This window comes from Hakea prostrata, chromosome 5, assembly GCF_041222555.1.
Source record: "Hakea prostrata isolate BN-2017 chromosome 5, UWA_Hpros_2, whole genome shotgun sequence".
Taxonomy (NCBI): domain Eukaryota; kingdom Viridiplantae; phylum Streptophyta; class Magnoliopsida; order Proteales; family Proteaceae; genus Hakea; species Hakea prostrata.
The window spans coordinates 50,524,506-50,781,520 of record NC_142604.1 but is presented as its reverse complement, the minus strand read 5'-3'; the positions used below and the strand labels follow the sequence as shown (position 1 = coordinate 50,781,520).

Genomic DNA, 257,015 nt, shown 5'->3' with positions numbered 1-257,015 from the left:
CCAGATTAGATCAAACCTTGAACATCAGATTTAGGTAGACTTGCCATTAAATTGTTTCAGTACTTCTTGTGTGAGACCAAACCCATGCATGAATGTATAATAACTAAGCATGTTCCGGTTAGAGAACACTTGATAGACACTTATAACAACCATATTTGGGATCTCAGTCAGTTTGATTCATATGTTTGGGAATATCCTCTTTAGCATTCTCAATCATAACTGTTTCCCATGTCTTAGTTAGGCAAAAGTGGTCTGGATGTCTTGTTTTAAATATTTTCTATCTCAAATTCTTGAGATTACAAACAATTAAATGAATGTACTAAAACAGAAACAATTATATGAAGATGATAGATTCTGAACGCATCTATAAACAAGTGTCATCGAGATTCTCCTTTCTATGATACTTTAAAGGATTGAGATATGTTTTTTTTTTTTGGGGTCAAAGAGATTGAGATATGTTTGTATTAAAGATATGTATGCACGAATTCTATTACATATACACATGTAAATGGTTGTATGGGCATTGAACAAACATAAAAAATGAATAAAAAAATGCAACTGTTGTATTAAAAAAATAAAAATAAAATTGAAACTCTCTCCATCACACCCTTTAGAACCGGGAAATATTTTTTTCTCTTAGATTCATGATGTACTTGAGGTTTTGTGTGATTCCATTCAATGGATCAATTCTCCAGAAGTATTGTTTTATGTTATAATGTCTTCTTGTAATGTTAGACTAAGAGTTGAAATTTTTGTGTTAGGGTTTCTAAGTGAGAGAACTTTTGAAGTCGTTTTGGAGTGTTTTTAAAGGGTCTCTCCATTGGTGTATAAACTATGAAAATTTCTAACTTTCACTCATTCATGTAATATATCAAATTGGTTTGTGATCCATGAAAATCAATAGATCGCTTTGATCAGTTTTCCTTATTTTTTCATTGTTCATTCTATCGGTGTACATTCAAAGTAGGATATGTAGTTTAATAAACCACCTATGAGTTTTGATATTCAACATCATGGTCAATGGCTAACGGCCCATTTGGTTACATGAATCTAGGGATTTTGAATCTACGGATTCATCGTTCAAAATATTAACCGTTGGGTTACTCTGTGTGAATCCACAAATTTCATCCATTTTATACTTATAATGGAATTTATGAATTTCACCCAATATCCAAGAATAACTTAATTCATGTTTTTAGATAAAAAAAGTGAAATTCCTGAATTTGATGAATTCCGGTATATTTTACAACCAAACAAGTATAAATCTCCAATTCATGAATCCAAGGATTTAAAATCTTGAAATTCAGATAACCAAATAAGGCATTGAAAAAAGCAATAATACCCAACTGAAAATTTGTTCACTTTACCAAAAATGCAGAGTTGGAAAACAATTTTTGATTTTTCTCTTAAATTACCATCATATTTTACATTGTCACTTTTTTTTTAATAAGTTATTTTAAAAAATTAAACCAAAAATGATTTTCACACTTGAAACGTTTCAAATCATGCAACCATTGTTATTGACTACCTAATGATGAATCCAATCAAAACTGAAATTTGAAATAACACCAGATTTGACCTAAAATCTAGCCGCCGACTTCTAAGAACCCTGGCCGCCCAAAAATCTTGATTTGAAATGGTCAACATTATCACTCTACCTTTTTAGCATGCCACGCTTCACAATTTTTAATTTGTTGGTGGCCATGACATTTTAACAAAGAAAAAAATACAACAACAGTGTTCTTGAAGATTGATTCATCACATGCATCACTGTCTTCGAGTAATTAATTACAGAAAAGTATTAATTAGATCCTTTCTATATTAAATGCTTATAAATGAATGGTCGTCTTCACTAAAATAAGATCTCGTAAATTTCATTTTTTTTTCTTTCTTTCTGGAAGTCTTGAAGTTAGCACCCATGGGAGAACGACACGAGGCAGTCCATCCCAGATGAGAGTGAAAAGTTATTTTAGTTTAAGGTAATTTTCATATGGACCTCCTGAGGTTTGGTTTAAGTCACTTTTAGTCTGGTTTAAGTTTTCTTTTGCATATGGCTCCCCTGTGGTTTAAAAAAATGATTAAAGAAGGACAAGCTTAACATAAATAGTTAGTTTAATAATTTTTGTGACGAAAATACCCTTGTTTTTTGTTTCATTTCTTTTATTCAATTTATCAAAATAAAAAATAATTAAAAAAACAAATAAATTGAAAATCAACCCCAAAAATGAGATAAGATGAGAAAAACTCAGGTAAAAAGAAGTGCTCGAACAACCAAGGGTTTTCAGGGAAGATGCCCAGATCCGAAACTCTAGTCCACATAAGCTTCATCACCACACAGTCATACCAAACAAGTAATTTCAAAAATAAACATAATGAGAACTTAGAACAATAAGGAAGGAAAGCAAAAAAAAAAATCAGACGAGTAATCTTAAGAAAAATCTCAAACGATGAGAGAGAAAAATCCAAAAAGGAGAAAACATTCATCCCAATAGAAAGAAAACTTCTTCAAAATCAAAAGCAAAAGCTTTGTTGAGGATCGTAGAGAATCGTTGAGCAGAAGAATGGTGAAGATGGGAAAGAAGAGAGATCAATCAACAACGATTTGTTCCCATCGTGAATCAACAGCCTTTATCCCGTTTTCGAACTTGCTAGAATCGGTTCGTCTTCCTCTTCCTAAACTTGATATCCCAGGTTTTGCAGGACTTTCGTCTTTCTCTTCCTAAATCTAATCCTTTCGATGCCTCAAAACCTTTGCTAAGAATCTAGTCTTGAAATCTCAATAATGATCTAAGTCTCAACCATTTCTTAGAACAGGTTCTCTTTCATGGTTATCTGCCACCATTGCTCCCAAATCGAGCTTCGAAACCGAACAACGAATTCAGGAGGAGATTCAAAACCTCCGATCAAGGATTGAAAACTAAGACATCAATACAGAAAAATGAAAGGCTAAATGAAGTAAATTGTTGGACTTTGGCCTTCGTTTTGAGATGTTGCAAGAAGTGGGACTTCAAAGCTTCAACCATTCAACCTGCATATTCACTTTCGTTTTTTAGAGGGAATTATTTGCTAAAGTTTTTTTTTTTAATTTTTTTTTGCTTTGGTAGATTGAATAAAAGAGAGAAGCTTATTAGAAAGAAAGAAAATATTAAAACAAATAAATCGAAAAAAAAAATAAGGGTATTTTCATCGTAAAAATTATTAAACTAACAATTTTAGTTAACCTTGTCTTTATTTAATTATTTCTTGAAACCACCAGGGAGTCATATGCAAAAGAAAATTTAACCTAGATTAGAAGTGACTTGGACCAAACCTTAGGGTCCGGATGAAAATTACCCTTTAGTTTATTATTGCCTATGAAGGTGGGAAGCTATTATTTAGTTGGAACTTCTCCAGAAAGTGTCAAAAAGGAACTTGTAGTTTCTTGTTGCCTATGAAATCTCATTTCTCTGACATGCCCAGATGGTTCTTTCCTTCTCTCTTCTCTTCTATAAACATTCCAAAACAACCAGCCTTCCCTGAATAATCTTCATGTTCTTGAAATCTCGCAACCTGCTCGCTGTGTGTCCACATAGAAAACAATGAAGCAGAAGCAGCAAGAGCAGAAACAGCCAACTTCCATATTAAATCTCTTCAAGGATCAGTTACCTCTTTTAAATTTTCTCTCTTATTTCCTGTTTGTTGGTCTTGGTTTGGCCCTTATAGGCATAGCCAGTTGCTCTTTGTTCTATAACAAATCTCTTCTTGTTTACGTCACTCAATTCTCTGTCTCTCCATCTCCATCTCCGCTGGTGGTGGCGCCGCCACAGCTGAAGACAAGTGCTCCACCTCCGGTGACTCCATCAGAAGCCGACCAACAAGTGATGATAACACCATCTTTAGAAAGAAATGAAACCCAGGTCCAGAAAGTCAGAAAGAAAGACCGCTTGAAAGTACCCGGGGTCGGCCATAAGATGAGTGATGAAGAGCTGCTACTGAGAGCTTCAATGGTTCCCAGGAGCCAAGAGTTACCGAACAAGCAAGCCCCAAAGGTTGCTTTCATGTTCTTAACAAGAGGGTCATTGCCATTAGCTCCTCTTTGGGAGAAATTCTTCAAAGGACAGGATCAAGGGCTCTATTCGATTTACGTGCACTCCAATCCATCCTACAATGGATCTATAGAACCAAAAGGGTCAGTGTTTCACGGTAGAAGAATACCCAGTAAGGTCAGTTTTGTCTGCTACTCTACTTTCTTTTACTTCCATCATTCAAACCCGTGTAGCTAAAGCTTTCTATTAACTTGCATAAACATTTTTTTTAGGTAAAAGATCAGTTCTATTATTATTATTATTATTATTTTTTTTTTTTGGTCCAAAAGATCAGTTCTATTAAAAGATAAAATAGATGTACAATAGCGATACATACATAAGTAGTGAGCTACATCGATCTAGTTTCAGAATCTAAACTGAGGTTCTATGTCACTGATTTTGCCATTAAATCAGCTCGACCTTTCTCTATAGCAATGAGTGATCTTCCAATCCACTACTTCTAGATATGGATAGGGAGTTCACCAGAGCTATATTAATACAAATCATGGCGGTTTCTTCTTGGACAACAAATATAGCAATAGCGTTAGAGTCTGTTTCCACCCAAATTTTCTTAAAATTAAAATCTTTACCAGTTTCCAGTCCTTTGTATCACTACTTGCACTTCATACAGAATTAACTTGCGTGGGCATGTTTGCTTATCAAACCTAATTAAATCTCACAAAGCTAGTTAGGGTGCAGCTCCATTAATTTTCAGGCAATTAGTACTAACCCCATCAAATGGGTTATGGTTAAGTCTTGAAAATAGTTTCTCTCAGAGGTAAGATTGCATAACTTCTCACCCTCCTCAGAACTTTATAAACCCAAGAATCTTTACACTAGATACAGCCTTTTTTTCTGCACCAAACATTAAATTAAAACTTCTCCCATAATGATTTAAGTTAATTTAATGCCTATTGCATGGTATGCATGTAGTTGCAGGCCAAAATAAAGCTGGGATGTATGGACCACTTAAGGTTATGTGTTCTTACCTTTCAGACTCAGAAAAATGGTTGCAATGGAATAACCAATATAAACAAGTCATTCCAACCAAAAGAACATTACATCTGGGTTTTGCTTTGATTCTACTCTACAACCTTTGGATAAGAAACACTATCTTATTTCCTCTTTTCTCTTTTATAGAAAAGTTAATTCCTTTCTTTCTGAACTCTATTCATCTTTATACTTGCTTCTATCTTTCATTTGATTCTGTTGGTTTGTCTTTTCACTTGAGATGGATACAGAAATCCTATGGGTAGAAAAAACAAAAAGAGAAAAGGAATCAAGCACAAGTTTAGATGTTTTAAGTTTTTAACATTCATTAATTGCAGATTCTAAAGTTTAAATAAAGAAAACGCCATCTCAGAAAACCACTCATTGGTCTCACACCGACTTTACAGTTCATATTTGTTTAATGTATGGTTTAATTTAGGTGTTTCTAATTGACCTGAAAGCTCAACAAACAACATTTAATAAGGGTATTATTTCATTAATTGTTTAAATATTTCTCCGTATATTTAGCTAATAACTGACAGATACCAGAAGCATCTGTTCTTATTTGGAGAATCAACATAAATAATATTTTGATAGTTACCTTTCAATGGTGGTCCACATTGTGAGATAGAACCTGAAGCTTGAACATGTCAAATTAATAGGTGACCTTTCTATCAAATAGTTGGATCTTGTCACCATTTTCCATGTGTCACATGTGATTGAGGATTTTAAATTAATTTTGATTAAGAAGATTATTAAATTTAAGGGCTACATGTAGTTTAGGTAGCTTTGTACTCATAGGCTCAAAGCACCTATTCCCTTCTTGTTTAGGGCTGGAGTTCCATCTATGTTGTAGGGCTTTGGGTCCTAAACCCTAATGGGAGGTTACCCATATTGAATAGATTATCTAAGAAACATTGTCTAATGAGCTCTGGAATGGTTTCTGAAAATCAAGACAGATAGAAACTCTTCAAGAACTTTCATATATGAGTTGCTGATCAGTTTAAATCATCTTTATGTTTCAGGAGGTGCAATGGGGAAAGTTTAGCCTGATTGAAGCAGAACGTCGCCTACTAGCTAATGCCCTTCTTGATTACGCAAACCAAAGATTTGTTCTTCTGTCAGAAGCATGTATTCCTCTCTTCAACTTCTCCACCATCTATTCTTACCTCATTGGTTCTACTCAGACCTTTGTGGAGGTTTATGATGATCCAACTATTGTTGGGCGTGGCCGTTACAACCATCGTATGGAGCCACTTATCAAGATCCAGCAATGGCGAAAAGGGTCTCAATGGTTTGAAATCGACCGTGATCTCGCGATCGAGGTTGTCTCCGATGAGATATATTTCCCTATATTTGGTAAACTCTGCAAGGGTTCTTGTTATGGAGACGAGCATTACTTACCATCATTTGTGTTCATAAGATTTCCAGAGAAGAATTCAAATAGGACTTTGACATGGGTAGACTGGGCAAGAGGAGGTCCACACCCAACAAAGTTTCTCAGAACATATGTGACAATTGAGCTTTTGGAGATGCTAAGGAATGGAACTGAATGTGAATATAATGGCAAGAGCACACACATCTGCCATTTGTTTGCAAGGAAGTTCTTGCCCGACACTTTGTACAGGTTGATGTTGTTTGCACCAAAGGTGATGGGTTTTAACAAGTGAGTCTTGCAATGTACATACATACAAGGTTGCATTGGCCCTTGATTTGTAATTTTCTTAGTAGTTGCAGGCATGATGCATGGCTATTCTTTATTTTTTTTTTATTTTATTCTTTGGATTTGAAAGTCTTGAAAGCTACAAGTTATAAGGTCATGAGCAGCTAGGGTTTTGAAACCCTTAAAAGGTACCTGTTGATGTGTTCTGTAAGAAATAAAGATATTTATTTATCTTATCATAAGATGATTTAAATGTTAATGTGCCCTTTATTTATTAGAAAAAAAAAAATCATTTCTCCACCGTTTTCGTGCCACATGGATAATATGATATGATCATTTTAATAGGTATATTGTAGAGAGGAAATGATCTAGATAAGTCATATGTCAAATTTCAAGATTAAATTTAATCCTTTAAATGCGATTTCCTTGGACTTTTACCATATGAACATTATTGTACATTATCCGATCATTAAGTCTTCTGCAGAATGATGATATAACAATTCTAATTATTGGTTAGATGGTTCTTGATTTGGGTTAACCATATAATAAACTTTAGATACTATTGAATTTATATAGCTTGAATGCTCTTTAGGGTCCTAGTTTTTTCAATCTTGAAGGTGAGTTAGGTTTGAAAACTACAAGCCGTGAGTCAGGGGTTGAGTTGAGGTCAAAGCCCTTATAGAACCAAACTGGCTCAACCCAACCGTGATTTTTTTTAGAGCAAATTGCACTGACACTCCAAAATGGATGCCTTAAAGCACTAACACCTCACTTTATGTTTATAAAGCACAGAGACCGAAAAATTGGATTTTCATTGGATTTATTTGTCAAATTTATCACTGAAAACAGTTAAATCACTGTTTATTTAAAAAAAATATTCCTCTAATAAACGGTGTCGAAAATATTTTCAGTGATAAATTGGACAAATATATCCAATGAAAATCCAATTTTGGGGTCTTTGTGCTTTTAAAACATAAAGTGGGGGTGTTAGTGTTTTAAAGCCTCTATTTTGGGGTGCCAGTGCAATTTGCTCTTTTTTCTTTTATAGTGATTATGGGCTTTTAGCCTCCTGGTTGCTGGAGAGATTCTCTCCATTCACCATATATAGGGTATATAAGGTATGTGGGGTATATTGTCCTTTAGCTTTTTCAAGTGCAGAGAGATGAAGGTCAAATAAGGCTAATCATGGTCTATTAGGGCTAATTAAAGCAAGTGTAGATCATCTCTCTTGATGGGGAGCTCTCTTGATGGCTTTATGACCACAAATATATAGGAGCCTACAAATAAAAAATAATAAAAAATTAAGAAAATGGGACCCATAATTAGTACCTTGTGGCTCCCCTTATAGTCTATAGTCAACAAGCGACGGAGAGTTAGGGCCAATAAGTTAGTTAACACCAACCAAGCCTAGCCCAATCTGATCAAATTCAATTAGAGTGGATCCAGGTTGGGTTGCATCTGATACGACTAACTGTATTGAGAAATTTTCAAGCCACAATATGGTAGAGTGGACGTGGACCGGGTTAAAGTGTGTTAGAAAAACCCTACCATGTAGCCATCATGAAGAGTTTATCCTTCTGTTAATTGTCAAAATTCATTTGCAAAGCTTAATTTTGACATGAGAAAGTAGTTCTGTAAATAGATAGTTTAAATCCACCTCTGAATTAGTATTCGTATTACTTTAAGGATGTTTGAGTCTAGAATTTTTCTCATTGAAAAATATCCATATCTATCTGATAAACAACTGGATTCAGATTTAGATACCTTCTGTAAAATTTTGTTGAATATGGGATTGGATTTGGAGCAGTTTTACTTATCATATTTGGATTCGGATAATGGTGTATTCGAATCGAATTAAATCTATTTATATGTCTGTGAGGAGACATTTCTAGTTTATTTTTATTTTTATTTTTAAGAGAGAAATATTTCTAGTTGATATTCAATTTGATTAGGTTAATTTTATCTTAATGCATAATCAAAGACATTTAAACCTAATTTTTTGGAACTTTTGAGGGATATCTCAAGGTGATTAGCAAAAAACAAGAGACACTTTAGAATTATGTCAAATTATTAATAATCCTAAAATATATCTAAAATTTGTATAAGAGTATATTTTTTTTTATATTAAATGATCAAATTTTGCCAAATCATAGTTAGATAATTTCATAATTCCTAAATTACCCTTAATTTCGTACTATTTTATAATGTTGCCTTTTGTAAAATGAAATTCTAAATTTCATCTTTTTTTTTTTTTTTTTTCTCGTAAGTTCCTTACTTTTCCTTCTTTCGTCATCATATATTATAAGATATAGAATAATATAATTAAGGGTATATTCACCATTTCCTCCAATCAACTAATGGTTTTAAAAGAAAAAAAGGGGATAGCTATCAATTTAACATAGTTTTGGACTTGTTTATGCTTATCACCAATTATCTTAGGGTGTCCTTGAAATTTTCCTTTTTCTCTGTTTTTTGAGGTTTTTTATGTGTATCCCATTAAGTTGGGCTAAAAACTCTTCTTGACTCCCTTAAGTGACTTAAATTATGTGTCACCCAATTCAAAATTACGTCTAGCCCACAACTAACAATCTAGTTAGTGTTCAGTTTCAAAATGAAGTGATCAAAATACCCTCATAATATTAATTTATTAAACTATCATTATGTCTCATTCTATACATAACCCTTAAGTGGGTGAAGGAGTTCTTCCTTTATCCATTTTCTTCTTACTAGACCTGTAAATGGATAGTTAAAATTCACCTCCGAATTCACATTCATATTAGTTTAAGGGTATCCGTATCCAAAATTTTTACCCGAAAATATCTATATCTGTCCACTAAGCAACTGGATTTGGATTCAGACAATTGCTTATCAAATTCGATAATATCTGAATAAAAATTTATTTGAATAGAATAAAGTATTCAACATTTTTTTCTCTTGGAAAAAAATGATAATCAGATTTGGAAACCAATAATCAATAACTGGATAATCAAAAAGCGAAAATTATCTAGTTAGAATAAAGTATTAAACATTTTTCTCTAAAAAAGGGAATAATAATTGGATTCGAAAACCGGTAATCGGAAATAGAAATCATAAATTAAAAAAAAAAAAAATGACAATCACCAATCAATAATCGGCTAGTTTATTGGAACGGATTATTATCAGATATTCAATAAAGTTCCGGATTTGAATTCGGATGCCTTCTTTAAATTTCTGCCTATTCAGATTTGGATAACGATTTTGCAAGTCGGATTCGGATACTAGTGTATATAAGCCTAATCTAATCGGTTTACAAGTCCGCTTCCTACACCTTACAAAAAATCACCACACCACTTCCCCTATAAAAAAACCTCTATAATTTTCAAGTGCTTCCCCTACAAAATCGTGAATTACGTGCACCGTAATTAATTTATTGGAAAAACGTTATTTTGACCACTTTTACCGTTTTAAACGGTGGAAAACACAGATTTTTTTACGCAAACCCGTATTAAACTCAAATTATACGCGCTTTTTAATGCTTTCTGATAAGGATATTTTCGTAAAAAGAACAAAAGAAAGTGAAAACTGAAAAGTACTGAAAACTGAAAAACTGAAAGCTTAAACGAAAAATGCAGAGAAAATCGACCGTTTCTTTTCCCTCTTCTTCTCTAACTAAGCTCCAGCCCTAGCCGCTGTCTCTGCGAAAGCTATTGCTCTTCTTCATTTTTCCATCGCCGGTGACACAATATACTTGCCAAACAGTTGCAAGTGGTTAATCTCTTCTCAATCTTCTCCGTCTCGGCGTTTCCTGGTGGTGAGATTGTGAGAAACAGAGCAGTTAAGGTAAGTTAAAAATAAGTATCAAAATTTCTAAAGGGTTGTGGCTGTAGCTTCTCAAGTTTATCAAGTTGGGTTTTTTCCTCCTTGTTTAGATTCTTTTATTTTCATATGTATATTTCTCCCTGTTTCATACCGACCTAGAAACTTTATTCCAGTTCTGAAGTGGTTATGAGAAAGTTTCTTCTTTGTTTGTTGTACAATAACGAAAAGTAGAAAACAGAAATGCAAGTTAGACCCGCTTCCTCTAATCTTGCTAGTAGCTTTCGGCGTTCCTCATCACAAACTTGGTTACATTAAGCACAATTTCTAGGAAACTTGCAGTGATCGGTATTTGTCTTGCTTGGAGACAACAAGTCTATCCTGTTGTGTTTTGTTTTATTTATTCTTTAGTTCATATTTTTCATAGCATGATCAGATCACCTGTTGACACTAAATTACATGGTCCATTTTCTTCATATCAGTAAGATTTTCTTGTTTAGTGTTGGGTTGTATTAAGGTATCTTCTCAAAGTTCCAGCAGAGAGTGTAGAAAAGAAAAAGGAAAAGTACATTTGGAACTTTGAGAAGGTTGCAGAGGTTCTGTTTAATTTCACATTGCAAGAGTCCAATAGAATGTGTATTTATTATTTTCATGGCTTCCATGGCCAGCAGTGCTTGTCCTACATTTTCATTCAGTTGTCCTTTCCATAGGATTTGTTTCAGTGTTTATTGATTGATGGTGATGGTTGGATGAGTTGAACTAGTTATATCATAGACGTTTTTCCACATGCACATCCCCAGTTTTTCATCGATACCATGGAAATACCCCCAAGTATGCAAACCTTACACTTAGGTCCACTCCATTAGGTACCGTTTAGGACTGTTTCCAATTAATGATTGGGATTCATATTATTTTTTAATTATAACCGAAATTCCCTTAAAGTGTTAAAATGACTAAAATGCGCCTCATTAGTCATTCTATTTTCATTTCTTCAATCTTAGTACTTAACCAAACCTGAGCTTAGTCAAAGATGAACATTACACATAGAGGTGGGTGAAGGGGAATCCTTTTGATGTGAACATGGATGACCCCCCTGGGTGCACTCAAACAAGCTGGCCGAACCCTGATAGAGGGGTATTTGAGCATTTTAGGCCCTATTTCACTGCTGGAATCGAATTCCAGAATTTGAGCTTTATTAGTAGAGTCCTAGTCCATTTTAAATTTCTTATTTGAGTTGTGGTTGAGTTGGTGTCATTACTTAAGTTGTTCTAAGAGTAGTTAAGATAAGACTCTTTTTACAAGAAGAGTTCCTATATTTTAGGAGTTCGTTTTTTATTAGAATTAGTCTTTACTAGTGGCTGTGCTTTACTTAGCTAAAGAGTCTTTCTTTAAAGAGGACTCATGGATAAGTTAGTCTTTTATTTCAAGAAGCTTTATTTAGGTGGATGTTAATTAATTGTAAAAGGGTATGCTAACTTATAAAGGAAACCCTAGTTAAATTGGTCTCTATGTTTAGTTGAGTCAAGATAGAATCTCCTAGTTGAGTTATGTTCTTTCTTTTTCATGTAAGCTTATAAATAAGCCAGCCTATGATTGTAAACTTTGGTTTGCATTGAATAAAGATTGAGTATTGCTTGTGCGAAACAAGTCAGGGTTCTCTTTGGGAGGGCCTTGGCGGATTTATAGCTTCTTGATTCAATTGCAGCAGCCTCTCTTCAACAAATCAGCAGCTCTATCTCTTGTCCAGCAATTAAACAAGTACCAGTACCCTAGCCCCTTCTCCCATCTCCATTCCCCATCGCAGCCCTCCCCACCCCCTTTTCCCTCTTGCGCGCCAAGGAAACCCCACCCCTGCGTCGTAGACCCCTATCCCAGATCCTGCGACATCTATTCCCTACTGTTTCAGAATCAAGAAACACCCAGAAGCTACGCCAGCCCCATGGCAGCCTCACCTTTCCTTACCCTTCCTTGCGCAACTCCAAGAACCCTCCCCCTGTCCATTGCAGCGCCTCCTCACCCTCTGCGAGGCGACAAAAAGCCCTTCCCTACCCTTGTGATCACTGTAGGACCTTCCCTCCTCCCTCAAACCCAGTGGCATCCATCCCGCCCCCTCTCTGACGTGCATCAAGCAGAAAAGAGCAGAACCCCCCCCCCCCCCCAAAAAAAAAAAAAAAAAAAAAAAAAAAAGAAAAAAAGAAAGAAAGAAAGAAAGAAAGAAAGAAAAGAGAAAAGAAAAATTACAAAGAAAAAAAAAAAGAAAGCTTTGCCAAGTTTTCAAAACCTTGTTCCATTTCATCCCATGCATTGAGTTGTTTTCCCTCCAAAGTTTCCCTAGTCTTGCCCTTCAACCCCTATCCATCATAAGATCCCTTCTCAAACCAAATTCTATTAGAAACCCTATTTTCCCTTCCCTCCCATATTTGTCTCATCCCATATTATTTTTGGGATTTCTAAAAAATCATCGCTTAGAGGTTTTTGTTAAACCCTTAACAACCCTTAGGATCCCAATGTTGTTTCCTTATCTTTCCTTCAAATCCCCTTCTACCCATAGGTTCCCTAAAATTATTAGATCATTTGCTGGAAGATTCTGGGTGAGAATCCTAAGTTCTAGGGACATTATTCGAGAATCCTAACCTAACCCTATAATTGGGTTCACATCACCCTTTATCCATCTTCTTCCTCACCCTTCCCCCTCCTCTTCTTCCTTTATTCCACATGACAACCCCCTACCTCCACATCCATCTCCGGTATCTGCCACTGTTTAAAATGAAGGTCAGCAGTTAGAAATACTCTGGCTGCCTGATCTGTTTGGAAGCTCAGAGATTCAGAATGACATGCGATGAAGTCTAGGGTGAATCAAGGTCTTCAAATCTCAGAACAGTTTCAATGATTTTAATTAGAAGGAAAAAAAATCATGGAAATGAATTCCATGAAACAAGCGCCTGATTTCTTCGTCTTCGTCATGGAACTGAAACCCAGAAATCAACAAACCCTCAATACCAGAAATTTTATTTATGAAAACCCTGCAGTCAAGACCCCTGTGCAGAGTTTTTTTTGTTAATTCCCCTCTTCAATAAATTCAACTCAGTTCAGCTCCATATGGTATAAAATCATGATTACAAGGCTTAAAAGTGTCTCGTCTTTAATTGTTTCACCAACTGGGAAGTACGATCAAATGAAATAAGAAAATCAGAATCTCTCCACAACTTAAGAAAACCAGAAGGCGCATTGACTTAAGTAAAATACTGTCATCCATGAACCTGCCAGATTGGGATTTCTCCAAACCAATGACAACCAGGTGGGGGTAGAAGAGGGAGAAAAAGAAAAGAACAAGCTAAGTAGAGAAGAGACTCGCAGAGAAGACGAAGAAGACTGCAACTCATCCTTCATCTCATCGATCCATACTTTGTATTCCTTATTCCAGAGTTCTTCTTTCTAATTTTAGTTTCTTGGATTTTAAAAATAAAAAATCCTGTTCAGATTTGAGAACAGGAGCTCTGATTTAGAACAAGAACTCTCTCTCAGATAAACAAATCCAAACTTGTTCGATCAGCAAACCTGCAAACCTCGGTCAAGTTTGGATTTTTTTTGGGCGTTTGTTCACATGCGTCAAATTCTCTGCATGGATGTTTGACTCATGATTTGTTTCCATTTCAAGCTGTGGTGGATAGCATAGAAAATGGAAATCTAGGGCACCAAGTTTCAGATTTGTTTCTAAGTTTGATATACTGATTTTCACCTAGATTTATGGGGAAGAAGAGGGACAGCGTCGATGGAGAAGAAGAAAAGATGAGTTGCTGAAGGAAGGAAAGAATCACCAGATCCCTTCGTCCCTTCTCTTCCTTCGTCTTCTCTTCTCAGCTCTTGCTTCGTTTGTCCTTTCATTTTTTTTTTAATAAAATGGATGTGTGTATTTTGTGGGATATTTCATTTAAGGAATTTTGTTTTTTATTTTTTTTATAATCTTTTTATTTAAGGGTATGCTAGTCATTTTGCCTCCGCAGTTACCAGCCAGTCACGGTGTTAATTTTTGTGGACCTTAGTGTAAGGTTTGCACACTTGGGGGTGTTTTCATAGTATCGATACAAAACTGGAGGTGTGCATGTAAAGTTCCAATATTTTATTGTTTTGATTATCTTTATATATGATTTGTCATAGTTTTTGTTTATTAGGTTGTGAATCTCTATTGTGTAGGTCCATATTATTGCATAAAAGAGTAGCCGTATTAAACATAGTATTTTCTGGCACTGGTTTTTTGAGAAGTGTTATTACCGTCTAGCAGTTTAATTGCCTTATGGTTGCCGTTCATGGGCTAACTAACAAAAATGACACTATTAGCCTCGTTCAAGTCTCCCTCCCCCCCCCCCCCAAAAAAAAAAAAAAAAAAAAAAAAAAGTTGTCCATCTACTTTTGTTTTTTAGGTCCACCCTCCTAGTCATTATTTTGTAGTTGTTAGGGATCCTGGGAAATAAAATCATATTTCAATCATAGGATTAAGTAGTGCTTTTCAGATTAATTGCAATCAATACTTTCCTTGATAAAGTATTGGTGTTTTCACTCTTTTATGAGCAAATAACCTTTTACAATGGGATATTATGTTAGTCACTTGGTGTGGCTTAAAATCCATCGGACAGAAAGATTTGAAATCTAGCCCCAAGATGCTTGTTTAATTAGTTCTTTTGTATACTGAGTGTTGCTGTAAATGAGCTGCTCTTTTTTTAGGGTGGGGGGGGGGTGGGGAAGGTTGAAATTTTATGTAGGTAACTTATCATAGTTGAGCAACTTAGATAAGAACTTCTCACTGTCCTCATTCTTATGGCAACTATGGGTAGTCACCTTAAGTGACAATTATTTTTCTGTCATTATGCAAATATAAGAAAAGGTTTAAATCTTTGATTTAGTTATGAACAATATAAGTTAACACTATTATAACATTTATATGGTTGGATTCATATTTTACGATTTGAACCCCAAATGTTATTCTTACCATGTGATTTCATATTGCCTTTTCAAATTCTGACTTCTGAAGACTATTTGTAAGTAAATTTGGGCACTGACTTTTTGGTGTAGTATTTGTTTCTAGATAATTTTTCCTGAAGGTGCTTTGACACTAATACCCAATTCCTTTATCCTTGTTAATTAGTTTGATTTTTTCCGATACCTCTTTTTCTTTGTTACTACTGTTACAGTGGAATTAATATAGCTACAAGCTTTACAGTTTTGTCCTCTGAAATCTTTTTGACTATCTTTATTGGTATTGGATCTTATAACTTTGATAGAGAACTAGATCAGACATATTGCCTCTTTTCTTTTCACTGGGCTACTCCATTCCTTTTTGTTGAGCATGTATTTGTATCTCTGTTATGACTCAGTATTGGATTGTTGGGTTTATGGCTCTTTCCATTTTGGACTGAGACAGTTGAATCAAGCTCAATGCTTTGAGTCTGCAAGCATGTCCGTTGATCCCAGTGTACCAGCGACATTTGTGCAGGACGGAACTTCATCACATTCCGAAGAGGACATGAACATGTTAGATGGAGACAACAAGCATAACTCTGTGGCGCCACTGAATTCAGGTCGTCGCAAGAGAAACCGTAGATCTACTGTTGATGCTATAGCGGATGCAATGCTAGAAATAGCAGCTGCTTCAAGAATGAGGGCAAATGCAATGATGAAGAATGATAATCCATTTTCTATAAGCAAGTGTATAAAAGTTCTTGATGATATACAGGGCATTGATCAGGGTCTCTACTTCATGGCTTTGGATTTATTTGAGAACCCCAATGCTAGGGAGACATTCATTTCTCTTAGAAGTGAGAAACGATTGACGTGGTTGCAGGGAAAGTGCAGTGCCCCATCTGGTTCTTTGGTGTGAAGCACTTTCTAGAATATATCTTTATAGTGTTTTCTCTTCTGAATTTATTTGTCGTGTCCACAACAATTTCAAAGACTTTCAAAGACTTCTGCTTATCTATGTTGTGTTTGTTCAGTTTATCCTTGATGTTTGTGACATTTCTATGTTTAATTAATAAATGATCTTAGTTTCATGTCATAGTCTCTATTTCACTGAAAATTGTGAAATTTGTAACTTGCATATTTAAATGAATTGCCTCAATACCCATTGATTTTGTATTATTTGTTATGCATTTTATTTGTAATTCTATTGACAGATACATCAGCACACATGGATGACTATGATTTAGAACTGGATGAGATGGAATTAGTTGCAGCTGCTGCAGGCTATTTCTATTATAGTCACGTCTGTAAGCAGCCTTCTGAATCATCAGTTGTCAGATCTGAATTTATGGACGAAGTTCTAAATGGTAATGATGATCTTTTTCGTGAAATGTTACGGATGGATAAACATGTCTTCTTCAAGTTCTGTGACATCCTTCGACAAAAAGAGCTGTTGCGTGATTCTGCTGGTGTTAAAATAGATGAGCAATTGGCAATATTCTTGAACATTATTGGCCACAATGAGCGTAATAGAGACATCCAGGAACGGTTTCAGCACTCTGGTGAAACCATCAGCCGACATTTCAATAATGTATTGAAGGCAATCAAATCACTGTCTCGTGAATTTTTACAGCCACCACAGGGCACCACTCCACCAGAAATCCTCAACAATGCGCGATTCTACCCATATTTCAAGGTCTGGTTCTGATGACCCGTCTTTTATATTTTTATTTTTTGATATCAAATATGCATTCTGTTCATTTCTTTAAGTTAATTTTTCCTCAGGATTGTATTGGTGTAGTAGATGGCTTACACATCCCTGCACATGTCCTAGCCAAAGATCAATCTCGATTTCGTAATAGAAATGGTGTTCCAGCGCAAAATGTGTTGGTGGCTTGCACTTTTGACCAACAGTTTATTTTTGTTTATCCTGGCTGGGAGGGTTCTGCTGCAGATTCACGTATATTGAGAGCAGTCCTGAATGACCCTGACCAGAATTTTCCTCAAATTCCTGAAGGTGAGAACTCTCTCTTTGAAGCGCACACACACACACACAGACACAAAATGCACGTCAAGTTACTTTCTCTACCTCTTTCTATATCTTTTGCATTGTAACTTTTACAGCATCAGCTCCTCTTTATCCATTGTAAAATGAATCATGCTACAGGTAAGTACTACCTTGTCGATGCTGGTTACATTAATATGATGGGCTTTCTTTCCCCATATCAAGGTGTTCGGTACCACCTTCGAGATTTTAGGGGTGCTAATCAGCAACCAAGAAATGCAAAAGAGTTATTTAATCATAGGCACTCTTCATTAAGAAATATTATCCAGCAATCTTTTGATGTGTTGAAAGAAAGGTTTCCTATCCTCAAGTTGGCTCCGCAGTATGCATTTCATATCCAAAGGGATTTGGTTATAGCTGCTTGTGTTATACATAATCATATACGACGTGAAGAAAGAAATGATTGGTTGTTTAATAGCGCCCAAAGAAGACCGGTAGATGAATTGCAGGATCCTGATCAACCCGAGATAGATTTTGGCGCCATGGAACAGGAGGAATATGCTTCTTTTCTACAGGATTCAGTTGCATCTGCAATGTGGAATGATTTCATACATGAATGGGAGGAGTGGTAACTGGGTTGTCGGAAGATCACCGAACCAGTGGTTGAATTGTGTATATGTTAAAGAATAGATTGACCATGACTTGGTCCTTTGTGTTGCAGGGACTCCATTTGATATGAACAATAGATGAGCCATAATTTCTCTAAGCCTGTAAGGGAGGTTTCTCTCTCTCTCTCTCACACTCACAGGGTTATAGACACAAGGGATATTATGAAAGCATCAAGACTTATCTACCTTGAGAAATAGAGGTTATTATCTTTGCTTATTGTTATTTTTTTTCATTTCTCAGTGTCTGAAAGAAGTGGTTTTGATATTTTCCTACTTATTACTAGACTTCTAATCAAGGAGCTTAGTTTGGATAATCTTTTTCACTTGATTAAGATTTCACTGAAGCAACCAAGGCCACAGGGTATGTACCTCTGAGATGAAAAGGAAGGATATTGGTTCTTTTCTATATTTTCATTGATTCTACTTTAGGAGTATTGTATTATTCTAAGTAGTCATTGTTTCGCCAGGCAACAACTGATGATTTCTATATGAATATACGATAAAAATATGAGAAGGTTGTGGTGGCCACACGCCCTCAGAAGGGTTTATGAGCATGACATTGACAACAAAAATGTAATATCTGGTGATACCAATAACCCTGAAACATGACATAGAGATGGACCTGGTCCAAGAACATCACATACACGCAAAGTTTAAGTAATTATTTTGTACAGGAATGTACAAAACAGATCAGATTGTGTCATCAACTAGAACAATATGCATTTACTCCTAAAAAATAATTAAAAAAATAAAGGGATAATTACTATTGGTTCCTTGTACTTTGATTTTATTACTACTGTATTTCCTGTACTTTTTAAAATTACTGATCCAACTTTCAACTTTGTCTATAATTACTATTGCCCCCTATCATTAAGTTCCGTTAGTTTACTAATGATGTGGTATCTTTATATTTTCTCAAAAATTCTAAAATACCCTTATACTTATCTCTTTACTTATTTTGTCAAGTGACAGTAGTACTTTTAATTAACAGTGGACAAAAAAATAACTATAATTTATTTTATTCTAAAAAAAAACCACCAAATAAAGAAAAAATGATTGAATAAAACTCAAATAGAAATCGAAGAGGAAAAAAAAATCAAATTCAACTCAAATTGGAAACTGAACATCGCCTAAAATATTTTCAAAATAAATGAAGTTTAGTGAAGGTGGGAAACCAGATTGGATTTGGATTTTGCCCATTTCTTTAATTCAAAATAAATGAAGCTTAGTGAAGGCGGGAAATTAAATCGGATTTGGATTTTGCCCATTTCTTTAATTCAAAATAAATGAAGCTTAGTGAAGGCGGGAAACCAAATCGGATTTGAATTTTGCCCATTTACTTAATTCAAAATAAATGATATTTAGTGAAGGTGGGAACCAAATCGGATTTGAATTTTGCCCATTTACTTAATTCAAAATAAATGATGTTTAGTGAAGGTGGGAAACCAAATCGGATTTGGATTTGCCAATTTCATTAATTCAAAATAAATGAAGTTTAGGGTAAAATTGATATTTAATATGGTTTTTATAAATGGGGTAGCATCGTCTTTTGATTTCTTAATTTTAATGAAGGGCAAATTAGACATTACATATTCAAACTTAACGGCTACTTAACACCGTTATAAGGAAGGGGGCAATAGTAATTTCGTAAAGAACTGGGTTTTATTAGTAATAAAATCAAACTACATGGGAACAACAGTAATTATCCCAAAAATAAAAAAATAAAAAATACTAGAACAAAATGCATTTGACTTGAGAGAAATGACTTCGAAAATGAAATACCTAGAAGAGGTGGGAACACTTCATGGTTCTCTCTTAGGTCAAAACTTTTACAAGATGGAACAATAACAACTCAAAACATATTTTAATTAAAATGAGGCTGGCTATACAGAATTCAGGTGAGGAGGACAAGAAAATAAATGAAAAGCCACAGCATCAAGAAGTCAAATTGTGCTTAACATGGGTCTTTTGATTGAAGCCACCATTTTTAGCTTCATCATGTCTGAAAAAGACCTATATCATGCATGCATGCCTTCTCTCCCTTAAGCTCTTCTGTAACGTTCAATCAGTGTTGAGTCACTCATCCAAATTGAAAAAAACCAAGAGACCTTAGGTGATTTCTTCGTGGCTTCTTCTTGAATTTGGTAAGATTAAAACCATATATCAATCTACATGCATGCCGGTTGTAATGATTTTTCTAATACCCATGAGGAAAAGCTCTTGTACTATAGCTCTATTCTAACTCTATTCTAGCCATAAAACATTTTTTAAGAAATTTGATGTGAACAACAGATGAATTATGGAAATTATCAAATTTTCATATGGTTGACCCAACTGGTAAAAGTAGTGCTAGTAAATTTCAGACTTGCTCTGCAAGAAAGGGGGGCCAAATTAAAACGATGAGAACTTTAATTCTGGTCCTAAAATCCCAACCCAACTAATTTTCTCTTTAAGTATCTTTGATTCATCTCACCATAGTTGATGAAATGGAAGAAACCATATTTAGGGATGTAAATGTGTAATCAAAATTTGCATTTGCATCCGTTTAGCGGTATCTGAATCCGTTCGATTATTAATAGGATACAGATATGGTTTACTCCTTTTCCACCGATTATTATCTGTCTGATAAAATTTTCCGATTAACTTACTTATTGGAATTATTTTTCTTACTTTTATAATTTTTAGTTGAGACATGTGACTGTTTTTCTAGATTTTCTACTAAAATGACTACCAAAGTTGCTAAATTCTTTATCTAGCCTCACACATAAAATGATAAAGATGTCGATAGGTAGTTGAAAACTTGTATTCAATCCGTATTCATGCCCATTAGAAAATTTACTTAAGAAAATAGCTATTCGATTATCGTCCGAAAAGCGATATGAATCCATATGAATATAATAGGATGTAGATATGATATTAGCACTATCTGATCCGAATCCGATCCGTTTACACTCCGGCAACCATATTTGTGTCATTACAATTTTTCCATTTTGGGTCAAGGATATCTAAAATTAATCTTTAGAAGATATGTGAGAGAGAGAAAACATAAGTGAAAAGAAATTTGCTAATTTATGAAAAGGAAAAGTAAAACCTCCTATTATGAAGAGGGGAGTTGGCAAAACTAATTATTTTTGGAATTTGCAACTTCATATTATGGGTGGGACTATTACATATATAAGAATCCGTGACCTCTTCACTAAGAGGTTTCGATCATTATTATGATGAACAACCTTTTGATAATGAGTTGAAAAAACTAAATACATAAGCCTCAAACCCCAGCCAACCCAATCAACTTGGTCAACCCATAAGTTATAGCCATGGCCAGCCACCCTCCAATTAAAAGCCTCAAGCCTGACCTCATCACAGGTGCTCTTCCGATTACAGCACCTAAAAGTCCAAACACCATCAGAGCCAAGCTTGACATTGCAATTACTACCCCCAGCCTCACCTTGAAGTTCTGTATAAAAGAACCTGATAGTAGTGGCACCACAGCTCCAACAACAAATGCAAGAGCAGATGCTCCAGCTGCCACAAATGGGTTGGGCAAGTCTTCTGTATCGCTCTCATCTAAAGTTTCTTTCCCATCTGATACTTCATTCTGTCTCTTCAAATGAGAAAGCTCCGTGTCATACTGTGAGTATACAGAGACAAATTCTCCAATAGCCATGCTACATGCTCCAGCAACCATCCCTGCAAAACCAGTAATGATCATGGATTTCACGTCTTGCTTTACGGCTCCTACTCCCATCATTAAAGATGTTACAGAGACCAAGCCATCACTGGCTCCAAGAACTGCCGCTCTAAGCCACTGAGCCCTTTGGATGTAGTTGATAGCATTGTCTTTGATTTCTTGATCAATTGGTATCCCAACATCATTGCTTGGGATGTCAAGTTTGGCTTCCTTGGGGACTGATTGGTTTCTGGATTCTAGTTCCAAAGGTGCCATGGAGGAAGAAGAAGCAAAGAGGATAAAGAAGGCTTGTAGTAGAAACTGGATTAAGAGAAGATGAAGAAGGCTTGTGGTAAGGAAGAAATGAAAGTATCTTTAAAGAGGATAAAGAAGAAGGCTGACTTGTGGTAGCCACACGCCCTCAGAAGGGTATTTATGGAGGAGAGGTTCATACATGGGGACATTAGCATGACATTGCCAAGAAAAAGGCAATATCTGGTGAGACCAATAAGCATGAAACATGACACAAGATTAGAAGTTAACCTGATTTACACGCAATTAAGAGATGTGTAAGTAATAATTAAATTTTTGGGGAAGAAATGTAGAAGACATATTAGATGATATCATCCTATACATTTGACCAAGATCATACCTACATCAAGTGCCATTTGCCTAATTATTTTAAGATCTTGAGAGATATAACCTCAAAAAAAAATTTGAACCAGGCGGTGATATCAAAATTTTTTATTTTATTTTAATTGTTAGTTATGCTCTTCCTCAGATTAGCTTCTCGTATTCAAGCAATCTTTTGTATTCTGGTCGTTGAGTACATCAATGAATTTTTTTCATTTCCAACTGCATATTTAGAAATTGGTATCAACTCCAAGTTACATCATGGAACATGTGAAATACATGGTTATTCATACCTTCAGTATTTCCATCAACAAAATTATGGACGAGAAATATGAGCAATAGACATAGTCCTTACAATAAGAGAAGTCCTAATAGTTGCCAATCAGTTCAAATTTCCAAAAGAAAGAAAAAGTCCTAATAGTTGCCAATCAGTTCAAACTTCCAAAAGAAAGAAAAAGAAGGAACCCTAGGTAGGTTTCCACATAAGACTCATATTTAACAACACGGACAGTTAGTGGAATTCTAACCAAATGCTTGCCATCAGTCCAAGACAGGCTTCCAAATGTGTAATCGCCAAGCAACTTCTGAGTAGAAGTGAAGATCACTTGAAATTGAAAGCATGGAGCAAGATGAATTGAATGATAGTGTTTCTGGCTTGACTTTTACTTTGACCTCAGGAGGGGGTTCCACCAAAGCTTTATAGGTTGAATTAATAGATCCCACATTTGTCACAGTCCTGGTGACTTTCATGGTTTTTTTAAGGTTTGGGATGGTAATAGAGGGGAGATTCAGGTCTAATTGAGAATAATTATTCTTGGAACAAGAGACGTCTCTTCCGCTCATGAGGGAAATCTCTTTACTGGTGTAGCCCATGGAACAAAGGAAGTGAATGTAGTTCTCCATTTTAATATCATAAATGAGCCCTGGATCTGCTGCTTTATTGGGATCAACATGTCCTCCACCCATGTCGAAAGGGTCAGCCGGCTTGCGAGTACTTCCTTGTGCCCACATCACCTGTCCATCTGTCCCAGTTGTTGAGGCTGGCAGTGTTCATAGATGGGGATTTAGTTGTTTTTTCTTTGTATCTTAAGCCTGCTATTTAATGCAACTTAGTCTCAAATGTACACTAGACTTACCAGTAGTCACAATTGCTGATCTTATGGCTGCAGGTGACCAATCTTTATGCAAACTCTTGATGAGGGCAGCCACTCCAGAAACATGAGGACAAGCCATTGAAGTTCCGCTTTGGAATGCATATCCCAAACCATTGTTAAGTGCTGGTGGATATGCAGCTAAAATGTTCACTCCGGGTGCTGATATGTCAGGCTGCCACCACCATTTATCTACCCTTAAATTAATACTAGTATATATAGATATACATAGAACAATGAAGGAAACCTATGGAGAGTAAGCTTCTTCTATTAAAAGACACACATGCACACCTTTAACACAAAAGGTGATTTAGAACTTGGACCTCTTGACGAGAATGAAGCCACTCGAGGAGATACCGATCTACCGACTACAGATTTGGGTTGACTGATCTTCACAACTGTAGGCTTTTTCCTGCAGTGGAGACTAATGGGATTAAATGCCTTAACATTGTGATTGAGCTTTCATTAATGTCATGACATGCAGGGCTCAGATCCTATGTACTATATTATACAAAACTAATTAACTAAAAGTAAATGTTGTAACAACAACATCAATGGGATTGCCATATATCTCCTTACCTTCTCCTTTCGATGTAGGAAACTATGTTTGAACCGACTTCATAATCTACTTTAATACATGGCATATGAGGGCATGGAATGAGGATATCATGTTGAATTTGAGTTTGTGTGTATATTAGACCAACTCCTCCTGCATGCTTAACTGTATTATATAGTTCTACGAAAGCAGCCTTTATATCCGTTTCAGTAGGTTGTGGAAAGCAAATGACAACCTTTCCTGCCACAAGTGTCTTGTTAAGACTTCCTTTCTTGCAAGCTCTGCAGCAAACCCAAAGGGAGGGGGCGGGAGGAAAAATTATGCAGGGAAGCCTAAGCTTTAAAAGGATATAAGAGGAGATATTAAAGGAAAAAATAAATAAAAATCTCACAGTGCATTTGTTGGATCATCATCTATAGCCACAGCAGCTGAGTATACAAGGTCAGTAAAACCTGTGTGCTGTATAGGTGATAGGGATTGACCCTGCAACAAATTTGATGATGGAAGGTAAGTGTAGCAGTTAACATGTTTATAGGCTTTCAGGATGAATTTTTGGTTTATACCAAGAAGGTTTGGTTGTTTCCGAGTGTAATGTGAGCTATAAAAATCCTGTCAATGGTGGTAGCTGCAACAGAGAGGATCCAAGGAGCTGTATCCTCAACCGTAGAAGCATAAGGGCCATCATTTCCCGCTGCACCCACCACGGTTATCCCATTAGCTACCGCATGAAATGCTCCAATGGCATTTACAGAATTGATGTAGTCCTGCAGAGGCTGATGGACTTCCCCTATAGATGCAGATATAATGTCCACCCGATCATGTATGGCCATCTCATATGCTTTGAGTTCATCTATCTCTGAACATCCTTCTCCAGCCCAACAAATCTTGTAAACTGCTAGGCGAGCATGAGGTGCACCCCCCCTGGCTGAACCTATACCTAGTCCATTATAGCTTACGTTTTCTACAAAATGACCTGCAGCCAAGGTTTAAAGTCAGTATTATCATATTGCTCAGGTGATTTTAAGGGACATATTATCTCGTATCAAGTATTGCATGAACTCAAATCCTCTCCATCCAGATGGGGTGTCCTCCCATCTTCCCCCCCCACACTTGGGCTGATACACGCTTGCCTGTGTACCACCGGACAGTCCTGACAGTGGGGGGATGGGAGGAGGGGCTGCTCGAGTGGAGAGGTTCTGAACTCATATGGTATCCTACTGACTAATATATTTTAGTGCGATCCAAAATGTCTCCTTTAGAGAAAAGAGAGACGTATTTATATGTATTGAATCGATTGTATCCAATATGAATATGTATCCAACTAGTATTGTATCGTAGGTTGGGATTCTTTAAGCCTTTCCTGCAGCTATAGAAGCACAGTGAGTGCCATGCCCTGTGCTGTCTCTTGGGGACAAGTAGTCGTTAAGCCCTCTGGTCTTAACACCTCCTGCGAACCAGCGAGCACCAATAAGTTTCTTATTGCAGTGGGTAGAATTAAAAGACTTCCCAGTTTGGCAAATTCCTTTCCAACGCGATGGAATTGGACCCATGCCATCATCCTTGAAGCTTTCTGATTCAGGCCAAATTCCTATACAATCCCAAAAGAGAAATCAATATTACAATCATCATTAGTAAGTGATTCTAATTAAACCTGTAAGTTTTGGAGAACATTCACAGACCATATGTTACCTGAGTCTATAACACCAATAATAGTACCATCGCCCATATTGGTTTCAGACAAAATGTTACTTTGACGGAGATCATGAGGGTTTAGTCCTAGAAAATCCCAGCTTCGGGTGGTACGAAGCTGTCGAATTCGATTAGGGAACACTCGGACTACACCAGGCATGTCTGCAATTTCTTTATATAATTAGCATCGATCCAATAAAGATTTCATGATTATTCAAGTTTTCGAAAGTGACCGGCAGCAGCTTTTGCCTGGAAGTCGGTAAGAGTGGCTGCAAACCCAGAGAAGCCATGCTTATAGCTGTAGATAATTGAATTCTTGGCAGCTTCTTTGCTGGAGATCAAAGATAATACGAGAAACAAGTTGCTGATTATGGTACTGAGATGAATGTGAAGCAGAAAGAAGAAACCAGAGGGATTTCATATGTACCTTCCGAGCAGTACCTCCAGCATGTCATGGTGAGACTTCTCAGTAATTGATGGGTTCTTATGCTGGGTTGCACCCATGTATACTATGTACACCTGAGATGGGTAATTAATTAATTAATTAATATGATTAATGATCTGTTAATTACTTTTTGAAGTTCAATGGTTACTTACATTGGTTGGAGTCTCAGCAAATGTGTGAGAGTTCCGGAATTCAAGATTGAGCAAGAAGAGAGCAATGATCACCCGGAAGTAACAAGAGGTAGCCATAGGACCGTTAAGAGTCTCAAATGAAGCCTTGGTTGAGCTCTCAACTGGTCCTTTATATATCTAAACTCAGCATGCAGGCCTAATACTAGTCCTTAATATCGATCTGATAGTGATGAGATCTGTCATTTTTCACTTCTATAACATGCTAATGGCAGTAGATGAGACAACAACTCACCATTTTCATACTCATCTCGATCCATATTCTTTAAGAAAACAAAAACAGAAAAACCTTATGTAATTGTTACTTTCCTATTTTGCATTCTCAGAGAGTCAGTTACCAACAAAGGCACTAGATAAGACAAGCATTATGGGTTGACACTTGTTTCTTTATTCAACCAAAAAAGGAGAGTTGTTGGAATGGAGAGCTTGCCATCTAGCTAGGGTTCCTCGGAGGGACAGGTTTTGTTAGCCATCTGGTTAACAATGTCAGTTTCCACTTCTTTAACCCAAAAGATTCCGTATCTCCAACATGAAAACCATGAGATGACTAGGGTTATTATCTTGGAGATGGTCCACGTACTGCTTCTGTCTTATTTAATTCAGATGCTGTTACATTGTTTATGTACTTCCACTTGTTTCTTGTTTACGTATTTTTGTATTCTCATATTTCGTTTATTGAGTACAACTGTAATATTCTCTGATGAGGTGCTATACATAATAAATTCCTTCAGTACTGTTCTTCACGGTAGTAAAACAGGCCATTTTATTCTTTTGTGTTCGTTTCTTGAGATTAATGGCGTAACGACATGCTGCAACACTGCAAATGCATCTTTGGATTGAGTCAAGGTTTGCAATGAAAATAGTTGAGGCCGAAGGTTGGATTTGGCTAAGGTTACAAAACTGGTCGTTCCTACTAAGGTGTATTAGCTTGTTCTGATTTCTTAATCTCAGTTTTGAGGTTGGCTGTAGAGTGATTCACATCGTCAACAATTCCCACTCTCTACAATTCCTTGTAATTCGTATCTAGGATTTTGACACATGGCAGTTAATATCCAACTGTCACAAATAAAGCCCAACTTAAAATTGAATCTAACAAATCCCTTAAATTCCTTCAAAATTTTGTCTCTCCTCTTTTCTTGGGGCTTAATTTTAGAAATTTATTAGATTTAGTTCTTAGTTGGGTTCTAATTTTGACTTATGGATGATTATTAACTGCCATGAGTCACAATCCTAGATACAAATTATAGGGAATTATAAGGGTTGTGAATTGTGGACACTGTGAATCCGGATGTAAAGTTTGACTTGGGTGGATCTGTGTGAGTTGGTGGCTCTGCCTTCATCGGGGAGGAGATTCTCTTGGTCTAACAACCGGCGAAGAGGGCATGTCACGGCGGTGTTAGATAGGAGTTTTTGTGATGATTTATTGCTGGACTTGCTTGGGGACTGTCATCTGGGGGTTCTTTATGAAGTTTCTTCTGACCATTGCCCTATTTTGGTGTGTTATGAGGTGGGGGAGAGACATGAAAATATACTCTTTCGGGTTTAGAACTTTTGGGATGATGATAATACTTTCTTCCTGAGTTTGCATCAAGGTGGGGATCCTCTCTTTAGTTTTTGCAGGAAATTGAAGATGTTGAAAGGTGTATTGAAGGAGGGGTTAAACTCGCCTTCCCAAATTTAAATGTGGCTGTAGTGGAAGTAGAGAAGAAACTTGCTCCTGTCTATGAAGAAATCGGCCAGCAAGGGATGTCAGATGAGTTGTTTGCCAAGGAAATGGATGCCAAAAACAGAATTTCTTAAGGTGTCAATTCAGCATGAAAAAAATTAAGGAAGCAGAAAGTTTGTGTTCATTGGATCTCAAAGGGTGATAGGAACACGAGTTTTTTTTTTCACTTAGAGTGAAGATTAGGAGAGCAAAGGCAAAAATTCGCACTTTGTGAAAGTAGGATGGTACTACTGTGTCAGGTCAGTCATCTCTTGCTGATTATGTTGCATCATTTTATGAGAATTTTCATAAGCAAGTTGATTGTGCAGATTTCCTTGAGCTTTTACATGTGATCCCTTCTCTTTTGACTAATGAGGATAGATTGCTGGTTGATACTTTGTCATCAATTGATGAGGTAAAGTAGATAGTGTGAGATCTTGATTCAGAGAGTTCCCCTAGGCTTGATGGTTATTCGGGATTAGTTTTCGCACTTGTTGGGATATTATTGGGAATGATTGGGAATGATTGTTTCTCAGCAATGTTATATTTTCTTTGCTTTTGGATGCACAGTAAAGGGCATTAATAATAGTTTTATTACTCTTATTCCTAAAGTGGAAGGAGCTAAGTCTCTAGATGAGTTTTGCCCATTTGCATGGCAAATTTTCTCTATAAGGTTTGGACAAAAGTCATTGCTTTTCGTTTGTCTTCCTCTTTGCCCAAGCTTATCTTAGAAGAACACGGGGCTTTCGAGAAGGGAAGGTTATCTTAGAGAATATTTGCATGGCTTATGAATTGACCCAATTGCTTCAATGCTTGGTGGGTGGGGGAGGGATGGGGCTGAAAATTGATGTGAAGAATGTCACATCCCCCAAGCCGGTACCCTACTTGAAATACTCGAAGGTGTGATCCACAACTCTGAAGATCAAATCTCAAACAATCATCCTCCCACACCACACAATAGTACAATCACGAGCAAGAATAAATCAATGTATTAATGTAATTAAAGAATAAACTCAAAAGTAAGGATCTCAAAACAAATATCAGAGTGCGGAAGTGATGTCAAATAATTAGAGTAGTATAGTGCGGAAGAATAATCAAATCTAAGGTATACATCTGAAAGAATAACGAAAGACTGAAATTGTTTTAAGTATTATAAAAAGTATGTTTCTTTATTAATAAGGTAATGTCTAAACTCAAAAATCTTTGTATTGAGTATGGGGGTAGACCAGCTCATGAGTCGAGCTAATCCCGGTATGTGCAGTCGACACATGAACATTCTTCACCATGATATTCGTGATCGCCAACACCTTGTACACCGTTTAGGGATCACTCATCGGGGTCTCATATTCCTGGGTCTCGATGTCATTAATATTTGCAGCAAAGTCTAAAGCAAACATTGTCCCTGAAGGGTGAGTTCAAAAGAACTCAGCGAGTAGTTCACATAAAAATAACAATTATAATCCAATTCAAGAACATAACATGATGCAATATGATATGAGACAATATGCAAGAATGCAACTAACTTTAATGAATGTCAGTCTCCAATGGCGTACATGCATTAAGATGGAACACTAGCTTCCTTTAGGAAGGTATCGTCACTCTGATCTCTCACGGACTGTCTACCTCTTTTGGGATCCTGGGTAAGGGGTCAAGGCATCACTCTCGAACTATCACCATGGATGGGGTTTGTGTCACCACTCTCTCACCAAACCATTGGTATGAGTACTGGCGCGTGTTTAGGTTATACCTAGCCCAATGCAAGTCATCTACTAAGTCACATCAACCTAGGTTTATATACTTCCCCTTATGCCTCTCACAATTGGTTCGTTATCCTTTCCCACTAGAGTCATCGTATCCAATGGCACCAACTAGCTTGGACTATGGACTCTTAACCCTATTGGTCATCCACATATAATAAACAGGAAGCTCTCATGTCCTCTCATGGGTTGTTTATTAGTCTTGAGCGCCCATGATCCCAGGCTTATTATGATGCAATCCTACTAATGAATGGCCCCCACAATGTGATTGTGTCCTCTCACAAGTTGGCTGCAGGTCTTGAGCGCCCACAAGCCTCATTGCTGCCAGGGGTCACTCGGCATCAATATCCACACCGATAGGTGTGATATGATGGAGTTTCTAACCAAACACTTCTAGACTTCCTAGTTTTGACATCCAATGATCATGAAAGGCGCCGAAGGGCATCATAGGATTGTGTCCCATACCACCTCCACTGATGTCCTAAGACAGAAACACCCAAATGGCATTCCCTAATTCACAACACAACTTAACATATGTATTACAATATGATTTCAATCACATTATCATATCATAAATCATTCCAAATACAAAACAATCACATATAGATCATAAATGATAAACATCATTACTAAACTATATTCTAAAATTACACATTCATAGTGATCATGTCTAATTCATATAAAAACAATATAGAACATGCATTCAAGTCCTAATACAAATAAGAATGTAACTAGGTTATATGTAGGTGAATGTTCTCACCTTGTTGTTGATTCGAAACCTTTGTAGAATAGATCAAAGTATGAGTTCAAACTTGTCAAAGAGTTCTAATAACATGATGATTTAATGCTAGAAATAAACCCTAATGGTTTGGAGATGAAAAGAGGACAAAATCCACACTTAAGTTTGTTAGCATGAGGCTTGGTCGCCTGGGCAACCAAGGCAGGCGACCAAGGCTGTTGTGTATGGACAGTAAAAGCCTAAATTGATAGAAAACTCATCATTTGGATTCCAAACCACTCCGAAATTAACTAGAAAATTCTGAAATCATGGTAGGACATTATCCAGGATGATTTAAGAATTAATCAAAGCAAAAGGAATGGAAACCAATGAATCCTATATTAGTTTTTTTCCAAAATCAAACCGTAAGATTCACGAATAAACTAAAATGAATGAATGAAGATTCACTCTAGAGTAAAGAGAGTAGTAGGTAAATGTTTGAAATCATCATAGAACATGGTCTAACATAGTTTGAAGATCAGACTAATCAAAGAGAATAAAAATCCAATAGATTTTATGCTAGGTCTTTACTGAAATCATACAATGAAGTTCATGGAAAAGCTAGAGTGAATAGAGAATAGAAAAATAGGTAATAACAACAAGTATAAACCTTGTAGGAGGTCTATACAATAGGTAAAAACAATCGAAAGAGAAGAACTAGAATGAAGAGAATGAATGCTAACCTTTTAGAAAGCGATACGATGAACGGAAACCTTGACGAATGCTTCCAAACTTTCCTTCACCTTGGAGAGGGTTGAGAGTCTCTGACGTTATCTGACGGCTTTAGAACATAATGACACGTTTTAGAACGAAAAACAATTAAATAGAGCTTAAAAAACCTAATTCCCAAAAGTGCCCTTTTTGCCTCAAGAAAGGCTTGGTCGCCCCAGGCGGGCTGCCAATCCTCGGACTTTTGATCAAAAATAGATTTTTGGTGCTCCGAAAGCCCTAGCTTCTTCTTGGGTCCTTTTCTAAGTTATCAAAGGGTCTTACTTGGTTTTCTGGGACCTTCTACTTGTGTCATTACTAATTCTTGATCCATCTACCAAGTCCGTCAACGTTCGAGTTAGTTATTCTTCCATAATCTAATAAAGTTCCCAACTTAGCATCATCTCCATCTACTTCCATTGGTTCAAAGTTAAATTCAATGGTTTCAATTCGGATGGCCCATATTTTCCCCACACTCTGGGTTTTCGGACCTACAATATGGATTTTTTGAATAGGATTTTGAGGGATTTCACACATAAGGCCTACAATACTCTCTCCTGAGACTTTTTGTTTGCAGTACTAGCATGTTTTGGGTTTTCTCAAGAGTGGATAGGGTGGATCAAGGAGATCTTTCAGTCCACCAAGGTGTCAGTCTTGTTGAATGGTGGACCAGGGGGTTTCTTTGGGGTTAAGCAGGGATTGCATCAGGGTGACCCCATCTTGCTGATGTTGTTTATATTAGTAGAAGAGGTTTTGTGCATGAATCTGAAGGCCATGGTTCTTAGTGGAAGTTTGAAGGCATTGCTAGGTCCTAGGGGTGTGGTAGTTCCTTCCTTTTATTGTTTGCTGACGATATATTTATTTTTTGTAATGTAGCCCTTAAGTATGTTAGAAACATAAACACTTTCCTTGGGAAGTATTAGTCTTTTGAAGGACAATATATAAGTTTGGAGAAGATCAAGATATTCATTGGCTCCATTGCACCATGCAGGAAGAGACAGGTGAAGGAAGTGTTGCAAACAGAAGTTGCCTCTATGCCTACACCACACTTAGGTGTGGAGCTTTGTATTGGAAGAGCCACGAGGGATAGGTTTTTAATTTATCATGAATTGGACCAAAGCTAGTTAGCAAGGTTGGAAAGGTTGTTTGCTATCACAAGTTGCCTGCGTGGAGTTGGTGAAGTCGGTAATGTCACGCCCAATTTCCTAGACCAAGTGGGGCCCATGACACTATAGTCTTATTGGACATGTGCAGGTAGGCCATCGTCTTCTAATTAAATATTCCTTTAGTAACATGCAAAAGCTTACATTTATGGGGCTTATAAATTAAACTTTTTTCTTTATTTATTAGATTAAAAAGATCCTTTAATAATAGAGAATACATATTTGTGGTCAAGGATTAGCTACCCATTAGCATAAACATCAAAACCCTACAAGCACGTGCTAGGTGACATTGTTGGCATCGAAACATCACTTTACAATACACCAGAGTTCATTCGTTCTTACCTGTGCTAGCGACCTCTTCTATCATTCTATTTGTACCTGCATCTAAAACAATGATATACTTTAATGAACATTTAGCTCAGTAAGTAAAACTATCCCTAAAACATGCATACGATGGCAAGAATACTATAGCTTAAGTTACAATAGGAGTTCAGTCATGAAAAGAATATATTTACACAACACAACCAATGGTACTTCCAAATAAACAATAACTTATATTCTTTTTTTCATATTCATTGGCCCTCTAGTATGGATCTTTCATTTAACATAGCATCTTATAGGGAGTATACCATGGAAACTACAATCTTTCATACTTTCCTTTTTTGCTTTCATATATAACTAGTATTGCCTTCCATTTTCATTCTTTAGTACATATCGATTCCCTTCGCGTACTAGGACGTATCTTGTCGTACTAAGAAGGGTTGAGACCTTTGAGTTCATCTTTCTTCCATTGCTCTTTCTTTCTACATGATCCTTCTTTTGTCTCTGTTTATACCGGAACGGATCCCGTCGTATAACCATTCCCCTCTTGTACAGAAACAAATCACCTTTGTACTAAGGAGGGTTGAGACCTTCCATACCATACACTCACCTCTTCCTATTACCAACAACCCTTAAAATGCATTCTCATCTCAACTCAAGCCAGAACATGTCCCATTGCAAGAGTATGCCCTCTCAATGTATCAGAACGTGTCATCATCCTACAAAGGAGGGTTAACGCTTCATTACCCTCATCGGAGTTGGCCTTCCTTGTTCGCCACATAATTAATTTACTACGAGTTGGTGATGCTATCATCTAATCCCATTCTTTATCCCTTTAGGCATATTGCATGAGACATTCGTTATAGTTTTTTATGTTGTTTTATAAGCTTATCAATCATTTGTTTATCACATTTCATTTCATACTTCTCATCATCAGGGTAATAAAGTGTATGAATGCCGAGTGTACTATCTATAATCATAACATCCATCATACACTTCCATCAAAGTGGGCCATCACACATCTATGACATCCCTCACTCTATCACCACTAGGTATGTATATATGTTCATAAATATGTCATTTTTATTCCATACACGTGAACATATCCTTCGTTTCATAAGCATATAAACATACTATGCTCTCTAGCATGGTTGTTACACTACCATTTCATACACATAGCTATTACATTTCTACACTATAGACATAATTATGTCATATCATTTCTATGCCATAATATCACCTTGTTCATTTCATGTTCCATAAGCATAAACCACACCATATCATTTCTATTCCTTAGATATAACCATATACTTTTTCTACCCGTAAGCATAAACATGTTGTTTTACTTTCATACACTAATATATGCATTTACATGGAAATAATCATCATAGCATAAAATCATAAACCATCAAAGTTCATTGCTACCATTTGTGCATGCATTAAGGGTAAGAATTCACTTACCTGTTATCCCTGAGCGTATTCCTTTTGCTTAGACGTTGTTCACGATCTGATCGATGCCTAATTCGATGATTGAACAACATCAATATAATCTTTTGCTTAGGACCATTTTTCTACTCGTTCCAATACACTCATGTTTTAGGATAGAATTTTCGGACCTTCTATAGTCCGACTTTAATCCTTTTTCTTACTAAGCTTCATTTAAATGCATTTCGGCCATTTGATAGTGTCTTTCATTCTATAAGACAAAAATGTAGGGTCACAACAACTGATTGATCCTAAGTGAATCTTACACTCGTATCCTACACTCATCCACAATCTTCCTATCGAGCATTGATTTCAATCCAAACTTTAGGGTTTTTATTTGTAAAGCCTCATTAAAGCTATCCTAGGCTCTGTTTCATAATTCTAGTAACCCTTTTCAGTCAATTGAGCAGAAATTACTTTTCCATCACCGAGAGTAGGTTTTGTGAGTGTATGATCTTGTTGAATCATACACTTTGATCCTACACTTATCCCATAATTTGGGTTTCAGTCCATATCGAACTCCCAAATTTAGGCTTTTGTTTACTGAGAGTCACTAGACCTAATAATGCTCATAATTCAAGATTTGACTCTGGAATTTTTGAGTTCTTGGTCTGAACTACCTAATGTTGGGTAATCCTTCAAATTAAGTTAGGGTTTTTACATAATGATCCTTGCAGTCTAAGTTTTACTGAAACATAGTTTCAGCATACCATCTCTTTAATTTAAGCATCTTACATGATAACTAATATTAAATTTCATGCATGGGTCCTTGAACTAGAACATATGATAATTCTAAACAAAATTACAAAGAAGATGAATAGAGTTTTACCTTGAGGTGATGAATCTATACGGGCTCTTAGCTCCTCCTCTTCTCCTTTGTCAATTTTAATTTCTCTCTCCTCTCCCTTCCTTCTTTCTTTTATTTCATAATATGCTTATAAATGCCACCTGATTCTCTTTATCGGGCGGACAAAGCCGGACCGCGAGCCCCCCGATCCGGGACGATGAGCCGCAAGAAAGGAGAGCGGGCCGGCGGGCCGGGCAGCCGCCCCGAGGCAAAGAGATGATGAACCGAATGAGGTCCGGCAAAAGCACACAAGATTATGCTCAAAGTGTATTGGTGCTACCGGAGAGGAGACGGCAATAGTGTGGGTGTTACCAGATTGGAAGAGCGGACAAGGGCGATGTCCCGGACATGCCCTGCGTGGCCCACAACGGGCGAGTGACCCTATAACAAGGATGATTGCTATATCTGGGGCGTACGTTGCGCTTTTGGTTATAGAAGATCGGCATCCTTCCCGATTAACCGCAATGTGGAGCCCCATTCAGCCAGGACCCGATCACGTTTCATCCTGTTAGGATCGGGTGTAACCCGAATAATACGCATCGGGTTATACCCATTTGGTGCCTATCTTTCCGTATCATTCAGCATTTTCCTTACTTTATTCCCTAGCATCACCACCTCACCACTCAACGTGGCAAGGTGGAGGTGGGATAATTCCACCCATAAACATATTTTGTTATATAAGTGCATATTATATATAATATAAATTATCTAATTAACCTCTTTATTTTGAACTCATTAAGTATGCATACAATATATTGGCCATTTAGGTCCTAATTAATGAATTACGGCGCTCACCTTGATATCTTGTATAAGACTCACTTAATTAACAGTCAAATTATGGTTACCTTTGGGTCCAGAAAATTTATATTGATTATTTTCTTGTTTTCAGTTTAGTCTAATTTCATTGTACCCATGGGTGAAACTGTACTTAAACCAATTTTGGATGTGGAACCCATTTCCATTTCATATCATTATCATTCAATGTCTTTCGGGTTTTCTGACAAATCGAGTATGTCGGTGTCTTCATACCAAGGACCAGGGTACCATTACCAGTGCTAAGTCGTAGTCATTAGGTCCAACATCAAACTTTTTGAAATCAACTTCTTTATCTAGGGTATCAGGTGTTTCCCTTCCTAGTGTTGGTTTGTCGACTCATGACTCATTGGGTTAGAACTGATTTGTCACCTCATTGGACTAGATGTTCAGAATGCAGGTATTACAGGTAATCTCTAGTATACCAATTCATATTTTTTCTATTTATTGGTGGCCATCTTCTGTGATCTCTCAGGTGGAGCATGTGAAATTTCATTTGGTCAGTGAAGATGGATCAATGCAAATTGGTGAAAATTAAGTGGATGCATTTATGTCGGCCTAGAGAGGAAAGTGGTCTTGGTCTTAAGAGAATGAGGGATGTAATCTTTCTTATTTATGCAGGTTGAGGTGGAAAATCAAGCAAGATTCCTCCATTATGAGATCATTCCAATGAGCCAGATTTTTGTTGAAGGATGGTTCGCTAAAAGCAATCATTTATTCTTATTGGTCTCAGGAAAATGAGGAATTATTGGAGACCCCGAGAGGTGGAATTTTGGCAATGGTGAAAATGTTAACTTCAAGGATTGACAGATGGTTGCATGGGCTCCTTCTCGTTGATGGAGAGTACACAGTTGGGAGGGTCTTTTTTTAAGAACTTTAACAATAGGGTGGCTGACTTTATATGGGATGGAGAATGGGTCTTTTCATCTAACTGGTCTTCCACATTAGGGTTTATTTCATAGGTAGCTCAATCCATTGTTTTGAGTGACTTGAACTTGATGGATCAGTGGTACTAGAAGTTAGAATTGGATGGGGTTTTCTATGAAATCGGCTTGGAACTGTGTTTGGAGGAAACACAGAAAGGTAGTATAGGACCATTATGGGGTACGCAGTTGCAGCCAAGCAGAACACATATGGGGTGGAGGATGATACTTGAGAGACTACCAACCTATGATTTCCTACAGTGGTTCGGTTTCGAATTGTGATTTATGTGGCACTTCGGTGGAAACTTTGGTGCATGCATTTTGCAATGTGACTTTGTGGATGAGCTTTGACAGGGGTTCAGTTATCTTTTTACTGTCAGACAAGTCCAAAACAGTTATTCACAAAACTATGGGAATAGTGGAAAAGGAAGCCCACCTTACAGCTCTTGTAGGAGTGTGGATGAGAGGTTTTGTGCCAAGCTTATGAAGGGCTTGGCAGCAGCTCGCGCCAGTTAGAGGTTGGGAAGATCTGGATTGAGATGGATTCTTTGATGGTGGTGATGCCATTAAGAATACCATGGTTTGCGTTGTGGGTCTAGTATGAGTTGAGACCCTTTTGGATTTGGTTAAATGGAGTATCTCACATTGCTTTCGTGAAGGAAATCATATTGTGGATTTTCTTGCTAAGGATCAGATCCCCAATTAGGGAGTGGTCTGAACATAATCAGAAATAGTTACAGTGGGATGCTATGGAGCTCCCAAGGTTCAAGTTCAGTTCGATTATGAAATGCTTTTTGCTATATCTTTGATAGAGGAACTAATGAGGTTGGGTGTATTTGGACAACTATTGTTGTAGAACTGGTGGAGTGTAATGGTTCCATTGAGTGTGTATATATTTTATAATTTTTAATAAAGTCTGATACTTTTATTCAGAAAAAAGTCTCAATTTCTGCTTGGTCAAGAATCAAAGACCAGTTTTGAAACAAAGATATAGAACCTAGCCCTCAACCCTTCAAGATGCTCCACACTCAAGAGCTTGATGCAATGGCTTTTGTAATTTTTCTAGCTCAACGTATCAACCATCAAGAGAGGATTAAGCCTTTATTGCTTTCGTTAATTTATTACCATAAACTAAGTACTTACAGTGAGAGAAGCCCTTATAGTTGCCACTCAGTACACTTGTTATTTTCTCCCTTAATTCCCATTCCAGTAGATAAGAGGAAACGAGCTCAGGTGTCCACAAAAGATTCATATTCAACAACACGGACCACCAATGGAATCTTGACCAAGTGCTTGCCATCAGTCCAGGACAGCTTTCCAAACGTATAATCACCAAGCGACTTCTGAGTAGATGTGAAGATCACTTTGAATGAAAGCCTGGCGGAGGATGATTTGAAGAATAAAGTTTGTGGTTCAACTTTCACTGTGACACCAGGAGGAGATTCAACCAAAGCTTTGTAGAATGAATTGGCAGGCCCCACATTTGTCACAGTTCTGGTGACCGTAATGGTGTTTTTGAGGTATGGGATTGAAATAGAGGGGAGGTTCAGGTCTAATTGAGAATAATATTTTATAGAGCAAGAGATCGTTCTGCTGTTCATGAGGGAGATCTCTTCACTGGTGTAGCCCATGGAACAGAGAAATTGATTGTAGTTGTCAATGCTAATATCATAAATGAGCCCTGGATCTGCCGCTTTATTGGGATTGACATGCCCTCCACCCATGTCAAAAGGGTCAGCTGGCTTGCGAGTATTTCCCTGTGCCCATATCGCCTGTCCATCTGCTCCAGTTGTTGAGGCTGCAAGTGTTCATAGATCGGGGGTTTTAGTTGTTTCTCTGCATCATAAGTTTGCTATTCAAACTAATCTCAAATGTACACTAAGACTTACCAGTAGTCACAATTGCCGATCTTATGGCTGCAGGTGACCAATCTTGATGCAAAGTTTTGATGAGGGCAGCCACTCCAGCCACATGAGGACAAGCCATTGAAGTTCCGGTATCGAATGCATATCCACGACCATTGTTAGTTGTTGGAAGATATGCAGCTAAGATGTTCACTCCAGGTGCAGCTATGTCAGGCTACCAACACAATCATTAATCTACCTCTAGATTAGTACTATTATAGATACATATGAAGGAAAGCCAGTTTCATCCACTTAAAAAACATGAACGCCGCCCCACCTTTAACACTGTAGGTGATTTAGTATTTGGTCCTCTGGATGAGAATGAAGCCACTCGTGGGGCTAGTGATTTTGCAACTACAGTTGTGGGCTGACTGATCTTCACAACTGAAGACTTGTTCCTGCAGAGCAGGTAAATGAGACTAAATGCCTTAACACTGTGATTAAAGGACTCATGCTTTGAACTACAATAATTATACAAACTAGTCAAGTAAAATCAGGTGACTATTATATATTATACCACATAATTAATCTGGCATCATTATCTTTACCTTAACCTTGTCGTTTTGATATAAGAAAATATATTTGAAGCGATTTCATAATCTACTTTAACACAAGGAATGTCAGGGCATGGCACAAGGAGATCATGGTGAGTTTGCGCGAATATAAGGCCAACTCCTCCTGCCTTTACAACTGTTGTATATATTTCCAACAAGACAGCATTTAAATCCGTTTCAGTTGGCTGTGGAAAACAAATAACAACCTTTCCTGCCGCTAGTTTCTCATCCAGACTTCCGTTCTTGCAAGATCTGCAGCAAACCCAAAATGGAAAAAAAATAATAATTCTAAAAGAAAGGTCGGAGGAAGATGTGTGTGTGTGAGAGAGAAAGAATCGTACCGTGCTTTGTCTAGATCATCTATAGCGAGCTCCACTGAGTACACAATGTCATTGAAACCTGTTTGCTTTATAGATGATAGGGATTGACCCTGCAACAAAATTGATAACGGTAGGATAAGCATAGCAGTTAAGATATATGTTGGATTTTTATAGGCTTTGAAGATTAATTATTTCTAACTACCAAGAAAGTCTGGTTGTTTCCAAGTGTAATGTGGGCCACGAAAAACCTATCAATGGTGGTAGCTGCAACAGAGAGAATCCACGGTGCCGTTTCCTCAACCGTAGAAGCGGAAGGGCCTTCGTTTCCTGCTGAATTAACCATGGTTATCCCCTTTGCTACTGCATGAAATGCTCCGATCATCAGTGAGTCTTCGATGTAGTCGTCGATCGGCTGACCTGCTGTTCCTAAAGAGGCAGATATAATATCTACTCCATCATGTATGGCCATGTCAATTGCTTTGAGTTGGTTAGCATCTGGACATCCTCTATCTTTCCAGCAAACCTTGTAAACTGCTAGGCGAGCAAGAGGTGCACCACCTCTAGCTGAACCAGTGCCTAGCCCATTAAAGCTTACATTTGCCACAAAACGACCTGCAGCTGTAGAAGCACAGTGAGTGCCATGTCCTTGGTTGTCTCTTGGGGACAAGTAGTCATCAAGCCCAACAGTATCAAAACCTTTAGCGAACCAGCGAGCACCAATAAGTTTCTTATTGCAGTTGGTGGAATTGAAATACTTTCCGGCTTGGCAAATTCCTTTCCAACGTGATGGAATTGGACCCATTCCATCATCCCTGAAGCTTTCTGATTCAGGCCAAATTCCTATATATTTCGATACACAAGGAAGATCAATACTCCATCATCATCAACAAATACTTGCATACAAATATCAACCATCATATGTTACCCGAGTCTAAAACGCCAATAATAGTGCCATCACCCTGATTGGCTTTAGTCAAAATGTTACTTTGATGCTGATCATATGGGTTAAGTCCTAGAAAATCCCAGCTTTGGGTAGTACGGAGCTTTCGAATTCGATTAGGCAACACTCGGACAACACCCGGCATGTCTGCAATTTCTTTACATAGTTAAGTAGATGCTCAAAAAACGTTTCATGCATGGCTTAATTCGTCAAGTTCTTCAAAGTTACCTGCAACTTCTTTTGCCTGGGAGTCGGTAAGAGTAGCTGCAAACCCGGAGAAGCCATGTTTATAGCTGTAGATAATCGAATTCTTCGCAGCTTCTTTGCTGGAGAAAGAAATACAATAAAGTTTCTAATTAGTTAATTCTTGAGCATACCAGAAAGAAGAAATCAAAGAGGGATTTCATATATTTATATATATATATACCTTCCGAGTAACGTTGCCAGCATGTCATGGTGAGATTTCTCAGTAATTGCTGGGTCGTCATGCTGAGTTGCTCCCATATACACTATGTACACCTGAGCAAGTGGTTGAATTTGAAGCATTTATATGATTTTTCAACTATATATATAATTGCTTTCTTATAATAAAGTTCAGTAGAAGCTACTTACATTGGCTGTAGTCTCAGCAAATGTGGGAGAGTACAGGATTTGAGAATTGAGCAAGAAGAGAATAATGATCACGCAACAAGAGGTAGCCATTAGATTGTGAAGAGTGAAATGAAGCCCTTGGTTAAGCTCTCTAATGGTCCCTCATTTATAGATTCAGCATTCAAGCTTATAAAATCGTAATGATAAGACTCAGCAACTCTTCTTTTTGGTGGGTTTGCCATCCCACCATTAAAATTTAGTCATTATCATGTCCCCTCCACATTAACATGGTATCTTTTCTTTAACTTTATTAGGCAAGTGCTCCACCCTAAACAAGTCTTGGGCATCGTCAAATTAACCAACACAGATTTTTTTTTGTCTTTCCGAGAACTTTATGTTTCTTTGCAACTTTCCTTTGCCTTTCCTTTAACCCTCTTGTTAATATAAATGATCTTTTAGCAAAGAGATATTGGTTTTTGTTCCTTTATCATATGTGGTGTATGCTTCTTTTCCAGTGTTTCTTCTGTTGTATGTATGTACCTGTCTTTCCAGGAAAAGATTTCTATATTAGATGTCCATCAGTCATAAACTTTTTTTTTTTTTTTGATAACGATGTACTTGTCTTTTATCCCAAAAAAATGAATAGGAAGAAAGGAATAATGCTTCGATGGTATAGTACTTTTATTCGATCGAATTCTCATTCTGTGGTGTTATATAATAGCATAAAACTGAATATTCTAAGGGTGCACCATAAGGTGAGAGAGGGACCGAAATTTTCATGATTTTTTCTAGGGATAATTACTATTGCCCCCATTTGTCATAGCTTTTAAATTTCTTGAAATTATTAATTCAACTTTAGACTTTACCTATAATTACTGTTATCCTCCCAATTGTTAAACTCCATTAGTTAAGTGATGATGTGACAATATTTATTTAAAAATTCCAAAATAACTTAAAAGTTTTATTCTACTTATTTATATTTTATATTAAATTACATTATTATCTTAGTAATTTGAAAAAAATAGTTCCTTAATTTTTAGTTTTTTTTTATATTAATTTTTCAATTTAGTATTATTTTTTAGTTTTTGTTATTCACTTTTCAATTCAATGTTATCAATTTTAAGAAGTTCCTACCTTTATTAGGTTTTTATATATTTACTATCTAATTTGACGTTACCAATTTTAGGAAGTTAAAAATAAATTTAGGTAGTCTTTTTTAGGAATTCAAAATGATAAGAATACAAGCATAAAATTGGTACTTGATATGATTTTTTCTAAATGAGGATGACATTTTGTTTTGATTTCTTAATTCTAGAAGGACAGAATAGACATTATACATCAAATGTAACGGTCTTTTAACACTGTTAGAACTCAGGAGGACAACAGTAATTTCATAAAGAGTAAGCTCTTTTTAGTAATTAAGCTATAATACAAGAGACAACAATGATTATCCATTTTTTCTAATATAGGTTCTATATAATGGTAAATATCATATAAGACCAAACCATCATTTTTTAAATAAGATACGGATGTCAAAACATTTTCAGCTACTCTATTTTGGTGATTAGGCATTTGTAATAATCCAGTAGTTTGTCATTATTGGACTCATTGTCAACTGGTCCACTTGTCCCAAATTCCATTTTCATTGGTATTGCTCGGTTGCTTCACTTCTCTGTGCTCACTAACCCCTTACATAGGTCTTGTGCTGTTGCTTCACTTCTTTATCCACACTAAAATGATTAATCCCACTCCATAGATGTATGTGTGGATGTTACTACTTTTGATTAGAGAGCCACATTTAGTGGAATTGTTGGACTCATGCTTGATTTGATCAGTATCGGCTTGACACAAGTTTTTGCATTCACTGTTGCTATTTTTCTTGTTTGAGGGAGTAAGTAAGAGAAAGGGACATGGCTGATGTGAACAAAGGTCTTGGGTAGTATGAATAGCCTTCTTAGGAGTCATTGTTCAAGCACTCACACCATACTATAGCAAGAATGCTATGAGATGTTTATATACACTTTAGCTAAAGATAGAAAAACCCAGAAGCTATAGGCGAAGGCTTTCGAACTTGCTGTTTTCTAGGTAGAAGCCAGCCACTTCAGGGTTTGGTGTGTCCACTTCTTTCCAGCTTCATTCTTAAAGAAACTTCATTTCCCTCTCTCTCCCAACAAAATAAAAGATCGAGGCACTTCGGCCTTTGTTGGTATCGATTAGGTTTTGTATGGATGGGGTTTTCGTTTTTGTATGTTTATATATGAACAATGACAGCCATAATGTTTCAATACTATATGTTGGTACTCTCTCCGAGAGTTGAATCACTATAACATCACTCAAATAAAATTGAATCAAGGAAATTTCTTTACAAGCATTTGAAGGTACTAGGTTTACTAGAAGTATCTTAAAGAGAAATCATTTGTTTAATATCATGCACCTTTTGTTCCCTGCTAGTTGTGAAACATCTTCTATTTTTTTTCAATGTCCTTATTTTGGTTAAGTTTTAATAAGGAATCTGAAGCATGTGTTGGATTTCTTTCCAAGAGATTGATAAGTTCATTTTATGCATATTATTTTGAATAATTAACTGAATACATTTTCACGTGTTCGCAATTATTTTATATCATTTTACCATAATATCTTATATGTATCAAATGTTCTCACTTTTTTTCTTCTTCTTTTTGCTAAAAGAATCATTTGTATAAAAGCAAAAAATGTTACATGTAAATTCTCATTGAGGTTAGAGAACCCCTCACTTCAACTAAGTAACAAAATTCGTTCAAACCCTGCTACAATAGTTGCCCCAAATACACCCAATCATACTATTTCCTTAAAATTTTATATTCGCCAAATCTTTATAGAGAAAAGGTTTATTGCAACGAACAATCATTCCTAGTGGAATGACCTAAAGCTCCTGGATTTTCTTTACACAACGTCAACGAACCCACCAGGTGCACCTCTTCCAGTAGAGTTGATGATACTTATTTCCCTTTTGCAAAGAGATCCCTTGCGCGATAGCCTCTTGCTTTGCTTTCTGAAATGTTCTCTAGACTCTAGAGGTCAGGCTTCCAATGACTCAAACCTCCTTCCACTAGTTTATTGTGGTCCTTCAATGAGTTGACAAGCAAGAACAAAACTAGGTTTTAGATTTGGTTTCCCCCTCCCTCTTAATTTGTGTAACTTAGGTAATTTTTATATTTATTCTGGCAAATCCTTATTCGAATAAATTATTTGTGCATGGAGGGAATCATCTTAGTAGTTGGACTCTTTGACAACAAGTACTCGAATTTAAAAAAGAAAAAAAAATGGAGGGATTATACCAAGCAAATCACATGGCTCTTTAAAAGTCAAGGGTATTTTTAGCACATGAAAGAGAATCGGCCAGGAGAATTCATGGGAGTATGGAATCACAGGAATTAAAGCTCTACCTTCCTATTTGGAATCCTAATCAGAGAAGGAAGAGGGAAATATACGCTTTTGAGTGTGCTTTATCCAGGTTCGATTAAGTCCTTCATCAGGTGGTCATGCAACCTGCAATCAAGCTGATTTTTGGATAGGAGGTTTGTGAGTTCTTTCTCTTCGAATCCAATGGCTGGATCTTGCATTTGAGCTCTCAAAATCAGTGCTATTTATATGCCACCTAGCCAATCACTTCCTTGGTTGAGTCATGTTTGCAAATAAAAATAACCGCAAGAGCACGGTATCATGTAGCTAACTGGTCGATCTCAGGGAGATATGCCACTTTATAATTTAACCTCTTAATGGTAGTGTGAGAGTGCAATGATTCAAAATTCTTAACTAGTTAATTAAACTAAATTAGCAGTCTTAACACATGCATCTAAAGTGATCAAATTGAGACTAAAAAATAAAATAAACATAACCTAACCATTAATCATCTAATAAATAAAAAAACGCATAAATAAAAGGCAGGGAAAAAATGCAAACAATAAATAAATAAATAAAATGGAAGTGATCTGAGTGTCAGCTCCGGATCGAGGGAAGGGGAGTATAATTAGGATGACTTTGACCATAGACCCTTTGCCATAGCTTACAGTCCACCAATTAGGGGAACGGATATTAAAGAGAAAAAAAATTTTAGAAACTAAATAACAAAGGAATAGAAGGAAAAGAGAAACCGTAACTAAAGAGAGACACGATTGTAGGCATCTTTGATCAAGGACCTAGGGGGAAAGGAGAACAATAAATAAATGCTGAAAAATAAATCCTAAGTTAAGAATATGGAGGGGTAGATAGAAGCGTGAATGCAGGGGGAGGAGAGAAGATTACTGGCGAAGGTTACTTATTTCCATCTTTGAATCTCGAATAATAAAAAAAAACTTGAACGAACAATTCGAATCTCAACCAAATCTAGAATGATCTAGATTTGTAATTGCTAGACCCTGAGAAAAATGAATCCTCAAACTTGAAACTTGAACTTGAGCTTGATATTGAAATTGAAGTTGCATTACATATAAAAATTAAACCTAAACATTCAATCTAGAAACTAGAATCCCACAAAACAATCAAAGAAAACTAGAGAAAACCTAAATAAACTAAAGAGAGAAAAAGTGTAGACGACCTAAAATAAACTAAACAGAAAAGAAAGTCTTTGACAACTTAATAAAGGTAAAGAGAAAAGAAGTAGTCTTCTTTAGGTCTAAGCGGGAGGGTCAATTTATAGGGAAAAAAATAGAAAACCCTAATCTTTGACCACTTGTGGGCCCCATACATTTTTCAATTACAATAAAGTAAAATAAAAATAAAAAGGGATAATTACTATTGCCCCCTTATACTTTGGTTTTATTACTAATCAAACCCCCTTCTTTGTGAAATTACTATTGCCCCCCTCACTTCTAAAGGTGTTAAATGACTGTTAACATCAAATATGAAATGTCTATTTTACCCTTAAAATTAAGAAGTAAAAAAATATGACATTACCCTCATTTATAGAAACTATATTGCATGTCAATTATATCCTTAAAATCTTATATTTTAGAATTAGTTTTGGATTTGGTGGGACTACATACTTATGATTGTTGAAACTTTCACATTCCTCTTAAATTTTTCATAATCACCATGATGGAAGTTTTACAAACAAATTAGCATATAAGATATAATTGATAAAAATTTTGGTAACATACATAATGGTCAGCATATATTAGGTGATTTTCAATTTTCAACTTTGAATTAAATTTTATATTTCTTAATATTTTAGTTTCTATTTAATTATATTTTTCCTTTATTTGGTGATTTATTTTTAGAGAGAAAAAAAAATCACATATTTCCTTTATTTGTTGGTTTCTTTTTAAAAAAGAAAAGTGAAATTAAAGTTAATTTTTTTTCCTATTAAGGGTAGTATTATAACTTGAAAAAATAGCAAATAAGTAAAAAGATAATTGCAAGGTTATTTTTGGGATTTTGAAAAATATATAGATGCCACATCATCAGTAAACTGACGGAGCTTAACGGTAGGGGGGCATTAGTAATTGTTGACATAAGTTAAAGGTTGGAATAGTAATTTTAAAAAGTACAGGGGATAAAGTAGTAATAAAATCAAAGTACAAGGGGGCAACAGTAATTATCCCAAATAAAAATCTTAACTAATCTCAGCCGTAGATAAAATTTGATTTATTTATTTTTAAAATATTTTGGAGTTGGCCCATAATTACATCTAGCCCATCATGCTCCAAATCAGACCCATTTTTGCATGTGAGAATTTGAACGGGTCTTTTGACGTGTAAAATTGCATGTTTCATACCTAAAATTTCAAATATGTGCTTAAGTTTTGAAAAATCCTAAAATCTGCAAAAACAACATAAAACCAAAGGTAACTCAATTCCAAGTGTGTAAAATGCATGCTTTATGCCCTAAGCTTTTACACATAATGTGCTCATCAAGTCATATTAGGAAATTAGAGATTGTTTCAAATTGTATTAGATTTATCAAAGAATCCTATCCCATATAATCTAAGAAATTAATTTATAAAAGGTAAAAAACTTCACTAGCTGGGTGATAAGTTTATTTTATGCATACTATTTTAAATAATTAACTGGATATATTTTCACATATTCATAATTGTTTTGTGTTTTTTTACCCTAATATGACATGCAAATGAGTGTTAGATGCACTCTCCTCGAATTTAAGTAATTTTGCATTTATATTTATCCTGACAAATTCTGATTCAAATTTATTATTTGTGCTTGTAGTGAATCATTTTAGTACTTGGATTCTTTCAACATCTAAGATTTGCTCGGAGAAATTAGTGGAGTTTGATGGTTGATTAAAGAAGGAAAAAGAGGAAAAATATTCCTATTCAAAGTAGGAAAAGGGAAAAATCCCATTTTTGAGTGTGTTTTGTCTAGTTTCAATCAAGTCCTTCATTGGATGGTCATCCAACGTCCGATTGAGCTGATTTTTGGACAAGAGCTTCATGACCTTTTGGAACTCAAATCCAACAGTGGGATTTTATATTTGAGCTTTTGAAATCATTGTGATTTATACGCCATATAGACAAATGAATTTCTTAGTTGAATCAGATTAGGACCTTAGAGTTTGTTTCAAACTGTGTCAGGAATCATATCTCATGTAATTTAGGAAATCACTCGATAAAAGGGGAGCATACTCCAGCCATACTCCAACAACTCGTTTGAACACTAGCCACAAGAGACTTGCCCCACAAATCACAGTTTACCCTCTCAAGAGGTGCCAAAGTCTGAGAAAAAGAACTCACAAAAGGTAACTGAGTATTCTTGCTTATTTAACAACTGCTACAAGTATGTTTATATTTACATGTAATTCTAATTGGACCATTAGTTTTTAAGAACTCAATAATACGGGGATAGGGGTGGCCTATTCTTTGGTGCCAAGTATCTTATGTCGCAGCACAAAACCTAGAGAGAAGAAAGCTTGAGTATTTGAAATTTGGTCTCAAGTGTCAAACACATACAGTTCACCGGATTCAGTCCCAGAAGCCAACTCCATTCGAGTTTGAGGTTCATTAACAACAAATCCATTGTCAGTAGATTCTACTGAACAACCAAAATCAGAAGTCAATCTTTACATAGATAAGAGGTTCTTCTTAATCTCAAGAACCACCAAAACATTAGACAGTGGCTGTTGTGAATAAATCACCCAAGACCTGGTTTGCACTGGGTCGACCGGTCTTAACCAATGGTTTAAACCAAATACGGGTCAAACTGAAAGCCACAGAAGGATCTAATCCTAATCATCAGTTCTACAATGCTCAATTGATGGCTTAGAGAAGGTCAAGTCAGAAAAGGGAATCTATAAATAGGGCTGAAGCGTAGGAAGGTAACACACTCCAATTCACTCAAAAACTACCTGCATTTTCCTGCCTTGGAGCATTCAAACATTTCATGAGCTCTCAGGAGCTCTGCAACCTAGTCCTTCTACACTCACTGACTTAACCGTCGGAGATAGAGCGCCAATCTAGCTGATTGGCTCTATTTTTAACTGTTCTTCTTCAACCTTGCAAGTAAGAGTGGATTCAAGTCCAGATCGAGCCAGATCTGGTTAGTTTGGTGTGATTCATGGTTCAAAACTCCGGTGAATTCTGTACCAACATTTGGCACTGTTTGTGGGAATTTCTCAAAACAAAAGCTATGACACAGTCACTTGAGCAATAAGTGGAGATTCCAATGAACGAAATGGCAGAAACCAGCCCAGACAGAGTTAAGAGGAAAAAATCCAAAGAGGAAGACAAATGAAGCAACATTACCACCACCAGCTTCGGCAATGCTGACTCATCAAAAGCAAAAGGTCCTTGGAGATTGTTTGCCTCATCTCCTAGAAATTCACAATCGACAAGAGAGAAAACCTTCAAAAGCTCCTGCAACAACATCACAACTTGGATTCGATCCACATCAAATCCTGACTAAAATGGAAAATATGCAATGCCATATTTTGGATACACAAAACTTGATGAGATCATACATCTGACAAATTGGAATTCCAATACCGACGCTGCTAGTGGAACATAGAATTCCTTTTTCCAGAGTTGAAACGGGTTTTAACCAAAATCCTTGGAAGCAAGAGTCGAGACAGCATCCGAAAATTTTAGATTTAATCAAGGAAGGCTGTGGAGAAAGTTCAGATCCGGATTTCGATCCACTTCATTTCGAGTTAGAAGATCAAATCTCAATTAAAGAAGATAGAAGAATTCGACCGAGCCAAAGCAAAAATAGAAGAATTCCTGGATGCAGAAGAGATCGAAAAGAGAAGTTGCAAAAATTAGTCAGCAGCTATTCTGAAGTTCGTGGATCTGAAATTAGTGAAAGATTTCGGATTCTTGATGATCAAAACCAACGACTGGCGAACAAGGAAGACGAGGAAAACATGGAAGAATCCATAGATCGAAATCCGTTTTCAAAGGAGATAATGAAGACTCCATTACCTCAAAATTTCAAGCTTTTAGTGTTCACAATATACGACAGGAGTGTTGATCCGCTAGAACATCTAGCTCAGTTCAACTCAGTTATGATGTTAGCTGGAGAATCAGAAGCTTTGAAATGCCAGTCATTCTCTTCTTCATTGAAAGGACCTGCAACTACCTGGTTCTTCAGTCTAAAGCCAAATTCAATTGGATACTTCAAACATTTTACCAAAATCTTTCTATCTCATTTCCAAAGTAGCATCAAAAGGAGCAAAACGGCGGACAATCTGGCAGCAATCTGCCAGAGACCAAGAAAGTCAGTTTGCAACTACATGAAGAGATTCAGTCGGGAATCAATTCAGATCAAGAACTTGAATGAAGCAGTGGCTTATGGCGCGATGTTCAGAGGTTTGATTGATGATTACTTACTGGAATTTCTAATCATGAACAAATTGACTGCAGAATTAATATCGCAATGCAATCAGTATGCAAATATGAAAGAAATATTGCAAGCAAGGAAAGAAACTGATAGTGATGGAAGTAAGAGAAAATAAAGTGGAACGTTGCAATCCGATCAAAACAACCGAAGAATAATAGAAATTTCTCAAGGAATAACCACAAGGATAGGAAAGATGATTCACGACTAGATCCAGATCAATACATACCTTTGAACTCAAAGAGATCCGAAAAAAAAAATTTTGAGATGACCAACACCAATGGTCGCAAGAGTGGAGGAGCGAAATCCAAACAAATTTTATAGATTCCAAAGGGATAATGGACACGATACAGACGAGTGCAGAGTTCTGAAAAATGAGATTGAATGTCTAATCAATCAAGGACGTCTGGATCGATATGTTCAGAAAAGAAACAGAGGTCAGCAAAGAAATGGTGAACAATTGAGGAGGTGGAATAATAGAGGATCGAAAAGAGAAGAACATGACAAGAAAGACTATCGATACGATTCTCCACCCAAAGATCACGAAGGTTCAAAATCTCAACAAAAGCAATCGTCAGTCATGACAATACTGGGGAGCATGGACCTAATTCAATTACACTGCTCTCTTATGGTGGAATTAAACTAAACTGAAGGTGGAGAAATGATCAATGTAATTTTCTGTACAGGGAGGTACTAAGAAGTTAATCTCGACACAGATCCCATAGGTGGATCCCAAGGTGGGCCCGCAATTCGCTAACTATGCCCATTAAATTTTTATTATATAAATAATATTAGGGAAGGTGGTGGCTGAACGGCCATGTAATATCTTGGCTGAACGGTCCTAAAATTCTTACCATTAAATTTAGTAGAATTAAATCTGAATCGTCCATCATTAACGGTTCAAATTTAATTCAATAGATTTAAGGGTAATATTTATTTACACAGCCGTTCAGCTATATTTATGCTATAATATTATATATATATAACATATATTACATATATTATCTCTTGGGTGAGAAAACGTTCCACAGGAGGTGAATTGATGAAGTGGAATTTATTGAAAAAAGTGAAAAGAAAAGGAGGCATTTTATGAAAGAAAGGAATAAGAGAGCAAGTGGTGACACTAGTAAATAAATACCACAAAATCTAGTAAATAAAATAATAAATAAATAATATAACAATAAAATAAGTGAGATATAGGGATGAGGTGGTGGAAAAATGGTGGTTGAGGAAGTGGTAGCACCACCCACCATCCACCATGGTCCCAAGGTTAAAATGTGAATATATATAACAATAAATAAGTACAATGTTTTACATAGAAATATGAGGGGTGGGGGGTTTTTGCGTGGAGAAGAGAGAGAAGAGATAAAAAAGAGGAGTAAGAGAGAGAAGAGAGAAAAGAGAGAAAGAGAAGTAAAGAGAAGTAAAGAGAGAGGGATGAGAAGAATTCATTTGGAAAAGAAAGAGAGAAAAATTGAGAAAAAATTAAGAGAGTGAGAGAAGAAGTTGTAGGCCAGAGAGATACTAAGAGAGTAAAAGTGCAGAAGTAGTACAAGCGTATCGAATCTTCCTTGCATTGGGAATTTTGGGGACCTGCTTATTAAAATAGCCATCTAACAAGGGTAAAACGGTAAATTGGTAGTTGAACGCATCTAGTTGGGAAAAACAGAAACAAACCAACATATCTATAAGTATTATGATTCAATTCAAACTATATACAATTTTACCGTATTTTTAACTATCATGACTAATTTGAAGGATTTATGCATTATGATGCATATGACATATACGGTAATATTCTATTGAATAATTAATTATTTCAGCATATAATTATTCCATACATGATTTATGTGCATACATACAAGTGTTTTATAATTTTTGTTATAATTTAATAATCTAGTGGATTTCTTTAATTATGGATTATTCATTATTCTTGCATTTTTACTGATTAAATAAAAATTTAATAAATGCAAGATTAAAATTGAATAAAAGATGTTGTACTGACAGACACTGCCCTTGTAAGTCATGTTAGGCGTTACGGTCAGAGTTAAAATGAAAAGAATGGGTATAAGCCAATGATAGTAAACTATGAGGTGTATATTACATTGTGCCTAGAGAATGAAACAACTTCAGTAGTGTAGAGTAACCACTTCGGTGGTTTAGAGAGATGTACATCTTTCATGGATTTGATTAGGTTTGTGACTGTAGTGAAAAAAGAAAGAGAAAAGAGAATATTTTGAAGAGTTTGAATATTTTATTTTGTAAATATTTTTCACAACATATATTATAAGACTGAATGTTTTTATTATGGCACATGCAATGACACCGCATTTGGAAAAGATAGAATATTTTATTTTGAAAATATGCATGACATGTTTTATTCTTGCATGTAGTATGATTGTTTCATAATATTCATTGGACTAGTATAGTTCATACCCCATTACCATGAATAGACAGATAGTCAAATGACATAGATAAAAGCATAGGATCCAACAGCACGATTGAGAGCACCGGGTCTCTTTTTGATTATGATAGCTATTTCAATTCATAAATGATGGTTATATCTAAGTACTTTTAAGGGTTTTTATAAGACAGTAAATGTTCAATTTAACAGTTGATATGGATGACTGTACTTATTTGTAAACACAAATAGAGTTTGTAGCTACATCAAATGATTAGTTTCTATGTTTTCCTTTTCTTGATAAACTAACATTTCTGCTATCTTACAATGGAATTTTTATCATATTACTAAGAAAGAATGGTTAAAGAAGAGGTAACTCGGATATCAACCAGTAGGGTTTAGGTGCCATAGGCCCCCACCTAAGCTTGGTAGTTGGGGGGCGTGACAGGCTACATATCAATTCAAAGCTTTCATGGATTTTCAGGAAAGGAGAAATAAATGGGCAAGATTTACAATGTGATTCACATGCTTTTGTTTGTCTCTTCAGTGCACTTTGTTTCCAAAGGGTGTTTCTTTTTAGTTTTCTTCTTTGTAATACGAGGTCCCTTTCTTTTTAGATAAGATTGACCATCAGCCAAAATAAAAAGAGAGAAAAGAAAGAGAACCAACTGTTGCTGGGAATCCTATGTAGGTTACTGTGGTTTGTCAGGTGGCGTGGGTGGGGGTGGGCTTAGTTGGATTGTTTTTTGGTTAAATAGTTGGATTGTTATGATGCTGCTTTGGCAGAAATCTGGAGCATGGTGTTTGTAAAGTTTCGGAGCCATATAAACCAAGTCCACTTTCTCTATCTGGGGAAGTCGTGAACTATATATATTGCATATTACACTTTCTTGACCATACAACAAGGTTTCAATCCGGTTGTACAGCAACAAATTTTGTAATTAAACTGTTCATATCTTAAGGTATTATTTGGTGACAAGCAAGGAAAAGAAAGAGAAAGGGCAAATGTGAATAAGGAGCTCCTGGGTTATATAGAGCGCATTCACATCATGCTGGTGCTAGAGGGAGCCTCAACCCATGAAGATACTCCACACTCAGTGAGATTTTATGCTAATGGCTATCAAGAGAGGACTAACCTTTTATATTATACTTGTTTGTTACCATAAACCAAGTCCATACAATGAGAGAAGTTCTTGTAGTTGCCACTTTGTACGTACGAACTTTTTTTCTCCTTTAATTGCCACTCTAAAAGGATAAAGGAAAATAACCCTAAGTGGCCACATAAGATTCATATTCGACGATACGAACCACCAGTGGAATTCTGACCAAATGCTCGCCATCGGTCCAAGACAAGCTTCCAAATGTATAATCGCCGAGTAATTTCTGAGTGGAACTGAAGATCACTTTGAATGAGTGCTTGATCAAGGATGAATTGAAGGTTAACGTTTTTGGTTCGACTTTTACTTTTACACCAGGAGGAGCATCAACCAAAGCTTTGTAGAATGAATTGATAGGCCCCACGTTTGTAACAGTCCTTGTGACTGTTAGGGTTTTCTTGAGGTTTGGAATGGAAATAGAGGGGAGATTCAGGTCTAATTGAGAAAACTTATGTTTGGAACAAGAGATGACTCTTTTGTTCATGAGGGAAATCTCTTTACTGCTATAGCCCATGGAACAAAGGAATCGGTTGTAGTCGTTCATGCTGATATCATAAATGAGTCCTGGATTTGTCGCTTTATTAGGATTGACATGTCCTCCACCCATGTCGAAAGGGTCAGCCGGCTTGCGAGTATTTCCCTGTGCCCACATCACCTGTCCATCTGAGCTAGTCGTTGACGCTGCAAGTGATGGAGTTAGTTGTTTGAGTCATGAGCTTGCTCTTCACTTCAAAATGGATCTCAAATGTACACTAGGCTTACCAGTGGTCACAATTGCTGATCTTATGGCTGCAGGTGACCAATCTTTATGCATAGTCTTGATGAGGGCAGCCACTCCAGACACATGAGGACAGGCCATTGAAGTTCCCGTAAATAATGCATATCCATCACCATTGCTAGTAAGCGTTGGTGGATACGCAGCTAGGATGTCCACTCCAGGTGCGGCTATGTCAGGCTGCCACCACAATCAAATTAATACTAGTATATGTAGATAATATACTGCAATGCAGAAATCCTAAGGAGGGAAAGTTTTCTTCCACCAAACAAACCTTTAACACAGTAGGTGATTTAGAACTTGGTCCCCTGCTTGAGAATGAAGCCACTCGTGGGGCTATTGATTTTGCAACTACAGATTTGGGTTGACTGATCTTCACAAATGATGACTTGTTCCTGTAGTGCAGGTAAATGGGATTAAATGCCTTGTCATTGTGATTAAGCCTCAGAAGGGCACAGATCCTTGGCATTATATTAATTATACATACGAATTAAGTAAAATTAACGGCAATACCACAAAATCTATCTTCACCTTGACCTTGTCCTCTTGATGTATGAAACTATGTTTGAACCGATTTCATAATCTACTTTAATACAAGGAACAAGCAGGCATGATGTGAGGAGATCATTGTGATTTTGCGTGTATATCAAGCCAACTCCTCCAGCCTTAGCAACTGTTTGATATGCTTCCACGAGAGCATCAATTGTTTCAGTTGGCTGTGGAAAACAAATGACCACGTTTCCTGCTACAAGTGTGTCATTGAGACTTCCCTTCTTGCAAGCTCTGCAGTAAATCCAAAATGAATTGAAATAAAATAGAAAATGCCAAAAGGAAGGTTGATGAAGTGGATATCGATATTCGGCTAAAAAGAAAAACTCACAGTGCTTTTTTGGGATCGTCTAATGCCGCATCAAATGAGTACAAATTAGTGAAACTTGTGTGCTTTACTGTTGATTGGGAGTTACCCTGCAACAAATTTGATAATGGAAGGTAAGCGTAGTAAGATATATGTAGGATTTTTATGGGCTTTCAAGAACCATTATCGTTGATACCAAGAAAGTTTGGTTGTCTCCAAGTGTTATCTGGGCTACAAAAAACCTATCAATAGTGGTAGCTGCAACAGAGATGAACCAAGGTGCAGTGTCCCCAACTGAAGATGCGGAAGGGCCATCATTTCCTGCTCCATTGACCACGGTTATCCCCTTTGCTACTGCATGAAATGCTCCGATCGCCATTGAGTTCTCGACGTAGTCCCCCAGGGGCTGAACTGTTTCCCCTAAAGAGACAGATATAATATCTACTCCATCATGTATGGCCATGTCAAATGCTTTAAGTAGACCAGTATCTGGACATTCTTGTCCATTCTGACCATTCCAACAAACCTTGTAAACTGCCATGCGAGCAAGAGGCGCACCCCCTCTAGCTGAACCAGCACCTAGCCCATTAAAGCTTGCATTTGCCACAAAACGACCTCCGGCTATAGAAGCACAGTGAGTGCCATGCCCATAGTTGTCTCTTGGGGACAAGTAGTTATTAAGCCCATTGGTGTCAGTATCTTCTGCGAACCAGCGAGCACCAATGAGTTTCTTATTGCAGTTGGTGGAATTGAAAGACTGTCCTGCTTGGCAAATTCCTTTCCAACGCGATGGAATTGGACCCATGCCATCATCCCTGAAGCTTTCTGACTCTGGCCAAATTCCTATACATTGCAATGCACAAGCAGCAAAATTAACATTCCATTATCATCACCCAGTACATCTAAACTATATATATATATGAAGACAATAGTAATAGATCATATGTTACCTGTGTCTATAACGCCAATAATAGTACCATCACCCTGATTGGCTTGAGTCAGAATGTTACTTTGTTGATTGTTTGGACTGAGTCCTAAAAATTCCCAGCTTCGGGTAGTACGGAGCTTCCGAATCCGATTAGGGAACACTCGGACAACACCCGGCATGTCTGCAATTGCTTTGGCCTGGGACTCTGTAAGAGTAGCTGCAAACCCAGAGAAGCCGTGCTTATAGCTGTAGATAATCGAGTTCTTGGCAGCTTCTTCGCTGGAGATAAAAAAAATTCAAAAACTTTTTAGTTAATTCATGTCAAAGAATGAAGAGAAAGAAAAATTTAGGGAGGGGTTTTTGTATATACCTTCCTAGCAACGACTCCAGCATGTCATGGTGAGATTTCTCAGTAATTGCTGGGTTATCATGCTGGGTTGCACCCATATAAACTATGTAGACCTGAGCATCGGTGGTTGAAATTGAAGCATTTATATGATTAACGATCACTTAGTACTTTTTCAACTGTATATTTAATTGCTTTATTATAATAAAGTCCACAAGAAGTTACTTACATTGGTTGTAGTCTCAGCTGATGTGGGAGAGTTCCAGAGTTGAGAAGTGATGAACAAGAAGACGGCAATGATCACTTGGAAGTAACAAGAGAGAGCCATTGGAGGTCGACTGTGAAGTCTGAAATGAAGACTGTAATAAGCTCTCTACTTCTCTGTCATTTATAGGCTTAGCATGCAGGTCCATAGTGATGGGACTCAGGAGCTCGGTCGATCATTTTGGTGGGCTCTCCTTTGCACCATTTCACACGGAGCTTATAATCATGCATGTCTCGACTAGAGCCACGTACCTCCTTATCTCACCCTATGATGCAAACATCGATGCTTTATCTACTCATGAGGGACACTTGTGCAGTCTTATTTCTCACGGAGAACTCTTTCCTAGTTTATTTATTTATTTAAAAAAATTGACACTGTCGCTATTCACTCATGGTTTTAATCAAATGTAATTTTACTTGATAAGCAAACGTCAAGTGAAATTTGTCGTGATAGTATTTAGAGTAATTACAGATTGCAACTCCAATGGCTTCCATTCCCTTGCAACTCACCACTGCAACTCGGAGGACTTGCACATCCCTCTGCAACTCATGTTGTTGCATCCCTCCGCAATAGCATCATTTCTGCAACTCATCGCAATAGTAGATTTCAAATTGGAAATGATTTTATGCAATATTTACGTGGAAGACTTCAATAATCATAACTAGTTTTTGTCTTTTTTTCAAGCTTTTAACGTGTGTCTTACGCGTTCGCTTTATTAGCAGCAAGACTTGAGTAAAAATCTAATCAATCGCCTTTGGTGGGTTTCGTCTAACCAATTAAAGGGAAAAGGAGATTGGCAAGCGTAAAGAGAGGAAAGTGAGGTTACCTTATAGATCTAGGTCGTTGCCAAACCTGATGGTCTTGGGGTGGAGGGTGGGGGGGGGGGGGGGGGGGAGGAGAGTGTAAAGGAATGAAGAAGAGGATGAGGGAAGACAATGAGTGAAAGGTGGGAGGTATTTCGGTAATTTAACTCAAGAGAGTATTTAAATAATTGAAGCTATAAATTTAAGAGCAAATTGACACCCCAAAATGGAGGTCTTAAATCACTCATACTCCACTTTATATTTAAAAAAGTACAAAAACCCAAAATTAAATTTTTATTGGATAAAATATATACTATTATTCTTTTTCTCTTTTTGAAACTCAAAAGTCACTAAAGCATCACCAAATAATATCCGACAGATGGACTAAAAGTCAGTCAAGAAAATTTTGTCTTACCTTAAATGGATATGGACTCAAAGTCAGTGAACACCAAAGTACACTTTTTGTGAAAAAATCATATGCAGCTTGCGTCCCCCTTGGGTGTCAAAGAAAAAAAGTAGATAGCAATCAATCTTGTCTGCGACCTCCTCCTAATTTTGATTATTGGATAACACTCTTTTCTGTTTGTGGGCCCATGGCACCCCATGATTTGGGTTTACATTATTTTTTTCTTGGAAATATTGGAAGACTAACATCTTTGTATGTAAAAATTTATTATTCATGATGGGGTTCACACTCTTAACTTGGTGATTGGGCATTCCATGGTCTTTTAATCATATCTTTTCTGGTTTCACACTCATCTTTATTGAAGAGCTCCACCTCTTTCTTTCCCTTTTACAGATGGACTAAAAGTTAGTCAAGGAAATTTTGTCTTACTGTACGAAAGGTTGGTTCGCAGCACCAAAGTATTTAGATGGATTAGGGGCTGATGCATTGGAGTGGCAGAGGAAAGTATTTTGCAACTTCCGTGTGCCTCTAAAGAAAATCTGGTCTTAGTCTCAGAGGTGATTTTACTTTCTTCATTTCTTGGTTTCCACAAAACTTTCTCACAATTTCTTCGTCCGCGTTGTTTTTGATTTTCCTTATAGATGAGATGACTGGCAGAGAAAAGTAACTTCCGCGTGCCTCCAAGAAAACCAACTCCATCAAGGAAATGAGATGAAGATTACTTTACAGGTTAGAATGAAGATGTAAGCAATGTGGACTGAACTGAGTGGTCCAACTATCAAAGCTTTCAGTTTCATTCCAAACATCGGGATGAATCAACGAAGAAGAATAACAGAAGGACTGGATTAGTGTTGGAAATTCTAGTCTTCTTGTCTGTTTGCCTTGTGGAGTTATAGTTGTTAACTAGCTCAACACATCAATCCCAATAAATCCACCATTTTTTCTAGCACTGGGTATATCCAAGGCCACCATTGTCTCCATTTTAGGTACTCAGGAAGTCCCCTCCCATGGGACTTACCTAGATAATCATCCTTTGGTAGAGCCAAATCTTAGCCATTCTCTTATATTTGATAGGCTTCATTGGTTCAGATTCTCTAATTAGGTTGATGTAGCTCGTTGCTTGTAGGGGGAATTAATTTCATATATGTATTCCTACTGTATGTATATTTTTACCTTAAAAAAACGCAAATGGTTCTGGGTTAATATTAGTTGTTGATAATTACCAAGCGAAGCCCAGATATGCATAATGTGATACCATTGTATCCAAACCCAACCTCTTGAGTGAACTGCGACTGGATTTGGCAAAGAACTTGTTCATAGAGAACTTGTTGTAGAAAGCTAGTGTTGCTCAGTTCTAACTTCCAGTGACAAACTGGGATTAGGTAAATGCTGTTTTATTCTTTTTCTTGGTCTCAGAGTTGATTGGCAAGGAAACTACTTCGCAATTTCAGTGTGCCTCTAAAGTAAATTTAGTTCTTCAAAAAGTGTTCTCCACTTGCTCCATTTTGGCTTGGAGTGGTATGTCTCCTTTTTCTTTTTTCCTTTTTACGTTTGAAATTAATGCCTCCTTGTTTTCTTCTTGAGTAAGTTTCCTTGAACCTGTTGATTTTTTGCTCGACGTCCATCTTGCGTTGCTTAGCAAACGAGATTTTGTGATTTTAGATTTTAAGGGCATCGAATAACTGAACATGTGAGACAAAAATCAAACGTGAAATATGAGAATGAGAACCTCTATTTTGTCAAAAAAATGAAATCAAGTATTCTGGAGAATATCTATAGAACTGCAATTACCGACATTTCTGAGGTGAGACCGTGAAGAATTAGGTTACAATCCTTCAAAAGATTTCTCAATCAACGCAATGAATTACGATATGTAACAGCTCCCCTCTAAAAGCTCTCCACTCCCTCATCTCAACCATTGAACGGAGAAGGCAACCAGAGTGGAGTGGGTTCACACACAGGTTAGGGTTTCTTAGTTTCTTACCTGCCCTCTTTTTCTAAATTTTAATCCGGCCAGGGGGTAATTGTTATTAAGAAAATTTCAAACTTAATAGATCAAATTACTAAGTTACCCACTCATCTAATTGTTGATTTCTTTGGATGACAGATGTCACAATAATGTGCCTACGCCGACCATATCCAAACAAACATGAACAATATTTCAAAGAATGGTGTATAGTTACACCATTGGCTTCCCCATTAACAAGCCCAACAATCGAATTTGATTTCTCTTCACCCAACATGCCCGTACAACTATACAACCACACTATCCTACCTTGATATAGGTTGCTTTGTGAAAGTAAATAGATAGTCGAAAATTTGAATCCGTTTAAGAGCATAAGACCATCCAAATTCAAATTTGGATGATTCGATTAATAATCGGATTTGAATTTGGATGAGTCAATTTTAAGTTGGATATTATCTAATTCGATTAGATATTTGACGGATGCTATCCATATCTAATATGTGTATTGAATTAAAGTTAATTAATTTTGGGGAATATATCATTATCCCTTCATTAATAGTAATTAATTTCATTAAACTATCAATAATTACTCTAATCGGATGTCGGATATTCGAACTACATTCGGATATTTTTATCCATCCGATTATTTTGAATTCGGATGGGATATTCTCCGAAAATCCGATTAACTAAACAAATTCGAATTCAATCATAAATATAAATATTTGACGGATATTGGATAATGTGTTTATTAATCGGATTTGGATTCAGATATTACCATATTCAAGCCAAATTCGATCCGTTAACATTCCTATGTGAGTCCCACACTCATGTGATTATGAGTGTATGGCTATACAAGCAGGTTGGGTGGGAAGAATGTAGACTCGATCATAACTTCACACAGCAAACATAGGACTTAATAACCACTATAATAGGGCTCAATTCAGATTTAGAATTTATACCTCAAAACTATGTCAAATTGGCAATGGTCCCTCAAATATTTTCTTAAATTTAGACAATAATACATTCTCTTAGAAAAGTCTTTTTAAGTCATGGTAAGACATTTTATAATTCTTAGAATATCCTTAATCTCTTGTGATTTTATAGTGTTGTCATTAATACAATAGAATCTTAATCTCATATTCTTTTTAGTCGTCTACACATTTTATGTAACTTCTAGCACATTTTTTTTGAGTACAAAAAAAAAAAAAAAAAAAAAAAAAAAAATAAAATTCTAGCACTAAAAAATAATAATAATTAAAAAGAAAAATGAAAAACCCCAATAAAACAATGCGAAATTGGTAGTTGCCGCCTCTTTTTCGGTTAAAATCGTTAATTGGTTGGAGGAAATGATGACTCCCTTAGTTGTATAATTTTGTATATTATATATTATAATATAAAATTAGAAAAAGGAGGGAGAAAAAAGAACTCATGGTTTACTGCTATTATTAGGAATCCTAATTCCTCAATTAAAAGAAACCATGCCAATCTAGTCCTATTGAGCCGTTCTTGGTCTAGTTAAATGCTGGCTTTTTCGTTCTTTTGAATTATATCAATTTTACAGATACGGTAGACACAGGGCGATATTCGCCACCCAATCACTCTGAAAGCCGTTTAATCTGGATGGAAAATAAATTTTCAACCACTAATTTAAACAGTTAAAGAATCCCAACAACCTTAGATTTCAAATGCATAGCTTACAACTAAGTGTACTTACTAAAAGCATCTACAAAAATAATATAGTACCGAAAACCATCAATAGAAGCAATAGGAGAGGGTCCCCATACATCATAATAAATCAAAATCCAAAGGGGCTTTAGAGACTGAAGTAGAAGAGGAGAATGGGAGTTAATGACTCTTTCCTTTTTGACAAACATCACATAAAAACTGAATTTTCTCAGAAGTAACAGGTAATCTAAATTGATAAACAAGACGATGGACTAATTTAAGGGCATTTGATAAAGTCCATTCCTAACGGTTCCCTGGAGAAGACAATTCCTTGTTGCTCGATCCTTCACAAAAAATGTGTTTGGGTGAAACTCAAAGATAGCATTATTATCAAGAGTAAATTTGGAAACGGATAAAAGGTTCTTTTGAATGGATTGGACATGAAGAACTTTATTGAGAAAAACAGTAGAATGTTGTGTAGGGAGAGAAAAGTACCATTGTGAGTGATTGGCAAGCCTATACCATTACCTACTAAAACTTGATCCGTACCAGTGTAAGGTTGAGCAAGTTGAAGATTGTCAAGGGCATTGGTGATATGATGTGTAGCCCCAGAGTCAGGATACCAAGTGTTGTCGGTATAAGGTCCTTCAGAGAGTTTGGAAAGATGCACAGACGGGGGAGCATTGATTGTACCTTGAATAGCATCATTGTAGCGTTGATAACAATCGCGAGCTTTATGACCGTGACGATCACAAATTTGACAAGTAATGAAAGAGGACTATTGTTGTTTGTAACCACCAGTAGAGGGTGGAGTGGCAAGAAGTGGAGGACGATAGCTTGAAGAACGTCCATGAAAAACTCTGCCTCGATTGTGCGATCGACCTCGAAAGGGAGGACGATAATTGCGAGTATTGCCAGTTTGAGCTAGATTAGCCAAAGGTAAAGATGTGTCATAGGCTAAGTTATCCTTAAGACGAATTTCTTGAGTGAGTAACATTCCTTTTAACTCAACAAAAGTTACAGGGATGCCATGAGTTGTAATAGAAGTAACAAAGGCCAAATAATCAGGGTCCAATCCATTGAGAACATGAAGACAATATCATATGAAACAGTCTTACTGGTAGCTGCAAGTTGATCGGTCGTATGCTTAATACGAAGAAGATAATCATGAATTGTATTATTACCTTGTTTCATGTTTTGTAACTGAAGGCGAAGTTGCATAATCTTTGCTATAAAGGGTGTGGCATAGGTAGATTCAAGATGAAGCTAGACTGCTCTTATAGTAGAACATCCAACAATTTGAGCATGAACGGATTCTATGAGTGAGGCAATAAGCCAATACATGAGAAGTTGGTCCTGATGAATCCATGAATTGTAGATAGAATTTGGTTTGCATATAGGAATGGAGTCTTCTTCAATGGCTATCTCAAGGGTACTATTCTTTTTGACTTGCATATTACTCCATCTTCCACGTTATCTCTGGAGGCTTACTCTAATAAAGATTGGGCAGGCTGTCTTGATGATCGTAAGTCTCTTGGTGGTTATTTTATCTTTTTGGGATCTAGTTTGGTGTCTTGGCAGTCTCGTAAGCGGACTACTGTTGCTCGATCCAGTACTGAGAATGAATATTGTGCTCTTGCCCTTGCCACCACTGAGTTGACTTGGGTTCAATCACTTTTATCTGAGTTAGGCATCTTATTACCCTCATCACCTGTTCTCTGGTGTGATAATATTGGGGCAACCTACCTTTTCTGCGAATCCGATTTTTCATGGCAAGACAAAGCATATAGAGATTGATTTTCATTTCGTTCATGATTGTGTGGCTAGGGAGTTATTGGTTCGGTATGTTTCCACGTTTGATCAGCTAGCCGATATCTTGACAAAGAGGCTCTCCTTTTCTCGATTGTCTTTGCTTCATTCAAAACTCAAGGTCCTTCAAGGACCCTTGATTTTGAGGGAGGGTATTAGGGAATAGAGAATGCCATTGTAGTTAGCCGTGTGGAGCTATTCTATTTGCTGGAGAAAGAAATACAATAAAGTTTCTAATTAGCTAATTCTTGAGCATACATAATACTGTAATAAAGAACAAATCAAAGAGGGATTTATATTCTATATATATACCTTCCGAGCAACGTTGCTAGCATGTCATGGTGAGATTTCTCAGTAATTTCTGGGTCGTCATGCTGAGTTGCATCCGTATACACTATGTGCACCTGAGGAGGTGGTTGAAATTGAAGTATTCATATGATTTTTCAACTATATATTTAATTGCTTTCTTATAATAAAGTTCAGTAGAAGCTACTGTAGTCTCAGAAAATGTGGGAGTACAGGAATTGAGAATTGAGCAAGAAGAGAGTAATGATCACGCAACACGAGGTAGCCATTAAATTGTGACGACTGGAGTGAAGCCCTTGGTTAAGCTCTCAAATGGTCCCTCTTTTATAGACTCTAGACTCAGCATCCAAGCCTATAGAATCGTAGTGATGAGACTTAGCAACTCTTTTTGGTAGGTTCGCCGTCCCACCACTACTGTTTTTTTGGGTCAAAAGTTCAACACTTCATTCATAACTTGAAAGAATATACAGACACAAACACCAAACAAAAGAAAAGAAAACAAAAACTAAGGGATGAGTCGAGCCCAATAAACCCTCAAAATACTGGTTGTGACAACCACAGAACCAGAAAAGCATAATGGGTATGATATACATATCCACCATCGCCGCCTACGGTGACACACCACAAAGGCGAACACCAACGCAGACATAAACACTCCACAAGGTATCTTTACAGTGTAGTTATTATCAAGTCCCCTCCACATCAACATGGTATCTTTTCTTTTCATTTCACTGGACAAAACAAAAGCAGGGTTTGGTGGGTCTTTTAACATTATTAGGCAAGTGCTCCACCATAAACAAATCTTCGGCATGGAAATTAATTACTTAGTTGATTAAAAGCACACCCTTTTTATTATCAAATGCCTTCCTTTTTGAGAGCTTTGTGTCTCTTTGCAACTTTCCTTTCCCCTCCTTTTAATATAAATGATCTTTTCGCAAGAGAGATTGCTTTTTGTTCCTTTATCATATATGGTGTATGCTTCTTTTCAGTGTTTCTCCTGTTGTATGTATCTATCTTTCAATGAAAAGTTCTCTGTGTAAGATGTCCATTAGTAATGAACATACTTGTCTTTTATCCCAAAAAGATGAATAGGAAAAAAGGGGAAACGCTTTTGAGGGTATAATATTCTTATTTGACTGAAATCTCATTCCCGTGTGTTATATAGCACAAAAAGGTGTGGGGGACCGGAAATTTCATGATTTTTTTTTCTAATATAGGTTCTGTATCATGGTCAATATAATACAAGATGAAAGCATCATTTTAAAAAAAAATAGGATATGGATGTCAATACATTGTTGGCTACTCTATTTTGGTGATCAGACATTTGTATGCAACTTAATAGTACATGTTCTCATTATTGAACTCATTTGTCGAATGGTCCACTTGTCCCAATTTCCATTTTCATTGGTATTGCTCGGTTGCTTCACTTCTCTGTGCTCACTAACCCCTTACATAGGTCTTGTGCTGTTGCTTCACTTCTTTATCCTCATAAAATGATTAATCCCACTCCAGATTCATGTGTGTGGATGTCATTACTTTTGATTAGAGAGCCACATTTAGTGGAATTGTTGGATTCATGCTTGATTTGATCAATATCGGCTTGAGACAAGTGTTGGCATTCACATCATGTTGCTATTTTTCTTGTTTGGGAATAAGCAAGAGAAAGGGAAAGGGCTGATGTGAACTAGGAGGTCTCGGGTGATATGTATAGCCTTTTCAGGATCACTGTTCAAGCACTCACACCATACTATAGCAAGAATGCTATGAGATGTTTATATACACTATAGCTAAAGATAGAAAAACCTAGAAGCTATCTGAGTGAACTAGATGGATACCTAATACAGGTCCATCACATGTATATATACAAAAAAGTGTAGGAACAGAATAGAGTAGCTCCACGGCTAATTACAATAACATTCTCTATTCCCCAATACCCTCCCTCAAATTCAAGAGCCCTCAAGGACCTTGAGTTTGGAATGAAGCAAAGAATATCCAGGAGAGAAAAGACTCTGTCAAGATATATGCTAACTGATCAAACGTGAAAATCTACCAAACCAATAACTCCTTCTTAGCGAACAAAGTGAAAATCAATTTCTCTATGCTTCGTCATGGCATGAAAAACTAGATTCGTGGAGAGGTAGGTTGCCCCAATACTATCACACTAGAGAACAGGTGGAGATGGCAATGGGATGCCTAACTTAGACAAAAGTTACTGAACCCAAGTCAATTCTGTGGTGGCAAGAGCAAGAGCACGGTACTCACTCTTAAACTGGATCTAGCAACAGTAGTTTGCTTTCGAGACTGCCAAGACAACAAACTAGATCCCCAAAAGATAAGATAGCCACCATGAGACTTCCTATCATCAAGACTAGATTCATATCTCACTCTTTGTACCAAAAAAAAAAAAAAAAAAAGATTCATATCTCACTCTACTGATGAGCTAGACAAATGAAAACTTGTTGGATTTGGGTATCTTGTATTCTGCGCGTCCAAATAATTATAGTTTAGTTGTATTTATAATTGAACGGGTTATAGGTCAATTACTTGTACATGGAAAATTGTAATTATATGAATATTAGGGTTTTTGGTTTCCTTATAAATAGTCTTTGTGGATAACTTAGATCAATCAATCCCTGCAAAGGATTAGAGAATCTATCCCAGGGATCCATCCTTGGTAAAGGCGGAGCTAGGATTCAACACTGGGGGGAGGGGGTGAATAATGAGGGTCTAGATAACCTCCCGTTGGGCGAACACTAACACATTTCCAGCATAGATTGTGTGGGGACCATGTAGGACACTAGGAACCCCCTCTCAATTATTTTATCATATTTAAATGTGGGGCCCACACATTGTAAATAGAAATAAATTATTAGGAGAACTAAAATATAGGTCACACAATTATATGTAGATTAATCAAAATGTATTGTAATAAAGCATGAGGCCTAAAGTTGTACGAAGTAGATTGTTAATATTTAAAACTTTAAAAAATCATGAATAGTTACTAAATTATTGAAAAAAACAATTTTAAGGAAAAAAGGTACTAGGACAATTAAGCAAAAGAAAGAATTATTAAAGAAACAAGGTCAAAGATAAAGAATGGCTCAATAAAGGTAGACATTTTTTTTTTCTAATATGGAAGTGAAATAAGTGAAAAAAAAAAGATGTAGAAGAAGAAATAAAGACAGAGAAAATATTCAAACAAGAGAAGAGAGAGAAAGAGAAAGAAGAGAGAGAAGAGAGAGAAAGAGAAGTAAAGAGAGGGAAGATAAGAATTTGTTTGGAAGAGAAAGAAAGAAAAAAATTGAGAAAATTTTGAGAGAGTGAGAAAAAGTTGTGGGCTGGAGAGAGAGAGAGAGAGAGAGAGAGAGAGAGAGAGAGAGAGAGAGAGAGAGAGAGAGAGAGAGAGAGAGAGAGAGAGAGAGAGAGAGAGAGAGAGAGAGAGAGTGTAGAAGTAGAATAAGGATATCGAATGAGTGTGTGTAGAAGTAGAATAAGGATATCGAATCTTCCTTGCATTGGGAATTTCAGAGACATGTTCATATAAAAATAGATAGCCAACAAGGATAAAATGGTGAATTGGTAGCAGAAGGCATCTGGTTTGAAAAGACAAGAACAAACCAACATATCTGTGAGTGCTATAATTCAATTCATGCTACATACAACTTTACCATATTTTTAACTATTAGATTCATTTGAAAGATTTAAGCATTATATATGATGCATATGACATATATAATAATATTTTATTAAAAATCAATTGTTCAGTATATAATTATTCTGTGCATGATTTATGTGCATACACGCAATTGTTTTTCAATTTTTGTTATGATTAAATAATCTAGTAGATTTTATTTTTAATTATGGATTATTCATTATTCTTGCATTTTTAATGATTAAATGAAAAGTTTAATAAATACAATATTGAAATTCAATAAAAGATATCGTGCTGACGAGAACTACCTTTGTAAATTCTATGAAGAGTTCTGGATAGAGTTAAGTGAAAAAGATTGGGTCTAAGCCAATGATAGTAGACTATGAGGTGTATATGACTTTGCGCTCACCAATGAAATCACTTCGAGTGTGTAGAGTAATTACTTCAGTGGTTTAGAGAGATATCCATCCTCCTTGGATCTATTTAGGCTTATCATTGTAATGAAAGAGAATATTTTATCTTAAAAATATTTTTCTGAACATATTTTTTTTTCTCGCTAAAAGGATCATTTGAATTAAAAAGCAAAAAGAAAAATTACAAACACACTATCAAAGTGTCATCCCTCAAACCGCAACATCAGTTGCCCCAAAAACACCTAACCTCACTGGATCCAACTCACATAATCATAGATAACGAATCAAAATCTGAAACGAGAGCAACCAACATCCTCTAAATCAAGTTCTTTCCTTATCAATGTTGTCTAGGATATATTAACATCAGTTTGCTCTAACCTTCTTATTTTTCTTTGGGCGACCAAGCTTACCACAGAGAGAGCCACCCTCTACTTGATCAGGAAAAGAGCTTGAAGGGAGAACTACTTCCAAAAGCTGTTGCTCATCCATACTGGAGTGAACAACCAAAGAAGAGCCTTCCAAATCATCCAAATTTTGTTGGGCCCCACCTAAACCCACTTGATACTCAAATAATGGTTCATTATCCGAATTTTGCTTGACCAACAGATCAATAACTCCATCCGAATTTTGCTGGGCCCCACATGATCCCACGAGATGCTTAATCAACTGATCATTATCTCCACTTAAATTTTGTTGGGTCCCACTTGTTCCAATAGAGCAATCCACGCTACTTGAACAACTTTGAATTCAATTCCAAATTTTTCTTAGCCAACAAATCATTATCTCCAACCAAATTTTGCTGGACCCCACATGGTCCCACTTGATGCTCAACCAACTGATCATGATCTCCATTCAAATTTTGTTGGGCCCCACTTGTTCTAGCAGAGCAGTCCACGTTACTTCAAAGAGTTGTAACCAACTTCGAATTCAATTTCGAAAATTGTTTGGCCAACTGATCATTATCTCCAATTGAATTTTGTTGGGTCCCACATGGTCCCACTTGATGCTCAACCAACTGATCATTATCTCCATTCAAATTTTGCTGGGCTCCAGTTGTTCCAACAAAGCAATCCACGCTACTTGAAGGACTTGTAACCAATTTCGAATTCAATTCCTTATTCAAAATCTTTTGAATTTGAAAAGGATCTATTCCAAGAGAGAGAGAAAGATCAGGGAGGAATTCTTACCTGACTCAACTACCACCTCAAAAGGAACCACTCTATTGGATTTGAGTTTTGAATTCAAATTAGAAATTAAATCAACTGAATCTTCATTGAATGAATCTGCCGAATCCTCCAAACATGCCTCCTCTAAAGCCACATAGATGGGTTGTTGAAGTGAACTAGGAGTTTGCATTCGCACACCTGCAATAGGAATTCCATCCACAGTAGGAATTTCTGTTGGAACGCTTGAAGGCTGCACTTGCAACTCATCCACCTTTGAAGAGAACTTACAATGAAGCCTCAAATGTCCTTCTCGATTACACAGAGAACACTGCTGAATACCATCCTCAAAAATCACCTTCTGAAGAAAACTAAAAACTCAAACAATCCCTGGTTCAAGACGCTCGATCTGAACCTCATTCGTACGAACAACATCAACCTCCAATTCGATCAAAACTCTTGCATAGTGACCAACAGATCCTTAACGAGTACGAGTATTATGAGACTGAATTATTTTATTATGACACATGCAATGACAACATATTTGGACAAGATCGAATATTTTATTTTGAAAATACGCATGCCTTTTATTTCGTATGTAGTATGATTGTTTAATAATATTCACTGGACTAGCAGTATAACTCATACCCTATTATCATGTTCAGACAAATAGTCAAAGGACATAAGTAAAGGCATAATGATTCAATAGCAAAATTGAGAGCATGAGATCTTTTTTTGATTGTGGTAGCTATTTCAATTCATAAAGGATAACTATATCCTAGTACTTTAAGGGTTTGTATTAGACATTAAATGTTCAATTCAATAATTGATGTGGATTTGAAATATGGATGACTGTTCTTATCGTAAATACAAGTAGAGTATGTTACTGCTATTAGATGATTTGTTTATAGATTTTCATTCTCTTGATAAGTAAAAAGCTTCAAGAAAGTCGTTTGAGGTGGCACAACCATGTTCAATGGAGATTTATAAATGCCCCTGTACGGAGAAGTGATATAATCCATATTGAAGGAACTAGAAGAGCTAGGGGTAGACTTAAGATAACCTTAGGAGAAGTGGTGAGAAATGATATATATAGGTTAGGCCTTGTATGTAGCATGGCCTCGAACAGAACTGATTAGAATGCAAGAATCCATGTAGCCGACCCCATTTAGTTGGGACAAGGCTTATTGTTGTTGTTGTAGATTCTCTTGATAAATAAACGTTCCTTCTATCTTACCATAAAACTTTAATTATGTTATTCAGTAAAGAATGATTAAAAAAGAGGTAATTGCCATGTCACCTAGTGGGGGTTAGGTGCCATAGGCCCCACCTGGCCCTATAGTTGGAGGCGTGACTGACCATGTATCAATTCAAAGCTTTTATGGATCTTTTAGGAAAGGAGGTAAACACGAAAGACTTAGAGTGTGATTCACACATACTTTTCTTTGCCACTTTCTCAGGGCTCTTTCTCTTTAAAGGGTGTTTCTTTTAGTTGGGTCCCTTTCTTTTTAAATAAGATTGACCATTAGCCAAAAGAAAAGAGAGAAAGGAAAAAGAACCAACTGTTGCTGGGAATCCTATGTAGGTTATTGCGCTTTCTTGACCATACAGCAAGGTCACAATCAGGTTCTACAGCAACTGGTTTTTAATTAAACTATTTTATCTTAAGGTATTATTTGGTGACGAGAAAGGAGAAGGAAGAGAAAGAGCAAATGTGAATAAGGAACTCCTGGGTTATATAAATAGCCTTTGTAAGCATCATTATTCAAGCGCATAACATACAATGAGAGAAGTTCTTGTAGTTGCCACTTAGTGCAAGCTTCTTTTCTCCCTTAATTAATTTCCATTCAATAAGAAAAAGGAAAAGAGCCCTACGTGTCCACAAAAGATTCATATTCAACGACACGAACCACCAATGGAATTCTGACTAAATGCTTGCCATTGGTCCAAGACAAGCTTCCAAATGTATAATCGCCAAGTAGCTTCTGAGTGGAACTGAAGATCACTTTGAATGAGTGTTTCATCAAGGATGAGTTGAAGGTTAACGTTTTTGGTTCGACTTCTACTTTTACACCAGGGGGAGCATCCACTGAAGCTTTGTAGAATGAATTGATAAGGCCCACATTTGTCAGAGTCCTGGTGACTATTATGGTATTTTTTAGGTAAGGGATGGAAATAGAAGGGAGATTCAGGTCTAACTGAGAAAACTTATTTTTGGAACAAGAGAAGGCTTTTCCGTTCATGAGGGAAATATCTTTACTGGTGTAGCCCATAGAGCAAAGGAATTGGTTGTAGTTGTCCATGCTGATATCATAAACGAGTCCTGGATCTGTTGCTTTATTGGGATTGACATGCCCTCCACCCATGTCGAAAGGGTCAGCCGGCTTGCGAGTATTTCCCTGTGCCCATATCACCTGTCCATCTGAGCTAGTGGTTAACGCTGCAAGTGATGATGGAGTTAGTTGTTTGAGTCATGAGCCTGCTCTTCACTTAAAAATGGATCTCAAATGTACACTAGGCTTACCAGTGGTCACAATTGCTGATCTTATGGCTGCAGGTGACCAATCTTTATGCAAAGTCTTGATGAGGGCAGCCACCGCAGACACATGAGGACAAGCCATTGAAGTTCCGGTATCTAATGCATATCCATCACCATTGGCAGTAAGCGTTGGTGGATATGCAGCTAAGATGTCCACTCCTGGTGCAGCTATGTCAGGCTGCCACCACAATTAATCTACCATCAAATTAATACTAGTATATGTAGATAATATACTGCAATGCAAAAATCCTAAGGAGAGAAAATTTTCTTCCACTGAACACACCTTCAACACAGTAGGTGATTTAGAACTTGGTCCTCTGCTTGAGAATGAAGCCACTCGTGGGGCTACTGACTTTGCAACTACAGATTTGGGTTGACTGATCTTCACAAGTGATGACTTCTTCCTGTAGGGCAGGTAAATGGGACTGAAAGCCTTAACATTGTGATTAAGCCTCATTAATTCGGAACTTAATTAAAAAAAAGGAGGGGCCCACTATACCAAAAAATTTCCCGTGGGGTTTTCCCCCCCCCTTAGGTTTGCCCCCTCGGGGGGTGGAATCTTTTTTGGCCCCCTTCCTTGTTTTCTCTTTTACCCAGGGAACGTCCGGCGGGCGGGGGGTGGGGGTGTCTTGGTGGTTTTGTGCGCGCGTCCCCCCCCCCCCCCCCCCCCCCGCCGCCCCCCGCCCGGCCCCCCCCCCCCCCTCCCCCTCTTCTTTTTGGGGGGGGGGGGGGAAACCCCCCCCCCCCCCCCCCCCCCCGGCCCCCCCCCCCCCCCCCCCCCCCCCGCCCCCCCCAAATAAAAAAAAAAAAAAAAAAAAAAAAAAAGAGGGAGGAGGGGGGGGGGGGGGGAAAAAAAAAAAAAAAAAAAAAAAAAAAAAAACCCCCTGTTGAAGTTCAAACACCGACTTGTAGGTCGGCAAACTCAAAGTCGGTTCAGTTCAGAAGCTTCATGAAGATGGTAGAACACTGCAGAAATTTCAAGAAGATTGTAGAAAGAGATAGAGGTGGCTGTTGAAGAAGATTGTGAAGAAGATTGTAGAAGTTGGTAGCAGCTTCACGAAGCTGGTAGAAAGAAATCGAGGCGGTTTCAAGAGTCGGTCCAGTATGAACAGAAATATTGTAGAAGTTTGAAGAAACAGCAATGGCGGTCTTTATGTCTATATAAAGGAAGCCTAGTCATGTTGTGTTGTACGGTGTGTGTGTAGTTAGAGAGAAGAAAGAAAGTGTAGTTAGAGAGAAGAAAGAAAGTTAGTGGGAGGAGAGAAGGAGAGTAAGTGGATAAAGGTGTTGAAACACCTTTATCATACGTGAGCAACAAAAAAAAGGAAGAGTGGAGAGAGAGAGCATAAAGGGAGATTAAAGGTGAGGAGAGAGAAATAGAAAGAGAGAAAAGTGGGAGCATTGTTGTAAGCTTTTTATTAGAGAAGTGATTTTTGTGGTGTTTGTTAACACCTCTTGATAACGGAGTGGAAAAGGAAAAGTGGATGAGGGACTAGTTGATGAAGACAACGATACGAGATGGCAAAAGACAGGATTCCAAATGAGAAGTCCAATATGATAATTGGAGCATTCAAATGAAGGGACACTGGATCCAAGATCTATGGAGATTGTTGATGAAGGCTACGAACAGCTGAAGTGGTTGTCGATGCGGAAAAGTGCGTTGAAGGATTCAAGAAAAAAGATAAGAAAGCTTCCCCACATCAAGGAGTTGAGAATCGGGTTGAGAAGATTGAATGCCATATCAGCAAAGCGGGCATGGGATATTGAGAAATCCTACAAGGCGTGGATAAAGCAAAAAAGGAGCCCAGCTCTAAGAGCTGAATTTGAAACTCTAGAATGAGTACATCGAGATGGATTACAGTGAGTTAGACTATTAGTAATCAAATGAAGAGAAATGGAGAAATATTAGATGATGCGGATTATGGAAAAGATAGATCCCTTGCCAAAATTTGAACATATTGTGGTGGCTATTGAGGAACAAGGATCACCACAATCTCATTGATGAGCTTATGGGTTCTCTCAAGCTCAGAGCAAAGGATAAATAGAAATAAAAGTCCGGTGAAAGTCGGATCAAGCTCCGAGTAAATTATCCATGAAAGATGAAGGTTCAAGTAGCAGAAGTCAAGGACGAGGACGAGGAAATCGGGACGAAGCGAGTGGACGAGAAACATTAGAGGCAGAACTATAGCAATTATGGTGGACGTGGAGGATGGAGAGAACAAAATAATTATGATCGAGGACGATCCAATATAAGAGGTCAAGGTTGGAGATCAAGAGGAGTGGTTCTTATTCTCAAAGAAATGAAAGATAATATCAATGCTATAACCGCAAGAGGTATGGTCATCTCAGCTATGAGTGCCAGGAAAAGCTGAACAAATATTGAAGAAAAGACTCACCTTGCTAAAGAAGTGGGAATGATCAATCCACAGTGTTGGACCTATAGAGGAGATGGAAAAGAAAGGAGCAACGGTCGACAGGCGAAGTAATCACATGTGCGGCCAAGGAGTATTTACAGAATTGAACGAGACAGGTCAAGGAGAAGTCATGTTTGGTGACTCATCCAAGATTCAGTCAAAGGAAAAGGCAACATAATGATCCAGCGAAGAATGGAGACACAAGTTTATCACAGATGTCTATTATGTTCCAGGACTACAAAGCAACATAATAAGTCTTGGACAACTCCTAGAAAAGGGGTATGATATTCATCTCCAGAATTTCACACTCACTATTATGAACAAGGTTGGAGATTTGATTGCAAGAGTAAAGATGTCTAAGAACAGACTATTTACTTTGGACATCAAAGAAGAAAAGGTAAAGTGCCTAAACTCCATCATCAAGAATGACTCATGGTTATGGCATTTGCGGTTTGGGCATCTTGGCTCAGGGCTTAAAATTACTATGGAAATCAAAGATGGTGAATGGTTTACCAAATATTAATCATCCAGATCAAATTTGTGAAGGGTGCATTCGAGGAAAGTCACACAGAAAAAGCTTTGAAGTTGGAAAGTCAAGAAGAGCAACAAAGCCATTGCAGCTGATTCACAGTGATATAGTTGGACCACTTGAGGTTGCATCACTTGGAGGTCACAGGTACTTTATTACTTTCATTGATGATTTTAGCCGCAGTATTTGGGTATATTTCATTAAAGAAAAATCAGATGCTTTAGACAAATTTAAAGAGTTTAAAGCACTGGTTGAAAAACAAAGTGGCTATCATATCAAGACTCTCAGATCGGATAGAGGAGGCGAGTATACTTCAAGATTATTTGAAAGCTTTTGCAAAGAAAATGGTATCTTGCACCAACTCACAGCTGCTTATACTCCACAACAAAATGGAATCGCAGAACGGAAGAATCGCACAATTCTCGACATGGTGAGAAGCATCTTGAAAGGTAAGAATCTACCTAAAGTCTTTTGGGCTGAAGCTGTAGCATGTGCTGTCTATCTACTCAATAGATGCCCAACTAAAAGTGTCAAGTTCAAGACACCTTTCGAAGCATGGACCGGGTACAAACCCAGTGTTAGTCATTTCAAAATCTTTGGATGCATTGCATATGCACATGTGCCAGAGCAAAAAAGGAGAAAGCTAGATGATAGAGGAGAAAAGCATATTTTCATAGGCTATGATGCAAGAACAAAAGCCTACAGACTCTACAACCCAATTAGCAAGAAAGTTGTAATCTCAAGAGATGTTGATTTCGATGAAGCAGATCATTGGAAGTGGACAGAAGAAGAAAAGAATGTCAAAGGAACATTTTTGAAAGACGAAGAAGCTCTTCAAGAACAAGCACCAACACAGAATGAAGATCCAGATCAGACTCCTCCACCAAGTCCAGTTCCAATAACTCCAGGCAGCAGCAGCTCCTCAACAGAAGCTCCTACAAGAACACGAAGGCTTAGTGATGTCTACAACACTACTGAACCAATACAAATGGTAGATGATTTTACATTGTTTTGCCTTTTAGCAGAATGTGATCCAATCACATATGAAGAAGCTGCTCGTGAAAAGAAATGGCAAAAAGCCATGGATGAAGAAATAGAAGCAATCAAGAAAAATGATACGTGGGAGCTCATTGATTTGCCAAAAGGACACAAGACAATTGGAGTAAAGTGGGTGTACAAGACGAAGACGAATCAAGAAGGAAAAGTTGAGAAATACAAGGCAAGACTTGTTGCAAAAGGCTACAAGCAACAACAAGGTATTGACTATGATGAAGTATTTGCACCAGTTGCAAGGATTGACACCATCAGACTTCTGATTGCTTTAGCAGCTCAGAACAAGTGGAGAATCTATCAGATGGATGTAAAGTCAGCTTTTCTCAATGGATACCTGGAAGAAGAAGTATACATTGAGCAACCCCAAGGATATGTGAAGAAAGGCCAAGAAGATAAGGTATACAAGCTAAAGAAAGCATTGTATGGCTTAAAGCAAGCACCAAGGGCTTGGAACATGAGGATTGATGCATATTTCCAGCAGAACGGCTTCATAAAGAGTCCATATGAACACACCTTATATACAAAGATAAATGGAGATGGAGATATCATGTTCATCTGTCTCTATGTGGATGACATGATTTTCACAGGCAATAATCCAGGTATGTTCGAAGAATTTAAGAAGGCCATGACACAAGAATTTCAGATGACAGATATTGGAAAGATGTCATATTTTCTTGGAATAGAGGTAATGCAAGCAGATGAAGGAATCTTCATTTCACAGAAGAAGTATGCAGAACAAGTACTCAAGAAGTTCAAGATGGATCGTTGCAAGGCAATAGAAACACCAGCAGATGCAAATGTGAAGCTGAGACATGATTCAGAAGAAGAACCGGTCAACCCTACTTTTTACAGAAGCCTGATTGGAAGTTTAAGGTACTTAACTTTCACAAGACCAGACATCATGTATATAGTAGGTGTCGTCAGCAGATACATGGAAGAACCAAAGCAGAGTCACTTCATCGCAGCAAAGAGGATTCTAAGGTACATAAGAGGTACAACTTCTCAAGGTCTGTTCTATACTCAGTCAGATAATCCAAGACTGGTTGGTTACACCGATAGTGATTATGGGGGAGACCTAGATACAAGAAAAAGTACTTGAGGTACGTATTTCTTATTGGATCTGCAGCAGATTTCATGGTCGTCAAAGAAGCAATCAACTGTGGCGCTTTCATCATGTGAAGCAGAATATATTGCAGCAGCATTATGTACGTGCCAAGCAATATGGTTGAGAAATCTTATGCAAGAGATGCATCATCCACAAAAGGATCCTACAACCATATATATTGACAACAAGTCAGCGCTCTCTCTCGCGAAGAATCCAGTGGCCCACAACAGAACTAAGCACATTGACACGAAGTACCACTTTATACGACAGCATGTGAAAGACAACAATGTGAAGTTGGCATACTGTCAAACTGAAGATCAGATTGCAGACATTTTTACCAAGCCACTCAAGACTGAAGTATTCAAGAGATTAAAAGCACAACTCGGCATGACAAGTCGGGTTTGAGGGGGAGTGTTGAAGTTCAAACACCGACTTGTAGGTCGGCAAACTCAAAGTCGGTTCAGTTCAGAAGCTTCATGAAGATGGTAGAACACTGCAGAAATTTCAAGAAGATTGTAGAAAGAGATAGAGGTGGCTGTTGAAGAAGATTGTGAAGAAGATTGTAGAAGTTGGTAGCAGCTTCACGAAGCTGGTAGAAAGAAATCAGAGGCGGTTTCAAGAGTCGGTCCAGTATGAACAGAAATATTGTAGAAGTTTGAAGAAACAGCAATGGCGGTCTTTATGTCTATATAAAGGAAGCCTAGTCATGTTGTGTTGTACGGTGTGTGTGTAGTTAGAGAGAAGAAAGAAAGTGAGAGAGAGAAGAAAGAAAGTTAGTGGGAGGAGAGAAGGAGAGTAAGTGGATAAAGGTGTTGAAACACCTATCATACGGAGCAACAAAAAAAGGAAGAGTGGAGAGAGAGAGCAAAAGGGCAGCCATAAAGGTGAGGAGAGAGAAATAGAAAGAGAGAAAAGGGTGTAGCATTTGTTTGTAAGCGTTTTTTTATTAGAGAAGTGATTTTTGTGGTGTTTGTTTTTAACACCTTCTTATACACTGTGAGTGGTACACCAACCCGGCACCAACAAGGGGAGGGGCAAAGCCGCAGCAAAAGGGGAGAAGGGGGGGGGGGGCCGGTGGGGGTTGGGGGGGGGGGGGGGGGGCGGGGGAAAAAAGGTAGGGGGGGGGGGGGGGGGGGGGGGGGGGGGGGGGGGGGGGGGGGTCAAGAACCGTTATTGTCGATACCAAGAAAGTTTGGTTGTCTCCAAGGGTAATCTGGGATACAAAAAACCTATCAACAGTGGTAGCTGCAACAGAGATGAACCAAGGTGAAGTGTCCTCAACGGAAGATGCAGAAGGGCCATCATTTCCAGCTGCATTGACTACGGTTATCCCCTTTGCTACCGCGTGAAATGCTCCTATCGGATTTGGGTTATCGACGTAGTCCTGCAGGGGCTGAGTTCCTTCCCCTACAGAGATAGATATAATATCCACTCCATCATGTATGGCCATGTCAAATGCTTTAAGTTGAGCAGCATCTGGACATTTTGGTCCATTCTGACCATTCCAACAAACCTTGTAAACTGCCATGCGAGCAAGAGGCGCACCCCCTCTAGCTGAACCAGCAGCTAGCCCATTAAAGCTTGCATTTGCCACAAAACGACCTCCGGCTACAGAAGCACAGTGAGTGCCATGCCCTGTGTTGTCTCTTGGGGACAAGTAGTCATTAAGCCCATTGGTGTCAATACCTCCTGCGAACCAGCGAGCACCAATGAGTTTCTTATTGCAGTTGGTAGAATTGAAAGCCTGTCCTGCTTGGCAAATTCCTTTCCAACGCGACGGAATTGGACCCATGCCATCATCCCTGAAGCTTTCTGACTCTGGCCAAATTCCTATAAATTGCAATGCACAAGAAGCAAAATTAACATTCCATTATCATCACCCACTACATCTAAACATATATATATATATATATGAAGACAATAGTGATAGATCATATGTTACCTGAGTCTATAACGCCAATAATGGTTCCATCACCCTGATTGGCTTGAGTCAGAATGTTACTTTGCTGATTATTTGGACTGAGTCCTAAAAAATCCCAGCTTCGGGTAGTACGGAGCTTTCGAATCCGATTAGGGAACACTCGGACAACATCCGGCATGTCTGCAATTGCTTTGGCCTGGGACTCTGTAAGAGTAGCAGCAAACCCAGAGAAGCCGTGCTTATAGCTGTAGATAATCGAGTTCTTGGCAGCTTCTTCGCTGGAGATCAAAAATATTCAAAAACGTTTTAGTTAATTCATGTCAAAGAATGAAGAGAAAGAAAATTTTAGGGAGGGGTTTTTGTATATACCTTCCTAGCAACGACTCCAGCATGTCATGGTGAGATTTCTCAGTAATTGCTGGGTTATCATGCTGGGTTGCACCCATATAAACTATGTAGACCTGAGCATCGGTGGCCGAAATTGAAGCATTTATATGATTGACGACCACTTTAGTACTTTTTCAACTCTATAGTTAATTTAATAAAGTCCAGAAGAAGTTACTTACATTGCTTGTAGTCTCAGCTGATGTGGGAGAGTTCCAGAGTTGGGAAGTGATGAACAAGAAGACAGCAATGATCACTTGGAAATAATAAGAGATGGCCATTGGAGGCCGCCTGTGAAGTCTGAAATGAAGACTGTAATAAGCTCTATCTCCACTTCTCTCTCATTTATAGGCTCACCATGTAGGTCCATAGTGATGGGACTCAGGAGCTCGATTGATCATTTTGGTGGGCTCTCCTTTGCACCATTTCACACCGAGCTTATAATCATGCATGTCTCCACTAGAGCCACTACCTTATCTCACCCAATGATGCTTTAGATATTCAATGGGGGGAAACTTGTGCAGTCTTATTTCTCTTTGGAGAACTTTTTCCCACGTTTATTAATTTATTTCAAAAAAAAATAATTGAGACTGTCCTTTCCCTCATTGTTTTAATCAAAACTAATTTTATTTGATAAGCAAAATGATCAAGTGAGAATGTTTAAAACAATGATCATCATTTGATTATTATAACAGTTATAGATAAAAGTCCTAAATAGGATGAGTAGAAGAAAAAAGAACCAATGGGGGTTGGTCCAAGTGATAAGCAGCTTGGTCTGCTTAAGCAAGGTTTCGGTATCAAAATCTTGTGGATGCAAAAAATTCCCGCTGGAGAGACTCACCCACCACAGCCAGATGTGCAACACGGGTCGAACACCGAATTAGTCAGGACAAAGCCTTGAAAACCGAGTTGACAAAAGAAAACAAAAAAAAAAATCCACATCATAACAATCGAATCTTCTAATGATCCTTGCGAAATAAAAAGAATATTCTTTAGATCCCTTAATGGATGTCCTGTTTTATCTGTATTGTGGGTCTGCCATATTCATAATGTCAGAGACTCTATGAGCTCCACTTCACTAAAATTAATCGCAGATGTCACCGCTGCTCTCTTTCGTTGGGTCACTTGCTTCACACCCTACTGTTGGGTCATATCTATTTCTTCCTTTGCTTGTCCTCATGGAAATAATTGATTCCACTCTGCAGATATTTCTATGTATATGAATGTTGCCATTATGGCGGAGAGCCACTTTTAACAAATTATTATTGATCTCAAATTCAATTTTGGCCGGTTTCGATTCGAAATAATTTTTGATATTCACATGATCATATTGTTATTGATTAGATTTCATTTTTATACATCATTTTGTGCAAAAAATGACTACATTATAATTTTTACTGTCGAAAACTATATTAATACTCTTTTGATTAGGCTTTGTGTTCTTCGTTCGGTTTCAGTTGGAAGTCTTCATTTTCTCTTCAAGATAGTTATAAGTGGTGGTATCTGCAGGGTAACTCATTGACTTTGGGTAATATGTGGTTTCATGGCTGCTTCTTGCTATTATATTATCTATGGTTTGCTCGTAACAAATATCGATATGAAGAGGTGTATCTTTCTAAAGATTGGGTTTTGCATCAAGTCTTTTTTGATCTTAATTGTCATGATTATGTTCTTCATAGCAAAAAGGTCCCTCCAGTTGTGTTTGCTCAATCGCGAGCGACGGGTTTGAAAATTTCTATTAAGAACACTTCTCCTCCTCAAGAAATTTTTTGGGTTTCTCCTTCTATAGGGTGGATTAAGTTAAATGTCGATGGTTGTTCGTTGGGCAATCATGGAATGGCTGGTGCACGTGATTTGTGGGATGAATTATCAGCTGTTCTGTTAAATTTCAGCACCTATTTAAGTATCAAAAATAATTTTGAGGCTGAAATGGAGGCCCTAATACAGGGTATAGAGTGGACAGTAAAGTTAGATATTCACGTTTATGAATAGAATGTGATTCAGTGGTAGTTGTGGTTGTAATTCAGCAAAGGAAAACTTCATGGTTTTTCTTGCAGTGCTGGAGAGGAGTTGATTTTTTTTTCTTGCCAGTCGTCCTTGGAAATTTTCGCAGTGTCATAGGAAAAACAATCAGGGTGGTTGATTTCTTGGCAAATCGGGTAGGGAGACGGGATTCTTCATTGTTAATATACCCTGGACAACATTGAAAAAACGGGGAGATCTTCGTTTCAGATTTTGATTTGTTATCTATGATTATGAGAATTGGATCTAGTGAGATTGAGTGTATTTGGGGACAACTGATGTTGCGGGTTTGAGGGATGTCTCTTTGATTGTATGTTTGCAAATTATATTTTAATAAAATGATTATTAAAAAAAAAAAGAAAGAACTCGTTAGAGAATCAAAATCACTAGGGCATCAGCCAAATAATGTCCGACAGATGGACTAAAAGTTAGCCAAGGAAATTTTGTCTTAACGACATCCATAAATAGGTATGAAAGGTTAGTTCTCAAAGTATTTAGATGGACTATACATGCTAAAGTTCTCTTTGAGGAAAAATCTCATGTACCTTGGGTCCCCCCTTGGGTGGCGAAGAAAAAAAGTAGAAGGCACTCTCATGGTTGGGTTCACACTCATCTTCTTCTTGGAAATATTGGAAGACAAGCATCTTTGTATGTGAAATCTACTGCGTTCATGATGGGTTTCGCACTCTTAAGTTGGTGGACGGACCAATGGCACTCCCATGGTATCCTCTTGAATCATATCCTTGTTGGGTTCACACTCATCTTTTTTGAGGAGTCTTTTTTTCCTCTTCCCCTTAATAATAACTTCTTTCCACTAAAAGGGTCATTTGTGTTAAAAGCAAAAAAGAGTATGTACAGCAACAATAACTCACATATTACATATGGAACCAATCACTTGAACCCCAATGTTGCCCCTAATACACTCTTCCTCATTAGTTCCAACTCACATGCAATAATAGAAAACACAACTTAGAATCTGTTTCTAGGACAACTTGAAGCATCTAGATCCAGCTCTCTTAAGATTTTTGTTGTCCGAGGGGAATCTGTTGGCGAAATCCCGTCTAGTTGCCATTTTTGCTAAGAAGTCCACTCCATGACATAAGTATATTGTTGTTCTTCTTCATATATTGTAAATCTTAACAGTTGAAATATTAACTAAAAGACCATCTTACACAACCAATACCATAAACACTCTTAGGTTGTAAGTGAAGAATATTAGAAGAATAGAATTTTTTATACCAAAATTATTACCGTACTATATACCGAATCATACCTTTTTTCTTGTACCAATTTTATACCGAAACCATACGAAACCGTTTTAAAAAAATCATTTTCATATCGTACCATATAAATTCGGTACGGTATGGCTTCGGTATAAAGGTTTGAAATTTAGTATGGTACATTACCATACCGAATTGACAACCTTACATTATACAAGATTATTCTTTTTGTAATTTATAATTTAACTAAAATAAATAAAATAATTAGATATTTTTGTTCCATCACAAATTGACTGTGGTAGGATTCACATCCTCTACGATTCTCACCCTCTACAATTCCCTGTAATTCCTATCTAGGATTGTGACACGTGGTAGTTAATTATCCAAGGGTTAAAATTAAAACCCAATTAGAAATTGAATCTAATAAATTCCCAAAATAAAAGAGGAGAGAAGGAATTGAGAAAAAATTTAGGGGTTATTAGATTCAATTCTTAGTTGGGTATTAATTATGATCGTTGGATAATTTAACTACTACGTGTCACAATCTTGGATAGGAATTACAGAGAATTTGCATGGGTGGGAAATTGTAGAGGATGTGAACCCGAGTGGGCAGTATGATTTTAATCTTCTAAGCAAAGAAATAGTGTTCTCACGTTGGTTTGGCCCATGGGATTTAGGCTCTTTTTGGTATCAATTCTCATTCTCTATTATGAAGTTTTTTCATTATTTTAAGTTGTTTTGGCATCTATTATCAGTTTTATTTTTATTTAAAATAATAGAAAAACTTTCAAAATCCATAATGAACTTTTTGTCTATTATGAATTATGGTGAAAACTTCATTCTCTTCATTTATGCAATAAGTTTACTTAGAATTTTATGATTAAGATGAAGGTAAGATAGTCAATACACATTTTTTTATAAAAGATATACTTTTTCCCTCTTTTATCACTTGATCATTATTATTTACTAATAATTTTTTATTTTGACACCAAACTTATTTTCATTCCATAATTTATTTTCGATAAAATTCACCAAACTATTTTCATTATTGACCAATAATAAATTCATTTACTTATTTCTTTTAAATAAGCATAATAGAGGATGAGAATTGATTAAAAAAAGAGACTTAATTACTCATTTGCATTTTTTATGTATTATGTTGAAAGCCCAAGACCGAGCCCAAAGTGTAATTTAATTTGAAACGGTCTGAAACAGGTTGCTAATGGTCTCCAAATCAATCCAACCCAAAGCCAAATCGTTAGTACAAACCGAGCCCAACCTGAAATCAAACTATTCCGAAACTCTTAACATTTTGTGCTTGGTTGGGTTCTTTCAGCCCAAAAGGGCCAAAACCCAGCTCAAAGCCAAACCGGCCCTGACCAAGGAAGTAGGAGTCAAAAAAAGAACTATTCAACTTCAATAGAAATCAAGACCATTGAACTCCCCTATGATTAGCCCCCACTCAAGAAGGTTTAAAGTAATTAGTATTGAGTATGTTATCGGTCAAGTGATTTTAAGAGACACATCATCTTGTATCGAGTATTGTATTGGACTAGCCAATACATTTTAGTGCAATCTAATATGTGCCCTTAAATAGAGAGATATGTACTGTATCGATTGTATCTAATATGCATGAATACGTATTGTGTTACAGTATGATCCAATGTCCCCAAATAGGCCAAAATACTAATATAGTATCCTACGTCGAGAATATCTCTTGACAGATTGATCCATCTAATGCCCTGGCATAAGAAAAATATATAGCTTTTCAAATAGATGTCTACATACCTGACAGATTACCCTAATCTTGGGTATAACAAAGTATAGAATCCATAGGTGGGAATTGGCAGAAGTTAAGGGTATCATTTAGTTGTTCGAGAAAGTTTCATAAAATAAAAAGACATTTCTTTGTTTCCAAGATCCCTAGCTTTCATCTCCCATGGTTTTAACAGGGTTTTCTGTACCGGAATTAGAAAGTCTTCCCTTTCTAAACTGACAACATCTCAATCGTTGGCCTTAGATTGTTCAGGTGTAACCAGTTAAATCTTCTATCCAATTTGGCAAAGAATCTACTTTACTTTGTAAGTCTTCGGTGGCTGCTTCTTGTCTGTTGTTTTGTATTAACCTGTTTGCTGGGAGGATTTTAGCTACTAAAATATGATAGCCAATATCTGACAAAGAAGGCAGAGAGAAAGAGAAAGCAAATGGAAACAAGCAAACATAGATGGATATTATGACATATTTGGATCATAAAAACATGAAAAGTACAAACATTTGAACAAAGGTCTAAACTAAACTTCACTATAAACTTACTAGACTGGTTAATTAAACCTACACTGTGCTCTCTCTTGTATGTCCCATTGAAGACCTTCAGCAACATTATCTACTTTAGGGAAAGAAAAGAAAAGAAAAAAAAAACCAAGAAAGAGAAAAAGAAGAGAGTTGAGAGGACCCATCAAGCTATGGGTTGTAAGCTAATACATATTATACTCCAGCTAGTCCAATCAACTTGGTCAATCCATATGTGAAACCCATAGCAAGCCAACCCCCAATCAACACCCTCAAACAAGACCTCCTCACTGGTGCCCTACCTAAGATAGCACCTAAAACCCCAAACAAGAGCAGGGCCAAGCTTGACATTGAAACAACCACCCCCAACCTAACCTTATAATTCTTTATAAACGAAGCTGATAACAGTGGCACCATAGCTCCAACAACAAAGGCAAGAGCAGATGCTCCGGCCGCCACAAGCGGGCTCGGAAGGTCCTCTTTCTCGCTCTCGTCTAGACTTTCTTTACCATCGTTTGAAGCCTTATGTTGTCTCATCAATTCGGAGACTTCTGTGTCATACTGCGAATAAACCGATACGTACTCTCCGATCGCCATGCTACATGCTCCGGCAACCATACCTGCAAAACCAGTAATTATCATGGATTTTACATCCTGCTTTACAGCTCCAACTCCCATAATCAGTGATGCTGTAGAGACCAACCCATCACTGGCTCCAAGAACTGCTGCTCTGAGCCATTGTGCTCTCTGGGAGAAGTTAATTTTGATCTCTTGATCTGTGATCTGTTGTTCAGAATCATTCTTGGATATATCAAGTTTGGTTTCATTAGGGATTGGTTGGTTGTTGGGTTCTATTTCTAGGGCTGCCATGAAGTAACTGAGAACAAGCAAAATGAGAAAGGAAACTTGGAAAAAGGGAATACTAGAAATGAAAATGGACCAAGGAGAGATGAAGATGGCTTGTGGAAGCCACACGCCCTCAGAAGGTTATTTATAGAGGAAACAATGAAAAGGGCCCATCCAGAAAACCCTGAGCTCTTTGCTGAGACATTGTTTCATCATTTTGAAGGAGAGCTCCAGTGGACGGTTACCAAGGGGCCTCAAACGATGGGAGTTCATCTTGATCTGCCAAATGCCATGGATTTCCTGTCGGGGTTAATATTAGACAAATAGATAAGATGGCTTCTTACGTAAAGGATTCAGATTGGACAAACATATCACAAGGCTTATGCGTCAGGTTTGAATATCAGTGTGCACTGTAAAATATGGAAAGACCAAGACTAATGCTTGGTTTGTTTGTTTGCAAGATAGAAAGAGATGGTAAAAATAAACAGGTGCGATAAACTGTTGGAAGATGGAAGTTAAACTAGGTGGAAGGGTATGTATCAATAAGCCCGTGCTAAGGATAATTTGTTATATATGTGGGTCTAATTCTTTGTAACTCCGGTGGGTGGCATGGAGGCAGCATCTTCAATAGGCCCGGTTGCCTGGGGAGAGAGGAGAGCAAGCATATATAGCGAATGGAGTTCCCTCTTGTGAAGCGAGTGTCGCCATCTTAAACTCGACTTTTGCTCACTTTGTGCTAAAAATTATTTTTATTAGGCGTGATACCATATGAAGATTGGCACCCGAATCAATAACCCATAGAGAAGATACTTTACCTACAGCATTTGCCAATGGTGGAATGTTACCGTCCAGAGAGATAGAAGTTTATGGTACTGATCTGTGGTGAAAGATGGTGCAACAGCTGAAGGGATCACAATTGCAACAAAAGAGTGAACCTTATGAGATGAATCCATTGAAGACGTAGTATTGGTAGCTATTGAAGAAGAGATGAAAGATGAGGAAGAAGAAGACGTGGCTGACGAAAAGATAACACATATTTGGAAAATCAACTCATGTTGTCCACTCGATTAAATGTTGCAAAAGATCCGACTAATGTCAACAAAAAAAGAGACATTTAGTAAAAAGGAAGAGCAAATTACACTGGCACCCCCAAAATAGAGGCCTTAAAGCACTAACACCCCCACTTTATGTTTAAAAAACATAGAAACCCCAAAATTGGATTTTCATTAGATATATTTATCAAATTTTTCACTGAAAACAATTAAATCATTGCTTATTTAAAAAAATATTCTTATAATAAATAATGTCTGAAAGGTTTTCAGTGAAAATTTTGACAAATATATCCAATAAAAATCCAATTTTGAGCTCTCTATGCTTTTTAAACATAAAGTGGGGTGTCAATGCTTTAAGACCTCCATTTGGGGTGCCGGTGCAATTTGCTCAAAAAATGAATAAGAGACTTAGGAATACGATGGACTACCCACTTGAATTGATAAATAAACACGTTAACCACTCCGAGCTTGTTCCTCAAAAAGGAAAATCCATTTTTCTACAAGCAACATGCTATTGACATCTCCGACTTTTCGAAAGAGAAAAATTACATTTTTTCTAGAATTCTATTGATGTATACTCCTTACAAGGAATTTTGCTTTAATTCAGCATAATTTTAGGCATCATGCATCTAGGTCCAAATTTTGTTCTCAACCATTTGTTTTTCAAATGTTAAGATCAAAATCTTGACAAGATTTCAATTAGATAACGCACAAGATCTCGCTAAATGGTCAAGTATATTCATTGTGCTAAACCCAAACAAAATCTCCTTATAAGGCCATAATCGATATCTTTTCAAGCAAGTAAATAAATACGCTGAATTCAAGTAAAAATTCCCTTATAAAGCCATACTCGATATTCTTTTAAGCAAACAAACAAGCTAATAGAAGAAGAGGATGAGATCATAATGATTTAAATTTTTTTACTTTAATAAAAAATAAATATCTTGTAACATGATGTTATCTTTTATGAAACTTGAAGAAAATAATAATGAGTAAGTTTATTTTTGGAGGTAATGCAACGTAAGTCATGAAAGAAGATAAATAGAAAATACCAAATCATCTGAGCACAAATATTTTTCTTTTTTGACAGTGACCTTATCTTAATTATAGTATTAAATAATGAGTGTGTGCTTTGCACGGATGTACCTAATAACAAAGCTACTTCTAAAATATTACTAAGAAGTTTCAACACAAAAGTTAAATCTAGAAAATGACTAAATTTTCGGAGAGTAGTTCTTGTTTCTGTTGTTGATAAGGTTATTTAATAGTTTGATTTTGATAACTGAAAAGAATAAATTATTGTCTTAGGCAGCAAATATGCCACCAGGTTGGTATAGGTCCTCTTCTAGGAAAGAATCATATATGCATTTGATTCCACACACGGTTTTACTTTAAAAGAATAAGATTAATTATTGTTGACATTGCCTTCTTATTATGATGTTCATTGTTTTTTGGGCCGTAAAGTTAGATATTCAACGTTTATGGATAGAACGTGATTCAATGGCAATTGTGGTTTTAATTCAGCAAAGAAAGATTTTATGGTTTTTCTTGAAGCACTGGAGAGGTGTTGATTTGTTTCTTGTAAATCGTACTTCGAAAACTTTGCATTATTATAGGGAAAAGAATCAAGCGGCTGATTTCTTGACAAATCGGGGTGAGATGGGGTTCTTCAAATGTTAATATACCCTAAACAGCATTAATAAGGAGTGAACTTGATTTAGAGGCTTTTAGTCGTTCTTGTTTCAGATTTTAATTTGTTATATATGATTATGTGAGTTAGAACCAGTGAGGTTGGATGTATTTTGGGGCAACTGATGTTGCGGGTTTGAGGATGATTATTTGATTGTATGATTGTATTTTTCTTTTTGCCTTTTAATAAAAATGACCCTTTTAGCGAGAAATTAAAAAAAAATAATGTTCATTATTTTCAAATGAATTTTTATTTGCAGCAGCCGAGGGTTGAGATTTCGTCACGAATACTAGGAAATATCCAACAATCAAATTTACAACTCTTGCAATTTACAAAACTGAAAAGCCCTAGTTCCTAGCGATTGCTTCCAAAGAAAGGCAAACAAAATTTTCCAAACTGGATTGGACATCGAATTCTGCTGGTGCATCTTTCCTTGACGATCATGATGGACTATTTGATTCCATTGGGAATCAAAAAATGCAAAATTTTGGAAGTTTTGGGAGTTATGACGATGTGTTCAGTGGACCTCCTAAGTTTGATGGTCGAGGGCAAACTCGTGGGGGTGCAGCTTCTTTATTTGATTGTGATTCTATATTTCAAAAATCAAACAATTCGAGCTCAAAGTTTTCATCTTTGCCAGTTTTTGATAAGCCTAGTACAACGATGAGAGTGACGATGACATATTCCATGGTTTGCTTTCATTGAAGAGCTCTTGTTCTACTACAAAAAAGGATGAAGTGTTCACATCAATCTCTTCACCTCCGAAACCCAGGATTGAGTCTGGCAAAGCCAAGGGGTTTCATTTGTAAATTCAAAAACATTAAATCTTCGAGTGTAAAAAAAGTACTCGTATTTATATAGATACACCCACATATTCTATCACAACCCTTAGATTTGTTCTAGTATATGTGACGAAATTAGAACCCTAGTACTAGTAACCAAAAGAACCCTAGTACTGAAAAAAGCATTTAAATGGCAACTCATTTAAATAAACGAAAATGATCACATATAAATCTTGGACAGTTGACACATTATACAATATGTGGATTGAACCTTTAATTTTATTGTGGGGGAATCTTGTGTGTGGTGGTATTTTAAAAATTCAACACTGTTATGATTACAAGGAAAAAGAGATCAAACTAATTGCATCTCAAAAACACCATATATTGTGATTTGAAGATTGCATGAGATTCGTGCAACAAACAATAAAAACTCATGTGATTCTCATTAATTTATTTTCAATGAGAATTGAAATTGCTAGGATAAACACCAATAAATCATTAAGAGAATAAAAACAAATCAAAAGATGTATAAAGATTTGACGTAATTCATACACCAATGTAGTGTATTACATTCACATCAAAAAAAAGTAGAACTTAAAAAAAGTAGAACTTTCATAATGAAATAAGAAAGATTATAATAGAAATCTCAACTCAAATCACTAGAAAGCATTACAAAACTTTTGAAACCCATAGTTTACAAATTAAGTTGTTCTTTTTTTCCTGATAATTCAAATTAAGGTGTTAAAATATCTCTACGGGTGTCACTAATGACTAACCATATAAGCCAAATTTAGCATAAGCGTTGAGAAGTGAAGTAGAAGTAGAAGCAGAAACTACCATTACAATAAAAAGATTCTTGTTAAACTCTTTTCTTTAATTTAATATTCTTTTGGTACTTATGGGCTCCATATGGTTTTTATTCTTTTATGCTTCACTATTAAGACAGGTATTTTTTTAGGAAGTTGCACTCTTGGCTTTCTCTTCCAACTCAAACTGCGAATCTGGAAAGTGTAAAGAGGATGTTGATTTTAGAAAGTATCACAAGTGTTCACACCCAAAACTAGTTTTCAATAGCAACCCTGATGTCATGCCTGATGTTTACAATCAATTACACCACAAAGGTTTTCATTTTTTCTGTTTTTGAAACTTACAATTTTATATATAGTAGGAATAGGAGATTTGTTATATATACCAACAAGGAGAGTCGAGCCTAGACTTCTTCATTAAGAGGTGGTGATCATCATTATCAACTTAGTCAACCCTTTAGTGTGTATGCCACAAAGATTTAACGACTCTAAATCAAGTAGATTCAATCAGGTAGCATTTCTTATCGACGCCAGCTCCGCTTGAAGAACACCCCAACGATGTTGGATGATATTGAACAAGACAGACGTGACAGTCTATCTTTGGTCATGTGACGGATCACAGCCATAGGATTACAAGAGGACTAATGTCCACTTGGCCACAGAATCTCTTGCATCCCAGAGGACAAATATTGGCTTCCATTGATTTTCAAGATTTGGTCAGAGATTATGTGGCCGGGGATAATTAGAAATTGTCCCTTAGGTTGAGTTAAACTATCTAATTTCATTAATTTTGATTTAACATATATTTTTTTCATTATATTTTTATTAGGTAAAGAAAATAAACAACATCTCATAATTAATAGGTCCAGGGTTCAAATGTCCTTGGAGCTGCTGCCTTTATTCTCCTCTCAAAATTAATCAAGAGAAAGCTGGATTTGAGATGTTATTCTTCAGATATACGAAAAATAGGATGTTTATTTTGAATCTCATAAATTCATTTTAAAAAACAAGATATATGCCATGTTGGATACAACTCATACCAGTAACAAAATAGAGAAATATTTTTCATAGATCAAAATGAAGATTTTTTTTTCTTCATTTTTTGGGTAAAAATACATGAAGACTTGAAGCAAAGCTTACTTAAATAGTAAGTGACAAAATAAAACATAATTAACTACCAAAAAAGTCTACCTCTACATCTATAATCTCATTGGCTATCTGTAAGTGGTGATCTATTCTCTCCCCATTAGATGACTTATAAATCAGAAAATAATAATAAACCTTGATTAATTTTATATCTGTAGATCCCAGAAAGCCCAAACTCCTATAATTGGTTCATCAGAAAGAAAAACCCATCAGAAAGATTTCAGAAATGTGGCTCCATCAGAAAGAAAAACCCAACCCATATGTTTAGCTCTCCTGGTACTCCTAGCTTTCTTGGATTGATTTTCAGGCGTAATAGATTCTAGTTTTTCATGGAGGAAGATGCAAATTGGCAGAGAAGCTCACCCAAAAATAGGAAAGTGAAAAAGCTAGTTCATGAACTAAGCAATTGGCATAAAGCTACAAAGAGAGAACTGAGGAGAGAGTTTATACTTTTCATCTCCTTACAAAGAGAGAGCATACAGATTAAGAACCCAGAAGAAGAAATTTAAAAAAAAAAAAAGAGTTACACTCCAGCCAGCCCTATCACCTTGGTCAATCCATAAGTGATAGCCATGGCCAGCCAGCCCCCAATCAAAACTCTCAAACAAGACTTCTTCACTGGTGCCTTCCCTAATACAGCAGCTAGAACCCCAAACACCATCAGAGCCAAGCTTGACAGTGCAACAACAACCCCTAACCTCACCTTGTAATTCTCTATAAAAGAAGCTGATAACAATGGCACAGCAGCTCCAACTACAAAGGCAAGAGCAGATGCTCCAGCTGCCTTAAATGGGTTGGGCAAGTCTTCTTTCTCACTCTCATCCAGATTTTCTTTAACAACATCTGAAGCTTTATGTTGTCTCTTCATTTCAGAGACTTCTATGTCATACTGCGAGTAGACTGACACAAACTCTCCGATGGCCATGCTACATGCTCCGGCAACCAAACCTGCAAAACCAGTAACAATCATGGATTTCACATCTTGCTTTACAGCTCCAACACCCATCATCAAAGATGCTGTGGAGACCAACCCATCATTGGCTCCAAGCACAGCAGCTCTGAGCCACTGAGCCCTCTGTGAGTAGTTGATTTTGATATCTTGGTCTTTGGTCTGTAGATCAGAACCATTTTCTGGAATATCAAGCTTGGTTTCGTATTGGGTTTGTTGATTCCTAGCTTCTACTTGTAAGGTTGCCATGAAGTAACTTAGGGGAAGCAAAGAGAGATTCTTGGAACGAAAATGAAAGAAGGAAGCTTGTGGAAGGCACACGCCCTCGGAGAGATACCCAGAATGAAAATTGGAGAAGAAGAAATGAAGGAGGCTTGTGGAAACCACACGCCCTTGGAAGAGAATTTATGGAAGTGAGGAGATGCCATGGGGACACTGATGTGACATCACCAACTCAGGCAATATCTGGTGGAAACTGAAGCTGGGGCGCGTTTAGTAGAGTCCTTGAAAAACATATTTGGAATTCTTCTTTATGAACGAAAGCACGAATTAAGGGGGTTTTTTAAAATGGTTTCTTCTTCAGTTCTATAAAAACGAACCAGCTAGAAAAGTGTTATAAATAATACCTTTTGCAGGACATACAAAGATATTTTTATTGAAAAAATAGAAACAGAAGTGATAAACTTGGTCTAAATTAGTAAATTAAAACCTTAGAAAGAGTTTATCAAACACTAATTTACTTTAATAATAATCTAAAAATATTTTCAAAATAGATTTATCAAATCTCATTTCCAAACAAAGAACAGTCTTTTAATATAAAAATATTGAAAAATTATTTTCATAAGAATTGATCTCTCTAAACGGAAAAGTTACCAAAAAAAAAAGCTTGATCTGACTAAGAATTCATACCCAACAAGAAAAGCTTGATCTGACTAGTTAGAGACATGATCTGATAAAAAGTATTTAAAGGCAAAAAAAAAGGTCGGCCAAATAAAAATTGATGTTTGCTTTATTTTTTTAATCTCAAAAGAATTCAAAGAAAATGAGGACTTAGGCAAAACAAATCATCATGCAACACTTGTTTAAAAATTAAATAAAATTTAATTTAAAATAATAATAATAAGTCTTATCTAGTGCATAAGTTTCTAGCATTTAATAGTATTTGAGAATGGTCAAATATATGCACCCATTACTCTTGAGAGTTTATTTTCAACTAACACCACTTATTCTAATTATTAAATGAGAGTGTGCCATCCACAAACGTATTTCTAAATTGTAAGAATGGAAAATTTTAAATTTAAAATAAGTAGAATAGGAAAATTATTTCTTTGTAAAAAATTAAAATATAAAAGAAAAGGCTGAATATTATAGTGATATACTCTATGGTAATGTGGAATAAGTTTGTCTCTCTTTCTTTCCTTTTTTTGGGATTCATATCGTCTGTTACTATCATACTTATTTGTCTCTTTGTAAATATAAATACAATAAAAGAAATACCTAAAACAAACTAATTCTAAGATTACAAGTTAATAAAAAAAAAAGTTAAAAGCTTTTCTAGTTTTGTATTTTGATTCTCATTTTAATCAGTGAATTGATTTAGATGCCAAAAGGAAAAGTTAAATCTCTTCATTTTTGAGTATGAAAAGTTAAATCTCTAGTGATTAGATCTTTGGAAAAAGATTCTTATTCCTATGCTTGATAAGGTTTTTTAACAATTGGAAATAAAAGGATTATCATAGAATAATAAAAAAAAATCACATAATCTATAATAGACTTTTATTCTATAATGGTTTTCGGCCAAAAATGCATTCAGTAGCTTTAATGCATTAGTATGTGTTCATATGACTTGAAAAACAAAGGTAGGGACATCATTTACTTTAAGATATTAAAAACATATGGCTCCCTACCCATTTCTATTCTATATTCCAATTGACTTTGTTGAAGCTAGTGCCACCAAGCATCTTATCTTAAAAACATTATAAAACTACTTTCACCTATGAAGCCTATTTTTAATTACACAATTCATTCTGACAATACTAACTAAATCATTTTTCATTTTTCATTTTTATCAAAAATGCTTTTTAGTATTAGTTTCTTTTATAGAATAAAAATGAAAAATTGAAACAAAAAAAAAAGTCTTAAAAAAAATATTAAGGGACAATTACTAATGCCCCTTATATTATAGCTTAATTACCTTATCCATTGCATAAAATTACTAATGACACATGCTGTTAAGCTCTATTAGTTAATTATATTTTTCAAAAAACCTCCCAAAATAACCCTACAGTCTGATATTATTTAAAGATAATTTCCAACGTCCCCTTGTACTATAACTTAATTATTAATTTGACAATACTCTTTATGAAATTGTTATTGCCCTCTTCACTTATAATGGTGCCAAAAACCATTAAGGTTGGATGTGCAAAGTCCGTCATGTCTTTTGCTAGAATTAAGAAGTCAAAAGACGATTTACATTCATTTAAGAAAACCATATAGGGTTCTGATTTTACCTTTATATTCTAGTCATCTTAGATCTCAAAGAGTCGCATCCTAATGGGATGACGTAAAGGATAAACAAGTAATAACAAATTTCATGGTTGTTTTTGAAACTTTTGAAAAATAAAAAGACGTCACATCATCAATTAACTAACGAAGCTTAATGGTCAGAGGTATTAACAATTTGAGGCAACGTTTAAGGTAGGGTTAGTAATTTCAAAAAGTTCGAGAGATAAGATAGTAATTAAATTATAGTACAAGATGGCATCAATAAATTTATTGAAGTGTAAAAAGGGCATTATATATCCAATCTTAACAACCTCTTAACACCATTAGAAGTGAGGGGGACAATAGTAATTTCATAAAAGTCAGTATTTAATTAATAACTAAGTTATAGTATAAAAGGACAACTATAATTATATATCCCAAATACAAAATATTATTCATTAAATTCATCTTAAGTATTCTTTTACCCACAAAATAAAAATGGAGTTGTTCTCACATAATTTTTATTTTAGAAATGACACTTTTATCAGTATTATGTATATTTAATACAATAATATGGTGAATTGCATGCATAAAAAATATTACAAAAAAAATTTTTAAATTCATTATCATAAAAAATAGAAAAGAAAAAAGGATTCTTGAACTCGTTTGTTCAATTTGACATTCTTGATTAAACTCCCATCCATATATACTCTTTTGGTACTCATGGGATGGGCTCCATAGGGTGTCATTCTCTTGTGTTTCACCATCAAGTCATGTAACATTGACTTTGTAAAAGAGGATGTATATATATATTTATTTTAATAAAAGAGCATCTGGAGTGTTCATACGCTAAACTGTCTAGTTTTCATTATGAAAACCCTAATGTTTACCAAAAAAAAACAAAGAATATGAAAACCCTAATGTCATATGCCTCATGTTGTAGATCAACATCAACCCATCACAAGGCAGATTTAACAACTCCAAATCAAGTAGCGTTTTAAGCCATGGTACCTCGAACAACTTCCAAATAACAAAGCCAAATGGCATAAACAATCATTTCCTCTTGCTGTAAAAAACAAAAGAAAATCGTCTTGTAGAACTTTTATAAAGGATTCCAAAAACAGGAAGCTTTACTAGACCGGATTCAATGAATTCAGATTCCTTTTTTCTCTTTATAAAATAGTCACTAGTCATTTGACAATGTTTTGCAACTCACCGATAAAAAAAACAATAATAATAATTTAATGTGATGATTGATCTTCGCTTTAATTTTCATTCAAATTCCACCGAAGTATAGGTCGCATTCAAATTATTGTGTACATCAAGCATGTGTTTTGTTGACGATTTCTTGGTTGCTTCTACTTTTAACGGTGCTCTAGTGGTAGCAACTATCGATTATTTCACTAAACGGGTCGAGGCTGAGCTTAACTCTATCAAACTTGAGGTGGGGGAACTCCATGGTAGAAGGGTTGAGCTCAAGACAGCATTGTTGGCCTCTGAACCCAAGGTCGAGGGACTAGTCAAAGAAAGGAACAATCTTTAAGACCGTTTGATGATGAGTGCCTCGGGCCCTGACTAGGTTCCAGTGGACGTTCAGAAGGCTTGTGTCTCGAAATATTTGAACAATAAACCTTTCGCTATGCTTCTAGTTCAACATAATACCATGTCTTACCAGAACAGCCAGAATGAATTCTGAAGGTCTATCTTGAGCAAAAATCCGAACTTCGTTACTGCGCCTTATCAAGAGGTTTGCAATACAGAGATTTTGATGACTTGAAGATAAATCCTCCTTCTTGGGCTGTCAGGAAACCTACTGTTGTCTTGGCTGATCCTATCGTCAACAATTACTAAAGTGACGAGCCCCCAACTAGCCCTAAACCTGAAGCATTTGGTGAGACTACTAACCTCCCTGATTATACAGTTGATCCTTCCTTGGCACCTCCCGATGGCACTGCCACAAATCAATGATTTTGTAACCATTTATTTGCTTGAAGGACGAATATGAGAGACAAAGTAACTAGGCCCTCCCGAGGGTCTAGCAGAAGGTTGGGAACCACCCTGCCTCGCCCCCCGCTGGAATCTGGAAGAGGTGCGGTCGTACCACCGTCAACATCATTCCTTGGACGGGTTAAATGAGCTAAAGGACCAAACCAACAGTCGATGACCCTAATGTTCCTATCACCAAACAACTCAATAGAAGTCGAAGGCTCGAAATGTTGGGCAAACTCATCTCCTTTAACTAAACGGTTGAAAGAATTGTCCCTAGACTCGTTGGCAGAAACTCTATCACTACCCATAACTAGAGGATTGAGAAAAAAAGAAAGAGGTCCTAGAAATGAAGGGGTGCAAACCAAAGGGAGCCCTAGAACAAAAGAAGAACACAGAAAACCAAAAAGAGAAGAAGAGAAAAGGAATATAAGAAAGGAAGAAAGAAATGATTCAAGTAAATGAGCAGAGAAGGAAGAGGCACTTACTTGCTTTAAGAACTCGTTTATAACGAAGAGATCTTTGAAGGTTGAGGGCTGAAGAAGTCTCAGACTTCACTGATACTTTCAAATGCAAGAGAATTAGCAAATGGCTAGGTAAAAATGAAATTGGAGTATGAAGGGGTTTAAATACCTTCAAATAATGAATTCCAACGAACAAGATTGATCCAAATCAACGCTCATGGACAAATGACTGTTTGAGAAGTTGGGCGCCATGATGGTGCATGTTCCCAATGAACACATAGCAGGTGCAACATGTTTTGCGCTAAAAAAATGCGACTCGAGAGGACATAATGACTCTGACAATCAATGTGATCGACCTTTGGACAACGCTCGAGATCCAAAATTGTTTGATCTGTTGTTTACCATATCCATGGTTCGTGATCGAGAAAAGCATACCAGATGATCAGATTCTTGATCCCAATCGTTAGGTCTGGGGGGCTCGTGATAAGTAAAAAAAGATGATCGCAAACAAAGTGGGTCGAACCATGGTTGGTTCGATTGGTTTGTGAACATTATTTTTACTTATCACAAGAACCCTAGACCTAAATATCAGGATCAAGAATCCATTTGGTATGCTTTTCTCTTGGTTGGATTGTACGAGAAGTCAGCTCGAAAGTACCTTGGGTACGAAGGGACTCGATAGTTATAGAAAAAAAATGATCCTGCCAAATTTGGGATAGGCAATCGTGCCTAAAAAGAAATCAGTAACTAACTCAAATTGGGGGAATCAAAACCCTACGATCGTGCAGTTACGAAGAAGGTCCGAGTATCTATCCAACGGCCGGAAATAAGAAGTAAATCATATATAAGTAAAGGAATAACGCAGAGAGAAGTTAACTGAATTGTTTTCCCTCCACTACATCTTTCAATTAAGCTCTGCAACTCGTCAGAGCTCTTTGGTGGTGTTCTTATTGACTTAACCATCGAAAGTAACTTTCAAGCTGAATCAATCCACGTCTGACGTTTGTTTTGCAGGCCTCCAAAGGTTGGACAATCTTTAGATGCATTAGGTGCCCTGAAATAACTCTGCAATCCCTATGTGTACTTTTGATTGAGACAATTGAAGGCTCTAGAACCGAGTTTCTAAAGGGAAGTATCATCCCAATCGAGAGTAAGTTTTTTACTTCAAATATCCTATGAAGAAGAAGAAAAAGAAATAAAGCAACAAAATAGTCTCGTTGTTCTCAAGGGAAGAACTTCCCTAGGACCGGCCGTGCCCCCCACCCCCTAATGTGATAATTGAGCTTGATTTTAATATTCATTTGAATTCAACCAAAGTATAGGTCACATTCAAATTCTTTAGATGAAGCATAGTTTCGTTGATGATTGTTGGTTGCTTGCTTCTAATTCTAAGGTTATCATAAAGTAATTTTGTTATCCTTGTGTATACTTTTGATCATGACGATTGCAAGCGTAGCAACCGAGTTTCTGAATGACATTATCATCTCAACGGAGAGTTAGTTATTGACTTCAAATCTCTTATGACGAAGAGGGAAAAAAATAGAACCATAATATAATCCCCCTATTGGTTGCTCCGGTTGTTCTCCACACTTATGAAACTTCCCTAGGGCTGGGGGACCCTTCCCCACCCCTTTTTTTTTTTTTTTTTTTTTCAATATTATGAGCACTTCCCCTCCCGCCTTTTATTGAAGAAAGTGTTTTAAAGACAATGGGTAAAAGTCATTGTGCCCCCGCCCCAGGTTCTCCCTTCTAGCTATATGTTGCTTTCATTATTATTCCCTCCAGTTTTGTTGTAAGACAAGGTGCCTTCGGTGTTTTTCTCTTTTCTTTGGTTGGGCTCAACCCATTGTTTGCTATCTACTCAAAAACTAAGAGGAAGACAAGAGATGATAGATAGCATCAAAGCTTTTATTCTGAACTAAAAATACAATAAAAGAAGATACAAGAAGAACCATGAAAAAGAACAAACTCATCAATTGTCATCATCCGTGGTTACAATACTGCTTCAAAACCATCATAGGACTTGGCAGATCTTTTAGATTTCCTATTCAACACTATACTCCATGTAATGACCTCTAGGACCAAAGCAATTGCAGCTAACACAATGACCAAAATAATATAGGCTGTCTTCCAGATCTGTGCAGGATCCAATAACTCCAGACCTTTAAAGACATTGATGATTCCAAGTATGACAACCATGTAGCCAAAACTATGGTGGTAGACATTCCAGTAGATACGATACTTGTGATCCTTTTTAGGTCTCAGGAGCAATGCAAAAATCTGCAGAGTTGCAAAACAGAAGAGAGCAATCCCAATATTTCCATGAGAAGAAGAGTCACCTCCCTCTGATTCACTCCCAAGACCAAGTCCAGTTGCACAGCCAGCAACACCAATAACATAAGCAGAGCACTGGCAGGACAAATGGAGATAGAACCAAGCAGGATCTGCAGACTTTAAAGTCTTCAGGTACCTTGCAAAAATGACTCCCAAAGGAAACAAGAAACCCCAACTCACCCCATTCAATAACCCATGAATCTTTCTCTTATCAAAACCTCCAGTTGAGGAGCCACTCACTCCTGTCACCAAATCAAGTGTTCCCATAGAGTTCAAATTGGAGGAATGCTTGGAATGAACATTTGGAATCCCATTCGACACAGAGCTCCCAACTTCCCATACCTGATTAATGGTGGTCATCGTACTAGGCAAAGCTATGGTTGCAAATATGGTCATCGTTCCATTTGAATACTCAGCTTCCTTGTACCAAACATCATAAGCAATCTTGGAAGGAGCAATCGAGTCGTACGAGTTCACATCGAAAGTCTGAACAGTCATTTTCCCAAGGACATTGTAAGCAATCAAAGCCTGAGATCCAACCATGGAAAGCCCTCTGGGATTGATAGCCCAAGCAACCCATCCATTTGCTGTAGCAGGAGCCAAGAAAGCTATGTTCAGATATGACTTGGTTGAATTATAGGTCCAGTGGAGGTAAGAGTTCAGTTGTGGAAGATCATTGCAGTTATCATAGAGTCTGTTGCCTGAGAGCTTTTGAGATGAACAGGTGAGAGACTGTGAAGGGTGGATTTGCAGAAACAGTATCCCAAAAATGGCAATAAGCCCAGAAGAAAACCAAAACGAAGAAGCCATTGATGGGACCAGGGAAGCTTGTGGAAGCCACGCGCCCTCGGGAATACTAAGAATATGAAAATGAGAAAGAGGAGGCTTGGGGAAGCCACACGCCATTGGAGAAGTACTTAAAGGAGAAGAGATGGTAAGGTTGTCACGTAGGAGATTACACCACCAAGGCATTATCTGGTGAAACTGGGTAGTTCAACTGGGCAGATCTTTCTGCCAAAATTTAAAAATGATCAAACAAATTAATTCAACATTCAATTAGGAATCACGGGTCGGTCCAATGAATTGGTTCAATTGAAAAGAATAATGATTTACATATGCACTCCTTGATTTGGTAAATTATTATGTTCATACCTCTTAAATCTTTTTTATGTTCTTCGGTGTATAACATTTTCGTTTTAAATACAAAGATAAATTTGTCGTTATTGAAATTTTATAATTAAAAAAAATTAACAAGTACCTTAAAATAACCAGAGTACAAAACTTTTTTTGTTCAATTTCAGGGGGAAAAAAAGGAAGGTACTTCGTATTTTTTATGAATTAAAGGAAAATATATATGAATTTAAAAAAATATAATAGATGCTGAATCATTATTTGACTCTATTATTATAATAATTTTAACTTATATATAATTTGAAATATAAAGGTGTAAACATTGATAGAAAAAATTTAGAGTGAAAATATTATAATTTGTAAATAGAAGTGTAAATATAATTTGTTTTTAGTGGGATTAATACAAAAAAATCATGGTCACCAAGGAGGAATTGGGATTGACAATGGGAGAGTAGTATGGGCATGGTGCGCAATATCGCTAAAATTCGGTAAAATATCACGGAATTTTGGTGGTTTCGGTTCATCGGGAACCGAAACTAGGGGTGAATTCTGATCGGGCAGGATATCGCCAAAAAATCTAGTCAATTTATCGCCAAGAATAGCAATTTTTCATGATCACAAGAACTGGACACAAAGCCAAGGATTATGGCGATGGCGTCCTCCATCTTCAACCGCCGACCAGTAATGGAAGTGAACCCCCACGTCACTCCATTGTTGTTCTTTCCCACGCATCTCTATCGCACCTCGCTTCCTACATCTCCAGTTGAGTGTGTAGATGACAGTAGCTTCGGCAACATCACCACGATTTCAACCGCGGAAGCCGAATCTCGCCCGAACTACCGCTGCTGCTGCTTCCCGAAAATTCAGTAGAGTTGGTGGTGCTAGGGCTGTCTTCTCCTCTGAAAATAGAAGACACGCCGGAGCCAATTGAAGTCAATCCCGCTTCCTACTCTCATGAGATCTTCGGAATATTCCATTATAGTTCCGTCGAAACCCTAAATTTAACAGGCAGAAATAGCGAGGGAGACAAGAAAACAAAGAGAAAAAGAGAACACAGTTGAAGAAGAAGAAAAACTGGGTGGGGAAGTGATAATGAAATTAAAGAAAGGAGACACATGTGAGGAAGTAATGACACACACACACCCAAATTCCTTGATTCTCGTGAATGACATCTTGATGACTGAATTGAAGTCATGTGTATGGGCCCTGCTGAACAAACTTTTATGGGTATGTCATATCTCACCGATATTTCAACGAGATATCTCCATATCGTCCGGTTCGCTAGGTAGCAAACCGACAATGTGGAGCAAAATTTCCGCACCCTGAGTATGGGAATAATATGAGGCAAGGACTTAGAGTGAAAACATTATAATTTATTCTCTCCTCACTCATTTTTCTCTTTTCCTTAAATACAGTGAGAAAAATGGAGAGAATTAGGATTGATGTAAACTAATCTTGAGCTGAATAGACGGATTCAATTATATGATTCTCTATTTTTAAACCATATGGAATGAATTAGGGAATTTTCTAGTGTCATCCCTTGAGTTGTTCTTTAAAATTAATGCCACACCCTTGTTTAGTTCATTAATCACACCGCTTATAAGGTAAAAATATCTGACTTGGTAGATATTAAATCTAAAATAGGACATGTTGAATGTTGTAACTTTAAATCCCCAGTACTGCTCAACTCCTTCAATCAGTTAGCTAGTGGAACTCTTAGTAGACATGGCTTGCATGGTAGAAATGATCTAAACCTCAAACAAAATGAGGAACTATGTTTTGTTTAATCAATAATGAAATTCTTTCTTTGATAAAAAAAAAAAAAAAAAAAAGGTAAAAATATACTAACGATGCCTACCACTCTTCGAAAATCACAATCAAATGCTGATGTAAGCAAGTCAAATTTTTTTTAAAATACATAAATAACTTTAAATGGAATACCTTAGGCTTGATTCATTTCTTCATCTTTCTGTACTATTTGTGACTTCGACTTCTTTCAATCATAAATCCTCAAAAAAATTTAGAAAACATAATTTATGGGCAGTTCTTTTATAATAAAATGTGGAGACAATATTAGAAATAGATAAATAAGAACTAACTGAGACTGATTAACTGTGTTAGTAATAACAAATTTGACTAATATATTGAATAATTTAAAATCTGACAATTAATATTTGGAGATAACTTGAAGATGGAACTGAAAATTTCCCAATGAATTAAGGTCCCTGTACTGGCTTGCTTTGTAGCCAAAATTTTATACTGATCAGCAGAAAAAGAGTAGGTAAGGATTAACAATGGGCTAGCCGTTTGAATTGCTGAAGGAAAATATAAATTATTAGATCAGTTGGATGGAAAAATGGCAGCTATGATTTAAAAAAAATCTTGCATTCATCTCTACTTTGCAGAAAGGAGGAAAAAATGAAAAGAAGCTTCTGAAGGATACTGGGAAGAAGGAGAAACGAAGGAGACTTTGTTGAAGCTACACACCATTAAATCATTTCAAGGATGCTTCGAAGATGGAGAGACGAAGGAGGCTTTTTGAGAATACTTGGATGAGAAGGAAAGACGAGGTTGGCTTGTGAAAGCCACACGCCATCTTAAGGATAATAATACAACAGAGACGATGATGATATCCACCGCGAGAAATATTTTATTTGTCATTTGATTCAAACTAGTTATATTTAGAAAGTCAAACTCAAAATGGATCGTTGGTTCAAACAAATGTTATTTTTTGGGGGTTCCATCTTGTAGTTTGTGCTTTTACAAATAAGAAAACAAGAACAATAATCATGACTTTATCTGATCAAGTTTGAACGAAACAATAATCATATTACTAATATATGTTACCGATGGGTGCGAATCCAAGACCTCCTCATGGACGTTTGAGTTGTTAACCGATCAATTATCCTATCATTGGCATACATGTGAACATTGAATCTTAATGGGTGCATATCCTTTTCTAACAATTGGTGAAATACCCAAATCAAAATTTAATGAAATCTTTCATTATCTTTTTACTCCTTCAATAGCCAATTTAGGTCTTCTCTTATTTCTTCTAATCTCATCTAGTTGGATATAATAACTTTTGTTTAGATGTATCTCTATTAAGAATTTTTCTAGCAATTCACAAACAATCTTGGTCGAACCCAAGAGTTATCCTAGCTGCCATATCATCATCAGCCATCAAATGCACTTTTGACAATATACATGGACACAACAACCCTACCCGAATACTTATCTCCAAAATCACACAATCTCCAAGATTCTTCCTTATCTCAAGCATAGTTTGATCTTGCCTACATGATTTCTAACACTTAAAGATCTCTAGAGTTATACATTATCTCATCAACGAAATCATCTTCAGGTTCTACCTTATTCCAAACACATAAGAATCATTGTCGACGCAAAACCCTAGTACCTAACCTTACTTGTGCAAATAGAATTCTACTAAAGTGCCAGAGTCCTAAAACTGGTGATAAACAAGGACTCTAACTTATTTATATAAGTTATATCATAGCCACAAATAAAGAGGCAAAAGAAGTAACAATTTATTTTTCCGCTAAAAGGCTCATTTTTAATAACGCAAATGGAAAAAGAGAATATGGTGACAATACAATATAGTTCACAGGTGGAACCACACATTCAATCTCGCAACATCAGTTCCCCAATACATCATTAATCACCGGTTCCCACTCACATGCGATAATAGCAAGGCTACTAGGATATGAATCTAGGACGACAAAAGGCATCAAAACTCTCTTACAATTGTTGTTGTTTAGAGGTTATTAACAGATGAACTCCCAAGCCTGACGGCAGTTTTCCCCAAGAAATCTACAGCCATGTTGGTTTCCCTATAACAGTGGGAAATCTTCCAATCGATAGATTCCAAATAGGACTGCAGCCCTCTCCAACGTTGAATTATACACCAAGATATTTTCCGTTGCTGCATGAGAACTACCACTACCACTGAATCACACTCAACCTAGAGCTTCTTCACCTCTAGTTGTTTTGCCCAATTCACACCATGAATAAGAGCCTCCAATTCTACCTCAAAGTTGGTTTTCACATTCAAATAACTTCTAAAATTAAAAATCACAGCTGTTGAATCATTATGGAGAACCCCCACGAGCTTTTGCTTTGCCCTGGATTCCCCAAAGAACATCCATCTAAGTTCAAATTGACCCACCTAGGCCTTGGTGACTAGCAAAAGACTTCTTGAGGGAATCTAGCACTCTTGATGGACAACTTTAGGCCTAGCCTCCTAGCATCAACAAAAATTCGCAGAGTGACTCGACAACCATCAAGGACAAAACCAATCTATACAAGATCATGGTATTCCTCCCTTTAAAGGAGGGCAGAGGGGGTGAGCGGTGCAAACAAAATTAATGCATATCATCATCATATATTTATCCCTCCCACTAGATATTAATACAAATAATATGTTTTTTTTTCTTTAAAAGGACAAATTATTTTTGAAGTAATTAAGAGGCTCCAATATATTATTTATTTATTGTAATTGAATCTTCATTTGCCATGCCTCTTTGTAAAAAGATTCCTATCCTATACTTGATAGGCTTAATCATTTTTTTTCTCATTTACAAGAAGATTCAGCAAAGGCAGAGACATCTGTTTTTCTACTAAAACTAACAATGTTTGATGCAATACTAAATTCAGAGAAGGCCCATCATTTAGTTTCCCAAAAAAATCTGAAAAGCCAAGTGGGTTGGACTCGGCTTGAGGCCCACCACAATCTAAAATCCACCAAACCATTGCATTGAAAAGTTACACTGAAAGCCCAAGCTAGTCTTTCTTGTATCTGTTGGGTGAACTTGGTTTTGAGACCCCAGTGTATCATATCTCATATGGCCAAACTTTTGATTTTAAATTTGTAGTGGCATAAAAAACTAGGGTTGTCACAGGGACAGGCTGAATTTGGCATTCTCAATCTAATCTCGCCCCTAAATATTCTCAGCTAAGTCCATTTTCTTTCTAACCCTAATCTAGATATTAAGATTCTTATTCTTGACCTAAATCTTGATCAACCAAACCAAACCCAAGTCCACCCTAATTATCTCTAATTGGCTTAGATCGAGACGAATCGATCCTCATCCCTATCCAAAGTCTTCTTGCACCTTATGGCTGTTGGCCTGACAATTGTTGCTTGGCATGCACCCTCGCACTCATGCCTAGTCAAGACAGTGCATCTGGGCCATATGGCCACATTAGGCAGCCTTACATGCTGCTAGCTTTGCGGAACCTTGTCATATAAAACTTATATTAGGCTCTCCAAACTAACATTTCTGTAAGCTATAAAAGAGTTGTCAATAATGAAAAGAGGGGAACATCCCACCAAACCTGAGAAAGCAAAAAAGCCTAACATGCACTACGTGCTAGAAAGTCTACAAATACATTATTATCTTAATGGAAAACCATAGGCTCAAACACTCTCTTAACCTCAATATTCTCATTTTTTTTTTTTTTTTTTTTTTTTTTTTTTGGCCAAATACAGAAAAAGAAATTCATTCACAGAAACAAATCTGGGGAAATCCTCCTAGTAGGAACAAAGTACAAAGGATCAAGACATCGTGGTGGCTGCATCCACCAAACTTTAGAAATACTCAAATAACGAGCGCCTCTAGCTAACAAATCGACAGAAACATTGTCTGCTCGTGAAATATGTAATACTACACAAGTGTCAAATCCCAACAAAAAGTTTTTAATGAGCTAAACTAAGTTTGAACAATTTCAATCCAAAATACTAGAATCACCATGTAAACTGAAAACCACAGCCTTGTCAGGTGAGAGCATTGATAGCAGAGTTACAATCTGAATAAACAATCAGCTTGGACACCTCGATGGACAAAACCAAGGCTGACATGCCTCTACGAGAAGATGCTTTTGCTGCTAGGAATCCAACTGTATGAACAGGCTTGCTTGTGTGCTGCACAGAACCCTGCCACATCACATCATGCATGGGACTGTATACCAGGACCACGGGGTGGGTATACACAGGAACTCCTGCAAGGCAAAGGAGCCCATGCCATTGTGGATTTTTTGAAAAAAATAGTAAAATATACTCTCTTGGTAGGTTGTATTAGGGTGGATACATTTTTTCTTTTTTTCTTTTTTATTAAACAAAGCATTTCGTTGTTTTAAAATCTTTATTATCAATCAGAAAAGGAAAATTATTTGAATACACAAAGACTTTGCTAGTTACTTTCAAAGCCACTTGTGTTTCTAATGGAAAATGACGTTATACAACAGCAATAAGAAAGTCTTATCTCAACTAAATAGATTAAACTATCTGGGTTTTTAATATGCTTTATGTCAGGTAATATTATATATAAAAAGCATAAGTTATCTATATCTCCTTCCAACTTTTTTTTTTTTTGGGTGGGGTGGTAAATGGCATATCTTCCATTTCATTCACCCTATTTGAATTATTTGAGAAAGATAATTTTCTATATCTCCTTCCTAAAATGATATTATCTAAGACAAAATTAAAGTGAATTATAATTTCCAAGAATTTCAGCTTCTCACAATAAGATCAAGAAGCCAATCTATATGAGCGTGAATTGGATAAAGAACTTAACTTTGATAATTAAGTTGATGGCTATGATCTAGTTCATTGAGGATTAGGGATTCTTGGGTAGACCAATGTATAAGGTGAATAGCAATAATTAACCCCAACTAGGTCTTCACCCCCCCCCCCCCAATGCCATCATCCAACCCCTTTATTTCTCATTTTTAGTACCCACTCTGTTATATTGTGACCCGAATTTTTGTACCTAACTTCAAAAATAGACTCGCACCAACATGCTTTAGTGGGTGACTTGAATGATCTGTTTTTTATAAATCTATGATAGAAGCAAAGGGCTTGGTTTCATAGGCCCAAGCTTGAAACCCATCATTGATCTCGGTTTATGGAGATTTATAACTTGATCCGATGGATCAACCCATATATACAATTGGAGTCTACAAATATGTAAGTTATGTTTGCATACAAGGTCATCGAGAGATTTGGGGATTTTTCAATCTAAGGTTTGGGTGAGAGATCTTGTAACATCATTTTTGGCAACTAATCTCCATTGTTTCTTTCTTCTACATAGTGAAAAGCTCTCCATCTTCCCATATGGACATAGCACACCATACTGTTGTGCAAATTATGTTTAAAATTTTATGTACTTTTGCTTTCTTGCTGTTTCAAATTGTGATTTTGTGGTTTTCATTGTAACATGCTCATAAATTTGTCACTTGTGTTAAACCAAGGTTGGATCCTCAGGCAACAACCATTCTCCTTGGATAAAGATATAAAAGCCAACATATGAATTATTCATTTGATTTTTTTTAAACACTAAATTAAGATTTTTTTTTCTTTTTTTGGAATTAATAATATTATATATTAATAAACATGAATTTATCATTATTTATTTGATTTAATTTCTCATACTTAATTATTTAGAAGAGAGCTAATTGAGTATCTTTGAGTCTTTTTCAAGAATAAAGTTATTTTGATTATTATAGATAATATAGAGGAAAGTTGACAACTATATTAGATATTGGTAGATTTTAATCAAAATAAATGGGATTCAATCTTACTACCCAAGAATCATGAATGCTAAGATTCAATCTTAATTCATTTAAGAAGAGCACGAATCTTAGCCAAATTGGAAACAGGTGGAGGTTCAAGGAACAAAATTGGTAATAAGATCTAAAAATCTTGCAAACAGATTCACCTTGAAATGATTCAAGATGCTATGGAAAGATAACGAAAAATATACAACTTTATAGTTTTGAGTTTAATTTCCATAATCCAATCAAATAATGGTCAAATTAACGAGTAAATAGAACAAATTCATTGTGTGTAAGAAAGATAAAAAAAGAAAAGTCATCACAGATAGAAGGAAGGAAGATGAACAGGGATCTTGGCTTTCATCTTCTCTCTCTCTCTCTCTCATTGTGCAAGAAAAAGACCATAACCCTCTCTCTAAACTGCACTATTATTTGTTTTATGAGCTTTGTTATAATGAGTAGCTAGTTCATTTTTCTTTGGGATGTAGATGAACCATTGCTTATTTCATTAATTTGATAATTTTATGCCTTATAATTTATGCTTTTAATTTTGTTTGAGTTCGCCGAAGATGTTCTATAGTTAAGCAAACTAAATGTGCCAAGCTTCAGTGAAGGACGATAGTCTTGTGAAGATATAACATATATAGGAGAAACCAACTTTCTTTTTGAAGTATAAAGTTATATCAGTTAGTGAAAAGCATTGGGGATTTAAAATCCCAAAGATCCTCACATATTCTTAGTTAAAGTTTTTGCATTGATTAATAGTTTAATTCCTTTGTATTTCTTAAGGGCTTGTTTGGTTCAGAAATCCATATATTTCAAATATCTGGATTCATGAATGTGAGATTTATACCCGTTTGGTAGTGAAAATCCTTAGATTCATGAAATCTAGAGATTCATCTTTTTACACTAAAAATGTGAATCTGTAGATTTATGGTATGAGGTGAAATCTCTATAAAAGTGTTAAATATTTGTGCATTTACAAAAATCACGTCGACCAAACAATTTTTCAAGATGAATCCACGTATTTCATTATATAGATTCAGGTTAACCAAACAATTAGTTTTATGAATTATGACTCCATAGATTTAAATCTATAGATTTGAAATATCTAGACTCATGTAACCAAACAGATCCTAAAGTAGAATAAAAAACAATTTAGATTTATTTTAAATTAGGTTTTGTTGAATTCAATCTTAGTAACTTAGCATTTTAGTTCCCCGTCATTCGACCCTATAGTTTCTACTAGCTAGGTTAATATATGATTTTATTTTTGATTGGTTAACAACGCGATCATATATACCCCAGAGTGTCGAATCCATGACTACTTCGCTAAGAGGTGTCTGTCATTACCGACTAAGCAACTCTTTGATAATTTATATAAGTTGTTTTAGCTAAAGTTAAATTTGGGCTACAAATATTTTATCTTTTAAGGTTGAGGGCTTGAATTTTTTCTTTTTGGGGTAAAATGAATTTAGAATATATTTTGCACCAGTGCCAACTAAAGTTATTGTTGTAATTTTGAAATATTGGTTAATTACAAAATTAATTTGGATATATATATATATATATATATATATATATATATATATATATATATATATATATATATGTAGTAACTTTATATTAGGGGTTGAGACTATTATATATACTATTGAGAGTGCCAAATCTATGACTTCTTCACTAAGATATATTTTATAATCAATTTATATATTTTTAGTTAAACTTAATTTGTGACCTACAAATATTTTATTTTTTAGGCAAGGGAATTAAAGTTTTTGGGGGTAAAAAGAACTTAGAACATATTTTAGGCTACACATTCTTTGAATTAAGGGTCATTTTCATCTGGACCCCTGAGGTTTGATCCAGGTCACTTTTAGTCCAATTTAAGTTTTCTTTTGCATATGGCTCCCGTGTGGTTTCATGAAATGATTAAATAAGGACAAGTTTAACAGAAACTGTTAATTTAATAATTTTTGTGACGAAAATGCCATTTTTCTAATTTATTTGTTTTAGTTTAGTTTTATTTTATTTTTTTAATTAGTTTCTTTCTTTTATTCAAAGAAAAAATACGAGTCTCTCCGTCTTTTCCATTGCCAGCCAAGAATTCAGCCGTTGCTCAGCCCTTGTTGCAGTTGAGTTCGAAAGCTTAGGAGACGAGGGGCTCTTCTTCAATGACTGTTCAATAACAATAAGATCGAACGACGTGGAGATCTAATCACCAAAACAGATCTCTTCCATTCAATCCTCATTCTCTATCTGTTAGTCTATGTCTGTGTCTCTGTGAGCCTCTCTATATATATCCACATTAACAAACCGCAAAATCAAACCAACTTCAATTCTATCTTCCATTACTCCTCTTCTTTCTATCTGGCTCGCTAATGGGTTCCTGAGGAAGAAATTTCGACGAATAAGCAGACAGGAAAGCGTTATAGCCATGAATGTGATTGAAAGGTTATGCTTCTCTAAAACGCAGGATTTACTATGTTAGTGGGTTCCGAGAGAGATATAAGGAGGACGAAGAAAGGAGTTAAGGGATCTGTTTTATTTGGTTGGGATTAGCAGAGAAGGGTCATTTTTTATTCTTACTGGGTTCGTCTCCTATCGCATCATACTTTCCCAATTTTGTTGAAATGGCTTCTGCTTCTTACCAAAAAACAAAGAAATGGCTTCTACTTACAACAGATGGTCGAGGCTAGAGGTTTGCTTTGAGAGAATTAAAAATAAAATTTTGTCTTCTTTATTTCTTGAAATTTAGAGTTCTGATTAATTATCTTGTTGACGGGTCATAGGTTTATCCAATGTTGGGAGCACATATTTTTTTTTTTTTTTTGAATAAAAGAAAGAAACTTATTAAAAAGAAAAGAAAAGAAAAAGAAAACTAAAACAAATAAATTAGAAAAGGGCATTTTCGTCACAAAAATTATAAAGTTAACAGTTTCTGTTAAACTTATCCTTATTTAATCATTTCATGAAACCACAGGGGAGCCATATGCAAAAAAAAATTTAAACTAGACGGAAAGTGACCTGGACGAAACCTCAGCTCTAGATGAAAAGTACCTTTGAATTACTAATGGAGATGAACGGTACAGCCAAGAAGGAAACTTTTATTACAAAATCAACAATCAGCTATAGACATTTGGACAATCAACGAATTAAAGAATTAAGATTGTAATGTGGGACCCTCTCTGTTTTTTTTTTTTGGTCTTATCCGTTCCTGCCTTTCTGCTGCTTTGTCACAGACAGTGGCCGGCAAATTCGATGAATAGGACATATAGAAGTGTAGAATTTCAAGAAATGAGTGATGATTTCGCTGGTCTTTGAAGTGCTAGTGAGTAGTGTGACTCGGCAATGGCTTTGTTCTCCATCTCTCGTTCTCTGATTAAACGCAACTGCAACAACGCCCGTAATCTCATCTCGAAACGCTTCGATGTATCATCAGATTCATCATCACTGTGGAGATCGAGCAGCCATGGCATCTCAACCACCACAATCGTTAACTCTTCTGAGAAAATCAATGCAAGCGGATACCATGTTAGTGGGGGATCTTCTTTCATGCGCGGGACAGTCTTCTGGGAGGCTGGCAAGCCTCTCACCATTGAAGAATTCCAAATGCCTCGCCCCAAGGTTGGAGAAATTCTCATCAAAACCAAAGGTGATTATTTCTATTTGTTCGAACTTGTTGAATCCTATATCCCTGTTTGTTCGATATATTTAATGATGGATCGCTTGACAAACTCATAGCTTTAGTTAATGGAAAATGTCTCCGCAATTCTGTTCCGATTTATCTTTGTCACTAAAATCCATGTTCATGACTACAGAGCAATACTTTTATGATCTGTTCTATTGTTTTCTGGGTGGCAAAATTCTTGTCCATTAATCCTGAAAAGAAATTAGGGGAAAAAAGCCGCTACTCTCGGTTGGTTGGCTGATTTTTTGAACCATAGTACAATCACCCAATTCCCTTTGAACTGTACAAGATGGGCTTGATAGTCATTACTAAATTTGGGATTTTTTATTTTTATTAAGGGGGGGTGTGTGGTTTAATTTTCTTGAATAGGTGTGCTGGTGTTCTTGGTCGGTTTCAAGGACTGGGTTATTCATGTAATTTAATAGCCACTTAATCCTGAATTATTGATGCAGCATGTGGAGTGTGTCACTCTGATCTTCATGTCATTAAGGGTGAACTTCCATTTGCAAGTCCTTGTGTCGTGGGCCATGAAATAACTGGAGAGGTTGTTGAACATGGGCAACATACAGATCGTGAAATTATAAGGAGGTATGTTGTGTCCTTTGGAAGAATGGTCATTTGTTTTTTCTTCCATATAGTTGCTTTGGTATTATTTGGATGATTCAGATTCCATGTATGTATCAAACCGGGTTTTGTCCCAACTAATTTTATACAACAAAATGACTCGTAGGTTGGGTGATTTGGTTCCACTCCTTGGCAGCATGGTGTTGATGCTTATTTGAAGAAATCTATGAATTTGGGTAGCAAGATAATATGTAATTGAACCATGGTAAAGATTTTCAAAGTAACCAAATTATTTAATTGTTACTGAAAGAAGGAGGATGGTGGTCTGTTATTTATTTTGGTTTAGCTGATGCCCAAATGAAAAAGGAACTCATATAGGTGATGTGCCACATTGTATAAAGTATAAAAAAGTGTTAAGGTTATGCTATTATTGTATATTCAGTAGATTGTTTCATGTAGATTTGTGATGGTTATGTCCTTAAACTTAAGCCTCTCCTCTATTCTTTCTACTGCTTTTCAATGTTTAGTTTTTATTACCATCAATATCTGAATGCAGGTCTTCTTATATGATATGACTTCCCTCTTGAAATATCTTTATGAGTGGAGGAAGAGCTTTTAGTTTACACTGCTCTAGGGCTTCACCCAAACTGTAATGGTCTTAGTCCTTCTTCTCCTCCTTCCTTTCTTGGTTACTTTTTCAATGGTTAAACTGCATCTTTTTTATTGAGTTTATTCAATATTTCATGTTGCCATTACTAGAGATTCATATGATAGAGATTTCAAAGTATACAAATTTAATTTCGTCTATGAATTTTAGGTTTCCTGTTGGAGCTCATGTAGTAGGAGCCTTCATAATGCCCTGTGGTAGTTGTTCCTATTGTGTGAAGGTAACGTCATTGATAACTTCCCCTGCTTTATTTCCATTTTATACATCATTCATTGTTTACTGATATGATTTACTCATCAAAGTCACCTCCAAATGAACTTATAAGGCAAATTTTGAAATCATTGACATTGTATGAAGACAGGGTCAAGAAGATCTTTGTGAAGCTTTCTTCGCTTATAATCGCGCAAAAGGAACGCTCTATGACGGTGAAACCCGGCTATTCCTCCGTAATAGTGGTACTTTTCCATTTTCTGACAAATTTTTGTGTTCGAACTTCCAAGTCTTACAAATACTTAACCTGATAATGTCAGCACTCAGTCATGATAGTTTCACTTGTATTACCACATATTATTAACCTATTTTTGATGAACTAGTTCATGATGTCATGATATGGTGTGTCACTTATAGGAGACAACTTGCATGGAATTTACATAACTGTCAATGCGTGAAGTACATGACACTTCTTGCCGAAGAAGATCTGCACGTGTGAGCTTTTTGGTACCATAAATCCGGCATACACAGATAGAAACACAATGGGGGAACTTTCTTTACACAAATAGAAACACAAATTTTTTTTTTTTGGGGGGGGGGGGGAATTCTTTTCTAGTTTAGTAGTTTTCAATGAAGTATGAGACTAATATAATATATCCAACAGAATGATTGCTGTTTTATTTGTCAAATACCAGGTGTGTAAGCAGTTGAAATCTTCTCATAGAGAAGTTCTTTGTTTTAGTAGTGGAAAATATAATTTTCATTAAAATATTGTCCTATTTGTTCATAGTTCTATAGAATTGTATATGGTTTTATCTAGATGTGATGCTACAGGTGCACATGGGAGTGATTGAGTTACCAGGGGTTTGATCATCACTAGGGATATTGAGGTGTCTTTCCTGTAATTAGTAACAAAATATCCCAAAAATATAATTTTAGAGAACTCAAGTGTTTCATTCATTCTATGTACTTTAGTAACTAAAATATGATATCAAATGTGTTATACTATGATGTTGTCTTTGATAATAGACCTTCACTGTAAATTGTAGCTTTTTTGATACCATCACCTTTGTGAAGGTCAAATATTTTTCCAAAACCTTCAAATTAAGCTGTCTATAAAGATTGTGAAATGGATATGATCAAAACTTGAGTAGTAAATAATAAATCTTGCATACAAATATACATGATTTTCATTCTTTTAGCCATTGGTATGCCACATGCAAGTTCTTGGTTTTCTATCTCTCTGTCTCTCTGTGCATCCATTTGTGCCCCTGCCTGCCCATGCTTTTTGTCACACCAAATATTCGGCTGTCTTCTTTTGTAGCCTCTGCCTCTTCCTTTGTTGTCGTCTTATCTCTTGGTAGTTGTTATATTTGTAACTGTAGACAAGAATAGTATGCTGCGCTTCAATTATGCGATTTTCCTTTAAAAAATGTTTTTGGCATTTAACTAAAAATTATTGTTTCATTATATGATGTAGGAAAACCGGTGTACATGTATAGTATGGGAGGACTGGCAGAATACTGTGTTGTTCCAGCACATGCATTAGCAGTTCTTCCAAACACATTGCCATATTCAGAGTCAGCTATTTTGGGTTGTGCAGTTTTCACTGCCTATGGGGCTATGAGACATGCAGCTGAGTTGCGTGCAGGGGACTCAATTGCTGTGATTGGTGTAGGAGGTGTTGGTTCAAGGTGAAGAACTAAATTAGTGTTGTTATCTGAAAAGTGTATGCACTTGTGTTGGAGATATGTTTCCAGACATTCATTTTCACTTGTTCCAGTTTAAGGTATTTTTTTGGGGCATTTCTTAATTTGTAGGACAATCTGTTTCGATCATAAAATGCCTTGGACCAGAAGTCGCTAATGTATTCTCTGGTCAGAAATGGCTAATGGGTTCTCTGGTCCTAGAAATTAGCAATCACTTCTTCTTTGGTGTCTATGGCTAGGGCTGTTTTCATTTACTTGAAATTCTGATTTTTCGGCACAGTAGGTGGTCAAAAGAGTTGGCCTTTCTTGAGAGCATCACTGTTTGTTGACTAGGGGAATTGCGGATGATTGCTTACTTCTAAACATCCTGTTATTGTCAAACTAGGATCTCTTCTGATAAATATTTTATAAACAAGCAATCTCATGTTCCCATAGTTGTCAAGGTGTTGCCTAGAAGGTACTGTTTACATCGTTCTTGAACACCTAGTTGACTAATCACCATACTGTTTAGGTACCCAGACAGAAAATAGAGGAGTAGAAAGTGCAAAAAATGATGAAAGGAAAAAAGTTTCAAAGGAGGAATAGATAGGAAAACAATGGGAAATGGATGGGAACATGAAGAAAATGAGGGAAAAGTAGGGCAGTCAAAGCAGAATCACTACCGCTTCCATTGCTGCCACCACTGCTACAATTCCAGAGGTCTTTTACGGAAACCTCATTTTGACCACCAATGGGCCATGGCTACAAGGAGCATGATTACTGCAGAGGCTGATGTTGCTGCTATGACAACTAAGCTTTTTGATATAGCTAATATGTTTCCAGGACCAATATTGTTATGCAGTCTAGAACCTACTTCTATAAGGGGACAGTTCTCTTAAGTGGTCCCTTTCTGAATCATTTCCTAAATGACCATGAAATTGTCATCCAAAAAACGAATGTTGCCCAAATATTTTAGCAGGTAGGCCACTAGGGGCTCTGTCCACAGGTCAAGTGACCTAAGATAGAGTTTGGCGAAGGCAAGTAGAATAGGGCTTAAAAAAAAAATAATCTAGGAATAAGGGAGAGTGTGTACTACTTCTTGGAATACAATAGGTGTGTGGTGAAAAATGGAGGGTATTTCTATTGAAATTGGGTAACAAGTTTGATGTATGAGCGATATGAGACTAATTGAAATTATATCTTCACTATCCAATGGTCAAAAATGCCACATCATCTTACAATGTGGCTTAAAATGGTAAATAGGGTTGTCCAAAATAGTTTTCCCCTTGTAAGTATCTCTCTTATAATTTATAGTTTTTCCACCACGAATGGCAGTGCTTATGTATTTACGTAGTTGTGAGAGTATCTAGGTGAGGCATGGTGTTGCAAGGTAAGAGAGAGAGGCCAGATGCAAGGCAATGCCACCAAAAAGGCATCCTCTTAGGCAACCATTGTGCCCAAAGTGCCCGTGTAGGCGACCTGGGTGATGCTTGGGTGACTATGGTACTATTTTATGATATGGAAAAAACCATCTTACACCTACTATTTTCTCTCTGCTGGAGCTTGACTCTAATCCATGCTTGGGGCCCTGACATATATGCAAATTAATGTATTGGAGATCAATTCATTCTTCCAGATCAGAAGGCAAAGATTTGATTCACAGAGGTTCTATAAACCTACAATGTTTAAATTGAATAATGCCAGAAATATTCTGAAATAGCCTCATTGCAATGGATTCTGGGGGCTCTGAACTGAGGCTTCCAACAGTTTCTGGTTTAAATTGGAGAGATTGGACCTTGTGCAGTAGAAATAAGTTTTAAATTCATGTTGAAGGGTTAGTTATGGTTTCAAAGTAATGGGGGATTTCAGGTGCTGTAGACATGGAAATTACTTAGATGATTTGGGCTATAAATTGGACTGGGGAACGATTAGATGGAGACTTCAAAAACTGCTAATATTTTTTTACAATTTAATTGGCCTGAAAATAAGATTGTTTTGTTCTTATCCTGTGCCTGGATCTCTGCACTTCAGTAACTACATGAGCTTCTTCCCCCCCACCCCTCCCCTCCTTCGCCTTTTCTGTTTTTCTGTTTGTGTTTTAGATAGTATGGTGTTCTCTAAGTGTAGTTGAATGTATTTCGGGAGCTAGAGGGTTTTACTGTACTTTGGTCAACTTTCTTAATCATAATCAGGAGATTCAGGACATGACTTGCCACATCATTTTTTATAGGTTTATCTTTATATGATCTTGAGTAAGCTACACGTCCCAGTTGTTTGCAGATTGCAAGGGCATTTGGTGCTTCTGAGATAATTGCTGTCGATGTTCAAGATGAAAAACTTGATAATGCAAAGAAGCTTGGAGCAACTCACGCGGTAAATGCAGCTAAGGAAGATGCTGTTGAAAAGATAAAGGTATGTACTCTACCCAACTCTTTAAACTTTTTGATTGGGTGCTGAATTACCATGTTCTTTATGTTGTTTGTTTCATAATTCCAACAGTAAGAGAATATATTTATCAATATTCTTTAGGTATAAATGTGATTATGTTTGATTGAGTAATTATTCTGGAAAGGGTGGTTGTGATCAATTTTGCCGAAATTTTGGAATCTTCTTTTTCAGATTTCGACCTATCATTTCGGTGGCTTTTTGGGTTCATTCCAGCCTGGGTTTTGTTGTCTAGCCTAATTTGAGGCCAATAAACATACAAGGAGTGTTATTTTTCTCTAAAACCAAACCCAAAGTGGTGTTCTTGATCGGCACATGCCCTGCTGGGTGCAGGCAAAACTGGAAGTCCGGAACATGAATTTCAACCAATGTAAATATGGATATGATGTAGGAGAGCACTAAGATCTTCATCAAAATGCAACTAAAATTCAATACCCAAATAGTCAAGTACAAGTGTAGAAGTTAGTAGTCAGTACTATATAGTTAAAACAATATAAGTGTATAACATAACAGTATATGAATGAATTACAAATTACAAACTTGTGATCAAGGTAAAAAATTCGATCGAAATGAACATTTCGACCTTGGAAAAGGTCGAAATTTCGAGGTTTCGGTTGAAATTTCGACCGAAACTGGATATTTTTTTCCTGATACTTGAAAACTCAATTTCGAGCCTCAAATGCACTCAAATTGATTTGGATTTTTGCATACTAGCTATTTCAAGCATAATAAACACTAGAATAACTACTAGTTTACTAAAAAACTACTGAAAATGTAACATCCAAGTATCCAACATTCCAAGTATATAGTACATGAATCAGAGAAGAAGCTATATTGTTATTACTTACAAGTTACAAGTTACAAGTTACAAGTTACAAGTTACAAGTTACAAGTTACAACTTACAACTTACAAGTCTATTCTATTCAAGCCTCAAGGTCTCCCTCTTCCGTCTGCACCCCATACAAATGACAATATAACTCCCATGATGTTTGCCCCCGCCCCATATAGTTTTGGACATAGTCAAAAACTGCACCTTGTATGTGGCCTCATCCATATGCATAAGATTCCCTAACGATGGGAAGTTGTGAATCTCCAAAGGAACTGGTGGTGGTGGGCCTTGTGGCTGTGGAATAGTGTGGAAGATCTGCTCAACAAATGAAAGACCACCCCCGCCCCGGCTCTCAGGACTAGGAGAAGGATAAGGATACTGATAAGGTCGCAGTGGCTGACTCCGATAATCGACAGTGGGAGGGACACCATAAGCTCCATAGGCCGCTCCATAACTATAAGGCTCTAGTCGTGGCTGACTGGCCTGACCCTGAATTTGATAGCCAGGAGGGACACCATATGGTCCATAACCATAAGGACCATAACCATAAGTCGACTCGATAGAACCAATACTCTCCACAGCAGTATCATATGAGGACTCTGCAGGCCTATGCCATCCGGATCCTCTGGAGGTGGAGGAGTCTCTAGCATCATCAATGCTCATCGATCTCATAGATCCCACCAAGCTCTCGGCATCGGATGGACGGTTGGACCCATATGATGGCGTGTCCTCTGTGCTCCAACCATGCTGTCTCCCCTTCCCCTTCCTCGAATATTTAGAGGAAACATTTTTGCCTCGAGATGCAGCTCCAGTATGGTCTGAATCCTGTGTCGCGTGGGGGAACTGACTCTCTCCTGTGAATATCGGTGGTCGTCCTCCCCCCTTGACTCTCACGTCCAGCAGGTGGTGGTGGTGGTGGTCTCTCCCTAGGATCAGCTGAATCCTGATCACGAGGTCCCACACCCTCCTCATCCCCTCCATCATCATCATCACCGTCATCATCACCACCATCGTTGTCATCGCCGGAGGCCTGAGTCACCTCATCCTCAGTGTCGGACCAGAAAATCAAATCCTCACTCTGGGTGGATGCACTAGGGTGTGGCACGAAGGGACGAACGGGCTCTGCATGTGGCCTCCTCTCCTGGGCCATGAAGTCCCCCACATCAGCCCCCATCTCCTCTGCAATCTGACTATTGGGAAGACCTCCATCCTCATTTAGCAATCCGTCTCCACTATCCCTGATCCAGTCAACTACTGGGTTATCATCATCATCCATCTCAAATATGTCGGCCAACTCGATATTGGTGCTCTCTCTGTCCATCCCCTGTCTAATATGATCCTCTCTCAGTCTCATATTATAGTGTAGGTAGACAAGGTCCTCTAGACGCTTCACACCCAATCGGTTGGGCCTCTTCGAGTGAATGAGGCTGAAGGTGCTCCAATTTCGCTCACAACCAGTGGCAGAACATGTTTGGGAGAGCACTTTGCTTGCAATCCTACTCAAGTTGTGTGAATCACGTCCAAATTGCAACCACCACTCAGCTGCAACAAACATAGACTCCAAGTCATTTTAATACTTAAATAACTAAATTAAAGATATAATATAATAATTAAATGTATAATGAAATAAATGAATGAAATTACCCGCAGGGGCGGTAATGTAGTATTGTATTTGAATGATCAAAACAGTAGCCAAATAGGACCTTTCACAGGGAATCAACTTCATATTTGATAGACTTAAGATAGATAAAATTCAGCATAATGGAAGGCTGAAAACCGAAGTGGTAGAACAAGGATATTGGTTTAAGAACAAGGACTAACTAGGTCTTCAAAACAGCAATATGCTATAAAGAAGAATGGATGGAACAATATAAGAGAATTAAGAGAACAATAAGGACAACAAAGTAACATGTAACACCCGGGCTTCTCACCGCAAGGTGGATCGATTGGATCAAACACCAACCTTCCTTGATCAAACACAAGGAGTCTTAACACCCGGGCTTCTCACCGCAAGGTGGATCAATTGGATTGAACACCAATCTACCTTGATCAAACACAAGGGTTCTCCAAGAGGAGGGATGCTAGCAAGCAATTTGATTTCATTTCACAAGTTGTTTTTTCACCTCTTACATAAGTCTCTTTATATAGCATTCTAAAGAGACAAACATTAATAGTAACATCCAACCACTAGCTAACACCACCTACCTATTAATAACTCAACTACACAACACCACTAGTCAAAACAATAATGGAAACATCCACCTACTACACCCCACTACTAGCTCCTTTTATTGACTTTTCAAAGCTAGACTTGGGCTTAATTCAAAATATGTGGGCTGGTCTTCTCCCACTAAAGTAATCCAAGCCCATGAAACCATGGGCTCATTTTAACCCACTACAATAGTCATAGCCCATGCAAGCCATGGGCTGTTTTGGATGATATCCTTAGGCTTTGATGGGCTTGACCATTGGGCTTTTCTCTTCCTTGTATATGCTGCCAATTCTGCATCAACTCTCCCCTGGCTTGAAAACATTCGTCTCCGACGAATGGATTAATGATATGTAACGCTTATACCCATCGGGATCGATTTTCTCGAGGTTGTTAGAATGAATCCAAGTGCTATCATGTCGTGGTCGATTCTTCCATTTGATCTCGCCCTTGCCTTGCTTTAAACCTTCGGTAATAGGTGTCATGATTGCACTGAAGTTTTGAATGACTCTCCTAAAAGATGATGCAAGTTGATGGAAAATACGAACTTCAGTGATGGTCCTTGGGTTATGCCAGTCGATGATGCTTCTTATCTCCTCTGGACCAGCTTCAAACCCCTTGGTTTTGAAGACAGTTTTCCATTCGCCTCCAGGCCTAATACGGATTTGATGATAACCACTTTTGAGGCCCAATTTAGAAAAGATCTTAGCCCTGGACATCATGTCTAACATGATATCAAGCCGCGGTATAGGAAACCTATACTCGACTATAATTCTTTTGATTGCTTGACTGGCCACACACTTACGCCATGAGCCATCCTTCTTTGGAGTGAGTAATGACGGTACAACACATGGACTCAAGCTCTCTTGAATGAATCCTTTATGTAGCGACTCAGCCACCTGTCTTTTGAAGTCATTGTGCTCCGCTAGGCTGAGGTGATAGGTCGGCAGGTTTGGTAACACCAAACTCGGTACCAAATCAATGGCATGTTGAATATCACACTCAGGAGGTAGCTCATTAGGCAACTCATTAGGAACCACCTCTGGAAACTCAAAAGGTAACTCTTTGTTAAGTGGAGGGAATGTCACCTTAGGTTGAGGGGTAACTTCTCTCGTAACAGGAGCCAATACCAGCCCTGTGTTATGGCTAGTGTGAATGAACTCCTGGTGTGCAAGCTTAACCCTGTGAAAGTCACCAACATGCCTATTGAATGTAGGTTGTTCTCCAGTGAGATAACTTTGTATGTGCTCCTCAAAAGTTGGTTGCACAACTGGAATCCTTTGGGGTCCTCTCCCCATATTTCTCCAAGTAGGAAAATTGGCTACAGAATGAGCTGGATGGGATTCTTCACCAAGTGGAGGGTGTGGAGCGTGAGTAGAGGCAACAACTCTAGCCTCCGTTGCTGAGCGCCTCTTTTCCTCGTGCTTGTGACTTGCAGTGAGTTGGTTGCTCAATTGTTGCAACATCCCCATCACTTTTGCCATAAGGTCAGTATCCAATCTAGAAGTTTTACTCCCTGTCATGGCTTTGATACCAAATAATGTAGTACTGTATTTGAATGATCAAAACAGTAGCCAAATAGGACCTTTCACAGGGAATCAACTTCAGATTTGATAGACTTAAGATAGATAAAATTCAGATATAATGGAAGGCTAAAAACCGAAGTGGTAGAACAAGGATATTGGTTTAAGAACAAGGACTAACTAGGTCTTCAAAACAGCAATATGCTATAAAGAAGAATGGATGGAACAATATAAGAGAATTAAGAGAACAATAAGGACAACAAAGTAACATGTAACACCCGGGCTTCTCACCGCAAGGTGGATCGATTGGATCAAACACAAGGAGTCTTAACACCCGGGCTTCTCACTGCAAAGTGGATCAATTGGATCGAACACCAATCTACCTTGATCAAACACAAGGGTTCTCCAAGAGGAGGGATGCTAGCAAGCAATTTGATTTCATTTCACAAGTTTTTTCACCTCTTACATAAGTCTCTTTATATAGCATTCTAAAGAGACAAACACTAATAGTAACATCCAACCACTAGCTAACACCACCTACCTATTAATAACTCAACTACACAACACCACTAGTCAAAACAATAATGGAAACATCCACCTACTACACCCCACTACTAGCTCCTTTTATTGACTTTTCAAAGCTAGACTTGGGCTTAGTTCAAAATATGTGGGCTGGTCTTCTCCCACTAAAGTAATCCAAGCCCATGAAACCATGGGCTCATTTTAACCCACTACAATAGTCATAGCCCATGCAAGCCATGGGCTGTTTTGGATGATATCCTTAGGCTTTGATGGGCTTGACCATTGGGCTTTTCTCTTCCTTGTATATGCTGCCAATTCTGTATGAGGGTTTCCCGTCTTGATACGGCCATAGCACGACCGAAGCTCCCAGTGGCATCCCTAAAAGCCTTTATCTAATATATAAAGAGAAAAAACAATAACTAGTTAGTACTTAGTAGATACTAGGTTAATGACTTAGTATAAAACTATGAATTGTGAATATCAAATGATTCTAATCACTATCTCACCTCCATAAGGATGACTGCTTGTTTAGCTGTATCCGGTTCGAACTTCTCCACTACAATTTGGACAGCATCCATCAAATCTTGCCTCATCCCAAGATTGTCCTTGTAATGGTACTTGGGATTTAAATAGTATGCTGTGTAAGAAAAAGTATGTCATAAAAGGGAATAGTTAATGCTTAAGCTTTAATAGTGTGATAGCATAATGAAAATTAAATTAAATACTAGACTTAAGTACTTAACAACTTAACAACTCACCAGCCTTATGCAGTGGATGCTGCAACATAGACTCCCATCTACTGTTGATGATTTGAAGGACTTTCTTGTTGCCGCGTGGGTGGACCTGAGCAACTTGCTGCTTCATCCTATCTATCGTAGCAAATATGTGTGCTAGAGTAGGTTTTCTTTGCTGATCTACCATCCTCAACACATTCACCACAAAGCTCAAGCATCTTCACTACTATCCTCACATTGTGCCGTAAACTCTCATCAAGGATAGTCAATCGAGCTCTCCTTCCTCCCACCGATGAAGAACCCTCCAAGTTAAACCACTCCTCCGATGCAAACATACTCCTAAGGCCAGCTCTTCCTACTCTCAAAGCTCTGCAGTGCTATCCAATTAGTAGCAAATCTGGTTATGCCCGGCCTCACTAACTCACCCTGACACTTGTCCCTCATCATCCTTAATGCATAGGTGTGGTTATATATGAAGGTGCTAACATGTCGAGCTTGGTCCACCGTATTCTTCACAAGCTTGACCTTTCCAATCTCCTTCAACATTAAGTCAATGCAGTGAGCTGCACAAAGAGTCCAAAAGAGCCTATATCTATCCATCCATCAAGGCATCAAGCCATCAATACAAAGTTATAAAGTGTACATGTATATGTGTAATGTAAATATATGTATTTACAAATGAAAATTAATACTATATGTTTAGACTTTAGATACCTGGAGTTCTCTTGCATCTTCAACCCAACTTTCTTGTAGTTGGAGCCATTATCAGTCACAATTTGAACTACATTTTCCACTCCAACCTCCTTCACCACTTGCTTCAGTAATTTGTAAATGTATTTTGCATCTTTCTTCTCACCGGATGCATCTACTGACTTGAGGAACACTGTCCTCCCATCACAATTCAACATGAAATTGATGATGGACTGTCTAGTGGACCAGTCCAACCATCAGCCATCAGAGTCACTCCATAATGATTCCACATGGGCTTTAATCCCTTAATGTATTCATTTATGTCCTCTTTATGCTTAGGCAAATACACATTATATATCTCATATGGAGTGGGGCCTTGTACACCACTCCCAGCCCCCGCCTATCTCGCTCAATCATATCTCCGTAGTAGGGCCCCCGAGCTGTATGTGCTGGAACACTATGGTAATGCACCCATTTGGAGAAAGCCATCCCCACTTTCTCCTTCACACTCCCCCATAAGTGTTTCAACTTTCTCTGTTTATGCTCAGGCCTCGCAAATAGGGCCGGATCATTGCGAAGAATCTCAAGATCCGGATCTCAGTAGGATGTGCTCGAGGAAGCTCGACCCCTTGTAGGGGCCCGTGGGATAGGAGCCTCCCCGCCTTACACTCGAGACCTCCTCATAGGGACTTGGGAGCCACCTATGCCTCCCATACCTATTGGCTCTCTGAGAGGACCCACAACCCGCACCCCTCTCGTTGCCTCCCGATGTCATCAATCCTCTCGTTGCTCCCTACTCATCATCATCGCCCTCCTCGCCTGATCGGCCTTTGGATCGGGGTCACTGTCTCTCCGGCTCATCCCTACCATAACCCTCGGGATCCGGAAGGTCATCTAAGCAGGCATCCTCGAACTCATCCCTCTGTGTTCTCTTCTCTTTCTTCTTTTGCTTTCCACCACTAATATATGAGGCCATTGCCTTCTTGACCTCTACAGGCACCTTTGGGCACCCTGTTACATCCCTGTTGCCACCAGCTAGATGCACCTTCAATCTAGTGGCCCCACCTCCTCCTATTTGTTTCTTGCAGTAATTACACTCACTCTTCCTTTTATTGGCTGTCAGTGGCCTCCCATGATCCCAAGCTATGTCTGACATCTTTAAAATAGAGTGCTTGATACAATAAACACACACTAAGTATCTTGAAAAGCTCCACAATATGCTCCAAAAATGACATACATGCTTCTAATAATAACCTCCTATTTTTAAATATATAAAAAAAATATGTATAACTATATAAGTATTTTTAATATATAAATAATTTTAAAATATATAAAATACACACTATCTTAAAAATATCCACAACATGCTCAAAAAATTGCAAACATGCTTCCACTAATACTCTCCTATTTTTAAATTTAAAACAGAAATTAATTTTTTTTTAATATTTAAATATTTTTTTAATTATTTAAATATATATTAAATACAGTAAAATTACATAATTAACAGAAAAAAAATTAATTCAACACCATCACAGCAATATGGTGTCTCAACTCTCACATACATCCATTTGAAGCTTATACATGTACTATACATAAACATTTTTAACAATATACATAATTTAGTAAATAATTTTTAATAACAGAAAAATAAAAAAATAGTAGGAAGAATCAAAAAATAATTTTGACACTACAAATTCATAGATCATCACTCTAAAGTAAACATATATAAATTTGGAAGCAATCTAACATGATTTAAGGCACAAATGAAACAAAAATCAAAAAATGAGGAAGTTGGTTACTCACCTTGCAAGATTTGAGAAAATGCACAAATGGAGGATCAAATCAAGTGTTTGAAGGAAATGGAATACTAGAAATTAGGTGTAGAATGGGATGAAAGCAAGAGAAATCAGCAAAAAATGCAAAATCAGGTCGAAATATCCTAGGCGATATCGCTCGAAACAGTCGAAACTGACGGTAGGTCGAAAATGAGCTCGATTTTGGGTATTTTAAAGCCTACGCAAGTGTCGTTTCGGCCCGATATGGTATCGGGTAGAAATTATACTTTTCGTGCCTACTACTGAATTTCGTTTCGAGTTGGATTTTTGCAGGCATTTCGATCGAAATTTCGACCATTTCGATCAAATTTTCTTCCATGCTTGTGATACACATCACACCTATGAATAACCTAATAATAGTTGATGTGCCGTGGTGGCTCCATCGTCTCAATCCCATAGGTCTGCCTCTACGAATGGTGGACATACTCAGCCCATGTCATCGAACCCATATAATGCTCCATATAGTCAGACATTGCCCTTTTGTAGATAGTATCATCCTCATAAAACAACCAATCCATCTTTAAAGTGTCATAAGGGTAACGACTGCTGCAATGAGATTTCGAAACTTTTGATGAGATTTCTAAATTTTTGGCGAGATTTTAGAAATTTGGGCGAGATTTCGCCAAAATTTAAAACTTTTCAGTTTCGCCCCTTATTTTGTTTCACTGGTTCGTGAAATTTAGAACCTTGGTTGTGATAACATTGAACATCTTTCAGATAGAAGTATATTCTTGGATTATACATACCTTGTATTGGTCTTTTGTATTCTTGCCTTTAATGAATCTTTTCTAATTTGTCAAATGTCCTGGGGAGGTGCTTCGCAGCTATTGACTGTTGTTAAACATCATAAGAGGTCATTACCCCTGAGCATTATCTTTGATTAAAAATTCTTTTGGTTAGTTTGGAAAAAAGTCTCTTTTTCCAAATGAAAGTCTCTTCTTTACAAATGAAATATTGGAGCAACTTAGCACCAATACATGTTGCTCATCATGTGGGAGCTTCATTCGTAATTGGAAAAAATATAACTCATTACAATTTACACCCCACATACATTTTTTTTCCACATTGACTAAAGCCTGCCAGAAGTTTTGACTGTATGCATCTGTGATTTTTTTCAGCAAATGTGACTGATCCACTAGGAGAGTATCCAATAGTTTTATCTTCACATCAAATTAACCTCATCTTTATTTCCTTTCAAAATCATCAACATACTGCAAAGGAAGCATCTTGCATAGTGCCAAAGGGTATGATGATAGCTGTCGGTGGAAATGTGAAAAATCCATTAGGGTAAACCTGGTGCTGATGGCTTCGGGGGGGGGGGGCAATTTTCTTACCAGCCTTACCCCAGCAAGTTTTGCTTGGAGAATATTTCGATGCCTCGGCCTCAGACTGCGACTGTGGTCCACCAACCATTGCCCCAAGGCCTGCCCCTAATAGAATGTGTACCCAAATATTTTGTGATACTTGCCCCTATGGCCAATGGCCAAAGAACTCTCAGCATGTTGTTCATCCAATCCCAAGGGGGTTTAGCTTGGTGAGGAGCACATCTTTTATACATATATATGCACTAGTAAAATCGCATGTATTGGCATGTGTTCAAATATGAATTTACTGAAATGAATTGTTTTAAATATATTGTTTGATTAATTGGTCCCTATAAATCGATACATATTGTAAAGGGTACATTATATGTATTATGGGTAACGTACAAGTCATTGCACAGCTGGCAGTAGCTTGTTCTTCTGTCTTTCTTCTTTAATTAGTCTTACAAATATTTTGTGTTTCTATTTCTACATTTGTATTAGTTTCCTATTGTAATTAGGATGTGAATCTTTACTTATTCTATTAGCGGTGATCTCACATAATGTAAGGCAATGATGGGTGGATCTAACACCTCACTGTTTCTGTTTACATATTGATGCGTCCAAAATCTGCTCAGCCCTTAGATCTCCTCGTGATGACCGCAAAACGAAAGCGTCAGATGTGGCCCGACCGCGGGGGTCGGGAGTCCACCTCCGAAGGCTAAGTCAGTTGATGAACTTAATCACAAAACGGCTCTGCTAGAAGCACAGAGCTAAGGAATGAAGAACTGGGAAAGGTGATCTAGATCGTCAGCCCCTGATAGTTTACGTCTACCAGTCTGTATATGAATCAGAGTTTGAGTCCCCCCTTCACCTCGTATGGCAGTGAGGTTTATATAGAGTGTACCTTCGAATCTCCTTCGTTGGATGCACTTAAGCCTTCCTCGGGTAGTCGTTGGATCTTAACAGTTAGATCCGTTGAGCGATAGACTTCTACTAGTTTGGACTAGTAGAGGACTCCTGAGATAACCTCCAGGTTATACGATGATTATCCCTTCGATAATGATTAGCAGCAGCCGTCAATTTGAATCTGCCATCATTAGGGTAATTAACCTAATTCATAAGAGAGATTAGGGCGTGCTTGTAGCTGAATAAGTTTTCTTCCTTAGCAAGCCATCTTACGGATCCGGTTCACTCGGGAGCGAGTCGGTTCCCTCTGTCTCGACCAGGGTCGAGGATCAAACCAAGTATGAACCCGGTTCGATCATATTTTCTCCATATCACGAGCCCCCCCAGACCAAGTGTTCGGTCGATCCCGAGGGCTTGGTTTTTAACTGGGTTCTTCGTCAGGCAATAGTCTCTGCGTGTTCCATTAAATGTTATATCACATTTAATGCGGTGGTCACTTTTCCTCGAGCGTTGTGAGGGTAATGCCACGTGTCTCTTTGCAGTTGATTTGTCGTGGCTCACGTAACCAAGCGACGGTTTTCCGAACGCCTTTTTTGGATTCGTGAGTCCAAACTTTCAAAACGTCTTCTAATCTCGATCGTTGATTTTGAATCAATCTCGATCGTTCAGATTCCCGAACATTCGTGCGGGTGTTTTAAAAGCGGTTCGTTGTCTTTGTAGGTTTCATTCTTCTTGTCTGGAATTTGAACCTTCGTCATCTGCTTCGCGCCTTCTTGCTCTCGAGCTTTTGTCTCATTGAATCAGTAAGTTTACTGGTCTTTTTCTTTTTGTACCTTACTGAAACAAGTAATGGCGGATAATAGGGTTTCTCTGGTATCCAGTGTTAGTAATAGTAGTGGTAACGAAGATTTTGCTTCCCCTCCTTCCGAACAGTCAGATAGTGATAATAAAACCCTAATTGTCCTCTGGCGCAAATTTGCTGAAGTTTCTAAAAAAAGTTTGGAGAGAAAAACCAAACTCCTTTTGTCCCTCCTGAGTCTGGATCTTCCAAGACTCCTAGGGTAACTGCCGAGTCTTCTAGGCAGCCTCAAACTTCCAGGTCTGATGGCGGACCTGGCTCTGTCCCCTCCGTTTTCAAGGAGAAAACCCTCCTTTCAGCAATCCAAGATTTCGATTTTCCTTCCTCTTATCAGGTTGGGGCTCCCCATCCTGATGAGAGGGTTGATTCAACCCTTTCGGGTGAGTTTTCTCTGTACATAGATGCACTGGAAAGCGGGGTTCGCTTTCCCTTTTTTAATCCTTTGTTCTCAGCCGTTCCGAATCACTGGGACATTTGCCCTGGAATGCTCCTTCCCAATAGCTGGTGTCTCATCGTCGGCTTCTTGGGTTTGTGTTTTGAACTTGGCATTACGCCATCTCTTTCTCTCTTTGTGCATTTTCATGTTCTTTCTAACTCCCATCCTCCCGGCTGGGTTTTTCTGTACAAACGCAATAAGGCTGAACTTGATTGGAGGGGCAACATCCTTGTCAAAGGAACTTGCCCTTCTAACCACAAAAGATGGCGCGAACGATTCTTTTTCTGTCGAGCGCCTCCATCAGATCTTAACTTCCCGACCGCCTGGAGGCGGTGTACTTCTTCTTCTGAGAATAATCGGGGCCTTCCCTTATCCAAAGAAGACGAGGCGGCCATCAGGAAGATCAAATCCATTCCATGGTATCAAGAGATACATGAACTTGAGGTGGAGTATAACTCCATTCTTCAGTACTGAGGCTTGGCTCATTGTGAGCTTCTAACCATCATCCTTTAATTTTACTGAAGTGATACGTCTTTAATTCTGACTTCTGTTCTTTTTTGCAGTGCCTCCAAGAATGAACCCCGAGAACCTGCGAGTGAAGGCCGCTAGGGTCGTTGTGACAGCCGAGCAACGATCGCCTAGAGCCTTGACCGTTGATGAAGAGGCTTTTGTTCCCTCTCCCGACCCCTCTTACAGGGGTATTAGGAATATCAGGCCCGTGGCTGATGCTTTGGGTAAAGGGAAGAAGCCAATGGTGGAGAGGTCTAATGTCTTTTCCTCCGCTCGAACCAAAAGGAGGCATGATACAGTTGATGCTTCCTCCCATAAAAAATCCAAAAATTCTGCGGATTGTGAGGAGGTCTTCACCCCCCAGTGGACCCTGAAGTTGACCGACAGGGTTACACAAGATCCTGAGAAAGCTGCAGAGTGGAGCTCCCTCAGTCTTATACCTTCCGATCGTCGGGAATTTGAAACCCTGGACGATGTTGCCCTTATTAGTTAATCCACAAGGTACCGATCTTCCTGTTTGTTTATTTTTTTATAATCTCTTATGACTTCTCCTGATAATTTCTGGCTTCCTAGGAATGTTGTGTTGAGCTTCTATCAGCACATGGAAGCATTGAGCCGGGTTGGTCGCAACGGCTCCTTGCTGCGGACCTGTGAAGAGAATTTGGCCAAAGCCAATTTTGAGATAGACCGGCTTACGGCAGTTGCCGAGGAGCTGCAAAGAAAGCACGAAGAAGAGGTGAACTCCCTTAAGGAGGCCCTCAATTCTTCAATGGCCCGTGCCGTTGCTGCCGAGCGCGAGGCCAAGAAGCATAAAGAAGCTGCCACGTTGTTCGGTGAGAGAATGAAAGATATTTGAAGTGGGCGGTTCCTAGCAAGCCCGAGCACATCAAACCAGAGCTTCGGAAGGATTGTGTTCGGAAGTACCTGAACAGCGTACCTTTCTCCCAACTGCTGGGTGCCTACAACATCCAAGCTTATCGTTTGGGGCAAAATGACGTTTGGGAGAGAATTCTCGCATCAATCCCTTCCTTTGATATTGCTCCCTTTCGTGAGGTGTGCCACAAAGAGGTCTTCGGGAAATTAGGCATGGATCTCCCAGACTGGGCTCTGGAAGAAGATGATCCTTTTTCAGCTGACCCACAATATGAGGTATATCTTGCTGACGAGCCGGCACTTCCAGAGGAAAAGTCACAAGCCCAGTCACAAGCTGCTGCTGAAGAGGACTCTGACAACGACAATTTTGAGGAAGGCTCTTCTCAGGATCTTGAGAACAGTCCCCCTGCCCAGGGCTCCTCGGGCAACAATGAAGAAGAGGCTTAGGGAGTTATCTTTTTTTTTTTTTTTTTTTTTTTTGTAAAGATTGACCTCCTTGCCAATGAATAGACACTTCCTTCATATTTGCCTTACTATTTCCTCGTCTCCTACCGAAATCTTGTCTTGAATATCAAAATATAAATGATAAAATTTATCACTTAACTTCACATTCTTCGACGAATGATAATCTTGTAAAGATATTATGAAGATACGTTTTGGAAAGATGCATTAATCTTCCCCACTCTTTCATTTACTGCAAAGTCCACACGTTTCCCTTATGGTATCTGTGATGTCCAAACGTTTCCTTGGTTTGGTATACCATTCACTGTTTCCAATAAATCGGTAATACATCCATTATCACAATGGCGGTGCGACGAATGGAGGTATTCTTGCATCGGGTGCTCGCCTCCACATGTTTCCATGTGGCCTCCCTCTGACCGTTGATCTTGCTTGTTGTGGATTTCGAAGCGTCATTTCGATCTGGGCCATTGGTTGTCTTTAGCTCTCAACCGTCGTCTCAATACCTGAAGCTATTTAAAGCCTTCGTGGGTACTCTCCATATATCCTGCTATCTGCAAGTTAGATTTGCAAAAACGACATTCCGTCCTCCTGCTTGCTTCCGTATTCCTCGTACTCCAACAATAACTCTATCAGCTTCTGAACAAGTGAGCTTTTTGATTACTCATCTCTTTCCCTTTCCCCCTGAGTAAACTGCACAATAGTAATACTTGGGGTTTATTTAATCGGTATTTCATAACTGATAGAGAACTTGGGTTTTCCCTCTTTTCTTTTGTTGTTGGATTTCTGTACTGATACGGCTTTTCTGTGTATACAGTGGCTCCCAGGATCGACCCGAACTTTATTAGAGCGAAATCTTGTAAGAAAATCGTTCCGTCGGCGGTGGTTGGGGCCAGTGAGGTGGTTTCAGCTAGTGAATCCTCCAAGCGTAAGGCGACTGCTGTTGATGAATCTTCAAGTCAGATTTCCACAGTTTCTATTGATGCCACCCCTATGCCTCTTCTGCCTGAAGTGATCGCTCGTTCTTCCCCGGAAGATCTTGATCACTTCGTTGTTGATGGCGCTGCTGATGCCCCTGCTGCAGAGACCGTTCGTGCACCCCTGAAGGAGACTCTTCGGGCATCTGAGGCAACTATGTTGGCGTCTGATGAAGGTGCGGTCCCAGCAGGTGTTGCTCCTATTTCCAATTCTAGTGCTTGTTTGGCATCCTCTTTCTCTCCTTTGGAGTTGGAGGATTTTGCCACTAGGAAGCGCCGTCGGTTGGCAAGTGATGCAGCTCATTTTTCTCATCCTTCGCCCGAATTAGTGTCAAACGAGTTTGACAGAGCGTTGGAATGGTGCACTGTTGCTCGAATGACTTCTGAGAGTGCAGTTTTTTCCAAACTTCCAGATGAGGTCTTTATGAAGTCAATGGTGATGTATGTCTTTCTTCATTATCTTTCGATTCTGAATATTACTCTTCTGCTCCTTTTTAACTCGAAAGTTGTTTGCAGGAGTCTTACCGGTAACTTCCACAACCAAGTGGAAGCAGCCTCTAGGCTTAATAGGTTGAGCAATGAAGTTTCCAGGCTTCGGGAAATCTCTGAAGCTAAAGATGCTGAGATTGCTCGCCTTAGGAAATTAGCTTGGGAGTTTGCAGGAGAGAAGAATTCGGTGATCGATCGTCTCCGGTCAGACTTGGATGATGCCAGGGAGAAGATCCGGCAACTGGAGCGAGGAGTTGGAAAGTCAGGAGCCAAAGGATCTGAAGCGTTACCTCAAAGGCAAGCTGTCGTTCTTTTGCCCGAATCCCTTCCAACTGATGTTTGCAGAGCCTGCGTCTTCAAGTATTTACACAGTAAGCCCTTTGTTGATATGCTGAATGCTTATAACTTGCAGGCGTACCGGGATGGTGAGAACGAAGTATGGGAGTCAATACTAAGGAAGGATCCTCATTTCGATACGACTCCCTACAGTGCTGTTTGCCATCCTGAAGTATTTACCAGCCTGGGCCTTCCTTCTCCTGACTGGACCAAAAATAAGATTGATCCTCCGCCTCTTGATCCAGATATTATGCATTATCTGGAAGATTCTCCTGTTTACTCTCCCTTGGAAGGATTCAATTATGACGAGCTCGCCTTGAATGCAAGTTTGGTCGAGGACCATACTTCTCCTGGACAAGCTGGACAAAGAGTATGAAATTGCAGAGGATTTTATACTGAAATGTTTTTTGTAATCTTCATTTCTCCTCTTCTTTTCCTTGAATCCATATCAATGGTTGACTCATGTATTTGTTCTAGCAAAGTTGTGCCGATCTTGTATGACTTCTTAATGATCATCGATGATGACTTTCTTTTTTGACCGAAGATTGTATCCAGCTCTTGTAATCTTATTTGATGTTGAGACCGGCCTCTTCCGGTCTTTTGAAGATATAAGAAATTAACTTCATCTTGAACTTTGCTAGTCACTTGAATCGCTGTTGCACTAGGTCTTAGTTGTTTAGAACAATGTCTTTACTTAAAGATTTTCGGAGAAATACAATAAGTCTGAGAAGGAACTCACTCGGGTTTTAAACCGATGCCTTGTAGAAGGAACTCACTCGGGTTTTAAACCGATGCCTTTACTTAAGGATTTCCGGAGAAATACAATAAGTCTGAGAAGGAACTCACTCGGGTTTTAAACCGATGCCTTTACTTAAGGATATTTCGAAAATTCAATAAGTCTTGAAGGAACTTACTTGGGTTTTAAACCGACGCCTTGCGAAAGGAACTCACTCGGATTTTCATCCGATGCCTTGACTTAAGAAGTTCCGAAAAAATTCCATAAGTGTCGAAGGACCCACACGGATTTTCATCCGATGCCTCATAGTTGGATCTCGTTCTTGAATGTGGTGTATGATGCCCCCCAATCAAAAGATAATTTGTTGAAAGCCAATAATTGCATTGATTGAGTTGAAAATGTTTACATCACGAACAAAATTGAAATCATGATCAAGGATAAAATTTTTTGAGATGCCTGGCATTCCACGAACGATCCAACTCTTTTTGGGTATTGATGTTCTTCAGCCTGTAAGCTCCTGAACCGACTGGTTTTACAACCATATAAGGTCCTTCCCAAGAAGGGTCCAATTTTCTTTGGTGGCATGGGTCAGAAGCTAAGGTGTTTCTCAACCCCAAATCTCCGGCTAAGTATCGACGATTCTTCACTCGGGTATTATAATGAGACGCTATCCTTCTTTGATAATGTTGAGTTCGTGCTATTGCCTTTGCCCGAACTTCGTCCAACATATCAAGACTATCAAGCAGTCCTTGCTAGTTCGCTTTTTCCTCGAACTCTCGATCCCTTATTGTCCCCACCATTATGTCCACAGGTGCCAATGCTTCGGACCCATATGCTAACCTGAAAGGAGTTTCTCCTGTGGGTGTTCGAACTGTAGTTCTATAGGCCCACAGTACATTATGAAGTTCGTCGACCCATAAAGCCTTGTCAGCTTCGAGTCTTCTCTTTATCCATTCTTGCAGCGTTCGGTTAGTAACTTCTACTTGTCCATTGCTCTGGGGGTATGCCACTGAGGACATACGATGCTCGATCATATATATTCCGCAAAATTGCTCGAATTGCGGACAGTCGAATTGAGTACCATGGTCAGTGACAATAATCTTTGGAATCCCAAAGCGATATATGATTGACTCAAGCACAAATTTCTCCACTTTTTTCTCAGTAATTGTTGCCAGGGCGCTGGCTTCAACCCATTTCGTGAAGTAATCAATTGCTACTATCAGATATTCCTGTCCGCCCGACGCCTTGGTGAATTTGCCCATGATATCAATTCCCCACATCGTAAAGGGAATGGGATCTAGAATTGAAGTCATGGTTTCTGCTGGGCGCTTCGATACTGTAGCATGAATTTGACAGTTGCTACATTGACGAACATACTCCATAGCAGCCTCTTGGATCTTAGGCCAATATAACCCAAGTCTTAGAATTTTGTGTGCCAGGGCTCGTCCACCCATGTGAGCTCCACAAATTCCTTCATGAACCTCAGCCAAAGCTGATTTTGCTCCTTCGGGACCTATACATCTCATAAGGGGTCCAAAATAAGATCTTTTGTATAGTCTCCCATTTTAAATGACAAATCTTGCTGATCGTATCTTGATCAATCTTGCCTCTTTCGGATCCTCATGTAATTTGTCATCTCTCAGATACTCGATTATCGGATCCATCCAGCAACGCATTGCTTCAATATAAGAAATTTTTTTCTCATGATAACTTGGAAATGTTATCTCTTCAATGTAGACCGAAGGGTCTAGATTTTTTTCTTTGGCATTGGCTAATCGGGATAGCTCATCTGCCACTGTATTTTCAATCCTTGGAATCTGAGATATCTTCAAATTCCAAAATTGCTTTTGAAATGCCTGCACTATCTCTTGATATTTCTGCAAGCGTGGTTCTTTAATACCATACTCCCCCTGGACTTGGTTGACTATAAGTTAAGAGTCACTATAAATAGTAACATCTGCAATGGACAATGCTTTTGACAATCGAAGTCCAGCTATTAGAGCTTCATATTCTGCTTTGTTATTACTTACTTCGAATGCAAATCTCAAAGCATATCGAATAATAAATCCTGCTGGACTTTTCAATAGAATTCCAGCTCCTGCTCCATCTTTATTACTCGAACCATCCACATATACCTCCCAAGTGGTTGGTATAATGGGATCTTCAATGGTGGACTCCACTGGTGCAGTAGTTTCTACTACAAAATCGGCTAGTGCCTGAGTTTTGATTGCGGTTCTGGGCTTAAAGCTCACTTGGAACTCGCTGAGTTCAACCGACCAGGCCACCATCCTTCCAGACAAATCAGGTTTATTAAGAACTTTATTGAGAGGAAAAGTTGTAAATACCTCAATTGGATGAGCCTGGAAATATGGCCTTAGCTTCCTGGCGGCCATCATGAGAGCCAGAGCCTGCTTCTCAATCTGCGAATATCGTGTCTCCGCATCAAGTAATACGTGGCTCACATAGTAAATCGGCCACTGTTTTTTATCTTTTTCACGAACATGTACTGCACTGACCACTAAAAGGGACGCCGTTAGGTATAGCTGTAATATTTCCCCCTTCTCTGGTCGGGACAAAATCGGTGGTTGTCCCAGTGCCTCTTTTAATTCCTCGAAAGCTTTCTGGCATTCTTCGGTCCATTTTGCTTCCTTGTTGCCCCTCAAATCTTTGAGTGCCTTGAAGAATGGCAAACACTTTTCTCCAGACTTGGAGATGAAACGACTCAAAGCGGCAACTCTCCCTGTTAAACACTGCACATCACGAACAATTTTGGGAGCCTCCATGTCAACCAGAGCTTGTATTTTGGCAGGATTAGCCTCAATACCTCTCTGTGACACCATGAAGCCCAAAAATTTGCCTGAAGAAACTCCAAAGGCGCACTTTTCTGGATTCAACTTCATTTGATATTTTCGCAGTACTGAGAATACCTCAGTTAAATCTGCAATATGATTCGCTTTTGTAAAGCTCTTCACAAGCATGTCGTCAACATAAGCTTCAACATTCTTCCCTATTAAATCTTTGAAAATCTTGTTGACGGCTCTTTGATATGTAGCTCCTGCATTCTTCAGGCCAAATGGCATGACTTTGTAATAATAGCTTTCACGTTCAGTCATGAAAGCCGTGAACTTCTCATCCTCCTTATTCATAAGGATCTGATTATACCCTGAGTAGGCATCCATGAAACTTAAGTTTCATATCCTGCGGTTGCATCTATCAAGAGGTCAATCCGAGGTAATGGATAACAATCTTTAGGGCAAGCCTTGTTGAGATCTGTGTAGTCTGTACACATCCTTCACTTCCCATTCGCCTTCTTTACCATTACCACGTTAGCTAACCAAGTTGGGCATTCAATTGGTTCTATGAAACCAGAAATTTTCAGTTTTTCAACTTTGCACCGAACGGCTTCATACTTTTCAATGGAGAAATTTCTCCTTTTCTGTATCACTGGTTTCGCCTTCGGATCTATCCAGAGTTTGTGCTCTGCGACAGCCCGATTGATTCCTGGCATGTCTTCGGCAGACCATGCGAATACGTCATTATTCTTTTGAAGAAATAACTTCAACTCATCTTTGAATTCCTCCATCTGCTCAGACCCGATATAAGTAATCTTTTTCTTATCCTCGGTACACAGTTGGATTTGTTCCAGCTTCTCCACTGGTTCGGGCCTTTACATTTCTGCTTCTTCCCGATCATCTCGAATTTCTATAGGTTGGGCAGTCACCCTCCTCGGGCCTTCCTTGTCTTTTAAATAGGCAACATAACATTGCCGAGAGATCCTCTAGTCAGAGGAAACTTGACCAATTCCCATATCAGTCGGGAATTTTATCTTCAGGTGTTTTGTCGAAACAATAGCACCTATCTTGGATAAAGATGGTCGCCCGAGGATAACATTATAAGCTGGCAGTTCTCAAACCACCAAAAAATTGATTCGGACGGTTGTTTCCTTAGGAAAACTTCCAATAGATAAGTCCAACTGGACAGATCCTTCCGCCACCGCAGATGATCCTGCAAAACCATATAAATGCATGGATGAAGGCTCCATCAAGTCCTCATCCACCTACAGCTTTTGATACACTTCATAAGAAATTAAGTCAGCTGCAGACCCTGTATCAACCAAAACTCTATGTACTTCTCGGCGTGCAATCTCTACCTTGATGACTATGGCATCATCATGAGGTAGACAAACGCCTCTTTCATCCTCCTCGCCAAAGGGGATAGAATCTTCACCGTTCGGCTTCTTCCGCTTCTGCGTCTCTCCGGTTCCGACAAATTTGGATTTGTCTTCAAACTACGGAGTGATTCGGGCTCTGGTCCTCCGAAAATGGTAAGGATCGGTGACCGAGTAGCTTCAATCACCTCCTTGCCCTTCTTAGACTTCGGAGCTTCCCTTGATTGTTCTGAACTAACCGAACGATCCCTTTTAGGGGCAGCCGCGCGTGGCTCACGTGGCTCCTCCCTTCTTCTGCTAACAAAATTGGACAAGTGTCCCTGAGATATTAATCTCTCAATATCTGCTTTTAGATGACGACAGTCATTTGTATAATGACCATAGTCCTTGTGGAATCGGCAATACTTTTCTCGATCCTCGCCGCTCTCCAGGGCTTCAAAGGAATTTTAGGTGGCCACTTCAAAATATTTTGCCTTTTGATGATATTTAAAATATCAGCCCGAGGAGCATTCAATGGAGTATACTCACTTTTACCGGGAGACCTCTGGCGCCAAGCCTGAGATTTTCCAACCCAATCGCGGACATTCTTCTTTGGCTTCGCTCCGCTCAGGAGCCTTCGTTCCTTAGTGGAGACTTTATTGTCTCCTTGGCGCGCATCTAAGATCTCCATGACTTCGGCTTGCTTCGGCATCTCTCGTACCAACTCAAGATAAGTTGCGGGCATATCCCGTAGTAATAACTCCAGGAGTTTTCGGTTAGTGAGTCCAGTGAATAGAGCAGTTTTGGCTACTTGCTCATCCAAATTTTCTATCTCCATCGTTACTTTGTTGAATCTTTTCAGAAACTCTCTGATCGATTCACTTTTTGCTTGTCTGACAGTAAACAAGGTTTCTTCCGTTTTCTTGACCTGTATTCCACTCTGGAATCGCCCTATGAATTTGTGCGCCAATTCATCAAAGTTTACGATCCTTCTAGATGGGAGGTTTGAAAACCACTTTGTGGCTGCTTCGGTTAAAGATGAACCAAAAACCCTGCATAGAATTTCATCAGAATTACCTGAAACTGCCATGGTCTGCTGGTAATAGCCAATGTGGGCCGTTGGATCTCCGGAGCCATCGAATGTAGAAAAGGTAGGCAAACGGAAGTTATGGGGAAACTGAAATCCCGCAATTGGCTCGGCAAAGGGGGTCTTCCGAATGACTGAGTAAATATCCTCAGTTATCCTTCCCTTAGCCAGCTGCCCTAATTTCTGATTGATGTTGGCCAACTCCTGACCAATCTGGGTCGGGTGATCTTCAGCAATATGATCACGACCTCGATTAACACGATCCTCACGAGCTATCCGATCATCACGAACATTCCGCTCATCGCGAACTGCTCGATCATCACGAACGGTTCTTCTGACAGTTGGTGAGTGAGTCCTCACCCCCGTATCCAACCTTGTATTTGAATCGGTTGTACTTTCCTGCGGTCTGTTGAACCGATCGTCTCGCATAGGTTGATCGTTGACTCTCCTAGGTCCTCGGTCACCTTCACGAAAGTTCTGACCGATATTCCGATCTTCAGCTAATCTTTGATCACGTGGTAATGCACGCCTCCCTGAATCGCGATGATCAAGTTCTTGTGGTAACACCACTCGTCTGGTGAGCACACGGAGTGCCTGGCTCACCTCCAAGAGTTGAATCTTCACTTGATTCAATTGATCTTGGAATGTATCCGGAGAATTATGTCCTCCTTGACCACCATCTACTTCAATAGGATGTTGGCTTCCCGGGGAACGTTCTGGATTATTCACTCCAGGGATTTGAACACCGGAATCGTGCTGTGCAGCAGCTGCTGCGGCTGCTGCCGATCTAGTCACCATGGCTTTACAAGTCTTTCCCACAGACGGCGCCAAATGATGCGTCCAAAATCTGCTCAGCCCTTAAATCTCCTCGTGATGACCTGCAAAACGAAAGCGTCAGATGTGGCCCGACCACGGGGGTCGGGAGTCCACCTCCAAAGGCTAAGTCAGTTGATGAACTTAATCACAAAACGGCTCTGCTAGAAGCACAGAGCTAAGGAATGAAGAACTGGGAAAGGTGATCTAGATCGTCAGCCCCTGATAGTTTACGTCTACCAGTCTGTATATGAATCAGAGTTTGAGTCCCCCCTTCACCTCGTATGGCAGTGAGGTTTATATAGAGTGTACCTTCGAATCTCCTTCGTTGGATGCCCTTGAGCCTTCCTCGGGTAGTCGTTGGATCTTAACAGTTAGATCCGTTGAGCGATGGACTTCTACTAGTTTGGACTAGTAGAGGACTCCTGAGATAACCTCCAGGTTATACGATGATTATCCCTTCAATAATGATTAGCAGCAGCCGTCAATTTGAATCTGCCATCATTAGGGTAATTAACCTAATTCATAAGAGAGATTAGGGCGTGCTTGTAGCTGAATAAGTTTTCTTCCTCAGCAAGCCATCTTACGGATCCGGTTCGCTCGGGAGCGAGTCGGTTCCCTCTGTCTCGACCAGGGTCGAGGATCAAACCAAGTATGAACCCGGTTCGATCATATTTTCTCCAGATCACATATGATTCTCTTCTTCCCATGTTATGCTCTCTTCTTCAAATTATAGCATGAGAAGCTGTGAGCATTTTTCTTCTTTTATCCATGATGGTTCTTTGTTCATGAACAAGGCATAAATGTTAAAAATGAGGTTCAAACTTGTTAACTTTCATGTTTTTCTGTATTCTACAGTTTCAGTGTGATTCTCAAATATGTTAATAATGGGAAATCAACACATTCTTAATTTGTGCTCATCTGAAAATTAGATCCCTAGTGCTTTAACTTAGAAGAAAATTATGATGGATTTTTAGTTTCTTCCGGGAGTGTTTGTTAATTGGTAGGAAGTGGAAGCAAACTCTTCCCTTTCTGCATCATCCAGTCATAGATATTCGGTTGGTGGTTCATTATTAAAGCTTGTTTGTGGAAAAACATAGCTCAGGTTTCAGAAGACCCTTAAAAGAAAATCCAACTACATGTGTATGTATTTAGTGAATACTTGACATAGATCTCATCCTCTAAATGGTTCTGTCTTGTTTCTTGAACCTCCATAGCTGTCTCCACTATAATTATTCTTTATATTCCTAAAAGAATCCTTTCTGGAGACAGGATACTTCATATCTGATTGCAAGCACTGTCTATTTTCCAAGAAGTAATTTTTTCTTCCCCTCTGTTATTTCCAAATGAGGGTCTAGTTGGAGCAATTTGCTGATGGTGTTTGAAACTTCTCTTCATTCAATTTTGCTAATAAAAAATGTTTGTAGCTGCCAACTTTATGGAGTGATTTATCCAATAATGTTTTCCATTTTTTTATTCCTTTATTTTACAACATCAATCTGCTACCAGTTTCTTTCTATTAGAAAGCATGATATGTTGTTTCTATCATGTGCTGACTGTTTCACTTATCATTATTTCACTAAAAGATCTGCAAATAATTCATTCATCTCTTCTCCTTGAATATAAATTCGTTCAGCCCATGATTAATGAGTTTATCATGGTTATTTTTTACACTACTGATAGGAAATAACTGGAGGAACGGGCGTGGATGTTGCTATGGAGGCACTTGGAAGACCAAAAACTTTTGTCCAGTGTTCACAGAGTGTAAAAGATGGGGGGAAAGCTGTTATGATTGGACTTGCAGCTGCTGGTTCCATAGGAGAGGTGGACATAAACCGTCTTGTTCGCAGACAGGTTCGCAAGATTATCTGTCAGAACTTATTTATGGCTCTTTCCTTTATTCGTGAACATTGTTGGGGTCTCTAAAGCATAATCAGTCCTACCAAATGATGATCCTTTTTTTTTTTTTTGGACTGTTTCATTATAAGGGTTTGTTCAGCAGTATTAAGCTACATTTCATGTTGGGTTTATTTTCTTTCTTTTAACAGGCACTTCCTCTGTGATGAATGCTGTTGGAGTGTATACTAGTTCTTTAATATGTTCTAGGTGTGGGGTACCCTAGGGGTACAATCTTGGGGTAGTGTAGGGGCTTGATACTGCATGTTCTGAGTAGTCTGGGCTCATGATAAGCCTAGGAAAGCCCAAGCACTTAGCTAGTTGCAGGGGCTGTTTTTGACACTTCCTATGGAGGGTAAATTTCTTTTTACATTCTAAAAGTGATGTGATAAGACCCTCCTGAAACTTGAATCTGAGTCCTATCAATAGCTTACTGACAACAATGGATGGCAACTGATTCAATACAGGCAGCAACAATATATAACCCGGTTCATTTATCCTTTGCTTCTAAGAGACAAACAGGAGATAACACCAGAAAGCAATGAACTCCGATTGACATATTCAGCAGGATAAACTTGAAGTAACAATCGATTTCATTAAGTAACTCTGATATGGATACAGCTGCTGAATGCAGATTGAGATTCTAAGAACTGATAAAGATTACTGAAATTAAACAAACTAAATTGAAACACAGATAAACCAGAAGCAACACCATGGCTAGGCCATTCCCAGAGGTCTTCCCTCTCCCCCGCAAGTTCTGCTTGCTACTTCTATTTTCTCCTCCTCTTCCCAGCTCCTCCCCCCTCCTTTCCATACTTCCCTCACCAACGTAACAAACTCTAACCGACTCCCACTCCCCTATCCAATCTCCTTTTGCCAGCTGGAATGTCTGCTCTGCAGCTCTTGGCCACAGCAGACTCGTGGTTGTTGTCCAATAGGGAATTGCCACCTGTCCCATCCCCTGCCTCAGATACGAGTGGTGCTATGTTCTCTCTTGTCCCTGCTGTAAGTGATACTGATTTCCCCTGTTTAACCCTGCATCTGTATACCTGAATAACAAGGGGCTTATCAACACTTCCCCCCTTAAGTTTCACCTTGTCCTCAAGGTGGGGGAAAATTTGAAACTTGATCTTCACACACTTGCCATATAACCACGCTAGTTCAGCAGCTTGGCAAGCCCTCTTTAGCAGCTTACTGATCCCAAATGTAAAGAGTTTGAAACAGTCCCTACAGAGTAGAGCGATCACAACACCTGCTGGAAGGAGTTGAGCATCCATATATGTATGAAGGACTTTCACCAGATAGCAGCCATTTTCTGCAGACGTGAAGAGGAAGCAATCAATTGCAGGTCCTTCCATCAACTCCGGTAGCCTCACAGCAGCTGCCAGGGGATCACCGATATCCGGTCCTGCCAGCCTAGCTGGCATAACATGTTGGTCTGCTGTCCGTAATAATGCAACTGCAAATAGCTTTGAACTGAAACTGCCTAATGCTTTTCTTAGTAGAAAGAGGCTCTGTTCGAGTCCAAGTTCTTGCAGCCAATCAGATCTTCTTGAGTCTGCACATGTATCCCAATTTGATTGATTTTTTTTCTACACCATATACCCAACTTACTCATCATGGCAAGATCTTCAACCATTTGGTAGAGTGTTGACCAGCATCTGCCTCTAGGGACTTGGGATTGATCCGGTGGTTCTTCAATATCTTTGTCATGCTTCCCTTCTAAAACACCCTGAAGAGTTATGACTGTATCTTTGGTCTTCCTTATGATGGTATCCTCATCTTCAATCACCAGCTGCTGGAGATCATTTTGTGAAGTACTCAGACTCATGGCAAGTATGACCTGAGCAGCAGTGGCCCATCGCGAAGAAGCTAGCCATCTCCTTTGTCCTTCTTGTTGCATCATCTCTGCATTGCGTGGTCTGTTCTCACCTTCTCCAGGGACTAAACTTCGAAAATACTGGGTGTTAGCAGCTCCTGTACGTTGGACCATCTAAGAGAAAGCACTCCCTTCACTTAGCAATAGAGGTTCTGGAGAGTCAAATTCTAGAACCTGACCGGCATCGAAGAGGAGGACGCGATCACTCAATAATTCAGCGAGATAACTATGGTAGATCGCATCAGATTTAGGAGCGATGCACGCGATCACTTTGCTTGTAACGCCGGACACGAAATTAAGCACCCCTACAAACACTACAACTCCAGTATCACCGCCTATCCTTTCATCTCCGTGTGGAGAGGTTGAAGACGATGGTTTGATCGGACCGCTTCTTGGTTGGTTCAATCGGACCGTTACTTGGGTAGTTCCTTGGTTCGTGCTAGTCTTGAGGTTGGGTCTTGGTCCACCCGATTTATTTGGGTCCAATCTAGAATGAATAGAAATTGGGTTTTGTGGTGATGGAATGGGCCAGGCCCGTAGTAGGTCTTTTGAGTTGGTAGGGTTCACCCACTTAAACCTATGAATGAAAAATGATAAGTTGGATATTGGATGGATGGGATGGGTTGGGCTTAATATAATGGGCTGGTCCCGAAGTGAGCCTTTTGAATAGGTGGGGTCCCCATTCAAACCATGGGTTAAGAGAAATAGGTTGGACGTTGGGTTAATGGGCGGAATTGGGCTTTGGGTCATAAAAGGGGAATGGGTTAAGAAATAGGGGTTAAAGTAATGAGATGGGCCTGGGGTTAATAATATAGGTTGGGCCCAAGGTGGGTCATTTAAATGGGTTAAGGCCTAAGCACTTAAAAGTGTGGATGAAGGATATGGGTTGGGTATTTGGCTAATGAAATAAAATGGGCTGGGGACTAATGGAATGGTTTGGGCCCAAGGGGGTTTCTTGGGGAAACTGACGGACCAATCTTTGAAAAGCATTTTTTTTGGGCCTAAGTTTGATCCTTTACATGGGTTGGGCCGAATGGATAAGAACTTTGGCTCTTATTATGTGAACCTGATAGACCCCTAATTACCAGGAAAGTGTTGGGCGGGCCCATCTCTAAGACTTGTTTAGCAACAGGGCTGAACGTCTCCTCATAATCAAGCCCATATTGTTGAGTGAACCTCTTTGCCACTAAGCGAGCACCGGAAACGAAAGAACATGAAGGAATACACAGCAGCACCACCTACAGCTGCTGCAGGGGATCCAAATGATGAGGGGACAGGTGGCAGCTTCTAAGTGGACAGCAACCACTAACCTGCTGAGAATCAGAAGAGCAGAAAGAATGTCCAGGTGGCAAAGGAAGATTGGTCGAATGTGCAAGAGTTGGGTATACGCAGAGTTTGTTAGAAGGGAATGTTATGTAGGGAGGCAAAGGGGGAGAGAAGGGGGTAAGAAAGAAGACACAAGCAAGAGCTTGGGGAGAGGGAAACCTCTGGGGAAGATTAGCTAGACTACGGCTGTTCTAGTTTATCTGAGTTATCTTTAATTTTATCTTATAGTTTGAACTATTTTCAGTAGTATGATCTGTTTGTATTCCTCAGCTGTATCAATTCAAGAAAGCTTAATGAATCCGACTTCTATCTGAAGATCACTCTGCTGAAACTGTGTTGAGTTCATACCTATTGGTAACAAATCAATGGAGAATTATTGAGGTCCTATCAATCTGGTATCAGAGCTCGACTATCCCAGGGAATGGTAAAGAGTCGTATGGAGTCAAGAGTCGAGATTGTGGAGACTAGTGTGAAGGATTTACAGAATCAACTTGCGCTGATTGAAACGAAACTAGATAGGGTTGAGCAGAGTCAGACAACATTCGTAAGTGAGTTAAGAGCATACCTGTTGAAGGGTAAATCCCTGGAGATTGGGGAAACGTCACCGGAAGCCACTGTAACTAGAGGAGAAGAGGCATCGAGTGCACTGTTGCAAGAACGGCGAGTACCGACTTCTGTTGGTCGACGAGACTTCTTTCCTAGGTATTTGGAACTTCCGATCTTCAACGGTGATGACGCTAATGGGTGAACAGCCAGGGCCGATAGGTACTTTATGTTACAAGGCCCGACGGAAGCAGAGAAGTTGCAGGCTGCGCTAATTTGTTTCGAAGGTCCAGCGTTGGGTTGGGTGCAGTTTAGAGAACTGCAGAGCCCTCTCTGTTCATGGACAAAACTCAAAGACGAACTGCGTAGACGATTCGGTTCGACTCAGTCGAAGACTCCCCTGGAAGCGATTATGGAGCTCAGACAAACTCGCACAGTGATCGAATATCGGGGACAGTATGAAACTCTCGTCGCAGCCGCCGGAGCCAAGGAGGACAATTGGTTGCAGGGAGCATTCTTATCAGGGTTAAAAGAAGAAATTAGGGCAGAACTTCAAATTTTTCAGCCCAAAGGTTTAACTCAAATCATGGACTTGGCCCAGTCCATTGAAGCCAAAAACCAGGCTTCGCGTGGGCCTAAGCCCAACTTTCTATCTCAGCCCACTATTAATTTGGGGCAAATCCCAGCCCAACGAGCTGTAGCCTTGACCCGAACTAACCTAAATGTCCCGCGACCCACTCCAGCTGGTTCAACCCCTTAAACCGCAACTGGCCCAACCACAACCACACGACCTAACTCAGTAGCATCGTCTTCTTCGAAGAGCGATTCTGCAAGTTCCTCCGGTGGAAGCGCTAGACCACGGTGGCTGACTCCAAAAGAGATAAAAGTCAAAATGGATAAAGGGTTGTGTTTCCGGTGTGACGGCCCATACTCTCGAGGACATCAGTGTCCTATGAAGCAATTACGAGTGATGTTGCTGCACGAAGGGGAACCGTGTGATGAGCCAGAGCCAGATCCCGTAAGCGAGGTGAGTGGCCACAATGAGCCAAACCTGCCTACTACACAGATTGAACTTTCACACAGCTCCTTAGCGGGAATTGACTCTCCTCGCACATTGAAACTCAAAAGGGAAAATTAGTGAGGTCTCAGTTGTACTCTTTGTCGATTGTGGTGCTACACATAACTTTATCTCACGCAAGATTGCAGAGCAGATTGGTTTAGCAATTGAAGGTGAAACACATTTCCATGTCACGTTGGGCGATGGTAAGTGTGTACGAGGCCAAGGAGTATGCCGTCGAGTGGCCATCGTTATTGATGGTGTAACTTTTATTCAGGAATTGTTGCCGTTTGAATTGGGCGGTGTGGATGTCATCTTGGGAGTGGAATGGCTATCATCCTTGGGTGATGTTCAAAGCAATTGGAAACTACAAACGATGCAATTCAAGTGGGGAGATAAGCAGGTCAAGCTGAAGGGAGATCCAACGTTACTCAGGTTGGAGATGTCTCTACCACAGCTCTGGAAGATGGCTCAAAAAGGAGGAGAAGGTTTTTGGTTAAAACTAATGACAGCAGATGTGCAAGAATCTGTTAATTATAGCGAGCAGGTGCAGAAATTAATGGAGGAGTTTGAGTCTCTGTTCGCCGAACCTAAAACACTTCCACCTCGGCGACCCTATGACCATTCGATCAAGCTGATCGAAGGCAGCAACCCACCAAGTCTCAGGCCCTATCGTTACCCCCATGCACAGAAAAATGAAGTGGAACAATTAGTCAGTGAGATGCTAGCTGCGGGAATAATATGTACCAGTATTAGCCCCTATTCAAATCCGGTATTATTGGTACAGAAGAAGGACGGTGGTTGGAGGTTTTGTGTTGACTATTGAGCACTTAAAAAATTGACCGTGCTTGATAAGTTTCCCATCCCAGCAATAGATGAACTACTTGACAAGCTTGGAGGAGCACAAGTTTTTAGCAAATTCGATCTCAAGTCAGGTTATCACCAAATCAAAATTGTTGAAGCTGATGAGGAGAAAACGGCTTTCCGGACACATGACGGACATTACGAGTTTCTCGTCATGCCCTTTGGGCTCTCAAACACCCCCGCCACTTTCCAAGCATTGATGAATGAGGTATTTCGCGAACACTTAAGAAAGTTTGTGTTAGTGTTTTTTGATGACATATTGGTGTATAGCAGATCAATGGAAGACCATTTAGCTCACCTTCGGTTGGTCTTAAATCTCTTGAAACATCATTGCTTGGTGGTGAACAAAAAGAAGTGTTCATTTGCTGTTACTACCTTGGACTACTTGGGACATGTAATTTCAGCAGATGGTGTAGCAGCGGACCCACAAAAAATACTTTGCATGATAGAATGGCCTATACTGAAGAACATCCGTGCTCTTAGAGGATATCTTGGGTTAACGGGGTATTACCGCCGTTTTGTTCAAGACTATGGGAAGATTGCAACACCACTCACAAATCTGTTGAAGAAAGATGCATTTCACTGGGATGATAAAGCGGCGGACGCCTTTGAAGCATTGAAAGCAGCAATGACCAAGGTACCTGTGCTTGGAATGCCTGATTTTTCAAAGGAGTTTGTAGTAGAAACCGATGCCTCCGGCATGGGATTAGGAGCTGTCCTCATGCAAGAGGGGCATCCCATAGCCTTTTGGAGTAAAGCCTTATCCCAGAGGGCCCGTGCCAAATCCGTTTATGAAAAGGAGTTGATGGCTGTGGTATTAGCCATTCAAAAATGGCGTCATTATCTATTGGGAAGGCATTTCAAGGTCCGTACGGACCAACGGAGCTTAAGATATTTGATGGACCAACGGCTAGCAGCTGAGGATCAGCAAAAGTGGATTATGAAGTTGTTGGGTTATGATTTCGAGATCATTTACCGACCGGGATGTGAAAACAAGGCAGCCGATGCATTATCCCGCCAAATGGAAGGCACACCCCATCTCTCAAGCTTATCAGCAACCATTTGGGAGGAATATGAAAGCCTAGAGGGCGAAATTCAGCAGTCCGAGCGATATAGAAAGGTGATACAATCTCTAATCAGTGGCTCAACAGAATTTCCAGACTACAAGTTGAAAAAAGGGACATTGTTTTATAAGGGACGCCTGGTCATTCCAGAAACCTCCAGTTTAATCCCTAAGCTGCTGGCTGAATTCCATCTACCCCGAGGACACCCGGGATTTCGCACTCAAGCGATTGGCGGCTGGAGTATATTGGACAGGTATGAAGAGGATTGTGAAAGACTTTGTAGCCAGCTGAAATGTATGTCAACGGAGCAAGCATCTTGCTATGAAACCAGCAAGGTTACTTCAGCCTCTCCCAATCCCCGACCAAGTGTGGGAAGACATCAGCCTCGATTTCATTGGAGGGTTGCCCAAAACCAGAGGAGGGGACACTATACTTGTGGTAGATAGACTATCAAAGTATGGACACTTCATTGCCATGACTCATCCTTATACAGCCAGGGATGTAGCTATGATTTTCAGCAGGGAGATAGTGAGACTTCACGGTTTTCCCAAGTCCATTGTATCGGATAGAGATCGGGTCTTCATGAGTAACTTTTGGAAGGAGCTCTTCAAATTAGCAGGTACTAATCTTAAGTTCAGCAGTGCCTATCATCCACAAACGGATGGACAAACGGAAGTCGTCAATCGGGGGCTAGAAATCTACCTCCACTGTTTTTGTGCTCGGCAACCAAAAGATTGGACTACTTGGCTTTCTTGGGCGGAGTATTGGTACAATACTACTTATCATGCAGCCACCAAAACAACCCCGTTCCAAACTGTATATGGCCGCGCACCCCCACCTTTGCTGAAATGGGAAGGGAATTGCTTTAAGGTAGAAGAAGTCGATGTTCTCCTCCGTACACGGGATAGCATCCTTGATGAGCTGAAGACCAATTTGCGTGTGGCTCAAGACCGCATGCGCTCCTCTACTAATCCACACCGAAGGGATGTCACTTATCAAGTGGGAGAGGAAGTTTTTCTGAAACTCCAGCCATACCGCTTCAAGAACCTCGCCAAACGCCCGAATGAGAAGCTCAGCCATCGTTACTATGGCCCCTATCCTATTGAAGCTCAAATAGGCCCTGTTGCTTACAATTTGACACTCCCACTTGACTCCAAGGTCCATCCGGTCTTTCATGTTTCGCAATTGAAGAAAGTAGTGGGGCTTAACATCACCACTCAACCACTACCAGCATGCTTAGCCGAAAATGGAGAACTTCAACTCACTCCTGAAGAATTATTAGACATTCGTTACTCACCTCGAGGAGCACTTGAAGTACTGATCAATTGGAAGCAGCTACCTAGCTGTGAAAACACTTGGGAGGACTTCCTCGAACTGCATAACCAGTTTCCAGATTTCCACCTTGAGGACAAGGTGAAACTGAAAGGAGGGAGTGTTGATAGACCCCTAATTACCAGGGTGTACAAACGAAAGAACAAGAAGGAATACACAGCAGTACCACCTACAGCTGCTGCAGGGGATCCAAATTATGAGGGGACAGGTGGCAGCTTTCAAGTGGACAGCAACCACTAACCTGCTGAGAATCAGAAGAGCAGAAAGAATGTCCAGGTGGCAAAGGAAGATTGGTCGAATGTGCAAGAGTTGGTTATACGCAGAGTTTGTTAGAAGGGAATGTTATGTAGGGAGGCAGAGGGGGAGAGAAGGGGGTAAGAAAAAAGACACAAGCAAGAGCTTGGGGAGAGGGAAACCTCTGGGGAAGATTAGCTAGACGACGGCTGTTCTAGTTTATCTGAGTTATCTTTAATTTTATCTTATAGTTTGAACTATTTTCAGTAGTATGATCTGTTTGTATTCATCAGCTGTATCAATTCAAGAAAGCTTAATGAATCCGACTTCTATCTGAAGATCACTCTGCTGAAACTGTGTGTTGAGTTCATACCTATTGGTAACAAATCAATGGAGAATTATTGAGGTCCTATCAGAACCAAACCCATAAACCGGTTTGGGTTGAACCGAACCAGCCCCAAAAGCCCTAATACTCCATCGTCTTCTTCCTTTCCTGCGAACAGAAGTGGTTGCCACCTTCTGGAGATTTCCCCTCAACTTTCCGATTGCTTTTGGCTTCCTTTGATTCTTCTTCTTCTTGCAGGCCGGTGATCTAGCAACGTAAATCCTCGCTGCTGAAGTAATCAGGTAGGTTTCCACAATAATTTCTCTCATTCTCTTCTTCTCTCTTCTCCAAGATCGGTTAGCAGGATGCCTAACAACTGGATATCTTCTTCCGACATGCATCCCCAGTTCTAAGTGAAGTTGTTTCTCATCATGGACACTCGATTCCTTTATCTTGTCCCTTGTTTCAACCATAGTAGTGACTTAGTGTCGATGTTCAAAGCTGAGATGATTGCCGTGTTTCTTCTATCACCGAAATCGTGTTGCAGAGCCGCTTCAAAGTGTATCCAATCGAACACTGACCATTTCGTACGGTACACCCACTCTAAGGCTTCTCCATCCAAATATTGAACAGCTACTGCCAGCCGTTGGTCATCTTCAATGTGATGTTCCCAACAAAACAATAAGACCTGCAACAGCCATCTCTGCACATCCTCTTCTCCTGAAAACAATGGCAATTCCATCCTTCCCTCCCTGGAATCGAACTGCTCTGATACCACGTTGATAAGACCCTCCTGAAACTTGAATCTGAGTCCTATCAATAGCTTACTGACAGCAATGGATGGCAACTGATTCAATACAGGCAGCAACAATATATAACCCGGTTCATTTATCCTTTACTTCTAAGAGACAAACAGGAGATAACACCAGAAAGCAATGAACTCCGATTGACATATTCAGCAGGATAAGCTTGAAGTAACAATTGATTTCATTAAGTAACTCTGATATGGATACAGCTGCTGAATGCAGATTGAGATTCTAAGAACTGATAAAGATTACTGAAATTAAACAAACTAAATTGAAACACAGATAAACCAGAAGCAACACCATGGCTAGGCCATTCCCAGAGGTCTTCCCTCTCCCCCGCAAGTTCTGCTTGCTACTTCTATTTTCTCCTCCTCTTCCCAGCTCCTCCCCCCTCCTTTTCATACTTCCCTCACCAACGTAACAAACTCTAACCGACTCCCACTCCCCTATCCAATCTCCTTCTGCCAGCTGGAATTTCTGCTCTGCAGCTCTTGGCAACAGCAGACTCGTGGTTGTTGTCCAATAGGGAATTGCCACCTGTCCCATCCCCTGCCTCAGATACGAGTGGTGCTATGTTCTCTCTTGTCCCTGCTGTAAGTGATACTGATTTCCCCTGTTTAACCCTGCATCTGTATACCTGAATAACAAGGGGCTTATCATGATGTTATATGATGACTTCCAGAGTTTCCTTTTTCTTTTTCTTTTTGGCAGGCCAGATTTCTTCAAGTGAGATGGGCAACAGCTTCTATAGTAGGCAGTCTTTTTTTGGCAATGGTAATGGAATGGTCCACATTGCATGGTTGAACTAATTGAGTAATTTGAGTTGTGCATATCTTCCCCTATTTGAGTTATTAACTAAAAGTCTTTTTTTCCCTCCTAGCTGTAGGCTTGCTTCTCTTTGAATCATGTGTTTTCAAGACTTATGATTGTATTCTTATTTCCAATATATATGATCTACACTGGACTTCTGATTCACCTTTACTAGGAAGCTGCAAATACTGATTGGTGCCCCAGGGCTCTCCAACGCCTCCATGCCATTATCTCATGTAGCAGTAATGCAACCTTGGTATTGGCAGTCCACAAGGCAGCAATAATCCAGGATCACAAATACAGAACCAACTCTGACCAATTTCTGGCAAGTCTGTAGGACTTATTTGGAGGGGTTGAGGGATCTTTTGGTGTTCTGACTTTTTAGGTGTAGCCTTGATGAGGCGAAATCTAGGACTGATTAGAGTTTAGAGAGGTTTAGGAAAGTTTGTCCTTTTCAGGGTTGGTTGAGGGATTTTAGGGATTCTAGGTCAATGAGGTATTAGAATTCCAATTGGGCTAAAACTTTAAGGGGAATAGACAATCATATCCTAATATAAATTGAACCCAATATTAAAAACAAGTTGAACCAACTAACATAAAAGACTTAAAATCAGACCTAAAACTAAATTATGGGAAATTTTCATACTCAACCCATGCACTGTTGTTTGAGGTCCATGAATTGGCTGATTGTACGGTAAACCAGCCAGTAAAGGCTCAAGCCATGCATGTACTGATCCTTTGTCTTTGTCTAAGGAAAGGAGTCCTCTCTGCTGCTGGATCTGCATCAAACAGCCACTGTCATGAAGGATCTACATCCATCATTCCTAGATGACTAGAAGCATGGAAACAGTGAAGTGATCTGGTCCATAAAGTGCTGAATTTGTTACTGCAGAAATTTCTATTTGGTTTAAAAAAAAATCTAGTTTGAGTTTTTCTGGATTTAGTGTGGTGGATGGATTGAAAGAGTTGGTCTTCCTTATTTTTCTTTTCCCTCCATAAATGATGGTTTAATGAAATCAAGCAACCCCAAAACTTTATCTTAGATTGCTCAAAATAATATATCCAGCTGTTTCACCAACAAGTTCATATCAAGTATTGATTTTCTATCCGCCGGAGTGCGTGAGTTTTTTATTTCTTCCGCCAGAGTGCGTGTGCTTTATTTCTTCCGCCGGAGTGCGTGTAACGAGCTGCTGGTTTAGGCGAATGGAGAGTAGTAGTAAGGGAAAGGAGAGAATTCTTACAATGATAGTTGCTGCAGAGGAACACCAACAAGATAATCTGTTTGAGGAAAGGGAAGAGAGAAATGAGAGCTTACCAGACTCAGATTCGGACGATGAGGTGTTCGTGAGTGCTAACACTGAGGCTCAAATTTCTCAGGGATGGAACCAAGCACTTGTGGGGCTCATTCTTGAAGGAAAGCCCTACAGAAAACAAGCAATCATGGAGGGCCTGGTGAACGCTTGGAACCCAACACACAAAGTTGAAATTTCGATGCTTCAGGAACGCCTTTATTTGTTTAAGTTTCAGCATCAAATGGATCTGCAGAATGTGCTAAAAGGGGGTCCTTGGGCTATCTCAGGAAATCTCTTGGTGATAGAAAAGTGGAACTCGGAGAGGAGATGGGATTTTGATCATTGTTCTTTCTGGATACAGATCCATGGTGTCCCGCTTGAGCTGAGGTTGAAGGAACCGCTTCCGCAAATTAGTAACAAAGTGGGTAGAGTGGAATCACTATAGAGAAAGGGAGAAGGAAGGAAAGAGGGGGGAAGGAACAAAGAAAGAAGAGAAAGGAAAAAGGAGGGAGAAGGAAGAGAAAGGGAAAAGGAAAAAGCAAGAGGGGAGGAAGAGGAAGGAAGAAGAAGGGAAGAGGAAAGAAGGAAAAAGGAGGGGACCAAGGAAAAAGGAAAGAAAAAGGAATAAGGGGAAAAAGAGAGGAAGAAGAAGGAAGGAGGGAGGGAGGAGGACAGGGGGAAGAAGGGAGGAGGGGAGAGGTAGGGGGAAAGAGGGGAGAGAGGGGAAAGGGAGAGGAGGAGGGGGGGGGGGGGGGAAAGGCGGGGGAGGGATAAAAGAGATAGAAGAGAAAAGGAAGAGGAGAAAAAAAAACAACAGACCAAAAGAGGAGCACAACCAAAAGGAGCAAAACAAAAAAAGAAGGAACACAAGAAGGGTCAAGAGAGGAAAAAGGAGAAGGGAGACAAGGCAAAGTAAAGAAAAAACCCAGGGGAAGGAGACGAGGGGGAGGGCGACTAGGGGGAAAAGTGCATCCAATGCCCTACAAGGAAAATGTACACCACCAAAGAAGCAGGAAGCTTAAAAGCAAAGCCATAAAGGACCTCCAAGAAAGAGAACAAAAAAAAGGAGGGGAAAAGGAAGGAAGCAAGAGGAAGAGAACAAAAAGAGGAGGGGAGGATGGGAAGAAGCAAGGATGAAGATGATGGAAGGGGGGATATTACAGGAGGGAGAGGGGAAAGCCAGGGAAAGAAGGTCGGGAAGGAGGTTGGGGACAGGAGGGACTAAAAAGTCGAGGATAAGAATAGATGAAAAAAATGAGGAAGAATGGAGAGGAGGAGAAGCTAAAATCAGGGGGGGAGTTAGTTCGGTGGGGTGTGGTGGTTAGCATGTGGAACAAGAGGGCAAATCAGAAAATGAGAAGGATGGAGAAATGATGACGGGTCACCACTATAAAAGGGGATGGTGGAAGGGAGGTGATCCAGAAAGAAAAGGAGATGGAGGGATAGATTAATAAAGGGGAGAATAGGGGGGAGAAATGGGGCAGGAGATTAACTTACGGGGGACGAAAAGGGGGAAATAACTACAACCGGGACGCGGGGTTAAGAAATGATGAATCAATGTAATGATGATATGGGAACCAAAGGGGCATCACGGGAGCAAGGGAAAGGAAGGGGATGAAAATTGGAGAGCGGGAACCATCAGGAGAACATATGAAGATGAGGATGGTAGGAGCACAAAAGATAAATCTATCAGTGATACACGAGGCAAAGTAGAGGAAGAGACAGAGAAGAAGTGGAAGAGACGGGGGAAGGATACAATGGCAAGGTTTGGAGGCAGAAGTGGAGGGCTAAAAGGAAGTGATCAAAAGAAAAGAAGCTGAGGAAGGAATTGAAGGTATGGAATAGGGACATATTCGGTCATGTGCAACAAAAAATTAAGAGGTTAAAATGGGAATTAGAAGCAATCCAGTCCCAGGAGATCGATGAAAGGCAACATGCAAAGGAAGTGGAGATTCTAAAAGAACTAGATGAGGAACTAGAAAAGGAAGAAGAATTAGGAGAAAAGAGTCTCGGTGAATGTGGTGATGAAATAGCATTTTCACACCACAAAATACAAAGGAGGAAGAATAGAATTGAAAATAAGTCAGCAAATGGGAGTGGGGGGGATGAAAAGAAATCGGGACATCGGTGGAGCATTGGGAGGGAACTCCAAGGAGATCAAGAGCCAGGAAAAAATTGGAGAATGTTAATGAGGTAGTCGAGGGGGAATGAAAAGGAAGAAGATGAGGAGATATATCAAGCCATAAAGAAGGGCAAAAGCGGGAGAAGGTCCCAGCTGAAGTTTTGGGACAAAAAAGGAAGACAGTGAAAGCAAATGGAGTTCTAAGGGAAGCTCTAGATCTAACCGAAGGCCTTATCCTAAAGTGGGCACCGGAGTGGGGGAACAATTCAGACCAGGAGGGCATAGGGGAAGAGATAAGCAAAATCTTGGCAAAGAGGGAAAGCAATGGAGGATAATAAAAGCTGTCCAAGAAATGATAATATCGATGAATGAGATGTTCATAGAAAATCATTCTAAGGGGAAAAAAGCGTGTATGAAATTAGATATGAAAAAAGCATATGATCGATGGAGTGGGAATTATTAGGGCGCCGGGAAAGGGTTGTAATCATTGGATAACTGTTATGGAATGCATACCCTGTATATACCTATTGTTCAATGGTGTTGAAAAGGGATCTTTCACCTCGAGGGGTATCGAGGGTGACCCCCTACAACCTATATTCATCTATGTTCAGGGGCTCGATACTATAAAAAGAGCGAAGAAAGTAACTGGGGAGGCACGGGAGAAATAGAGCTCCAGACTCACTCATGCGGGATGATGCCTCTTTGGAGCTGAAATTGAAAGAGTTAAATTACTTGAAGGAGTGTTTGAAGGCGTATTGTCATGCTAGCGGACAAGAGATAAATTGAAGAAATCCAGCTTACTTTCAGCCAATACCAGTTAAATTTCAAAGGTGGTTCTCAAATTGATGAAGATACCTATGGAGCAGGTCCATCGAAGTACTGGGACTCCATCTGAAATTGGAGTTGCAAAATCTAGGTGTTAGAGATTGGGAGAAAACAGGTAAGAAGATAAATGGGTGGAAGAATCAGCTTGTCACAGCGGGAAGAGAAGTTTTGATTAAATCTGTTGGATGTAGCACAGCTAATTATGCAGCTTCTCACTTCTTGATTCCTAATACTACACATGATACTATAAGGAAAGGACTTAGCAATTTTTATTGGGGTCAGAAAAAGGAGGAAAAAAAGATACATTGGATCTCCGGAGCAGATTGTGTGATCAAAGGAAAGAGGTGGCTAGGGTTTAGAGATCTATTCTTCAAAATGTGCCCTACTTGCAAAGAAGCTGGAGATTATCAATGATCGAATTCATTATGGGCTACTTTTATGAAAGCGGTATATTTTCCTTCTTCAGAGTTCTAAAAGCCAGAGTGGGAAATAAACCATCATGGGCCTGGAGAAGTATTTTAGCTGGAAGGGAGGTCCTACATGAGGGTCTCATGTGGAGAATCGGATCAGGAGAGAAAGTGATGATATGGGAAGATCGATGGATAGGGTCGGCTGTGCAATTCAAAACTACAACTCCTAAGCCTGAGGGATGCCCTATTTCAAGAGTGGCAGATCTGATAAATCCGAGTACTAAGGAATGGAAGGTGGATATGTTAAACCGATTTTTTAATGAAGTGGATGTGAGGAGGATTAGAAGTATCAAACTTAGTCAATTCCAAGCTGAGGATAAACTAGTTTGGGGAGCATCAAAGAATGGGATTTTCTCATCTAAGTCTGCTTATCACCTGCTAAGTAATAGCAGAGAGCAAAGAATGAATCTTCTTCCTTCATCTTCTAGGGAACATAAATGGGAATTGGTAACTTCAAGAGCTTGGAAGCTTATTTGGAACTGCAAAACATTGCCAAAGGTGAAATCATTTTTATGGAGGGCGTGTGCAGAAGGCTTAGCTACAGGTGATGCAATGAGGGGTAGACAGCTAAAAATCGATCCCTCTTGCAAAAGATGTGGGAACCTGGGTGAGTCTATCGATCATGTTCTTTTAGAGTGTCCTTTTGCAAAGGCAGTTTGGTTTGGTAGTGCCTTCTCCTATTGCCCTACAATGGATGAAGTTCCTTTATTTTGTAAATGGTTGGATAAATGGCATGATTTAAAGTTCAGCTGTAAACAAGAAAAAAGGGAAGCTTTGGTACATTGTAGCTTCATTTGTTGGTACCTATGGGTTGCAAGGAATGAGCTCATTTTTAACAAAAAAGAGTGGCAACCAGAGGATGTTATTGGAAGGGCTCAAGCTGCAGCAGCTGAGCTTTTAGAAGCTACAAGGGGACGAGTGAATCATGGAGGAGTTGACAAGGAGTGTTGGCAGCGCATGTTTCCTCCAGAGTTGGAGGTTAAGGATGGCCTTGTGATCCATTGTGATGCCTCCCAGGCACCGGGAAACATCAATGGTGGTGTGGGTTACGTGATTTTTGATGAGCATGGATCTATCTTGAAGGCCTTCTCAGAACCCACTGTGTTTGATCATGTTCTTACAGGTGAGGCTTTGGCGGTGAGAGCTGCTCTTTGGTGTGCCCTTCAAAATCATGTACCCAGTGTTGCTGTTTACTCAGATTGCGAGGATTTAATTCATCTTCTATGTGGTCAACCTGCCCTTGTGCCTCCGTTAGAAGTTGCCCCCATTGTGGATGATATTTTGGTATTGTACAAGAAATTTGAGTCTTGCTCTTTCTTGTTTTTTTCTAGGGAGGATAATGGGATTGCCCATTCCCTAGCCCAGAAGGCCCTCACTTTGGCAAGGAAGACTGAGTGGTCATATTCTACTATGGGCCTCCAGCCTGTTGGAGGTCCATCCCTTCTTGCTGTTTGGAATGAAAGCTCTCTTTACCAAAAAAAAAAAAGTATTGATTTGGACCTAATGAAACTAAATGTTGTTTGCAGTTTTAATCCTAGTTAATTTAAACAGCTAACTCTCAAGTTTATTTTTAATCTTATATTGAGGCTTGGTTTCATATTTTCTTCACCCTGCCAGTGATTGTTGAAGCATATACAAGGATGTGATTTTTAAGCTCTTTGAATTTTGATAATCCTTTCCAACAGATACCCATATTAGCTGATAAGATTTCTATTTTACTCTAACAGAAGTTATGGCCTTGTATCTTTGTGGATACACTTAGACAAGATTTTACTTATTGCATTTAAGATTTAGCAATGATATTTCCATATAACCATGCATATTGCTTAGTGTTTATGCTCTTTCTCCCATCTTACTCATTTATGTTATGAAATGAGAGAATAATATCATAGCTCTGTTAATGTCATGAATCAGGTAAAGATTATTGGCTCTTATGGAGGCAGAGCAAGGCAAGACCTACCGAAGGTGGTTAAACTTGCAGAGACAGGTATCTTCAATCTCAATGCTGCTGTTACTAGAAAATGCACATTCGAGGAGGCAGCCAAAGCATATCAAGATCTTGACAAGGGAAGTATATTAGGCCGAGCTGTTGTTGAGATAATGTAAATTGTAATCTCTCAATGTGTTCTGACTCTACTTTTCTTTGGGGTCCTGAGGCTGCAGTCCAAGATCTGTAACGGAACTGGAAGAATAAAGAATTGACATTTTTCCCTCTCTTTCTTTTTTTCTTGGTATGGTTGCTGGGTTTTAAGATCGTCTTTCTGGCAAAAACAGATCATTGTTAGTCATTATACAGAGCCAATGACGGTGCATCACATCACCATCTGATATTACCAATCCCTAAGGTCTGAGAGCGGATTCTCTGTAATCAACAGATGGACTTCTTTTTTTTTCGTTCATCCCCAAGAGCCTAGAAGCTGAGAAAGAGAGAAATGGAAGTATGCTATTATTTTCTTTTTCTCACATTAATATAGAATTTTATGGTTTCAGGAGCAAATTTTTCCCAAAATATTTGTAATGTACCCTTTGGAGACTGGTACCTCGCCAAAGAGAGTCCGGATTTGCTCTTCTCACGTTTTTTAACCACAAATTCGGATAAGGCCTATATTTGAATAATAATAAAAATATTTAAAAATGGAACACTTGATGTTCTCACATGAATTTCACTCAAATTTTTGGTGAAAGAAGTCTTGGGAGAGCACATACCGCTCCCCGACGGAGAGGTGATCCGAGATAAAAAAAAATAATAAAACCAGAAGCATACACTAGAATATAGAAGAAAAAAACACTATTCCACTCATCTCCATCTGCTCTATCATCTCTCAACTCCGATGTTAGACATTGTATCCAAATAAGGAGATACACGATTCAGATTCTTAAGGGCTTGTTTGGTTACATGAATCCAGAGATTTCAAATCTCTGGATTCATGAATCTGAGAATTATATCCGTTTGGTTGTAAAAATCTCTAGATTCATGAATTCTATAGATTCACCTTTTTACACTAAAAACGTAAATCTGTAGATTTATGAGTAAATGGTGAAATCCAGAGATTTCAAAAAAGCTATTCATTTGCACATTCAAAAAAATCACGTCGATCAAATAGTTTTTTAGGATGAATCAACAGATTCCATTCCACAACAAACACTTAATTTTATAAATTATGACTCATCCCCAGACTCATGTAACCAAACAGGCCCTAAGAGTATGAAGTCTAGATATTCACATTTTCACACTAAAAACGTGAATCTGTAGATTTATGGGTAAATGGTGAAATCCAGAGATTTCAAAAAAGCTATACATTTGCACATTCACAAAAATCACGTGGATCAAATAGTTTTTTTAGGAAAATCCACAGATTTCATTTTACAACCAAACATTAAATTTTATAAATTATGACTCCATAGATTTGAAATATATAAATTTGAAATCTCTAGATATTTGAAATCTCCAGATTCATGTAACCAAACAGGCCCTAAAGGTAATATTTAAGAAAACATTTCTAGTGCTTTGACTCCTTTCTGGACACAAAAGTAGTTATTTAATACACTTTTTGAGTTTCATTGAAGCTTGACCGCCAAAAAATTTTTATTGAAGAAATACTAATTTAGACTATCTTTTATTGAAACATGTAAAGTTACAAGCAAAGAACGAAGTTTCGTTAATTTCACCCAATTCGTTGGGTGTTGGCGATATGGCGAAATCTCGCTGATTTTTTGACAAGATTTCGCTACCCTTAAAAAGCTTTATTCAAAAACATTTGAAATGTCTGTAATTTGAAAAGACATGTCTGCAGTTTCCAGTTTCCACTTTAATGTAAAAGCAAAATATCAATGCATCAGTGCGAGTATCTATGTAAGGTATATATAAAATTTAAAAACGTAATAGAGGTAATATAAACTATTCTACAAAAGTACAAAACACAACATCAATCGTCATTGTAAAAGCAAATAAGCAATAATAAATAATATTCAAATCAAAATCTTTGCCTTTCTAACCCTCTCTCTCTCCCACCCTTCGTCCTTCGTCCCTAACCTCTCGTCTGCAATTGCTAAATATTTATTCTCAAGAACAATAAGTCTCTTTCTCTCTCTCTCTCTCTCTCTCTCTCTCTCTCTCTCTCTCTCTCTCACAAATGGTTGCTACGAGCCTGCGAGCATGGTGATGCCGTCTGAGACCGCCGCCGGCAGCAAAAATCATTGTTTATTTTGGCACGGCGAAAAGTAGCAGAAAATGGCAAGATATCGCCGATTTCTCGGCGATATCTTGTCGATCTCGTTTCGCCCCCGGTTTCAGTTCACCAGGGGGCGAAATCACCGAATTCCATGGTTACAAGATGTACACTTAAAAAAAACTAGAAAGTGAATCATTGGCAAAAAAAAAAAAAAAACTAGAAAGTGAATCATTATTATAGAGAGCCTGAAAGGTTATGTATTGTGTGGATAGATCTCTTCTAATTGGCATTGTCATAGAGCCTCAAGTCTTTTGTCAAGGGGCATAGGCAATGCATTGTATCGCTTAACAGTTCAACGCATTAATGGCGTTGAACCCAAACAAGATCCTTTAATTTGCATGTCACAATGACAGCTTTTCATAAGCTTTTAGGTGAGATTCTATCATTGCCATATCATTTCAGTTAGGCCCCCATTGAGTAGATTGAAACTCCAGCAACAGCAAGTCCTGTTTGTTAATGAAATCATAACAGATTGAAATCAATTCCTTGAATTTTGTTTACTATTGAGGTTACATATATATAGAAGTAAATGCAAGGAAAAGACAAGGGACATGGAAACAAAAGTAATATTTACATATTACTCCCTAACACCCTCCCGCAAAGTCAAGGGTCCTTCATGAACCTTGAGTTTGGAGCGAAGATAACGAAAACGAGGAGTAGAAAGTCCCTTGGTGAGAATATCAGCAAGTTGCTCAGCAGTGGAAACATACCGAACCACCAAATCACCTTTAGTAACCTTATCACGAACAAAGTGAAAATCAACCTCAATATGTTTCGTGCGAGCATGAAAAACCGGATTGGCCGATAAGTAAGTAGCGCCGATATTATCACACCATAGACCAGGAGGGCCTGAAGGTGAAAGATCCAACTCAGTAAGAAGAGATTGGATCCAAGTTAACTCCGGAGTGGCAAGAGCAAGGGCTCGATATTCACTTTCCGTACTGGAGCGTGCAACAGTAGATTGTTTTCGAGATTGCCATGAAACAAGATTACCCCCAAGATAGACAAGATAACCACCCTGTGATTTCCGATCCATGGGACACCCAGCCCAATCGGCATCCGAGTATGCCTCAAGAACAAAAGTTGTGGACGGTGTAAGATGTAGACCAAAAAGAATTGTACCCTTTAAATAACGCAATAAGCGCTTTAAAGCAGTCCAATGGGCCTCAGTGGGTTGAGCCATGAATTGACACAACTTATTTACAGAATAAGAGAGATCGGGCCTAGTAAGTGTCACATACTGAAGTGTCCCAACAAGACTTCTATAAAGAGCTGGATCAGAAAAATGTGGCCCATCAAAAGACAAATGAGTAGAGGGGGCCATAGGAGTTGCAATGGGTTTGGCGGTAGACAGATCAGCCCGAGCCAATAAATCACTAATGTAACGTTGTTGGGAAAGAAGAAGACCAGCACCCATTGGAATAAGCTCAATACCAAGGAAAAACCGAGCAGGTCCTAAGTCTTTGAGAGCAAATTCCGAGGATAAAGTAGACATAAGTGTGTTGATATCCAAAGATGAAGGACCAATGATGAGGATGTCATCAACATAGACAAGAAGAAACAACGGTCCACTTGAGCGATGGCAATAAAATAATGACGAATCTGTCTTAGAGCCCATAAAACCGAGATGAATAAGGCATGTACTAAGGCGTTGAAACCAAGCACGAGGTGCCTGTTTCAATCCATATAAAGAACGTTGAAGCTTGCACACAAAATCAGGGCGCTGAGAATCTATGTAGCCAGGAGGTTGATGCATATAAACATCCTCTGAAAGATGGCCATGCAAAAACGCATTATTGACATCAAGTTGGCGAATTAACCATTTCCGAGAAACCGCAAGGGAAAGCAAAATGCGAATAGTTGTAGGCTTGACAACCGGACTAAAAGTCTCATCATAATCAAGACCATATTCTTGAGTATAGCCTTTTGCAACAAGACGAGCCTTATAACGTTCAATAGTGCCATCGGAACGACGCTTAATACGATAAAGCCATTTACAACCAATAATATGACGATCAGGTGGAGGAGATTTAAGAACCCATGTTTGATTAGTCAATAAAGCATTAAACTCGGCATCCATAGCTTGACGCCACTCATGATGTTTGAAGGCCTGGGAAAAACATGTAGGTTCACTCTCTAGAGGGCCAGTAGAGAGTAAAGCAATTGGTAAGGGATACCTAGTAGCAAGAAGACTCTTAGGAACCTTTGGGATCCGAGTCCCATCTTGTGACCGTGTTGTCATGGAATGAACACGAGATGGACCAAGAACAGATGAATTATGTTTATCCACAGACAACTCATTAGAAGTATCCAAAACAGATGTAGAAGGCCCATTATCAATTAAACAAACTGAAGTAGGCCCATTAGTTGATACAAGTAAATTTGATGATGATGGGGGCTGTAACTCTGATGAGAGCCCGTTAGTAAGCAAATCAGTGGTGAGAAGCCCATTTTTCATTAAAACTTGTGAAGGAGGCCCATTATCCGTTATAGTGATTGAATTATGCCCATTATCCATTAAAGCTGTTGTATTAGGCCCATCATCCATTAAAGCTGTTGTATTAGGCCCATCATCCATTAAAACTGTTGGAGACCCATTAGCAGTCAAGAAATCAGAAGTGTTATCAACCAAAATAGGAGCGAGCCTATTATCAGGCAAACAGGGTGCAGAAACAGCATGTGGCACCAAACGTTCAGTAGTAACTAAGGAACCTGCAGAAGCCGGAGCAGGAGAGAGAGCTTGACCAGCAGATGCATGAGAATCAAGAGCTGAAACAGCAGGTGCTATAGGTACAAGAGCTGAACCAGCAGGTGCTATAGTTGTTGTATCAAATGAAGCTGAAATACCAGCTATACTAGAACCATTAGTAGATCTCTCTAATAAAGGTTTAGAGCCAAGGATTCCAAAACTCAAAGGGCAAGAAACAGGAGAGAGAGAAGAAGACAAGGAGGAAGGAATAAACATAGAAGAAGAGGAAGAAACAGAATGAGAAGAAGAAGAACGAAAAGGAAATAAGTGTTCATCAAAAACAACATGACGGGAAATAATGGTCTTACCAGTGGTAGGATTATAACATTTGTACCCATGATGAGAAACACTATACCCAATAAAAACACAAGGAACAGAACGAAAATCAAGTTTATGACGATTGAATGGTCGCATGTTAGGAAAACAACAACAACCAAAGACACGAAGGAACAAATAATCAGGATACTTGGCAAAAAGTTTATGATAAGGAATATCAAAAGCAAGTGCAGCAGTAGGTAGTCTGTTTAAAAGAAAAACAGCAGCCCCAAAAGCATCACACCAAAAGGACATGGGCAGTCCAGAATGAGCTAACATTGCTAAACCCATTTCAGCTATTTGCCGATGTTTGCGTTCAACTCGACCATTTTGTTCAGAAGTATAAGGACAAGTAACACGATGGGATATCCCACATGACTGAAGGTATGATTTAAAACCCTGAAATTCTCCACCCCAATCAGATTGAAAAGATTTAATGGTAGTAGAGAACTGATTTTCAACAAACTGTTTGAAAATTTTAAAAACATGAAGAGCATCAGACTTGTGTGTAATAGTATACATCCATGTGAAGCGAGTATAGTCATCAACAAAAGCAATGTAATACCGAAAACCAGTATGAGAAACTACATGAGCAGGACCCCATAGATCAGAAAAGACTAATTGAAGTGGGGCAGTGGAATGATTATTACAAGTATTAAAAGAAAGTTTATGTGACTTGCCTAATTGACAAGAAGAACAAACAGTACCAGGAACAGTTCCATTAATAGGGTTTACAGTAGGAAGATTAAAAGAAGAAATCAACCTACGAACTGTCTTAAAACTAGCATGTCCAAAACGTAAATGCCATATGTCAGGAGATACCCGAACAGCAGTAAGTGCAGTAGGAGACTGAAAAACAGTAGGCAAAATGTAAACTCCATTCTCAAAAGGACCTGTGAGGAGGAGGCGACCCGAGGATTGCTCCTTGATATGAAAACAGGTTGGATGAAATTCAAAAAATACTTTGTTATCAGTAGCAAATTGATGAACAGAAAGCAATTGATGAGAAGAAGAAGGAACATGAAGAATATTACGCAGAAGAAAATTGGAATTACCAATTTGAAGAGTGGAATTACCTGAATGTTGAATAGGCATACCAGAGCCATCACCAATGCGAACAGAGTCAGGACCATGATAGGAAGAAGAAGAACTGATGACTCCAAGTTCAGGGGAAATGTGATGGGAAGCCCCAGAGTCTGGAATCCAGGATGTGAGACCACTAGAAGATGAAGCACCAGCAAAATTCGCTTGAGGCATAACAACATGAGCTTGAGTACCAGCATTTGGAACAGAAGCACCAGAACTAGGTTGCAAATTATAGCCAGCAGATGTTCTGTGATAACAAAACCGAGCAAGATGACCAGGACGATCACAAATATGACAATAATAGGATCGATCTGAACCACGAGCACCACCACCACGGCCATAAAACCTGCCACCACGACCACCAGATCGGAAAGAATTATATCTGCCACCATGACCAGAGCGAGAGGAGTGAACATTCAAGGATCGAACCGAAGGCACAGAAGACGATGGAGATCCAAGAGAAGTCATAGCAAGTTGAGCCGAAACATTAGTGATATCTTGAAGAGCAGATTGCAAACGAATCTCTTCACAAAGCAGCAAACCATGTAGATCAGCAAGTTTGAGAGAAGTCTCCCGTGTAGTTACAGACGTGACAAAAACCTGGTACTCAGTACCGAGACCACCAAGAATATAGAGAACAAGATCAGACTCAGAAACGGGCTGAGATACAAGAGCCAGAGCATCAGCGAGACGCTTCACACGAAGCAAATAATCAGCAATTGAATCGGCGCCTTTCTTGACAGTCAGTAGTTGCATTCGCAGTTGCATCACACGAGCCTGAGAAGGAGATGCAAACGCTGCAGCCAAAGCAGACCAAACAGCAAAAGATGTCGACATTCCGACGACCTGAGCATGAACAGAGTCAGTAAGAGAGGACAAAATCCAAGATAACAGCACTTGATCTTGACGCTGCCAAGCAAAGAACGCTGGATTTGACGCTGGATTTGAGTCAGGAGATGTAGAAGAAGAGTCAAGAAAGGGCGGAGGACAAGATTGTGTGCCATCAACAAACCCTAGCAAACCAGAGGCACGCAACAGAGGCTGAAACTGCGAACGCCAAATCAAATAGTTGGAAGGAGTAAGCTTCACACTGAGATAATGATGCACATTTGAGAAAGAAAGCGAAGAAACCGTTTCAGAGAAGGAGATTGCAGAGGCTGAAGATGTATCCGACGCCATGAAAGCAAAGAACGAAAACAGCGGAAGTTCAAGAATTTGGGAATTTTTTTTTTTTTCAAGAAGCAGTTTCCAAAAAGCTAACACGCAAAAACCAAGAAAAATGGAAAGAGAATATCCATAGGATCAGCCAGCGCATGATACCATGTTAATGAAATCATAACAGATTGAAATCAATTCCTTGAATTTTGTTTACTATTGAGGTTACATATATATAGAAGTAAATGCAAGGAAAAGACAAGGGACATGGAAACAAAAGTAATATTTACATATTACTCCCTAACACTGTTCGGGTGGAAAACCATTGTAAGCTCTACATAGATGCAGCTTGGGATCACTGTTTCTTTGAATGCATTTCCTTTTCTGTGTTTCCCTTGGGATCATTTAAGTCATATAGGTCGGTGTAGTTGTTTGCTCTGGGATCCTGGTGGCAACCTTAGAACTTGAAGCTGTTAGAGATGCTTAAATATGGCTGGTTCATTTCAACTGTATATTGGATGATAGTCTTCTCAGATTATAAGCTTGTAGTTTTGGCTCTTAATGATAAAGCTCAAGCACTGGATTGGGCTAGTAGCAGCTTACCCGTTGACATTCAATTAGGGCAGAGCTCTATCGTGGCGCAGGGGTTGCATGCATGGTGCTCTCCAATTTCTTTATTTTCTTATTTTTTTCTTTTTATTTTTCTTTCTACATGTGAAATATCATTAGTTAGCCTCCTTAATATTGAAAATAATTTTAAAAGTATGAATTGCGGGTAAAAGGGTCATTCTCAATTATTATCTAGGGGTTACAATTAAAAATCTATTTTGAAAGAAAATATAGTTAAAACCATGGTACCGTGTGTCGGCGATATTTCGAGGTGTCAGTTGGGGGGGGCGACACGATAAAAATAGTTTTATCGGCGAAAAATCGCCGGAAAATCGCCGATTCTCCGGCGAAACCAGCGAAAGTTGACGAAACTTCACGATATTTCCCTCTTAGTGAAGAAGATGAAGTGCAGACCTCCTGGCGACTTGATTCCGCTTCACTTTGCTTATTTTTTAGAGTTATTCAAACATTTTTTTCAGACCTCCGGGGACTTCCACAATTTAGAGATAAGCAGAAGTGAAGAAGATGAAGTGCAGAGGTGTTCTGATTTTTTGAAATAATTTACTTGGGTTGCTTGTCCGTGGGCAGTGGGGATGGGTTTTAAATGTTTAATATTTTATGAAAAATTATATTTTAAAAATCCATGAAAGTTAAAGATTTAAAAAGTCACATTTCTTTCTTTTTTTGTCTTTATATTGCATTAAATAAAGGTAAAATGATAAAAGTCAAATACCTGTCCAATCACACATTAATTACCTGTTGTCTCCCTCTCTCTCTCCTTTGTTTTACATTTGCAAAATGCCACGGTCCGACACGGCGACACGAAACGACATATCAGACCTTGGTTAAAACTCAATTAGAAACTAATTCATGAATTCCTAAAATTTCTTTTATTTCTTCTCTCCCCTTCCGTCACATGCTGGTTAGGAAATTAGAGAAAGCCAAATGTTAGTAATGTATTCCTAAATCTTTTGTGCTCGCAGTCATTTTTTCTTATTGATTTTACTTTGATTTTATATTATGAATAGAGTAACGTAATTAAATAACTGACTATCATAATTCAATTAGTTTGTATCTATTAGCCTTTTATGTTGAAATCACGTGGTTTTTTATTTGTACCGATGATTTTGTAATTTTTTTTTATAATTACTCCTTAAAAGAAAAAAAAAATAAAAGATAATATATAGCAAAAATCATTGTGAAAATTCAAATCACTTTTAAAAATTGTAGTCAAATTTTAGAATTTTCTTAATAATTGACTTTAAAAGAATGAAAAAAAAATAAAAATGGACCCACTTATGATTTATTTTATCAATATTTATTGGTGGATCCCACCACTACTATGTGATGGCTAGGCGTCAATGGACCACATTGTTCTCCCTTGACAGAAAGCTGAACTGAACTCCACCCCGCCCCCCAATGTTGAATCCTAGATCCGCTCCTGTCTCCAATACCACTTAGAGTTTGAGTATTTGGGTTTTTGATTTAATAATATATTTGTTGATTATCTTGCTAGAGGTTTCAAAGAGTTTCATATACCTCTTAGTGATTAGGGGAGAGAACAATATGCTCCCCTTGTGAACAAGTTTGGGTTCTTCATCCATATGGAGAGTAATTAATTCCAATTTAAATTGGTGGATGCTCGACGAGTGTCTTATTTGAAAAACATAATCCTGGTTTTTAGGAAATTAACAAAAATTTAATGCAAACCCATAAAAAAATATAGATGCTTGACAATGATGATGAATGAGGTTATAATTCATTTTTGTTAATTTTCTAAAAAATAGAATCATGTATTAAAAAAATCAAAAACTACCAATGGGGTTGGTCCAAGTGGTTAGCAACTTGGTTCGCTTAAGCAAGGTTCCGGTATCTAATCTTTGTGGATGCAAAAAATTCCCGCTGGGAGATTCACCCACCACAGCCAGGTGTACGACGTGGGTCGAACCACCGGTTTATAAACTGGGGTTGGAAAAAAAAAAAAAAAAAAAACTTCTAAAGCACCCACTCATGTGAGTTGGAATTAATTCTTTTTTTTTTTTTTTTTTTTTTTAAGTATCTAAGGTTCATCTGGGCCAGCTTGCGCGCACCTTAATTACATCATCAGGGGGATGCTTGTCGTTCGCAAGGGTCGAACCCATGACCTCTCCAAGTTGGAATTAATTCCTCTCCATATGAGTAGAGGATCTATAAACAAACCACACAGTAGGGGTATGGGGGGACCCACTGAGATTCTAACTTTTAATTTTTTGGGAGCACATTGATCAACGTTGACTAGGAGGTGATCCAGACTCCCACTATTATTGGTGGAATTAAATATCATACTATTTTGAGCTTTTAACAATTTATTCACTTTAGTGGGGTTGAAACTCTAGGCACTTCATTTTAGTACAACAAATTATATGTTACCTACTTCAAAATTACAAGTTACCTATAGTTACTTGATTATTTTAAGTCATTCAAATTTTAATTTTAATGGTCGTAATGCTCTTAGGTGGTAGCGTAATGACCGAATTATCCTTCCATACCCATTCTTTAGGTGGGTGAAAGAATTCTTCTTTCACTCATCTTCTTCCTACACTTCGCCACCACCGCCGACAACCATCACATTGCCTTCCTTGCTGGCCACCATTACCCATGTTCCGCCTATTGAAAATCATCCAACACCTTTCCCCATGTGTGGAGCCCATGTAAATAGTACTTGTGCGAGACCCACGTGAAAAATAACCAAATAAATAATCACAAAAGAAACACACAACAATATAGTGGTTCGGCTTTGCCTACATTCACGGGTATAATGAGACTTTTACTATGAGAAAGTAGAAATACAACACTTGTTCAGTGTTTGGATTTATAATCAAACCCAATATTGTATCCAAAATTGAATACCCCTGTACACCCTCTCTCAACTCACACTTTCAACTCTTGAAGAGTTTTAAACCCACTACTGCAACACAGAAAGCACTTCACTCAAACCTCTAGAACCCTGCATTTAATGAGTTTTCTTGTGATTTCTCTTGCTCACTTGTCTCTTCCTCAGGCAAACCCCTCAATCTATTTATAGATGAGGATGTGAACGATTAAGAGAGAAACAAAACCTCGCACATTAACTGCATTTGTCTTCATGCAATTAACAACATCTTGACATTAACATTTTTGCATTTATAAAGAGATAAGGAGAGAAGAAAACTTTGACTAAAAAAAAAAAAAAAAAGAGAACAAAACTCTCTCCTTTAGCCTCCTTTAACACATGGTTTTTCACTTTGTCAACAAAGAGGGCTGAAAAAAAATACACCAAATTTGTTAGTCAAATTTGATGTATCCTCTTATGAGAACCACAACACATTCCAATGATCTCTATAATCAAATGTATGACAACTGCAAGTTGTCTTATGCAAATAACCTAGGGTTTCATTTGTAGTCGGACATTTTTCCTTCTTCTTCTTCTTCTCCCTAATAATCAGGTTGATGTACTTTACTGTGCACTCAGCCCATAGCTAGAGAATACAGATTTCAGGGAGTGAATGTTGGAAATAGCTATGGCCTAGAAGTGCAACATTTCTTTGGTTGGTGTTTAGGGTCATTTGCTTACCTGTTTGATGTAGAGCCTTTAAGTGGCAATGGTAGTGGTGGTAATTTGGAGGGGAGTTTCAAAAATTATGTCCAAAATGAGATTTGGGTTTTTATCCTTCAACATGATAAGTGGTTTGTCTACCTTGTGAATACTGGATGCTACTTTATTAGAGTGGGTCACCAAACTCACCGCACAATAATAAGTTTTTTTTTTGGTAACATAGGCGCTTTTTATATATAGGGGAATTGGAGATGGGATATTACATATGCCGCCGGTAAGGATTGAACCCACAATCTCTACACTGAGAGGTGAGGTTCTCAACCACTCCACTATCCTTCCATTGGCCGCACAATAATAAGTTCTACCTGCGTGCTTAGATCTTTGTCCGTATAGATGTTTAAAAACGGTTTAAGTTCCTGGAGAATAGTGTGGTGCTTTATGTTGAAGATGGCTAGTCACAGTCTCGAGCAGGAGATTCTGAAGTTTAGACCTACGTTTTCTGCTTAAAATTTTTGGTTTGTACATAAGGCAGCAAATATCCATGCAGATTTCATAGCCGGTGCCCATTGGGGCTAGGCGTTTTTTCCTTCACAAGTTTTGGTGGCAGATACATGTTCTTGTTTTGGATATCCAACTACTTTATCTTGACAGTAGGAAATTTTCAAAGGAATTGAATTGACATTTTTTTCTTCCTAATAAAGGATGTAAATATTAGGTGAATTAACATATATGTACAATTATGGAACAATATATCGTCGAAATTCGGTGATATCGGTAATCACCAAACTGAAAAGGGCCTCGAAACAAGATTGGCGGGATATCGCAGATTTCTCTCCTTTTTTTCGCCGAACGCGCAGTTTGGTGGTAGCAGAGATGTCGAAGAAGAGAGTAACGATTAATCTGGATTTTTTTTGCTAGGGATTGTAGATTGTAGCGAATATCAAACACCAAGCACGACTCCAAAGGTTTATTATTTCATCTCTGATCTCATCGTTGGAATAGAAATGCCCTGCTAAATGCCCTGCTGTGAGGCTCCGTGGTGGTGGTGTTGCTGTTGCGTTATTTCATCTCGCCGGAAACTCCCTGCTGATGCTGCTGCGTCTGCAAGAAAAGAGAAGAACTGAAGAAATGAAAGAAAGAGGAACGGCCAGCTTTTTAGATTAAAAAAATAAAAGACGTTTACGTTGGGCTCTTGTAACCATACAAGTGGTTGTGTGGGGAGTTGGTAATGGTAATTCATTTAATGAGGATTGAGGGATGATGATGATGTGGTTGCTCATTCTTCTTTTTGTCAAATCAGCATTTAATGCATTTTATGTTTTCCCAGCCATTTTGCTTTTATATCACGCTATCACTTCGAAATCTGGCGAGACTTTCGCCAACTTTCGCTAATTTTAGCCGAAATTTTCAGCAAAATTCGCAAATTCGTGAGCGAATTCAACCAAAATATCTTTCCTTGGGTTCAACCATATAGGTGAAGAGGACATGCATATGATAAAGACAGATTATTCTTCTAGGTTATGGTGGTTTTAGGGTTTTAAGTTTTTTAGTAGGATTCATAATTAAGCTCTCAAGTTTTAGGGTTTCAAATTTTATTCTAACATATTCAGGAATGATTTCAGATATCCAACATATTCCATGGAGAAATTCTTGACTCTCAGTCCTTGAGGTTGGTGACCTGGATATGTTCTCAATCATCCTCTTCTCACCCTCGTTCTCGTTCTCTCTGCCAAGACAAAGATGACTTCATTTTATTCTTTTAGAACTTTTGATGAAGGACATTTTGCATGTTTCATTCTAAGAACAAAAGCCAAGAGAGTAATGCCAATCTCTCAAGCTCTGTGAATCGCTTTTGTTCTTCACCTGTACATATCTCCTGGGCTCTCATCATTTTTGCTTTTCTCCCTTTCCTGAGCATTGCATGTATGAATTGCTTTTTCCCTCTGTATAGGAATGTCTGCTCAGTAACTACCTATGTCTTTTATCCTTCAACGCTTATTTGGATTTTAATTTTAATCTTCTGTTTGAGAAAGGAAAAAAAAATAGTCTCATAGATGTAATTTTTTTAAAGGGATAATTACTGTTGCCCCCCTGTAGTTTGATTTTATTACTAATAAAACCCTCTTCTTTACGAAATTACTGTTGCCCCCTTCCTTATAACGGTGTTAAGTTGCCATTAAGTTTGAATATTTAATGTCTAATTTGCCCTTCATTAAAATTAAGAAACTAAAAGACGATTCTATCATATTTATAAAACCATATTAAATGTCAATTTTACCCTAAACTTCATTTATTTTGAATTAATGAAATGGACAAAATTCAAATCCGATTTGGTTTCCCACCTTCACTAAACTTCATTTATTTTGAATTTTTTTTAGGTGATATTCAGTTTCCAATTTGAGTTGAATTCGATTTCTCTTCCTCTTCAGTTTCTATTTGAGTTTTATTCAATCATTCTTTCTTTATTTTGTATTTTTTGTTTTTTTTTATTAAAGAATAAAACGGATTATAGTTTTTTTTTCCCACAGTTAATTAAGGGTACTACTATAACTTGACAAAAAGGTAAATAAATAAAGAGATAAGTATAAGGGTATTTTGGGGTTTTTGAGAAAATATAAAGATGCCACATTATCAGTTAACTAATGGAACTTAACGGTAGGGGGGCAATAGTAATTATAGACAAAGTTGAAGGTTGGATTAGTAATTTTGAAAAGTACAGGGAATACAATAGTAATAAAATCAAAATACAGGGGGCCAATAGTAAATATCCCTTTTTTAAATTAATAAAATAATTACTAATTAACAAATAACCGTCGACAGCAGGGTTCGAACCTGCGCGGGCAAAGCCCAATAGATTTCAAGTCTATCTCCTTAACCACTCGGACATATCGACAGGTGATGGTTGTTGACATATTTTTATGTAAACATTACATAATTTACGGGCCGCACAGAAAATTACAGGGAATACAATAGTAAGAAAATCAAACAAAATCGGATTGATTCCGAGTGAATACCAACTCAACATTCACAGAGGCGGGGGGGGGGGGGGGGTTCAGAATATTAAAAAAAAAAAATGGTAAGGAGAGGGTTTCAAAGCATGTATTCCTCTTTTGTGGTAAATGTTTTCTTATCATTCTTTTTATTTGAAATACCTTTTGGTTCCTATTATTAATTTTTCTTTACCTTTTATTATTGGATATTTTTAGCATTTTAGTTACTAATGATATTATATCTTCGTAAAAAAAAAAAAAAAAAGAAAATTTCTCCTAAGTCTTAACCTTGCCTCCACGATTTTCGTTTCCATTTGCTCTATCAAAATCTAATATTCTTCCTATTTCCTAAGACTTTCCTATAATTGACCAAAAAGCTTTATTTTTTTTAACTATATAATCAGTATTAGTGTATTTTTTTTTTTTTTTTATTTTTTATTTTAATGATATGCTATAATTTGGTATTTTGTATTTACATTTGATATTTTAGGTCCAAGGGTAAGACCAATTAAGGGTTTGGCCAAAATAAAGAAGACCAATTAAGGCTAGGGCCAGAGACAAGACTAATCAAGGTCAAGGTCAGGAACAAGGCCAATCATGGTTAGGGAAAGTCCCATTAAGAGCCAATTAGGGTTAGGACCAATTTGAGCCAACCCATCCCGACTCGGCCCAATTAGGGCAGGAATGGGCTTGGCTTGGCCTTGTAGGGCTTAGGGCTAAGGACAATAATGCTTAGGCCCTGAACTAGGGTTAAGGCGAGAATGAGCTCATATTAGAACATATAGGCGGTGCTTGGGATTGCAAAAGCCCGGCCTAGCCCGACCCAGTTGCAGCCCTACACTTCGCCACCATTGTCGAAAACCATCACACTGCCTTCTTTGCTGGCCACCATCGCCCTCCTTCCGCCAACCAAAAATCACCCAACACCTTCCCCCTACCAAATTCCTGATTGTTTATTTCCTCTTTTGTTACATCTGGATGTGAAGACAGGTTTCATATTCTACAGTTTCTAGAATGCCACAAATCTGCAAACACATTGCAGTTCCACTTTTAACTGCACACACATTGTAGTTCCAGTTATATAAATCATAGGAAATTTATGCGAGAAGCCTGCAGATAGCTATTATTTCTTGCCTTCCTGTTTGACCTCTTCCCTAGTTCACCTTTTCTCTTGCCAGATTAATGGATTTCTTGAACATTTCTTCGATGAATTTACACTGCTCCTCTGGACGAGTTCCAAGTTGAAAACTGTAAGACATAAATTTCCGACCTCTTGGATTTTATTAGTAGATTTGTTTACTTGCTTCTACCAACAAAAAGAACTTGGTTACCACCTTCTACCTTTTAATTTGTGGTTTGTGAGCATTCTGTTGGGAAAAATACCGAAAGACGGTTCACTCTTTTCTCGCCTGTGTTAAAGATCGACAAAGAAAATGTACAAAAAAAGAATTCCTGAATAGTGCCTGTGTGGGCCCACGTGATCAATAGTACTTGTGCGGGACCCACTTGAAAAATAATAAAATAAATAATCACAAAAGAAACACAAACACAACAATATATGAGGTTCAACTTTGCTTACATCCACGGGCGTAGTTTGACTTTTACTATGCGAGAGTAGAAATATAACACTTGTACAGTGCTTGGTTTTATAACCAAACTCAAGCATATATCCAAAACTGGATACCCCTGTACACTCTCTCTCAAGTCACACTCTCAACTCTTGAAGAGTTTCAAACCCACTACTCCAACATAAAAGGCATCTTATTCAAACCTCAAGAACCCTACACTTAATGAGTTTTCTCGTGAGTTTTCTTGCTCACTTGCCTCTTCCTCAGGCAAACTTAGAAGTGAACGATTAAGAGAGAAATAAAACCTCTCATATTAACTGCATTTGTCTTCATGCAATTAATAACATTTTGATATTTACATATTTGCATTTATAAGGAGATAAGGAGAAAAGAAAACTCTCTTTTAACATCATTTAACACATGGTTTTTCTCTTTGTCAACAAAGAGGACTGGAAAGAAATGCACTAAATTTGTTAGTGTGTCCTCTTGTGAGGAGGACCACAACACATTCCAATTGTCACACCCCGCCCGCCAGGCCCGGTTAACCGCCCGACAACCCGCGGATGTGAACCGTCACAGGATCCATGGTTTTAGTCTATCAATAATAATAAATACAAATACAGATAATCAAGAGCAAGAATAGTGCAATAATTAATAAACAGGTTACAGGAGTCCAAATACTCCGATAAATATCCAAGAAATAATCAAAGGAAAGAATCAAGAATCAAATGTAATATCGAGTTTAGCAGAAGCAAAATAAATAACTAGATAATCTTCATCTTCAGGAGGCTTCATGCTCTGCAAGTCCATGTACCACTGTCTGTGCCACGTCAGCTTCAAACGAGAAGGCTCTTTCATACGAATCATCTCCAACTTCCGACGTTGTGCAACCATCTGTACAGTTTATATAATACATACAATGAAAGGAATGAGTTCCAACGAACTCGATGAAGGAACAAGCAATTCTCATATATATGTCAACACAATCCACGAATGCACATATGAAATGATATGGATGATATGCAGAAATATGAATGCTACTAAGATCTAACTATGCAAGTCTCTAATGGCTGACATGCTTTAGGATATACACCAGCCCTCCTTTGGGTAAGTCTCATCACTCTGATCCGGCAAGGACTGGTTACCTCTGTAGGGATCCTGGGCAAAGGGGTAAGTCCACACCTGGCTCTCAAACCATGGTTGGGGGTTAAGTCAACACTCTCTCACCACGACCATTGGCAATGAGTACTGGCGCATGTCGGGGTTTCTAATCCAATGCAAGTCATAATGGTAACATACTATATGAAGTCCAGATACTTCCCCTATGGCACCAACCAACTCGGTTCAGTATCCTTCGCAACCTAGGAGTGTGAATCCTCATGGACTGGCTACCTCTGTTGGACTCCACTCCTTAACCCTATGGTCATCCACATATTATTGGGGCGGATGCTCTCATGACTCCTCGCGACACCCGGTCCGCTCCTTGGACGTCCATGAGCCCAACCCTAACATATGCAACCCTACCATTACATGACCAACAGTGGACCACTGAGTCTCCGCACGGACTGGTTACCGCTGTTGGATGAAACATAGTCACGTCACCATTGTCACGGGTCACCCGGCTTCAATTCCCCCGCCGAAAGGGTAATAGCATGTGGGGTACCTAGCCATGCAATTCTAGACTCCCTAAGTATGTCATCAAGTAATCATGATAGTGCTGGAGACATCGGCGAGGCATGTGTCCCATTCCACACCCTTCTGATATCCCAAGCCAAGATATCCCAATGGAATACCCCTTCCATCACAATCACACTACAACACTCTTTATCATACCATGAACAGTTGTGCAATATCATAAAAGATGAAGTACATCAAGGAATACCACAAACAGCAAGTGTACAATAAGATTCACATGCTTTATACAATTCCGATAAGTTACATGATCAAAGAATAGTAAATAGAACAACAGAATCATCATGTATATGTAATTGCATATAAATAAGAATGCATGTCCTTACCTGTAATTTAGTAGAAGTCCTCTAACTTGCAATCCAAAAACTATTATAAGACTTTTACTTGAAACAGAGAACACCTAGGCATAGGGTTACAAGAATGTATAAGAGTCAAGAGTCAAAACAAATCCAAAATCAAACTTACACAGACACTGGAAACCGGCCGGTCGCTTGAGCCGGTCGCTTAGGTTGAGCGACCGCCACTAGTGACCGCCCCAAAAACAGAGAGTTTCATATCCGAAACTCAGGCTTCTGATCATCCGTTTTCAATCCGGATTTCGAGTGATCATGGCCAAAGTCTCGAATCTAACACTCCAAGAGACACTAGGTGAAGGGAAAACTAACAAACATCATAAATGGATTACCCAGAAACTCTCCCCTTGACTGGATCTATCCATTAACAAATGCAGGGATTCGTTTCTGGAAAGGATCTCATCAAGAACATTGAAAAGGGAGTACAACAAATCAATTGGGTAACCACTAACAAAAAGGAGATGGGTTCATATCAATTAGACGTTAAAAAGAAGAGAATTGCAGATGGAGATTCATTACCTTAATCAGAATCACCAGGAATAGAAGAGAAAAGGTTTCATATCATCAACAACACTTCAGATCTGAATCCTGCACGATTCCACTGCCGCCTAATTGCCCAAAATAGCAATCCCGAACATAATAATGCGTTAATAGGGCGAGGGATGCTATTTATAACGAATAGGGGGCAAAATAGGGCAAAACCTCGAAAACAGAACCGGGCGGTCGCTTCAGGCGGTCGCTTGGTTCAATCGACCGCCACTAGCCACTGCCCCCATGTATATTGCTATACAAGGGTGCTTTGCTCATGGGGTTGAAGACCAAGTACAACCTAACCCAAAAGAAGACATGGGGGAGATCATAGTCCGAAAAATAAATCTCAATAGGTCAATAATAAAGGGGTTAGGGTTTCATCATAACATATAGCTCATAAAAAGGTTATGATCACGGAAAGAGAGGGAATGATTGTTATCAAGAAAATAACAAGAAATCATAGGAAATGTAGTTTATGTTAACAGAAACATTACCCATGAGGTTTCCCTCACATGGAAGGTTACAAAAGGTTTCCAGAAAGATCATTCAAGGGTTAGGGTTAAGGTTTCAAGAATCTATTAGCTAGGGTTAAGATCATGATGATGATCATAGATCTCAAAGAATAGGATGAGATCATGGAATAGATGGTTGCAAGAATGCATCATCTTCTTCCTGATCTCAATCAAGAACAAGAACGAAGAAAGAATAATTAGAAATCTTAATTAGGTTAAACATGGATCATGAAGAAAATATAGTGATCAAGTTTAGGTTAACACAAATATCACCCAAGGGAAAGAGAAACAACGAATCAAGATTCACCCATGGGAAAGAGAAACAAAGAATGCACAATCTGAAAAAGTGTTGGGAAGTTTCCAACAAATAAAAGAACAATAGGGTCTCTGATATGGTTACCTCTCATAAGAGTTGGTTACCTCTCATAAGAGCTACCCATAATTAATTCTCACAAAAACAACCTAAGATAGATAAAGGAACATCTCATTAGTATTTCAAAATAAAGAATGGAATTAGAAAGGGTCTACTAATGAGAGAAAAATAAGGTTCTCAATTAAAGTGAAGGGAAATAAATTCAAATCATACAATTAGGGATTACTAACAAGAATCCGTGTATCCCACGAAAAGACTAAGGAGAATAAAGATTCACCCTTAGGGCAAAGAATTTACAATCAAGAAAGGTTTTGGGGAGGGTCCAATGAATTAATAGAAAATAAAAGGGTTGCCAATTGTTCCAAGGAAAAACAAGGATCAACTCCTCAATCATGAGGACACAAGGGAAGGTCATGGTAATAATATGAGACCTTCCCCACAATAATAAAGATAGGTAGGAAATTAGGGAAAATATCATTAAGAGCTTTGGTGGAATCAAATTCAAGGATCATCGCCATATGGCTTCAAGATCATAGAGTGAATTGGGGGATTCACTCTAGGGTTAAAAGAATTAAAGAAGAGGTCATTACAATAGTGTAATACCCTTCTCAAAATCAGAATATCAGAAGTAGAGAAGAAAGAATGAATTAAAGAAGAAACGAATTGAATACCAACCTTTTAGAAGAGGAACCGATGAAGAAATCTGAACAGATACTAGAGGATCTTCCTTGACTTCGAAGGAGAGGTTCTAGGGATCTTCCCACGTTCTCCCAAGGCTTAGAAACAGATTGAGAGTGAAACACATGGAGTTCCCCCTTTTAGATAGCACAAAGAGTTCAAGAGTTACTAGGGTTTCACCAAACTGACCAAACTGACCCTGTTGGTTGATTGGTTGCCAAAGAGGAAGTTCAAAGGTCCATCCCACACTATCAAGAGGTTTAGAAACATAATGGGAATAGTTTACCACAAAATTAAAAGAAATAAAGCTTTTGAAAACCTTCAAAACAGATATTTACCAAAATGCCACTGCCTGGACAACTTATTCAAAAATAGGGATTTAATGGGCCTAACTTCAATATTTTTGGATGGGCTTCTTTCAACACATCATACTACTTACCTAGTATGGAGGGAAGTCTTCAAACTAGGTCCAACTAAGCTTTAGGTCCATCAACCAAGTTCTTCTTCACAAATAAATAGTTCAACACCAAATCAAATAAGGTTTCCATAAGGAAACACCATCATCAATATCCATGGGTTTTGGGTCAAACACCATATCTTCTACTGAGATGGCTCACAAAGACATCTTCCTAAGATTTTCAAAGATAGTAAAACTGAAATCACGGTCAAACTTCAAAGTCAACATTAAACAAAACCCGACTTCACCCAAAACACATCGGGTTTCCGGGCTAGATTTGGGCTAGGTGTCACACCAATGATCTTTATAATCAAATGTATGACAACTTCAAGTTGACTTATGGAGATAACCAAGGGTTTCATTTATAGTCTGACATTTTCCCTTCTACGTCTTCTTTTTTTTTTTTTTTTTTTCTTTTCTTTTCTTTTCTTTTCTTCTTCTTCTTCTTTTTTTATTTATTTATTTATTTATTATTATTATTTTTTTATTTTTAATAATTAATAATCAGGTTGATGTAATTTACTGTGCACTCAGCCCCTAGCTAGAGAATGCAGATTTCAGAGATCGAATGTTGGAAATAGCTGTGGCCTAGAAGTGTCGACATTTCTTCGGTTGGTGTTTAGAGTCATTTTACTTACCTATCTGGTGTAGAGCCTTTAAGTGGCAATAATGGTGATTTGGAGGGGAGTTTCAAAATATTATATCCAAACTAAGATCTGGGTTTCTATCCTTCAACATGATAAATGGTTTCTATACCCTGTGAATATTGGAATGCTACTTTATTAGAGTGGGTCACCAAACTCACCACACAATAATAAGTTCTACCTGCGTGCTTAGATATTTGCCTGTATAGATGTTTAGATACGGTTTAAGTTCCTAGAGAACAATGTGGAGCTTTATGTCGAAGATGGTAGGTGATCTTCAATGGGGACGGGGGAAGGCAGGGGCAGAAGGCATGAGGGTATTTTGGTCATTCAATCATTAAACATAATTGGGGTTGAAGGTGTTAGTTTTTATTGTACAACCTCAGCTGGTGATGTACCAACCACCATGCCAAATGTTGCGGTTTTGAATGACCATGACGCTGTGTTTGACTTATACTCTGATGGAGCATGGGATAATGCCGTTGGAAAGGAACGCCATGAATGCATTTTGTGGGATTTACAAGGATAATTTTTGCAGCACAAGCCAAATCATGTAAGAGTCTTTGGCAACTTAAGTTGAACTCGAAACAATTAGGGATGAAATCCTCATGGCTAGGTCTCTTGGAGTAAGCAGCCTTATAATTTCTTCAGATTGCCAATTGGTAGCCTCAATCATTGGATTGGGCAAGTCACAGTCTCGTGTAGGAGATTTTGAAGTTTAGATCTATGTTTTCTGCTTTAAATTTTCGGTTTGTACATAAAGCAGCAAATGTCCATGCAGATTTCATAGCCAGTGCCCATTGGGGCTAGGCGTTTTTTCCTTCACAAGTTTTGGTGGCAGATACAGGTTCATGTTTTGGATACCCAACTACTTTATCTAGACTGTAGGAAATTTTCGAAGGAAATGACATTTTTTTTGTATGCGTTGGGTCTTAAAACTACTAATAAAGAATGTAAATATTAAACATATAGGTGGAGAGGACATGCATATGATAAGACAGATTATTCTTCTAGGTTATGGTGGTTTTAGGGTTTTAAGTTTTTTAGTAGGATTCATAATTAAGCTCTCAAGTTTTAGGGTTTCAAATTTTATTCTAACATATTCAGGAATGATTTCAGATATCAAACCATATTCCATGGAGAAATTCTTGACTCTCAGTCCTTGAGGTTGGTGACCCAGATAAGTTCTCAATTATCCTCTTCTCACCCTCGTTCTCGTTCTTACTGCCAAGACAAAGATGACTTCATTTTATTCTTTTAGAACTTTTGATGAAGGACAGCTTTGCATGCTTCATTCTAAGAACAAAAGCCAAGAGACTAATGCCAATCTCTCACTCTGTGACTCGCTTTTGTTCTTTCACGTGTACATATCTCCTGGGCTCTCTTCAGTTCTGCTTTTCTCCCTCTACTGAACATTGCATGCATGGATTGCTCTATCCCTCTCTGCAGGAATGTCTCCTCAGTAACTACCTATGTCTTTTATCCTTCAACGCTTGTTTGGATTTTGAAGGGTTCAGTATAAGGTAATCTTCTGTTTGAAGAAAAAAAAAGGGTCTCCATTGCAAGCGTCGACAGCAGGGTTCGAACCTGCGCGGGCAAAGCCCAATAGATTTCAAGTCTATCTCCTTAACCACTCGGACATATCGACAGGTGATGCTACGAGAGTGGATAAAAACCCCAAATCTGCAAACACATTGCAGTTCCACTTTTAACTGCACACACATTGTAGTTCCAGTTATATAAATTACATGAAATTTACGCGAGAAGCCAAATAGCTGTTATTTCTTGCATTCCTGTTTGACCTCTTCCCTAGTTCACCTTTTCTCTTGCCAGATTAATGTATTTCTTGAACATTTCTTCGATGAATTTACACTGCTCCTCTGGACGAGTTTCAAGTTGAAAACTGTAAGACATAAATTTCCGACTTCTTGGATTTTATTAGTAGATTTGTTTACCTGCTTCTACGAACAAAAAGAATTTGGTTACCACCTTCTACCTTTTAATTTGTGGTTTGTGAGCATTCTGTTGGGAAAAATACCGAAAGACGGTTCACTATTTTCTCGCCTGTGTTAAAGATCGACAAAGAAAATGTACAAAAAAAATATTCGTGAATAGTGCCTGTGTAGTGCCTGTGTGGGCCCACGTGATCAATAGTATTTGTGCGGGACCCACGTGGAAAATAACAAAATAAATAATCACAAAAAAACACAAATACAACAATATATGAGGTTCGGCTTTGCTTACATCCACAGGCGTAGTGAGACTTTTACTATGCGAGAGTAGAAATACAACACACGTAGAAATACAACACTTGTACAGTGCTTGGTTTTATAACCAAACTCAACCTTATATCCAAAACTGGATACCCCTATACACTCTTTCTCAACTCACACTCCCAACTCTTGAAGAGTTTCAAACCCACTACTCCAACATAAGAAGGCATCTCATTCAAACCTCAAGAACCCTACACTTAATGAGTTTTCTCGTGAGTTTTCTTGCTCACTTGCCTCTTCCTCAGGCAAACCTAGAGGTGAATGATTAAGAGAGAAATAAAACCTCTCACATTAATTGCATTTGTCTTCATGCAATTAATAACATTTTGATATTTACATCTTTGCATTTATAAGGAGAGAGAAAAAAACTCTCTCTTTTAGCCTCATTTAACATATGGTTTTTCTCTTTGTCAACAAAGAGGACTGAAAAGAAATGCACTAAATTTGTTAGTCAAATTTGGTGTGTCTTCTAGTGAGGAGGACCACAACACATTCCAATGATCTTTATAATCAAATGTATGACAACTTCAAGTTGTCTTATGGAGATAACCAAGGGTTTCATTTATAGTCGGACATTTTCCCTTCTACTTTTTTTTTTTCCCCTCTTCTTCTTCTTCTTTTCTTTTTTTAATTAATAATCAGGTTGATGTAATTTACTGTGCACTCAGCCCCTAGCTAGAGAATGCAGATTTAAGAGAGCGAATGTTGGAAATAGCTGTGGCCTAGAAGTGCGACATTTCTTCGGTTGGTGTTTAGAGTCATTTTGCTTACCTGTCTGGTGTAGAGCCTTTAAGTGGCAATGGTGGTGATTTGGAGGGGAGTTTCAAAATATTATATCCAAACTAAGGTATGGGTTTCTATCCTTCAACATGATAAATGGTTTCTATACCCTGTGAATACTAGAATGCTACTTTATTAGAGTGGGTCACCAAACTCACCACACAATAATAAGTTCTACCTGTGTGCTTAGATATTTGCCTGTATAGATGTTTAGATACGGTTTAAGTTCCTTAGAGAACAGTACGTGTGGAGCTTTATGTCGAAGATGGTAGGTGATCTTCAACGGGGGATGGGGGGAAGGCAAGGGCAAAAGGCATGAGGGTAATTTGGTCATTTAATCATTAAACGTAATTGGGCTTGAAGGTGTTAGTTTTCATTGTACAACCTCAGCTGGTGATGCACCTACCACCATGCCAAATGTTGCGGTTCTGAATGACCATGAGGATGTGTTCCACTTATACTCTGATGGCACATCGGATAACGCATTTGGAAAGGAATGCCATGAATGTATTTTGTGGGTCTTACAAGGATAATTTTTGCAGCACAAGTCAAATCATGTAAGAGTCTTTTGGCAACTTTAGTTGAACTCGAAGCAATGAAATCCTCATGGCTAGGTCTCTTGGAGTAATCAGCCTCATAATTTCTTCAGATTGTCAAATGGTAACCTCAATCATTGGATTGGGCAGGTCACAGTCTCATATGATAAATACAGATTATTCTTCTAGGTTATGGTGGTTTTAGGGTTTTAAGAATTTTAGTAGGATTCACAATTAAGCTCTCAATTAAGTTTCAGGGTTTCATTCAGGAATGATTTCAGATATCAACCAAATTCCATGGAGATATTCACGACTCTCAGTCCTTGGGATTGGTGACCCAGATGAGTTGTCAATCATCCTCTTCTCACCCTCGTTCTCGTTCTTGCTGCCAAGACAAAGATGATTTCATTATATTCTCTTAGAACTTTTGATGAATCTGGACATTTTGCAAATCGCTGGATTCTAAGAACAAAAGCCATTTGGTTTAGAATAATGCCAGATCTCATGCAATCTCTGTGAATTCACGCTTTTGGTGTAAAAACCTATACAAGCTCTCAATTAAGTTTCTGGTCTCATCAGTTCAGGAATGATTTCGATCTCAACCAAATTCCATGGAGATATTCACGCACTCTCTGACCTTGGGATTGGTGACCCAGAAGAGTTGTCAATCATCCTCTTTTCACCCTCGTTCTCGTTCTTGCCGCCGAGACAAAGATGATTTCATTATATTCTCTTAGGGCCTGTTTGGTTACATGAATCTAGAGATTTCAAATCTCTGGATTCATGAATCTGAGAATTATACCCATTTGGTTGTAAAAATCTCTAGATTCATGAAATCAGGTTCACGTTTAGTGTAAAAGGTGAATCAGAGATTTAGGGTAAGGGGTGAAATCCGAGATTTCAAAAAGCTATACAATTGTACATTCACAAAAATCATGTCGATCAAATAAATTTTTAGGATGAATTCACAGATTTCATTCCACAACCAAACACTTAATTTTATAAATTATAACTCCATAGATTTGAAGTCTATAGACTCATGTAACCAAACAGGCCCTTAGAACTTTTGATGGACATTTTGCATGCTTAGAATGAAAGCCTAGAGAGTAATGCCAATCTCTCAAGCTCTGTGAATCGGTTTTGTTCTTCACCTGTACATATCTACTACTGGGCTCTCATCAGTTCTGCTTTTCTCCATCACCTAGATGTAATTTTTATTTTAAAATCAACAAATAATCGTCGACAGCAGGGTTCGAACCTGCGCGGGCGAAGCCCAATAGATTTCAAGTCTATCTCCTTAACCACTCGGACATATCGACTTGTGTTATTTTTGAGCACGTTTTTATATAACTTTACGTATTTTACAGGCCGCACCTCGAAAGGTGAATGAATCAATTATCACACCAATTTTTAACATTTCTTTTAAAAAAAATTAAAACAAAATTGGATTGAGATCGAGTGAATATCAACATAACATTCACAGAATAATAAATAAAGGGTTTCTAATGTCATGGTATTATACTATTATATAAAAGCATGTATTCTTCTTTTGTAGTAAATGTTTTTTTAATCTTTTCTTTGTTTAGAGCAAATTGCACTAGTACCCCAAAATAGAGGCTTTAAAACGACACCCCACCTTATGTTTAAAAAGCACAGGGACCCCAAAATTGAATTTTCATTGAATATATTTGTTAAATTTATCACTGAAAACAATTAAATCACTTTTTATTTTCAAAACATCTATATAATAAACAGTGTCTAAAAAGTTTTCAATGACAATTTGAATAAATATATATTAAATGAAAATCCAATTTTGGAGTCTTTGTGCTTCTTAAACATAAAATGGGGTGTCAGTGCTTTAAGGCTTCCATTTTGGGTTGCGAGTGTAATTTGCTATTTTCTTTAAAATACCTTTAGTTTCCTACTATTCGCTATTTCTTTACCTTTTTTTTATTGGATATTTTTTGGCATTTTGGTTACTAATGATATTATATACCCTTAAAATAGAAAAAAAAATTCTCCTAAATACTAACCTTTCCTCCACCATTTTCTCTCTCAGAATCAAATATTCTTCCTATTTTTTTTATATATAATATTAATAATAAAATATGATTTGAGATAGAAATCTTGATATGCTTTTAAGATCCCATAGTTTCTAAATAAGGTAATCGAAATACGGAGTGGAGTGGTTTTGGATTCAATGCCTCTCCTTGCAGACAGCATCTCCCTGAGGATGTAATCAAGGTGAGCGCAAACTGGCCGGAATAAACCTCAGCTTGCCAAAAAAAAAAAAAAAAAAAAGAAAAAAATTATTAATTAAAATCTTTGTGAAACATTTTTTTTTGAAAAAAAATAAGATAAATTATGTTTTTTTTTTGAAAAAAAATTAGATAAATTATGGTTTTTTTTTTTTTTGCCTTTAAAAAATCATAATAAGAAAGAGTTTTTCATGAAAATATCATAGAAATCACAAATCAGAAATGCAACAAAAAAGAAAATAAGATATAAAAAATTGTATTTTTCAAATTTTCTATAGGGATTCCATAGAAATCAAATCACGTGTGTTCAAGGCTCCAAGTACCAAGGCAGGTTCTCCTGTTTTTGCCTGCAAGTGTTTCATCAGCCTCCTTTCAATCTCTGGTTTTGTAACCCTAACCCCTTCTTATTATCGTGGTTGTTCTAAAGCAATAAATTGACCCCAAAAAAATTGTCCTAAAGCAATATTAATGAAGGCCAACAAGTATCCACGTAGACGTTTTTAATCTCTACCTCTTTGTTCTTCACTTCGTGTCCATAAATGATCGTCTTTGTAAATCCCTTTCTCTTCCCATTTTATGACAGCATGGAATCAGCATTTTTGCCAGTTTATGGCTACAGAAATGATAGTTGCTTATATTTAACAACCTCATGACCTGAAGCATTATTGAAAATAAAAACTGAAAATCCATCCATTTATGGATGGAGAAAAGAAGAAGAGAAGGAGGAATGAGAAATCTGCAACTCCTTTTCTCTCTTTTATTATCTTTTTCTAAAACCTCCTCTCTGTCTCTCTCTTCTTTTTCTTCCTTTGATGCTTCCAGATCAAACAAAAACTGAAATCATCCAGCTATCCCCGCCCCCAGTAAATTCTTTTTCAAAATCATTCTCCAGTTAAGTTAGGCCTGAAAGAGAAATTCAGCCCCAATCAGTCATCTCTGACCTTTTTCTCCATGCCCAGTCTAGATGAAGAAAAGAGTTTTGAAGAAAGAGTTAAGAAGGGACAGAGGGCAAGCTGCACAGTTGTGCCTTCAGCTTGATCTGGGAGCATCAAAGGAAGAAAAGGAAGAGAGAGAGATCCATTAATTGAATCCCTCTTCGGCAAATGCCACCTCAAGTGTTCTATTCTCAAAATTTTCTCTCCGCTTTGAATAAAAAAATCCCTAAACAGTGAAGACATTAGATGAGTCCCATTACCAATTTACCATTACCCATTTGAGGGGAAATTATGATAAGATCTTTAACGAACATCATCTTTCAATACATTGCAACTCAAGTTTTGCTTAGTATAAGATTTGTAAAGGAGAAATGAGAAAATGATTAGTTGTATGGTTGCTTTAACTAAGGCCAACATAGAGCTGTTCTAGTGGTTGAAACCAACCCCTCTTAGTGAAGAGATCGTGGATTCAACTCTCGCTGAGGCATATTAATATCCCTGTCCCCCAGCTTAATAAAGCCCCTTTATACAAAAGAAAAAAAACCACTTTTCGTGAAGGAGATGAGGACAATGACGGTGATGGGCACTGGGCAGGAATATGACTTAAGGAAGAGAGAGACGAGTAGAGAGAAACAATAGTTAAGGTTGGTGAGTGAATCGTAAATACTAATAATCGTTGGATTTTAAAATTATACGTGTCAATTATTTAACAGAGGACAGAAGGAAACTTGAACTTGTCAGTACTGGAGTGGATAAAAATCCCAAATCTGCAAACACATTGGTTCCACTTTTAACTGCACACACATTGCAGTTCCACTTTTATAAACCACATGAAATTTACGCGAGAAGCCAGATAGCTGTTATATTTTGCCTTCCTGTCTATCCTCTTCCCTAGTTCACCTTTTCTCTTGCCAAATTAATGGATTTCTTGAACATTTCTTCGATGAATTTTCACTGCTCCTCTGGACAAGTTCCAAGTTGAAAACTGTAAGACATAAATTTTTGACTTCTTGGATTTATTAGTAGATTTGGTTACCTGGCTTCTACCGAAAAAAAAGAATTTCGTTGCCACCTTCTACCTTTTAATATGTGGTTTGTGAGCATTTTGTTGGGAAAAGTACCAAAAGTTCACTCTTTTATTGTTTGTGTAAAAGATCGACAGAGAAAAAGTACAAAAAAAATATTTGGTCTGTGTGGGGCCCACGTGAATAGTACTTGTGTGGGACCCATGTGAAAGATAACAAAATAAATAATCACAAAAGAAACACATACACAACAATATACGTGGTTCGGCTTTGCCTACATCCACAGGCGTAATTAGACTTTTACTATGAGAAAGTAGAAATACAACACTTGTACAATGCTTGGATTTATAACCAAATCCAACCCTATATCCAAAACTGAATACCCTTGTACACCCTCTCTCAACTCACACTCTCAACTCTTGAAGAGTTTCAAACCCACTACTCCAACATAGAAGACACCTCACTCAAACCTCAAGAACCCTACACTTAATGAATTTTTTTGTGAGTTTTCTTGCCCACTTGCCACTTTTTCAGACAAACCTGGAGGTGAATGATTAAGAGAGAAACAAAACCTCTCACATTAACTGCATTTGTCTTCATACAATTAATAACATCCTCACATTTACATCTTTGCATTTATGAGGAGATAAGAAGAGAAGAAAACTCTCTCCTTTAGCCTCCTTTAACACATGGTTTTTATCTTTGTCAACAAAGAGGGCTGGAAAAAAATGCACTAAATTTGTTAGTCAAATTTGGTGTGTCATCTTGTGAGAAGGACCACAACACATTCCAATGATCCTCTATAACCAAATGTATGACAACTTCAAGTTGTCTTATGGAGATAACCAAGGGTTTCATTTATAGTCGGGACATTTTCCTTTTTTTTTTTTTTTTTTTTAATTAATAATTAGGTTGATGTACTTTACTATGCACTCAGCCCCTAGCTAGAGAATGCAGATTTGGCAGCGCAAATGTTGGAAATAGCTGTGGCCTAGAAGTGCGACATTTCTTCGGTTGGCGTTTAGCGTCAATTGCTTAACTGTTCGGTGTAGAGCCTTTAAGTGGCAATGGTGGTGATTTGGAGGGGAGTTTCAAAAAATTGTATCCAAACTAAGATCTAGGTTTCTATCCTTCAACATGATAAATGGTTTGTATACCCTATGAATACTGGAATGCTACTTTATTAGAGTGGGTCACCAAACTCACCACACAATAATAAGTTCTACCTACGTGCTTAGATCTTTGCATGTATAGATGTTTAGATACGGTTTAAGTTCCTGGAGAACAATGTGGAGCTTTATGTCGAAGATGGTAGGTGATCTTCAACGGGGACGGGGGAAGGCAGGGGAAAAAGGCATGAGGGTATTTTAGTCATTCAACCATTAAACGTAATTGGGGTTGAAGGTGTTAGTTTTCATTGTACAACCTCAGCTGGTGATGCACCTACCACCATTCCAAATGTTGCGGTTTTGAATGACCAAGATGCTGTGTTTGACTTATACTCCGATGGAGCATGGGATAACGCCGTTGGAAAGGAACGCCATGAATGCATTTTGTGGGAGTTACAAGGATAATTTTTTGCAGCACAAGCCAAATCATGTAAGAGCCTTTTGGCAACTTTAGTTGATCTTAAAACAATTAGGGATGAAATCCTCATGGCTAGGTCTCTTGGAGTAAGCAGCCTTATAATTTCTTCAGATTGTCAATTGGTAGCCTGAATCATTGGATTGGGCAAGTCACAGTCTCGTGCAGGAGATTTGGAAGTTTAGATCTATGTTTTCTGCTTTAAATTTTCGGTTTGTACATAAGGCAGCAAATGTCCATGCAGATTTCATAGCCAGTGCCCATTGGGGCTAGGCGTTTTTTCCTTCACAAGTTTTGGTGGCAGATACAGGTTCATGATACCCAACTACTTTATCTAGACTGTAGGAAATTTTCGAAGGAAATGACATTTTTTTTTTCGTATGCGTTGGGTCTTTAAACTACCAATAAAGAATGTAAATATTAGGTGAATTAACATATAGGTACAAACATATAGGTGGAGAGGACATGCATATGATAAGACAGATTATTCTTCTAGGTTATGGTGGTTTTAGGGGTTTAAGTTTTTTAGTAGGATTCATAATTAAGCTCTCAAGTTTTAGGGTTTCAAATTTTATTCTAGCATATTCAGGAATGATTTCAGATATCAAACCATATTCCTTGGAGAAATTCTTGACTCTCAGTCCTTGAGGTTGGTGACCCAGATAAGTTCTCAATTATCCTCTTCTCACCCTCGTTCTCGTTCTTACTGCCAAGACAAAGATGACTTCATTTTATTCTTTTAGAACTTTTGATGAAGGACAGCTTTGCATGCTTCATTCTAAGAACAAAAGCCAAGAGACTAATGCCAATCTCTCACGCTCTGTGACTCGCTTTTGTTCTTTCACCTGTACATATCTCCTGGGCTCTCTCATCATTTTTGCTTTTCTCCCTTTCCTGAACATTGCATGTATGGATTGCTTTTTCTCTATGTGCAGGAATGTCTGTTCAGTAACTACCTTACCTATGTCTTTTATCCTTCAACGCTTGTTTGGATTTTGAAGGGTTCAGTATAAGGTAATCTTCTGTTTGAAGAAAAAAAAAGTGTCTCCATCACAAGCGTCGACAGCAGGGTTCGAACCTGCGCGGGCGAAGCCCAATAGATTTCAAGTCTATCTCCTTAACCACTCGGACATATCGACAGGTGATGCTACGAGAGTGGATAAAAATCCCAAATCTGCAAACACATTGCAGTTCCACTTTTAACTGCACACACATTGTAGTTCCAGTTATATAAATCACATGAAATTTACGTGAGAAGCCAGATAGCTGTTATTTCTTGCGTTCCTGTTTGACCTCTTCCCTAGTTCACCTTTTCTGTTGCCAGATTAATGTATTTCTTGAACATTTTTTCGATGAATTTACACTGTTCCACTGGATGAGTTTCAAGTTAAAAACTGTAAGACATAAATTTCCGACTTCTTGGATTTTATTAGTAGATTTGTTTACCTGCTTCTACGAACAAAAAAAATTTGGTTACCACCTTCTACCTTTTAATTTGTGGTTTGTGAGCATTCTGTTGGGAAAAATACCGAAAGACGGTTCACTATTTTCTCGCCTGTGTTAAAGATCGACAAAGAAAATGTACAAAAAAAATATTCGTGAATAGTGCCTGTGTGGGCCCACGTGATCAATAGTATTTGTGCGGGACCCATGTGGAAAATAACAAAATAAATAATCACAAAAGAAACACAAATACAACAATATATGAGGTTCGGCTTTGCTTACATCCACGGGCGTAGTGAAACTTTACTATGCGAGAGTTGGAATACAACACTTGTACAGTGCTTGGTTTTATAACCAAACTCAACCCTATATCCAAAACTGGATACTCCGATACACTCTCTCTCAACTCACACTCCCAACTCTTGAAGAGTTTCAAACCCATTACTCCAACATAGAAGGCATCTCATTCAAACCTCAAGAACCCTACATTTAATGAGTTTTCTCGTGAGTTTTCTTGCTCACTTGCCTCTTCCTTAGGCAAACCTAGAGGTGAACAATTAAGAGAGAAATAAAACCTCTCACATTAATTGCATTTGTCTTCATACAATTAATAACATTTTGACATTTACATCTTTGAATTTATAAGGAGAGAGAAAAAAACTCTCTCTTTTAGCCTCATTTAACACATGGTTTTTCTCTTTGTCAACAAAGAGGACTGAAAAGAAATGCACTAAACTTGTTAGTCAAATTTGGTGTCTTCTAGTGAGGAGGACCACAACACATTCCAATGATCTTTATAATCAAATGTATGACAACTTCAAGTTGTCTTATGGAGATAACCAAGGGTTTCATTTATAGTCGGACATTTTCCCTTCTACTTTATTATTATTATTATTATTATTATTATTATTATTATTATTTTTTTTTAATTTTTTTTAATTAATAGTCAGGTTGATGTAATTTACTGTGCACTCAACCCCTAGCTAGAGAATGCAGATTTCAAAAGCGAATGTTGGAAAAGCTATGGCCTAGAAGTGCGACATTTCTTCGGTTGGTGTTTAGAGTCATTTTGCTTACCTGTCTGGTGTATTGCCTTTAAGTGGCAATGGTGGTGATTTGGAGGGGAGTTTCAAAATATTATATCCAAACTAAGGTATGGGTTTCTATCCTTCAACATGATAAATGGTTTCTATACCCTGTGAATACTAGAATGCTACTTTATTAGAGTGGGTCACCAAACTCACCACACAATAATAAGTTCTACCTGCGTGCTTAGATATTTGCTTGTATAGATGTTTAGATACGGTTTAAGTTCCTAGGGAATAGTACGTGTGGAGCTTTATGTCGAAGATGGTAGGTGATCTTCAACGGGGGACGGGGGAAGGCAGGGGCAAAAGGCATGAGGGTAATTTGGTCATTTAATCATTAAACGTAATTGGGCTTGAAGGTGTTAGCTTTCATTGTACAACCTCAGCTGGTGATGCACCTACCACCATGCCAAATGTTGCGGTTCTGAACGACCATGAGGATGTGTTCCACTTATACTCTGATGGCACATCGGATAACGCCTTTGGAAAGGAATGCCATGAATGTATTTTTACAAGGATAATTTTTGCAGCACAAGCCAAATCATGTAAGAGTCTTTTGGCAACTTTAGTTGAACTCGAAGCAATTAGGGATTAAATCCTCATAGCTAGGTCTCTTGGAGTAAGCAGCCTCATAATTTCTTCAGATTGTCAAATGGTAACCTCAATCATTGGATTGGGCAGGTCACAGTCTCATATGATAAATACAGATTATTCTTCTAGGTTCTGGTGGTTTTAGGGTTTTAAGAATTTTAGTAGGATTCACAATTAAGCTCTCAATAAAGTTTCAGGGTTTCATTCAGGAATGATTTCAGATATCAACCAAATTCCATGGAGATATTCACGACTCTCAGTCCTTTGGATTGGTGACCCAGATGAGTTGTCAATCATCCTCTTCTCACCCTCGTTCTGATGATTTCATTTTATTCTCTTAGAACTTTTGATGAAGGACATTTTGCATGCTTTATTCTAAGAACAAAAGCCTAGAGAATAATGCCAATCTCTCAAGCTCTGTGAATTGCTTTTGTTCTTCACCTGTACATATCTTCTAGGCTCTCATCAGTTCAGCTGCTTTTCTCCATCTCCTGAACATTGCATGTATGGATTGCTTTATCCCTCTCTGTGCAGGAATGTCTCCTCAGTAACTACCTACGTAATCTTCTGTTTGAGAAGAAAAGAAAAAAAAAGTCTCCATGGTCACCTAGATGTAATTTTTATTTTAAAATTAACAAAATAATTACTAATCGTCGACAGCAGGGATTTCGAGTCTATCTCCTTAACCACTCGGACATATCGACAGGTGTTGTCTAAGCACATTTTTATATTATATTATGTCGCACCTCAAAAGGTGAATGAGTCAATTGTCACACCAATTTTTAACATTTCTTTTAAAAAAATTAAAATAAAATCGGATTGATATCGAGTGAATATAACATAACATTCACGGGATAATAAATAAAAGGTTTCCCTATGTTATGTTATCATACTATTATATAAAAGCATGTATTCCTCTTTTGTGGTAAATATTTTTTTAGTGTTTTATTTCTTTAAAGCAAATTGCACTAGCACCCCAAAATGGAGACTTTAAAGCATTGACACTCCATTTTATGTTTAAAAAGTACAGGACCCCAAAATTAGATTTTCATTGAATATATTTGTCAAATTTATCACTGAAAACAGTTAAATCACTCTTTATTTTCAAAATATCCATATAATAAACAGTGTCTGAAAGGTTTTTAGTGACAAATTGAACAAATATATTCAATGAAAATCAAATTTTGAGGTCTTTGTGCTTTTTAAACATAAAGTGGGGTGTCAGTGCTTTAAGGCCTCCATTTTGGAGTGTGAGTGCAATTTGCTCTTTTCTTTAAAATACCTTTAGTTTCCTACTATCAAGTATTTCTTTACTTTTTTTTTATTGGATATTTTTGGCATTTTGGTTACACGGCGACACGGCCGAAATTTCGCCAAAAGTCGGGCGACTTTTGGTAGGGGTTCGATGAAAAATCGAACCCCTGTTTCGATGGGTTTTTTTGGTCATTTTGACCTGAAATTTGATGTGTAGCCTAATTTGAGGCTAATAAACACATTGGTAGTGTTATTTTGATCTAAAACATTACCTAAACTAATGTTCTTAATCGACCCATGTCTTACTATACGCGGACGAAAGCCCCGAAACTAAAAACCTAAAAACTCATAAAACCAAATCATATAAAGTCTACAATTCATTGTACAAATACTGTAATACATAAAGTCATCCAACCATATAAAATCTGAAACTCTCAGTCTCAGTACCAAGTACTGTGCCTAGGTGGATCGAATTCCTCTGACTCAGACTGTCTCCATTGATGCCCCCCCAACAAATTCACATACTCATCCCATCTCATACGATATTGAAAATTGTCTAAGTAATCATTCACCGCAGTTCTATAGCGGTCATCTTCCCGCTGCCGTGAGAACTCCAATTTGAGGGAAGTGAGAATAGGGCCAAGGAACGTTCGCATGCCATCGGATGCCCTTGTTGGTACGAATGACTCGATTGTGAAAGAGAGAGAGGGACATCATAGCTCCCATGATACGAAGAACTCGGAGGGGACACCATAGCTCCCATGATACGAAGAATTAGAGGGGTTACTAATTCCCATATCATACTCGTCCATCCGAAGGAGGGAGAGGGACACCATAATTACCCGTAGGCCAATAACCTGGTGTGGAGCCTACAGACTCATCCAAGCTCATGGACCCCATTGACGCAATCGCCGCATCCCAAGGATTAACATAGTCATGGCCAGCTCCCCCTCGATGGTGGCTCGGCCTCGTATCGGGATATTGACGACCACGCCGATACTCACCACCATGATCATAATCCCGAGTGGCATGATCAAAATGACTCTCCCAGGTGTATCCGGGTGGGGGCTCCTGTGTCTCCGGTAGTGGAACATGTATACGCTCTCCAATTCCTCCACCACCACCACCACCACCACCACCACCACCACCACTACCACCACCACCACCATCATCATCTCCACCAGTCTGACTAGGCGAGAGTGTGTCATCGGGAGTGTTGTCCTGCGGCTCCTCCGTGCCTGGTGCCATCATCCAATCCTCATCAGCAGTGGCAGCTGCCTCGCATGTGCCCGACCCTCTTCGGTGGCCATATACTCACCCACATTAACCCCCGCAGCTTGAGCTAGTTCGGGTCGGCCTCCCTCCAGGTTGGTCCAATACCGGCTCACCCCCGTCCAACATCCACCGAGTGAGGGGATCTTGGTCATCTTCGGCAACATCAAATATATCATCGAGATTGATGTATTGCCTTTCATTCTGAGCCTGCTCCCTGGCATATTGCAGCTTCAACCTCATATTATAGTGAATAAATACGAGGTCATTTAGACGCTGGCTTCCCAACCGGTTCCTCCTCTGGGAGTGGATCATGCTGAATGTACTCCAATTCCTCTCACATCCAGAGGCAGAGCAAGTCTGAGACAGGATCCTGACTGCCAATCTTCGTAAGTTTGATGAACTATTGCCATAGAGATACCACCATTCAGCTGCATTATCACAAAAACATTAAGTTAGAAACTCAAAAGTCAAAAGACTCAAAACATTTATGCATCTAAGCCCTAAGGATCTAACTATATAAGTATCTAACCTGGATCCATGGTTTCTCTGCCCCGTACAGCACCAGCTCCACTAAAAGACCCAAATGCATCTCTAAACAATTTGATCTGCAATAATACAATCATTAGTATTGATTGGTTATCTAAATTATTTAAACAATTAATACAACTCACTAATCGTTTGAAATTCCCAATGTCTCACCTCATTGTGGCAAAATGATTGGACCATCTCATCGGCTCCAACTTCGTTATCACCCGTATCGGGGCATCCAATAGGTTTGTGTCCAACCCTAAATGTTGACTATATTGATACTTAGGGTTTAGAAAATATGCTTTGCATAATTAAAAAAGCTTAAAATTAGTACCAACTACCAAAGTACCAATACCTACAATTCTACAAGCCCACAAGTCTACAAGACTACAAATCTACAACTACAAATCAACAACCCGAATATTTACTTACCGGCCCTATGAAGAGGATGCATCAGATGAGCTGTCCATCGTGCATCGACAATATCTAAGAAAGCCCGATGTCCTCTAGGGTTTGCTGCCTTTATAGCATCCTTCATACGCTCAAGGGATGCATACAAGTGTGGCATAGTGGGTCCCCTCAAGGAAGAGTCCACCATACGCAAGACCTTTACTATAGGATCTATGGTCGCAACACTACAATAACACATCTCCAGAAATCATCAGATGATATTGTGTACTGTGCGGCGCGCCCATTGGTCGTGCTGAATTATCACAAACTCATTAAGTCAATAGACAATAAATATCATACAAGATAATCATAAACTCATAATATAAATATAATAATTTATAAGATGAAATAGTAGATAGTTATCTTACTTGGATCCAGCCCAATCAAACCACTCCTACGATGCAAACATGGATCTGAGGCCCGACTTCTTATCTTGCATGCTGCTCAAGGCGACGAAATTTGTCGCAAATCTTGTCGGACCAGGTCGCACCAACTCACCTCCACATGATCTCCGCATCATTGCCAAAGCAACGTTATGATTGTAGATGAAGTTGGTTACCTGTCTTGCACTCTCAACGGTGTTGTGGACAATGCTGATTTTTCCAATGTCCTTCAAAGATTAGGTCAATTGAATGTGCAGCACAAGGTGTCCACATAAGGTTATAATCAGGTGAAGCCATCAACACTTCACCGGCCTTCTTATAGTTGGAGCCATTGTCAGTGACAATTTGCACCACATTCTTCCTACCAACCTGGTCGATCACATCCTGCAGGAGACCCATGATATATCTGTGGTCTTTCGTATGACCAGTAGCATCCACTGATTTCAAGAAGACAGCTTCTCCAATCACAAGTATACCATGAAGTTGATGATGGACTTTCTCGTCGGGCCGGTCCATCCATCGGACATGATGGTGCATCCATAAGTATCCCAAAAGGGTTTCATACTATCAATATACTCCTGCAGCTCTTGCTTCTCCTCTTGAAGGAGGGTGGTCATCAACTCTGTAGGGTTGGGACCACTATATCCAGGGCCTGCCGCTGCAATAGTATCAATCATATTCGTATAGTATGGACCCTGTGCTGTGTTTGCTGGGATGTGATTGTAATAAATCCACTTTGACATTGCCTTCTTTACCTTCTTTGCCATACCTTTCCATGCACCAGATATCTTGGGCTGCTTGGCCCCTTTTCTCCTGAATGTATCAGGATCTTGCTCCATGGTCGGGTCTGGACGGCGTGGATAATCAGATGGTTGCCGTGGTAGTGGCAATCGAACGGTCTGAACCTGATGTATGAGGGGCCCGCCGACTCGTGATCCGCCAAACATGCCAAATACACCACACCCTCCCCCCGAATCGAAGGTCTAGCCCCCGTAGGCCTAGATGGACCAGCTCCCGTAGCTCTAGCTCGGCCATATCCTCGCTCCCCGATGGTGCAATCGTCTGCTCTCGCCATGGCCCGCCGCATATCCCTCTCCTCCTGATCTCTGTCCACATCAACAGGATCAACATCCCTATCATCATCTGAATCATCCACATATGATGACGGCCCCCGCACTGCATCATCTAGTGCTCTATTGACTTTCCTTCGATCATCTTTCTTCTTCCCCTTTTGTTTTTGTAAATCCCTGAGTAACTTGATTACATCTGGATGGGCCTCTGTGCATTTAGTCACATCCTTTGAACTCCCAGTGATGTGACCCTTGAACCTACTGATGCCACCTGAGTATATTCTTTTGTGACAAAAATTACACTCAGTTTTATTTTTGTCTCCATCAATAGCCGTACAATATTGCCATGCTGGGTCAGTCCTCCCTCCTACTGCTGATCTCTCAGGTTGTCCCTGACCCTGTCCTTGACCCTGTCCCTGTCCCTGTCCTCGTCCACCCTGGGAAGACCCAGTTCCCCTCTGACTCCCACCAGCAGACATGATGACTGTTGCATTCAAATAACATTAACAAATAACAACATCATTATAATTGTTTATACTTTATACACATATAAACAATCATATATGAAATTATGAATATTGCATGTATGATATAATTATAAAAATAGCTGCCCATATCAAAACCGGCGATGAAGCCACATGGGCAACACAACCAACAGTTGAAAAATACTTATATAATTATTCCATAATTTTCAAAACATTTCCCCCCATTTTTCCCTATTTTTTGCATTTTTCATAATTATTGATATTTTTATTAATATCAGGATATTTTTTGAAAAATAAAATAACTTATTTTTCGGTCAAAAAATATTTCGACTCCGTGAGTCCATAGATCGGCTCACGGAGTTCCACATATGTTTTTTCTATCATCATACAACCACTGTATCACTTAAAAAGTAATCATACAAGATAATCAAAATATCATTTTTTACCCACAAAAATAAAAAAATTAAATACTTTGCGGAAAAAAATTCCGACTCCGTGAAATCGTAGATCGTCACATGGTATTCAACATATATTAATTTCAAAATCATCCAACATCATATAGCATGCATTTTGTGAAAATTTACTTGGATAAGAATGGTTACCTATTTGACGAAAAAACTCTCAGATCTGTGCGAAACGGCTGCTGATCGACGAAACAACGTGATATCCGGCAACAAGGAAGCAAGATGTACCCGTAGATGTCGAAGATCGGACGAAAATATAGTGAAAAGTGCGAAAAATGAGAGAGAGAAGCTCTGGAGAAGAGAGAGAAGAGAGAGAAATTAAAAAAAATTCGAACGAAATTCGGGCGAAATTCGCCCGAATTTCGCCCTTTTATCGCCAGAAGTCGGCGATAAATCGCCGACTTCTCGCGATATATCGCAAACGGTCGAAATTTCGACCGTTAGCGATATATCGCGAGAAGTCGGCGATTTATCGACCGACTTCTCGCGATGTCGGTGTCGCTGGGGGGTGTCGTATCGCCCCCCAGCGACATGGCGACATATCGCCGTGTGTCGGCGATATGTCGCCGACATTTGGTACCGTGCTAATGATATTATATACCCTTAAAAAAGTCAAACGAAAAGAAAATTTCGCCTAAGTCCTAACCTTTACTCCACCATTTTCATTTCCATTTTCTCTATTAGAATCTAATATTCTTCCTAAGACTTTCCTATAATTGACCAAAAGCTTCATTTTTTTATTATATTATTAGTATTGGTGTTTTTTTTTAATGATAATGAAATATGATTTGAGATAGAAATATTGATATGCTTTTAAGATCCCATAGTTTCTAAATAAGGTAATTGAAATGCACAGTAGAGAGGTCCTGGGTTTGATTCTTGCAAATGGTACCTCTCCCGGGATGAACTTCATCTTGCCCAAAAAAAAATAGAAAAGAAAGAAAGAAATACGCTATAATCTGCCATTTTTTTATTAGAAAATAAAATAAAATAAAATAATTAATGAAAATCTTGGTAAAAGAGTTTTTTTTTTTTTTTTTTTTTTTTTAAATTATGATTTTCTTTTTCAAGATATGCCGCCTTAAAAAATCATAGTAGGAAAGAGTCCATGAATGATCATCTTTGTAAATCTTTTTCTCTACCTCTTTGTTCTTCACTTCGTGTCCATGAATGATCATCTTTGTAAATCCCTTTCTCTTCCCATTTTATGACAGCATGGAATCAGCATTTTTGCCAGTTTATGGCTGTAGATTTTTCGTCTATCGACTCAGAAAAATAACCTATATGAACAAACGATTGTTTCCATTATAAAGGAGGTCTTATAGTCACAAACTGGTACAATGAAAACATACATAATGGAAGGTAAATGCAGAAGATCAAAGGCGAACACATAACTTATGGGTCGAGATGCATCTCCCTCTGTATTGGATAGTTTTTCTCCATTAAAGGTCCTTCTGTATCAAGCATCGTTAGAGTTCTTAAAATCTCATTGGTCTCGATGATATGTTTACATGTTATTGTAGAGTGGATAGCTGCCTCTTGAATCAGGCATACATAATACAGTATCACAACCACTTTCTTGGAATTATATAATGGGGAGATTAATGAGTTGCTTGTTCCTGAAGAAATAATAAAGGTTGTTTGAGAGGAAAAACAGAAAAAGCAACCTCCTTTGATGGAGGAGGCTTCTTCGTTTTTTTTAAGAAAAAGAGACTTTATATTAATAGAAATAAATAAAATACAAACAATAATACAGGATTAGGTTCTAAAGAACCTATGACCCTGTCGCTCTTTTACAACATATTGAGAGAGCTGAGCAGGCAAAGAGAGAGGATCCAACAAAATTTCTTGGTCCGACGTTGCCAATCCGGCTAAAAAATCCGCGCACCTATTAGTCTCCCTAACACCATGCACCAAAATATACTTCTGAAACAAGGATCTCAAGTGAAGAATATCCTCAACAATGTGTAGTATCCCCCAATGTGGGCGGTAAGTACCCAGTAAAGTCCTAATAGCCACTTCGGAGTCTGAATGCACCAAAACCTTATTGCAGCCGTATTGCTGCGCAAATTGCAAGCCACACCGAATTGCAAGCATCTCAGCATGAAAAACACCCACATTAGCACAACCACCAGAACAAGCAAAAATAACATCACCTCTGCAATTTCGAGCCATAGCACAATACCCTCCAATATGTCCTCGGAGAGAACCATCACAGTTGATCAGGATCCAACCCCACGGCGGTGGTAACCAATAATTAACAGAACTCTTAACCTGAGTAAAAGAAACCGAAATACCCCAACTAGAGAAGAATTGTCTTTGTCTCAGGCAATCCTCCACCACTAGCTTTGCAAATTGAAACCGTAATCGGGTCATCTTAGCCACTAAGTAAAAGATGTCAAGGTCACTCCGAGAGCCCTTCTGAAAGGTACGATTATTCCTTTCCTGCCACAAAAAGTAAATCATGGTAACAAAGCTGAATCGTCTCACATCATTCAAGCTATCGGATCCCCTGAAATGCTCAATGCACCATTGCAAGGCGTCTGCCCACGAGAGAGGACCTGGATCCTTGAGCCTATGAAGGATCATGAGACGGCTCCAAACACCAAACGAGAAAGGACAGGAGAAGAAGATATGAGCATGCGATTCTCCTACCGATTGGCATAATGAGCAAGTTGAGTCAATATTCTTACCCCATGAGATTAATCGGTCCTTGGTAGGAAGGCGCTCAAGACAGGCTAGCCAAGCAACAAAAGTGAATCGTTTTGGATTTTTAGAAGACCAAATTACATTATACCAACCCACTTCTTCACTTGCTTGACGAAGCATACTATAAGCCGAACTAATAGTGAAATCACCTGAAGAACTAGCTGTCCACACTGGCTTGTCCCCCTCCAAACGACGAAATATGGGCGTCTTAGAAATTTCAAGCCACTTGTCACGAATCACAGAATCATTTACCTCTCCATTCCACATTTCATGATCACCTATCAAGTCTGAAACGCGAGAATGAGGCTCCCTGCCAACCGCAGTAGACACCAACAACCCTGGAGGAGGCTTCTTCTTATTGCCAAGGCCTTCAACTATAGTTAGCATGCATTTTGCTTCATGTGTTTTATGTTTCTGATTTTATAAATTCTAAATTTCTTCAGTTTTTGAATTGGGAAAATTAGAACTTGAGGATCCAGTAGATATGTTTCCCACTACGCGTGTGATAATTATCGATATTGGTTTTTTCAATTTTGCATTGCTGATCCAAAATCTGGATTGACCATGTGCTTGTTCTTTGGTAATGGTGGAATATAAATTACATTTCTTTTTTTTTCTTATTTTTGGGTAAAAGGGGCTTTATTAAGCCGGGATGGGGGTATTAATATGCTTCAGCAAGAGTTGAACCCACGAACTCTTCACTGAGAGGTGTTGGTTTAATCACTAGAACAGCTTTGCGTTGGAATTTGAAATTTCTATTACTAATAAAATATCTACTACATTTGGATTAGTTACTGAAATTGCTTTGTCAATCTTCACTATTTTTGAAACCATGGAAAATGGGATTCCTTCCCTATTCTGCTCCTAGCAAGTCAAGTTTATACCAATATCTGTTGGTACTAATAATCAAGGTCTGCTTAAAGTTGGAATGTCATTTCGTTTTTGATCTACGACACTATGACACATCCTTCCCTTGATCTCTACATTCCAGATAGATCCGACTTCTTACTTGATCTGCAAAGCCTAATAGGTATCTCTTCTTTATTTTACACCCCAAAAATCACAGCTAGTAGATTGCACTTGGGACTTGGTTTGTTCAGACAATTTCGCATGATAGATGTTTTCAGTTTTGCTTGTAGTTGTTCTCAAATACATAATTATTTATTTATTATTATTATTATTTTTTGCAGGTAATAGACGAATATCATCCCCTTGAACAAAGACTCTCAACATTGCCTATTGACACCTTCTAGACCATTTTGAAACTTATCTTCCACAAACAAGAAAAGCTCAAGAATACATAATAATAATATATTCAGAAGAAAAATTTACACTATTATAGGAATGACTTCTCATTATTTAAAGTCAAATTTATCGTCTTATTATACTTAAATTTTTATTTCATCATTCTCAATATTCTTTGGTATGTAAGAAAGTTTTTTTTTTTTTCCTTTTCTCATTCTTTGAACTTACCGTTTCAATGGCTAATATTAGGAAAATTAGAATTTTAGTAGTTTGACTTTTCCTTCCCCTTGTTAATATTATATATATATTTTTAATATTTTTAGTGAATTATTGATTACTTCATCGTTAACTTATTTCAACTTCTTTTGCTTTTGAGTTAACATAGAAATGGAAAGAAGAATATAAAAATTATTTTATTTGGTTTAGTTAACATACAAATGAGAAGGAGAAAAGAAAAACATAAGAAAATATTCAAAGATAAAATATACTTTTTAGATAAATAATGAGGAATCTATGTAAAAGTTGCAACATTTAAAGTTTAGATGATTTTATTAGTGAAAAAACATTATTTAGTAGATAGGAATAGAGAAATTAATAATTAATGTATCACATTAGATAAATTTTTTATTTATAGTTATAATTATAATTTTATTATTATTATTATTATTATTATTATTATTATTATTTTTGTTTAAGATCGATTCAAACATCAACATAATATAATTAAAAGTCAACTTTCAAGACATTTCCCTTCTAACTTGCATGTATGGTTAATGTGCATTTGCTCGTACATTTTTTACTAGTATTGTATATATGTACATAGCAAAGTAAATCTTGCATCAAATTGATGTTTTATCAACTTAAGGAATCAAATGAAGGGATCAAAATATATGTTACATACCTTATTGTATTAGTTTGGATTTACCATCTTAGGCCGAAACTAATGGAACACCAAAATTGACTCAAATAATATGTCATAAAAGATACCAAGGTGATATGTTACAAAAGTATGCTTGACATATTTTAACTTTTTATTACATCATAGTGCCATATTGATAATGAAACCCCATGTCTTCCTTATCACATATTAGGAATCAATGGTATGCACATGGAGAAACATTTCAACAAATTTCGCCAGAAACATGGTGAAATTCACCTAGTTCAACAGAGTGTAAAAGAAAAATCGAAGTGAAACGAGTTTTGCCAAAAGTTGCCGGAAAATTGACAATTTTCAGGCGAATTGGCGAAATATTGGCAAATATCGCTGAAAATGCTGAAACTCCATCAATCTATTTTACCTCAATTATTACTTGTTATCTGCAATCACAGACATAATAGGAAAACAAAACCAATAAAATCCAAACAAAGAGGGAAAAATGAGACGTTTTAGTCAATATTTCCCAAGAAGAAGAAATTGATGTTGGAGCAAGGAGGAGAGAAGGATTTGCAAATCTACCATGGAAGCAACTAGAGAAATAACATAAAGAGAGTCGAAGAAATAAAATATTAAAATTATTGAGAAGAAACCGAACTCCTTGATCACAAATAAAATGTTTAAAAAGTGAAATGTTTTTTGTCTCTACAATAGAATCGCATACAAGGGAAGGAGAAGAAGCCCTAAAAAGCCTAGACCTTGATCTGCAACGAAGGATTCACGAACCTACCAAATCCTTCAAATAATACCACATTAGGTTTTGTGATTAAATTTATTGATTTTGATTCCCCCAACGTGGTCTTGTGATTAAATTTATTAATTTTGATTCCCAGAATGTAGTTTTGTGATTAAATTATTGATTTTGATTCTCCCACTTGACAGTTGATACACATGTTGATTAAAAATCATTTCCATCCTGTGGTGTGGTGTGGTGTGGACTGTGGAGTGGTGTCATGTCAATGTCCTTTTAATTTTTTTACGTTAGGATTATCGATTTTGTTTTGCACAAATCTGCTTCGAACTTTCACCATAAATGGCAAATCTTGGCAAAGTTCGCCGGTTCTCCAGATTAGCTACGAACTTGAATGAGACTTCACACCTTGAGGACGCAGTAGTAAATCTACATCTCAATTTAATCCAAAAATAATAAAATAATAATAAATAAATAAATAAATAAAAATCTACGTATCAATCAGGATTAAGACCTGATAAGATATATAGCATATAGGATTCCCTTAAGATGACCATTCAATTACCGGCGGCTTGACCCATTCCAACAGTCATTCAATGAGGCTAACTAGAAAAATCTAATAATCGCGAAATTTTCAAAAGATATATTCCACAAGCACTCGTGCTCATAGGAACGTTTGAAAGTTCAAAAGGCTCATCTGAATGCTAATAACACACGGAGCCAAGTCCCTCGCATCCAATACAGTCCACTCCTTACGGGTCCCATTCATTAAAACGAAGAAAAAGATTGATAAAATTCAGCTACATCTGCTCGATCTTGACCAGCTACTTGGTTCATTCAAGCATCATTCCTATTTAGCAAGAGAGAGAGAGAAGAAGAAGAAGAAGAAGAAGATGAATAGTGTATTTATGGTCTCCCTCTTGTTTTTGCTTCTGAGCATCATCATCATCTCATCATGGGTTACTGCAACTGCTCTGACAAACCAGCCCTTACCCAGTTGTCCAGAAAGATGTGGTGGAGTTGCGATACCGTTCCCGTTTGGCATAGGAGAAGGATGTTATATGGATACTCAATATAACATAACCTGCAACACTTCATACAACCCTCCAAAGCCCTTCCTCTTAGATGGTCGTCTTGAGGTTCTTAATCTATCACTGGATTCAGAGATTTTGATCGAAGGTCGTCAATTTCATGCTTCCTACTGCCCCAACTCGATTGAATCCAGTGCTACCTCTTCCAGTTTGAATGTAAGTCCATTCAAGTTCTCTGCAAATCGCAGCAGATTTACTGCTATAGGATGCAATACTATGGCAACCATAAGTGAACTTCAAGAATTAGAGTTTGCAAGTGGGTGTTTGTCATTCTGTACAAACAAGACAAGCATGCAAGATGAAGATTGCGATGGCATGGGTTGTTGCCAGAACAAAATCCCCAAAGGGCTTCAGGTATTCGAAGTCAGCCTCTCAACTGCTCTTAACTTCACTGGAACTTGGGAGAACAGCACCTGCAGTTTCGCATTCTTGGCTGATGATTTGTTCAGCTTCAAAGCTTCAGATGTCTTCCAAAGCAGCCTCAACAGAAGCACTATTCCGGTAGCACTGGACTGGGCGATTGGGAATTCAACTTGTGAGACAGCAAATATCAGCTGTGGGCCTTCTAGTCATTGCTCTAATTCCACCAATGGCCTTGGTTACCGATGCTACTGCAATGAGGGATATGAGGGGAACCCATATCTCTCCATAGGATGCCAAGGTAATTGTCTTAACTTTGATAAATAATTTCAAGTTGTCCACGTGGCTTTTTGTCTACCACTTCACCTCTATTTAAGTTTTTGACAAAAAAAAAAATAAATAAAAAAAAAAAATCTCTACCTGTATCTGTTAGGTAGAAGTCTATGATTTCTTCATATTTCTTCATGATCACATAACAAGAGAGACAGGCCGACCTCTTATTATTTATAAAATGAATAGAAGTAGAACTATCCGTAGGTCCCACAGAACCCCACCTATATTGCATGTTAAAAAAAGAGATATGAGGAGAGCACCTAAATCCAGAATCATCTTGTTCACAAGGTCTCACAGGCTACCATCGTTAACTAAATTCTCCAGTAAATTAGAAGTAAACTCAACCACTAACTTGAGTTCTTGTATTTTTTTCTGTTTGGAAATTTGATGCAGACATGGATGAATGCAGAGAAGGATACAACAATTCCTGTGCTGCGGTAGCCACATGTCATAACACCATTGGGAGTTATGAGTGCAAATGTCCACCTAATCACCATGGTGATGGTTTTGAAGATGGACAAAGTTGTATGGAGAATACTGGAGCTGTTCCACTGGTGGCTATTGTTGCAGGTTTATATTTCTTACTTGATATCAATACAAATCATCAAAGAGGCCTTAGGAAGTACATATTTTGTAAAGAAGGAATTCTTCAAATTGATGATCAACAAATTAGAGGTAAAATTAAACTGTATATGCTTCTAAAATGTGATTCTGATGCAGGTACTGGGCTTGGCATCATACTTCTGTTTGCTTGTGTCTTTTTGGTATACTGGGCAGTCAAGAGACAAAGGCTTATTAGGCTCAGAGAAAAGTTCTTTGAACAGAATGGAGGTTTGCTGCTACGGCAACACATTGCCACACAAAAAGGTGTTGCAGATATTGCAAAGATCTATACCACAGATGATATTAAGAAGGCCACCAATAATTTTGATGAGAGACAAATTCTTGGGCAAGGAGGGTATGGTACGGTCTATAAAGGAATTCTGTCAAATAAGAGGGTGGTAGCTATTAAGAAATCAAAAACTGTGGATCAGAGCCAGATCATACAATTTATAAATGAAGTTGATATTCTTTCTCAAATCAATCACAGAAATGTGGTCAAGCTCTTGGGTTGCTGTTTAGAAACAGAGGTTCCATTGTTGGTTTATGAGTTCATCTCCAGTGGAACCCTCTATGAACACATCCATGAAGAGAATCAGGCAACTCCTATTTCTTGGAATGATCGCTTAAGGGTCGCTGGTGAAACTGCTGGAGCACTTGCCTATTTACATTCTGCTCATTCGATACCAGTTCTTCACAGAGATGTGAAGTCCACTAATGTATTACTAGATGAAAGCTTTACTGCTAAAGTATCTGATTTTGGAGCTTCCAGGTTGGCTCCTATAGACCGAATTCAGATGACTACATTGGTGCAAGGAACATATGGGTACCTAGACCCGGAAGGTTTTTACACAGGTCAATTGACTGAAAAGAGTGATGTTTACAGCTTTGGTGTAGTTCTTGCAGAACTTTTAACTGGAGAAAATCCTATTTCATCAGAGAGATCTGAGGACAATAGAAGTTTAGCTATGTACTTTATTTCTTCAATGGCAAATGGGAAGCTTTTTGAGATTCTCGATGATCAGGTTGCCAAAGAGGGAAATAAAGAACAGCTCTTGGGAGCTGCTAATCTTGTGATGAAATGCCTGAAGGTTAAGGGGGAGGAGAGGCCCACAATGAAGCAGGTAGCGGCAGAGCTTGATGGTCTGAGGATGTCTTATGAGAACCAGTGGGAGCAACTAAACCACAAGGAGACTGATTACCTGCTTTGTGCATTTGGTAAGCCTTCAACCCATTTTACTGGTGATTCATCTGGTAAGGAAAGTGTCGAAAGCAACTTCATGTTAGCTTTGAACGTCGCTCGATGATCATTCAAAGTGAGACACAGACATTAATTATTTAGTAATTCTAGTCTTCAATTTGGGCAAGCTGATAATACATTATGCATGTACGTAGAGAGTCGTTTATAGAACTTTGCTAGTCTGTATCAGTTATACGTGGGCTTTTGTGTATGGTATTGTATTCAGTACATGTAACTAGCTAGAACATATATTCATGAGTTTTTTTAATTGTGACTCCCTTAAAAGTGGGGGTGAAAGTGAAGGTCCCTCCTTTTAAGTGTCAAAAATTTTTAAAACTAACCTAAATATTACTAGTTACTCACACATTGTAGAGTTATTTATTTGATTAAATTCCAAGATAAAATGATTAAAATATCCTCATAATATCAATTTACTAAAAAGTCCTACATATTTAGGGTGACTTTGTGGAAAAGCGAAGAAACAACAAAAGTAGGACCCACATTTGAAAATTTCTACAAAATTCTATAATTTCATTTTTATTCCCCCACCCCACTATACATGGGTCTTATATGTTTATTTTTCCAACCCAACTTTTACAAACAAACAATGCCTTAATAGATGGGTGAAGGGCTTTCCTACACCTTTCTGAAAACTATCCACCACTGTCAGCTACCACTACCCCCATCTTCCCTCTCCAACAGTGGTGGGTGGATCGGGCAAACCTTGAACCTAATGCTCTCCTAAAGATTGAAATCGAAACCCAAACCCTACCCAATCTTGTGAGGGTTTAAAGATTGTCGACCCAAACATGACCCTATCAGGGATTCTCTAAACCTAACCTGCGGTTAGCAAGGCCCTAGTTTACCTTGGCCCTAATTTTTATCCCTTTGTATCTAAGTGTTAGTGTTAATTTAATAATTTAGTACACTGACTCATTTTCTTATTTATAAACAATGGGTTTGAATATAATTAATCCATTACACATTGTAAATCTTCTAATGCTTAGATACAAAGGTATGGTTAGTCTAAATCATAAACCCCGGCCACTTGTACTTATGATGCAAAAAAACTTTTTCTAAGACAAAACAATACTCCTATTTTTTATTTATTTATGTTTTTGATAACAAGACAAAACAATATTGAACACATTGAAATTTTCAGAAACATTTTATAACCAAGTTATTTTTAGAAAATTTCATATCAGTCTAATATATGCAATGCTATGATAATACATCTAAAGTTGTCAACAACCATGAGGATGGATTGTTGGCAGCATCTTAACTTGAGAAAGAGTAAAAGAGAAAATGAGGTAAAAAGATGAACATGCAATATAAATATAATTTTAAATTAAATAAACTAACATAGGTTCTGGTAGGGTTGGGCCAGGTAGGTCCAAGGGCTAAACCCTAACTTGACCAGAACTTGTTTGGGTTGATTGATTTGTAACATAAGCCAGTCCTTTGGGTTGAAAAAATCGGTTTGGGATTGGGCCTATTCAGGCCAATATGGTTATATTGACGCCCTTGGTTTTGGGTACTTCTTCTTTTCTTTCTTTTTTTTTCAAGTAAGAAACACCGGAAACTATTTTTTGGTGGATTATCAAATAGATCGATATCTTAGACAACTTGCTACATCCAACTTTGATTCCTACAGTATCGTCATTGGCCATATAACAATATTTGGAGAGCTTAGTTCCTTTGTCACTAAGGATGCAAGGTAATTAGCTATATATCGGATTAGCTTTATAGAATAAATGTGCTAATTTTCCATGTTTTTCTTTGAGAGAAGTCTTGCAAATTTTTCATTTTATTGTCTGAAAGAAGTCTTGCAAACCCACCAGGCCCCAGTGCTTGAAAGAAGTCTTGCTTACATTAGATAGACGCATAGACCACCGCCAATGAATCAAATTCCCCTCAAATTTTTTGAATCCTCTCTAGCAAACTCCAAACAGACAACAACATCAGCTTCAAACTCAGCTTTGAAATTCGTCTTTATGCTAATCAATCACCATTATTCAATGAATTCAACTAGACAATCAATGGTTCCTTCGAAATTTTTGGTCTCGCTTCCATGGATATCTATTCGCGTAAGCATTGGCCAGTGCCTTTAGGGCCTGTTTGGTTACATAATTATGGAGATTTCAAATCTATAGATTTCAAATCTATGGATTTATAATTTATAAAATTAGATGTTTGGTTGTGAAATGAAATATGTGGATTCATCCTAAAACACTATTTGATCGACGTGATTTTTGTGAATGTGCGAAATGTATAGCTTTTTTAAAATCCCTGGATTTCACATATTACCCATAAATCTAGAGATTCACGTTTTTAGTGTAAAAAGGTGAATCTCTAGATTTCATGAATCTAGAGATTTTACAACCATACAACCAAAGGTATAATTCTCAAATGCATGAATCCATGAGCAACCTTAGGCATTGGCCGATGCCTTTAAGAAATCCAACGTTTAGATTTTGTTTTGTTAATTTAAAATGTTTTTCAAATTATATTCACACCCTGTAAAACAGTCTCTTTTTATAGAATCCCCACAAAATCCTGAATTCACAAAATGAGGCCAACATTCTCCTTTGCACCGAAAAAACAAGATTTTTTTTTCTCTAAACCCTAGCCACGGCCGCTGTTCTTGCTGCCCTTGTCTCCGGCGGCGGCAACCCAATCAATATATTCCAATAATCTCTGTGTTCTCTGATACCTTCATTTTCCTGATTGGTGGTTCCATACGTTGCTATGGATTGCTCAATCAGAAAAAACTGCCTCCATGTTGGTAAATTCTGATCCAATCAGGTCCTTGGAGCTTCAATCTTACGAACAACCAAACATTGTAGATTTTAAGATATTATTTCACTGTGTCTACCAAATATAGTTTGTTAGGAAAGCATAACATACAGATGAAAATAACGAAATGATGAACTTGCTTGCGAGTGTTACCAAATATAAAAAAGATATTGGCTGCAAGAAAACTCTAGCACTCTTTACCCTTCTTGGTTGTGTATGATCACAACCCAGGACTGCAAGTGCTCTACAGATGGCTGTTTTGTCCCACGATTTAGGGCAACTTGGGAAAATAGGTTTTTCTCATGTGACAAATCACCAATCGATTTTGGGTTCCTAATGTAAATTTAAAAAAATTTAGAAACCAAAATGTAAAATATCTTTCATATTTACACTTATACACACTGTTTACTCCTGACCGTTGGATCACAAAGAAGATATGGCATCTTTTCAGCGCTGACCAGATGATATCTTCATAGACGTAAACAAAAATCTGATCTTTTGTCTTCTTTGGGGTCTTGACCATTCATGGAATTCAGATGCAAGGTACCATTGCTCAAATCAACCAGAAATGAAGTACTATGGGTACGATGACTCTTGGTTCTTGAATATGTCATTTCAAAATTGAGTCCGGATCAGCTCCCCCGACAAGTGCTCCCAGACGGGTTCCCGCCGAACAAAACAGTGGGGTCCACGGTGAAAAACACTTTTTAGAAAAATAAAAAAGAATTTAAAATTTCATCTGTGGGCCCCACTATTTTGTGTGGTCGGAACCTGTCGGGGAGCACTCTGTGCTACCCCGTTGGGGTGAGATCCGGATTCCTCAAAATCTCCCTTGACTTTCCAATTATGCTGTAAGGAAAACAATGTTTGACGACTTTAGGAGGATGAGTGTCGGCATGAATCTGTTGAAATAGAAGCACAAGTTGCCGAAGAAGTAGAACAAGTGGGCAAGTGGAGCAAGTTGAGTGGTACAAGAAGCCCAAGTTGCCCAAGAAAGCCAGTAACTTGTTGATTTCAAGATTATGTCAGCTAGCTACTTGGAGATTAGGAGCTGAAAGGCATGATTCAAGATGATAAATTAGATAGAGAGTGGTTTACTATATAAGTTAATTATAGATTTCTTTTATTGAGAGGTTCATTTGGGCCAGCTTAGGCTCAGCATGACGACATCTTTAACATAGTTTTTATATATAGTTTAAATATACCATCAATAGAGCAGCTTTGGATGATAGTAATTTTCAATTTTCTTAGCATCTTCACTTACTGCAAAGGTCTGTTCTTGCTTATTTAGAGTTCTCCTCTTCTGCAACAAGGAGGAAAAAGATTAATTGCTGCCAATTACACTCCCAGGCTTTCTTGCCTAGAGCTGCTTTGAGAGGTTATACTCTATGAAAGTCATTAAAGGGGAAAATTTTACTTAATAGAAACAGAAGAAGAACCATAAATCTGGTTTTGCTTCTTGGAGGCCTTCTTCTATCAATAGGTGCAGCTGCCATTACAGTTCCACCCCTAGCCTTGCCGGGCTGCCAAGAGAAATGTGGAAATGTAAGCATTCCCTACCCATATGGCATTGGAGAAGGATGCTTCTTGGGTTCTGATGACAATTTTCAAATATTATGCGAGGCAAGGAATGGCAGCAGCGTCAAACCTTACGTTGGAATTTATAAGGACATGGAGGTCCTTCAGGTATCATTGGATGCTCCAGAGATAAGTATTAGTAGCTTTTATGCTATTCAATGTTTCAATTCAACTGGAGAAACTCAGAGGCAAACCTACTGGATGAGTATGGGAGGGTCACCTTTCACCTTCTCAGCGACCAGAAACAAGTTTTTCTCTGTTGGGTGTGACACAACGGGAGACATAGGCGACCCCGTGGATTACAACTTCACCCTTGGGTGCTCCTCCTTGTGCAGTGACATGGGCAGTGTGAGGAATGGTTCTTGCACTGGAATTGGTTGTTGCCAGACTTCAATCCCTTCAAATCTCAAGCATTTCGTGGTTTTTATTGCAAGTATATATAACCACACAGGGATCTTGCAGTACAATCCTTGCAGCTATGCTTTCTTAGCTGATCAAGACTGGTACAACTTCAAAGTTTCAGATCTCTCTACTGATAATTTTGCCAATGCAACTATTCCGGTGGTCATGGACTGGGCGATTGGGAATCAAACATGTGAAGTAGCAGTTCAAGATGCAACTTCATATGCTTGTGGTCAGAATAGCCAGTGTTCCAATGCCACAAACGGCCCTGGCTATCAATGTTTCTGCAAAAAAGGCTTCCAAGGAAACGCCTATCTCTCTCAAGGATGCCAAGGTACATATGTTGATTAATTATTTTCCGTTTTACAAGGCAGAATTATGCATTTTACCTTCAGTCTAGATTCTCCACCATTTAAAGTAGATGTCTGTGTTTTCACACGTCTCTGACATATATTAGGAGAGAGAGCTACCTCTGGAGTTCGACAAAATGAACTATCTTGACGGGTAGAGGTCTGGACTCTTTTATCTTTGTCATCACTAACCATTTTTAAATGTCCATATGTGACTGCTGGATTTATAAAAACATTGATGAATGTGCAAAGGGATACAACAATTCATGCTATTCGATTGCAATTTGCACGAACACCTTTGGGAGCTACAACTGCTCTTGCCCACAAGGCTATTACGGCGATGGCTGGGTAAATGGGACCCAATGTACCCATGATGTTCAATCTTCTCAATTGATAAGCATTATTTTAGGTAATTTTTCTTTAGATATATGCTTTCCATTTTCGTGCTAAAATGTTTCTTTTCTCTAGTTATTTCATTAACTTGTACTCTACCTATCTAGTGCTAATAATCTTTCTTACATGTCAACACTTCTAGACCACTGCGTATGCCCTAGACTTAAAAATAAGTATCTCAATATCAAATTAGGTTGATCATCTGCTGTATTCTTCTCTCTCTCTGTTTTTCTATAACTTGTATATATTGGAGAGGGTTAAGTTATTCACAGAAGCAAAGTCCTGATCCCAAGAAGATTTGAACCCTTGACTTCTTACTTATAAATCTGTAAAACCGAGGTCTCTTTGACACTAACTTGGATATGACTATAGACTTTTTTTTCCTGTTACTGAACAACATTATATGAGACCAAAGTATACAATAAAGATTTAATTTTTTCTATATCTTTTTTCTTTTTGGCAAACAATTTTTTCTATATACAGGTACTGGTTTGGGCACTGTATTTCTACTTGTTTGCATCTTTTTCTCATATTGGACCATCAAAAGAAGAAGGCTTGTCAAACTCAGGCAAAAGTTTTTCCAACAAAATGGGGGTTTGCTACTGCAACAACAAATAGCATTGCGTAAAAGTGTTGAAGAAACAGCAAAGATTTTCACCATAGAAGAAATAGAAAAGGCAACCAACAACTTCCATGAAAGTCAAGTACTTGGCCAAGGTGGGCAGGGGACGGTTTACAAAGCAACGTTACCTGGAGGCAAAGTTGTGGCAGCTAAGAAAGCCAAAAGAATGGATAGAGGGCAGATTATAGAGTTCATAAACGAGGTTAATATTCTCTCCCAAATCAAGCACAGGAACGTGGTCAAGCTCTTGGGGTGTTGCTTAGAGACAGAGGTTCCATTGTTAGTTTATGAGTTTATCTCCCATGGAACCCTCTTCCAACATATCCACAATAGAGATCATACAGTTTCTATCTCATGGGGAAATCGTTTAAGAATAGCTGCTGAAACAGCTGGAGCTCTAGCATATTTGCATTCTGCCCATTCAGTACCCATCCTTCATAGGGATGTCAAGTCTGCCAATATATTATTAGATGCAAATTTCTCGGCAAAAGTATCTGATTTTGGGGCTTCAAGATTTGCTCCTTTAGATCAAACTCAAATGTCTACACTAATTCAAGGCACCTTAGGTTATTTAGACCCGGAATGCTTCCATAAAGGTAAACTTACTGATAAAAGTGATGTTTACAGCTTTGGTGTTGTTCTTGTAGAACTCTTGACTGGGCAAAAGCCACTTCCACCAGAAGGATTTGGCGAACATAGAAACCTAGCTATGCACTTTCTTTGTGCAATGGAAGACAAGAAACTATTTCAAATTCTTGATGTCTGCATGGTAAATGAGAAAAACGAAGACCAATTTTTGGTTGTTGCTGAGCTTGCAAGAAAGTGTTTGAATGTTAAAGGGGAAGAAAGGCCAACAATGAAAGAAGTTTCAACAAAGCTTGAATCTTTGAGAAACTTCTTTGAACATACATATCCAGTACAACATGAACACGAGGAAAAAGAACACTCTGGGGAAGAACCATTGATAAGTTCTACTGTCAATGCACGTTGTCAAGGAAGCTTGGGAGATAGTGACATGTTTTCATTACAGAATGGTCGTTGATTGTTTACCCTAATTATCATTGAAGTATTTGTGAAAAATATCATGCTAGACTTAAATTATGGTGTGTATTATCATTGTTTCTACTCCTCTTTCTTGTTGAACTTCAATGTTTTGTATCGTGCTTTGGTAAAATACTGATTTTTAATTACCTATTTCTGTTACATTCCTGTAAAGGATAATGATTAAGTTCTACTCGAAATTCATCTTCACAGACGTATTATCAGAATTCCATTCAAACTCAAATCTCAAGAGGCACAACCCTGACATTCATTTGAATTATGTAACCCTAGCTTCAATCCTTGTATTATTCATACTCTTAACTCTTCTAATGAAAACACTATAAATGAATAGAGCAAATGACCGATATATATTTTTCTCTTTCAATTCCTATACAAATTTTTGATATATGTTTGTATGGAGGATTCCTTGTCTTTGTAATGAAAATGAAGAGAAAGGAATGAGTGATAACTATATTCTTAATTGAAAGTGAACAAATCTCATCTCACGATGGACATAGGGTGCTATTGAGCCACATAAATCTTTGGTGCTTGATTATATGGTTTTATTTGTGTTTTTCAATACTATTTGCTTCATGTTAGGTTATCTTTTCCTAAACTCTAGGCCTGTTCTTTTTTGTTGTTGTGGGGGGGGGGGGGGGGGGGGGGTGAGTTTTCTATCATCCTGATGATGTTATCAAGCAAGTGGCAAAGACTATTGGGGATGCCAAAGAGACCTGAAAAGTTGCGTATGGAAGGTTGTAAAGAAATGAAGAATGGACCTCGATATGATTACACCATTATGCGATGGATCTTGAATCTACAGTACTAGAGGTGTATACAAGTCCCAAAAGTATCTACAAGGTGAAGACCCTGAGCAAGTTTCTTTTTACCATGAAGAAGTAATCTATTTGTTTGATTTGAAAACAAAAAAATAAGTAACCCATTCTCCACTAATGGAGAAGTATTGGTATCTAGGAGAATATTCATCTTTTCTTGTCATATCAAAAGCCAACTTGTCTCTCTACATAGATGATACAGTGGAGGATGACATATGAAGCCTCTTCATTAGCATTGTAGCTTCCGATATCTTATGGACACCTATTGAGAACTTCTTTGTATGAAACTGATGAAGTCATGACCACCCTTTTGTCTAATGGAACAAAAAAGAAGTTCAATGACATTAAGTTATGTCTAGTGACTTTTACGTTCTAGGCAGCCAGTTCTAGTGGGAAATTGTTTTTACATGTTTTTCTGTTGGGCACTGTTCTTTGTTTGCAGATGAGTTTGATGAACTCATTATAGAAATATTACAAGAGCATGATTGGAACAAGTTGCTGTCTGATAAAGTCATCATAGGAATGAAAAAGAAAGCTGAAGTTGCAAGCCTCTAGTCTTTGGAGAACTCCTCCTGAGGCTTTGCTCTTCATGTAAAAAGTAGTCGGGTGTGTCCCTAATATCAAAAACATCGTATCCCTATTTATTTTGCTTTCTTTGAGATATATTCTGCAATAGCCATTCTCCAAACCAATTTTCTTACGGGTTTGTTCTTAATAACAAAATAGTGATCTGTTTTAACAAACACAAGGCATCCATTTTCCTATTCTCCGAGAATTAAAAAATGCAAAAACTATTCTCCACGATCTTTACCAAATGTGCCCTAACTCACTAGGAGAAGGTCTCACTATTTCAATACCTTGGCCTCAATTTACAATTGAAATCCACCGATCACAATAGTTAAGGCTTATACGTGAGTATTAGAAACTCCAATTAGTGTTAGTGTAGGTTGCCATAGAGAGTGTGTGTTTAGGTTGAGGACATTAGTGTTTACGTTGTTTGGGTGATTAATGCAACCTATGCCCACAGGAGAGTGAAATAATTCCACTAGTTTGAAATGACGTGTTATATGCTCTTTATAGAGATTTTGTCCAGCCTAGAGTTGTTCTTCTTTAGTCATCTAGGATTTTGGTAGTTGTGATGTTATGGAGTCCTAGTATTACATGTCTTGTGGCGGTGGTTAGGGTTTACCAGCTGCTTTTGAGAGGAAACTTTAGCCGCATACGCTCAAGGAGGAGAAATGACTAGGGTTTTGACTGAATTTCCAAGTACGTCATTGACAGTGAGAAAGGTATTTCTTGCAACAATTTGCTCTAGCATACTAATTTTTACCTCACTTAACCTTCCTATTCGGAGGAATTTAGGCTACTGGAGCATCTGCCATTTTATACTTTGTCTTGTTTTCCAATTAATCTTTTCTAAGGTAACAGTTAATTTGAATTGAGTGAAAGCAAGGAAAGAACAAATGGCATCCCCCAGTTACACCAACGACACTACTGAAACTCAGATAAATTTTCTCCCACCTTCTGCTTTGCCACTTCCATTCAACTAAATTACCTCTCACATTGCACCCCACACACACCCCCCCCCCCAAAAAAAAAAAAAAGAAGAAGAAAAAGAAGAAAGTTGCCTCTTAAATCCAAATCTCGCCATTGTTGTAATCACATTCCAAACCAGCTAAGTAATCATCCAGTGGATCATAACTGAACTAGAAACACCTACACTGATGGTAATAAACGTAATCCATTTGAACCGTTAGGTTGAATATATTAATTGTTGGTGACCATGCACTTGCATCACTTTGGCTTCAATCAACCTATCCACAAACAAACCAAAAAAAAAGGCCTGTTTTGTTTGACTTCAAGCCCGTGTTGCTCAATCGTACGGGGAACCTAACTGGGATTACATTCAAAACATTCTTATGAAGGTAGGTGTCTCTCTCGATGTAGCTTGTGGATTGTTCCTTCCTTCGCCTTTTTCTTGCTTTGCCAGAATTTCTTTTAGGGTTTCAAGTCAATTTGATTGAGAACACTTTGATTTGGAGTGGTGCAGCATACCTGCATCTATTGCTAGAGCAAAAAACTTAAGCTTAATTAGTTGATAAGAAGAACCAGTGTCAACAACGATCTTTTTCTTTTTTGCTTTTATAAATGTTCCACTTGTCTCTTGGTCTTCTTCTCTTCTTTGATATTTATGTTGACTAAAGGAGGACGACACATTTAAAATTTGACAGAAAGGAACAAGCAGAGATTCTGCAAGTAAAGTTCAATGACTTCTCTCTTGAAGCTAAAATTTAATATTCCCCAATGGGGCTTAAGATATACAACTAAAACTTTTGTCATCTTGAAATCAATGATATTTTTGTCTGAAAGAGTCTCCGGTCTCTCTTATAATTTGTAGAAGAATTTGGCGAGGAGCTTGGAGCTTGGAAATCTATTGGCTTCTCCGTTGAACAAGTAGAGCAAGTGGAGCAACTGGTTGAACAAGTGGAGCAAGCTGAGGTGGGACAAGACGCAATAGTTGCTGGAAGAAGGAAGTCACCTGGCTGATTCATTCCATGCTTGTGTCAATCATCAAGAGAATAAAATATTAATTGATCAATATTTTGTTTCTAGGTAATATACTAAAAGGAAAATTTCAGCAACATCTCAAGATAATTCGTAAAATGTATGGATATTTCGAAACCATGCCAAATTGACAACGACCCTCCAAAATGCCTCCTAAACTTGCACAGTAATACATCCTGTTAGTAAATTTCATTAAGTCACAATTAGATAATTTCATAAATTTTATATTCTTCTTAATCTCTTGTAATTTTACAATGTTGTCCCAATAAAATAAAATCATAAATTTCATCTTCTTTATTATTATTCCATAAATTCCATCTTCTATAGAATAACACAACTAGGGAAATATTTAACGTATTTTGGAATATTTGTGTGTTTTACCAATTATCCTGAGATGTACTTGAAAATTTTCCAAATAAATAAGAGCTTTTAACTATCCAGATTCCATAAACAAGATGAAGTAAAGACTATGAAACCGTGAAGTTATTTATATCAAACGCTAGACATTCAAGCGAAACTACTTGAAAAGATAGAGAGAGTAAAGCCATGAATCTGATTTTGCTTATTATTGGTTTTCTTTCATCGATAGGAGCGACTGCCATTACAGTTCCTCCTATAGCCTTGCCTGGTTGCCAGGATCGATGTGGAAATGTAAGCATACCTTACCCATTTGGCGTCAGAGAAGGATGCTACAAAAATGTTAGCTATCTTATAACATGCAAGCCCAGAAATATGAGCATCGATGGAGCTTACCAAGGACTTGGCAACATAGAAGTCTTTGCTGTGTCACTGGACGGATCAGCGATATTCTATAGTGCATTTCATGCTATTCAGTGTTTCAATTCAACTTGGTATGAAACAATTGGACAATACTACTCCATGGATATGGAGGATTTACCTTTGAGGTTCTCTGCAACAAGAAATATGTTTACGGCTATTGGATGCGACACTGTTGGTGCCATAAGTGAGTTTCAGGATCAAAACTTCACAAGCGCGTGTATATCCTCTTGCAGTGATATCAAAAGTGTAAAGAATGGGTCTTGTACAGGAATTGGTTGTTGTCAGACTTCAATCCCTCTCAATCTGAAACGTTTCGACGTATATCTTGGCAGTGAAAATAATCACTCCAGGATCTGGTTTTCCAACCCTTGCAGTTATGCTTTCTTGGCTGACAAAGACTGGTTTACCTTCAGATTATCAGATTTCTCGGCTACTAGTAGTTTTGCCAATTCGCTTATTCCAATGGTGATGGATTGGGCAATTGAGAGTCAAACATGCGAAGAAGCAGTTGGAGATACAAACTCGTATGCTTGTGGACCAAATAGCTACTGCTCTGATTCCACTAATGGTCCTGGATATCGATGTTTCTGCAAAGATGGTTTCCAAGGAAATCCTTATCTCCCTCAAGGATGCCCAGGTGATAATCATACATTTGCTTTGATAGATTCTTGTTTCATTTCAAAATGATTTGCGTCCGTTACCACCAGGACTAATCTTTAGGATTAGCATTTTAAATCTAACAAATATTTATTGCTCATGTATCATGTTGGGTTAACAGATATAAATGAATGTGAGACGGGGTACAATAATTCTTGTTCTTCAAATGCCATTTGTGCCAACACCTATGGGAGCTACAATTGCTCTTGTCCACAAGGTTTCCATGGTGATGGCTTGATAAATGGAACACGTTGCATACCTGATCAGAAAGCTCTTTCATTGATAAGCATTATTTTAGGTAATTTTTACATACATCTTTTAACACTTAACGTTTTATAATTTTAGGAGTGAAATTTCTTTCTTTCTTTTTTCCTATTTTTCTTATGGCATGAAGCGTAGAATAGAAAATTTCCCATAATGCGAATTTTATTGCAACATCTTGTGAATAAGAAACACAATTTTTATCAATGATCGAACTCCATCTAGATTTGTTGCTTGCTTATTCATTTATATAAAGGTAATCCATTACTAAAGAAGGGGAGAAGAAACTAATTAAAGGGTGGAAAAAAGAATACAAAACATAGAGGATAGGAAAATATATAGCAACAAGAATGAAAGCTTCCTCCTGAACTTCACTGGGACAAAGAACCCTACAAACAAGAAATTCAGACCTGTGTTCTGCGGTTAACCCTACACAACCTACAATCCTCATTTAGGACTTACTTCTTTTTTTTTTTTCTTGCAATAAAAAAAAATTAGGAGACAAAAATTGATCAGAAGCAAAGATCTCACTAAGAATTTTCTCAATCAGATTCTTGACCAGCTTTAATTTGGATGAATTACATGTTAATGCCTAAGGAAGATCCATATTTCACTGTGTCTAATTGGCCATGATTATGTCTTTGTGGCAGCTTCGATCATACCCTACCACCTCCCCTTTTGGAAAATTTATAGGAGGGATGTAATGTAGTAAAGATGGTGCCTCTTTAAGCTCTAGTGGATTTGGACACTCTTTTATCTTCCAATACAGTTCTTACCTTTCAATAAGAAAGGAAAGATATTAACTGAAGTTTGTTACTGTGCAGGTGTTGGTTTATCCATTATATTTCTACTTGTGTGCATTTATTTTTCATATTGGGCAATCAAGAAAAGAAGACTTATCAAACTCAGAGAGAAAAACTTCCAACAAAATGGGGGTTTGCTATTACAACAACAAATAGCTATGCATGAAGGTCAAACTGCAAAGATTTTCACTGAGGAAGATCTCAAAAAGGCTACCAACAATTTCGATAATAGTAGAATACTTGGGGAAGGAGGGCATGGTACAGTTTTCAAAGGAATATTATTGAGTGGGAAAGAAGTGGCAATTAAGAAGTCCAAAATAACAGATAGAGGGCAGATTATAGAGTTCATAAATGAGATTGATATCCTTTCCCAAATCAATCATAAGAATGTGGTAGGGATCTTGGGATGTTGTTTAGAGACAGAGGTCCCATTGTTGGTTTATGAGTTCATCTCCCATGGAACCCTCTCTGAACACATTCATGGTAGGAATATTACATCTCCAATTTCATGGGAAAACCGTTTAAGAATTGCCACTGAAACAGCTGGAGCACTAGCTTATTTGCATTCTGCTCATTCAATACCTATTCTTCATAGGGATGTCAAGTCTTGTAATATCCTACTAGATGATACTTACACAGCCAAAGTTTCTGACTTTGGGGCTTCAAGATTGGTTCCTCTCGATCAAACTCAAATGACAACACTAGTTCAAGGGACCTTGGGGTACTTGGACCCGAATGCTTCCAGACAGGTCAATTGACTAATAAAAGTGATGTTTATAGCTTTGGTGTTGTTCTTGCAGAGCTCTTGACTGGGCAAAAGGCACTTTTACCTGAAGGATTTGGAGACCATAAAAGCCTAGCAATGTATTTTATTTCTTCAATGGAAGATGTTGAACCTCTCCATTTTCTTGATGATCAAGTGGTGAATGAGAGCAATAGGCACCAGATGTTAGAAGTTGGTGAGATTGTAAGAAGATGCCTAAATGTTAAAGGGAAAGAAAGGCCAACAATGAAAGATGTTGCAACAGATCTTGAATCTTTGAGAATGAGCTATGGACACACTTGGTCACAACATAAGTATGTGGGGACTGAGCACTTCATCAATGAACAATCAGCAAGATCTATTGTCAATGCAACTTCTGAACAAAATCAATGGAATGACTCTGCTATGTATGCATCTAGCCACGGCAGCCTAGGGAATAGTGTTATGCTATCATTAGAAATTGGTCGTTGATTGTTTATCTGTTTGTATACCCTAGAAAATACATAACGTTGTCTTTAATGATAAAGATCTGGGTGTTGGAAACATAAGAAGCTCAGAAGTGTGTAAGAAAGCTTGAAGATGGGATCTGGAGCTCCTGATTTCAAGTTCTGTTTCATCATTTGTTGATGTTACTAATGCTATAAGTGAGGGCTGGAGCGATTTTGCATTTATTGTGATACTCCATATATATTTTTTGGTTTGTCAACCCCGGTTTTCAAGGCTTTGCCCTGACTAATCCGGTGTTCGACCCGGGTTGCACACCTAGCTGTGGTGGATAAGTCTCCCAGCGGGAATTTTTCACATTCATAAGGTTTCGATACCGGAACCTTGCTTAAGCGGACCAAGCTACTTAAGCGGTGAGTAATACATAAATTATTTCTCAGCTTGTAATGGAATGAAATCTCTAATTATTTTAAGCTTGTATGAAGAAATAATGCTCTGGGAGAAATAATGGTGGGTGTGTCTCCTAGAGCATTATTTCTTCATACAAGCTTAAATCCATCATTGCACTCAGCTTGTAATGGAATGAAAGCTCTAATTATTTAATTTATTTTAATTAAATCATAAATTCTTTGTGAATGTTGTATTCCATTACTTTCAGAAAGATGTATAATAAATTGGAAAACAAGAAAGGAAAGAAGTGATAGAGCAATGCATATAAAGGGAAAATCCAAAGAAGGAAAATGGCTTATCTGTTATAAAGTAGAGAAAATATATTAGAAACAAGGAAGAAAACTAGAATCAGATCAATCAAAACTCTTTATTGAGTTGAGTGCATTACATATTTATAGTAAAAGTAGCGTCTTCTTTGTTATAGTATTAGGAATCGCAATCCTACCAGTTTCAGCCAATATCAAATTAAATTACATTTTGGGGTTCGGTCTTAGGCTTTGGGATAAAAAATAGTCCATGAATAATTAAACCCCATGGGCTAAACCAACATGAGAGCATTGTTTCTTCCATTACAAGATTAAATCTATTATTGCACTCAACTCGTAATGGAATGAAGATCTTTAATTATTTTATTTATTTCAATTAAATAGTAAGTTCCTTCCAAAATATTGTATTTCGTAATCTTCTTAAGAAAGTATAACATGAGGAAAAACAAGAAGGATAGAGCAATATATATAAAGGAAAATCCGAAGGAGGAAAGGGGCCTATTAACCATCTTACAAATTTACACACTAGAATGGTAACTATAAAGCCCGAATAAATCGGGTTATAACGGGTTGTGGTGCTCTAGCAGTGTGGTTCCATGACTGGTTCAATTCATTCAATTTAGACTGATGAGCCACTATTGTGATGGACTAAAACAGTTCAAAATCGATAGCTTTTTAAATCCAACACACTTCGTCCCGTACAATAAGCCTCGGGTTTGGGCCAATTCAAGCCTTATCGGGTTGGTACGGTTTGTGATCGATGCTATGGTCTAAAAATTAACACAACTATATTCAATACTAATCCTTCTTTGTATTCAATGCTCACACAATCAGGGATAGGGATGAAATGGATAGAATTTGGATCGGATAATGGTAAATATTATATCGGCATCCAAATTTGGATAATATCCTATCCGTTTCCATATGAATTCAGTCCTATATAAATGATATTTGGATTGTTATTTTTTCTTATATAGATTCTTTTAAATGGGTATGAATGCATATCAAATTCAAGTTTTTGACTACCCCTTGACCTCTTCACTATTTTATTAGTGTGGGCTAGATTTGATGTTTAAGAATTTAACAATTTTTTTCCCATTTTAATAAAGAATATTAACAATATTTAAAGTTAACAACTTATAAAAATAAGAAAACAAATCTAGGAAACTAACTTGATCCGATAATTTAATTGGTTAATCAGAAAAGAAAAAAAAATGTCTGATCAAAATATAGCACTGACATATCGGCATGCTATTTGTAATCTGATGGATTTAAAGGCCTTTAAACAGATACGGATGTGATGTCGATTATCCATTTACTGCCCTATTGAGAGGTCAGGCAAAATTTCAAAACTAAGTTGATACTCTTACAACAGCAATTTGTTCTTTTCTCCCTACTGAAGTAAAGTGGTGACTAGTACGGATCCGATTGGTGGATGATCCATGCATGCAAGGGATTTGAATCTAGAGTTAGAAGTCAATACACTCGAGGTGAAAACAGGTTTTAGGAACAAGATAGGCCATAGCTTACCAAACTACTGGCTACATAGTCAATGAAGGCGATAGAACACATAGTTGACAAATCACATTCATTTTTTAATTAATTGAAGCATCCAGAGGATATTTAATATAAGAACAACTTGTGAGTAGTCAATGGTTTTGCTTTAATTTGAATTTGGACCAGAGGCGATGTTTATCGGGTAAGATGTGAAATCATATCCAAAAGAGGAAGAACATAAATATATTGAGAAAAATAAGTGATTAGCTGTTTTTGGTTTCCTTTTACAAAAATAGCCACTCAATGTTTCACTTAACAAAAGTAGCTTAAATTATCGCATTTACAAAACTAATCAAAATAATAGTTTTTCATCTCCTTGGATATTTTTTATCCCTAAAATTGACTATACTAACTTAGGGATAAAAATATCCAAAGGGTATGAAAAAAAAAAAATGGTAATTTTTCTTTTTGGACAAAATAGTGATTTCTCCTTTTGATGCAGCTAGGTTTAAGGGTAAAAAAAATGGAAGGGGATGAAAAATTATTATTTTGGTATTACTTTACAAAGAAAACCTTTAAATCGCAAGCTTTAGTTAATATTGGTAGTTGAAACATTAAATGATTACTTAAATAGTCCACCTTTCTTGTGATTGTGATGTAAGACGGACTTCTCCATTTTTTGCGTAACTTCATAGATGTTGCGTTCTGTGATTACAGATTGAAAACAGTAAGCAACAAAGAACTGGTCAATATTTTGGTAAACAAAGGACTATACACAACAAATAGTACCAACCGAAGGGAAATCCTTTTAAAATTGACTTTCATGTTAGATATATTCAAGTTATTTTTAAATATTTCTGTTTTTTGTTCACTGAATGAGTAACGCGTAATGAATGCAGATTTTAAATTTCAGATTTATAGAACTCGTGGAAGAGAAGATATCCAAATGATTGAAATCACCAACTAGTCGGTGCATAACAAGGGAGGTTGGAAAAATTCGTCCTCCGACAGTTCACTGCGAAGTCTTTGGATAAGTCAATGAACAAAGAATGAGACCAGAAGAGGTTATTTATACCTAAAGAAAAGCACCCAAGGGGAAATTTCATGAAGATGATGATCAGTGAAACCATGAGTCTGATTTTTCTTCTCTTGGGCCTTCTTCTGTCATTAGGTGCAGCTGCCAATACAGTTTCACCTATAGCCCTGCCCGGCTGCCCAGAGAAATGTGGAAATGTAAGCATTCCTTACCCATATGGCATTGGAGAAGGATGCTTCATGGGTTCTACTGATGGTGCATTTCAAGTATTATGCGTGGCAAGGAACAGCAGCAGTGTCAGACCTTACATCGGAATTGATAAGGACATCGAGGTTCTTGAGGTATCAGTAGATCCAGCTGAGATAAGTGTTACTAGCTTATATGCTTACCAATGTTTCAATTCAACTGGAGGACAAACAGATGCGCAACTCTATTTGATGACTTTGAGGGATTCACCTTATACCTTCTCAGCGACCAGAAACAAGTTTTTCTCTATCGGATGTGACACTATGGGAGACATAAGCGACTTTATTGCTTACAACTTTTCCCTTGGGTGCTCATCTTTGTGCAGTGATATGGGCAGTGTAAGGGATGGTGCTTGCACTGGAATAGGTTGCTGCCAAACTTCGATCCCTTCCAATCTGGAACTTTTCATTGTAAATATTGCCAGTATATATAACCACACAAAGATCTGGGACTCCAATCCTTGCAGCTACGCTTTCTTGGCTGATCAAGACTGGTACAACTTCAAAGTGTCAGATCTCTCGTCTGATAGTTTTGCAAACGCAACAATTCCGGTGGTGTTGGACTGGGCGATTGGGAATCAAACATGTGAAGTTGCAGTTCGAGAGTCAGATTCATATGCTTGTGGTAAAAATAGCAATTGTTCTAATGCCAACAATGGCGCTGGCTATCAATGTTTCTGCAAAACTGGATTCCAAGGAAATGCTTATCTCCCTCGAGGATGCCAAGGTAATTCCCTTATGTTTTTTCAAAATAATTTGCTACAAATAAAATTCATCAGACATTGCTAATAATTTTTAATTGTCCATTCATGGGTGTTCGAACTACAAAGACATTGACGAATGTGAGAAGGGATACAATAATTCTTGTTATTCGATTGCTATTTGCACCAACACCTATGGGAGCTACAATTGCTCATGTCCAAAAGGCTACTATGGCAATGGCTGGATAAATGGCACTCAATGTACCCGTGATGCTAAATCTCCTCCACTGATAGGCATTATTTTAGGTAAATTTTTTTCCCTTAATCTTTAAGTCCATGACAACACTCTATGAAACCACGTATAATTCAAGGAGTCCAGATCATCTGTACTGGTCTAACTTTTTCAAGTGTTGTGTCTACAGGTACTGGTCTGAGTATTTTATTTCTACTTGTCTGCCTGTATTTTTCATATTGGGCAATCAAGAGGAAAAGGCTTATCAAACTCCGGCAAAAATTCTTCCAACAAAATGGGGGTTTGCTACTACAACAACAACTAGCTTTGTGTAAAGGTGTAGAAGAAACAGCCAAGATTTTCACCATAGAAGAGCTAGAAAAGGCAACCAACAACTTCCATGAGAGTCGAATACTTGGCCAAGGAGGACAAGGTACAGTTTACAAAGGTATATTACCTGGGGGCAAAGTTGTGGCAGCTAAGAAATCCAAAAGAATGGATAAAGGGCAGATTATAGAGTTCATAAATGAGGTTAATATCCTTTCTCAAATCAATCATAGAAATGTTGTAAGGCTCTTGGGTTGTTGTTTGGAGACAGAGGTTCCATTGTTAGTTTATGAGTTTATCTCCCATGGAACCCTCTTCCAACATATCCACAACAGAGACCATGCAACTTCTATTTCATGGGGAATCCGTTTAAGAATAGCTGCTGAAACTGCTGGATCTCTAGCATATTTGCACTCTGCCCATTTAGTACCCATCCTTCACAGGGATGTTAAGTCTGCCAATATACTATTAGATGAAAATTACACTGCAAAAGTATCTGATTTTGGGGCTTCAAGATTTGCTCCTTTAGATCAAACTCATATCTCAACACTAATTCAAGGGACCATGGGTTATTTAGACCCAGAATGCTTCCATAAAGGTCAACTGACTGACAAAAGTGATGTTTATAGCTTTGGTGTTGTTCTGACTGAGCTCTTGACTGGGCAAAAACCACTTCCACCAGAAGGTTTTGGAGAACATAAAAACTTGGCAATGCATTTTCTTTCTGCAATGGAAGACAATAAACTATTTCAAATTCTTGATGTCCGAGTAATAAATGAGAGAAATAGGGATCAATGTTTGGTTGTTGCTCAGCTTGTAAGAAGATGTTTGAATCTTAAAGGAGAAGAAAGGCCAACAATGAAAGAAGTTGCAACAGAGCTTGAATCTTTGAGAATGTTCTTCGAACATAGTCCACAACATGAATACCAGGAAACCGATTACTCTGGGAGTGAACCATTGATAAGTTCGACATTCTTTACAGCCACACAACAGGCTCAGGGAGATAGTTCTACTATCAATGCAAGTTGTCAAGGAAGCTTGGAAGATAGTGCCATGTTCTCGTTACAGAATGGTCATTGATTGTTTATTTAAATTATCATTGAGAAAATAAAATTTGTCTAGCTATTGTGACATTAATATGCTAGCCTAAAAATGTGTGTATAATATCAAACAATTGAGAATGATACATAGAATCTCATTATTTATATATGAATATCGACTCCTCTATCTTGCTTCCACAAGGTGCTAATCTGATGACCTGTTTCCATAAAATCCTCATAAGGTTTCACTATATATTTTTTTGGGGTTTTTCCCCCCCCCCCCGCGGCCCACCACAGCCCAAAAAAAATAAAAAAAAAAAAAAAAGGAGGGGGGGGGGGTGGGGGGGCGGGGTTTTTATATATAATGGGGGGGGGGTTGTGGGGTTTTTTTTTTTTTCTCTTTTGTGTTTTTCTCCCCCCTCTTTCTTTCTTTTTTTTTTTTTTTTTTTTTTTTTTTTTTAAAACCCCCCCCCCCACAACACAACACAAAAAAAAAAAAAAAAAACATGGCAACATGTCATAATCATCTAATGCCAATTCTCTTGTATGAGAAGGAAGCCCTAGTAATAGATGAAACTCATGACTTTCCTTTGTATTCCAATCTTATTCTGCATCTTCTCATATTCACATTTTTGTTTAAAGGTCAGCCAAGAACATACTAAGAGAAAAAGAGATGTACAATTTCTGAAAAGGACTCCACCACTTCATTCCTTCTTTCTCGTCTGTATTATCCACAATAATGACACAAAAACTAGTCCACTTGCATGACTTTGGCTTCAATCAAGTGAACGATTTGCCGGTTTTCTGCCAAAATAAAAACAAAGTGGCCCGTTGTGTTTGACTACATCAAATTGAAGGCCAAAGCTTGCTCATCCCTGGTGCTCAATCATGCATTGAATTTCAACTGGGTTTACATTTAAACCATTCTGATGTCGGTGTCCCTGCCCGTGGTAGTTGTAGGTTTGCTTAGTTGAAGTAACTTTTAGGGTTGAAGTCAATTTATTTAGGGTCTTGCTTAGTTGAAGTAACTTTTAGGGTTGAAGTCAATTTATTCAGCGAACATCTTTTATGGGAATCGTATAGAGCATCTTCTTCACTTCTTTGACTGATTGTTTCTGGTCATCTGCTAACGTTATTATCAAGGTTGATGGTTTCAACTTGTAACTAGATCAATTATTGCCTTGATTGAAATAGTACAATACATTGAAAAGATTGACAGAAAACTAAACTAGGGTTCTCTAAGTGACGTTTGATGACTTTTTACTTGAAACCCGTAATTTAATATGACTTATTGAAAATGATGAACCCGATACAGTAGGCTTTGGCTCATATGATATGCCAAATTCAAATCCATTTGTAATAAATAAATTGGAAAATAGTGCTTGTTTTTCAATTCTCTGTCTTTTGCTTCATTGAAGTCAAATTTGTGCAAACAGGCAGACTCCACTCATGAACCTCTGGGTCCCTTCCTCGCAAATGCCCACCATGATGTATAGAAGTCTTCTTGTATAGCTAATCTAGTACCACTTGCTCACAATTCTTCGTCTTCTAGAAATGGTCTCCTAAAGCCATCACCTTCTAGTGTAAGATACTTGATTTGTTTGGCCAAGACCTCAGTCAAACACTTACTTTTGAAGATACACCTCTGTCACAACTATCAAGCCCTAGTTGATAAGATTTTGCTCAATATGAATAATGATGTCTTATTTGGAAGTATCCCTCAATTAAGTCTAACATGTTGCGAGAATCAATAATAGATACTAAAAGAGATAGTTGAAATATAAATACAACTGTAGGGGTTCTTAATAGTTTGGTTAGCCTATCTTGTTGATGCTAATGTCGAAGATGGGTCAATGCAAGGTTGGTAGAGTGGTAGGATCCATACTTCTCAGAAGAGATGTCATGAGTTCAACCCTTGTGGACAATAAAGCTCCCTCTGAAGGTGTAATCAAAGTGCACGAAAGCTGGCCTGTCTAAACTTCAGACACAAAAAAATAATAATGTCAAAGATGGAATAGGTTGCTTGTAGATATTGATTGATAGATTTTTTTTTATGATTGAAAATTAGATGAAGCTCTTGATTGTCAAGTGTTAAACTTGAATTTAAAAATCACATCCATTATTGATTGAAAGAGTTCAAAACTTAGAATAACCACCTCTTGTGAATGGATAGATTATTTCGTTTTCATTTGACTTTAGACCTTGGGTGACAATTACAAGGTGAACTATCAAATCTTTGCAATGAGAGTATCTTAAATAAATTCTCTTTTGCATTATATTACAAAAATAATCTACAAAAACAAAGAAGGATAATATAGATAATAGCTGTTTTTTTTTTTTTTTTTTTTTTTTTTCTTCCAAGTCTCACCTATTCAGCAAAGCTGACTAGATAATCCCTGGTTTACTTTTGGGCCCATATGGATTATTATTATGATTTTTTTTTCCCCATTTTTCCCCCTCTTAACAGCACTTATAGGCTGTAGACATTGAATGAAGTCAGACCAATGGCTCTGCAGGCCAAGTCAATCAGAATTTGTTATAACAAGTGAAGCAAGTGATACAAGAGGGGCAAGCTAAGGTGGCATAAGAAGTCAAAGTTGATAGGAGAAGTAATCCTCTTGACTGGTTCCAAAATTATGTCAGTCACCTTGAGATTAACTAGTGTTTAGCTAGTAATTGAACCTGTACACCATTTATTGCAGCTCTTTGACGGAGAATAAAGAAAAAGAAAGCTCAATTTCCTTCTCTCCTTGTAAATTCTGAATTCTCTATCTCTTTAGGAGTTAATCTGAGTAGAGCTATTTCTTCACATTTCTGTTGTTAATTGGATGCTTTCCTAATGGGTATTGCATTAGGACCAAATATGGTCTGGGAGGAATTCCAGCAACTATACATCTCTTTGTTTTCCCCCATAATCTATAGGATGTATTCTCATCAAACAAACCAAATAATTGATCAATATTCTGCTTCAAGATATCTTATGCAATTGGTAACTGATGAAGGAATTTCTTAATCTTGTCACATTATTTAAAATATACAAGGTAGTAGTAACATGTCACATCCCATAACAAGATAAACCAAGAAATTTGCAGTTTGACTGCAAGCTTTCAGCTTGGGGAGAAAAAGGAAAGGAAAAAAAAAAGCTTATAATAATTTGATATAAGAGAGAACGGAAATTTCATCCTCCCACAGGTGATGGAGAAATCTTTGCCCAAGTCTGTTTTGAAATTCACACCATAAGAAGCAACTTGGAAACTCTGAATTAGTTGTTAAAATATACTTAAAGCCTTGAGGCTATTTATATCCCACGAAAGAGATCCAAGGAAATCTGCTGGAAAAGATTAGTGAAGCCATGATTCTGATTTTGCTTCTTATTGGTTTTCTTCTATCAGTAACTGGTGCAGCTGCCATTACAGCTCCACCTATAGCCTTGCCTGGTTGCCAGGATCAGTGTGGAAATGTAACCATACCCTACCCATTTGGCGTTAGAGAAGGATGCTACAGGAACAACAATTATCTGTATAACATGCGAGAAAAGAAGAGGCATCAGCATCAAAGCATACCAAGGAAATGGCACCACTGAAGTCCTTGCGATGTCACTGGATGGGTCAGCAATAGTCGGTAGTTCATTTTATGCTACTCAATGTTTCAACTCAATTGGAAATGAAACAATTGGGTTAACATACAACATGGATGTGCGAGCTTCACCTTTCAGGTTCTCAGCGACACGAAACATGTTTACAGCGATCGGATGCGACACCATCGCTAACATAGCTGAGTCTCAGGATCAAAACTTCATGAGTGGGTGTATATCCGTGTGCAATGACATGAGCAGTGTAAAGAATGGATCTTGCACAGGAATTGGCTGTTGCCAGACTTCAATCCCTCTCAATCTCAAACGTTTTGGTGTAAATCTTGGGACTATATATAATCACTCTAGGATCTGGGAATACAATCCTTGCAGCTATGCTTTCTTGGCTGATCAAGACTGGTATACCTTCAAGTTTTCAGATTTCCTGGCCGGTAGCTTTGCTGGTTCGACTATTCCAGCGGTGATGGATTGGGCAATTGGAAATCAGACTTGTGAAGAAGCAGTTCGAGATTCAGAGACATATGCTTGTGGCGCAAATAGCTATTGCTCAAATTCTACTAATGGTCCTGGATATCGATGTTTCTGCAAAGCTGGTTTCCAAGGAAACCCTTATCTTCCTCAAGGATGCTCAGGTAATTAATTTACCTGAGCTTTTCATTCATTCTTAATTCATGTTATAAATGATTTATTACTTATTTTCTTCATAACTAATAGATTAAGGTCAGAGCTTTCAAAACTATAATGAAATGTCAATTATGGATTTTGTCTTGGGTTAAGCTAATTAAGAAAAAAAAATTATACCATTTGTGCATGGATGTTGGATTGACAAAGATATAAATGAATGCGAGACGGGATACAATAATTCTTGCTCTAAGAATGCCATTTGCACCAACACATATGGGAGTTACAATTGTTCATGTCCAAAAGGCTACCATGGTGATGGTTGGATGGATGGAACTTATTGCATTCACGATCATAAATCTCTTTCATTGATAAGCATTATTCTAGGTAATTTCTTCTTTAATTCTTAATTCTCCATTTTTGCTTTTGTAACTTATTCTCTTTTTAATACAATTTTGCCCTTTTAGCAAAGAAGTAGAGATTACAATTGAAGTTTGTTATTGTGCAGGCATAGGTTTATCCATTATGTTTCTACTTGTCTGCATTTATTTTTCATTATGGGCAATCAAGAGGAGAAGACTTATCAAACTCCGAGAAAAATACTTCCAACAAAATGGGGGTTTGCTATTGCAACAACAATTAGCTTTGCAAGAAGGTGTTACAGAAACCGCCAAGATTTTCACTGAAGAAGAGCTAAAGAAGGCTACCAACAATTTCCATGAGAGTAGAATTCTTGGGGAAGGAGGGCATGGTACAGTTTTCAAAGGAATTTTATTAGGTGGCAAAGAAGTGGCAATTAAGAAATCCAAAATAATGGATAGAGCCCAAATCATAGAGTTCATAAATGAGATTGATATCCTTTCCCAAATCAATCACAGAAATGTGGTTAAGATCTTGGGCTGTTGTTTAGAGACAGAGGTTCCCTTGTTGGTTTATGAGTTCATCTCCCACGGGACCCTCTTTGAACATATTCATAAAAGGAATATTGCAGCCCCAATTTCGTGGGAGAACCGTTTAAGAATTGCCACTGAAACCGTAGAAGCACTAGCATATTTGCACTCTGCTCATTCAATACCCATCCTTCACAGAGATGTCAAATCTTGTAATATACTACTAGATGATAATTACACAGCAAAAGTATCTGACTTTGGGGCTTCAAGATTGGTTCCTCTCGATCAAACTCAAATGACAACACTAGTCCAAGGTACCTTAGGGTACTTGGATCCAGAATGCTTTCAGACAGGTCAACTGACTGATAAAAGTGATGTTTATAGCTTTGGTGTTGTCCTTGCAGAGCTCTTGACCGGGCAAAAGGCACTCCTGCCTGAAGGATTTGGTGAACATAAGAGCCTAGCAATGTATTTCATTTCTTCAATGGAAGAGAAGAAATTTCTCCATTTTCTTGATGTCCGGGTGGAGAATGAGAGCAATAGGCATCAGATGTTAGAAGTTGGTGAGATTGCAAAAAGATGCTTAAATGTTAAGGGTGAAGAGAGACCAAAAATGAAAGATGTTGCAACAGATCTTGAATCTCTGAGAATGTCCTACGGACACAGTTGGTCACAGCATAGACATGAGGAGACTGAACACTTTCCTGCTGAACCATCAACAAGTTCTACCATCCATGCAACTGCTGAACAGAATTTCAGTGATAGCTCTACTGTGTATGCATCTTGTGAAGGGAGACTGACAGATAGTGTTATGCTATCGTTACAAATTGGTCGGTGATTATTTTATTGTAGTATTTGGGTGTATATCATGGAAGTGATTAGCTCAATTAATGGAATCTTATTTATCATTGACATCTACTCCTTTCTTATCAACAAGCATAGAGACTCTCTTTTAAATATTTCTTTTCTTTTCTTTTTTTCCTTTTTTTATTATTTAGCAGGGGAATTTCTACATGAGCCAGGTCATGTTCACATATGTATCAAGTTTAAGAAACCTACTGGCAAATTGGAAAATATTAATAACCAATTGAGCAGTAAAATGATTCCATGGAAAATGTTTGGCATCTTCATGATAATAGGGAGCAGGTTATATAAAAGCTTAAAGTAAGATCATGCACATAATTCATGAGTATTCTATTGAATTAATTGGATTAACAGTTCTGCTCAAGATTTGTTTACAAAAAAAGAGGGATCATCAAATCAAAATCGACAGCAAGTAACTGGGGAGAAAAAATCTGCAAAGACATTCTGAGGTTTTGTTCCAGTATTTTGTATCTGGTCCTCAAGATAAGTTTGTAAGGCCATCAATCCTTGGCTGTATCTACTGCAACTAAAATTCTTCTATACAGGTTACCAATCAAATGCATGTCATGACGGCACTAAGACACAAGGCTCCCCAAAATTAATAGTACCGCAGAAGAATATAATCAGGATATGAAGTAAAAACTTCTCATACCATGCATTTACTTAACCTAGAAGAAACGGCTCAGTTCCATAATCCACCAGGTGTCATTCCTTCCACTTGTTGACATACCGTAAAAATGCCAAGGCCGGGTTGACCCTTTGAGGGACACGTGTTGACCGTCGGAGCACTGCCTCTTCCAATGCAGTCTTTTGAGCAATATCCCTTGACCTCTTATGCAATGCCGGGCTGTGAAAATGCAAACAGCATTTAGTTAATCATGATTGTGGAATTTGTAAGGAATTAGTAATACTGGCCAATTATGGAAACCATAGTAGCCTGTCACAGCAAAATGTGGCAATAGCTGCCACAAAAACACACACACAAACCAACCTATTTAATGGGTTCAAAAAAGTTCCAAACAAGTTTAAAGGAGCAAGTATCACATCAAACAGAAGGGGGCAGTGGAGGTTAGTATCACCCCATACATTTCTTCCCCACCAAAAAAAGGGATTGAAGAAATCTTCCTGTGTGAAGTGAGGGATTGTAATCTCATAATCATGATATTTAGACAGGTATTCAAGAACCAAAATTAATCTGATTGATCTAAGAATAAGACTTCATTTTCAATTCGAAAATTCTCTTGGGTTTATATTTATAGATGGTTACATAGCCTTCCGATAGGATTCCTTGTCAGAATAGGATTTGAAAACCAGCTTGACTTAAGACTTGGACACGTAAAACATTAACGCACCTCCAAAGCATGGAGGCCTCACAAGCTAACAAACTTGTCTATTAGAAAGATTACTTTGCCATTCTAACTTGAATTAGATCAAATAATACATAATTGAACCAAAGTTGAACCATTGGTTCAATTTACTTGACCAAATGACTTGAAAATAAACTAGATATGGTGATTTTTGTACTGACGTCATATGCCCATGTTTTAGGACCATTAAGTTGGCCAATTACAACGGAGACCCATTCAACAAGCTTAACACCTAAATATATCAATCCTAGATTCTTCCCTAACAAAATAATGACCTCTTTGGTACTGGATCTGCATCAACCTTGCTATATACTATGATGGGGGGGGGGGGGGGGGAGAGGAAACCTAAGAAGACTTGTATCTATAAAAAAAATTAAAAAGTCAACATACAGAATTTTTAGCTGAAGTGCAAAAACAGAAGCTGCTACCAGAACTATGAACTTCAAATGAGGGACAGTCCCACCAACATTTTCAGAAATTTTAAACCAAAGATATTGCTAAAGACAAGGATCAATCATCCATGGACATGAGCAAATCTCTACCATATTGATTCAATACAGGAAACTCACCTTATTTTGTCATAGCACTTCTCAAGCTGCTTTTTAAGAGCCCTCTCTCTCTCCCCCTTACAATTTAGTGAATCCATCAATGCATCAAGCTGTTCAGTAAAGCCAAGTTGTAATCATTTAATATTTGTAAAAATAAGCAGAAATTGGCACTGACATACTTGTGTGTGTTAATGATATAAATACCTCTTCCTTCACACTGTAGTATCCCCAGAGCTTAGAGTCAGAACTCTCAACAAAGACTCTCCCATCACGCCGGAAAAACCAATACCTGTTATAATTTCTGTCTTTACCCAAAGCGTTGGTGCGAATAAAGAGTTTCTCCATTTCTCTCTCAAGATGTTCCTTCTGTAAAAATAACTGATTTTATGTGAAAGGGGATGAAAAGGATTTGGAGGACATTTAACAAGAGAAGATTAGTCATACCCTCAGCTCTTTGCTTTTCTTCTCCTCAGCTTCAGTTTCTTTCTCCTTCCACTGCAGTTCTTTATTTTGTTTCTCCATGTTAGATGGAAGTTGCATACTGCCTTTAGTGACCTTTGAATTCTTCTTTTTCTTGTTAATTTTCCCTGATGCCTTGTTCACATAATGACTTTCACTGCATAAGAGCAACACTATGAATATAACTGCCTTCTTTTATCCAGAAGTCAAATAATAGCAACCATAGTTATCAAGGCGACAAAAGCATTAAGGGCCTTCCAAAGTACCTTGACAAGAGGGTGGCCGTGTGGCATCTCCTCAATGAACAAGGCATTATAGTGTTACTTAAATAAAAAAAAATAAGAAACAAAATAAAAATGTTTGGAACAGATAGCACATTAAAATTATATAATTTTACTTGTATGTTGAATAACAACTAAAAACAAAAAGGACAGCCATCTGGGCCCACCTCTTCTCTGGACCCTGCCCTCAGCTTTCTCACCAGCCCATTCCTCAATCCTTTCCCCTCCCCTCTGGCTCCTGTTCTCCTCCCTCTCGGGCCCTCCCACTCCTCACCAGTTCCCCCTCCCCCCCAACCCAACCGAGGATGCCATCATCTCAATTCCCTTGTCTGTCTCTGGTCATGAGTGTTGTAGAAGAAGCAACCGCGCCAATAAAGGGAAGGCACCAAATCGGTGAAGATTTTATTGTAGATTATAAGCCACCGCAAAATAAGAAAAGAAAAGGAAAAATCTAAAAAATAGGTGCTGACCACTTAGCTTTCCTTGTTGCTAGGCTCGATGCCTCTTTGGTTGCTTGTTAGTTGAGCCCTTTGGCTCACATTGTTTGGGCTTTGCCCCTTGTATCCCCTCTCCCACTTATTTTAATTCTCTTTGGTAATGAATTTATTTATCCATCCAAAAAAAAGAAAAAGAACACAAGCATAAATTAGGCTTTTTCTTTCTCTCTCTTTTTTTTTTTTTTTTTTTGGGGGGGGGGGGGGGGAGGGGGGAAGGGGTTGGGTTTGGGAAGGAGGTTAATCAACAATGTTTCAAAGATTTAAGAGAAAGAACATAAAAGATATTAAAGTTTTATGGTGTACCAAAAAAAGAAACTACTAAAAAATATCCTACCAATGCTACGAATATATATATATATATACAAAGACACCCCCCCCCCTGGCGCAAATGCTAGATATTCATTCTGAAAACAAATCACCAAACAATATCATCATTCTACCATAGCTATATAGCATATAAATATGTTTCATCTCTAAGAAGTTTGACTGGTCAAATGAATTTATTTTCCAATCAGACCTTTGTATTAGACAAAGGCATAAAGCACAAAACCAGCTACCTAACATATCCAAGATTGATTAAATCCCTCGTTAAAAAAACGTTAATAAAAAATAAAAGACTGCTTAAATCTATTTATACGGAAGTTGTTATGTTCCAATCGACCTTATTTGGTATGGACGAATGATCTTAGAACTGCTCTAGTGGAAACCTTTTTTCAGATATCAAAGCAAACAAAAATGTTAATGTACTTTTTTGTTTTTAGCAATGCTTTACCAATGTAAGATTTATGGAACTCTAAAATTTAAGACAAAACCCTAGCATTAGAAAGATTTCACCTACAGTTGAAAGTCCAATTTGAGTCCTTGAACTGGAACCTGACTGCTTACCCTTTTGGAATTTTATAATTTAACTTTTTGTTGAATCCAAATAGGGTGTTATTTGTGCATTCATGGAAAATATCTTAAGTCTACCAAAAAAAAAAAAAAAAAAAGGAAAATATCTTAAGCAGATGATATTTACTAAAATGAAATTTGGCATAAATAAGAGTCAATATCAGATATATACTGCAAGGCACCTCATCCCCAAGAAAAATGCCTGAAGGCCTAGGTGGCACGTTGATAACCATGATGGGAACTCATTGTAGTCTTGGCAAATAAAAAGGAACTTATACCTATTTTCGGATGCATGATTCTGCAGCTTCCCACCTTTTTTGGACAAGTCTCTAATTGTTCCATTGCCATCACCATTATCAGATATGTTCAAGTCATGTCTGCCATTCTCCAGGAGATCACCCTCTAGTACTTTGCTGTCAGGATCTGCTTTCAGAAGTCCCTTCTCTTCTCTCCTCTTTCTACCTTCCTCCAGTGCATCTCCCCTCTTTGCGGCAGAAAGTGCCTGATGTTGTTCAATATACTTATCTAACTGCTCCCTAATAGCATTAGTTGCAATGGTTTGCTCAACCAGCTCTCGCAAGATAAACAATTTAGCTTGAGGATCTAAAAGGCCATAATGACCCCGTTTTATTGTTCCTATATGAGTGGATAATTCTGGTATATCTTCCATCTCTAAGAAGTCACACAGATAGTCCATCCAATTTGTTAGTGTAATCTGAAACAAGAAGCATAAGACAAGCACAAAAATAATCAATATCGGATAATCTCTACTATAAATCAAAGAACTATATAACAAGATTATGCATGTATATTTGAATAACCAGAAATTCCATAACAGAATTTTTCTACCTTTGATTTCCGCCTTTTTTTCTGTATAACCATGAAATAGCCACCCTCATCTTTTATTAGCAAACGAAGAAGTGCCATATGTGATTCCACCATGAGGGTAAGATTGTTATCCTTGTGACAAATTGCATTTTCTAAATCTTCAAGGGAGAAAGGCCACAAATTCAACAACCTTGCAAATGAAGAGCAGAAGTCCCAAACCATTAGAAGATCCCCAACACAAGCCATTGGAACACCAAAGTTCCTAGATGGAGAAGGGCGATCAGTGAAAACAGGATCATCAGCTCCAGGTTGAACCAAAAGATCATCAATAGGGTATCTAATTGGTTCCTTGTTAAGGGTTTCGATTTCTGCACATTGAGATGTCAAATGAAAGCATAGTCAGATGATAAATCAATCAGACAACTTACTGAGTCCAGCTAACTCTTCAATATTAGCCCAACAAAAAAAAAAAAAATTTGTTCTTCAACCAAACAAATGTGAGGTTATTTTTGAGGTATATATGAATGTATCAATTCTAAGGGGAAGAAAAAGAGAAACAGATCAGCTTCTCTAATTTTCAATAAGATTTGTCATACTTGCTTCACTAACAAAATTTTCATAAAAAACTATCAAAAGATGTCACCATTTTTGTCAAATTAGCAGGCAACAGAAGAACAAGCACCTGCAAACAGCAACCAAAAGTTTAATACTACACAAGGACAAGTTGACTAGACAGATACCTTTCCTTGCCTTTTTTCCATTGACTAAGCCGTTAGAATTTTCAGTTTCCAGTTTCTTCCTTTTGCCAGTCCCTGAGTTTTTTATATCCTGAGTATAATGAACAAAATAAATCAGAACAGTAATGAAATTATAAATTCAACCAAGAGAATTTAGAGAGCGAAGTGTGTCCAAGAAATTACAGAGGCAGTTTTCCTGGATTTATTGCTTCTGGAGATTTTTTCCCTCAGCTCTTCTGGTGGTTCCATGGAAACTCCATGCTTCTTTGCCAGTTTATCATGAACAACCCAGGGAAAACTTCTTGAAGTGGATTCTCTAATATATGACTTGAGAACTTCTCTAGTGAAAGGCAGCTTCTTCTTTATCAGATCAGCTGCATTTACTACTGAATTACTGGTTACATTCTTATCGTCGTCAAGCCATCCTACTTCAAACTGAACTTTTTCAAGATCCTCATCCCGAACTTTCAGTATTTGGCATGGATGAACAGAGCCATCTTTTCTCGCATATACCTCCAAGCCCTCTATAAACTGATCTTCTAACTTCGTGCAGATTGATTTTACAAGATCTCTTAACTTGAGCATGCCTGCAAAGATCTCTCAGCATTATGAAACTTAATCAAATATTATTTCCCAAATCCATATAACAAAAAAATCTAGTTACTTGTAACTGAACTTTACCTGGATTCCCAACTTCAAATTGTAAAGTCTCAATTCCCCCCCCCCCCCCTTTGGAATCTACAATTTTCTTAATTTAACTATGAAAATTGCAAACCAGGATAAAGAAACTGCTTATATGTTTCAATGCAAACTTGACCTCAAAACAGGGCAAAAACCAGTGGGAGATCAATTGCATCAGATCAGTAAAATAAGGAAAATTAAATTGAGTAACTGGATTTCTTTTATTTCTCTTTTCTGTTTTCGTATGAAAGAACACAAAAGGATAGGAAAGACAAAGAAGGGGGTATTGAAGGGGCACTCTCTCAGTCCAAGGTTCTTAACCCACAGTATCACACTGTTACTTCCTCTCACAGGTTCAACCTTAACACTCATTTCTTTAATCTCTGTCCCCTTTTCTGCTCAGCCACGTAAAACTTTTTTATAATTGACTCATCAATGCTTACAAAATTAGCAGCTTCCATTACTGTGATGAGATTGCATGGTTACTAGTAAAACTGAAAAAAGAACTTGAATAGTAACTTATCGGACAACAATAGTACATGATTTTTATAACTAAATATTATTTTTGAATTGAAAATAATTCAAAGGCTGATTCTCTCTCTTGTAGACTCCATCTTTCTCTGCACCACCTTTCATTTTATTTCCTATTTTTTCCCCTCACTCCATCCCTAAAACCTCTCTTACCAATTTCTCTCCTAGTTTCTGTTAACACCTCTCTCCACTATTTCTCTTTCGTTCCACTAGTCCAATTCTGATGCAAAACAACTAGCATGGAACTAGGACTAAGTGAATCAGCAATGGACCAGACGAGCTCAAGCAAGCCCATTCAGTTCAGATGGTCTTTTAGAAGGGCCAAAAAGAAGTCAAAACACTGTTCACGTGAACAGTTCACTGCCCATTATTTGGCATATGGGGAACAGATAACACCCCTGCAAATCCCAATCAATCAAACACCTGAACTGCTCTCTCCCATGTAACCACCTGCAGTCCTGCAAATTCCATGTATGGCATGGTATTTTTGAATGTTGTTCATAAACTCGATGAGATAACTAGGTGATCACAGATAGGAGGTCTAGGTTAAGTTTCTAAGAGATTAGGCTTGGTTTCTGGTTCTAGGGAAGTTCCTTGAGAATAGGGAGAAAAGTAAAATATCTCCAAATGATGAGTTAGAACTTAGAAGGACCTTTGCGGCTCAGAATAAAGCGAAACTAGGATCAACTGTAGGTCTTAATACAGGGCAATGCTCTCAAAGTTTGACCAGGTATGCAAGGTTGGTCGAAAAGTTATTCAAATTCTTGAATCTTGGTCCAAGAATTAGGGCTTCTGCCAAAGAACAGCTAAAACTAGGCTTTGGGTTCTCTGTTTTAGCTGAAAATTGGGTTGAAAATCAGGGTCCTGGTGATGAGTGGTGAAGCTGTGTCTAAAGTATGAGGGAATTCTGAAGGTTGAATATTCTGAAAAGGTGGCCGTCAGGCTAGATGGAAGGGTTTATGATTCAAAAAAAGCTTATGGGGAAAGAACAGGGCCTAGGATTAATCTCTCTTACCTTGAACAGAGAAGAATAATGGTAGATAGTATAGACTGGTTCCACAGTCAGCAGCTGAGGCAGTAATGTGTTGGGTAAAGGAAATTATGGGCACTTATTGGAATTTTGGGTCTGAATTTTTGTATGAGTGATCTTTGTGGATCCTATTTGGATTCTGAAAAGTTCCAAACCCAAGCACCGTAGACCCAACTTGCTGCTAAAGAGTGGTATGTACCAGAAATTCCTTCTTCAATGACTATCAAACTTTCTTTTAAATCCTCACCCCAAAAGTTATAACACCCCATATTCTATAAACCCCAAAATGTTCAAGCATTTTATGTACATTTTTAACCTTTAGCAATTCATTTACTAAATGCCTCCTTGTCATCAACTTTTTTCTACCAATAAGGCAAAATGATATGCCTTATTCAATTTTATCTATCCATAAATTGTTTTTGCACCATCATCTATCCCTGTAGACCACAGCTTCAACATACATCCATTTTTTTTTCCTCCACACAACCAATGAACCCTTTTTATATTCCTAAACCAAGTGATCATGGTTCTGGTGTCTTTAGAACTAAAACTACCAGAGAAGCAGATATTACAACCCAAAACAGTAACTTTATATCATCTTATGTGGTTCACTTCAACCTATTTTCCAACCAAATCCTGAGATCAGGAGATGGACAACAAACCCCTGACCATCTTCTGAACTCAGTATATGGGAAAAGAAATAGTCTTTTACTTTTAAAATCAATCCTTTAAGCTCATACCAACATGATCCATCATTGTAAAGGAAAGAATATGGCAAACTCCATTTCCTCAAGTTATAATGGGTTATAAACTGCTGTTAAGATGGAATCATGCCAACTCTAGCCCACTGAACAACAAGCCTTAAAAATATGTTGGCATCAGTTGGCATGATCTCCATAATTGATGATCTCCATCTCAACATAGTACTTCAGGACAACTCATCATTTCCCCCCATGTTGAAAAAAATTTGTCCACAAGTTCTGCAAAATGAGAGCATCAACACCAACTGACTGATATCCACAATGTCTACTTTGATGGGGTGATGATCTAACAAGTTTCAGGGTCAAGTGAAACTATCTGCCAATGATCATTAGAAAACAAAATCTCTTCAAAAGGAATCCGATTGTGGGGTTTCACAATTGAAATTGAACCATCAATCAATTCTTCAACTGCAACTTTGGACCATTTTCTTTTCCACATCAGACTAGCCTTCTAATGACTGTATCATGCTTGACATACTATTATAGGACTAATTAATGTTGGCAAGCACCCGAAGAAATGTCATCAGTTTAGAAAGTTCTGTCAGCATTTTATGAAATCCATCACTAAATGAAATGAGTGAATCATGTCAACTGATCTCCATGTAGAAGGTTTCTGGTAACAATGGCAGAATTGTAAATAAAAAGAATTCAAAAAGGGATGGTAGAATCGTAATATTGGAATTCAAATAGAAGCAGAAAATAGAGAATGTTAGTCATATGTATCGGGAGGGGAAAACTAGAAACAAGTGGATAATTTTGGATCGAAGGGAATAAAGCAAAGGGAGGGGTTATTTAGGAATAACAAATAATAAGACAAGGAAACCAAGAAATGGAAGAGTGGGTAACATGGGAAAACGGTCCTAAAGATGAGACAAATGATAATACAGAGATAAAGAGAAACTGGAGGATCAATTTAGGAAAAGAACATAATAGATTCACAGGTAGGGGTAATGTGGAGTCACCAAATGGGACTTGGACTGTTACCCAAAGCAGAAAATAGCAGAAATGAAGAGGACAACAGGACCATTCTTCCACTGCCAGAAAATCCAAAGAGGAATTCAGTGAGGATGATGCTGCTACTTGTTGACAGATGATTGAGCTGCTGTGTGGTAATAGTGTTCAAGGCCATTAGGGGAGCTATGATGTAAGGAGAGATGCTTTTATGAGGAGATGATCCAGGAGAGCAGCTGCCAGAATCAATTACAATGGGATTCTCAAACCAAGTAGTGCTGCTTGATCTGATGCAGAAACATCACCATATTGGTCTTCTTTCCTCAAGAATAATCTAGGATATATATTTTGCCTTTGATTTCTTGGTTCATTTTGTAATTAACCAATTGCATGGGCCTAAAATATGGAACAAAAGTAGAAAAGGAATAATTTTTTTTAGTTCAGTTAGAATCCTATTTTGAGTCTGCATCCTCCATGTTTTACCCTTCCTAGTCAACTTTACACTACCTAATACATAAAGGATTGGTTTAGGCCCATTCATTTGAGTATAGGAGTTTATCTTGGAGTTGGATTCTAAATTTGAGTCCTAGTTTGAGTTCGAAATTGTCATCCATTGTGGCTATAAATATAGAAGTAATTGCTCATTTGATCAATGACTTGATTAATTGAATTTTGGTTTTCGTTTATTGTCACCTGTGATGTACAATGGCATAGCATCACATGACCATCTGCTCCTTTCTTATGTGATTTTTTATCTTCTCTTTTTCTCTTTTCTTCTCCCAAGAATATCTTTTCTCGTTAGACCTGATGTTCAAGAATATATTCAACAAAAGTAAGTTGAATTATCCTCAATTCTAGTTCTTTTTTCCCTAATCCTCTGGACTTCTAAATTCCCCAACCCTGAATTCCTCTTCTAATCTTTTCATTTTCAAACTCCCAAAAAAAATCCAGCTTAGACCTAAACCTATCTAACCATTAGAATGGTCCAAAACTTAAGAGATCATCCCCATATATCATTTTGCCTGTGTTTTCACCAAGTTCCGCCATATTCAAATAACTTCTCCTCCCATAACTCAAGAACCTACCCCATCCATTCATATTCCCCATTACTCAAAATCTCTTCAAAGCTATCACCCACTGTAACAACATTCTTATGTATCCCAATCAACTACCCAAAATCTTAAAACCCTAACCCTTACTTTTTGAGTTGAGATTCTAGAAGACTAGCCCCTGGTTGATCCTCTCCAATCTAGGCTACATCATGATCTCTCTTCCCTTCTTTCTTTTAGTGATACAGTGAGATCCTTTTTGTTTCTCTTTTCGAGTTGCTGTCGGAGAACAAGCACATATGAAGTTGCAGGGTCAAAGGGTGGGGGCTGCCACTAAAATCACCAGAGGGATTTTGTCTGTTCTCTTGTACGGTGAGATAGAACGGGAAGAAAGTAAAGGTCACGCAAGAAATGAAGAACAGGGTTTTGAGTTTGTGGGGAATCGAAGTTGGGGGCTACACAGTGGAATCAAGGGATATGGGTGATCTTGAAAATAAAGGAGATCCCAACCCCAACCTGCTCTCTTCCCAACTGCAGCTGAGAGAGAGAAGAAAGAGCTAAGAGAGAACAAGGTTTCAAGGAAGGAGAAGAGGTGGTGACACTGTCATCTGAAAGAGATTGTCAGATTGCTGTGGGTTGTGGGTGCTGTAATATGACAGGAAGATACTGCAGGTCTTTCATTTTTGTCTTAATTCAGGCTGTAGTTATAGTGAGCAAGAAAGGAAAAGAAGCTGGGTTAGGTTTAGCTGAGTATGAAACGAAGGGGAGGCATGGTCACTGGAGTTGAAGTCTTCTATCTTTTTTATATCTTTTCATTTTCACTGCTGCTAGTAGCTGAGCAGTAATTGTAGAGAAGAAGAGAAGAATGGGGTGAGAGGTTAACAAGGAGGCACATAGGAACTTTGGCTCTAATACTATATTGGTGCAGAGTGCAGACCTAGAGGGTGATCTCCAACAGTGGGGAGAGAAGAGAGCACATGCATACAACGGGAGATTTATATCATAAATAAAGAAAATTAAGAGACTCCTACAATAAAACCAACCCTCTAACTAGGAGTCTAGGACACTAACTCAATCAAGGAAACTAAAAGATTAGAAACAACATACCCTATGCAGCTAACTACTTATATCTATTTGGATACTTAACTGGTTCTGAACTAGCAGTGCATATGACATTTAACATGAGGATGTTGGCAGACAGGAGAAACTCAGAGGAGTCAAGTCCACAGTGAGGCAGTGACCAGCCATGTCAATTTGTACATAGAGAGCCCTACAGATGACATAGGTTCCCATACCCACCAAGAGGTCCACAACATCATTATGAAAATGAGGAAGAAGGATGGAATGGAATATTGGGATGAAATGATGAAAAATATTTCACAATATCCAACAGAGGTTGAATATTTATATTAATGGTCCATAGCCTGATATAATAAATGAGGTGACTCTACACACTGTGAATCCCATTGAGCAACCAATCCAGTTGGCAATGGAATTAAAATAGTTAGGCACCATCCCCTACAACAAAAACAAAAGCAAAAGGTCCCAGTCTGCAACTTTGAAGAAATTTACAGATAGGGGGCATGCACCTAAATCTGTCCATTCCCCTAATGCATCTGGAGAAAGCAGTCTCTTCCTTATCACATCCAAAGATTACAAGGGGATAGGTCTTGCAATTGAGAGTTCTAAGGGAATTGAGAAAGTTGTGTGCCAGCTTTGTTATAGTGTCGGATATTATGCCTACCAATGCCCAACCCATAATCTCTGTGCTAGAATCAAAGAGAGTGAAGAAGAGTCAACACATGTTGAAGAAGAATGACACAATGTTACTGAAGACAACTTAGCCTGCAGTCTGTTCCATCCCACCTTCTCTGCAGTTTATGAATCTCCCGGTTGATCCATTCCCCCTCTTTCCATCATTCACTTATCACATATTTATAAATGCAATCCAGCTTCATAAGTTGGGTATCAATCATCAGGATTCCATCATATTTGCAGCATCACTGACCACCAACAGGGTTCCACTCAATCCTGATTTGGGATCATTCTACTAGGTAATTTGTCTGTAGCCACCTAATTACTAAGGCTCTGTATGGTAATGTTCAGAAGGGGGGGGGGGGGGAAGAAGGGGGAAAGAAAAGAAAAAAAGTTTCTGGTGTTTTTCAGTGTTTTCTGCAGAAACAAGCCAAACTGTGTATGGACGTTGCGGTTCGTCTTTCTATTTTTTTTGGCAGAAACCTGTTTAGCACACTTTTGACCTCAAGGTAGAAACACAAATTTGGCATTTCTACAATATTAAAAAAAAAATGTTTCTTTAAGTGCAGGGGACAAGTGTGCACTTCACTTGAGTCATAAAGAAAGAAGAGAAAGGGGGGGGGGGGAGAGAAAAAGAGTTCATTTGTATACAAAACATAACATAACTCTTAAAAGAGTTTGTGAAACCTTTGTTGCTGCGAAAACCCTTTTTTTTTTTGTATTAGCTTATAGTATCTAAAACTTAGTAACATGCAAAAAACAGAAAATTTGTGCCCAACCTTGAAACATGAGGGGAAAAACAACAGAACCGGTACCATATAAAGCCTAATCTGGTGGTTAGGTGATACAATTTGGTTGTCTAAAACCAGCCCCAAGTGTAGGAAGGAATCCCTAAACCAGCACCATTAGGTTTAGGTCAGGTCACCAACAGCTAAAATTGTTTGTTAGGTTTAGGTTATTTTAATTTAATTAGCTTATAAACTGTTCTACTTAAATCATATTTGAAGTTGTAATTCCAATGGGAAAGCAGAAGTTAATGTTAACATGAACATTTACCATGAATAGAAATTGTAGTCCTAATTGAGTCCTAGTTTTAGTCTAAGTCTTATGTCAGCAAATGTGGCTATGTGTATTGATGTAATAGCTCAATTGAGCCCACGATTTGATTAACAGAAGTTTATTTTGGGTATTGTTGCTTTGTAAGTTAGTTTTACTGATTCCAAATATCCCTCCTACGATTCCCCTAAGCTGTCCCATTCGATCCCCATTGCAGAAGCTCCAAGATTGTTGAAAATTCTCAAAGTTCAAGGATCAACTCAAAACATTCCACAGGCAGTTCTTCAATAACAGTGAGTTCTTTTTTTAAGTCCTCTAAATCCCAATCTCCTACTTTCACATTTTTTTCTATTTTTCTTGAATTTTCTTGAAAAATTCGATGTCAGATCTACACCAATGTAACCATCATATCTGTCCCAAACTTTAGGAATGTCATCTCCCCAACCCTAGTGTCTTTTGATCTTAATTTCAACCTTAACGGACCAACCAAACCCAAGATCTGCCATTTTTGTTATTGTCACCATATTTTCCCTCCAAAATCAAGAAACCCAATATCTCCCAATCCACCCATCCAAAGTCATTGACACTTGAAGAGATCTCAAAGGACCAAAATATAAATTCCTTTCAGGTTTTATCCAATTCCCCCAAGTTTTCATACTAACTCAAATCTACTCCATCTCAAGGAATTTATCAACTCCAATGGGATGATCTACGTATCCTTCATTGTTGATACCCTAGATATCCTTCTATCTTTAACCATTAATAACCTATCAAACAAACCAAACCCCAACCAAGGAATTTGAGCACAATTATTACGAACCAACTAGGGAACAACCAACCATAAATCCTAACCAAGCCCCAGTTTGGGCCTTGAAATCAAATCTAGTCTTAGAGATCCTTGAAGCTACAGGCTTATTCAAGCAAGCTTGCACCATGGGGTGAAGCGACAGGCTTATTCGAGCAAGCTTGCAGCATGGGGTCATATCTCTCAACTCAGCCATTGGAAATCATTCAAAATTTTAGTAGTGTTTAATCATCATCACATCCTCATTCATTATAAGTTAGGTAAAGGTGTACAAGATGGATTGACTAAAAACCCCAAGTTTCTAATTTCTATGCTCAGTAGCTAATTTTGTTTTTTGGGTATCAGTGGAGCACATAATAAGCAGACTTACCCCCACTTCAAAAAGTGGCTGTTTCCGACCTTGAACCCACTGCCACTAGGTCAACTACACCACGATCTGTTCTCTATAACCAAAATTGATGAAAAGTACCATGAATGAAAATCAATTGATGGATATTAAATGGTGGACACTGAGGAGCAACAGATATCATAAGAAATTGTACACTTGCACATCAAATCTATCAAGAAATGGAAAAAATAGGAATAAACATGTGTTCTCCAGGTGAAGGATTCTTACTGAATTGGATCATATGTAAGACAGGTGTCATTAGTTCCTTTGGGAACTGTTGGACCTTCTCTGTTCCACGTTGCTCCGAGACCAAGGCCTCTTCATAAGTTAAGTTTGTTTTCCCAGTAACTTTACATGTCCAGACTCTTTGACGGTATAGATTAATCCGTCGCAGATATGATCTGTTTTAGGTCAAGGAAGCGTAGAGGGGAAAAAAAATTTAAGTCCTTCAAAATGAAGAACTTTTGATAATATTGCAAGTAATGCATGTTGGAAAAAGTTCAACCCAGAAAAGCCAGCAAATGCTAATATCTTTCATGAGAACATAATGCATCTTAACAGACGTGAGGATACTGATATTCACGAAATATCTCCTTTGTAAAACGAACTTGGAAAACATGCTCATTACCCTCCAGATCATTGGGTGGTACCACCAGGGAAAAAGGCTTTCTTTTGAAAAGAGGCATTTGAATTCAGGCTAACACCATCCGCAAGGACCACAGAAATGATCAACCTTGTTTTGAAGTTTACCTCCTGTAAACCCATGAAGAATCAATATCAAGTGATGCTCACACTCTGCAGCAAATACACTTTAGTTCCAATTTCCTACCCACAGAACCTTACTACGATAACCTTCACATTGTTTGTAGCCCAACACAACAGAAAAATGCTACCATTTGGTATTTACTGGTGTTTCTATATGCCTAAAATGGACGCAGGCAATATCCACAAGAAGATTTCAACATTGCCAACAGAGAACCACTCGACAGATGGAAATGTCAACCCCAGCCTTCCTGCTTCTTAATATTTACTCTTACAAAAACTTAGTGTGGAAGCGTGACAGGAATTGAGAATGGAAACCGAAATCAGAACAGAGAGCGTCTCAAATCTCAATTCAAACTTTACAATTCGTTACAAAGAAGTAATCCGGAGAAGACAACGAAGACAAATAAAATTACAAAAGAAAAGAAACCGCATTTTTAACTCAGAAGCTGCAAAAGAATGGTAATAAAAAAAAATTTTAAAAAAATTTGATAACAAAAACAAAACCCTAAATGATATAGTAAGATGAAATACGAAAATTGTTCCCGCCTCAACTCCAATTTCATGGAGAAAACATCCAATTCCCGCCAAAACAAAGCAAGAACCCAGTTCAAAGACATGAACAACCCAAACCATATAAAATAATAAAATCCTGATACAAATTGCAGAACTTTGACCATTTTCGGCACTAGAAGCTTCAAATAAGAGCTCTACCAACACTCAGTCACCAACGAAGCTTCAAGCGCAATTAAGAATGCAGAAAACAATCAAATATAGCAAGCAAAAACCCAATAAAGTGAAACGAAGCATCAATGCTGAATAGTTTGAAAGCACTCTGACCTAGAACTCGTTGAAACACGCACCGCTTCTGTCCGAAGACATTCAAATGAAAGCTCGTCAACCGGAGATTCATTCAAAAACATGAAACAAACGAGATAATTGTTGGAAACGAGCCCGAGAGTGTATGTATCTTCAACAGAAGAAACGAAGACGAGCTAACTATGAAGAGGTCTCCTATTTGAGTTTCTCTCCTTTCAGTATTTCTTTCGGGGAGAAGAGAATACCTCTGCGGGCTTCGCTCGTCCCCTCTTCTCGGAAGCGAAAAATATTATATATGTAACGAAATAAAATTAAAAATTAAGTATATATTATGTACCCAAAGGCTTACAACGCCGTCAGCCTAGGCTTGATTTCCTGAAACTACACCAAGTGGGACCCGTGACATGTGCGGAACCCATGGATGTGATCGAATGGCTTCGAATTACTTTATAGATTCCATTTAAGTGCTAACGATGGAGTATCTGATTTAAATTTCTGGAGCTTGGACGGATTAGATTGGTCAGGTTATAGATATAGCCTGAACAGCGGAGCAACCAAGCAGACGTAACCCCAAAAGTGAGTTTTTCGGTTATTTCTCACAGAAACCGTCTGATACTCTGATAAGGTCCACCTAGATTCCCCAAATGGCCTTTTTCTTCTTTTCTTTTTGATAAACTTCGCCAACTGCATTGTCACACACAAAAGAAATGCCACGTGTTGCCTAAGAGGGCCCATAATAGATGCAAATGATGACGTGGCTGTCTTAAAACCCTTTTTTACTTTTTTTTACCATTTTAACCTGCAAAAACTAAGAGTGCTGTGATGCGCGAGTAAGAAAATATGGCTGACTTTTACCAAAAAAAAAAAAAAAAAGAAAATATGGCTGACTAAAGCTGGTCACATTGGGCCAGGCTTTTCAAAACCTAAATTCCATGTTTGGTGAAGTTTCTATAACCTAAGGCCCATTGACTAAGCCGAAGCCCAACTCAGCTTTGATGGTGGGCTAGGATATCTCAGCGTAGGACCAATCATGTTCTTTCTTTTTTTTCGTCCAATAGAAGATTCATATTAGATACTCCAAGAAAATGCCCTTGAAGCCAACAAAGTTATGATCCAACATGAACAAAGGTGGACAGTTCCCAGACCCTAAATAAGTAAAACGTTTTAGCCCCACGGGCTATATAGTCAGCATAGATATTACAATCTCTACTAACAAAGCTAAAAAAGACCGAATTAAAGGAGTTTTTAAGTCTAAGAATTTCATCTATCAAGCAAGAATATGCCCAATCCAAAAAGTGGTCACTACCATTAATGGCATCAATCACAGTCTTGCAGTCCGAATGTAGAACTAACTTAGTGATTTGCAAATCTCTAGCAAGTAGCAAACCATTCCGAACTGCTTCCAACTCCACCATTGCAACCAAGAGGTTCAAACCATGACATGATTTTGCTGCCAAAAAACTTCCATGAAAATCCCAAATAATACATCCTCATGTTCAATTTACTCTAGCCTGACCTGATTTACCTTAAGAAGTCCAAATTGTGTGAGATTGGTCCTGATTTTTGTGAACGACGGGTTGACCTGATTGACCTAGTCTTACACCCCCTGCATCTCTCTGTGTGATTACCTTATGAACATGATAAATGGAAGGCACGCTTCTAGGGCTACAAAATTTATTTTGGGAAAGAATGGAAATAGAGAAACATAAGGGTATTAGTGATATTTTAATCATCAGTATTCTCAACTTATTACATAGATAAAGGGTAACAAATGTTCTTTTACTGAAAACTAACATTTCTTTTATTTGGTAGAAAATTAAGGACCAATAATTCACCAAGTGTTTCTGTCATGAGATTTTCCGGCAAAACTTCCATATTTGGCCGCCCAATTTCAAAAACTTTTTTTTTTCTACTGCTCTGAGCTCTGAGATGGGTAGCAGGCTAACAGACGCTGCTATTTTTGCCGGAGAAAAAGAAGAAGAAAGAGAGAAAGGAAAAGAAACCGATCTGAGTAGAGCTGTAGAGGCTAATACCAAATGAACTGAACAAGTTTCTTGCCGCCGAGATCTCGGCGATTATTCGCCATTTCGCTCGGTTCGCCGGGCGGCGAACCGTGCGAAACCATCGAAGCATCGTTCCTTGGTTTCTGTTTCAAAAAACACTAGAAAAAGTTTTGGTTGTTTCTGGAAATAGAAATACTTTTTTAGGCGTTTCATAGAACTTGCTTCTAGAAGCGAAAACATTATCCACGAGATTCTAATAAAGTTTTTATGTTTAGAATGTCAAATTTCATGAATTATCCTATCTAAAGTCTTTCACTTTAACTAAACTCACTCATAATTTTTGCTTGTGAGTCTTTCACTTAACTAAACTCACCCAATTTTTGCTTTGAGAAACCGTCACAATGACAAACTATTTCTTGAAGCGGAGATTTCATAAATTTAAATTTGTTATGTTTCAAAAATCACTTGAAACAAACAGCTTTATCAAAGAGGTTTTTGCTTTTTTTTTTTTTTTTTTTTCTCAAAACGAAAAACACCAAATATTAATTTTCCATTCTGCAAAATTTGAGCCACAACCCACAATTGCCTAATATATATATGTCAAACTTTTACCCCATGAGGGAACTCAACTCTCAACTTCAGAAATTGAAAGAAAATAAAAAGAGCCAATATTAAGGGCTGAGAACTTCCCACCAAACAATAATTTTATACATACTAATGAAAACAAGACATAAGTAACAATCATCAATAATGTAATTTTTATTACATTAAAAGTGGGGTTGAATCAAAGGGGGTTGGTCCAAGTGTGCGACCCAGGTTGAAGCAACTTGGTCCTCTTAAGCAAGGTTCCGGTATCGAAACCTTGTGGATGCAAAAAATTCCCGCTGGGAGACTCACCCACCACAGCCGGTGTGCGACCCAGTCGCACCAAATTAGTCAGGCAAAGCCTTGGAAACCGGGGTTGGCAACCAAAAAAAAAAAAAGTGGGGTTGAGGGAAGAAAACTGCAATCTTGAGCTTAATATATATTGTAAACAATCCCAAGATGTGTACTCAGTACTAGGTAGAGAGAAGAAGAGAGAGGAAACTCAAATATAATTTTTACTTAATTAAACCTAAACCTTAGTAAGAAACTCACTTAGACTTAAACAATAATAACCATATTCCTTATAAGGAAACCACTAACCCCAAAAACTTAAACCAATTAGGAAATTGTGATAGGGGACATTTACTCTCATTATTTATAACACTCTCCTTCAAGTTAGAGTATATACAAAAGAAGTTTCAGCTTTGACAAATAAGAATAATCTTGAAAGGCGGCACTAGTCTTGAGTTGTACACGTAGCAATTAGACATCAACATGTTAAAATTAGCACCCCAATCAATTAGTGTAAATCCACGTCTTTAGAGCAACCAACAACAACATCAAACACCCTTTTCGGTTAAGGTCTCAAAACACAACATGCAACAACAATAAAAAGTCCATCAAATGTACGTAGCATCAAACAACTGCAAACATTCCATCAAATGTAGCACCCTAACGGCTACATAAAATTCCATGAAATTATAACCTAATGCATGCACAAAAAATCTCATGAAAGCGCAACTCCCGTGACTACACAAAGAATTCCATAAAAGTGGAGCACTAGTTACTATATAAAAACATATACTACAAAAGGCACTCCAACAATCAGATTCACTCTTGTATCCACTAAATCTAGAAAAAGATTCTTATAGTTGACATACATCGATCTCCCCCTCATGTGTATCATTACATATGACCAAAAGCAACTAATAGTAACCTCAAATATTTCAAGAAATTTCATAATAGAAGATCCCATAAATAAAATCCTAATGTCTTCAATCATAATGACAAATAAATGAAAGAAATGACAAATTTGTAAATATCACAAAATGAATACAGGAATGGCATGAATGTAATTAGAAAAATCCCCAAAAGGAAACACAAACAAAAGCTAAAGATTAAACCTATAAGCCTAAATTTAAGGAAACATGATAGAAACCAATCTAATTAAATATGAAAACAACTAGTAAGAAACACAAAATAAAGCAAGTTTAGGAATCAAACAATTGAATCAAAAACCCGAATAACAAAAACCTTATCAGGAATAGTATCAGAAAATAGAATCAAGAACAGAACTAGGAAGTAGAGTTAGGAACGTAATCAGGAAGAGAATCAAGAAGATAACATAATTAGAAAACAAACCAAGAATTGAACCTTAAAACTAGTCAGACTTCAAACAAAAAATCAAACACAAACTAGACCAAAGCTTAGCCCAAAATTAAACCAACCAAACCATCTTCTTCCTCAACAAACCCTCAAACTTGAAAATCGAATATGATAGGTAGCATACCTGATACGGGAAAAATAATTATCGAACCGGGTCCGCCCTTGGTTCGACCCTTAACCCTGGTCGGGAAGAAACGGACCGACTCGCATCCGAGTGGGCCGAGTTTAAAGATAGCTTGCTGAAGAAGAAACCTGACTCAGTCAACAAGCAAGCCCGAATCCGTAGTTATCGGATTGGACGAATCGTCAAGGAGACGATTAACGGCACTTACGGGAGCAAATGATCGTGCTTACTCGAGATAACAGCCACGCTATGATCGTGCAGTTATCCATTATCTTATCAACGAATGGATCTATTATCAACATATCTAATCGTTAAGATTGGACGGCCACCCGAAAAAGGCTCAAATAAATCCAACGAAAGAGATTCGAAGGTAAATACTATATAAGACATGACCTACGTACAAGAGAGGTATTTGAATCGTATTCCTTATATTCGTATTCATACTTTTGCTCTGTAGCCAAACAGAGCCTTTTGTGATAAGTTCATCAACTGACTTAGCCTTTGGAGGACTCCCGACCCCCGCGGTTGGGCCATATCTAACTATTATTTTTGCAGGTCATTCATCCATGATCTAAAGGCTAAGCGGATTTTGGACGCATCAATACCAAAACTGTAACTTCCCTCAACTTCTTCCTCTTCTACTATGAGAACAAAATATGGGTATTTGATTTTAGTGCCAAAGAAGACACGTAATCATTGATCAAGAACACAAAGTGTGGATTGCACAAATCATAGATAAAACCATCACTAACTCTGAAGAAATTGAAGCAGACAAATAACTTAGATCTATTTACAGAAAGATCTAATCAAGTGTGCAACGAACTTGATGCAGAAGAAAAAGAAGGCCAGCTATCATTTGATTTTGAAATAGTTGAAAATTTTCTTAAAGCAACTACTTTGGTGAGCAGGAAAAGCAAAAGTACACCTAGTGGCTCCTCTAGACAGTGTTGAATACGATTTGCCAAAAATATACGAGAATGAGATGCCACTGCTAGAAGCAAGGGGTTTCCACAGTCACTAGAGGTGTTGAAACCGCCCCAGCATATAACGTTATGAACTTTACAACCCTAAACATCATTCAGAACACCCAATAAGACGCAAACAACCTAGAAACAACACTGAAGTAAACAATCTCAAATTTTTTGAAACTGTAAACCCAAACTCAAGTATTCTTCTCTTCTCTATCTCTTTGCCTCTCTTCTTTGCTGCCTAGAATCCAAGCGACTTGTTCATTCTTTACTTTCACAGATATTATCCCACAACTTCTCCTATTCGCTCTCCTATTCACAGGGAGACAGAACTTATACGGTCAATTTTTTATGTAAAATCTTTATGGGAAGTGATGAGCACATTTATGTGTGAAATCTTAGGGCATAAAACATGCACTTTACACATTTAGAGTACAACTAACTTGGGTTTTATGTTGTCGCAGATTTTATGAATTTTTAGGACTTGAGAAAATATTTGAAGTTTTGTGTATGAAACGTCCCATTTTACATGTCAAGAAGTCTGTTCAAATTCTCAAGTGCGAAAATGGGTTTGATTTGGAGCATGGGCGGCTAGAGATGTAATTATAGGCCAACTCCAAAATACTTTAGAAGTGAAAAAGCCAATTTTGAGAATTTTTATTTTATTTTACTTTATTGTAATTAAAAAGCGTATGTGCCCACAAATAGTCAAAGATTATGATTTTTTACTTTTTTTTTTTTCTATAGATTTTCAAAAAAAATTTATTTCTCTCTACCACTTTCTATTTTATTTTATTTTTTCTTTGGAAATGAGGTTCATCCGGGCCAGCTTGCGCACACCACAATTTACTTCCTCAGTAAGTAGCTTTATATTAATGCCGCCGAGGGTGCGAACTCAATACTTCCCCTAAGGAAGTTGGGTCTTTAACCCCTTTAACATACCACTTTTGATAATCTATTTTATTTATTTTATTATTTCATTAATAACCAACCCACTTATATTTTTGATAACAAAATATATTTATTTATTTTATCTTTTTATTTTCTTTCTCTTTCTTCTTCACTTTATTTTTCACATTTAAGTCAAATACAATTTTTTATTTCTTTTCTTCCACTTACTCTCTCTCTCTCTCTCTCTCTCTCTATACTTAGATTTCTAACGAAATTAGGTCTTTCTTTATTTGTTTTTTTTTCTTCTTTTCTTCTATTTTACTCCTTATTATTATTATTATTATTATTATTATTTATTTTCTTATTTGTAAATCATTCACCATCTCCTATAAATATACCCTCCCCTCTTAGATATAATTTACATTTTCTCTCTCTTTAGTTTATTTAAGTCTTGCAACTTCTATTCTCTTTAGCTTGTTCTAGGTTTTCTTTGGTTCTTTGATTACTTGGTGGGATTCTAGTTTATAGATTGAATGTTTAGGTTCAATTTTTATGTAATGCAAGGAATATTGAAATTGTTTAGCTTATTTTCATGCAAGTGCGTTTTCTTTCTTTTGAGCGATGCAATTTCAATTTCAATTTCAATTTCAAGTTCAAGCTTCAAGTTTTGAGTCTCAATTTTCAAAAGGATTCGTTTTTCTTTGAGTATAGCAATTGCAGATTTGGATCATCACAGATCTTTAGGGTTGATTTAGATTCGAATCTATTGTTTAAGGTTTATTTTTGTCATTCAAGATTCAAAGATGCAAGTAAGTAATCTCCTCTCCCCCCTCCATTCTTGCTTCTGTCTATTCCTCCATATTCTTAACTTATGATTTATTTTTTAGCATTTATTAATTGTTTTTCTTTCCCCTGGGCCCTTGATCAAAGAAGCCTATAGTTGTGCCTCTCTTTGGTTAAAGTTCCCTTATTCATTTTATTGCTTTGTTAATTCCTTTTATTATTTTGTTAATTACTTTCTGTATTTTTTTCCTCTTTAATATCCATTACCCCAATTGGTGGACTTTAAGCTATGGCAAAGGGTCCACGGTCAAAGTCATCATAATTGTATTCCCTTTCCTTCGGTCCAAAGCTGACACTCGGATCACTTCCCTTTTATTTATTTATTTATTTATTTATTTTTTGCATTTTTTTATTCATGCCTTTTATTTATGCTTTTTTAGTCTCAATTCGATCGCATTAGATGTATGTGTTAGGACCTGTTCAT

General features: G+C 37.9%; 10 protein-coding genes, 4 non-coding genes and 5 pseudogenes across 16 annotated transcripts; 6 read left to right on the top strand and 13 right to left on the bottom strand.

Moving 5' to 3' along the window:
• Positions 1 to 3,395: 3,395 nt before the first annotated feature.
• On the top strand, positions 3,396 to 6,981 carry LOC149016401 (glycosyltransferase BC10-like). Its single transcript, XM_089154537.1, has 2 exons — positions 3,396 to 4,202; positions 6,080 to 6,981. Exons 1-2 carry the CDS (start codon positions 3,579 to 3,581, stop codon positions 6,722 to 6,724), a joined length of 1,269 nt encoding a protein of 422 aa, XP_089010663.1. The 5' UTR covers positions 3,396 to 3,578; the 3' UTR covers positions 6,725 to 6,981.
• Positions 6,982 to 21,409: 14,428 nt separating this feature from the next.
• On the bottom strand, positions 21,410 to 22,191 carry LOC149016400 (vacuolar iron transporter homolog 3 pseudogene; annotated as a pseudogene).
• Positions 22,192 to 22,872: 681 nt separating this feature from the next.
• Positions 22,873 to 26,533, bottom strand: LOC149016399 (subtilisin-like protease SBT3.3; annotated as a pseudogene).
• An 11,360-nt stretch (positions 26,534 to 37,893) lies between these two features.
• Positions 37,894 to 41,406, bottom strand: LOC149016398 (subtilisin-like protease SBT3.10). The gene is made up of 10 exons (XM_089154535.1): positions 41,304 to 41,406; positions 41,119 to 41,210; positions 40,920 to 41,017; positions 40,677 to 40,838; positions 39,954 to 40,591; positions 39,773 to 39,861; positions 39,426 to 39,683; positions 39,155 to 39,275; positions 38,863 to 39,052; positions 37,894 to 38,771 (listed from the first exon to the last, which is right to left on the bottom strand). Exons 1-10 carry the CDS (start codon positions 41,391 to 41,393, stop codon positions 38,203 to 38,205), a joined length of 2,307 nt encoding a protein of 768 aa, XP_089010661.1. The 5' UTR covers positions 41,394 to 41,406; the 3' UTR covers positions 37,894 to 38,202.
• Positions 41,407 to 53,614: 12,208 nt separating this feature from the next.
• Positions 53,615 to 56,916, bottom strand: LOC149016397 (subtilisin-like protease SBT3.9). Its single transcript, XM_089154534.1, has 9 exons — positions 56,800 to 56,916; positions 56,595 to 56,686; positions 56,247 to 56,503; positions 55,493 to 56,139; positions 55,321 to 55,406; positions 54,972 to 55,223; positions 54,715 to 54,835; positions 54,428 to 54,620; positions 53,615 to 54,346 (listed from the first exon to the last, which is right to left on the bottom strand). The coding sequence occupies exons 1-9, from the start codon at positions 56,896 to 56,898 to the stop codon at positions 53,778 to 53,780; spliced, it is 2,316 nt and encodes a 771-aa protein (XP_089010660.1). The 5' UTR covers positions 56,899 to 56,916; the 3' UTR covers positions 53,615 to 53,777.
• Positions 56,917 to 70,750: 13,834 nt separating this feature from the next.
• On the bottom strand, positions 70,751 to 79,263 carry LOC149016396 (subtilisin-like protease SBT3.3). Its single transcript, XM_089156748.1, has 8 exons — positions 79,146 to 79,263; positions 78,949 to 79,040; positions 78,601 to 78,857; positions 77,842 to 78,488; positions 75,311 to 75,435; positions 71,841 to 72,024; positions 71,543 to 71,735; positions 70,751 to 71,458 (listed from the first exon to the last, which is right to left on the bottom strand). Exons 1-8 carry the CDS (start codon positions 79,242 to 79,244, stop codon positions 70,890 to 70,892), a joined length of 2,166 nt encoding a protein of 721 aa, XP_089012874.1. The 5' UTR covers positions 79,245 to 79,263; the 3' UTR covers positions 70,751 to 70,889.
• A 5,426-nt stretch (positions 79,264 to 84,689) lies between these two features.
• Positions 84,690 to 85,364, bottom strand: LOC149016395 (vacuolar iron transporter homolog 4 pseudogene; annotated as a pseudogene).
• Positions 85,365 to 91,054: 5,690 nt separating this feature from the next.
• On the bottom strand, positions 91,055 to 92,128 carry LOC149016394 (vacuolar iron transporter homolog 4-like). The gene has a single exon (XM_089156024.1). The coding sequence runs from the start codon at positions 92,012 to 92,014 to the stop codon at positions 91,340 to 91,342; it is 675 nt and encodes a 224-aa protein (XP_089012150.1). The 5' UTR covers positions 92,015 to 92,128; the 3' UTR covers positions 91,055 to 91,339.
• A 6,561-nt stretch (positions 92,129 to 98,689) lies between these two features.
• On the bottom strand, positions 98,690 to 99,888 carry LOC149016393 (cytochrome b561 and DOMON domain-containing protein At3g25290 pseudogene; annotated as a pseudogene).
• An 11,080-nt stretch (positions 99,889 to 110,968) lies between these two features.
• On the top strand, positions 110,969 to 158,544 carry LOC149016392 (GroES-like zinc-binding alcohol dehydrogenase family protein). The gene is made up of 8 exons (XM_089154533.1): positions 110,969 to 111,391; positions 111,880 to 112,015; positions 112,809 to 112,878; positions 113,020 to 113,113; positions 114,349 to 114,562; positions 116,827 to 116,968; positions 140,960 to 141,130; positions 158,036 to 158,544. Exons 1-8 carry the CDS (start codon positions 111,088 to 111,090, stop codon positions 158,225 to 158,227), a joined length of 1,323 nt encoding a protein of 440 aa, XP_089010659.1. The 5' UTR covers positions 110,969 to 111,087; the 3' UTR covers positions 158,228 to 158,544.
• Positions 158,545 to 172,652: 14,108 nt separating this feature from the next.
• Positions 172,653 to 172,734, bottom strand: TRNAS-UGA (transfer RNA serine (anticodon UGA)). Its single transcript has one exon. It is a non-coding gene; the product is annotated as a tRNA-Ser (tRNA).
• Positions 172,735 to 181,205: 8,471 nt separating this feature from the next.
• Positions 181,206 to 181,287, bottom strand: TRNAS-UGA (transfer RNA serine (anticodon UGA)). Its single transcript has one exon. It is a non-coding gene; the product is annotated as a tRNA-Ser (tRNA).
• A 3,178-nt stretch (positions 181,288 to 184,465) lies between these two features.
• On the bottom strand, positions 184,466 to 184,547 carry TRNAS-UGA (transfer RNA serine (anticodon UGA)). The gene has a single exon. It is a non-coding gene; the product is annotated as a tRNA-Ser (tRNA).
• Positions 184,548 to 190,087: 5,540 nt separating this feature from the next.
• Positions 190,088 to 190,169, bottom strand: TRNAS-UGA (transfer RNA serine (anticodon UGA)). Its single transcript has one exon. It is a non-coding gene; the product is annotated as a tRNA-Ser (tRNA).
• Positions 190,170 to 204,163: 13,994 nt separating this feature from the next.
• Positions 204,164 to 207,666, top strand: LOC149016387 (wall-associated receptor kinase 5-like). Its single transcript, XM_089154531.1, has 3 exons — positions 204,164 to 205,392; positions 205,818 to 205,994; positions 206,145 to 207,666. Exons 1-3 carry the CDS (start codon positions 204,342 to 204,344, stop codon positions 207,329 to 207,331), a joined length of 2,415 nt encoding a protein of 804 aa, XP_089010657.1. The 5' UTR covers positions 204,164 to 204,341; the 3' UTR covers positions 207,332 to 207,666.
• A 4,065-nt stretch (positions 207,667 to 211,731) lies between these two features.
• Positions 211,732 to 221,582, top strand: LOC149016386 (wall-associated receptor kinase 4-like). The gene is given in 7 exon segments (XM_089156747.1): positions 211,732 to 212,374; positions 212,623 to 212,799; positions 213,267 to 214,439; positions 218,437 to 219,264; positions 219,406 to 219,582; positions 220,370 to 221,083; positions 221,086 to 221,582. Coding segments are annotated over 7 exon segments (4,209 nt in total).
• A 3,280-nt stretch (positions 221,583 to 224,862) lies between these two features.
• LOC149016385 (wall-associated receptor kinase 2-like) lies at positions 224,863 to 227,547 on the top strand. Its single transcript, XM_089154530.1, has 3 exons — positions 224,863 to 225,776; positions 225,880 to 226,056; positions 226,173 to 227,547. Exons 1-3 carry the CDS (start codon positions 224,873 to 224,875, stop codon positions 227,387 to 227,389), a joined length of 2,298 nt encoding a protein of 765 aa, XP_089010656.1. The 5' UTR covers positions 224,863 to 224,872; the 3' UTR covers positions 227,390 to 227,547.
• A 3,112-nt stretch (positions 227,548 to 230,659) lies between these two features.
• On the top strand, positions 230,660 to 233,290 carry LOC149016384 (putative wall-associated receptor kinase-like 16 pseudogene; annotated as a pseudogene). The gene is made up of 3 exons (XR_016173585.1): positions 230,660 to 231,573; positions 231,773 to 231,949; positions 232,071 to 233,290. The product of XR_016173585.1 is annotated as a putative wall-associated receptor kinase-like 16 pseudogene (transcript).
• Positions 233,291 to 233,497: 207 nt separating this feature from the next.
• On the bottom strand, positions 233,498 to 249,780 carry LOC149016383 (uncharacterized). 2 transcript variants are annotated; one of them, XM_089154527.1, is made up of 11 exons: positions 249,534 to 249,780; positions 248,505 to 248,684; positions 248,160 to 248,332; positions 239,108 to 239,511; positions 238,928 to 239,015; positions 238,209 to 238,555; positions 237,638 to 238,074; positions 235,676 to 235,847; positions 235,436 to 235,597; positions 235,253 to 235,341; positions 233,498 to 234,163 (listed from the first exon to the last, which is right to left on the bottom strand). In XM_089154527.1, the coding sequence occupies exons 2-11, from the start codon at positions 248,615 to 248,617 to the stop codon at positions 234,022 to 234,024; spliced, it is 2,127 nt and encodes a 708-aa protein (XP_089010653.1). In that variant the 5' UTR covers positions 248,618 to 248,684; positions 249,534 to 249,780; the 3' UTR covers positions 233,498 to 234,021. The 2 variants fall into 2 exon arrangements, with proteins under 2 accessions (XP_089010653.1, XP_089010654.1); XM_089154528.1 differs by having other exon boundaries at positions 249,557 to 249,780.
• Positions 249,781 to 257,015: the final 7,235 nt, after the last annotated feature.

Coding starts and splice junctions, on each gene's coding strand:
- LOC149016401 (XM_089154537.1), top strand. CDS start 3,579: ATGAAGCAGAAGCAGCAAGAGCAGAAACAGCCAACTTCCATATTAAAT. Junction 4,203..6,079: donor GTAGAAGAATACCCAGTAAG/GTCAGTTTTGTC, acceptor TTTATGTTTCAG/GAGGTGCAATGGGGAAAGTT.
- LOC149016398 (XM_089154535.1), bottom strand. CDS start 41,393: ATGGCTACCTCTTGTTGCGTGATCATTATTCTCTTCTTGCTCAATTCT. Junction 40,592..40,676: donor TATTGGCGTTTTAGACTCGG/GTAACATATGAT, acceptor CGAAATATATAG/GAATTTGGCCTGAATCAGAA. Junction 39,053..39,154: donor AATCACCTACAGTGTTAAAG/GTGGGGCGGCGT, acceptor TTGTGTTGGTAG/CCTGACATAGCTGCACCTGG.
- LOC149016397 (XM_089154534.1), bottom strand. CDS start 56,898: ATGGCTCTCTCTTGTTACTTCCAAGTGATCATTGCCGTCTTCTTGTTC. Junction 54,621..54,714: donor AATCACCTACTGTGTTAAAG/GTTTGTTTGGTG, acceptor TTGTGGTGGCAG/CCTGACATAGCCGCACCTGG. Junction 54,347..54,427: donor ATCAGCAATTGTGACCACTG/GTAAGCCTAGTG, acceptor CATCACTTGCAG/CGTCAACGACTAGCTCAGAT.
- LOC149016396 (XM_089156748.1), bottom strand. CDS start 79,244: ATGGCCATCTCTTATTATTTCCAAGTGATCATTGCTGTCTTCTTGTTC. Junction 79,041..79,145: donor CAGCTGAGACTACAAGCAAT/GTAAGTAACTTC, acceptor ACCGATGCTCAG/GTCTACATAGTTTATATGGG. Junction 78,858..78,948: donor CTGGAGTCGTTGCTAGGAAG/GTATATACAAAA, acceptor TTTGATCTCCAG/CGAAGAAGCTGCCAAGAACT.
- LOC149016394 (XM_089156024.1), bottom strand. CDS start 92,014: ATGGCAACCTTACAAGTAGAAGCTAGGAATCAACAAACCCAATACGAA.
- LOC149016392 (XM_089154533.1), top strand. CDS start 111,088: ATGGCTTTGTTCTCCATCTCTCGTTCTCTGATTAAACGCAACTGCAAC. Junction 112,016..112,808: donor GATCGTGAAATTATAAGGAG/GTATGTTGTGTC, acceptor TATGAATTTTAG/GTTTCCTGTTGGAGCTCATG. Junction 114,563..116,826: donor GTAGGAGGTGTTGGTTCAAG/GTGAAGAACTAA, acceptor TACACGTCCCAG/TTGTTTGCAGATTGCAAGGG.
- LOC149016387 (XM_089154531.1), top strand. CDS start 204,342: ATGCTAATAACACACGGAGCCAAGTCCCTCGCATCCAATACAGTCCAC. Junction 205,393..205,817: donor TCTCTCCATAGGATGCCAAG/GTAATTGTCTTA, acceptor AATTTGATGCAG/ACATGGATGAATGCAGAGAA. Junction 205,995..206,144: donor ACTGGTGGCTATTGTTGCAG/GTTTATATTTCT, acceptor ATTCTGATGCAG/GTACTGGGCTTGGCATCATA.
- LOC149016385 (XM_089154530.1), top strand. CDS start 224,873: ATGAAGATGATGATCAGTGAAACCATGAGTCTGATTTTTCTTCTCTTG. Junction 225,777..225,879: donor TCTCCCTCGAGGATGCCAAG/GTAATTCCCTTA, acceptor CGAACTACAAAG/ACATTGACGAATGTGAGAAG. Junction 226,057..226,172: donor ACTGATAGGCATTATTTTAG/GTAAATTTTTTT, acceptor TTGTGTCTACAG/GTACTGGTCTGAGTATTTTA.
- LOC149016383 (XM_089154527.1), bottom strand. CDS start 248,617: ATGCCTCTTTTCAAAAGAAAGCCTTTTTCCCTGGTGGTACCACCCAAT. Junction 238,556..238,927: donor TGGAAAAAAGGCAAGGAAAG/GTATCTGTCTAG, acceptor CTCAATGTGCAG/AAATCGAAACCCTTAACAAG. Junction 234,164..235,252: donor AAGTGCTATGACAAAATAAG/GTGAGTTTCCTG, acceptor GCATTTTCACAG/CCCGGCATTGCATAAGAGGT.